The sequence below is a fragment of the Magallana gigas genome, chromosome 9 (assembly GCF_963853765.1).
Source record: "Magallana gigas chromosome 9, xbMagGiga1.1, whole genome shotgun sequence".
Classification (NCBI taxonomy): Eukaryota; Metazoa; Mollusca; class Bivalvia; order Ostreida; family Ostreidae; genus Magallana; species Magallana gigas.
The window spans coordinates 30,039,146-30,284,376 of record NC_088861.1 but is presented as its reverse complement, the minus strand read 5'-3'; the positions used below and the strand labels follow the sequence as shown (position 1 = coordinate 30,284,376).

General features: G+C 33.9%; 17 protein-coding genes, 1 non-coding gene and 1 pseudogene across 33 annotated transcripts; 5 read left to right on the top strand and 14 right to left on the bottom strand.

Annotated features, from left to right (window-relative positions):
* Window positions 1–16,092: 16,092 nt before the first annotated feature.
* LOC105341153 (transmembrane protein 181) lies at window positions 16,093–27,020 on the bottom strand. Of its 2 annotated transcripts, none has more exons than XM_034477489.2 (14): window positions 26,697–27,020; window positions 25,514–25,617; window positions 24,699–24,769; window positions 24,244–24,334; window positions 23,980–24,119; window positions 23,352–23,471; window positions 22,941–23,021; window positions 22,413–22,512; window positions 21,348–21,475; window positions 20,846–20,995; window positions 19,538–19,640; window positions 19,099–19,323; window positions 18,601–18,667; window positions 16,093–18,258 (listed from the first exon to the last, which is right to left on the bottom strand). In XM_034477489.2, exons 1-14 carry the CDS (start codon window positions 26,828–26,830, stop codon window positions 18,183–18,185), a joined length of 1,590 nt encoding a protein of 529 aa, XP_034333380.2. In that variant the 5' UTR covers window positions 26,831–27,020; the 3' UTR covers window positions 16,093–18,182. The 2 variants fall into 2 exon arrangements, with proteins under 2 accessions (XP_034333380.2, XP_034333381.2); XM_034477490.2 differs by lacking the exon at window positions 26,697–27,020 and adding an exon at window positions 26,059–26,184.
* An 882-nt stretch (window positions 27,021–27,902) lies between these two features.
* On the top strand, window positions 27,903–50,642 carry LOC136271265 (uncharacterized). 3 transcript variants are annotated; one of them, XM_066070909.1, is made up of 4 exons: window positions 27,903–28,010; window positions 48,224–48,296; window positions 48,918–49,022; window positions 50,152–50,642. In XM_066070909.1, the coding sequence occupies exons 2-4, from the start codon at window positions 48,228–48,230 to the stop codon at window positions 50,557–50,559; spliced, it is 582 nt and encodes a 193-aa protein (XP_065926981.1). In that variant the 5' UTR covers window positions 27,903–28,010; window positions 48,224–48,227; the 3' UTR covers window positions 50,560–50,642. The 3 variants fall into 3 exon arrangements, with proteins under 3 accessions (XP_065926981.1, XP_065926982.1, XP_065926980.1); XM_066070910.1 differs by lacking the exon at window positions 27,903–28,010 and adding an exon at window positions 44,220–44,290; XM_066070908.1 differs by lacking the exon at window positions 27,903–28,010 and adding an exon at window positions 47,722–47,858.
* LOC105331158 (tripartite motif-containing protein 3) lies at window positions 28,573–31,000 on the bottom strand. Its single transcript, XM_020068442.3, has 2 exons — window positions 30,882–31,000; window positions 28,573–30,601 (listed from the first exon to the last, which is right to left on the bottom strand). The coding sequence occupies exon 2, from the start codon at window positions 30,577–30,579 to the stop codon at window positions 28,909–28,911; it is 1,671 nt and encodes a 556-aa protein (XP_019924001.3). The 5' UTR covers window positions 30,580–30,601; window positions 30,882–31,000; the 3' UTR covers window positions 28,573–28,908.
* Window positions 38,852–41,008, bottom strand: LOC136271569 (tripartite motif-containing protein 3-like). The gene is made up of 2 exons (XM_066071849.1): window positions 40,938–41,008; window positions 38,852–40,667 (listed from the first exon to the last, which is right to left on the bottom strand). Exon 2 carries the CDS (start codon window positions 40,643–40,645, stop codon window positions 38,975–38,977), a length of 1,671 nt encoding a protein of 556 aa, XP_065927921.1. The 5' UTR covers window positions 40,646–40,667; window positions 40,938–41,008; the 3' UTR covers window positions 38,852–38,974.
* A 690-nt stretch (window positions 50,643–51,332) lies between the features above and the next one.
* LOC117691405 (GDP-L-fucose synthase) lies at window positions 51,333–72,891 on the top strand. The gene is made up of 10 exons (XM_066070907.1): window positions 51,333–51,486; window positions 66,061–66,154; window positions 67,984–68,130; window positions 68,371–68,485; window positions 68,801–68,929; window positions 69,333–69,406; window positions 70,467–70,600; window positions 70,962–71,093; window positions 71,549–71,728; window positions 71,991–72,891. The coding sequence occupies exons 3-10, from the start codon at window positions 67,994–67,996 to the stop codon at window positions 72,044–72,046; spliced, it is 957 nt and encodes a 318-aa protein (XP_065926979.1). The 5' UTR covers window positions 51,333–51,486; window positions 66,061–66,154; window positions 67,984–67,993; the 3' UTR covers window positions 72,047–72,891.
* LOC136271881 (uncharacterized) lies at window positions 51,876–53,293 on the top strand. Its single transcript, XM_066072458.1, has 2 exons — window positions 51,876–51,893; window positions 52,805–53,293. Exons 1-2 carry the CDS (start codon window positions 51,876–51,878, stop codon window positions 53,291–53,293), a joined length of 507 nt encoding a protein of 168 aa, XP_065928530.1.
* LOC136271542 (uncharacterized) lies at window positions 54,243–55,636 on the bottom strand. The gene is made up of 3 exons (XM_066071755.1): window positions 55,501–55,636; window positions 54,518–55,090; window positions 54,243–54,387 (listed from the first exon to the last, which is right to left on the bottom strand). The coding sequence occupies exons 1-3, from the start codon at window positions 55,554–55,556 to the stop codon at window positions 54,354–54,356; spliced, it is 663 nt and encodes a 220-aa protein (XP_065927827.1). The 5' UTR covers window positions 55,557–55,636; the 3' UTR covers window positions 54,243–54,353.
* LOC136271880 (uncharacterized) lies at window positions 55,555–56,640 on the top strand (annotated as a pseudogene).
* On the bottom strand, window positions 57,263–65,696 carry LOC105347171 (uncharacterized). Of its 2 annotated transcripts, XM_066070905.1 has the most exons (19): window positions 65,604–65,696; window positions 64,973–65,090; window positions 64,122–64,358; window positions 63,676–63,878; window positions 63,460–63,561; window positions 63,245–63,271; window positions 62,767–62,838; window positions 62,563–62,649; window positions 62,013–62,402; window positions 61,444–61,878; window positions 60,953–61,190; window positions 60,324–60,859; window positions 59,989–60,201; window positions 59,585–59,902; window positions 59,396–59,460; window positions 58,907–59,154; window positions 58,520–58,771; window positions 57,537–58,109; window positions 57,263–57,406 (listed from the first exon to the last, which is right to left on the bottom strand). In XM_066070905.1, the coding sequence occupies exons 2-19, from the start codon at window positions 65,059–65,061 to the stop codon at window positions 57,373–57,375; spliced, it is 4,119 nt and encodes a 1,372-aa protein (XP_065926977.1). In that variant the 5' UTR covers window positions 65,062–65,090; window positions 65,604–65,696; the 3' UTR covers window positions 57,263–57,372. The 2 variants fall into 2 exon arrangements, with proteins under 2 accessions (XP_065926977.1, XP_065926978.1); XM_066070906.1 differs by lacking the exons at window positions 64,973–65,090; window positions 65,604–65,696 and having other exon boundaries at window positions 64,122–64,420.
* Window positions 72,892–78,626: 5,735 nt separating the features above from the next.
* LOC105331122 (centrosomal protein of 126 kDa) lies at window positions 78,627–90,778 on the bottom strand. 5 transcript variants are annotated; one of them, XM_034477433.2, is made up of 12 exons: window positions 90,623–90,778; window positions 90,319–90,441; window positions 89,773–89,936; window positions 87,360–89,203; window positions 87,055–87,142; window positions 85,895–86,821; window positions 85,634–85,771; window positions 85,183–85,254; window positions 84,503–84,588; window positions 83,841–83,876; window positions 82,192–82,215; window positions 80,748–80,842 (listed from the first exon to the last, which is right to left on the bottom strand). In XM_034477433.2, the coding sequence occupies exons 1-10, from the start codon at window positions 90,640–90,642 to the stop codon at window positions 83,847–83,849; spliced, it is 3,492 nt and encodes a 1,163-aa protein (XP_034333324.2). In that variant the 5' UTR covers window positions 90,643–90,778; the 3' UTR covers window positions 80,748–80,842; window positions 82,192–82,215; window positions 83,841–83,846. The 5 variants fall into 5 exon arrangements, with proteins under 5 accessions (XP_011431484.3, XP_011431494.3, XP_011431504.3 ...); XM_011433182.4 differs by lacking the exon at window positions 83,841–83,876 and having other exon boundaries at window positions 78,627–80,842; XM_011433192.4 differs by lacking the exon at window positions 83,841–83,876 and having other exon boundaries at window positions 78,627–80,842; window positions 85,895–86,818.
* A 3,290-nt stretch (window positions 90,779–94,068) lies between these two features.
* Window positions 94,069–100,168, top strand: LOC105339739 (uncharacterized). The gene is made up of 7 exons (XM_066072375.1): window positions 94,069–94,857; window positions 95,529–95,975; window positions 96,340–96,565; window positions 97,648–97,883; window positions 98,413–98,509; window positions 99,149–99,269; window positions 99,995–100,168. The coding sequence occupies exons 1-6, from the start codon at window positions 94,108–94,110 to the stop codon at window positions 99,229–99,231; spliced, it is 1,839 nt and encodes a 612-aa protein (XP_065928447.1). The 5' UTR covers window positions 94,069–94,107; the 3' UTR covers window positions 99,232–99,269; window positions 99,995–100,168.
* Window positions 100,169–100,806: 638 nt separating this feature from the next.
* On the bottom strand, window positions 100,807–152,094 carry LOC105339740 (tubby-related protein 3). 7 transcript variants are annotated; one of them, XM_066072371.1, is made up of 16 exons: window positions 151,947–152,094; window positions 149,396–149,583; window positions 125,717–125,767; window positions 125,242–125,284; window positions 124,041–124,197; window positions 123,045–123,089; window positions 116,135–116,290; window positions 114,605–114,829; window positions 109,458–109,756; window positions 108,269–108,469; window positions 107,790–107,902; window positions 107,416–107,515; window positions 106,935–107,033; window positions 105,315–105,402; window positions 104,908–104,991; window positions 100,807–104,245 (listed from the first exon to the last, which is right to left on the bottom strand). In XM_066072371.1, exons 3-16 carry the CDS (start codon window positions 125,734–125,736, stop codon window positions 104,112–104,114), a joined length of 1,764 nt encoding a protein of 587 aa, XP_065928443.1. In that variant the 5' UTR covers window positions 125,737–125,767; window positions 149,396–149,583; window positions 151,947–152,094; the 3' UTR covers window positions 100,807–104,111. The 7 variants fall into 7 exon arrangements, with proteins under 7 accessions (XP_065928443.1, XP_065928444.1, XP_065928441.1 ...); XM_066072372.1 differs by lacking the exon at window positions 123,045–123,089; XM_066072369.1 differs by lacking the exons at window positions 149,396–149,583; window positions 151,947–152,094 and adding an exon at window positions 146,761–147,445.
* A 3,233-nt stretch (window positions 152,095–155,327) lies between these two features.
* On the bottom strand, window positions 155,328–157,921 carry LOC117691399 (tripartite motif-containing protein 2-like). Its single transcript, XM_034477465.2, has 2 exons — window positions 157,802–157,921; window positions 155,328–157,525 (listed from the first exon to the last, which is right to left on the bottom strand). Exon 2 carries the CDS (start codon window positions 157,491–157,493, stop codon window positions 155,814–155,816), a length of 1,680 nt encoding a protein of 559 aa, XP_034333356.2. The 5' UTR covers window positions 157,494–157,525; window positions 157,802–157,921; the 3' UTR covers window positions 155,328–155,813.
* Window positions 157,922–161,987: 4,066 nt separating this feature from the next.
* Window positions 161,988–165,110, bottom strand: LOC136271714 (tripartite motif-containing protein 2-like). Its single transcript, XM_066072149.1, has 2 exons — window positions 165,059–165,110; window positions 161,988–164,782 (listed from the first exon to the last, which is right to left on the bottom strand). The coding sequence occupies exons 1-2, from the start codon at window positions 165,072–165,074 to the stop codon at window positions 163,071–163,073; spliced, it is 1,728 nt and encodes a 575-aa protein (XP_065928221.1). The 5' UTR covers window positions 165,075–165,110; the 3' UTR covers window positions 161,988–163,070.
* Window positions 165,111–178,531: 13,421 nt separating this feature from the next.
* LOC117691397 (tripartite motif-containing protein 2-like) lies at window positions 178,532–181,071 on the bottom strand. Its single transcript, XM_034477462.2, has 2 exons — window positions 180,983–181,071; window positions 178,532–180,722 (listed from the first exon to the last, which is right to left on the bottom strand). Exon 2 carries the CDS (start codon window positions 180,688–180,690, stop codon window positions 178,981–178,983), a length of 1,710 nt encoding a protein of 569 aa, XP_034333353.2. The 5' UTR covers window positions 180,691–180,722; window positions 180,983–181,071; the 3' UTR covers window positions 178,532–178,980.
* Window positions 181,072–182,994: 1,923 nt separating this feature from the next.
* LOC117691403 (uncharacterized) lies at window positions 182,995–186,164 on the bottom strand. 2 transcript variants are annotated; one of them, XM_034477470.2, is made up of 2 exons: window positions 185,931–186,164; window positions 182,995–185,791 (listed from the first exon to the last, which is right to left on the bottom strand). In XM_034477470.2, exon 2 carries the CDS (start codon window positions 185,762–185,764, stop codon window positions 183,794–183,796), a length of 1,971 nt encoding a protein of 656 aa, XP_034333361.2. In that variant the 5' UTR covers window positions 185,765–185,791; window positions 185,931–186,164; the 3' UTR covers window positions 182,995–183,793. The 2 variants fall into 2 exon arrangements, with proteins under 2 accessions (XP_034333361.2, XP_034333360.2); XM_034477469.2 differs by having other exon boundaries at window positions 182,996–185,813; window positions 185,931–186,162.
* Window positions 186,165–189,951: 3,787 nt separating this feature from the next.
* LOC117691398 (tripartite motif-containing protein 3-like) lies at window positions 189,952–192,529 on the bottom strand. The gene is made up of 2 exons (XM_034477463.2): window positions 192,310–192,529; window positions 189,952–192,077 (listed from the first exon to the last, which is right to left on the bottom strand). The coding sequence occupies exon 2, from the start codon at window positions 192,044–192,046 to the stop codon at window positions 190,367–190,369; it is 1,680 nt and encodes a 559-aa protein (XP_034333354.2). The 5' UTR covers window positions 192,047–192,077; window positions 192,310–192,529; the 3' UTR covers window positions 189,952–190,366.
* An 8,997-nt stretch (window positions 192,530–201,526) lies between these two features.
* LOC117691401 (uncharacterized) lies at window positions 201,527–204,571 on the bottom strand. Its single transcript, XR_010709068.1, has 3 exons — window positions 203,365–204,571; window positions 202,995–203,153; window positions 201,527–201,874 (listed from the first exon to the last, which is right to left on the bottom strand). It is a non-coding gene; the product is annotated as an uncharacterized protein (transcript).
* A 415-nt stretch (window positions 204,572–204,986) lies between these two features.
* LOC117691408 (galectin-3-binding protein A) lies at window positions 204,987–208,906 on the bottom strand. The gene is made up of 3 exons (XM_034477479.2): window positions 208,482–208,906; window positions 207,283–207,421; window positions 204,987–206,499 (listed from the first exon to the last, which is right to left on the bottom strand). Exons 1-3 carry the CDS (start codon window positions 208,786–208,788, stop codon window positions 206,331–206,333), a joined length of 615 nt encoding a protein of 204 aa, XP_034333370.2. The 5' UTR covers window positions 208,789–208,906; the 3' UTR covers window positions 204,987–206,330.
* Window positions 208,907–245,231: the final 36,325 nt, after the last annotated feature.

Here is a 245,231-nt window from a genome sequence, read left to right as displayed (position 1 = left end):
GAGTAAACATGTGGAAAAATAAAGAAAAAATACATAAAATCAAGCAGTATGACAGATTTATAATAACATCTACAATGTATTTTCTACTCCATTTCTTTTTTAAAAAATCCATTATAGTTTATACAGTTTTGAACTGACAAGCCATCGAGTAAAACGACGTTCAAGTACGAGTAAACGCATTCGTTTTACTTTGAAAAGCCGCTTTCAAATGTATTGAATAGTTAATTAACTTAAATAATTATAATAAATGAGTTTTACTTCGTTTCATACGAAAAATACAAAGAAAACTACATGACCCGCTTATGCCGGTTATGCTATTTTTCTGGAATGCTAGCTATACCTTCATACCCACATGAAACACAAAAGAAAACCTTTTTTTGTTTTGTTTCCAAGAATCGGAAGTTCTGTTACAAAAATACCGTGTAAAGGGTTTATATGTAAACCATTAATATTATGAAAATGCACAACTTTTCAAAACTTTTTAATTTTTTTTTTAATATGATCGCATCTGTACTAGTCCGGATGATGTAGCGCACCCATTACAGAGGTCACATCAAGTTCCCTGGGACGACAATTGCTTTTACCAATGTATTAAACACGTACCATCTTTTCAGCAGATAAATTATCCCCATTCTTTTCTCATATCCTATCATTTAAACCTTTGTTTAAGAAGGCAATCGATAGAAATCAAAATCGATAAATAGTTCAGATTTAAAACACCAAAGAAATAAAAAAAAAATTACCAAAATATCCATTTTTATATTAGTTTGTCGTGATTAGTCTGAGTTATTTTTTGTTTCTTAGTGTTTCTGTTCTATCAAGGATAGACGCACTTTCTCATTGCTGGAAACTTGGGTTTCTTAAGGCTAGATATTATGCAAATCTTCCTTGTCGAAACCAAAACGGCAAAATGCTCAATATAATGCAGTGGACTCTGAATTGTTGAAATATATGTGAAATAGAGAGTGATGAGATAAATGTTTATTAAATACAGTTGTTTACGCACGGAAAACTTTCAAAAAGTCATTGTTTATTGACAAATTATTAATTTTGCACATATTGATTTTCATCAAATGGACCCCCCCCCCCTTTCCAAATCCAAATTGCTGGATCCGTCTCTGCAATATGTCTAAAATATTTCTAAAGACACGTACATTAGAAAAAAATTATACAAATAAAGCTGAATTATAACGTGAATAAGGACACTTCAAACTTTATAAAGAATTAAAAAGTTTGTAAAAATCGATAACAATATACATTAAATGCATATAAACAAATGGTTTGGAAATCCAAATTTATTTTTTGGAGCTGATTTTAATCAACTCTCCTATGCAGTTACTCTGGCAAACCGAAACTGAAACAGTGTTTGGACCTAAGCACAAATCATCACCGCTGACAAGACTTAGTTCTTGAAAATATATAATCGATAAATTCGATGTAATGTACGCTAAAGCAAGGAAACTTATTTATAAATACCTTGGAATAGTCAGATTTTAAATACTACGAACAATTTAGAAGTTTTTTGCAGTCGTATGTATTCTTACGCCAGAGTTCAATATAGTCTCGTTCAACCATCGGCTGTCTCCGTATATCTCCGACAAGCAGCGAGTCAGTCTATATTTAGAGGTCGCATCATCAATCTAGCACGTGACCTGGTATCTCTTACTTGTCGGAGATTAACGGAGACAGTCGAGCATATGATTGAACGAGACCAGAGTTCATTATTGGTTGGATCCATACAATTTTTGAAATATTTTGAATACCTATACGTACATAATTTAATGGAAATCAATTCTATTTTCAAATATTACACATCATGTTTCATAAGAGGTTTTCTCGAAATTCTTGTTGGAAAAGTCCGAGAATTCACATTATAAAAATCTCCGTAATTCAAATAAAGATTATAAACTACTTGCCAAACAAAATAACATATCGTTGATTTTAAGATAAATAATAATCAATAAAATCAACTCCCCTCAGTACTTCAGTACTTTGATTTAATTTGTCGCGAGCAAAAAAAAAGTTCACATATTAATGTTATTAATAAGCAGCTTATAATACTGATAAAAAAAAATTAAATGTAGTTTGTTTTTTATTAAATTGTGTGATTTAATCAAAAGAGTAACCTTTGAATCTGCATAGTCTTTCTGACGCCGACGCCGTAACATAACTACACTTTCTGCTATAGACTGTCTCATTTGACATCTTTCAGAACAGAAGGAAAGCGCGCCAAATCAAACGCAATCAGCAATTTATTACGTCATTTTTTTTTTTACGATCAACGACATAAAAAAACTTACATGTGACTTTGCGTGGGGGATTATTTGGACATTTTAAAAGTCGTGGAAAGGTAATGTTAAAATGTAGCGTATGAATATTCCCGGTATCCAACGTAAGACGTCGTTAGGGGTAACGTTATAACGTTGGGTATATATACCGTCACGTTTTGGTTACCGCGTTAGTTACTGAATTTGATCGGTGGCAATCAGACGTGTTTTTACATAGAGCGCAAAAATCAAAGAATTCACTATGAAAAGAGAGCGATCATCCGATAGAAAGAGCAAGAGCTCATCAAAGAGGGTATTGGCTCTTAGAATCAACATTTATTTCGGACAAAAAATATTTATTTAACATTCAAAAATGTGAATTCTTTCTGCCTCCGATGAGGGATGCCATTTTGTCGCTATGATGGAGTCGACTAATGTTTTACTGCATAGGCGTCGGAACCGGGGGGGCTAGGGGGGGCTTAGCCCCCCCCCCCCCCCCACTTTTTTTGCAAAGTTATACCTAACCATTAGAAACATAGCATGATCGAGGGTTCAGCCCCCCCCCCTTTTTCTCGCAGGAAAGATTATTGTTCCTAAATTTACCTTGAAAGATTTGAGAAGTTGGATTCAGAAGCAAACTAGGAATTTCATGGTTTTGAAATTTTTTTTTTCTTTTTGAAGTATAGTATAGGTATACTCCCCCCCCCCCCCCCCCCCCCCCCCCCCACGGATTAGGATTTCCATGATTTTGGGAATTACTTTTTTCTCAATATTTCTGAGGATTAGTCTAGCCCCCCCACTTTCAATTTGCTTCCGACGCCAGTGTACTGGATCATTTTTCTCTCATATGATGATATCGCGACTTCCAGTTAATATCAAGTGATGCAATATTATCCAAAATATACATGTATATGTAAATATTTATTTCAAAAATTGAATGAAGTGTAATACCAAATATTAAACATTTTTTTTACCGGTATGTTTTTTCTTGGGGGGGGGGGGGTGCAAAAAGTGAATTTCAGCTGTGTGATATTTTATCTTTATGTGTTGAATTAAGAGGCAATTTGATGGATGAATTTATAAATAATGTAATTTTCAAACAGAACCGGATGTTGGACTTGCTAAAAAAATGAACCAAAATATTATAAATTTCAGCAGAGTATAGATCCCCCAAGTTCTCATCATGCAACTGAGTGTCAGTGGTACGATGTGTTGCTGGAACTCCACATCAAGTCTACTGTAAGTACTCATATACATATCACCAGTGAAATGACATCCATTTCACTTTTGATAACTTTAGCATATATTTTCATAGTCTACTTTATTTTACTTTATTCTTATCTTATATGTTCCCATACTTAGCAATTGCTTATTGACATCTAAAGCATTCCTTATTATTTATTTCTTAAGGTTGTCCAAGCTGTTGTTTACTTCTTAATCCCCTAGAATATTTAGTGATTTCACAGTAATTGTTAATCTTTATTGTCAGTGACACTGCTCATGGCACTGGGCACTCATAGGTGTTAGTTAGGGTAAACAAAACCACTTTGACTTCTTCACATCAAAGGGATGACACTGATAACTTAATTATTTGAATAGCCATAAGTGACAACTTTACCTTAGGCAATTCATAGAGAAAATTAATTCTCGTACATGAGTTCTTTTAGAGAGAGTTAGCTTTGAGACTTCGGACTGAAAGGATGTAGGACGAAGCTAGGAAATCATGTAGAGTGTTAGGAGACAAATTTCTAATTCATCTGTTTAGGCCCCCTCCTCTAAATTACAGTTAGGAACAAGACTTGCTCATTAATGTTGTTACCTGCGTGTGTAGATTGGATTATTTAACATTCAATCTTTAATAAAACATTTCTCATATCCTGCCATTTGGACTTTGTGTATTCTTAATTTACTTATTCCCCTTGAGCTTAATTCCCCAAATGAACGTGCACCATCGCCTAGTTATGTACCAGACATCCGGGCGTGGTCACAGAGTGGTCGAGAATCCGGTTCGAATCTTATGGAATTCCTCTCACACTGAACTGAAGTAAACATTCTGGGTCTTTTTGGATTTCTGCAGGATTTCTGTGCTGTCAAAAACTGTGATTTGTGACTCTAACATTCTTATGAAAAGAAAAGAAGACCAATCCATACAGAGACAGCGTGCCAGTTCCTGTTGGTGAGTACAGCCACTTTTATCACATGTGACACAGTTTAGATAACTTTCTATTGTTATCATTTTTTGACATTTATAGATTGATTATTGTTTAGCTGTTTTTATCACTGATAATGGCTCCCTCACTTGAAATCCCATCAATGTCCCAACATACTTCCAATCCCAACAACTTTTTGGCTACTATTTCAGCGGCAATTACCAATAAGAACAAAATTCAAATCAAGCTCTCTAACTTTCATATCAATGCCCTTGTTGATACCGGTGCTACTATTTCTGTTGTTTGCAACAAATTTTTGAAGAAACTTTTCAAAAATCCCCATATTTACAAATCAGATCTCTGTGCTGTCACAGGTGTTTGTAAAACATCACATGCTATTCTTGGTCAAACAGATCTTGAAATAGATGTCAATGGTTTAAAAATGCCCCATACCTTTCATATTTTGGAAAATTTGCCCCACACTATCATTTTAGGCCAAGACTTTTTAGAGCAAAACAACGCTGTAATAGATCTTACACATAAATATGTGTCTTTTCACAATGAAACAACCATTGCCTCTATTTCAACACCTGATATCCAACATGACAACCAGAAACATGTTTCTCTTGCTCGAACGCAATCAGATATTCTGTTACCACCTCTTTCAGAATGCACACTTTCACTCTTTGTCTCCAACATCCCTCATGGTTCACAAGTCTTCCTTGAACCAGTCAACCTTCTTACAAACAAGAATCTGGTTGGAAGCAAATGCATTGCTACATGTCTAAACAACACACTTCCATATAGGATACTAAATCCTCTGAACAAATCAGTTCCATTGAAAGCAAATTCTGTAGTTTCTAAAGTGTTCAACATAGACAACAATTACATTATTTGCTTTGACACACACTCCTCTGACAATCACACCAGTCAGTCAAAGGCTTCTACTACAGATCATATATCTATCGCCAAAACCCTGCAAGTCCATATCGAAAAACAAAATCTTTCTCCTGCTCAAACTCAACAACTCCAAGATCTGATTGGACGAAACAGAGATGTATTTGCCAAAGATGCCACCGAACTTGGTAAAACAAACCTCCACACACACTCTATCATCACCAACACTGATAAGCCAGTCCGCACCCCAAGATATTCCCAGAATCCAAAGATGCGCCAGGAGACAGAACGTCAGATTCAAGAAATGCTGAAAAATGATGTCATTGAGGAATCAACTTCTCCTTACCAAAGTCCGGTCGTTATGGTGAAAAAGTCTAATGGACAATACAGATTTGCAGTAGATTACAGGAAACTGAATTCTATCACAGAGCTTGTTTCCTTTCCGATTCCAAAATTAGATGAAGTTTTTGACACAATAGCTGATTCTAAATCCAAAATTTTCAGTGTCTTAGACTTAGCTAGTGGATTCTGGCAAGTGCCCTTGGATGAGAAAACCAAACACAAGACTGCATTTATCACACATCAAGGTCTTTACCAGTTCAAACGACTTCCTTTCGGCTTAACAAATGCTCCTACAAGCTACCAGATGCTGATGACAAAAGTTTTACAGGAACTAAATTGGAAAATTGCTCTTATCTACATTGATGACATTTTGGTCTTTTCTAAAAGTTTTGATGAACATTTACAGCATTTAGATCTTATCTTTCAAAAACTTCGTAAAGCCAATCTTACTCTCCAGCCAACAAAATGCCACTTTGCTGCCCAAGAAGTAAAATACCTTGGACACATCATTTCTGAGAAAGGAGTTGAAGTAGACAGAGCTAAGATTGCTGCAGTGGCTGACTTCCCACAACCTCGAAATTCTAAACATGTCCGCAGCTTCCTTGGGATGTGCAACTATTACAGGAAATTCATCAAAGACTATAGCAAAATCTGTGCTCCCTTATTGAATCTTCTTAAGAAAAATATCAAATTCCAGTGGAAACCAGAACACACTGATGCTTTCAATCTTCTGAAGAGAAAATTAACTTCAGCACCCATCCTTGTCTTTCCTGATTTTAGCAAACCATTTGTATTGTCTGTGGATGCTTCTGATGCTGCCATTGGATATGTCTTGGGACAAATAAACTCAAAAGGACTTGAGAATGTTATCGCATATGGAGGACGTGCACTCAGGGATCAAGAAAAACGATGGCATATAAACCATAAAGAGGGACTTGCTTTGATTGAAGCCATCAAAACCTTCAAGGCTTACCTTACCAGTGCTGAATTCACAGTCTTCACTGACAACATCACAGTTCGTTGGTTGGATACCAATAAGGATGCATTAGGCAGACTAGGACGCTGGGCTCTATTCCTTCAGCAGTACAAATTCAAGATACAGCATCGTCCAGGAACTAAGAACCAGAATGCCGACTGTCTGTCTCGTCGTGAATATCCACCTTCAGACCAACCATGTTCTCCATCAGATGATGACTTGCCAGCCATTGGATCCATTGAAGCTTCCACAAAAGAGTTTATTGCCACAACCTTTGAATATCCAGAAGACAATCAGCCAAGGAAACCTGAAATTCTTGCCCTAAATACAGCCGATCAACATGATGATCATATTTCAGACAACCCAACCCTTCAGCATCTGCAAGAAAATTGTCCAGACTTTCAAGCGATTATCGATTACAAAAGAACTGAAAATTTGCCGCAAAATGTTAAGCAAGCTACCGCAATAGTCGCAAAATCCTTCCACTATGAAATTATTAATGGACTTCTTTTTCACTTTTACAAGGAACGTGCTAAAAACCAATCTCCTGATCAGAGTCTTATTAGACAACTTTGCATTCCTGCACCCCTCCGGAATGATATTCTTCTCTCATATCATGATTGTATTGCTGGTGGCGGACACCAAGGACATGAGCGCACGTATGCTGCTATCCGCGCCAAATACTACTGGCCAAATATGTATTCAGACATTGAACAATACATTAAAACTTGCGAAACGTGTCAACAGTCCAAGAACTCTAAACATCAGAAGCCAGTCCCTTTGAGACCACTCCCTATTGAAGACATTTTCAGCAGATGGCACATGGATTTCCTGGAATTACCCATAACGCCAAACAAAGACAGGTACCTTCTCTTGGTTGTTGACAGCTTTTCAAAATGGTGCGAGGCTTTTCCCTTGAAATCCATGGAAGCGACCGAGGTTGCCAGAGTACTCTTTGCTGAAATATTTGCGAGATACGGAGCACCAAGGACACTTATTTCAGACCGGGGACAAAATTTCATGTCGAAATTAGTCCAAGCCCTTTGTGAACTCTTTGAAGTTACCAGACACTATACAAGTGCTTACCACCCACAAACAAATGCTGCTTGTGAAAGGATGAACTCATTTATCAGCCAAACACTAAGATCATACTGTAACAAGGACCAATCCGACTGGGTGAAGTTTATTCCGGCTGTCCTCATGGCATACAGATCTACACCTGCCACACAATCAACAATGTTTTCACCATTTCACTTGTTGTTTGGACAGAAGATGCGCCTTCCTGTTGATGTTGCTCTGACACCAAAACCATCCATGGCACATGAACCAAAGTTACATCTGATGCGTGTTCTGGAACAACTTAAAATATGCAGAGAAGTTGCTGCTGAAAACATTCGACAACATCAACAGAAATACACTCAGCAGCATGATAAGCGTGCACAAGAACCAGACTTCATGGTTGGCTCCACAGTATGGCTCTACTGCAGCCATGTTCCTAAGGGAAAATCTCCCAAACTTTTACAGAAATGGGTTGGCCCATATTCAGTAATTTACCAAGGACCAAACCATACTTTTAAACTCCGAAGGAATTCAGACCACAAAATTTTGAAGAGTCTAGTACATGCCAAAAGACTAAAAACTTACCATAGTCCCGAGGATAGACCTCACTATTTCTTACCGGAGTATCAAGATGTTGTACTCAATCCTGAAGAATTGGACAACCAAAATAATGAGGAGATTCCTCCTCCAAGTGACCAGCATCAAGCTGATGCTGATCAGCTTCCAGCTGATGATGAAAATCAGCTTCTCCATGAAGATGATACTGAAGAGAATAATGATGATAATGATGATGACCAAAGCATCAGAAATGCAACTCATGATCCCCAGCATCAAAATCCTCCACCTGAACCATCATCTTCTAAACCACAGAATCAAGCCAAAACTCAAAACAAACACAAAAGAAATTCAAAATGCGAAAAACCAAATGAAAAACAATCGAAACCATTTTCTACGGACCAAATAGACAAAATTCTTGAATATAGCCTATACCAAGGGAAGCCGATTTACAAGATCAAATTCAAAGGTGCAGCTCAAACTTCATGGCAAGACGGAAACCAAATCCCAAAATCCTTTAAAGATACCTTCCATTCCCTCTACAATGCCAAGGGTAAGAAAAGAAAGCGACCCAACAAAAAACATTTTAACAAACAGGAATCTGTACAAGCCCTTTCACTCCCTCCCAAGAGTCAACAAGAGATCCACACTGCTTCCATTGACCGAAGAGGCACACATATCATGTTTTACCTCCAAAATCATGATGGATCTACTACAAACGGAAAGTATGCTTATCAAGTTCCAAGCCATTTATTCAAGCCTTTCTTCAGAAAACTTGAACAAGAAATCAGTGACTGTATATCAGGGAAAGGATGCGAGTTCGTAAACTGGAACAGCAACCAATACTTTCCTGTATCCAGAGTCTTATTCTTTAAACACAGACCAACTCTTTTCATGCATCATCTTACTCCTTCAAAAGCCAGACTCTTGAAAAATTGTAACTCTTCACCAGAAGGCATTCAAAACAAAACTCTATGATCATGTCAAACTCTTCCATACAAATGCAAACCTCTAAATTTCTCAGCTTAATACAAATTAATTTTTCAAAAATCACTCTTAGACTATTACATTTTCCCGATTAGGTCAGCTGATATTTATTCTGTGTCCTGTACATAGTGCTAGGTAGTGTGACTGCAGCACATTATCATCAAATTCAAAGGACCCAGGATAAATATACACAACTCAAATTCTTTTTTTTTTTCCCCAATATTTTAAAAATAATTCTCCCTTCTGTTTTTCTTTAAAGATTCTGAATTTTGTTTAATTTACTGAATAACATTAGAACGCCTGTAAGTTATGAACCAGCGGAAACTGTGGTAGTTTCTTAAACTGCTGGGGAACGGCGTAATGCTCTATCTCAGTATCAAGTAAACTTACTTTTTCCATCAGAATAATTTTTCTTTATACCTTAAAATCATAATTCATTTTTGTCAAAGTTTTGTATCTCATATACTATTCTATTTATTTTTCTTTTCTATAAGTAATCTGTAATAGGTAATTCCGTTGTGTCACATGTTGATTTCTTGTGGTTGTGCTTACTGATTGATCATTTATCATGCCTTGCCCTATGCCCAAATTTGCAGATTCCATGTCAAAATAAACCGATCCCATCCTGTTTCCAATGCCATGAACACCTTTGATATAAGCTATAATGGAACTCCTATAGCAAACATGGGATGTTATAGCTCTTTTGATATATACTTTTTTTTGTCATGATGGAACTCCCTACTCAGGTGGGATGTCATGACTTATTGTTTATCATGATGGAACTCCCTCAGGGGATGTCATGATCATGAACCAGGTTGCAGTTTTTCCCAATTACTGGTAGAAATTCTTTGTGGAGACGTCCACTTGCTGCAGTTCCTGTCTGAGGACATCAAATCCAATGAACAATACAAATTACAAAAGAAAACCAAGTGCAAATCAACAAACCAATACAGAACCAATACAAAGACTTTCGTGATTATGTGAAACATGACTTATTCATTTCATCCAATTATTCCATGGACTGTATGACATTTGTGATGCTGTTTTCAGAGAGACTTTATATTTTCATTATGAACAATGTAAAGTGAAATAGCATCTTTTAAATTTGATAGCTCTATTGTTTACTATTTTTCTTATGCATTGTACATGCAAGTCTTGATATCTTTTTTTTTTTCTCTTTCTCCAATTTTTTTTTATAATGGGCCCTTGTATATACATGTATATAGTAGCTATAGTTTAGAATTCATTCAATTAATAAGAAATCCACGCCCTTAGGAATTAATACTTTTATATTTACATTCTACTGTGTTTTTCCATTAAATTCCGTGATGTTTAAATGCCTCTAAATGCAACACCTATTCACTGCGTATGAATTTACGAGTAATTTACATAAGTAGTTCTCAAACAGTGATTTCTATGTTATCAGTTAAAAAATGTATTTCATGAATGTTGTCAAAACACCATGTTTTATAATTATTCAACAAAAAAGTTGACTTTATTGTTAAAAGCAACATTTAAGAGTTATTTATCTTGGATTATATTTCCATGCTCGTCGATCTCATCTGAACAGTCTATGTGAAATCCAGTTTAAACCGGTTTTACAAAACAGCTGTTCTTGCTGTTACTTATTCACTCCCTCCGTGATCTGCACTTTATATCGATTTATTTAAGTAAACAATTGATTTCTTCAGTAAGGGAATGTAAATATAAGCATTAAATGATTTATTTTTGACGTCGTCGTGTCAATAACTGCCGTCAGGTGAGCAGACAAATTATCATAACGCGCTAACGCGCGTTATTCAATTTGTCTGCTCACCTGACGGCAGTTATTGACAGGACGACGTCAAAAATATATCATTCAATGCTATAAAAGTATATTTTTCCTGGTTCAGACATTTCTTAAATTTAGGATATTATTATCTATACTGACCCTATGCCTTTAGGTTAATGATATTTTCATAAAAGTAATTGACCTGCTACATGTATCAGATAATATGTGTTATTAATTTTGCAATTTATGAAGAAAAAAAAGGCAGGATTGACTTATGGTATTCTGAGATTTCAGGAGAAATCTTTTTGTGAAGTAGGGGGAGCATATCACCAGTGAAATGACATCCATTTCACTTTTGATAACTTTAGCATATATTTTCATAGTCTACTTTATTTTACTTTATTCTTATCTTATATGTTCCCATACTTAGCAATTGCTTATTGACATCTAAAGCATTCCTTATTATTTATTTCTTAAGGTTGTCCAAGCTGTTGTTTACTTCTTAATCCCCTAGAATATTTAGTGATTTCACAGTAATTGTTAATCTTTATTGTCAGTGACACTGCTCATGGCACTGGGCACTCATAGGTGTTAGTTAGGGTAAACAAAACCACTTTGACTTCTTCACATCAAAGGGATGACACTGATAACTTAATTATTTGAATAGCCATAAGTGACAACTTTACCTTAGGCAATTCATAGAGAAAATTAATTCTCGTACATGAGTTCTTTTAGAGAGAGTTAGCTTTGAGACTTCGGACTGAAAGGATGTAGGACGAAGCTAGGAAATCATGTAGAGTGTTAGGAGACAAATTTCTAATTCATCTGTTTAGGCCCCCTCCTCTAAATTACAGTTAGGAACAAGACTTGCTCATTAATGTTGTTACCTGCGTGTGTAGATTGGATTATTTAACATTCAATCTTTAATAAAACATTTCTCATATCCTGCCATTTGGACTTTGTGTATTCTTAATTTACTTATTCCCCTTGAGCTTAATTCCCCAAATGAACGTGCACCATCGCCTAGTTATGTACCAGACATCCGGGCGTGGTCACATACACATAGCATGAGCCTTCATACCCCTTGCACATAATGGTTGTGGAAACTTAAACTGCATTAATTTTTGGTCTCTCAATAAAATATAAACAGTAATATGTACATACATATATCATGTACTCTTAAAAATATCATAATGTATTGATTTACATTTACAATATATGTATACATTATGATTGAGGATAATACACAATATGTGATTCTGAATTGGAATACAAGACATGGAAAGCAATGTTTTAATTTAAGTTAGACAGTGTAAAACAAATTTTTCAAGATGTTTCTCTTTTCTCCCACCCCCTCTCCCTCTCATATCCCTCTCTCTCTGTTTTCCTTCCTTTTATATAAAGTCCTTTATCCTCTTTCTACTATATGTATTTCAATTTCTTTCTGTGTACCATTTGATTCTCTTTCATTATTTGTACTGTGCATTGTGTCATTTTGTGCACTGTTTCATTCTCTCTATCTCTCCTGTTTTGATCATCATTTTCTCTTTCTCAGCCTCCCTCTTTTTTCTCTCTCTCTCTTGCCTTTTTCATTCTCTCACTCTTTGCTTTGTGTTCTTACAGCAACAGCCATCTTTTGTCTCATTCCGTCATGCATGGAAAGAGCACATGAATGACTATGTAAGACATTCTGAGATATTTGACCATGCTGAATTTCTCATGATTGTATAAGACTTGACATCAAAACTCATGATCATTTCACTCAGATTCTGAAACAGAGCACTTCTCACCATACATCATTACAATGATTGGCATTTAATTCCATTTATACTAAGTAACCAATTAATATTCATACATTTATTAACAATTTAGTTAATAAAAAATTGGGAATTAATGCAATGATAATTGCATAATATTATATAAATTCAGATTTTGATTAACAGTACATAATATGCATGTGACTGAATTTAATTTGCAAATGATCCCTTCTCATCTTGCATGTTTTTGTTTACAGTACAAACTGGCAAGTGCAATCAACAAGTCGGACGACAGAAGGGAGTTGCCTACCGTCCCACAACCCACCCACACGGTATGTACATTTGTATTATATAACAGTTTATGTTCAGGTATTCATAATTCTTGATAGTACCGGCACTGCTTAGATATGAAGTTTTTTTTTTGTATTATAGAAGTTGAATGGATATAGTGTACTCTATAATATTGTAGATTTCACACTTTATAAACAACAAAGCACTAAGCAGACTATAAAAAAAACACTATACTAAGTATTAAACACTGTACGTTTTTTACACTTTTTCAATTTTTAAGCTAAATGAAACTTCAAGTGGATTAATATTTTTTGCATGCACATCATATTGAGACATATGCATGCAAGTTATATATTTGTTATACATACAAAATATAAATGAATTTAATCTTGTTGTTAAGCCAATCAAGTAAGGTGTTATTATTCTCTTTTAAGTACCACTGTTCCAATATCAATTCTCTCTACTGAACAGATTGAGTGGCTGGCTCGCACCAGTTTCAAACATCGCCCCGTGTGCCTCAATGTGCCACATGTACAACAAAGGCAGCACACTGTGCCACAGCAAAGGAAGCACAATGTTGCTAGGAGACGGTGTGTGCAGCATGCGCAGCTAGACTCCTCCTTCATTGTCTACTGAGGGAGCAACTCTTGTGTAAGTACAGGTGTACCGATTTGTCTGTGTCTCTGTAACCTTGACCACTCATATTGATCAAAGGTCAAGGATAAATGTTTATAATGGTCAAACTGAAGTTGTTTATATTTTAAAGCCAATAAGAAATGGAATATGTCTTAAGCTTTAAAAATGTGTAGTTTTTTTGCAACGGAAAAAAATTAAATGGTTTTAACTTGCCATTTTTTTTCTCGTTTCAGCATAAAAGCTGTACTTGTCTGATGATGTTGGTGCAAGTTTGGGATCAGTGTTTCACTGTGTTAACGTTGATAATGTGACCTACTGCCATTGTATGAGAAAAACTGTAAAAGAGACTTGTCTTGTGAGAAAATTCACAGTGCTCTCATATTGTGTGACTGTCGGTCACCACTTAGGTGTCTGTTAATGTATTGATTGGTACAATAGAGACAATTTACAGTACAACCAAACTGGTCCTAGTCAGTTACACTGATAGCGTGATCGAAGCTTAGAACTTATTACTATCAGAAGACAGTTGGTTACCGTTTATACAGACATTTGTACAGACATTCGTAGTTGTGCACCTATGATGGACAATGGCATATCAGAAAGAGTGATTATGATCCATATTTTACCACTGCACTAGCTAACATAATGCGAGTCTGTTGTAAATGCTGCCAATTTTTAGGACAGTTCATTGATGCATGGACTTTCCACCCACAATAGGTTAGACAATTGAACTAGTCCACAGGACTAGTGTCCTATTTGTACATGTATAGTTACATATTAATTGTATATACCGTGGTACATGTAAATATTTAAATCTGTCATATTGACAGTTACTTATATGTGTATCTTATATATACATTCGTTATGTACAATATACATAGAATTAATTTTGTCATATTGACAATTATGTATATATAGTGTAAATTAATAGTCTAGCTAGCTTTATTAATAAGGCCTCTGTAGAATTACTTCTTGTCACGTCATATCTGGATTTTTTTCTAGCACAAAGATCTAACTTGTACAATGAAATCTGTCATGTACATGTTCAATTGATATACATGTATTGTAAAAGCATCATTATATAGAGGCTGGATAAAGGGGGCAATGGGTCATCATAAGGTGGTTTTTTGGTTGTTTTTTTTAGAGGGGGGGGGATTGGGTTAGTTGTATACAGGACTTTTAATTTATGCTATTCTACGTCTATACTATTCTGTGCTACATGTAGACATAGCTGGCCTCCTTATTAAAGCATAAATTAAGATATCTACAGTAATATAAAACCCCAGCCTCCATTTTATATCTTAGGTACTGAAGATGCCATTAGCTATATAGTGTTTCATTTTTGACAGTTTATGGTCGTCTCTTTAATATGAATTTTAATGCTTTGTAGTTTGTCTGATGTTCTAGCTAGATCCAATATTTACCGGAAATAGTATTAGCATTTTCTAATACAAATTAAAGGTGCAAGGAAGGGGTAGGGTTAGGAAAATGTCGAAATGCAAAGATGTCATTACAGCGTTGATTTTGATATTCATCAATGTACTCTATTGGCTAGCCAATATTTATTTAGCTGCATGCATTGTTAATTTTTACTTTGAGCATGAATGATCTGCATGTTATAAAAAATGAAATTACTTTAATATGTTGTCATCTTTTACCTGTAATTAACAATCGAATGGTACTTTCACCTGATCACTACACAACAACACAATTATCAACAACTGATAATTGAGAAGATAGGCTTGATATGAACTTGCAGCTTTTGGAAAGAAGTTTGATACTAAATCCTGTGGTTAGTAAAAGATATTGCATCGTATGTGGGATTAATCTAAGTGCAATGAACATCTAGAAGCTGTCATTGCAAAAGTTAAAAGATGTGCAGTAAATAAATATTTAATACAGTGTATATTATTTTTAATAAGCCATTTATATTTTAAACTTGAAATTAATAGACAAGGTTTTTATTGAAATATTTTTCTTTTATTTATAAATATCAGTTTTATATAACAGATTGCTTTTCTTGGCATTAGATATAGTTCATTTATCTAAATATACCCAAATTCATTAAAACTTAAAAAAAAAAAAAAAACTACATGTATTAAAGTTGGATTTCAAATTCATTGATACAATCATAGAAAATATTAAAACTTAAAAATGATATTATGTAGACAATGATTTCTACAATGTATTATTGTGACTGATGAAATATTAAACAATACATTTCAATTAAAAAATAACTGTAATTAGTGTATTTTTATACTGCAAAATAAGTTAAGACAATTTTGTGACAAATAAATACATTACATGTGAGTTAAAACCATAAACCTATTTGTAAGTATCATATATATATGATACTGTTTTCAAAAAAGAATACAATTAAAAATCAAAAACTCAATGAAACCTCCGTTACTCATAAACCTTGACTTTATAATGACTAAAGAATAAAAAATGCCGGATCATGTAACCAAATAATAATTATAATGTTCACATGATTGTATCATTTTCATAAATATACATCCATAACTTCCATATATTTCAATGTGACTAAAACCCAGACATGAAGTGCATTGTTCCTCTTGGAATAAAGTTTCCTTTTGGCTAAGTACTGGTACATTTACATAACTACCAAGGACCACCATAAATGTCCCAAGCACTGGTAGTTTGTATGACACCACTGACCCAAAATCACACAAAAAACAAAATATTTTCACCCAAATACATCTACTGTATACAGGGTTATTTTCGCCCCCTATATTCATTTTCCCCTTCAATTGCAAACGATTTTGACCCGTCTTAAATTCACCAAGAAAAGTACAGCTGAACTGTGATATCTCGAATACAATGGATATGTTGAAGTGATTTTTAAGTCCCAACCACTTATTTTTGAACTATTTGACCCTCAATATCTTGAATACTCAGATATCTCGAAGTTTTTAAACACTCCCATCTAGTTTGAGATAACAAAGTTTGACTGTATATGATAGAAATTCTTTCCTTAAACTTACACAGTAATTTTAATTTTAAAAATTGTTCTGAATTCACCAACTAACAACGACGGTGAAATTAAGGGTTGAAAATCAGATGGGGACAAATATCTCCCTGTATACAGTATATTATTCTATCACGATGACGCACTATACAATATCACAGGAGCTAGACCTATTAGCATGATTATTTACATGGTAAAATGTATTTCTGTCGACCTCTCATACTAAAACTTCATTGCACAACAAAGTAAAACAATGGTTTCAACAATAATCATACCGCAATAGTACTTTTTACTGATAACAGCTACAAATAACTGCAAAACAGTATGTCTTAAGTTTTTATATACAATGTCATGTACATGTATTGCCTTTTACCTTATGTATTACCTTATGTACATGTTCTGTAGTTCAGAAGTATATGAAGTCTACATGTATTGTTCAAAATCACCCATTCTTGATTTTTGTGTTTTCATTCCCACTGAAATTCCCAATCCAATGCTAATAAATAAACCCAACTGAATATAACATTAGTGTGACATTCCTGATTAAAAACCATGTGTTATCACAATTGCCGATAAGCCGAATAAACCAATATCCCCATGTTTAAATTACTGTGTACAAGCAAAAGTGATAAAAAACAAATTATATGGCAAACACAGTAAAATCTTGTTATGGCAGATACATATTCAGCATTTGTAATTTGAATTTCATTTCCCCCCCGAATTTTGATTAAAATTATTTTCAAAAATTAAAGTTACCATTTATAGAATAAATTTTTTAATTCATTTAAACATATATGTATTGACACTTTAAAACCCAGTTTTACTGCACAACCAAGCAAAAATTGTTGGAATGTGTTACACAAATAAAACAATGGCACATTTGCATCAACTTGATAAATATGTACTCAGGAAATGTAAATTATGATAAAGAAATTCAAAAAGTGTCAGATCTGCCCCTTTCTCAATAAATAATGAAAATAACCGCTTTACTGCATTACCAACCTTTGTGACCATATAAACAATATTCAATTTCATATTCAGTGTATCCAAACATAATATATACCGCGGTACTGGTAAGTACAAAATAATCTTCGTTAATAAATTTGCATAAATTCTTTGAACAAAACGCTGTAAGTTTGAACACTGTTGAATCCTGAGAAATAAAACTTTTGACGTCTAACAACATGTGTTCTTTGATGTACACTACAATCACTCCAATGTATTCTGACATATATACATGTAACAGTGTATTCTGGCATTCAACAATGTACTCCGACATATAACAGTGTATTCCAACATACAGTATAACAGTTCCTCATACTGAATTGGATTTCATCTTCTTAACATGCAGATTATCCCTCAACTTTGCCTTCAAGTTTTTTCTTTTGTAATAATTAAGTAGTCTGGATTTCATTTTGATCACACCTAACCACTCTATTTTGGTCATAATGATTTTTATTACTTTGTGGTATTTTTCACACTGGGTAAGAGTGACTTCAGTAACCTCACTGGAACGTCTCCTCCTCGTCCTGGTAGCGATTTCCTCTCCGAGTCGTCAGGCTGATCTCCTCAGCATCCGACCTGAAAATTTCGTCATATTAATTATCAATGGTTTACAAAACTGTGAAATGAAAAAACTTTTTGCTTCTTTTCTTAGAACAACTCTTTGGCTATCTTGACCAAAACTGACGGAATTATCTTTTCTATTTTCTAGCCTCTAATTTTTTTTAGAGGTCCGTGTTCACTCTGCTTCTGTTTTGTACTTTTCCTTTGGATTTGAATGCTATCACCACATGTCATTTTTATATAGCCTATGTTTTCAGAGTTGAAAAACACACGAATTATATTCAATACCTGTTGTTTACATATCAGTATTTACATAATTATGCTTAATATGATGTAAATTTTAAACTAGACACTTACCCATAATGCACCTCTTCATCAGAATCATTCAACATGGATAAAGCAGGATTGTCTTTAAAATTAGTTTCTGTACAAAACAACATAACAATCTTATAATTATCAAATTTAAATGTTTTATTCTCGACTATTATATAGGATTGTTACATATAGATCATTTAGCAATAGTCCATGCATGGTTTTGTTAAAATTATAGCTCTATAATATCTACAAACAAAACCTTCAAAGACTTAAAAATTTCCTCATAATACCAAAAGAAAACACAGATTGATGTATACAAATGTTCTAATTAAAGTACTAATATATATCCGGTTATTTTTGCTATGATTTAATTTTACATCACACAGAAATTTTTACAGGTATTGTTTGCTATAAGAAACATTATAGATTGTAAAAATTACTCAAGCAAATAAAAAGTTACATATAAATATTTACCCTATTTTTGCAAATTTTGTGGCCAAGAAATAATACGGATAACTTTGTGTTCAGCTTTTCCCTTACCATACTGTGCATTTTTGGAAGGTGAGTACACAAAGGCCATTGTGTACATGTAGAAGTTCAGAAGACCGTAGAAGGCCACAAACTCAATGGAGTTCTCGTAGTTAGTTGAAATCTCAGCCACAAAATTATCTTGTAGAGCGGCAGCACCAAACTTCATCGCCGTAATGGCTATACTGATGGACAGCACGACCAGCATCAGAAAGGTCATGAACTTTAACCTCAAATCTGGTCAAAGAAGAGATGGTGAGGAAAAATTGGTTTAATATTACATGTAATTCAGAATAAAACTTATCTGAAAACTACATTCTCTAATAAAAGTTACTCTAACTTCCCTACAGGTACATTAATTGAAATTCTCATTTAGAATGAATTGAAACTCTGTCTGTTAGGGTCAATTTAGTCCCACAATATGAGAAATTAAAGCTAAATGAAAACTTACCAAAGTAAGGCATGGCGCGCAGCTCAGCATAAGCTCTGACCAGTAGATAAAGTAGATATAACAGATACAGGCCTCCCACAATGAAGAAAAAGATCTTAAAACCCTGAAATCAAGACAAGTACAGCTTTATAAGTCATGGCAACTATCTCCATTTTTATTTGAGCTGTATGAAACCACAAAGTGTGTGAGTAGAAATACATGTAACACATTACTACATGTAGAAGCAATAAGAAAGTTCATGTCTTTTTACTTCTTTCATCAAACAACAGGCACTGTTACATATACAAAATACATGTCTAAGAAATCATGAATATAATACAATATTTGCATCTACCAAGTATTATTCCCTCTATTTCTTACGAAAACTTAGTTAATTCATAGCTTTATAGAAACAGCCAGACTGAAATCTACACACCCCGTTTATCGATTGGTCGAAATCTACAGCGGATGAAATTGAGAAAAAATTGACAGGTCTGAAATTGACACGCCTTGTTTATCATTTGGTCTAAACCTACAGCGACCTACGAAATGTCACGGACTGCACGAAATAATCATGACGATGTTAGACTCAGTCTCACAGGAGACGATTTGGCTATTTCTTTTAGCTGATGTACTTATGTACGTTAACAGTTATTAAGTGAATTTTACTTACTTTTCATAATCAATTTATTAAATAGTTAAAAGAAAAATGTTAATATAAACAATAAAATGCTTTCTTTGGTGATTCATGCGGGTTACTGTAAATGTAATACATATGGCTGTGTATTCTATTTAGCGTTTTTAGCGGAAAGCGGCTTCCGCTAAATCAAGTACATCGCTAAATGCAATGCACATATTTATAAGAACAGTTACATTCAGGAGTACGCTAATTTAAATCAACGCTAACCTGTTCAAAAAATAATTTCCGCCAAATATCGTACACGCCAAATACAATACGTTTACAGCATGAAGGTAGCCATCATTACAGAAAAAATTTACATAACCCGCTAATGTGGGTTATGTATTTTTTCGGCAATGTCGCTACCTTCATATCCCAAATGAATCACCAAAGAAAGCATTTATTGTTTGAATGTACCATATGTACAGGTACCATGATAAATGAAGCTACCCAATAGATATCTTAGCCCTGAAAAACTTAAAGGTCAATTTAGTTTACCTAAATATATTCTAAAAGACACAAGTCATTCATTTGGGTCAAGGTTTAATCAATATATAAATGATTGACAATTTATATCATCATCATCTGTCTCTTTCTCTCTCTCTCTCTCTCTCTCTCTCTCTCTCTCTCTCTCTCTCTCTCTCTCTCACCGTAAAGTTAGTGGTGTCCAGCCTGTAGAAGTAGGTCGGGTCCTGGAGCTCGTTGTACTCCTGCCACGAGGCGATGGTCACCGCGGATATCCAGATCAGACCCACCACCACCAGCTTGGGCAGGTAAAACCGCATGAACCGCCGGTCTGTCTGCAAATATAGAGGCTCCTAATAATGTCTGTATAAATAGAAACTCCTAATAGTCCGGAATTAGGAAGAATTATATTCTTATTAAAAAATAATTCATTTGTCAGCCACATAGAGTTTGTTTTGGGTAAACAAGTTTGACTTATCAGACTTTTAATTTAACACAGCAATCCCAAAAACACCTGAATAATTCCAAGACTAACCATGGAAAATACTTAATGCTGTCGGTTAATACTGCAATCACCATGAGCAAATAGCACGGTAACTATTTCACAATAAAAAAATGATAAAATAGCACGCTATTTTGCTGTTATTTTACTTAGAAAAAATACACAGAGAGGAATTACAGACACACCTGTCTGACTCCATGATAGATACACAGCCAGAACAGGAGGAGAGCACACAGGAAGGAGGCCTGGAAAATGGCGTCAAACATTCCAGGGACCCAGCTGTTCACCAGGAATGTCAGCGGAAACAGGGGGTCTGTAATGTAAATACCCGGTATGTAATCATAAATGTATAGTGTTGTGTACAGCGTATAATGTAATGCATAATCTAATGCACAGTGTGATTACTGTAGATTCCTAATAAAACGCGAGGAATTAATATCCGCATAAAATCGCGAGAAGCACCCTTCGCGGATTTTAAAATCTCGCCATTATTATCTGAGAGTTCAGAACTATAAGAAATAGGGAGAAAAGTTCCACGTTCGCGATTTTACATTCTCGCGATTTGATACAAACCAGCGGGATCGCGGAATTACGTACTCGCGTAATGTAAGGAATTTACAGTATTTAATGTAAATAAATGTAGAATGCAATCTTCATTTAAAGAAGGTACAGTTAAACACGCTTATAGCCTTACCATTGCATAATGTAATGCAAAATTTAATGCACAGTGCGATTTATATTTAATGTATATTAATGTAATAAATGTATATTATCTATACCTTCATTAAAAGAAGGTACAGTAACACATGCTTATAGCCTTACCATTGTAAAAGATAAGTAATGGTAGCAGAAGAGTTATCCATCTAATAATGTAATGCATAATGTTATTGTAATGTGTAATGTATAATGTAATGTATTATAGCCTTACCATTGTAGAAGATAAGTAATGGTAGCAGAAGAGTTATCCATCTAATAATGTAATGCATAATGTTATTGTAATGTGTAATGTATAATGTAATGTATTATAGCCTTACCATTGTAGAAGATAAGTAATGGTAGCAGAAGAGTTATCCATCTAATAAATAATGTAATGCATAATGTTATTGTAATGTGTAATGTATAATGTAATGTATTATAGCCTTACCATTGTAGAAGATAAGTAATGGTAGCAGAAGAGTTATCCATCTAATAATGTAATGCATAATGTTATTGTAATGTGTAATGTATAATGTAATGTATTATAGCCTTACCATTGTAGAAGATAAGTAATGGTAGCAGAAGAGTTATCCATCTCTGCTCAAACGACCAATCCCGCATGGAGAATTTTCTGAGAGAGTGGGCATACACACACTGAAACATACAGCTGTATATTAAACATAGTTATACATGCACAGTTATTTATGAGTACATGTACAAAAATTTTGTACAAAATATACTGTTTCAGGGCATCATAATTTCTGTTTTGAAATATCTAAATCACTACCAACAATTCGTGACTGAGGACAAAGCATTAAAGTCAAAGTGAAGATTTCCATGAATTAATTAAATAGAATTTGGCTATTTCCATTTTGGATAAGTGACGTTAAGGGTTTTCCCCAAAAATATATTTATACTGCAATTCAGTACCTTTTTTCGAAAAAGTTTTCCAGTTGAACATTTTTACTTAAATTAAGTGATTGCAAAATACACAATTATTTCCCTCTTCAAAACATTTCCCTTCTAAGAAATAGATTCAAATTCTGCTAAATTGGAGCAGTTTGCATGGTGAACACACTTACTGTTACAATAAAAGTGAGGAAGAGGAAAGTAAATCGGATCCAAATCTCTGTGTTGGTGAAAGATGTGTTGTAACTTTTAAACTGGAAAACAATATCAAAGTACTGTTCAGTACAAAGTCCAATGGCAGTCATAACATTCATCAACAAAATTCAATGAATTAAAATAGCAGGTGGGATCTTCAACTACACTTACTGGACTATAATGATTTCATAAAATTCAAGGTACAGTGTACAATTATTTATGGCCAACTTACTTTGTTGAACATTTTGCATTACAAAGTCTAAGTGCGTCACAGTTCAAGTTCATTCTTCAAGTTCAAGTTTTAATGAAACTGAAATGAACTGGTTCTTATTATTGATTCATTTATATGCAATAACCAATGATAATTAATTCAATCAAGCTATTCTTACATGGAAAATAATGTCGCTGAAATGAAACTTGCTACCCTCCAATCCATAGAAGTGTATCGTGATGATGTAGCGGTAGTAATCTAGGTATCCCAGGTGAAGCAATATCAAATCATCACATTTCTGAAATATAAACATGTACATTGTAAAATAAGCAGTTTATTGATTACATTCTTTTGAATGTAAAGAACTACTGTCATCAGGTACTAGTATGCAAAAGGCACATTTTTTAAGTACAGTGTAATACTGTGTCAAGTTTTTGAAATTCACCTAAATTATCAGACACCAACAGCTTTTGCTTCCTGACTATGTGCTAACTCACTGAACTTTGTGGGGTTGTTTTCATGAATATCTTAATTTAATCCACCAATGAGGAAGCAAAAGTATGGACTGAATAGATTTTCATTACATTACAAAGTGTGATGGAACCAATCAGAACTGGGTATGACCTATTCATGAGAACGAGAACAACTTAGTGATTTGGCCCAGGTTCAGGGAGCAATTGTAAGACTAGCCACAGGTTTCTGATATAAGAAATATTTGTGAGAATGAAAAAAAATTAAGTGAGCTTGACAAATGGTAAGGAAGCATTGCCATGGGTTTTCAACCACAGAAAAATCGTTTTACTCACATGAGAACATCGAAGCACCCTGGTTCGGTTGTGTGTCTGGGAGTTCAGTTCCGGGTTGGGGGCGGTGGAGAGCAATTCTTGGTCAGACTTAAGTCCCCTTATCTGTACACTGACCGTGAATGGCTGCTCAAACCGAGACCCTGCAAAGAGAAAGGACGAATAAGTGATCAATCTAAAGTACTGTATTTTATATGTCTTTGATTGTACATGCTAAGAATTGAAGCAGTTATGGTTGTCTGAACTTGATGTGAACTATTTCCCTACCTCCCTGGCTGTCCGTATTGATATCTGCAATTAGCCACAGCTGCTGGTGAAAGGTTGACATTGGGGGCGACTTCAGAACAAACGGCCCTGTCTTAAATACAAGCAAAATAATTGGAAGGTCATGTTTAACGTATTAAAAATATCATAATAATTTATTGTTCTCGAAAACAGTATTAATTGATTTTCAATTAGTGCGGTCACACTACTGAAGGCCCATGTTTGTTGACACAAACAATCTGTTTACAATAAAATTGCCAACTCACAATTTCCATTCTATAATATGTAACAGTTTTGTCAAACCAAACTTATGGTTTAATACAATAAATTGCTGTATACCTGTGTTGATTTATACCTGTACCTCCCTTTAAACTATACCCTACACTGATATACAATGTATTGTATTAAATTGTATTATAACTGTTTACTGAATTACAAAGACCTGAATAATTAAGTACCTTCTTGTTGATTCCACTGGAGTTGGGTAAAGCTGATGAATTCTGGGATACAGTTTCAATGATGGGTGGTCCTACAATGGCAAAAATTAGTCTTTAGTCATTAGTCTTTAGTCTTTAGTCATTAGTCATTAGTCTTTAGTCATTAGTCTTTAGTCATTACTCTTTCTTGTTATAAATATTTCATTTGGTCTGATAAGTAAGCTTTGATGTAAAATTCATGAATATGAACAAATTCTTTACACAATATCTCATCATTTTATTCACTTAATTTTCAACCATTTACTTTTTGTCAAAACTAATATAAACTGAGTACTTTGTTTCATATTCTTTCAAAGATTCAAATTAATTATTGTTATCTAACTAACTGCATGGGAGAGATATAATTCAACAAGGTTTTTGAGACCTAGAACCAAGATTTTTGTATCAAATGTTTCATTTTGCAAAATTAACCTGTTTTTTTATGTCTCTTGTATTTGAGTGAAATAATAAATAAGCATTGAAATCGTGAATATACTGTAGGCTTGGTTGTAAATATCCTGAAATAGTCATTGTGAATTGACATTAGTTTACAGTATACTGTGGAATTATTCCTTTTCATTGGGCGAATGTTTGTGGGTATCCAAAAATTTCCTGGTTTATAGGAACGAAATTTCATTGGTAGTGTAATCGGGACAATTTTCATAGATATTAAACAAATGCTTGTATATACGTTCATGGGGATGTAAATTTGTGGGGAAAGGCCATGAACATTGGTCCCCCACAAACAATGATATGACTTGATCCACGGTACCTGGTATATTTTATCAAGGTCCTACCTGCCACTCCTACTAGAACACTGATTCCGAAGCAGATGAAGAAGACGATGTAGACCATCACAAACTGGCGCTTGCTCAGGGCATAGAGCCTCATCTGTACTGAGCTACAAAAAAAAAAACAATGAAAATTGAACAACTTAATTTATATATATATAATATGAATTTTTCGATGAATGTTGACTAACATGAGCAATATTTTAACATTTACTAAGCATCTGACAAATAATTTGTGATGGTATATGTTTTTGTATAACAAAAAGTACATGTATATAAATTTCAATTATCAAAATCTAAGCTAAAGGAGAGAATATAAGAACATGTTGGATAAAAATTATTTATACCCGCATTATGTAGATAGGTATTATATTTATCACATTTTAAGTCTCTCTCAGTTTTTTTGCTCTCTCTCTCTCTCTCTCTGAAATCAACCCGTTTCAGAAACGGTACACCCCGGCACTATGACAGTGCGGGAAACAATCTGAGAAACTTATTATATCCGGTGTGGATATCTCATTTGCATTTAAAGACGTATAACATCATCTTACAATTCGATTTCTTTTGCCATGTTGGCAGATGATCCGTCTTCGGCCAAGTCAATATTTATATTGTCGTCATTTGTTTGGATGTCATTTCGGAAGTGGCATCTGCTACAGTGGATTTTACTTTAAAGGAATCCCGAGTCCGATTTTAATTTTGACAGCTGTTTAAATAATCGTCCCTGCTATATATTTTATATACTAGTATAGCTAATTATAAGAATACACTTTTATACGATGGCTAGTAAATTGTTACTTAATTTTAAAATTAAAAAAAAAGTTATGAAAATAATTACATGAACTTCATATCAAAATATTATTTATCATAAACGCATTTTCAATAACCTGAAGAACCCCATCATAAACTAAATTTACATTTACTTTTATATTCTAGGCAGTAATCAGTTGGTAACTGGGTAATGACGAGATTCTCCCATGAGAAAAGTGGGCGGAATGTCATGCTTTGTAACGAGGATGACAGCCACAATCAAAATAATTAACAAATCGATATGAGAAACACGGGCTTTCAATTTCATTCATTCGTGAAGTATACACAATGACATAATAAAAGTAAGATGCGTTGCAATCATATGTCATTCCATGTCCGAAACGTTAATATTTTATCCTAAATATTCTGTAATTCTTACCGCTCGCATCGGTCATGATGATAGGTCGGCGAAATATAACGCGCAAATGCGCTAAAGACATCGGAGAACTGCGATAGAAACGCGCGTACGTTGTTACTCCACGCCGGGGATGAAAAAGAGAACTCGTTCTCCATTTTTGCCTCTGCATAAAATGTTCCTGCAAAAACTACATCATCATTTCCATCACGGTACACCGGCTCTTGCGTTTAGGTTGACGATTCCGTCATGTTTGGTCGCCATTGTACTGACGATGGTAGAGTTTTAACTGTACATAACCAATATCGATTTATTGGAGAATTCCCTCTCTCAGCCTTAGTTAACGCTTGGTTCAGAATCTGGCGGATATTTACGACATCGAGGCTGCATGGAATAAATCGATATCTCAAAATATAAATATGAGAGAGAGAGAGAGAGAGAGAGAGAGAGAGAGAGAGAGCAATTATTTTGATGAAATTTAATATCTTGCATGGGTTAATGAGGTTTGCTTGACATAACTACAGGTATATATTATATCACAAGTATTGGTTTTCCTTTTGTCGATCTCCACGCGGGAGTTAAAAAGTCAAAAAGTTAACCTGGATATATGAACTTATTTGGTCACATGATCAAATCCTTTTCTCACTTTGGTGATTCATGCGGGCTATGACGGGGTGTGTGTGTGTGTGCACGTGTGTCAATCAGTAATGTTCAGGAGAGAACATAAATAGGCATTGTGCCTGCTGTTCAATCCATTTCAATGTATTTATATACGTGAATAAAATACTTCTTAAATTAAATTAATCAGTAATGTCACGTGCATTTGCTTGAACCATCTAAACTACTAATAAGATCAATTCTATGCAAGAATCAAAATTCGATGGCCACGCAGTCACGGATTTTCTTCATACTTGACAATTTGATAGACTTTGGGGAGTAAAAAAGTTTAACACCATTTGTTTGTTGTTATGTGGTCACGTTGCCATGGTAACCAATGGTAAAGATATAAAAATGGCATTTAATGCTTATTTGAGAACATATTGTGAGAAATGTGCACAACTTGGGGTTTCGAGAGTAGAATATATTAGACAGTATAGTTGTCATTTTTCAAAAGAAAGAAAAAGAAAAAAAATCATGGAGAATCACATATTTTAAGCGCGTTTCCATGGTTTCAAACAGAAATTTAAAAATCTGTTTTCTTCATTTAATTTAATAAAAATTGCTTGTTCGTTTCAGAATGCTGTCGCCTTTGTGGGAATCGTTGGTGTCATTCGTCACTCTGATTGGCTGAAGAGGAAAATTACCAAAACTAATTTATGGAAGTTTATGAATAAGAGGGTATGTATAAACAAGAGACCCATTAGCCACATCGCTCACCTGAGCAACAATAAGGATAATAAAATCAATGCGGTATAAAAAAATACATGTCGATCCTGTACAAATAAAAATTCATTTCCCCCCTGAATATTCCTATGTTTATAATCAAGTCCCTTTTCTAACAGGATGATTTAATAGTCAAATCACACTTTAAGAACTGCAGTTCTCAACAAGATCCTAAACAATTGTTTATTTATAGGATATAAACCTACATTAAACTCTGAACCCCTATTGAGGCCCTACGAATTGTCCAGGGGCGTCTAAACAAGTTTAAAGAATCAGCAATATGTCAAAATGCTTTCATATAAGTAAAACAATATATCATAACATTTTAGTTTTTGTGCATTTAAAAGATGTTTTTCTTTGTAAAATTGGATCCCTAATATGGCCCCACCCTACTCCTTACCGAAACACTGGGCAGGCATATTGGTTTAGATAGATATTTCATTCTCTAGCTGGAAAATTCGAAAATTCGAATATACACAAGATAACACTGAAAGAATTTCAGTTGAAAAATCTTTATTGTACTGTTAAGTTGACAAATTGCAGATATAGGGAATCTAAACAATAATGGAGAGACATTTATGACAAATTACAAGTATAATTTTTCCGCAGATGATTCAAAAATCTTAATCATTAGATATAATATACTTATTCTTCATACAGTACACACTCTATTTCTTTCTCTCATATTCTAAAAATACCCTTTCACATTTTGTGAATATTGAAACATCTTATTGAGCATTGGATGCTTGTTTTTGGATGTCGTCGGTCCTAGAACACATCAAGCGGTGCAGACAAATTGAATACCGGCATTAGCGCGGTATGATAATTTGTCTGCAGTTTGATCGCAGTTTGTTTACATGTAATATTTGATTTTCTTCACTTTGCCAGTTTTCTCCTCAGCCACAAAGAGGTTGTCTCTGGTGTCCACACATAAATTGTATGGATACTGTAAATGACAGTTGTCAATGTAGCGGAGGAACTGTCCGTCCTGATCTAGAATGTGGATACGATGGTTGATAAAGTCTGCTGTCAGGATCCGACCCTGGCTGTCTGTAGTGATGCCGACTGGACAAAATGGTTTCTTTGTAGTAGAGGGAGGACCGGTGTAGGTAAACCGGAGTTTGCCGGCCTGATTGACCACCACTACTGCACTGGCTCCATTGTCAGCTACACAGATATCTAGGTTCTTGTTCTCACTGATGTGTTTACTGTAATGATTAGATGAATAGAGAGGTTGTCCTTTGTCATCATATTGAATTGTTTGTTTCTCTGTGGTGTCAGAATAACGCACAACTTTTGCTTGTTTCTTATCATCAGTGATCATGACAACCAGGAGGTCACCAGAGGAGGTACTACAGACATTGCGAGGTCTCCACCCCTGTAGTCTGATCACTGTCTGTATCTTTGTATTCTTCACTACGTTCACTGTTCTATCATAGGGATCAGTATAAACTAGTTCACCACTCTGTGTCACAGCTATGTCAAATAGTGTGTACCCTGACTTGGTTTGGATTGACTTCACTAGTTTACCGTGGAGGTTGTAGAGTCTCATCATGTTGTCCACACCACTCGTCCACACCTCATCATCACTCTGACAGGACACACTACGTAATTTATTAGATTCTCCGTACTCGGTGTTTATATCTGTGATGATCCGTGGTACATCAATGAGCGGTATGTCCGGGGGAAAGGACTCAGCACCAGGAGAATCCATTGTGTAGCCATGTTCTTCTGTTTTGATGGATAATGCTGTCAGAGAACCAATCTGCTGATAAATCTGTTCTTTGTTTATTTTCTGAGGGGTGAATCTTGGTAATGAAACTGTGAGTTTAGGCGGCAATCTTGTGAATTCAGCATTCCTTGATTTGTAGGCAGAGACAATGCTGACATCATTGGAGTTCAGTAGTTTCTTTAGATCAGCAATGCTCTGTTCAATTTCAGATATACTGCATTTGATTTGCTTTTCCTGCTTGTCAAGGACCACCAGGTGTTTGGAATCCATTTCACCCACATCAGATTTCAATTTTTGGATGGCAATGTCTATTTCTCTATGCAATTCTTCTCTATGTTTGTCTAGAGCTGTTGTTAATTTCACGGAGTTTTTATTCAGATCAGCTTTCTGAAGTGGGATATAAGATACAATTTCTTGGTATTTAGGATAAATCAGGTTCTCTAATTCGTATAAATCTCTCTGTAATACTTCTTTCTTGGTTTCAAGACTTTTTAAAATTTCAACTTGTTTGTGTCCTATATGTTCACCTGAGGAGACACACTGCACACAAGTAGGAGTGTTACATTGTTCGCAATAAAGTTCACACAATTTTTTGGAATGTTTGGAACATTCAGGTGCAAATCCCCGCTTTTTGAATGTTACCACTTTGTGTTCTTTGGATTCATCTAAGAGGTGTTTACCCACGCAGGCTACACACAGATGAATGTGACAAATGTCACAGTACATAGGGGGCCCCGGGGTCTCACAGAGATGACACCGTAACACATCCTGGGCCCAAGTACGGCGGTCCATGGTCAAATTCGTTTAGAACATGCTGAAAACAAATATAAATCAACTTATATATTAAGTTTTTAATCTGAAAAAGCCCAGAAAAAATAAACACAGGTGAAGTTTAGCAAGTGCAAGTTAAACCAATTATAAGGCAGCTTACGTTCTTTATTATGACCTTTAAATAATTTATAATTACTTCGCTCATTTTGACTTTATTTAGCGATTTCAAATAAAACAGTGTATTTCTCTGATAAAATCTGCAAAACAATTGTTATTCAAAACTCATTAAACACCGGTCATTTGTGTATAAACAAATCACAAACCTTCACTCTCCAACTTGGCGGCTCAGGTATTTTACTTCCTGGTCTGTTTGCTACGCTCCGTCTAGACACGTGTGACCGTCACGTGATAAAATGCAGTGGTGGATATGAGGGAGCGCCTAATAAAATATAAGAGGGTTTTTAGAAAAGTTTGTGGACAAGTTCGATTGTGAGCGGACTAATTGCATGATATGAGCGAAACTTTTCAGTTTTAAACTTGACGTAATTTCTAATAAATATGTAAAGATTTGTTTTTTTTTAAATGCACCATAAAAATTTTTGAACAGCTTAATTATTTACATAATGTACGTGTATTATGATAAGATATGCTTCACGGAGCATGTCATGCAGCTTTTTATATTTTAATATTTTGTACGCATTTCTACTTATTAATAAATTCACCGTTTAAACTAATAAAAAATATGCGATATTTTATATAACATTAAAATAACTTATGAAGGTCATTTTGTAAAAAAAAAAAAAAAAATGTGAAGAATTTCTGACAATTTTATCCCCGAATATGGACGACCCGCGCATGAAAATTAAGTCAAAAACATTAACGTCAATGGGTATCTTGGAGCCACAGGTGCTTGTGGAGAGGACCGTGCATAACCCCTACCCTTTACAATTTTTTTTCTATATTTTTTTTTAATTTTTATTTATTATCATCAACAACCCCTTATACATGTCTCAAGTAGAAAAATAACAGAATTATCACGACTCGGTAACATTTTATATTCACACTCGTTTCCCCATTTTATTTAATAAAAGCATTGGTAAAGTGGGGGTGGGGGGGGGGGGGGGAGTGTAGTGCACAACCCTGTCCACAAGCTTGGAGCACCGGGCCTTCATTAAATTTTAAATGTAGGTAGGAAAATCTCCGATGAGACCAACACTTTCTTAAATGCTGCTAGAGATGGTCTACATTTGTCAAGAGTAATGGTTTACAAATAGAATCAGATGTTTAAAGATGGAAGAAGGACTGATATTTTGGGCTCTTGCTGCAACCCACACCCCTTCCCCGTCTCAATACAACGGGTCTCTCCGGGTACTCCGGCTTCTTCCCACACCAATGACCCCCTCGCGCTAACATCCGTGCCAACGAGAGATATTAATATAAGTTGTAGAACTTGTTTATCAATCGTTGTAAAATAAATAAAGTTCAGTTTTTTTTTCAGTTTTCTCAATACAACCCGAGTCTTGCACCAAGGGAATTTGCTTTATCGAAACATTGGACAGAGATTTTCGGACCTAAATGATCTACGATATGACACAAAAGACATTATACAAAATCTTGACAAATAACGATATGGAGGAGCATTTTATGAATGGGTTAAATGACATAAAAAATGTATAAAACTTAAAGATGTATACATGTGAAAAAGCGTGACAGGTGTTTGACGTCACATGACGTCGTGGAAATATGAAATGGCGCTCCGTAAATCTAAATCACACATACTAAAAATCGCTGTATATTCTGTACGAGTTATCAAAATCATATGATTTGTTGCATACTTATTTGACAATCATTTAATAAGAAATACGTCATCCTACAAAGTACACAGTAATTTTTCCATAAATCACTTTGTTTGCGAACTTTTCTAACAACCCTCGTATATGGAAGTTTCTGTTCATTTTTTCACAGATGCAATAAGCACTGATTTGAACATATTTTATTGCATTATATATTACAATGGGATTGGGCACAAGTTATAAAAACTTAATTCGCCCTCTCCCTAGCAATAAGCACTCCCTCTACTGCAAGAACTCTTTTCATCATTTAATTTGTTTGGTTTTTTTTCATGTAGACTACATCTTTTACCTGTTTTACAGGTATCTACAGTTGGAGTACACAGAAGCTATACATCTCTTTCTGTCAATCATTTGAATCAGAATCAGTACGTGTCTCGACTTTCACAACAACTGGACAACGATTTAAATAAATTAAAACTTTTATAATCTTCATAAAATGATACTTTTGTTTAGCGTTATATTCAAAAATAAATGTACAAAAATTTTCACACTTAGTATCGTTTTGGGAAGGGGTTGGGGGAAAAGGCCGTCTCATCCAACAAATCTCGAAAAGCAAAAAATAATTTATTTTTTTTTTTTAAATCGAAAATCATGCAAATCATAATTCGGGGAGGTGGTGGGGGTGGAGGTTTGTTTGTACTTTTACTTCAATTTTTTACATGCTCAAAAAATGTGTGGGGAGAGGGGGTAATAATAAATTTGGGATACCTACCGTAATAAAAATGTTTGCTACGAGAAAAAGTTCTTGGGGTTGCAGGCCACTCCCGCTCTTCTCCCTCAAATGCAACGTACATGTACCTATAACATGCATGCAGTCTGTAAAATTCTTATCATTCATTTATCTATTTACTCCCTTTTTCAAAAGAATTTGACATGATAATTAAACAACATTTTACTTTCTGTAACAACTGTGAAGTTGGGATTATATACTTATCTTTAGTTGATAAACTATCATTATGTTGAGGAAGTTGATTTTTTACACAGATAATTCAAACAGGTCAGATTGCCAAATTTTTTCACATTAATATATCATAAATTTTGATCTGGTTGGTCATTGTTCAGAAAATTCTAGCTTGTTAAAAACAACAAAGAACACATACGCTTGCTTTGGTGAGGTTACTGTAGTCCGCGATGTACAGGTGCCTGCTGATATAAATTCCAGTTCTACGTGAAATTCTGTAATTAATGAATCCGAGCGTTCTGACACTGAGTTACAGACTGATCTAGAAACAGTTTCCCATTTAATTGATAATGTCGTAATGTTGTCAACTTGGAACCCCAAAGCAATTTTATTTATTTACCAAAGAAGAAAGACAACGAGCACATAACAAATTCGATCCAGGAATGGAAACTCGATGGGAGAACCGTCCCCCCTGGTAAAATTATTTTATTTCTTATCAGACAGTTGTCGTTCGTGGGTACTACTTCTATGTACAAGCCCGTCAGCCCAGGCAGTATTGTATCCTTACTGCCGACCCGAGCATCCGAAGGGAATAGGCTATAAATGGTTTGATACTACATGTAATAACAACACACTGTACAACCGCTTTGAATCATTTCATTCATGTGCCGAATGATACTACTACATTCAAAATTGTTTGTTTACCTGGACAGCAGTTCACTTGAATAAGAAATGTTCTTTTTTGTCAATCTTAAACAAATATTAATCTCATACTATTTGGTTAAAAGAAGAGTTATGTAGTGGCTCTTTTATCATCAATATCGTTTTTAACAGACATTGTCACTTGAAATTTTAGCCATTTTTTATGCAATTTTTTGAAAGAATACAGACTTTGAGTCTGAATCATAAAACTAAAACAGCGTGTGCTATCAAAGTAATACAATATCAGAAAAATAGCGTATTATTTAAGTTTTTATTTAATATTTGCAAAATTTCCTATAAGTCACTCCTGTAGCTACAATTTTAATTTTAACCACCATCCTCGAAGAAAAATGATACATTAAACGCAATACAATCATTTTCCGTAAGAAAAAGAGGGAATCATTCTTGGTGGATGTAAACATTTATCTTAAACATATAAAACTGATCTTACCGTACGCATCTGTCGTAATGATAAGCCGGTGGAATACAACGCACAAATCCCAGGCACTGTGGGGGATTATTTCCCTCCCAAATTTACATTTCTTAATTATTTTTTAAACAGAAGCCGTTATAATGAAAACATGCTGTATAAAAGGAAATGTAATCATTTCGACTCTATGAGCTTTTTCTGAAAAATTTGCAGTTTAATTTTTGACTGAGGAGGTCTGCAACTGGTTCCTTAACATCTGTCACGTACCGCACTTGAACTTTCATTGATCGATTGTATACATATTAGATCTAAAACACAACAGATTATGGAATATGTTCACATCAATAGACATTCTTTTTTTTGCCCCAGGTGTTCGTATTTGACATAGGTAATTTACAAAAAAAATAAGCCTAATGTTTCACCAATAAAAATTTTAAGTTATTAAGTTTTCTTTTCGTGGACTTTCGTGAAGTTTAACGTGAAGTTGCGGTTAGCCCGGTAGCATGCCACTCGGCTTTCTACTAAAATACTACCCAACATTCACGAAAGTATTTTGTATTTGATCCAGGTACGTAGCATGGGGGGGGGGGGGGGGCGGCTCCCCCCCCCCCACTTTTTCTCGCAGCAACAAATTCATTTAAAATTTACATATAAAAAATTGAATTATCCTGGAGTTGCCCCCCTCCCCCCACTTTTTGGAAGCATGTAAAAAATTGATATGAAAATAAGAAAATTAGGACTGAAATTGAAGTTTTATATAAAACGCTAGCCCCCCCCCCCCCCCACCACCACCACCACCACGGATTAAGATGTTAGAAAATTGGATGGAGGAAAAGAAGGAGGAAGTTGGGGAAGGGGATGATAAAAATATCGTTGCTTAGTTTTTTTTATCTCTGTAGAAATTTTTATTTTTTATCTTTTAATTTTGCGTAGCACTCTTTAATTTAATTTTTTTGTTTTAATTTTTTTTTTAATGAAGGCTTATTAGTTATTGAAATTTATGTTTAAGCGTGTAGATTTTTAAATATTATTTCAAAAATGGAGAATGTTAGGTGCCGTGTAAAATATTATTACCTTAAATTATTTTTAAAATGCATGTTTTTTTTTAGAGTAGACTTTTAAACTTCTGGTATTAACAGTTAATTCCTGCATTGTCGCAAAGTATGCCATCCCCCTTCCATTTGGTAACCTTTATAAAGCTGCTGTCTATTTGTTCGGTCGTGTAGGAATGATGAGGGGTGCACGTCAATGAGAAACTGCATGGGTCATCGCTAGACGCACCAACTTAATTAGAAGCTGGAAAGGACAAAAACTTGAAGGACTGAGATGTCATTGAAATAAAAGCTAAAGTCGTCTGGATGAAGAGGTGAGTGGCTTTGTCTCTTCTTTTATTTCTTTCTATAAGTCAGCTACTGAACGAGTTAAACGAATATTAAACGAATATTTTGCCACAAAATATTATAATGACAGGAGTTTGCAAATACCATAGCCTGACGCCCGGGGCTACCAATTTTTGAGGTCAGACTGGCAAATATATGAATTGTGGTAGCCCATCGGGCTAGTTATCATAACCAAAGGTTACAAATTAAATATATGCCGGTAAATTTGCAATGTCCTAGTAGGAAAAGTGTATCGCCATTGTTATCACAGAGGCATAAATTCTGCTACTTTAATCTTAGTTATGTCGTGTTTGCCTGAAAATTACCTTGATCTCTTCACTGAACCTGCAGATTATAGAATCTAGCTTCTTGTATTTGTACTGAAAAATAACCAATTATCTGTATATTTTAAGTACATCAATGAGTTTTAATAACATCTACCCACCAGTGTTGGAGAGTCTCAATGTTGTTCAGGACAGGAATTTGGGTGTCGGTGACTGACTGACATAGCTGTATGGTTATTCAAAATGATATGTCTTTTTGATGGTATAATATCTATCATTTTGTAAAAACCTGCTCCTCCTTCCTCCTTCAATCACTAGGATAGATCTGCAGAAGTTTCCATTGCAGTAAGGCCACTGTTCTTGACCTTGGTTTGGACAAAGAATACCCCTACATGTAATTTAAAAAAACCCACTTATGTAGTTTACAACTTTAAAGAGTATCAAGTGTTGTGTTGTGGTTTTTTTTCAGGATTCATAATTATAGTTGCAGCTAATTCTTTTAAAAAGAGTTAATATTTCCAAAAATACAATGATTTTTTTTGCTTAAGAATCGTCTAAGAGTTGCAGTGGATATGTAGATGTAGAACTTGTTGTGACAGGATCCACTACTAGTAACTCTACATGCAGACAGCGTGGGATCAAGCTTCCCCTCCTGTTGCTCGTCGAATCCTTCCGATTGCTCTGAGATTTGCCCCCCCACCCCCCGTCGGCATCATCAGAGAATATCCAGGCGGCCTCTCTGTAGTCAGATACACCTTCTCCTGTCTGAAAGTAAAGGTATAAATCTATTCCTATCAGCTCTCCCGGAGAGGGTAAAAGAAATCCAATTAAAGATTATATAAAATAAAATGTTATATTTGTTTAAGAGATTTTTATAGTTCACCTATCCTACCTTCGGTGCATTTTCCAGGTGGCTAGTAGTCTTTGAAAACATCCCTACCCCAGACTTTGTCAACAAGTTAGTTAACAGAGATCTTGAGAAGTCCAATGTACGTCCTTGGACTATAGCTGTCTTCTTGGATGTCGACTATCGCCAAACTCTTGCAGTCACTGTCAAAATTCCATCTGAACAGACCATTTAGAAGGAATATGGCTGGGAATTGATTCATTTGCCAGAGTTCTTGAATTAATAAATGTATTTCAATAAATAAATTCAGTGACAATTTTAAGTGTTTGTGACAGTCAATTTGAAATCTTTATTAAACTGTATTTAATTAAGGAAAAAATCTATACGTAAAACAAGAGGCCCATGGGCCACATCGCTTACCTGAAAACTAGTTCTTGTATCATTTTATTTGTAATGATGCCATGGTACATGCTTTTTATAACAATAATATTTACTTTATATTATAATTATCCTAAAAAAGCCTTAGTTTTCGAGTAGGTAGAAAACATTTTTGAATAAAAACCATATGAAATCACAAAATTGGTGATTCTACTGTTGATAATCATGTTTCAAATTAGCTGCAGGTCTGTAAAAAAAAATTTGGATGGACGACCAAGGGAAGTGACAGTCCCATATGTGATAAAAAGTTGCAATTTATGGCGCACAGAGAATTGCGCTAGATCTGGACTGATTAATCTTTTTTGCGAATACATTCTGCCCAAATGTTTGATTAAAAACAAACCATTTTCATTTTACAATAGGTTATATTGTTACTTTACTTGCCTCTAGTTTTCTTTTAAACACCACCATCATCCTGATAAAGTAAAATGGCGCAGTCTGTTTACCTGTAAATATGGCGATTCATGATCTACATGTAAATACGAGCGACATTTATCATTATTGCTGATCATTCCTTTAAAAGGAATACTTTTTTATTTATTCTGTGCCCATTCCTACGGGCCTTTTCCTGCAGCTAACGGTGATGTCACTGTTTCCGTATATGATCGTGTTAAAATACGACAAAATTGATATGAAGGTGGTGACATTGCAAAAAAAAAAATACATAACTCGCGTTAGCGGGCCATGTAAAGATCGCTACCTTCATAACCCTCATGGATCATCGAAGAAAGCATTTTATTGTTTATATTTACATCTTTCTTTCGACAAATTAATAAATTGATCCTAAAAAGTAAGTAAAATTCAATAAATTACTGTTAATGTACATCAGTACTGTCATGTTGTAAATTTTGAATTTGCCACTCTGTTGTAAATTTTGAATTTACTGCCACCCGGTACATTCAAAATTTGCAACATGACAGTCCATTAGCTAAAAGAAACAGCCAAATCGTCTCCTTTGGGGATTTGAGTCTGACATCATTGTGATTATTTTGTGCAGTTCGTCATTTTTCTCAGGTCTCGACCAATCGATTAACATGGCGTGTAGATTTTAGTATGGCTATTTCTATCAGGCACGTACATCAGGACTTTTTATGCTGCAAAGATTTTTCTTAAATTTTCATACAAAAAATGAATAACATGGAGTCTGCCCCCTCCTCTTTTTATGGGACCATGTAAAGAATTGAAATTTAGGAAGTAAACAGTGAAATTGAAGTTAAAGGTACTTTTTTTTGCTTGTCAAGAGCCCCCCCCCCCCCTTTTAAAAACAATGCTATGTGCCTGTCTTTAAAGCTATTGTAAGTTTCCGTAAGATATAGAGGGAATGATCAATCAAAGACTCGGTAGATGTAAATATGAATAATTATACATGACTAACACTTAGTCTCTCAATTTTTACATTCCTCATAGTTTGGTGAAGCATAACACAAACACAATTTTGTTATTTTTGATGAAATTCAATATAAACAGTTTATTCAATTTGATATTATAAAACATTTTTAAAGCCATATAATCACTTTATAATTATCTACAATGTCATTACATGTTCACAATGTAGACATACAATATAATGATCACAGTTTGTTTACATGTAATATTGGATTTTCTTCGCTTTGCCAGTATTCTGCTCAGCCACAATGAGGTTGTCTCTGGTGTCCACACATAAACCATATGGATATTCTAAATGACAGTTGTCAATGTAGCGGAGGAACTGTCCGTCCTGATCCAGGATGTGGATACAGTGGTTGTTATAGTCTGCTGTCAGGATCCGACCCTGGCTGTCTGTGGTGATGCCAGCTGGAATAAATGGTTTCTTGGTAGTAGAGCGAGGACCGGTGTAGGTAAACCTGAGTTTCCCAGCCTGATTGACCACCACTACTGCACCGGCTACACAGTCAGCTACACATATATCTAGGTTCTTGTTCTCACTGATGTATTTAGAGTAAGGTTTAGATGAATAAAGAGGCTTTCCTTTGTCATTGTATTGAATTGTTTGTTTCTCTGTGGAGCCAGAGTAACGCACAACTTTTACTTGTTTCATATCTTCACTGACCATGACAACCAGGAGGTCACCAAAGGAGGTACTACAGACATTGAAAGGTCCCCACCCCCGTAGTCTGATCACTGTCTGTTTCTGTGTATTCTTTACTATGTTCACAGTTCTATCATTGGGATCAGTATAAACTAGTTCACCACTCTGTGTCACTGCTATATCACATGGTATGTTCCCTGACTTGGTTTGGATTGACTTCACTAGTTTACTGTGGAGGTTGTAGAGCCTCATCATGTTGTCCTTACCACTCATCCACACTTCATCATCACTCAGACAGGACACACTGCATAATCCATTAGATTCTCCGTACTCGGTGTTTATATCTGTGATGATCCGTGGTACATCAATGAGCGGTATGTCCGGGGGAAAGGACTTAGCACCAGGAGAATCCATTGTGTAGCCATGTTCTTCTGTTTTGATGGATAATGCTGACAGAGAACCAATCTGCTGATAAATCTGTTTTTTGTTTATTTTCTGAGGAGTGAATCTTGGTAATGAAACTGTGAGTTTAGGCGGCAATCTTGTGAATTCAGCATTCCTTGATTTGTAGGCAGAGACAAGGCTGACATCATTAGAGCTCAGTAATTTCTTTAGATCAGCAATGCTCTGTTCAATTTCAGAAATACTGCATTTGATTTCTTTTTCCTGCTTGTCAAGAACAACCAGGTGTTTGGAATCCATTTCACCCACATCAGATTTCAGTTTTTGAATGGCAATGTCGATTTCTCTACGCATTTCTTCTCCATGTTTGTCTAGAGCTGTTGTTAATTTCTCGGAGTTTTTATTTAGATCAGCTTTCTGAAGTGGGATATAAGATACAATTTCTTGGTATTTAGGATGAATCAGGGTCTCTAATTCGTTTAGATCTCTCTGTAATACTTCTTTCTTGGTTTCAAGACTTTTTAAAATTTCAACTGCTTTGTGTCCTAGATGTTCACCAGAGGAGACACACTGCACACAGATAGGAATGTCACATTGTTCACAAAAAAGTTCACACAATTTTTTGGAATGTTTGGAACATTCAGGTGCAAATCCCCGCTTTTTGAATGTTACCACTTTGTGTTCTTTGGATTCATCTAAGAGGTGTTTACCCACGCAGGCTACACACAGATGAATATGACAAATGTCACAGTACATAGGGGGCCCCGGGGTCTCACAGAGATGACACCGTAACACATCCTGGGCCCAAGTACGGCGGTCCATTGTCAAATTCGTTTAGAACATGCTGAAAACAAATATAAATCAACTTATATAAGTTTTTAATCTGAAAAAGCCCAGAAAAAATAAACACAGGTGAAGTTTAGCAAGTGCAAGTTAAACCAATTATAAGGCAGCTTACGTTCTTTATTATGACCTTTAAATAATTTATAATTACTTCGCTTATTTTGACTATGTTTAGCGATTTCAAATAAAACAGTGTATTTCTCTGATAAAATCTGCAAAACAATTGTTATTCAAATCTCATTAAACACCGGTCATTTGTGTATAAACAAACCTTCACTCTCCAACTTGGCGGCTCAGGTATTTTACTTTCTGTTTGCTACGCTCCGTCTAGACACGTGTGACCGTCACGTGATAAAATGCAGTGGTGGATATGAAGGAGCGCCTATACAATATACGAGGGTTGTTAGAAAAGTATGTGGACAAGTTTGATTGTGAGCAGACTAATCGCATGACACGAGCGAAACTTTTCAGTTTTAAACGACGTAATTTCTAATAAATATGTAAAGATTTGTTTTTTTTTTAAATGCACCATAAAAAATGTACAGCTTAATATTTACATAATGTACGTTATATATATGCTTCATGGATCATGTTAGCTTTTGATATTTTAATATTTTGTACGCATTTCTACTTATTAATAAATTCACCGTTTAAACTAATAAAAATATACGATATTTTATATAACATTAAAATAACTTATGAAGGTCATTTTGTGAAAGTTTTAAATAAATTGAAGAATTTGTCACGCAAAATGTTTCGTGCTTAGGGTTGTTGTTGGTTTGGTTGGTTTTCTGTACTGTAATTGATAAATGGAGTCGATATACAATAAAGATATTTATTCCACAAGGGTCCAGCATAAAGTCAATTATAAACAAATGATAAAAATGATGACAAATAAAACAGAGTACTAAACAACGAGTCTTTACAAAATATGTATAGAGATGCAACATAAAAAGGACCACAATAAAAATGAGTCTTTGCATACTCTAACACAATTGTAACATATACACAAGCTAAGTGAATATTGACCACATTAAATCTGTGTTTTATAAGTACATAGCTATATCATATGATTTAAATAAAAATTAAAATAAGGGGAAAATTAACTAAAATGGAGAGGTCGCTTGGCTATGATGAGGACCATAATTATTGAAAAGTCAACTATATTTATTTACATGTGGTAGTAAGCTACGAACCTATACTTAGCGCGAGTACACATGTACTCGGCTATGTTGACGAGCCGAAATAAAGACGTAAAGTGATTAAAGTTAAATATAGATCTTAAGTTCAAATAAAAGAAAGCGTAGATAAAAATAAACATGTTAAACACTTACATTATAATTTAGGAACGATCGATTGTAATTATATAATGAAATACGCATTCTCTTAACGAAATAGATTTGTAAAACCCGCATTTCCTCTTGGGCGGAAGTATAAACAATGACTAAATTTAGAACCAATCACGTGGTAATTCCGGAAGACGCTTTAGCAATTATCAAAGTGAGAAGCGGGGAATAGTAATTATTGATAAGTAAGAGAATCAAAAATAAATCAAATAACAACATATTAGAACAGATGGGAAAATGATTATGAACATAAAATGATTGAGAAAATAAACATTCAAGTTAATATTTTTGGCTAACAATATTTTCTTATCAAAGCATGTAATATACATGTATATAATGTAATTTCAAGACATTGTAAAATTCAATGACAGGAAAAGTTGAACGTTTTACCCTTAAAAAGACGAATAGTTGTAGTAAAAATGCATATAAAAATGTATATAAAATAATGTCCTACCTGTAATTGATAAATGGAGTCGATATACAATAAAGATATTTATTCCACAAGGGTCCAGCATAAAGTGACGCGCTGGGATCTTGGGACAAAAATCGACTTAGTCCAGGTGAGGTACATTATAGGTTAATTACTTATTGTATCAATAAAAATAAGAAAGGATTCCCTTGCGAGGGCCTCTTGACAAAAAGATAGGTATAGCGTGGGTTCAGACAAAGGGGCTTAATCCGATGACCTGACACTAATTGAGTAGATCAAACATCAAAAGAAATTTCTAATTGAGAAGTGATTTGTTACGTAAAATTTGTTTGACCTTAACTAGATAGATATTTCACTCATCGCCGTGATAAGTGTGAATATTTACGAAACTGATTATCAAGTGAAAGAAAGTATTTCCTTGCGGCGAAATGGGTTTTATAGTGACAAAAGATATTAGTTACTTTTTGTGCATTTTGTTCCTGAAATAGTTTGAAACACAATTACAATATAAAGATACAATATGTAGAAAATAGGAAAATTTTCTATAATAAAATATTTCTGATAAGGGGTCAAATGTACCTTATGATAAATTTCTGACGATTTTATCCCCGAATATGGACGACCCGCGCATGGAAATTAAGTCAAAAACATTAACGTCGATGAATATCTTGAAGCCACAGGTGCTTGTGGAGAGGACCGTGCACTAGCCCCCTCCCCCCTTTTCCATTTTTTTCTCTATATTTTAACAACAAAAATATTATTTAGTAGCATTAACATTATACATGTCTCAAGTAGAAAAATAACAGATATAGCACGACGCGGACTCGGTAACATTTTATATTCCCACTCGTTTCCCCTATTTATAAAAGTTGGGGGGGGGGGGGGGGGGGGGGTTAGTGCACGGTCCTGTCCACAAGCTTGGAGCACCGGGCCTTCATTAAATTTTTAATGTACAATGTAGGCAGGAAAATCTCCGATGAGACCAAAAGGTTCTTAGATGCTGCTAGAGATGGTCCACATTTGTCAAGAGTATAAGGTTTAAAAATGGAATCTGATGTTTAAAGATGGAAGAATGAGTGACATTTTAAGCTATTGCTGCAACCCAAACCCGCTCCCTGTCTCAATACAACCCGAATCTTGTACCAAAGGAATTTGCTTTATCGAAACATTGGACAGAGATTTTCGGACCTAAATGATCTACAATATGACACAAAAGACATTATACAAAATCTTTACAAATAACGATATGAAGGAGCATTTTATGAATAGGTTAAATGACAAAAAAAAAAAAAAATGCGTGAAACTGAAAGATGTTTACATGTGAAAAAGCGTGACAGGTGTTTGACGTCACATGACGTCGTGGAAATATGAAATGGCGCTCTGTAAATCTAAATCATACATACTAAAAATAGCTGTATATTCTGTACGAGTTATCAAAATTATATGATTTTTTGCATACTTATTTGACACTCATTTAATAAAGACATACGTCATCCTACAAAGTACACAGTAATTTTTCCGTAAATCACTTTGTCCGCGAACTTTTCGAACAACCCTCGTATATGGAAGTTTCTGTTCATTTTTTCACAGATGCAACAAGCACTGATTTGAACATATGTTATTGCATTATATACTACAATGGGATTGGGCACAAGTTATAAAAACTTAATTCGCCCTCTCCCTAGCAATAAGCACTCCCTCTTCTGCAAGAACTCTTTTCATCATTTAATTTGTTTGTTTGTTTGTTTTTTCATGTAGACTACATCTTTTACCTGTTTTACAGGTATCTACAGTTGGAGTACACAGAAGCTATACATCTCTTTCTGTCAATCATTTGAATCAGAATCAGTACGTGTCTCGACTTTCACAACAACTGGACAACGATATAAATAAATTAAAACTTTTTAATCTTCATAAAATGATACTTTTGTTTAGCGTTATTGAAAAATAAATGTACAAAAATTTTCACTTAGTATCGTTTTGGGAAGGGGTTGGGGGAAAGGGCCGGCTCATCCAACAAATCTCGAAAAGCAAAAAATAAAAAAAAAAATGTTTTTTTTTAAATCGAAAATCATGCAAATCATAATTCGGGGATGTGGTGGGGTGGGGTGGGAGTGGGGGTGGAGGTTTGTTTGTTTCGTACTTTTAGTTCAATTTTTTACATGCTCGAAAAATGTGTGGGAATCGAGAGGGGGGTAGGGTGTGCAACTCAGTGATAATAAATTTTCTGGGATACCTACCGTAATAAAAATGTTTGCTACGAGAAAAAGTTCTTGGGGTTGCAGGCCACACCCCCAGCTTGTCCCTCTAATGATACGTGCCTATAACATGCATGCAGTCTGTATAATTCTTATCATTGATTTATTTATTTATTCCCTTTTTCAAAAGAATTTGACTTGATAAGACAGTCGACCGTCACAGAACCAAACAGAAACTGGTAAAACGCCGGGTAAAGTTCCAAAGAAAACGCGTGCTTTGATGAGGTTACTGTAGTCCGCGATGTATACATGTGCCTGCTGCATGATATAAATTCCAGTTTTACGCGTGAAATTCTGTAATTAATGAATCTGAGTGTTCTGACACTGAGTTACAGACTGATGGAGAAACAGGATCCATTTTAAGTGATAAAAGCGTAATGTTGTCAACTTGGAACCCCGAAGCAAATGTATAGATCTATATCAAACTATTAGAATTGTTCAGATTTACCAAAGAAGAAAGACAACGAGCAAAAAACAAATTCGATCCAGGAATGGAAACTCGATGGAAGAACTTCCCCCTGGTAAAGTTATTTCATCTCTTACCAGACAGTTGTCGTTCGTAGGTAATACCCGTCAGCCCAGGCAGTATTGTATCCTTATACTGCCGACCCGAGCATCTGAAGAGAATATGCTATACTATAAATGGTTTGATACTTATAACAACACACCGTACAACCGCTTTGAATCATTTCATTCATGTGCCGTATGATACATTCAAAAGTGTTTGTTTACCTGGACAGCAGACGTTCACTTGGAAAAGAAATGTTCTTTATTGTCAATCTTAAACAAATATTAATCTCATAATATTTGGTAAAAAGTAGAATTATAAAATGCTCTTTTATCATCCATCTCGTTTTTAACAGACATTGTCACCTGAAATTTGAGCCATTAATTTTTTGATGCAATATTTTGAAAGATTACAGACTTTGAGGTTTGAACAATAATAAAACTAAGACAGCATGTGCTATCAAAATAATACAATATTTAAAAAAAACCGTATATCTAAGTTTTTATTTGATATATTTGCAAAATTTCCTATAAGTGATTCCTGTAGCTACAATATCAATTTTAACCACCAAACTCGAAAAAAAAATGATACATTAAACGCAATACAATCATTTTCCTTTAAAAAAAGAAGAAGAGGGAATCATTCTTGGTGGGTGTAAACATTTATTATAAACCAAAAATACTTATATCTTACCGTACGCATCTGTCGTAATAATAAGTCGGTGAAATACAACGCACAAATCCCTGGCACTTTGTGGGATTGATTTCCTTTTACATTTCTTTTTTCTTTTTTTAATCAAAGGCCGTTATAATGAAAACATACTGTAGAAAAGGAAATGTAATCATGTAGACTTTATGAGCTATTTCTAAAAAATTCGCTGTTTAATTTTCGACTGAGAAGGTGTGCAACTCGTTCCTAAACATCTGTCACCGCGCTTGAGCTTTCTGTGATCGATTTATATACATATTAATACATAACAAATCAGGGAATATGTTCACATCAATAGACATTTTTTTGCCCTAAGTGTTCGTGGTTGACATAGGTAAATAACAACAATATAAGCCTTGTTTCACCAATGAAAATTTTAAGTGAATAAGTTTTCTTTTCGTGATTTTTCCGTGAAGTTTAACGTGAAGTTGCGGTTAGCCCGGTAGCATGCCACTCATAGGCGTCGGAACAGGGCTTAGCCCCCCCCCCCCCCCACTTTTTTTTGCAAACTAGCATCTACCCCCCCTCCCCCCCCCCCCCCCCCGGATTAGGAATTCCATGATTAGGGAAGGGAGAAAATTTTTTTGTTATGTAAGATTTTTTTGGAAGTATAGGTATATGACTTCGGTTAACCCCCACCCCCATCCTCATTCTCAAATACGGTAAATTAGATTCACTGGTGTTAATAAATCATCATACTATCAGCAAATTAGAAATTCAACTTGAGAATTTGTGATTTATACATATTTTTTCAAAGTGCGTTAAGAGCTTCGATTCTAAAAAAATGTTTATGTACCTTCTTAACGCACTTTGAAAAAAAATTTCAAAGTGGGTCAACTACTGAACTTGGTTCAAAATTAAAGGCACTTTGAAATTTTTTTTTTCAAAGTGAGTTGATTTGGTATCAAATTTAACGCACTTTGAAATTTTTTCAAAGTGCGTTGCCACAAACGTGCGAGGTTCCAGCACATGCAGTTAGCCCAACATACCACTGTATGCTAACGTGCGAGATTCCAGCACAGTTAGCCTGACATAACACACCCAATGCTACATGTAACGTGAGGAGTTCCAACACAGTTAGTCCAACCGTTCTCTTCGAGGTCTTAAACTCTTCTCCCTTGCTTTTTTTTGAAAGACATTGTTTTTTTTTTCGATAACAAAGAGATGGTAGAGGCATACCAGAAAAATAAACATTCACACATCTAGCTGTTACGATAATTTCACACTTCTATTGTCCAACAATTATTTAATTTGCCTCGAGATTAAGTAAAGTAGATATATCAAAGCTAGTGCCAATGGGATTAGCATTTTTGTCACATAACAGGATCTCCGCAAGTTCAGCGATCTTCGATTTTAAACTTTTAATGTAACATTTGGACACCCTCCTCCGCAAACAAAATCATGACTTGGAACCCCTAGACTGGTCCTCTAGAACCCCTAGACTGCCATGGTCAGTCTGTAGATCCCCACTTCCCGGGAGGCTGACACATTTTCTTGATTACCGCATGTAACTATACTACGTGTAAATGTACATACTCATTTATTTATTTGATTGCAATTTAATTTTAAAATTGTTACAGAATGCTAACTAATTTAACTTACAAAATGTATTTATGAATTACAGAAATGTTCATACTGAAATGCTGATTTGAAAATACCATTTATATCGTGCTAAAAGTAGCCATCGCCACAAAAAAACCCCATTTTTTAAATATGAGAAAATGACAGGAACAGCAACTCTAGTTTTTGTTTCCTGACAGGAACAGTAACTCTGTATTTGGTTTCTATGACGTCACATTATTGTTCACGTCATAAGCTGTTACTGTGTATTGCCAGATTGGTGTACAGATCGAATTAGTAGCGATTGAAAAATGAATTTTGTTAGCAATTTATTCAGCAAGGTCAAAGACGTTGTGAGCCCAGCCATTGCAGTAATTCCGCCGTAAGTCTCAAATGTGACTAACTTTTATTAGTCCAGATGTCTGTTTTAAAAAGCAGAACACTCGCTACAATTGTGTTTCGGGGAAATGGAATTTCGGCGAGCCTTACGGGCGCCCGCTCTGCAGAACCGGTCTCGTGTTTTCTGTCCTATCCTCTCTCAACAAGAAGATGATTTTAATTTTACATTTCAATTTTCGCATCATCTTTTCTCTATATTAATTAAGTTTGGGGAATAACTTGGATCAAAGGGGGAGGGGTGTCTATTGGTTCTCGTATATTTCTTCGTCGCTTCCGAGATGACGAAGATACACTACATTGTATAATGATTTATATATATAATATAAACTAATCTATTGTTCTTTTTAGGGGCATGACTGGGGATTTCGTTGGGATTTTGGGCCGGGAAATGTATAGTTGCGTTGGAGGCTATCATCTTCCCGTAAGTACTGAATATGAACAAGTTATCTCGGTTTAGATTGAATTAACATGGTCTGTATTTTGAGATTTTGTGCATATAGTAGTTTGCAGTCCAAATATCAAACCGAGCTAAATCTCAGACGAGGTTTGAAGAGTATTTAAATTTTGAATTTACTGGCTGGGTGTAAATACAAAATCAACAAGTTTTCATATTGTAAATTTTGTATTTACACCCGCCCAGTAAATTCAAAATTAACAACATGACATTACATTGAAAATCAAATTTTTATTTAATTTGTGCTAAATTTGAAAAAAATATATAATGTTTTCTCTTTGGTGATTCATGCGGGATATGAAGGTGGCGATATTGCAGAAAAAATGCATAACCCGCGTTAGCCTTGGACCCTTTCCACTGTAAAATTCAAATTTAATTTCCAATGCAAAATTACAAAAGACCAAAAGGACCGCCCCTCCCTCTTTCGGCAGACAAAGTTATTCATCCATCGGACCACCCCCCCCCACCCCTTTACTGATAAAAATTCTGACTCCGCACATTTTGAAACATAGTAAACACCGTATGACAAAATATAAGAAAACTATACACAATGAAATAAAAACAACTTAAATACTTCGATAATTTCAGAATTTTGTCGCCTACGCTGGATTCTCTTATGTGATGTTTTACATGGACTTGATGAAAAGACTGGGTATAGATGCTCGCACTCTATGGAAGTATATGAATAAAACGGTGAGTACATCATTCATGAACTGATAAAGGGTTAAGCAAGCGGCTAGGTGAGCTAGTAAGCGCGGCTCAGTAAGCGACCCCGTGAGCGAGTAAGCGATCGAGCGTTAAGTTGTGACAAACCTCATCAAATGCGCTAACCTTATTTACTACATTTGAATAATTTGCGTTTTACAAAAGAACTTAATTACGACAAAGTCGTAAATATTTTCAGTCTCATAGAATGGTCTTTAATAAAAAAAAATTGATATAAAACCATTTATTTACAACTATTTTATTTTCCTTAATTATATTCTACAGCCATTAGAATAAAACGTTGATTAGTTAGGGATTAATTAGCATTTATTGATTTGGTCGTAAGTTCTGTTGTAAAACTTCCTAAAACTGGACTGTACAGTTTAACAGGAGTACACCTTCCTTGAAGCTTTAAAGAATTAAAAAGAATCGTATACGTTTATACATGGAATATAATTATGGTTTAATCTGTCCTCTTCAGTTCTTTTACTAGAATGCACACGTACCTACTAGTATATATTTCCCCTATTAAATATTAAAAGTATATATTAAAGGAATCATTCTTTGAGTATTATGAGGTGATAATTTCGGTCGGGTGTGATCATTTAAACCCAATTAAATAAGCCCGAAGTCATAATATTCATAGAATGATTCCTTATTTACTTATATTTATATATTTTTCAGCAATTGTGCTATTAAATGTTTGAATATAGATAATTTAAGAAACCCCGCTTGTGTCCCAGTTATGCTCCATTTGAATGTTTTTGACTGGATAGTACAAAATCGATATGTATAGTATTCTCACAGGCAAAGACACTGTGAAATATAAACACATGTATATAATTAATCTCTGACAAGTTGTTAATTATTGTAGCTCTAGAACATGTACAATACCTCATGTACCGAGTGTGTGTGTGTGGGGGGGGGGGGGGGGGGGCAGGTCCTGTAAAATTAAAACCTATATCAAATCAAATACATATATAGTAAGGTTATCGAAAACTATAATAGGCCTTGGACAGTCCGCCCCATCCCACCTGGCTAAAAACAATATCGCTCGCCACAACCCACCCAAACTGGGATTGTACATCCGCGCATGAATTGAATTGATTTTTTGTAGAATGTCACTCCATTCAAGCGGGTACCCTTACTCCCATACCGATCCCCCGATATGCCCCCGCGCATCTTGGAGCGATGGGGGAGGCTGGTTTGGGACATGGAGAACATATATGGAAAGGAGAGAGACGAAGAGGGCAATGTAATCCTCCCCAGGGCCACCCAAAGGTCTAATCTAAAGAAGGGGAAGATGGAGTCAGCCAGGGGCGTCTACCAAGGCATCAAACGGGTAAATTTCTGTGTAAAAGAAGGCCACCCCTGGGATCAACAGCCACCTGTACCACGACCGACAATTGAAGAGCTGCGCGCTCAGTGGATCGAGGAAAAAGAGGCGCAGTGGGAGAAAGACGAGATAGAAAGATTGTTGGAGATGGAGAAGGAGGAGAATGATAGAAAGAGTGCCGAAATTTAGATTTAAACCCGTGTGGAATTTCATTTTTTTTTAATTTACGGAGCGCTCTTTTATTTTATGTTATTTTTTTTTGTTTTTTTTGTTTTTTTTTCATTTTTTATAAAGAAAGGCGAATTAGTTTTGGAAAGTTAATTATACGCGCGTTGATTTCATTGATAACGTTTCGTGTGATATTCCTTATTTGAAAAAAAAAAAACCCGCTTGATTTTGTTTTTAAAAAGTATTTCTGCATTTTCGCGAATCATGCCATCTCCCCTTCTATTAGGGAATTTATAATTAATTTGTCAATCGTCTATCGCTTTGATTCTATCAACAATTCGATCATTTATTTAACTTGAAAGAGTTTTATACGTCTGATCAATCTTGTAGTATTGCTGGAGCGCTCCTCCACCAATTCCTTAAGAAAGTCAGAAAAAAATATTTTCGAAACTTTTTTTGGGGGGGGGGGGGTAGAGTAGGTTTCTGATTATGTAAAATGCCGTTCATTTCACGTCTGACCAAATAAGATCATCTATTGTCAATTCCTAAATTATGATTAGCAATTTTATGTATATGGGAATGAGAATTGTGTCTTAGTTCTGGTTGCACTGAGAGAGAAAAAACCCCAAAACAAAACAAAGGTGAATTTGGGGAACACTGGCCATTTCTAAATAGTTCATGGCCAGGGTGTGTTGGGCTAGAATTTGGCCCGCCGCCAAGTTGCACGTGTTTGGTCCCCCTACTGCGACGCTGATTTGAAGCACAGAGGCTATCAGCGGGAAAAGACGGTCGTTTGGGTGCATGTTGAAAATTGATGAGAACTGCTTGGGTCGTCGCAAGTTCCACCAAAATAGAAACTCGAACGGTCAAAAAACTGAAATGGCCGGAGGTGCCTTTGAAGTAAAGATGCTGAAGCTAGTCTTGTGGATGTAGATTTTTCCCAGCAAGGTGAGTGAATGCCATTGAATCTTTCTCCTTTCTTTACATTCTGTATTTCCGTCCGAGAACGAATATACAAATGTATTGCCACTAGTTTGATGTTAATAATTCCTATTTCTCTTTAGAAGGCTTGTAAACTTGTTGAACCATTGAATTAAAGAGACGGAAAGTGAATTTGAGCTACGATGCTCTAACGTAATTAAGCAGTAAACTGTACATCTTTGAAAAGCTAAAGTAACTAAGCGTATATGGCCTTTTAATTTATCAAAGATTCGGACTGTTTATAATAATTATCATAATCTTCTTAAGAGCAATATGTTATGAAATAGATAACTATTGTAATTAATCTGACGATATATCTAGTCACAAAGTAAGACGTAGTTGAAATCGGTCCAACCATGCCAGCCGCCTCAGCTGTAGGTCAAAATGGCCGTTGCGACCATGCTTCCGATGAGGCGGATTCTGATTGGATAAAACTGTTGGTCAAATTTTAGGTTCATGACCTGGGAAGCTGTTTACGGATGATTGGTCAAAATCTGCATTGTTTATATAGCAACACAGTTTTAATAGTTGTTCATGCAGTTGGAAGGTATGGGTATGCGCAATATAAATATTCACGCAGTTACTGAATTTTGTTGATACGGGCAATAAGAATGAAACTCATAGAATCAATTTCTCAATAGAAAAAAAATTACATGAGCCCCCCCCCCCCCCCCCCCCCCCAGGATAGTAAAATTTTTATTCTGGTATTTAAAATATTAAAAACATACATACATGTGATAATTTTTTATTATTTAATACATTGTAACTTTTTAAATGCTTTGGGTCTAATTCGAATTAACAATTAATCAATGCATCGCAATATGGCACCATGGGGGGCGGGGGGGGGGGGGGGGGGGTGAGAGAGAGAAGGGGGGTTTGTTAAAATTCGACACATCATGGATTAAATTGCGTTGATTCTGTGATCAATCTGTCACAAAACAAACGTTTAAAACCTTTGCAGTTAAGTTGAGGCTGTGTGTTGTACAATATTGATGTGTCATGTAATTAAAAAATATCTTTAAAAAGAGAAAAATGAAATCGCCCAACGTGGGGCTCGAACCCACGACCCCGAGATTAAGAGTCTCGTGCTCTACCGACTGCGCCAAGCCCATGACCCATTAGTCTCTGCGCAACAAACCAAAAAAAAAAAAAGAAAAAGAAGGAAAAAAGAAGAAAAAGAAAGAAAAAGGGGAAAAAGAGAGAAAAGGGGAAAGAAAAAAGAAGAGAAAAGAGGAAAAAAGGAGGAAAGAAGAGAAAAAGGAGAAAAGAAAGAAAAAAAGAAAAGGAAAAAAAGAAAAAAGAGAAAAAGGAAGGGAAAAAAGGGGAAAGAAAGAGAAAAGGGGGAAGAAAAAGGAGGAGAAAGGGGGAGAAAAGGAAGGAAAAAAGAAAGAAAAAAGGGAGGAAAGAAAAGGGGAAGAAAGAGGAAGAGAAGAAAGGAAGAAAGGAAGAGAAAAAGGATAAAAAGAAAAAAAAAGAGAAAAAGAAGGGAAAAAGAGAAAAAAGGAAGGAGAGAGAAAAGGGGAAAGAAAAAGGAGAAAAGGGGAAAAAAGGAAGGAAAAAGGGAGGAAAGAAAAAAGGGAAGAAAGAGGAAGAGAAAAAGGAGAAAAGAAAAAAGAAAAAAAGAGAAAAAGAAGGGAAAAAGAGAAAAAAGGGGAAGGAAAGAGAAAAGGGGAAAGAAAAAGGAGGAGAAAAGGGGAGAAAAGGAAGGAAAAAAGGAAGAAAAAAGGGAGGAAAGAAAAAGGAAGAAAAAAGAGGAAAGAGAAAAAAATCCTGAATGCTTTTGACAATAATCATAATGTGATTTCATTATCATGCTTTAAAACAAATCCTTTATCTAAATTGACTTTATTTTTAATTCTATGAAATACCTAGATGCAGCTTCTGCCAAGATTTGAACTTGGACCTCTTTCTGCTAAGAGAAAGTGTTCTTCCATTGAACTACAAAAGCTTCATGCAAACTGTGGTATTTCTTAATTCTCAAAGATAATATCATTAACAATGTGTAATAATGATAAAAAAAATTATCAGCACTTAAAAAATTTCTCCTCTGCTTTTTCAAGGGCTTGGAACCTTCTAATGCACCCATGAATACAATGCATTAGGCAGCATTAAAAATTTTTTAGTGTTCAATAATTGGCCAAAAATGAGTTTCTAACTTTAAGTTCCTCAAGATATTGTTTTAAATATCTATCTTCCATTATAAATAATTTTTAAATACTGTGAAAAAATCCATCAAATTCCAAATTTGAGTAAAATGCATATTTATGGTACAGCCAATGTAAAAATTACATAGAATACAGAGGTATGGTTGAAAAAAATCAAGAGTTTATTAAATTCAAGATATAATTATTTAAAATGATGCTTTAAATATCAAACAGTTTCATTTTGTACATTTTTCCCTTTAAAGCCTTAAAATATTGAGAGAAAAAAAATAATCAAATCAATTATGATGTCATAATGGTCCTAACACCAAAATGACATATATCTATAACTATAGAAAAAAATAAAGTTTGAAAATAAGTCAAAATGAAGCAGAAACTCATTTTTGGCCAACAGTCACAAACATATACAAGTCATTAATACAGTTGCATTCAAATGAATTATTTTAAGTCAAAACCTTCAAAATGTAAAAGTAAATAATCACAGATACCCCACACTCTCCAATTACTAGTTTTTAAAAGTAAATTTCAATTTGCACAAATAGTAATAAAAGGGCATAAATGTAAAAAAAACTATCAGATCTTAACTTTACTTAATATTCACAAATCCATTATTCCCAGAAAAATAATGGAGGCAGAAATTGACAGTAATATGCATATCTTTACATTATGTTCTTAATGTATCTGCACATTTTCACAAATTCTACAGCTGTGTAGAGTGAAAAAAAAAGAACAAGGGAGTAATGGATGGACTGAAGAACAGATGGGTCTAAAACACAATACAATACATGTATATAATTAGAGATCTCTAAGGGCCACAAGAATAAAATCATACTTACTGCTGAGTCTTCTTTTTCCTGGCTACTCCAGCCTTCTGCAGATTATCCCTCCACTCTTGAAATGGTATGTTGTCTTTGCGAGCACAATACCGATAGCCCATATACTGTGAATGGTCTGGCGGCTTCATATCCTCACCACACTTGCTACACCTGATTACCGTGGAGGTCCTGACATACTTCCTTTTTGGTCGCCCTTGCTCCTCAAGCTCTTGTTTTCGTTTCTGGTACTGCTTTGTAGAGTGTGGAATATTTGGAATCAACAAAGCAGTGCCTTCTGTAGTTGTGACCAATTGGAAGCTCATGACAGGATCGCAAGAAGGTGTCGGACAAGGAAGAACAGGTGCCACAGCTGGTATTGGTGCTTTTGGAGTCTTCTTTGGTCTGCTCTTGAGTTTGGCCATACCAATTGTAGAGGGTGGATCATGAAAAGAGAAGGGGTCTGTGCTTCCTGCTGGCAAAGATGTTGGCTTGGGCAAGGCTTCTGGTGCCTTGGCTACTGTCATTTTTGGTGTAGGAAGTGCAAGACCCTGCATTAAGATTTTCTTCTCCTCAGCCTTACTCTTCTCATTGAACCTGAAAAATTAGAATTGAATTCTAGTATTATTAATAAAAAAGAAACTATCTGCAATTTAGATACCTATTTAAATGTACATGAAATAAACAGAAAAGTTAAGAATTTCATCAGTATATGAACCTGGTTGGTCACATGATCCAATCATGTGAAGCCAAGGATTTCCCAGGAGATTTGATCATGTACCAGCCAATTAACCAAGTTCATATCCCAATGAACCCTTAAACTTGCTGTTCATTACTTATATTTGTGTTTGAAAAAGACAAATCATCAGAAATATTAAAATAACCGTGTTTTTAATGTTTACAACATTGCAAACATCAAGCGATAAGCTCGTACTGTAATCATAGTGATGAAATCAACAAATTTAGGAAGCATTTTTGCAAATGTAAATATGTATTAATCGACTCACCACTGTTGGAGAGTCTTCCTGTTTAAAAGAGGAAGTTGGATGTCTGTAACTGACATGGCTCTATGGTTGTTCAAAATGGTCTTCCTGATGGTATGATATGCATCCAGGATGAGTGACCATTTTGTGAGAACCGCCTCCCCCTTAGCCCATGACCCATTAGTCTCTGCGCAACAAACCAAAAAAAAAAAAAGAAAAAGAAGGAAAAAAGAAGAAAAAGAAAGAAAAAGGGGAAAAAGAGAGAAAAGGGGAAAGAAAAAAGAAGAGAAAAGAGGAAAAAAGGAGGAAAGAAGAGAAAAAGGAGAAAAGAAAGAAAAAAAGAAAAGGAAAAAAAGAAAAAAGAGAAAAAGGAAGGGAAAAAAGGGGAAAGAAAGAGAAAAGGGGGAAGAAAAAGGAGGAGAAAGGGGGAGAAAAGGAAGGAAAAAAGAAAGAAAAAAGGGAGGAAAGAAAAGGGGAAGAAAGAGGAAGAGAAGAAAGGAAGAAAGGAAGAGAAAAAGGATAAAAAGAAAAAAAAAGAGAAAAAGAAGGGAAAAAGAGAAAAAAGGAAGGAGAGAGAAAAGGGGAAAGAAAAAGGAGAAAAGGGGAAAAAAGGAAGGAAAAAGGGAGGAAAGAAAAAAGGGAAGAAAGAGGAAGAGAAAAAGGAGAAAAGAAAAAAGAAAAAAAGAGAAAAAGAAGGGAAAAAGAGAAAAAAGGGGAAGGAAAGAGAAAAGGGGAAAGAAAAAGGAGGAGAAAAGGGGAGAAAAGGAAGGAAAAAAGGAAGAAAAAAGGGAGGAAAGAAAAAGGAAGAAAAAAGAGGAAAGAGAAAAAAATCCTGAATGCTTTTGACAATAATCATAATGTGATTTCATTATCATGCTTTAAAACAAATCCTTTATCTAAATTGACTTTATTTTTAATTCTATGAAATACCTAGATGCAGCTTCTGCCAAGATTTGAACTTGGACCTCTTTCTGCTAAGAGAAAGTGTTCTTCCATTGAACTACAAAAGCTTCATGCAAACTGTGGTATTTCTTAATTCTCAAAGATAATATCATTAACAATGTGTAATAATGATAAAAAAAATTATCAGCACTTAAAAAATTTCTCCTCTGCTTTTTCAAGGGCTTGGAACCTTCTAATGCACCCATGAATACAATGCATTAGGCAGCATTAAAAATTTTTTAGTGTTCAATAATTGGCCAAAAATGAGTTTCTAACTTTAAGTTCCTCAAGATATTGTTTTAAATATCTATCTTCCATTATAAATAATTTTTAAATACTGTGAAAAAATCCATCAAATTCCAAATTTGAGTAAAATGCATATTTATGGTACAGCCAATGTAAAAATTACATAGAATACAGAGGTATGGTTGAAAAAAATCAAGAGTTTATTAAATTCAAGATATAATTATTTAAAATGATGCTTTAAATATCAAACAGTTTCATTTTGTACATTTTTCCCTTTAAAGCCTTAAAATATTGAGAGAAAAAAAATAATCAAATCAATTATGATGTCATAATGGTCCTAACACCAAAATGACATATATCTATAACTATAGAAAAAAATAAAGTTTGAAAATAAGTCAAAATGAAGCAGAAACTCATTTTTGGCCAACAGTCACAAACATATACAAGTCATTAATACAGTTGCATTCAAATGAATTATTTTAAGTCAAAACCTTCAAAATGTAAAAGTAAATAATCACAGATACCCCACACTCTCCAATTACTAGTTTTTAAAAGTAAATTTCAATTTGCACAAATAGTAATAAAAGGGCATAAATGTAAAAAAAACTATCAGATCTTAACTTTACTTAATATTCACAAATCCATTATTCCCAGAAAAATAATGGAGGCAGAAATTGACAGTAATATGCATATCTTTACATTATGTTCTTAATGTATCTGCACATTTTCACAAATTCTACAGCTGTGTAGAGTGAAAAAAAAAGAACAAGGGAGTAATGGATGGACTGAAGAACAGATGGGTCTAAAACACAATACAATACATGTATATAATTAGAGATCTCTAAGGGCCACAAGAATAAAATCATACTTACTGCTGAGTCTTCTTTTTCCTGGCTACTCCAGCCTTCTGCAGATTATCCCTCCACTCTTGAAATGGTATGTTGTCTTTGCGAGCACAATACCGATAGCCCATATACTGTGAATGGTCTGGCGGCTTCATATCCTCACCACACTTGCTACACCTGATTACCGTGGAGGTCCTGACATACTTCCTTTTTGGTCGCCCTTGCTCCTCAAGCTCTTGTTTTCGTTTCTGGTACTGCTTTGTAGAGTGTGGAATATTTGGAATCAACAAAGCAGTGCCTTCTGTAGTTGTGACCAATTGGAAGCTCATGACAGGATCGCAAGAAGGTGTCGGACAAGGAAGAACAGGTGCCACAGCTGGTATTGGTGCTTTTGGAGTCTTCTTTGGTCTGCTCTTGAGTTTGGCCATACCAATTGTAGAGGGTGGATCATGAAAAGAGAAGGGGTCTGTGCTTCCTGCTGGCAAAGATGTTGGCTTGGGCAAGGCTTCTGGTGCCTTGGCTACTGTCATTTTTGGTGTAGGAAGTGCAAGACCCTGCATTAAGATTTTCTTCTCCTCAGCCTTACTCTTCTCATTGAACCTGAAAAATTAGAATTGAATTCTAGTATTATTAATAAAAAAGAAACTATCTGCAATTTAGATACCTATTTAAATGTACATGAAATAAACAGAAAAGTTAAGAATTTCATCAGTATATGAACCTGGTTGGTCACATGATCCAATCATGTGAAGCCAAGGATTTCCCAGGAGATTTGATCATGTACCAGCCAATTAACCAAGTTCATATCCCAATGAACCCTTAAACTTGCTGTTCATTACTTATATTTGTGTTTGAAAAAGACAAATCATCAGAAATATTAAAATAACCGTGTTTTTAATGTTTACAACATTGCAAACATCAAGCGATAAGCTCGTACTGTAATCATAGTGATGAAATCAACAAATTTAGGAAGCATTTTTGCAAATGTAAATATGTATTAATCGACTCACCACTGTTGGAGAGTCTTCCTGTTTAAAAGAGGAAGTTGGATGTCTGTAACTGACATGGCTCTATGGTTGTTCAAAATGGTCTTCCTGATGGTATGATATGCATCCAGGATGAGTGACCATTTTGTGAGAACCGCCTCCCCCTTCCTCCTTCTATCACTTGGATAGATCTGCAGAAGTTTTTCAACAGTGGCCTCTGTGTATCGATTGCAGTTAGGCCACTGTGCTGGACCTTGGTTTGGACCAAGAATAACCCTAAAAAAAAAACACAGCAAAACTTAGTGTACAACTTAACATAGCATCAAGTGTTTTGATTTTTCAGGTTTCATAATATTGTTACTGCCTATTCTTTACAAAAGGACCCATACTTCCAAAAGTGCATTTACTAACTTCTCAATACTTTCAACTCCTGGTGCAACTTTCTTTCTTTTGCTACAGAAACGTCCGAGAGGTGCAGTGGAGAATCGCTGAGGGAACACAGTCCTCTTCCTGTCATACTCTGAGAGTGCTGACCACAGATCTTTCAGCTTCTGGACTTCAGCTGAAGTCATAGCTGCCTTATCCTTGAAGGTTACCAGAAAGTCTGCTAAAGCCAGCACTCTTGAATATCCAGGTACATTGTCTGGACCAACTGTGTCCTTTAAATAAATTTTTTTTAAAGAAATGTTAGAAGTATTCTAAAGAGTGGATAGATAAAAATCTATGAAAATTAATAAAACTGTTAAAAGTAATCTCAAGAGTGATTATAATATAAAAGTTATAAAAAAAAAAAGCACACATGTAAATATATTTAAGTTATAAGTACATTTCACTTTTACTATCATTCAATTTTTTGCTGTCATTCATGTCACTAATATCTTTTAATCTGCAATCACTTACATCACCAGAGTCTGCATCTTTGCTTTTATCTGTCTCAGCCTCATAGTGATGAGTAGGTACCTCAACTGAAAAGAAAAAGACATTAGGTACTGTAATGTTGCAGCCAGTCATGTAAACTTTTTTTTTCCAAATTATGAATTACTGCATAAATTGTTTCTCATGCTTATTTTAATTTAAAGCTCCTATTACCTGGATCTGACTGGGCCATCATCTGTCTATACTCAGCTACTGACGGGATGTTAAGGAGGGCAGGAGAAGCAGAAGTAGATGTACAAGTTGGTGTGACAGGATCCACACCTAACTCTACAGGATCCACACTTAACTCTACAGGCAGTGTGGGATCCAACATCTCCTCTTGTTGTTCATGGAATCCTTCATCTGCTTCAGAATGCTCTGGGTTTTCCTCCTCCACATCGGCATCATCAGCGAGTATCCGGACGGCCTCTCTGTAGTCAGTCACACCTTCTCCTGTTTGGGAGTAGAGGTACTCTATTCCTATCAGCTCTCCTGGTGAGGGTAGAAAGATTCAGTTGAAAATTGTATAAAATGAAATGTAAGATTTCTTGTCTAAAAAATACCTATAGCTCACCTACCCGTGTATTTTCCAGGTGGCTTGTAGTCGTCAAAGATTCCTCTGCCCAAGACCTCATTTGCCAACTTGTTAACAGAGTTCTTGAGCGGTCCACTGTATGTCATTGGGGCGTCTTCTTTGACATCAACTACTGCTGAACTCTTCCGGTCAGAATTCCATCTGAACAGACCATCCAATAGGAATACCTGGAAATTGATGTCCTTTGCCAGGGTTCCTATAAAAATATTTGAATAATTAAATAAATTTCAATGACAATTATAGGTGTTTGATCTTTATAACATTGAATAAAAAAAATGTTCATATTAATGAAAAGTATTGTGTTGAATCTGTTCTTACCTGGAATAAACCTGTTCATATGGAGATGAAAGCTTTCCAGAGAGGTGGAGCCTCTTGCACATCTGTAAACAGGAAGTTCAATGCCGCCTTTCTTCAAAGTGTTCACCTGTGTGTAGAGTCTAAGACCAGGGGGATCCTGGATGCAAGATACATGCTGACTCTGTATCTTCCAGATCTGCTGGATCTTCTCACTGTCAAACAAAGGCACTCCCTGGGTATCAAAACCTCTGGGGCCATCTAGGGATTCTAACAGGCTGGATATGAGCCTAGTTGTTTCAGCAGTGCCGCGGGTCACTCGCTTGCAGTGGAGTGCAAGCTCAGCTGTAGACAAGCGTCTTATGACATCATCCTCTGAGGGATTTTGGATGCACTGCTGAATCATCTCGGCTCGCTTAGCAGTCTTCAGTAAGTTGAGATCAGTCTCATCCCACTTGAAGATGCACTGGCTCAACTTCCCCATTAAAACACTGTACAGTTGATGCTTATCAGTGGTGCAGCCATAGGGAAAGCGGCGCATGAAGTGCCATATATCCAACCTAAAAAACATTGGCAATAAAATGTAAGACTCATAGTGCTATACCTGAAGCCATCTATATTATACATGTAAGAGCAAGAGAAATCATACACACCTGATATGAAGAAAGGGCCAGGCCTCCAAGTACTTATGCACAGATGAAGCTCCGCAGCAGTCACGGTCAACATAGAGTGCCTTGGGAGGAGGAACGCCAGCATTTCTGTACCGTGTAACAAGGCCATCCAACATCTGCTTCAAACCTGATCCCTCACCGACAGTCAAGACAGACATGAGGACTTGTCCATGCTCATTACCAATGTTGGTGGCCCACATTGCTGTCTTCCTCCCCTTTCCTATCAAATAAATGGCAATCATTATCCCCTGAACATAATTCAATGCTATTTTAGTATTATATTGAGAACATGCATAATTTTACATATTACATGTAGTAAGTATCTCATAAACTTCTTTTAAATGCATTAATGTGAAAAAATACTTCACTTTACCTCCAACAATCTTTTAAATGCATTAATGTGAAAAAATACTTCACTTTACCTCCAACAATATATAACTCATTAACATATATTTTCTTATCGAAAAACCTACCGGCAAGCTTGTTGGTGATTTTCTTTGTTGAGTCCATCTTGAGGACGGTCCCAAACTGTGACGTCATGTGGGCTTTGATGTAATCAACGCGGTTCAGAACATCTATCTGGTAGACCTTCATGAACCAGCGGTGTCTTGGTACAGCGGCAGCTGGAGGAGGCTCACTAAACTGAATCGGAGCAAAGAATCCCCTCTCTGCCGATGTCTTAAAGTCCCTGCAATGAGATAGATACAATTGTAAATTATTTAGATAAGACTCACCATGTTGTTCCCTTACCTGTTTCATCACTGCGCTGCTGCTGTTTCCAAGTCCTCTCTGTCTCAGAAGGCGTACAATCTTCAAATCGCAGGCATACTTCGAGGTAAGGATGCAAGGAAAGCGGGACCTTGTTGCATTGTCCAGTTGGTTAAGAACTCCCTCACTCCAACTAATAACTGTGAAAAAAAAAAAATTTAAAATATTTACTGATATCACAAAAACATGTTCATACCCTATCATATTCTTTATTTCATTGACAGTATGTCAAAAAAGGTTTAAATTCCTGATTTAAAAAAATTGAAAGGCATACCCTTCTTATGGCAGTTGGAACAGCTAAGATATTCAGCTGCTATATTGTAGACAGAATCTACATCCACAACACGCCTGGTTTTCTGATGGACGCCTGCATTTGTCAACGTTCCGTTACAACCACTATGGGGGCAGTGAAACTGCGTATGGAACAAGTGGCGTGGCATCCAAAGAAAGAAACGATGTCCAAAGTATCGGTCCGGCTTGTTCAAGACAGCTCGGGACAGACTTGGCTGGGGTGGATCGTACCATAGCTTTGACACACGGCTGAAATCAAATTCAGGACCTCGCTTCCCAGCATGAAAGAAGGTCTCCGATATCCACTGATGGTCAACTTCAGGAAGCGTCTTTTTCCAGCCAGAAGGAAGTGCTAGGCTATCCAACTCCGGTGCTGGAACAAAATCATTTAACATGCAATTACATTCATACCAATGTTCACATGTCATATCTTCGGATAAGAAACTTTTAGAAATTAAAGTGTAAAATACACATTCAAAGTTTTAGATATTTTTTTAATTGTATTTTTACCACATTAAAGTAATTTGGCTAACCTGTGGATGAACTTGACTCTTGCTGCTGATTTCTTCCAACCATGGCAGCTGAAGTACTACTAGTCGGCCTGGAGGAACCGGAATCTTCTAAAATAAAATGTTAATCCATATTTGATATTCAAGTGTTATAAAATGTTGCTGCAGACAGGAAAGTAAATATTTTTGTTTCTTATTAGGATATGTATTTTGGTATTAAAATATTACCAGATGTAGAAGTAGATGTAGATGATTTCCTCCTAACAGCCGATGCAAGATTTGGCGTAGGCTTTGGGATTCCTGTTGTTATGTAATTTACAACATGACTTAATATTCAACATGTAAGAATTTTAAACAATTTACAATAATAGCCATATTATAAGCACGATTTCGTATAAGAAACAAAAACAATGCTTAGATGAATACACATTTTCTCTCGTTGTAATTAGAAGAATAGAATAAAAATAAAATGAAAATCTGATACATTTCCATAAAGTAATGATACACTATATACAGAAATGATTACATTTTGATGTTACATGTATGAAGGATTACACTGTGATTATGATTGATTTCACAAGTGCAAAACAAATGTAAAAGGAGACAGACACCACATATAGCCACTCTATATTTACTCGCCATAACCACACAGTACAACAAGCCCACTTGATAATATATAACAGACAAATTACCCTCATATACTTACTGATGAAGACCAGTATGTAGGAAGATTCTGTTATTCGAAGATAAATTTTAATATCAAAACTATTATAACAAACATAACAAACCCTATATTTTAATACACTATTGTTTGAAAAATTCAAATTGCTTTTTAAATGTTGACAGACAAAATAAATAGCCTCTCATTTTTTAGCAGATTTTCTGAAAGAGTAAGACATGTAATTGACATGTAGTCCTCACCTTTGCCAGCTTTGCCTTCCACTTCCTCTAAGCATGCTATCAGTTCAGAGTCATCAACATGAACATCAAGGGTTCTGGTCTCTGAACTTGGCTTCTGATTCCCTAAAATGCAATTAATAATTAGCTTCAATATGAAGTATCAAAAACTTAATACATGTATTTCAGTCCTAAGGATTAAACATGTTAAACATATCTTATTTTAATATTCGAACGCACCAGGTGTCCTTCTCTGTTTTTCTTCTCTTTTCATCCTCACTAATTCCTTGCTCTCTTCAAACAGATAGACATATCTTCGGAGGGCCATCTTGTTAAGCCATCTATTGCCAACACCCTGGGTCTCTCCGGAAGTTTCATCCCTGGCAATCAAAAACGCAACCCACCCCGGAGCATTTTCAAGCAGCCATTTGAATGTCATTCCTCTGAAATAAAACAAGATTTTCTCAATAAAAACCATAAAAAAAAATTCTTCTAATTTGAATAAATCATTCAAAGGCATTTTTTACTAAATCAAGATGATGATTGATTGTTTATGAAATTATCACAAAAAGTTAAAGAACAGAAACTAACATTTATTTCTATCTTAATGAAATTAATTATTGTTCGGTATTACCGGTACATGCACTTTAATTGACTTAATATTGTCACAATAGAATGCCAATTACCGAAACTGTCCAAACTGGATTGTATGTTGTCCGAGCAGATGCTTTACATTCTTAACATCTCCCCCCAAGGCGTTTACGGATCGCTCTGCCTGGGTCTTTATCCGGATGACACTCTCGGATTCAGCTCGGTTCCGTTCCCTGTGTTCCGTTTTCACGGCTCTCGCAGCAGCACTGTCACTGAGGGACAAAATTCCTGAGGGCAATCGTTGGAATGTGGGCACTAAGGAACTCATGACACTGAAAAATAATCATTGTTATTTTATCAAATTTATCTTGTTCTAAAATGATGACCGGAAACACATGAATGTACCTAATATGGAGATAAACAAAATGCTTCCGGAAAAATTTTCCTTATGCGACTTCAAAATAAATTTTGAAACATTCAATAAAAAATCTAAAAAGCTCTGAATAAAAGGAATTGTATTTTAAATACTTATGTTTCAAATAAGTACACGGTATAAATTTAAGTAAAACCAAAATATTTTTTCGGTGTCCTTAAATGTCATCTTACATCATAGCAGATACAGTACTATAGAAAGATGATAGAGTAATAACAACACTTGTCTTGAAAATCTAACTAATTACTTCATTATAATTTCATTACAAAAAAATTCAAACAATTTACTTGTTAATGAATTTATTGCTTCAAAGTTATTCCTATACATGATTAATTTAAAAACATTAAGTCCATTTAATAGTGTTTTGAGAAAAAGTCAAGATGATTTATGATGATTTTTTTATATAAAAATGTTATATAGATATATTTTGTAAGGGTGATCCAAAGATTAATACATACAAATGATATGAATAAATCAAACTATTAAATACATGAAATTCAGATTAATACTTACGGAAAAAAAGTTGTTATAAAAATCCAGAAAATTAAACAATGCAAAAGTGCAGGTATCAAGTGGTGATTTGCGGTAAAACGTCTCTTCATACAGCGATGGGAGAAAAGTGAGCAGGTACCTAAGAAACAAATATTATATAGATTCAAACCATGACACCTGACATCCAGGTATATACTTGTAAACACACATGGCCTACCCCACACTGTCAACCTGCCTAGCAAATTCTGCACAGGTATATAGGTATACTGACTTTATTAACAGGTACACTGATAATGATGAATTAACAATGGGATGTCAGGGCACCCCATCAGTTGCACCTTTCACACATGGCCAGTCTCATACTGTGACAAACTAAATGTGATGCAGTATTTGGACAATGATCAAAGGTGGAACACCTGTCAACACCCCCACCCCCCACAACTCATTTCTGTAACTACTTACAGTAGATAATGATTTCAATCATCAATTAATTCAACAAAATAATGTTATTCTATGCATAAAATCTGCATTTTTAACTTAAATCACTTTAAACATGTTTTACCGGTGTTGATATATTTTTTATTATTTCCAACACATTTTCCAATTCTTTGACATAATTAATTAAATATCTCAAGAAAACATGCAACCTTACCTGAGATAAGCAAATTTATTCCATTATACTTTGCATAAACTAAATCAAAATATCTAGGGCATCTGTAACACAATGGCGACCATTAAAGATGCTATTTTGGAAGCTGATAAATAACAAACTCTGATTGGTCAAAAACCTCAAATTGAGGTTCGGACGCTGCCTGAATTTGTGGTTTAAGTGGATGTGATTGGATATCCAAACCAAGAAATTTGTGGTTGAATTGCATGTGATTGGATATCCAAACCACGACTCATGAGTGAATCTTAGAGCCAGCCGGGCACATGTATTCTAAAGAGATGAAAATTTTTAATAAATTTAATATTTTAAATACTATTTAAATACTTTAAATAAAGTCTGATTGATAACATTACTAATCAATAGGGTAATAAACTATTGTTTTCATCTACCACACACCAAGTTGTTTTTGTTGTATGACTTTTTTGTCATCTTTTTTAAGGATCTAAGGGACCCACGTGGCTTGGGTACACGAGTAGAAAAGCCGGGTTGTTTAGACGGATCGTGAATATTGACAGAGCTCGAGAGACTTGAAGGTTAGTAGGGTTAGAAGCTATTGTCTCTCATTTCGATAAATTTTCACTTTAAAAGCAATTCAGAGAGCTGCGGTTGTTTTATAGACAGGTCATAGAGGCGTACTCACGTTGTTATGTTTTTAATTACCATATCAACAAAGTAGGCACTGTACGTTATATGAAGTACTCTCGCCAAAGAATATCAAATTTTGACAAACCCAGGCGATATTTCATATTTAAGAAACGATCAATAAATGACACGCTGCTATGTGTTTTATTAATGTTTTATTAAGTAATTAGAATGAGCAGCAATGTAAAAATGTCGAAATCCCAATCATGTGGAAAGAGGCGGGGCATGTTGGAACAAAATAGTCGGTGCGTTCATACATGTAGTTTTACCAGTGGTACCAAATTTTAATATATCATTGGTTCAATTGGATGAAAACGGTGCCAATTGTACCAATAATCCCTGAACTGGTTTGGCATACAGATGTGACTGATTTTACAAATGTCACCAATGGGAGTCCAGTGGAATCTGTTTACTGTCCTAATTATACAACGACACAATTTCTTCATAAATTGCATCCCAAATATCGTAGAGGGAAAATGGGTTTCTCAAAACTGTGATCTTATGTCTCCGTTTTTGCTGTCATGTCTAAAATTAGTTGTGACGTCATTTACCAATGCTTTCGGGGCCCACACTCTAGATTGTCTGCAGAAAAATATACCATTGATAAAAACAATTGATACCAATGACATGCCAGTGGTACCGTAATAAATTTTACCAATAGCAGCTTTTGTCTTCCAACGGCTGAACTATCTGAATGCACCCAGTATTCTGCATAATTAAAGAGAAGTTCAGAGGCTTAGTCTTTGTGAAGGCTTTGTCTGTAAACTTCACTATTAAGTAGAATAGAAAAAAAAAAATCAATGTTTCCCTTTTCTGTCCTACAAACGTCAAATATAAATTATCTTTAGTTGTGTTTTTATTTACAGTGTCATTTTATTTGTCAGTTTCCCCACAAAAAACATGTAAATAATATATTGAAAATTAAAAAGTGCAAGTGATTTATCAATGGGATAAGACCTGACTAATACACGATGTATATAAAAGAGTAACATAAAACTGCTATTGGAAACAGCTGACACGTGAACAAAAATGGTTAGGACACGGTGGAAGAGTTTAATTAGAAACCACATCCTTGTCCCATGTAGCAAATGAAGGAAGTATCACTTCTGAAGCAGCTGACCTACTCTCACCAATATCCTGATCCACAGACACCTCTGTATTGTCCCCCATGTCAAACTGCAGTAGATTTAACTTTTAAATTAAAATTTGTATATTGTGAATTCCTTATTAAATGTGAGGAATTAATTTTTGCGTAAAATTGCGAGATGCTGTCCTCACAGATTTTAAAATCTCACTCTTATTTTTCAGACAGTTTTGCGCTATATGAAGTCATAACAATAAAGATGGTGCTCGCGACTTTATATTCTCTTAATTTGATGCAAAAAAGCAGAATCGTGGAATTAAGCACTCGCGTAAAATAAGGAATTTACAGTACTTAAGACTACCCTTTTGGTAAAACAGAACTTATTTATTAATTATACAATGTGAGTGTACAAGGGCTGTTAAAAGTTAATATGCAGACACTGCTATTATCATTTTGTATGGGTGTCAACTGTTTTAGCTCGCCTGAACTAAAGGCTGACCGCAAAAATTAGTCTCCCTGAACCAGTTTACCTTTGGTAAATCATGAAATAAAGTAATGGTAGTGAATAAAATTTAGTTTACAGCATGTTTTGAATAATAGTGCATAACAAAGATTGATGGTCCTCACTCTTTACAGTTGAACTACAATGGGGGATCAGTGTGTTATTTTGGTGACCGGGGGCACTGGTTTGGTGGGACAGGCCATCAAGACGATCGCTGAGGGCGAGGAGAAGAGGCCCAACGAACAGTGGTACTTTGCCAGCTCCAAGGATGGGGACCTCTCGTAAGTGTCAGAGTGAATCATTTCTTATTACCGGGTAGTTACAATGACTAAGAATGAGATTAGAAATACATATAGTTATCATTTTTTTGAAAAATCTTAAACATTGTTTTCTCTGATATGTAATATATGTGTAGCAAAAAATGTTATTAACAATGGACTTATATAAAAGTTACACTCTGTATTAAAACTTTACCTGCCATGACCTTATATTGGTGACCTTGACATTTATTGTTGTTACAGAGTACGTGAGGACACGGAGAAGCTGTTTGCCAAGGTCAAGCCCACACACGTCATTCATCTAGCAGCTATGGTTGGAGGCTTGTTCCGTAATCTCAAATACAATCTGGACTTTTATGTGAGTACTACATTAGAAATTCATAAATATGGGAATAGGGGGAGGGGACTGGGAGAATACTGATGATGTTTGGTAGAAATTGTTTCAAGTTCTTATTTTCTTAACAGTTTTGTAGTACATGTATTGAGTTTTCAATAGAATATATTTGAATAAATTTGAGTAAAAGATTCTCTGCATATACATGTATAGTGATGTGCACAGTGCATATTTTTGTGTAGATTGCTTGAATATGAATAATCTTTTATAATATTTAAAATAAATGGAAAATTCTTAAGAGATTTTCTGTAAATTGATTACAATTGATCATCTTTGCAGAGGATCAACACCCTGATCAATGACAATGTGTTGAACGTCAGCTACAAGACAGGTGTAAAGAAGGTGGTGTCCTGTCTGTCTACCTGTATATTCCCAGACAAAACCACCTACCCCATTGACGAAACCATGGTACGCCATTTACCACTGATCATGCAGTCACATCATGAGACATGACTATATATATGGGGACAATCTCATCATTTGTTAAAATTTTTATTCAAATTCAAAATTTTATCTTATTTAGATATCATTTTTGTGGTGAAATTTTTAAATGATTAACAATAATCAATAAATGGATTAATAAAACATTTCTATTTTATGTCGAAATATAAAATAAGTCAGTGGCACTTTAAAAATTAACTTTAAAAAAATTTGTTCTTTTAAAAAAAATTGATGCAAATCAAAGATGCTTATAGACAAAGTGATGTTTGAATTAATTTGCATTGGTGTAAGTCAGACATTATCTTGTTTGAATTTTATTGATTTATTTTATTGATTGATTGGTTATTGATGCAAATCTTTTTCTACACAGGTGCACAATGGTCCACCACATGACTCCAACTTTGGTTACTCCTACTCCAAGAGAATGATTGATGTGTTAAATAGGTAACAGCTGGGGTGGGAAAAACTGTTGCAAAATTGTAGAGTGAAAATGCTTGCATACTCTTCTGGTTGTCCTATCTCGGGATATTATTATAAAGAAAAAATTGTTTGGATGGAAGAGTGTTACATGCAGAGCCTAGTAAAGGACATGCACTTAAAGACATTTAGATATCAGCAAATTTGTTGCAACTCCTTGTAAAATTATATCAGTAATATTTTCTGTGGTATGAAGATTTGAAATTTTTAATAAAACACAGGAACAACATCCCTTCTCCAACAAATTAGCTGAGTTGGAAAAATCACTGAGATTTGGTTAGTGAGAAAACTGTGTACAGGGTTTTTATTGCTCCATGTTTTTTGGCCCTTCTACAGTAGCAAACAGTTATGCTCTATGTTGAATACACCGAGACCCAGTTGTGATAAAAGAGGGATGGTATGAGACATTCAGATTTGCCTAGTCTTATATTCATAGGGCTGGGACGATACTGTACTTAGCCGATTCGGTACATATCACGATACATGAGATGCGATACGATACATATCACGATACATTGCAACTAAATGAAAACATGAATAAGGGTTAAAAATTTATTCAATCTGTCGATGTATTACCGCATGTCCAAAGTTATTTTGATATATTTAAAATGAGCATTGCACAATTTACAAATTACTTTAGTCTCATATACTCTACTTTTTCATAAACAAGTAATACAAAAGTTGTCCACACTCCAGATTTAGCTTCTTAACAGTTTTGACAACTTTACGAGGTTTTCCGCCATCTTTGTATTTTCATATTTAGGCGCGCGGACTAAAAATAGCCGATATTTGAAGCTCGGATATTTTTGGAAAATAAAAAAATGTTCGCTTAGGTATCGTTGTATTAATGGTAAATGTATCGATCCAAATATCGTCAAAATAAATATCGTGATGCACCGGTGCATCGGTGGATCGTCCCATCCCTATATATTCACCCAATGAAAACATGGGCAAAGGGGTAAAAAAAAAATTGTGCAAATATTTCCCCATATACAGTATTTCCTTTATGATAATTGTTTGTTTTCAGGGCTTACAACAAACAGCATGGCTGTCAGTTCACCTCTGTGGTCCCAACCAATGTGTACGGTGCCCATGACAACTTCAACCTGGAAGACGGCCATGTTCTCCCCGGTCTCATCCACAAGATCTACACCGCCAAAAGTCAGTTATTACATTACAAGATCTACACCGCCAAAAGTCAGTTATTACGTCAATTCATTACATTATTACAAGATCTACACCGCCAAAAGTCAGTTATTACGTCAATTCATTACATTATTACAAGATCTACACCGCCAAAAGTCAGTTATTACGTCAATTCATTACATTATTACAAGATCTACACCGCCAAAAGTCAGTTATTACATTGATTCATTACATTATTACTATATCTACTCCAGAAGTCAGTTATTTTTTTTTTGGTACCTTTTTTTAGAAAATTTAGTTTTTATTAAATAACAATTGTCCATGTGTATGCATTGATACGCAATGCCAAATTAATGACAATGTCGCACTGTTACAGAGAACAACACCCCCTTCACAGTTTGGGGAACTGGATCCCCCCGCAGACAGTTCATCTACTCCCTGGATCTTGCCCGCCTCATGATCTGGGTACTGAGGGAGTACCCAGAGATTGACCCAATTATCCTCTCAGGTGAGGGATTTGCTGTCTCTTATACAGTCATGTGTTACTTAGTTATAGCAATGTTGTCGCATCAACTTGTGTGCATTTATTTAAACTCTGGTTGTTTTGAAAATGTACTGTATATGCTAAGATTTTTAAATTCTGTAATTTATCTGAACTTAAGAATTTACCAGTTTTGCTCATTTTTCCTTCGACTTCATTGACTAATAAAACTAATCTTGTAATTCTGAAATGTACTAGCAAAACTAATGAAATTTGAGGGAAACAGGTAATAAGTTTGCTTTGTACATAGATTGAAAGGGCTAGGTTTGTCATGAAATTAAACATAAAGGATACAAGTGGGCATGTTTCTACATAAATTTTATTGACCTGTAATTGATAATGCATGTATATTCTGAGCAAAATGAGGTGCATTGCCGAACAAATGGCTGTATATAAGGTTTAATGACCCCTCTGTGTTGTAGTGGGGGAGGAAGACGAGGTCAGTATCAAGGAGGCGGCTGAGGCGGTCGTCGAGGCGATGGATTTCAAGGGCGAGGTCAAGTACGACACCACCAAGTCGGACGGTCAGTTCAAGAAGACGGCCAGCAATGCCAAGCTACGGAAGTACCGACCTGACTTCAAATTCACACCATTCAAACAAGGTAGGCTGTTTAATCTGCTTATTCAGGTGGGAGAGAAGGTTGAAAAGATAAAAAGAATTAAAATTTTTAAAAACTACGGGAATTTCGATGAAACTTTAATGCAATGAAATTGATGGAGTTTTCAAAACTTGACTGAATTATTTGAAATTTGAGCAACTTGAAAATTAATCTGCAAAGCAAAATAATGAATAAAGTAAGTTATTCTATAGAACTTGAATTCATATCAAAATCTAATTATGTCATTTTGTGGTGTATTTTGTAGCTGTGAAGGAGTCCTGCGACTGGTTTGTGGCCAACTATGAAACAGCGAGAAAGTAACAAGAATCTCTGTGTAATAGAACGGGCAAATTCTCATTTGTTTTGTCATAAACACAATCGGCATAGAATCATGAAGAACAAATTTTATTAGAACAATTTTGTTCTAGCTTTGAGAGCTAGCTTGGGTATATTCATAACCAGGTTTTTCTACTTTATGTCATTCTCTCCATCCCCCCCCCCTTCCCCCATTTGTTTGGTTTGCTCATTTTTGCTTGTTTTATGAATGATCATTTACTTATCTTAGTGAATATATATGGTTATTGTATATTTTGTTGGATGTAGAAAAGAGCCATCGACTTAATTTTTAAGGTCATCATATTGTGGGCTATGCTGCTGTTTTTGTCCGAATTTTTTTGTGTTGTTAGGCTTGAAGATAGTTTTTTTTAAAGATTTCTTTTTCTAACTACATAATGTAAATTATGTAATTGACAATCATTGCCTAATTATGTCCTATGAACGCTCAGCCTAATGCAAATCATGTGATACATTGTAACAGTGCTTTAAGCAGCTAGATCGAGATCATTGTGTGTTTGTAGTACATCTTGTGTAGTGCTAAATCATGAAGGCATAATAATAATGACCATACACTCTTTCTGTACTTATTTATTTAACATACTAATATTTTGTATATGCATATGTGTGTTTGCATGCTCCTAACTACTTACTCATGTAAGTTAACATTGTGTTGTAAAGGTGTTCAGTCATCATACAATATGTACTTTATACAGGATTAGCATTCCACTCATCATCTCTGTCTTATTTAAATATCTATCATTGATGAAATCCTGTCTTCAGAATTAATAATGAAGACTTCTTAAGGCAATAAATGTGTGAAAAAATGGTAATTAATTTGTGTTTTTGTTGTTGTTGATATTTACATAGGAAAAAAAGTCATATAGGGGACACAAATTAAATGTAAACGAACAAAAATATTGGTGGTTTGTAACAACTTCTCACAATAGAGGCCACATATTGTTTACTGTAATCAATAGCTTGCAGTGACAAATGAGGCCTGGTTAAAATTTGCATGGACATACTGTATACTGGGTTATTTTTGCCCTGTGTTTTTTTTGCTGTTTTGCAAATGGTTTCAACCGGTCTTAAATTTGCCCAGACAAAGTTATGATCAAAGAGAGATAATTTTGACATTGGAATTCACCCAGTCCCAACTTCGCCTGCTGACACAAGGGCTAAAGGGGTAAAAACAAAATGGGGCAAATATTTTTCTGTATACGATTCATGTGTAATTGCTTTATAGTACAGTTCCTGAAACATTTAACTTTCCCATTTGAACAGTGAGCGCATGCTGAACGGTAAGCAAACGCAAAGCGCAAACTAGAGGCAAAGGCAAGCCCAAAGTAAACGGTGAACGATATATGAACACGAGATGAACAATTAATTATAGTCTGTCCCAAGTTATTGCTTCCATCGCTTTTTGATGACTTTTAATAAAATTACACATACCTGTGAAAGAAATACAGTTGAAATCGTTAAAAGGGAATATATCCAAGATATTTTCATTGAACAATTATCCCTTTCCTCTCAGAAAAATTCACAGGAACGAAAACAGATTCCTTATGGAGATTTATAATGGGGAATGTTTACATCTTTTCTCCATTCGGAATACACTCGGAATACATCGCGCAATTTTTTAACGTTATCATCCGGGCTTATTAATGGCTGTTGCAATGCAAAATCTCCGTAGACTTTCAATTTCGGGATGTGTATTGAAACCTGAAGCGGTAGAGGGGGCGTTTCAAAACAGATAATCTGGACATTTTTTATATTAGTGGATGAACGTAGTTTGAGCACAAAGGTATTTACTATTATTGAAATATCAAGCAAAAAGTGGTGGAAGCAAAAACTCGGGACAGAGTTATAGGAGTGTCTCTGAAGTCATTCGTGCATTACATTGTGTATCATCGGTATTCAGGAAAAAAAAATAAGAAACAAACTCCATGTATGTATTGTTATCCGCTTAAATATTATTATCTGAGTGAATGATAAGTGAACGGTGAGCACAAGTTGAATGCACGGTGAGTGCATAGTGAACAGAGAGCGCAAGTGAATGCACGAAAATGGGAAAGTAGAACATTTCAGGGACTATGCAGCAATGCACTCTTAGGTTTAAGTTGGAAGTGCAACTTGTAATTAAAGTATAAGGATGTACAATGTGTTATAGGCAGAAAAAAAACACCTTTTTACTGTAAGGATGCAGTGATCTACAAGTAGAAATTAAGGAACATGATTTTCTTGTTTGAAAAAATATTTAATTAAAAGCATTAAAAAACCAACTGAAAATATTATTAAGAAACAAAAGCATACACATTACTTATTTTAAAGTTTTATTTCATAAAGTCGATCTAACAGTGCATTAATATAACAACAGCTTGAAGATGTCAAGTAACATTCTACATATACATTCTCACTTAAATAATGTCATCTAGTCTTGACTGTGCAATAACTTTATCCCTATTGCATTTCACAAGACTTAATTGGCTAAAAATGTAATGGATACCCAGTATCATGTTTACAGTCTCGCATACCATTAAATATACTTTTATTATTTTAATTACTGTAATAACCTACTGTGAAAGGAAGAAATTCAAAAATCTTTTACACTTATTTTTTGGTACAAATCCATTGACTCCATTCCATAGATATTCCCCCAGGCCCATACTCCCCAAATTAGCTGACAGTAGAAAATTATTGAATGGATATTCAATTGCACTATATCACCCACCCAAATATATTGAAATCTAAATACAATGTACAAGATACATGACAGTACTATTAAAAGTTGAGTATTTCAGAGAGGTATATAATCTATCACAATCAAGCATTCAGTTTTTCTAAAAAACAAAAATATAAATAATTTTTTTTTTATTCAATTGAAATATTAACTCTCTGTCACTTAAAAAATCAAAATACTTCCTATTATATTACACATGAGACCCAAATTCAATTTTGAATTTGCCTTCAGCATTTGTTTAAGACTAGAGAACAGGGTAACATTTTAAAACCAGAATACATTTCTATAACAAGGGAATCTTTAATCCCTTAATTAATTTGTAAACTTGAATGAAATTTAACATCTCTCATACTTTTTGGTGAGAATACAAAAAACAAGTGTGGATATCTACACATGAACATAGATGTACTTAAAGCTAAAAAAAAAAATTAAAAAAAGAATTACATGTACTACAATGAACTAATTGGCACAAGTACAGAAACACAAATTTGTTGTTTCTTGCATAATTGAATGAAACTTATGATAATTAAGTGTTTCTATCTAGTATAGTGGGCATATTTAAAAAAATAAACAAGCCCATGTAACCTTATCAGAAATATAAAAATATGTCAAGGTCACATTTTTTTTTAAAACGACCTTGACCTGATAGTAACAATTCCTAAGAAACAAGTTTATTATTGTTGATTATTTTGATAAAAAGGTCAAACAAGATATGATCTAAGTAGAAACAATATTGTTTTTAAAGTGTCTATTGCATACCTCAAATCTTTACATGGTAGAGACAGCTAATAACTTCTCTGAACTAAGACAATCAAGTTTGTTAATTTTACAATATGGGACTAGACTTCACAGAATACGTACACGATTTTTTAAAACATATTAAAATTAAATTCAGTCATTAAATGTATATATTCATCATAAAATTTTGTACTTCAACATCATATACACAATAAATGCTCTAGAAAGGCAACTTTATTCCTTACATTATTGTATGTATAAATCGACATACAATTTATGCATCAAATCAAAATTAATTTAAATATCCAACCATTTTCCATCTTTGCAATTGTCAAAGTCAACAAGCTCTTGTGATTAAGAAATATGGTGAGTTTAGCAAGTTTTGATTTACTTGAGATGGAAAGATGGAAGTTACAAAAAAAGCCAAAGTTTGTGAAATTTGACGCTAAATTGTCTTCATATTAAATTTACCTAAAAATATCTATACATCTATTTTAATAAAACAAAAAGTGGTGATTCAACCTGTTTAGGATTGTAACAAAGGTGACAATGGAATGTAAATTGTAAATTAAATACAGTATATAAAAAAGTGAAATATTAAAAAAAGATATATGCTTAAAAGAAATAACAGTTTTCTGGGACGGAGTTTACATATCTCTCTCTCCAGATGGAAGAGGATCGTAGTACATAATTGCCATGGTTTGTGACAATGGACGGAAAAAGATTGTGAAAAAAAAAATCAAATTCATTACATTTGTATAAATAAACTATGAAAATAAATACAATACACTCTTTTAATTGACTGGAAATAAAATGGATGGAATGCATCTCAACGAAAAATGAAAAGGTAACTCGATCGTTGATAAATCTAAGCTGAAAAGTAAATTCTGTGTTTTCAATGCTATACAAAAGAAAAATATTGCGTCCTTACTATTTCATATCACTGTGTAGCACCGTTAACATTGAGCGAATTATGCAAGTAATTATATTTTCAGAATTTCTCGTTTTTGATATCAATAATCAAAATGTTTTGATATCTGTTATATATATCCAATCTAGATTGTTATATATCACAAATGATTTGAATTACAGAACAATACTGTAAATTCCTAATTAAACGCGAGGAATTTATATCCGCTTAAAATGCGAGAAGCACCCCTCGCAGATTTTAAAACCTCGCCATTATTTTCTGAGGGTTGGGAACTACAAGAAATATGGATAAATGTTCCGCGTTTGTGATTCTATATTCTTGCTATTTGATACAAAACAACGGAATCGCGGAATTAAGTACTCGCGTAATATAAGGATTTTACAGTATCTGTCAGTGATATCAAAAAGGCCTGCTTTGTGCATGTATTAACACTGCTACTCTAGACGTTACAGATATCTATCATATATGATTTGATGCTTTGCTTGCAACGTTTATCAGATATCAGTGTTTATAAAAAATACAGGTATTCCAACATATACAATAGACTCTACTCAGCTGTATGCTTAACACACGGAGAAAAAATTAATTTTTTTTTATACATTTATTTATCAATTAAAGTGATGTCTAAGTCAGATATCAGAAGTTTTATTTTATATCAGATACCAAGGTATTGACCAAGTATAAATCTACTGGTTTAACCCATCTGTTCCTGTTTTGAATTCATGTACCGTTAATATATGCACGATGAACAGTTGGATACCTTAAACATAGGTAATCACAGATTACAAAGCTCACCTAGACGAGGCATCAACTTTATGAGGCATCACCTTTAATACCACCTTTATCATACGATATGAAAATCATAGTTAATGATCTTGGATATTCATGGATACTGTTTTGACACAATATCGTATATCATATGTAAAAAATTGTATGATAATCCTATGTTCATTTCATACATTATTATAAGATACAATGTTTATCAATACAATAATATAAAATATGATATTGCATCCAATGATACTTACAATATATATCATTTAATACAATATAATACTGTAATAAATATTGATGCAATATGATTTTGTAACATATAATATGACATTGTATCGTGTTATACATTATTGTATTTAATCACATAATACAATATCATAATATCTAATATAAATACAATATAGCATTATTTGATACTATATCATATCACATAATACATCACAATATTGTAACATATGATATTATATTGTATAATATAGTATAATTTTGTATTGTATGATATTGTATCATATTTGATACACAATATTGTATCATATGATACAATATAATTTGATAAAACATTGTTTCATATCATATGATACAATATCATCTGATACAGTACGATATTATATAATACAATATCATTTTATACAATATCATATCATATGATACAATATCATATTATACAATATCATATTATATGATATCTTATAATATCATATAATACAATTTCATGTATTATATAACAATATATTATATAAACCAATATCATATTATACAATATTTTATCATACGATATGCTATTATTATAATATACAATATCGTATCATATGATACAATATCATATATTGCAATATAATATGAAACAATATCATTCGATAAAATAATATATTATACAATATCATATTCTACAATATTGTATAATAATATACAATACTATACATAACAATATCATAATACAATATCATATAATAATGTACAAAAAAATTGATACAATATCATATCATATCATATAACTTTTTACAATATAATGTATGATATTACATTGTATCATATAAAACAATAGTGTATCATATCATAGAATACTATATCATAGGAATCATGTTAAATCATTTAACAACAAACACATCTATCAAGCAGGTTTGAGTGAGGTAGGAGAATTTTTAGCATCCTTGATAATGGAGATCAGGCTCTGCATCTGAAGCTACCTCTGCAATTCATTTATATTATAGTTAAATCAATTATGCAAGCTATTATCTATAAAACATGTAACCTGTTCCAAAAAACTAAACCTCATCCAGCATCCGAAACCTATGGCTCAGATTCAGCATTCAAGCCTGTCAGATGCATCAGTATCATGAGATGCATCATCCCTGCAAGTTTGGTGATGTAAGGACCAGTAATAACTAAGATATAATCATCAGAGGGCACCTGCTCTAAAAACTTTAACCAGCTCTTAAAACCTTAACCTCATCCAGCATCCGAAACCTATGGCTCAGATTCAGCATTCATGCCTGTCAGGTGCATCAGTATCGTAAGACGCACCATCCTTGCAAGTTTGGTGAAGTTAGGACCAGAAATAACTAAGATATATTTTTTAGCATCCTTGATAATGGAGATCAGGATCTGCATCTGAAGCTACCTCTGCCATTCATTTATATTATAGTTAGATCATATATGCAAGTTTGAAATAGTGCTATTACCTACATATATTAAACATGTGACCTGTTCCAAAAAAACTAAACCTCATCCAGCATCCGAAACCTATGGCTCAGATTCAGCATTCAAGCCTGTCAGGTGCATCAGTATCATGAGATGCATCATCCCTGCAAGTTTGGTGATGTAAGGACCAGTAATAACTAAGATATAATCATCAGAGGGCACCTGCTCTAAAAACTTTAACCAGCTCTTAAAACCTTAACCTCATCCAGCATCCGAAACCTATGGCTCAGATTCAGCATTCATGCCTGTCAGGTGCATCAGTATCGTAAGACGCACCATCCTTGCAAGTTTGGTGAAGTTAGGACCAGAAATAACTAAGATATATTTTTTAGCATCCTTGATAATGGAGATCAGGATCTGCATCTGAAGCTACCTCTGCCATTCATTTATATTATAGTTAGATCATATATGCAAGTTTGAAATAGTGCTATTACCTACATATATTAAACATGTGACCTGTTCCAAAAAAACTAAACCTCATCCAGCATCCGAAACCTATGGCTCAGATTCAGCATTCAAGCCTGTCAGGTGCATCAGTATCATAAGACACACCATCCATGTAAGTTTGGTAAAGTTAGGACCAGTAATAACTAAGATATGATCATCAGAGGGCACCTGCTCTAAAAACTTTAACCAGCTCTTAAAACCTTAACCTCATCCAGCATCCGAAACCTATGGCTCAGATTCAGCATTCAAGCCTGTCAGGTGCATCAGTATCATAAGACGCACCATCTATGCAAGTTTGGTGAAGTTGGGACCAGTAGTAACTTAGAAATGGCTATCAAAGGGCACCTGCAACAAAAACTTTAACCTGCTCGAAAAACCTAACTTCATCTAGCATCCGAAACCTTCGGCTCAGATTCAGCATTCAAGCCTGTCAGGTGCAAAAGTATCATAAGACACACCATCCATGCAAGTTTGGTGAAGTAAGGACCAGTAGTAAGTAAGATATAATCATCAGAGGGCACCTGCTCCAAAAACTTTAACCAGCTCTAAAAACCTTAACCTCATCCAGCATCCGAAACCTATGGCTCAGATTCAGCATTCAAGCCTGTCAGGTGCATCAGTATCATAAGACACACCATCTATGCAAGTTTGGTGAAGTTTGGACCAGTAGTAACTTAGAAATGGCTATCAAAGGGCACCTGCAACAAAAACTTTAACCTGCTCCAAACACCTTAACCTCCTCCAGCATCTAAAATTCATGGCCCAGATTCAGCATCCAAGTCTCTCAAGTCCATTAGTAGGTCCAGATGCATCATTCATGCAAGTTTGGTGAAGATAGGACAAGTAATAAGTTAGATACAGGACCTGCAACAAAAACTTTAACCAGGTCCGGACGCCGACGCCGACGCCGACGCCGAGGGTATAGCATAAGCTCCCCCCGACTTCGTCTCGGTGAGCTAAAAAGATATCTACAGGTTGTACGTATAAAGCCTTGGTGGACATCTTGAAACATAATGGTACATTATTTTTAGGGTACATCTATAAGGTACCTTGGGTCTTTTTTAGCTTAATAGGATATCTGTATTTAAACATCTCTGTTGTTGAACTGTTGGGATATCAATCATTACTTAAATGATATCTAATATCTAGAGATATCTGTAATTAATATAGACACACATGTATCTGCATGTACTGTATCATTATAATTTTCTATTGATATCTGTGCCCCAATGAGATCCTTTTTGTTTTATTCTGATATTCCTAATTCTGATATATTTTCTAAGGAATATCAGAATGCCAATAATTAATACATGAACATCTGTTTTCCACAGATATTTGTGTTTCAGGGATATCTGTATATCTGTTGTCTAACACCTCCTCGATATCCGCCTCTGGCACTCTCGGTAAGTCGTCTCTGAGAATTCAAAGGTTGTTTCCCTTTAAATGCTCCTGTCTGCAAAAAGAAAATGATATACAATTAAGGAGTGATATGATAATACAAAATAATGTAATATGTTTAACTTCCTTATTATGAAATTAACCTATCAAATTGTACTCATTCATTCACATAATATGCATGCATAGAGTCCATCATATAAATAATGAAATTGATCAGAATATATGGTTCTCCAAAAATAAAATTACTGAAAAAGTTTCATATTGAGAATATAATATTAGATGTACCATATTCAATATTTTTAGACACAGTTATACCATGTAGAACACAATCAACACATGACAATTAATTCATGCTAATTATGATATTAATGCTATTAAAAATTGAGGATTTTTCACATGCATGAATACTCATCGGATCCTATTAATAACATACATCGACATAGGAGTTCTAGTAAAACCATTTAATTTCTTTAATAATATCACTCACTTGCTGAATAGTGACTTCTATGTGTTACATTATTTATTAATTTTGATAAGCAAATGAATATAGGATTATATTTTTAAAATCAATGATTAATAATAAATTCATTTCCCCTGTTCCTCTGATTTCCGTTCACCTATAAAACTGACCCACACCTGTAGAACCGACCCATACATACATGTATTGTTATAATATTTGGTCTATTTTAGGCTTATATTAATAAGCATGTACCTTTACAACCCAAACCCATTCAATGTTACTTCAATTTTGTGTTGTATTAACTCAATTGAAACTCAACAGAAATCTGCATGGTTATTTAGCAGAAATCTGACTTATTATGCAACAAACATCCCTACTTCTAATTTAATAACTTTTCTAACAACATGTCCTCTGTCGGTACATGTATAATTTAATTATAATTAATTTTTTTTTTTCTCAAATCTTAATTAGTGTATAATCATGATAATAATTATATACATGTACTGTATAAATATTTCATTACCTCAATACAGATATTCAGGTAAACTGAATGTACGTACGTTTATTGGTTATGGAAAAAAGTACTACCACAAATTCACTTTCATTGATATTAATAAAATGCCAATGCAACCTACCCCCTAAAAGATTACTTTAACAAGAGTAATAGTTTGAAATATCATTATAATAACATGAGAGTTGACAAGTCAATCAACGTCATACTGGTAATTATAAATATTGTTTCACAACATCAAAATAATTGATTGACTTTTTTATATATAGAAGCTTGCATTCATGCCAAAATATCAGAAGTATTTTCCTCTCTAATTTGGTGTGCGACATTTCAAAACAAAACAACACAAAATCTGGTGTAAAAAAAGCTAATATTATATATATAGACCATCTACCATCACAGAGGAAAATGGCTACTAACAAATTGAGCTTACATTTTCTAGATTTGTAGCTTCAAGCTGTAAATTACACAAACGAACAAATTTGTATTTAGACATCACAACTACTTAAGGCATAAAAAATTCCAAGAATTAAACTATGGAGAAACTATTAAAAGCCCATCCCAGTTTCCATATAGCTCTTTTAGTGTATAGAAGTTAACATCATGCTACATGCTTTGAATATTAAGTGTAGTACAAGTAATTATAAATGATCTACTTTGAAACTTAATTTAAATGTTTATCAATATTACATTGCTATTGCAATTAAAGAATTATGTGGAGAAAATTCCATCTTTACTTATATAAGTAGATATAAATATATTAATAATCCTGGATATTCAAATTTCACCTGTACATTTTTTTTTTCAATTCTACTAATTCTGCCAAAAATAAGCCATTTTTTTTTGGCCAATCTAGTAATACATACATCACTCTACAAATCACAGCCTAATAAATTTCCAAAACAAATCAGGCACTTGACAATATTAAAAACATTTCTTTCATAGGCAGGTATTTTTACCATGATACTTTAAAGCTATACACGCTATAATTTACGTCAATTTTGAATGACAGTGAAAACGCATGTGTTTGTCTACTTATAAAAGTTATCCTTAATCTGTAAATTACAAGGGTGAATTCCATCTCGTTACAAAGATATAGATTTTTAATTGTTTATTTTCCTGCCAGGAAAATATATCTTTTTATGAATATTGATGAAGGAAGAGCAAACCGACCTCATTGCGCATGTCCGCGGAGAACAAGGTGGTCGTTATTGTTTGCCTAATTAAATATCCAACTTGATTTTTAATATGCTTAACAGTTGTTAATTTGAAATACATACATGTATAATGAGTAAAATACGTTTGTCATTCACGATACCCTTAATTCTGCATTTACACTTATAGGATCTATAAATAGCACACAGGGGAAAAACACAGGTCTACGTCATTTTTTTAAAGGAAGTATTCATATCTACTCACAGGCTTGTATTTTTTTCTTTTGTTTGCACTCGTATATCGGACAAATCTATGCTTTACTGAAAATATCCTTTCCTTTGTGAAACTATCACAATTATGAAGATGTTGACCCTTCACCAGTTTTGGTATGATAGGCTAAATTTAGCTGTCGCTATCACGTGATAGATTGATATTCACGAGGAGGCATTACTTTCCTGGCAGGAAAATAAATATTATTTATTGTTTAATATTTGATATATTTGTTACGTGATCGAAATGAGCATTATAATTAACAGAATAAAGGTAACTTTTATTAGTAATCAAACACAAACATTTTCCCCTTTATTCAAAATTGACGCAAATTATAGCGTGTATAGCTTTAATTTATATTGCAAACAGTCATAAAAGAAAATCTTCCTAAAAAATTTTAAAATGTTTTTTTTTCTTTGATCGAATTTTCAAGTAAACAATAAAGAAAATCTTCCTAAGTTCCTATAAAATTAAATGTTTTTTTCTTCAGTCAATTTTTATGTAAACAGTAAAGAAAATCTTCTTATAAAATTAAATGTTTTTTTTTCTTTAATCGAACAATTAAATGTCTATATGTTCCAAAAGTAGCAACACACTCCTCTATATGCTTTTAAAAACATAATTCAAGTTAAAAGTATAAGTATAGAAAACAAGAACCTCTCTTTAACATTCACAGTCATTTTCTATATCAATCTACAAATCAAAACAATACATCAATTTTTTTCTGATTACAAATGATGACAATAATTCTAATTCTAATAAACAATGTATGTATATAAAATAATGAGAGGAACCTAAAGATACATAGAAATGATTTGAAATGCTACAAGACTACCTTCAATTGTTACAAAATGTTGGTTGTTTTTTTAAATTGACGCGAATCTTTTCGGTAATACATAACTTTTTTCTTTGAAAAAATTATTACTCTGTTGCTATGGAAATAGTAATTGGTCTGTTTTGACATTATACATGAATAAAGTGATTATATTTTTTTCAGTTTGTGCTCTATAAGCCTACTGGCAAAAGTTTGAATACATGTAATGAAGAAAGTATTTAAAAATTTATTTCAAGAAAGACTATATATTTCATTTTTTTACAATACCAATGTAAAAATAATTTGAGAATGAAATTAAAAATTTCCAACAGAAAACTCAACAAATATACTCCTGCCTACAAGCTCACTCTAAGGTGTAAAGTACGAGTAAATATTGAACATCATTGAAATAAAAAATACATTAATCCAAAACCCAAATTTGTAAGATTTTAAATTTACTTTAACTACACTGAGAATATCGATTTGAAACGGCTTGAATACTTACGTAAACAAACTGTTGGGGATCCGGCTGGCTAACTACCGGTATAGGTTGGGGATTCTCTTGAAGCAGACTTCCTGGAAACTCTGTGACTGAAAAGATTGACCATTGAAATTCATTTTCAAAGCAGCATGCATATAGAATTCCTGTTTTCCTATTCATTCCCCTCTAATTGTCTGTCTGTATATGTATATTAAAAAAGATTTATTGACTGTTCTTCAGAAAATTGCACAGTTTTCTATACCCACCCAGCTAGTATTTAAAAAGTACAATGTAACAAAAAGCATTGTGATTAAATACCCATGTGGGACATTAAATATTGTCAATTCATTTGATAATTAAACAGCTACCGGTATATAATAGAGCTCTCTCATTGACAAATGCTTCAATTCTTATTTCTCTCGGTAGGAAAGAGAAGTAAATGAAATAAATGTGCCTCGTTTACAGTAATTCATATATACCAGGTAGATTGTTTTCCTTTATCAAAAGCAGAAAAGCGTAGTGCTAGCATATTTCTGATATGTTCTGATAATTATCATCATTCCGTTTTATAATAGTAACTTGTCTCTGGACATTAACTGTTATATTTTGTTATTCGTCAAAGCCTGAACAAAGTAACTGACTGACTATATACATTAACTATACAGACACGAATGCATTCATTCCTTCGTGCGGGGAACACTTACTTTTTAGCCTCTCATTGAGGCGGTCTAAGGATTCCAGCAATCGTTGCTCCTCTATCGAAAGTGCAGTAGGAACTAAAACAAGACAAACACAGTCATTGTTCACATCCTTATATTACTCAATTCAGAAATTAACTTAAGATAATACACACTACTTAGTAACAATGTTTCATCATGCAGACTCAAAACTTTAAAATACATACTTTTTTCCTTCAAATTTTGGTCTGAAGGATGGTAATATAATTTTAAAGATACCAGTATTTCCAAGAGTCGTTGTAAATACTATTATATAATACATGGTCAAAAGTTTGAGAGAAAAAAACTCCTAATTTTTCTTTTGAAATTAAGTGTTAAGGGGAAATGATGACGAATTTCTAAGAAATTCTCAAAACATTTCAATTTATCTAGTTACTCTCAGATTACGGTTAAAATGCGGTGTTTAGCAGTGGCTTACTTTTCTGCGTGGGTTTGTTCGCCACCACCACTTGCTGGTTCCGCTGGGCCTGGTCCATGGCATTCTGGATCTGACTCTCCGACATCGAGTGTTGGGCCAGGTGCTCCGCCGTCAAAAATGCGGCCATGCTCTCCGAAACTGTAGGAATTAAGAGACACACATTTTATACTCATGTATTTAATAGTCTTACTGATGTCAATGCCAAGTTGGCAGTTATGTATCTCTGAAACTGTTGTTAAATGAATAAATTGCATGACTCACCGTCTTGAGGGGGCTGGTATGAAGGATTCTGGGAAGGTTCGTTGTTACTGTACACCGGTCCATTCTGCATTGAAACAAACTGCCTCTGTGACACAACAGGCCCCTTATTCAGGCTATTAGGGTTCTGCTGTTTTCGTTGTTGTAAGAGGCCATACCTTCTAGCATAGGTTTGATCTCCATTCTTTGAAGCAACTGTATTACTTGGTGCCACACTGGTGGAATTAAGCCCCTGTTGAGCCCGGTTGGCTGCCACAATCTTATTAAGGGCTGCTCCATCAATGTACTGATGGGCCATATGGGCCGATTGTCTGGGAGGCTCAACATGGGGCTGGGAAACCATCACTTGATGTTCCGAAATCGGAACATTCTGATTTTGATTTCCTGGTCGATTCAAACAAGTACGAACCTTCTCCCAAAGAAAATTGATTTCTTCGTCTGTTGGAGTTCTATCAATTCTCAAACCATTTTCATCGAAAACAGCCCCCTGCATGCTAATATGTTGAACAGGCACGTCTGAACCAGAACTCATCGGAACATTGTTCTCTTTTCCCGAGTAGTTCATTTCCTCCTGTCTTGGCATCATGCCAGAGGTCGGCTTTGTATAATTTATCTTGACCCCTGGGACAGTATAAACAGTGGCCTCTGTGTATGCAGGAGTCAGTGAGGTGGGGACCTTGGACATAAAGTTATTATTAACCACCGCTACTTTCTTATCGGCCACCTTCTGGGCATTAAGCATGGCCGAGGCTTGGGAGTTGTTGTGGGTGATTATGTGGGCAGCGGCCTGTGGGCGTATTGTGGACTTGTGCTTGACCTGGGGTCGGTGTCCAGCACTCATGGCCCGCGGGGCCTGGGACTGAGACTTGGGGGTGTGGGACGTCACCTTGGCTGATATAGGCCTTGAGGAGTGACCATGTCCATTTGCTGCTGAAGTTAACAAAATTGTCACATTATCCGTTATTCCAAATAAAACAACCAGGTTTCCAAAGTTCTATAATTATATCAAAACCATCAAATGTTGCAAATCATAATCACTCATATTTCTCTACCGATGATCATTCACTTTTTACCTAGTTTTTGTAGTATTAAAGAAACTTGAAAAAATCATAATTGTGTCATCTACATGTGCTTAGTATCCAAAATTACAAAATCAAACCTACCTGAATTTTCACTGCCAGTATCAGGCTCCTCTTCGGCATCACTTGGATAGTGAATGTCTGCAAATCGAACACTCTTCTTCCTGGGAACCTGCACAACAAAAGTCAGACTCATCAAAACCAACTGATCAAAATGCATTATCTTGCATGGAAAATACCGTAAGAATATTTTTTTGATGTCTGATCACAATATTCACAAATATTAATTTTAATCACCTATTTTTAGGCATTTTTCTCTGTTTGATTAAGCCTCATTCTGTTCTTTGTATCACCATGTGTATAATTGATTTATACCAAATCAACTTTACCTGTTTGGGATGGTGGTGGTGCATGTGAATGCGAGCAATCTCTATACTGTCCTTCACATCCATGCTGTTGACACTGCCAGTTGACCCCGCCTTTTTCAACTTTGACCCTGGCCTCTTCAGAATGCCCTTGACCCCTGAGTTGACCTCTTCCTCAGCCTCGGTTTGGTTTCTCACCACCAGATCAACGTCATCTTTGGCCTTTCTTGTCACTTTGACGGGAACGGGATTTTCCTTCTTTACATCAGAGACCCCTATTACCAAGGGTTTATTAGGAAGAGGTTGCACATTCATTTTACCATAACTGTTCATATTAACACCCCCGTTCACTACACTAGCCGCAAACTTGACCTGAGTGACTTGCCGGACTTGCGGTTGATCGCCTGAGGTGGTGTTGATGAAGACTTGTGGTGGTTTGGGATTGATCTCCACTTTTTGAACACCACCATTTCTTCCACTTTCCGCTTTCTCCACACCCTGAACCCCTGAGGGTGCCTGTACTGTTTCCTCGTTGGAGGAGGGAGGGGGGATCACATTGTACTGCACCTTCTGAATCCTCACCGCACTCACTGGACGGGGAACTCGACTCGGCTTACTCTCTGTGGCAGGGGCCGTCACTGCCTCCTTGTCTGAGTTTGTTACTCTGTTGTCAGCATTCTCCGGTGTATTGGTTACAGTCTGCAGAAACTCCATTGCCCGGGAAGCACCAGCATCGTTTCCTCTGTTTCCATTGCCACTGGGCTGAGCACTTTTGGAATTTTCAGAGGAATACATATACCCATTGGTGTATCCTCTGGTCACATCATTACCATTCCTCACATTCATCCCAACCGTGTCCCCATAACCATTAGAACTTGGATTCTGGGAACCAGTTCCCCCAACGTTCCCATCAAATGCTCTATCACTCATTCCATTAAACTGGTTCTCATCCCTCCAGCCATTACTTTGTACGTAGCTCCTCTGGGAGTTTCTATCTCCAAAAGCTGTGGTGGAGGTAACGGCTGTCATGGAAGGCCGCGAGCTATAGGGGTTATTGTTTGTGATGTGAGTGTTTGCCGCTGAGGAATGATGGGAGTCTATAGGGGACGGAGTTGACCAGGCTCGTAATTGAACCTTGGGTCGGTCTTTCCCTTCTGAGACCTGAGTCTTCTGTACCTCAGGCCTAGACACTCCGACACTTGACGGAGGGTAGTTATTGTTGGCCCAAGTTTGCTCCACACTGTAAGAGTCAATTTTTTCGTTCCTGTCTGGATAACCCACCCCGTTACTCTGTCCGTAAGCACTATTCAAGTGGAAGGAAATGTCCCGCACACTCTGGTGTGTATCCTGAAGAGAGGACTTGGTATGAATCACTTGTTCGTTTTGGACATGGTTGTTATTATAATTATTCTGCTGTTGCGATTTGGCTGGACTCTCCTCCATGGAGTCCTCCAAACTGTCGGCGCTGGACAGACTAACGCTGTCGTCTGCCTCATTCTCTCCATGATTTATCTCCTTCTGGACCGCCTCGTTAAAATCGTTAAACACCTTCTTCTGTTGATCAACCAGCTGTCTCTGCTGCTGCTCCAACTTCTGCTCAAACAGACTCTTGCTGTTGTTGAGATTCCTTAGGCTCCTGTTGTGGAGTTTGTCCTGGGCACTGCTGGTCCTGGCTCGGTCGTTCTGGATGACCGGAGAGTGGAAGTTGGAGTACTTGTTGAAGTACGGTCGGTTGAGGGCGTCGGTGTACGTCTGGCGGGGACTTTGGTGGCTCCCGGTGGAGCTACCACTGTTCTGTCGCTGTAGACTGGAGTTCCCTCTCACAAGCCTCAAAGTATCCTCCAGAGTCCGGTTAGGGGAAGGAACATCTAAAAGTAAAGGATTCAACACTGTTAATACATACATCCCAATAAACTTTTGTTTTGCAATTCAAACATTGCCAAACTCCTTCAACATGTACTATGGAATGCTCTTTATTGTGTATATTCTAAAAGATTTTAAAAAAAATTACTGAGTAAACTTTCCTTGCATGCATGCTATTCATGCTCTCCATATTTGACAAGATTTTTTTTTGCATCATATGCATGCATGCTGTTACTTATTAAGTAATATCAGATAGGTAGGTTGAGAATTTCTTGAGAATATATATTATCAACTGGTTATAAGCTGTGTTGAAATTGAAATTAAATTGTGTATAAACTTGTATTTAATTCCAGCCTCATAATGACATAAATCTTGCATGCATTGATCTGACAGTAATTTATATTGTTAATATTTATCAGACAATATATATTTAGAATTACAAAATTTCACTGGTCAAGTGGAGAAGAAGCCCAAATGTCACATAGCTAAATATTACTCTCTCCAAATTTTTTTCATATTTAATGCAAGTAAAAAGATGCATGTGTTCTTATTGGCCTAGACATAATTGACCTACTTTTCCTTGAACTATGGGGTCTTCCACTGGGGGGTCGGGATGGAACATGAGAGCGCTGGTATTTCTCTGTCGCCTCTCGCTGTTCTTCCCGCCTCCTCGACAAAATCTGCTGTCTCCGTTTTTCTTCTCTTTGTTGCTCTAATTTTCTCTTCGTAGCTTGTGCTCTAATTGAGTAAAAATTTATTCATGAAAGGAAAGGAGAAACTCTTTCATTTCAATTTTAAAAAAAATTGATTTTAAAAAGCAAAGATCAGAAACAAAAATTGCACTTTCATTCAACAATTGACAGATTAATTCACATATATCTACATACTAGTAACTGTCAAAATACTTTCATCTTTATAATTTGATATACATACTTTCATCTTTATCTATACAAATACATGTAAACTTTTACTCAAATTTCCTATAATATCAATGTATATGCATGTCATTCATCTTTATACATGTGACAATTATATCCTGTATATGGCTCTATATCACTTTGTCCATACAAGTACATTAATCTTTATACATCTAATATAGACTTCATTATAAAGTACATACTTTCGCCTTTTGTTCGTCTCCACAGAGAGCTTCTTCGCTTTCGCCACTGCATCTCCAACTTCGTCCGTCTGGAGTTGTTTTAATTGCTCAATCCTTTGTTTTTCTATGTATTGGTATGTTTTTCTAATGTTTTGAGTTAAGAAATACACACAATACAGAATATTCGAGATACTGAACAGTTGTCTATAGAATAATAAACAACGTGTTATACCCTGGATTTTCTATGGTTATAATAAAAACAGTGTTATGCCATAATTACCTTACTAATAAACGATATAAAATCTGAAATATATGACAAGGATACGAATAGGCTCCAGCTAACATTTTCCTCTAGTTTCCTTTCAGTTTACCGTCATTCCCCATGATTTAACGTAACAGAACATCCACCTGTTTTGATAACGTTAGGACTTGCAAAGTCAGGTTCGCTGTTGGTTTGAATTTAAAAAGAAAGCACGACACAAATTCGAAAGTACTTAGACTTTTTTGTGATTTGGGGTCTAGTTAAAATCAAAACATATCGAACACACGACAGGTTTTATCTGATCATAGAGGAATGCGGATTACAAAGCCGCCATGTTGTTTTGGTTACAGAATGCGCAAACGTCTCCATGCGCTAGAGGTATTTCCGGTAATCGACAAATGCTTGCCCGGATAAAAACGGTATTAATTGGGGGCACCTGCAACCTTTTTAAAAAGTTATATTTTTGGGGGGTTTAATAACTCATGGAATTGTTTTTCAATTCTAAATTAAGCCACACTTACTTTTAGTGTATACCTCGATTTGAAAACATTTTCATTTTAGGACTTTTTGTTTTAAATTACGAATATGGATAAATAAGTTTACAGATAAAAACACTCGTCAGTTTACAAATGACTAATACAATGTAAGAAAGTGTACATTGAATACACTTTTTTGACATGATTGAAACGGGGGGTATTCAGTAGAAATACGCCTAAGATTACAAATTTTTATCAATTCTTCTCTGGGGAACAAAAAATTAGAAACTTCACTATCCAAAATTTAAGAATTTATATTTTTTCTTATCGTTTGAAATATTCAAACCTGAATATAGTCAGAAATTTTCCAATTTTGTAAACTTGTATTATACCATTATCAAGAATATTTAGTTGTAAACAATTAAATTTTGAAAAAATGTGCTTCGACAAAACCAAATGGGCATTTGCGTTATGTTACAACGCACTTTGAAAATTTACGCACAGAGAAAAAAAAATTCTAAGTGCGTTGATTTTGAGACCAAATCAACGCACTTTGAATTTTTTTTTCAAAGTGCGTTGATATCGTCGATACAAACGCATTTTGAAAAAAAAATAGTTTAGGGTTTAGTCGAAATAATTGATACTTTTACACAATAAATGATTGTTTTAACCTTGTTTAGCTCAATGGAATATATTTAAAAAAGAACCCAATACATTCTCAGCTAAGTTCAGAAACAGTTTCTCGATTTAAGGTGGTTCGACACACCAATGCATTATTTGATGGATCGATGAAGAATCATTTTTGAGAAATGATTATACAAAAATGACACCTATATCGGCCTCTGATTATTTTATATGAATTTTTTTGTATTTTTTGATAGAAACCGGAAACATCGTTTTAGCTGCGAACAAGATATATTAGAGCTAAAAATTTGTTATCAATTAATGCACAATACAATTATCTATAAATACATATCAAAAACGGCCAGATAAACTTCGAAATATTTTTGTAAAAAAAATATTTATGAAAATGAAAAAAAGGATTGTAGATATTTTTTAAATCTATGGATAAAAACTGCAGATAAACTGTTACTCGTATTTAACAATTGCTGTACAATCATATTTCAGCAAGAAATTGAAACCAAATAGTGAAATTAAAGAAAAAATGGAAAATTTTAAAATCGAACCGATCCCGATTGTAATTAAACTGATCCCGAACGAAATCACATAAAGTTAGAATGAATCAGAATTTTGCAAAAATCTTAGGTTTTTTAGCTGTAAAATGGTTTCGTCATTTATTAACTTTATAATTTATATCAATTACTTAGAAAAAAACTGCAGTTTATTTGTAAAATTTCAATTTTAAAATAATTCTGATCGGGATCATTTTTTTTTCAATCGGGATCGGTTAAAATTTGATAAATAGCAATTTTTCCAAAATTTCGCATTTTCATTTCAATTTCTTTGTAAAATATCATTGTTTGGTAAATAGTTTATGTGACTATATGTTATTTTTAAAATTTTATCCATAGATTAAAAAGATATTAAAGAATTACAATTTTGATTTTCAGAAATATTTTTTTAATTAAAAAATTAAACACTTGACCAAACGATCTTTGGCATGAATTTATTTATAATTATATTACACATTAATTGACAACAAGTTTAAAGCTCTAATATATTCTGTTTGTCTGCCAAACAGTTTTTCCTATTTCACTGAAAAAATACAAAAAAAATCGTATAAAATAACTGAAAGCCGATATTGATCTCTGTTTTGTGGAATCATGTTTCAAAAAAGATTCTCTTTCGATCCATTAAATAAAATTTTGATGTGTCGAGGAACCTTAATTTTTTTCCTTTTTTTTCATGGCTTTACTTAGTTTGACAAAGAACAACACGTGAGATTTGAATTATGCAATGCATACACAAAAAGGAAAAGGCAATTTCTAGACGATGTAGTTTATGTTAACATTTACTTCTTATCTGGTACATTGGGCTATGCCAGGAACGAAAATGGTTCTTGCATATTGAAAATGATTTTTATATATTGATAATGGAGATCAATGTATACCATATTTCAACTGACTTTAATTGTATGTGCTTGTAAAAAACATAATGTGAAAAAAGGATACGTTAGTTATGTTTATTATCAAAAAACAATATGATCTTTTAGAAGATCAGTGCGAGAAAAAAAACCACACCCTAATACTTTTTTAAAGTTTATAACAATTCAATGTGTGTCAATGTATTTTTTTTCATAATGAAGTAACTGTGATTTACATGTATTTGAGTGATTAAAATTTAAAAGAGGGTTTATGTTGAAACTCTTACAGATTCTTTAGCATATACCTTTGGACAAGTTTCTGTTTGGCCAGGTTCGGGTTTTTTTCTGTACTTAATTTACAACAAAGCATATTTCTCTTTCCAATCATAATTAATTGTATGAATTGTTACGCTGCCCCCCCCCCCCCCCACCTTTTTAGGCAGCAAAGATTTTTTTTTTAATTTACATACAAAAAATTGAATTAAGATGGAGTTCCCCCCCCCCCACTTTTATTGGACCATGATAAAATTTGAATTGAAAATAAGATCACTGAAGTTAAAAGTAACTTTATCTCTCTCTCTCCCCCCCCCCCCCCCCCCCCGGTTTAGGATTTTCAGGATTTTGGAGAGTAACATTTTTTAAAATTTTTTTTTTTTTGCTTTTCAAGATTTTTTGGATGATTCTGCCCCCCCCCCCCCACTTTCAAAAACGATGCTACGTGCCTGACATATATATAAATATATATTATGTCACAGAGTGTACTACTAGCGGATACGATGCCCCTGTGATTCATTCCCAATGATCTGCTAAATTTTAAATATTCTTCATAACTTTTAAAATGAAACAAATTAATAGTGTATGGAAAGAATAATGCCTGAAATAAACTATTTCTCGAACTAAAGCCTTGGTCATTACAACCCCCCCCCCCCCCTTGTCTTCTTCAAATGGATTGTCTGCCCATGATTTCCCAAACTTGGAACTCTTCTGTTTTAGGAGATAGCATTGTTTAGCTGTCAAAACAATGCGATATGGAAGTGCCAGTAAAACTGGAACCCGTTGAAGAGTTTCAACTAGATGTCAACTTCAAGGAAATGAAATTTTGCGTGCTTTGTCAGAATACAATTTCTGCCCGCTCTTACAGATGCCTGTCATCAAACACAAGCCAGGAGCAATACAGGGATGTGTTCAAACTGATGCGCATCCCGGACATCAGTGGGTTTGCGTGTAATATATGCATAAACAAATTCAACCGCGTTCTAAAGCTGACAAAGGACCTGGACACTAAGATAATCAAAATTAAAAATGAACGAGATAAGCTGATATCGACTCTGTTAGATATGCCGGGTGTGCGATGTCTTGAGCGTCAGGTCCTTGAGAGGCCATCACCTCCATTAGAAACAGAGCGTCTGCTCGCCCCCATTCCAGAATTAGAGAAAGCTAAGGAAGACTTGATAGTTAGGCCCGATTCTTCAAGCAATGTCATACTCTCCCCAATTCCAGAATTAGGAAAAACGAAGGAAGGATCTTCAAAAACCGGCATGTGCACTCTCATGCCTAAATTAGTAGCAAACTTAAAGGAAAACTCCCTAGTTAGGCCTGATTCTTCAAGCATAGGCATGTGTCCTCCAATTCCCCAATTAGGAACTAATGTAGGAGTGTTGGTCATTCCTGCGTCCCCAGTCATCCCAATAGTTGAACCTTCACATTGTCCTGCTGTTGTCCAAAAGGTTGATAAAATTACTCAAACCAAAGACCATACTGAAGAATTTGAAGTCAAGGTAATTAGATTTAAGTTTGGTGAAAGTTTATTTGTAATATTCAAAAGCTAATTCTGTGTATGTATATGTTTTGTTTTAAGTTCTTAATTTCTGGATATACATATGTAATTAAAAACATCTTGTTTCAGTGACAGAATGTTTTAAAGTATGCAGCCCAAAATCGTCGGAAAACCAGTCAGTAAGCATATGCAAGACTGTCCATGGGCCAGCTCACTTAGATTTTCTCGTTTTGTGACTACGTAATGCCTTTTCGATTGGCTCCTTTCCACTTTAACGCAGGAATTCTCCTTGATCCTGTTAATGCTTATGCATGTATGTAATAACTGGCATGTTTTTATTACATACCACATAAAAAAAATAATTTTTACTTACCGGTACAAGTATTTATTGAAACCAATAAAAGTTTAATGAGATGGCCCCTATTCAGTAAGCATACGCAAGACTAATTAACTGTTAATCTCAACGAGATTCGTCAAGACTGAAAATTTTTGACGGACGTCTCTTTGGAAGAGACGTTCGTCAAAAATTTTCAGTCTTGACGAATCATGCCAAGATTAATTAACTGGGGGTTTCTGACAATGGCAGCTGGCCTGCCCAGATGTAACTGTAATTTTTAAGCTTGATTGAACAGATTTGTGTTTAAATACCGGTAATTAATAATATTTTTACAGGTAATTGTTAAGTATAAAGGAATTGAGAGATTAAAGATCATCAAAGAAGAGCATCAACAGGCAGCCATAAAATCAATGCTGAACAACGCCTCAACAAAAGCAGTGTTAAAAAATTTCAGTCAGAAAGAAAACTGCAGAAAGGAAATGCTGGGCATAGTGAACAATGTTATAACAAGCGAAATAAAGGAGATCTCTAAAAACGATTGTGAACTTTTCAAATTGTCATTTGATTGGCATGATTGGGAACACGAAAGTCAGCTCCTCCAACAAAAGGCGCCATATTTATTTTCAGTGTTAAGCAATGTCATCTGTTTGCGGGAGAAGCAACAAAACCTACCTCCGATGCTGACTGCCTTGGCGGTGCTCCTGTACGGTCGTTCTCAGAACATGAACCAGCTACAGTACAAACTTGGATTTAATCTGCAGAAATGTGGTTTGAACAGGGAGGTAATTATATGTGTTATGTTCTAAATGGTGGTGTAAAAACACATTTGGGGGCTAGATAGGACTCATTTTGTTTATTCACATGTCACGTACAATCTAATATCGCAAAAGTTGCACAATTTAAATAATAAAGAACAATTTAGTAATAAAGAGAGCCAGGGCAAATAAATGGAAAGTTCCTAGTTTGTAAGATGTCATAGAATATATTTAATTTTCTATCCTTTACCATACCACTTACCGCTGGGTTATTTGCTTGTACTACCAATAAAGTTGGCGCCTAATCCTTCCATATACACATTTAGCATGATACGCAGATATGTTTACTTAGATTTTTAAGTCATGAAAAATAATTTCTTTGATATTTCAGAGTTTGAATTTTTTTCATGACTTGGGAATATCGGTTTCCTATGCAAGCCTTCAGAAGAAAACTAAAGAGCGTGGGAAGCAACAAGAACATCAATTCCAGTCACCGATGTCAACCTGTATAGAAGAAGTTAAAAGTCCGCAGAGTGTGGAAAATGATGCAGAGGATCAAACATCTACCAAAACTGACAAAAGGATTAGACCTATGGAACTGCTAGTTAACAACTTTGGTAATAATACTTTAAACGTACTACATTTGGCGATGTATTCTATTTAGCGCTTTTGGCGGAATGTGGCTTTCGCTAAATCAAGTACGTTGCTAAATGCCATACATCTATGTATAAGAATAGTCACATGAAGGAATACGCTAATTCAAATTCACGCCAACTTGTTCGAAAACTAATTTCCGCCAAATATCGTACACACCAAATACAATATGTTTACAGTACATCGCAATCACTTATTTTTTAAAATAATTTTCAACTTGAAGAACTAAGAAAGTATTTTATTTATTTATTTTTTAGTATCAGTGAGAGAGAGAAAGAGAGAGGGAGAGAAAGAGAGAGGGAGAGAAAGAGAGAAAGAGGAGAGTATCATTACTGTAGATTCCTAATTAAAAGTGAGGAATTAATATCCACGTAAAATGGCGAGGAGCAGCCCTTGCGGATTTTAAAATCTCATTTTTATTTTTGACACAGTTTTGAACTATAGGAAATAATAACAAAAAATTTGTGCTCGAGATTTTATATTCTCACGAATCACGGAATTAAGTACACGCATAAAATAAGGAATATACAGCTTTTTAAAAAAAAAAATCCTCTTTGCAGGGAAATAATTTTTACATTTCTATTTTGTAATAGCTTATTTATAAAAGAGCCCTTTTCTAAATGTGTCACCGATTGTTATATACTACAAGTATTTCACAAGTTTATTTTTTTTTTTCAGTTTGAGATATCTGAGCAATTAAGTAAAACTATTTATATTATAATATATAGAATGATGTATATATGTACAGTTGGATATAAACACTCTTACTGTACATGTATTGCATGGTACAGTGTACTACATGTACTCTACTTTTTAATTTAAAATTTTGTACATGATGAATAGTTGTACAGACTCTTTAATAGACCCCTTTTCTGTAACTGCAAGGCAAAGTGACTTAGTTTGGTGAAATATGACGTAACATCAATTGTTTCATTAACATCATTTAATTATCTATTTACTAAAACTTTGGCAAAGTATATATCAATTTGCCCTGCAAGAGAGCAGTACCGCAGTTATCATGAAGGAGTCTATATTTCTGTTGTAGGGAAGAGAACCAGAGACAGACATTTTGTAGGCTTATCTAAAAAACGCAAGATATGTGACAAAGTCAAGGCTAAATCTAGAACTACCGAGAAAAATGAACAGGGACAGAACAGAATAGAAACACCCAAACCATTGGAACCCACATACAGAATTATGGAAAGACTAAACGAAGGAGAAGACAAGAATAACCTTGTTGTGGAGATTAATGACTGTGCTGTTAATGGAGTGAATTGTGAAGTAAGGTCATAATTGTGTATACAGACAATTATAATTATTGTTCCTCACATGAAATTAATGTGAATTGCATGCATGTTATTATTATAAATAAGCTTCATGTGAATTTCACATGAAGCTCATTTTGCATAAAATTCACACGAATTCAATTGAACTGTGTACTAAAACAATCCCTACATACATTGTATCTCAGTTATTATGTCTGTATGCTTCTTAAATACTGTACAAAGGGAAATATTCGCCCCATTTTATTTTAACCCCTTTTGCCCTTTGTTTTCACTGGAAGAAATTAAGACTTTATCGGCAAATTCCAATGTCTTCACTTATATCTCTTTAAACACAACTGTGTCTGGGTGAATTCAAGATGGGGCGAAACTGTTGCAAGTGTAGAAGGGCGAAAATTACATGGGGCGAAAATAATCCTGTATACAGTACCTTTGGTTTATTAATTAATGTTTCATTATTGTTTTTCACACGTACTTCTAATTTATTCATATATTGAGGTCAAGTAAAAAGTGTTTTTTTTTAACAGTTACAGCATCAACAACTGAAGAGTGAAAACGACTCAGAATCTAGTAGTCATGACGAAATAGAGAGTGATGGTGACCATAATTGTTCAAACCTTTCAGGTGATTTGACCAAAACTAAAATATCCCAGCAGTATATTTTATGCAATCGTTTTTTCTAAAAATTTTAAGGAATACCGGTAACTGACTTCCATGGATATATGCTCCCCTTTTATTATTTGGCCTTCATTTGTTAAAGCTGAATACCTCTCGTAAATAAGCATGGTCACACAGATACCTAGTATATAACCCTTCGAATTCATTACACCTGATAGCACACCTGATAATCGTGGTGGACACGTAGTATTCCTTTTGTGGTCTTTGGATTTTAATATGCATTTAACTTTTATTTTATGTGCATATTCTGTGATTGTAAATAATGTATTAACCAATTTAATTGATGTTAGTATTCTCCTGGCTTGGAAGAGGTGCGTAAAATTCGATAATTTCATCGCGATTGCGTAACACAGCGAGACAATATGTCTACAGCGAAGCACTTAGAACTGTGTAGAGTTCTGTGCCTTAAATAGGGGTTGTAGGGACATCAGTGATGAAAGAGAAATATGGCGGACAGTGCTTAATTATTTATGAGCGGTGTTCATGCAGCTTCAACACTAAATAATATGTACTCTGTACTCTGACCCAAACATGCTTGACTTCTCTTAACATAGTACCTTCAAGATTTAACTCTATGTATCATAGGAGAAACAGATCCAGACATTGACCTAGATATGGAAGTTACCTCAGAACCAGAGGAACACCTCAGTAACCATGGTAACTCATAAACAACCATCCCCAATAATTTGGATACAACGGGACCAAAGTATGTCTAACTTCCACTGTTGATTTTGATTGTCTGTATATTACCGATATGTTTATATTTCACCATAATTAATGCCCTATTTCATTATCCACATTACGGTCATTCAGCACAGCATAATCAAGTTATTCAAAAATTTCTAATTAAGAAATTATTTTATTGAAATCTTATTTAACATTCTTGATGTAAAATTTGTCAAATTTTCACTCTGCTTGTTGTTGGTCATTTGATACACAACCCGATACACCAGTATACTAAACCCATGCAATATGTTTCAAGCAACATGCACTTAGATTTGTCATTTTGCAAAGCAGTGCTTTGGTCATTACAATGGATTACTGGTATATTTCACACAAAACATTCAAATGCTACAAGAAATTTTATATTTGCATGAATTGAATAATTTTTGCCCCAATCAATGGTCAGTGACACTTCTTACCAAAATCAAAGCTCTTTACTGATATGTAAATTTCAGGCCTCCACAGGGAGTGACTGAACTGCCCATTTAAAAAAATTGCTTTGCATTACGATTTTGTTAAAACCTTGACCCAAGGTCATATATTTGTACCACAAATAGATCAAGGTCACCTTTGCAGCAGAACCTTCCTTACATATTGCAATCCAGACAAACCAATAAAGCTGTGGAAAACTTTTATTAGTGATCAATACCATTTCTAAAGCTATAAAGGCTAAGTCTTATGATAGCATTTCTAACTTTTTCTCCTTAGGTAGAAAAAGCTCAACTGTTTCATGTTCAAATGTTTTCCATCCAAAACCACAACACAAATCAAGGCAGGAATTGAAATTTCTCTGGAGCGCAGCCAAATGACTGGAAATAAATTGTAACTTAATTAGTAGAGGTTGTTTTGATTATTTAATAATAAAAACTTCCTAAAAATTTATTATCTTGTTTTCCATTCATTATAAACAGCTAATATTCTGTACATCATTGTTTTGCAGACTATTACATGAACCTGCAGGGTTTCCCCATTATAAAATGTATTTGTTTGCTCCATAGCAAATGCTAGTGGATCCAGATATTGCAAGACATGTACCGGTATTGTATCCAGACCTCATCTTTGTACAATTTAACAGCCAATCTGCACTTAATCAATGGGTTCCCATATTGTATTGAGCATTAAATTGCAAAAAAAAAAAAAAAAAAAAAAAATAAACCCATTGCTGTATAAAGGCCAATAAACTGAACTTCAATCTAGTTACAACTCAATATAAATGAATGGGACGAAAGGCTCTTTCAGCAGAAAGTTTTTCAAATATGAATTTATAAATAATCAAATATGAATTATTATCTAAAAGACTTGAATCTTTATCACATTAGGAAGCTTGCATTGTAATATCACAATAGATCATAACAAACTTTTAATGGCATTTCCCTTTAAATTCTAAATTAAATTCTGCGCCCCTACAGGGGCACTTCTTTCAGTCTGGAAGTCACAAAAGAATTACTTGCATGTAAATTGAATTTTCTTCATTGAAATAGTTTTATAGTGTCAACCAAATAATAAAATAAACTCCATGATAAAATGTGGCACATTTTAATTTCGACAAACTGTGAAATATATATGACAATGATAAATCAATGGTCAATCGAATAGAAACGATAATAATAATAATAGTACAATCAAAAGACAGATGGACGGCAACTTTCTGGTATGACCTAGATTCTGGACCAGGCATTTGATGTCAGGGGATGAGAAGGAGGGAGAAAAAAAAAGAAATTCTAAAATTTACCTAGTATGAATTATATCCTAATTAATTTTACTTTGTGAGTAATATAATTTTTTTTATTTCAAAAACTGTTAATTAAACAAAATCATAAAACTGATTCTTTTTTTTTGTGTACAGTACCTTTATCATGATGATATTCCAATTTATCAATTTCTTATTGAAAATATAAAATCTATATTCTTATCCGACTTTGGTCAAAAGATACCTCTATTATCAGTTGGTTTAAAAATATTAAAAAACATGTGTTGACCCCAACTGTCTCTCCTCCCAATCATTTCCCAGTCATTGGGTAAAAATTTACATAAATATATGCAATTTAAATCTTAAACTAATAATAAAAGTGAAAGCTAAAACACCAGACATGAACATTGACAAAATCACAAAGCACAAAATGGATGCAAAGTGACAGAATTTCAACCACAGTTATACCAAATACAAAAAAAAACTTCAACCACTTTGAAGTAGTGAAGTTTTCACTCTTGCACTTTTGGACTTTTTGTCAGAAAAACTTAGCAACACAAAAAACCCTCAATAAAATATGCTATAAATATTCATTTAAGATTAAAAACTTAACTCTGGCAAACCATATAAAATATGAATTGACAAAATCATTGACAAAGGGAAACAACTCTTTCTCGAAAATTGCACTATAAGTTAAGGAGATAGCATTCTAAACCTAATGTTTCCATAAAGCGTGGTTGAATTACATCTATCACAAGTATATCATATAATATAATGAATTAGTAAGTAAATAAATATTAGATAAGTACTCACAGTGATAACAATTGCTCCTTTTGTTGAACTCTTTATTTTAGAAGTGCAAAGTTTATTTGAGTTTAAGCGATTACATACTTATATAATCAAAACACATCGCCAGATTTGTAACACGCTACATGTAACTCACACATATTGATTACTAGCCACAATCCCGAAGTACCGGAGAGATACACATGACTGGAGCACTTGTGTACAAAAGAAAATTAATAAATACGCAAAACATTCGCTAATACTGTTGGCATCACCCATGTTCAAATGATCACTCTGCTAAAACTTACAGAAAGACAAAAATTTATAAACCATTGACCAACAAATTTATAAAAATAACAATAATTTATTAAATAATAAATTAAGTTATTCAAACAATTAAGTAATTCAAAGTTTTGGGATATTTTGGTATCAAGAAAATGTCCTCGTATGAACAAAATCTTAAAAAGAGAAAGTTTAATTAGTGCGAATTAACAAAGTGATATATCACTTGATTTAGTTTCTGTTTAACCACCAGAAAAAGGTCCATAATTTATATCACAAGGGCTAGGACACGATCAACTTTCACTATCAATTTCACATCAATTCGAACGAAATATTCACACAAACTATTGCACTCACTCAATTTCACTATGAATAGTCATTATTCAGAAAAATCACCTAATAACAGCTTTGCAATCGGCTGCTAAAATAATTGTCAGTTCTTTTAAATCTTCTAATGTTCTATAACAAGCAATCATATCATACTTTCATTTTCACAGAAAAAAGGGCGAAACACATATTTTTACTACCCTACTCTCCCTGCATTAGTTCTAGTCTGTAACTGCCATATGGGGGCAACCTATTTGTGATAAGGTTATGATGGGCATTCAATAGCACATTTGGTGAATAGATTTCAACCTAAAGCCAATAGCTTGTTTGAGTCTAAACGTTTACATTGGTGGGGTGTGGAGGATTAGAGAAAAAAAAAACATAGAGAGGATTGCACAATTGGCAAAGCCAACACCATAACAACAACAAAATTGAATACAAAACCATCACATTTCTCTCCTAAAACATAGTCACTAAAACTCCAGTAATGTTTAATGTAGATTTTTGTTTTAAGACTTGACACAACACAACCACATTCATATATATTAAAAAACCCATCTATAGCTGAGGATTTTCTGATGGGGGAAAATATAACCATTTAACTGCCACCTATGGCATCGTGTGGCAAATTTTCACCTTTAGGAAATGCCCATGTGATATGCATATGGACGGAAAATAAAGAAATAAAAGTCACAATAGTACTGTACATAGGAATACAACTGATGCATCTGTACAACAAAATGATTAAATCGCAAAATCTAAGCTAATAAAACACTGCATGAATATTCATTGGATATTTCATTCAAAAGAAAGCATGAATATTCATAGAAAATTTGATGCAAAACAGCTTGAATATTCAAGTATGTAAATTTTATCAATATTTACATGTACAGTGTGGATACATGTGGCCATATTATAATGCTCATATACAACATTGTGACTTAAATCAACATGGAAATTACATCGAATTTCTGAGATTGGTCGTGTGATATACCACATTTACACTTACTCATGTTTACATTCGCACCATTTAAAAATGATTCAACAAACAAAAACCTAGCTCTCTTAAAAAAATCAAAATATAAATAATCTATCAGAAAAATAACACTATTTATGATATATTTTTTGGTCAACATCACTAATGTTTCATATATCAATACAATACATTCGTTTTTATTTGATGCTGATATTCTATTTTAAGACAATGTATTGATCATTCTACACTTCACAAAAACTCTTCTAATTTTCTTAGAAAACAATAAAATGACACAGTCTTTTTCATTCATTTGAAAGAAAAGGAATTGCTCAGTGATGGTTGCTTGTGAAACAGTCTGTGTGACAAATCATCGTGTATTTCATTTTTTTATCTTTCCAAGTTGAAGTGTGCACACTGAAAAATCTACTACTTTATTTAACATATGAACACAAAACGAGTCGACAGCTTGTGAAGTTGAACACAGTTGTTTGTGAAAAGAAAAAAAATTACCCAAAAAAGTGTAAGACACTATTTATCCACAATTTTAAAAAAATTATTCTTTGCTTCACTTTACTTTAAAAAATATTTAATTGAAAGCTAAAATATGTGTCATTATATTCATAAAACTCAATTCAGTTGCTCCCATACACAAAACAAAAATTGTTCCACTACAAGGTATAGAGCTGATCTGCACAAAGATGGACTTGAGCGGTGATTATAATGAGGGTGGGTGGGGGTGGAATGATGGGGTGGGGGGGTCAGGGCTATTCACAGGCCAGTTTACTGTCAAAACTACTCATGGCTATTCCAAACGCTTGGACGGCACACAGAGGGTAGTTGAAGTCCATGGTAAATACATCCTCTGCCACGCGGCCAAACTGCATTACGATGTACTCCACTGAAGAGAGAAAAAGAGATAATCAGGATTACTTATCTTTAGATTTTGTTAATACCCTGTGGTAAGTTAAGGCTAATATCCATCTTTGAATATTAAAAAGAAAAATTCCCTCTTAGGAAAATGGTACCCGAATACTGGGCCGGTACACTACCAGTATTTCTCTTTTTGCTCAAATTGTGTCAATACCCCGAGTTACATGATTTAACATACACCTACTGTTGAAATTTGATATCTTGAACACTGATATCTTGAATACATTGGATATGTTGAAGTGATTGGTAAGTCCAAACCCATTATTTTTGAAGTATTTTACCCTCAATGTCTTAAATACTCTGATACCTCGAAATTACATTTTTAAACAATCCCATCTAGTTCGAGATAAGGAGGTTTGACTGTATTTCATAATGTCTCTCAATATCTGGAAATTTATGGATTTCATTTGTTGCTTTAATATCAAATAAAGACTGGAGTGTCATTGACCATTTATCATAATGTTGGATTTACTTAATTTTCAAATGAAAAAATGTCCTAAAAAATTAAGATTGATGGAAAAAGCAATAAAAATGTCAGCATGAGAAAATCCCTTCATTTGTAATCCAAATCTCTTGAAACTACAAAATCCCTTGAGACAGTCCCTTCAAATTGAGAGGAAATTGTCTTACCATCATTGTCATGTACAATTTGGAAATTCTTCACGGAGGCCTGGGTGACTCTGCCATGGAAATTGAGCACATAGGACTGGGTCTCTGTACAAAACGAAAACAAAAAATTAGTCATATTTATGAATTATGAATAATTGAAAGATGTTTAACTGTTAAATCAGAGATGGTATTAAATATGGTAAGTTAAAATGGATTCTTAAGCCATCATATAAATGCATATATCATTATGAGGAAGGTGATAAAATTTAGTAATAAATTTCTTGGAACTTGTATTTAATATTAATACAATGCAATTCTGCTTCTCATTACATAACCTTTACAAGATTTTCTTTTGTGATATTAATTTTTTTCAAGGACTAGTCTCTCTCTCTCTCTCTCTCTCTCTCTCTCTCTCTCTCCATCCATACCATCATTCCAAACAGGTGTCTTGTTGTGAAGTTCCAGAATATTCTCCATGTTCTTCTTCTTCCATCTGTCAATCAACCCATCATTATCCTACAGAAAAACAAAACAGTCCATAGATCAATAAAGGCAGTGCTCTCTCTATCCTGTCCTGCCGCCATAGATACGTCAGGTGTAATGGTCCATGAAATATTTACAGAAACTCAAAACATAAAATCAACAGAAAAGAACACATTCAGCTTTACGTGAATACCCTTCCATAACATAAAAATAATATTCTAATTCTAGAGGTCCAAGAGGTCAGGCCATAAGCACTCCTCTTTTTATGGCCATTTTGATTCAATATATATAATAACTTGACTCATCATTGATTGCTCCTTCCGTTTCAAATGCATTATAAACACCACACATTTGCTTGACGAGTGAAATTAAAGCATATGTGGTCTTGAAATCAAAATAACACACCCAATGAAAAGTATCAAGGCAAATATCTGTCTTAATTAACTAGTTCCTAAAGTATCATTGTGATGAGAGGACTGGCATATAGGTAGAAAACAAATTTACATGCAGATCGAAAGCTCAAAAAAGAAAAAAAATAGATGGAACCAAAATTCTCCACCTTAACAAGAATAGAATTCCTGGGTCCCCCGCCGGTCAAGCTGTCTAGTATCGAGTCCATCGACCAAGGCTGATTTAGGAACTTGACCAAGGTATTAGTGGTATAAACATTTAGTATAAATCTAATGAAAATCCGTCAAAATTTGTAGGCATGAGAGCGCTTACAAGGCCAATTTTCGGATAAACTGGAGTCATTATTGTGGTCAAAGTCCCATAACTCCAACAAAAAGGATCGACCAATGCTGATTTTCGAACTTGACCAAGGTAATAGTGGTATATACATTTGGTATAAATTTAATGAAAATCTGTCAAAATTTGTAGGCATGAGAGCGCTTACAAGGTCAATTTTTGGATAAAACAGAGTCATTATTGCGGTCAAAGTCTCATAACTCCAACAAAAAGTATCGACCAATGCTGATTTTCGAACTTGACCAAGGTAATAGTGGTATATACATTTGGTATAAATTTAATGAAAATCCGTCAAAATTTGTAGGCATGAGAGCGCTTACAAGGTCAATTTTTGGATAAAACGGAGTCATTATTGCGGCCAAAGTCCCATAACTCCAACAAAACGTATCGACCAATGCTGATTTTCGAACTTGACCAAGGTAATAGTAGTATAAACATTTGGTATAAATTCAATGAAAATCCGTCAAAATTTGTAGGCATGAGAGCGCTTACAAGGTCAATTTTTGGATAAAACAAAGTCATTATTGTGGTCAAAGTCTCATAACTCCAACAAAAAGTATCAACCAATGCTGATTTTCGAACTTGACCAAGGTAATAAGTGGTATATACATTTGGTATAAATTTAATGAAAATCCGTCAAAATTTGTAGGCATGAGAGCGCTTACAAAAAAGTGTGACGGACGGACACACGGACGCACGGACACACGGACGCACGGATGCACGGACGGACGCCCGGCATTTCTATGTCCCCGCACCGCGTTGCGGCGGGGGACAAAAATTATAATGCACCAAAAACTGATAAAGACGCAGTGGCTTACAGATCTTGGTTTGATGTCGACTCGCTCGTGGTCCAAGTTCATCCCGGGGATGATGATGGTCATTTTTCTGGGACCTTTGAATCCTAGTACATTTGTTTCCTGTAAAACACCAACAATTCTATATCACAACTACCTATATAACATGACAGAGCTCTTCTTGCTTTAAGTTTTATTTAATGAATTTTTCTCAATTAGAGGTGATTAATCATTATAGTTCTTTTTTTCACTTATATATTTTGGAGCTTTCAAGCTTCCAACTTTTCACTGTTCCATTAGACCAATATACATGTATTTGAAAAAGACTTTAAAATAACAAGGTCAAGTGCTTTTCTCAAAGCATGTCATTGACCAAATCTAAAATACTTATATCATGCAGTACATAATATGAACAAAATCATGGGATTGAGGATCAAAAAACATGAATGTTTTTTTTGTTCAAACCCTTAATTAAAATTTCATCATCAAGTTACAAGTCACTTACATATATAATTCCTACTAATTCCTTCCTGGCATTTTCATAGTTAGTCTTTGGATTGTCACCATTGTCAAACAATGTAAACTGGGTTCCTAATAAGTTGGCCCTGTAAAATCCAAAATCAAAGTAAAGAGTATTGCTTGTATCAATTCAATAAAAATATATCCATTCTTCAGTAGCTAGTGTTTCTGGGATGACAAAGGGAGAGTACTCTTATCCTTGACAACCTTTGTCAAAGGGAGAGAATTCGTCTTGACAGAAATTTTTTTTTCCAGTTAATAATGAGCTCTATGGCTGAGGCAGAACCGCTGTTATTGTTATAAATGTATGACTACACCATATTTCGGGTTCCTGAGATGAGGAAGGGAGAGAACTTTTACCTGAGTTTGCCGACGTAGGCTTCGCCTCCGCGGGACAGATCGGTGGGGTCGGTGGAGAGCAGGTAGTTGGAGGTGGCGCTCTTCTTTCTCTTCCTGCCCGCCAGTAAAAACACCTGTAACACATAAGGTCGAAGAGATATAGTTAAGTGTACAATTTGAATGAAAGTACTGCCAGGATATGTTACATTTTTTCAATGTGTGATGTGTAATTCTATTACGCTGCTGGATTTAGGAAAAAGGATATAATTTTAAAAACTTTAATTTAGATGAAAAGCTTACCAAAAATTAATTAAAATCAATTATAATTATGAAAGATGACACTTGATGAAAAATTTTCTATGCATCATATTATCATGCATTTTCTAAATGTTCATAGTACATACACACATCCTTCACAGGACAAGGTCAAATTGCCATGCTAGAAATTTCTTAGTCTTAAAAGAATGCACTAAGAACAACAAAGATTAAACTGTGCTTACCTTTTTACCATCTTCCTTCTCTAGATGTAAGAAGTATGTGGGATAAATTCCTCGATCAACGCCTTTCTTGTCACGCGTGATTCGGCACTTCATCACATGACCCTGTGGTGCAGGTTGCAGTACGAAGTCGTCCAGATTCTCGGTCAGCTCAGGCGAGTAACGAGCTGTGGCACCCTCTGTTCCATCATCTTGATCGTCATTCTTCAAACAACAAAAAGTTAAAACCAATGCCTTACCAAAATGAAACTGACAAAATAATTAACATTTATAAATGAAGAACTGATACAGATTTGCTCCTCTTGATACGATGCATATTTCAAATATCAAGCTGGATTAAAAACTGCTGATGTGATCTTCTTAATATCACAAATATTTCAAATATCCCATCGGATTAAAACTACTGATTTGATATGAAGCATTTAATCTGTGTATTTAGTTCAATAAGCCAACAGCTGATAAACCTTATCTGATTCCCTTTCTTGACCCCCCTGGTCTTTGCTCTCCTATTGGATGAGGTGATGAGGAGGGGTGAATAGCTATACACATTCAGTGTAGTGTTACATTTCCCCTTAGAGTTTAAGTTTAAAAACTGCTTTAAAAAAAATCAATGGCCGTCATTTTTCTTTTCATCAAACTAGGGTTGTTTTTTTTTTTTTAAAAGAAAATGGCTAAGTGAACAAAATTTAAGATTTCGCTACAAACCAACAAAGCATGGTCAATGAGAATGCTTTAAATTGAATTGTAATTACGGTAAAGATTAACAAAACTGAGCATGCAAATCAAAGACATATCTCAATGTTGTGGGGAAGGGGTGGGGTGGCATTTGTTTCAATTGAGATTAATATCTCTGTTATATTTCTGTTGCATGTGGCAATAATTGAAATTGAGAAATTATGGTAGAAGATCAATGGGAAGTTGAACCTCATTCTTGTAGATGGCCATTTGTATGAGATTTTGCTATTGCAGATATTAAGCAATTAGTGAATAAGACAAAAACTTCATTGTTGTAGGGGGGCCATTTGTTTGAAATATTTGCTGCTGAAGAAATGACATCTTATTGAAGATTTTGGAGTTATTATTGACTCAAACAAACCTCATTGTTGTAGGGGGGCCATTTGTTTGAAATATTTGCTGCTGAAGAAATTACATCTTATTGAAGATTTTGGAGTTATTATTGACTCAGACAAACCTCATTGTTGTAGGGGGCCATTTGTTTGAGATTTTTGCTACTAGGGGACTTGGCGGGTCCTATTGGGACACTAGTTATATCCACATCTTCGTCATCGTCATCCTCATCCGGCTGTTGGAACCCCTGCACTGGTTGGCTGTTCTGTTTCTTTCGCTGTTTCTGATTGGCTACTGGAGGGATTGGGGACCGCCCACCTGACCGGTCACCTCCCATGCTGGGGGGTGCCGCGGGTCTATTTGGGGCCGCTTTTTCTTTTTTGTTTTTCTGCTTTTGGGCTTTGTTGGATTTGTTTGAGGTTTCTGAAATGAAATTTCTAAAATTAATAAATTTATAGATATTAAAAAACCTAATATATACAAGTATAGTGTACTTAAAGTATGTTGCTATTTCTCTGACGGTTACATCTTTTCCATAAATTTTAACAAATAAACACATATCAGAATTTCAAACAAAATAAAATATTTAAAAAAAAATAAATCAAAATTTGAACTGAAAATATAATTCATAGCAGCTTAATCAGAGGTAAAATTAAAACCAAATTTAACAATAAATTAAGACAAACATAAATAAAAATGTTAGTGTATAATGGAATTTAAAAGAAAATAAAATTAATACATGTACTAGGAAAGGAAAACACCATCATATCTACAATATTTTAAAAAGGTTTTTTTTTCTCACTAAAAGTACATGCATGTATGTATACATATCTAAGAATATATGAAAAAAAATCAGTTAATGTACTAAAATCTTTCTACAGATGTGAATAAATGTAGAAATAGCAGATTAGGATTTAAATCTGAAATCGAAAAACATATGATCATAAAAATCATCATGCACATTTGGACTGCTGCAACAGTGCTGAGAATTCTGTTTATTTCATGTGCTAGAATTGTCATATAAGCCGCCATCCCAGCAGTGATTGCTTCTACCTCTACAGCTATTTTGATACAATGTGGATGTGCACAATTCAAGAAGCTGCAACATCAATTCAATGACCTCCCTCTTGAACAGAAAATTCTGTCCTCCTCTTGTTGTATCAAACCATTCGATCTTGACACAAAATTATCCGGCAGGGATGTTTTTTCTCCCATGACAAATAGGGGAGCTTAATTATTATGCATTGATCGGAGCGACATTTGTCAACTCAACGAAATCTGTCGATATTTGTACTATGCGCGGATGATGGAATGCCTGCATGAGTTCTTCTTTCAGAACGGCACACACACACACTTTGACTTTATTTCATGAATCCTCTAATAAGTGCAGGCCTACTCCAACCAACATTTCATTCTATAATGCAATGGTTGCTGGTCTCAACAACCTTTAAAGTTAAACTTCTTTTTTCATTATTTTCATTTTCTTTGAATTTTTATCTCAAAGAAATGTTCATACCCTAGATTTAACTTCAAACAATTGCATATTGTATCTTTAAAGCTTTGATCATCAAAGAAAGCAATGCATGTATAATTTAATAATATTTATGCAGATTTCTATACATGCAAGCAAAACATAAATATGGTAAAAGTTTAATCTTTATAAATAGCTTACTTGCACTTTTATGCAAGTACATGTTGTATAATTTGCTGATACACATAAATCTCAAATGCTTCCACAACTTTCATTACGTCAATAATTTCACATCTTTTCCAAAATAAACCACAGACATACCGTCCACCCAATTTCAGATAAAACGATTGAGCAAAAACCTAGTTATAATACCTTCAAGATGACCAGCAAGTTTTTCCTCCTCATCCGGATCGAAATGAAACGCTTCATTTGTTCGGTAAGGGTTCCTGTGATCGGGTGAATATTGCCCACTTAGGGGGTACGACTCAGCCATAGTTGTTTTGTTTGGTAAACACACACTCCAAACGATTTCCCCCCATAAAATTGTTCATGAGGTGAAAATTGAAATTCACAAACACACAAATATAGACACATGCACAGCGAAAAAACAAGGTCTAAATATTCTCCCAGCAAGACGCTTTCTTTGACAAGCGAAGGAAAGAGTTCAGAAATGGGCCATTTCCTGTTAATTAGTGAATCAATTCCAGCGAAAAAATAAATTGAAAGGATCAATGGCACTCAATTAATCCACGCGAGGGGAAAATAAAAACAACTTGTCATCAATAAATTGTGATAACGGTGATCTTATTCTTCCAATGTTATTTCACTTAATTTATTTCTGATCACATAAACAGGACGAACAAGCCATAACATGTAGATCAATATAAAAAAAAAACCTACGGATCCTCTGCCAATTTTTGACTTTAAAAAATGAAGCACTGAAGAATAAAAAAAACCCCAGAAGAAATCCCTTTAACAGTCTATATGCTCCTTGAACCAATTCAATACACTACGTCACAGTGTGTCATCTTGCAGAAAAAACTCTTTCTTTAGCCATTTGTCAAACCAACTTCTTTTGATACAGCCCTTTAATCATATTTTTTTGACCAATTACAACAATGACATACAAAAGACAATACGCGCTTAATGAAGTACGAATTATATACCCTGTCACACATTTACCAGCAACTGATTGTACACATATGGTTTGTTCGCTTTTAATGTGGACAGAAAGTCGACAAACATCTCCATGTTTGTTTTTCATTGATAATTTGCCTTATCAAGGACATTTATCATTGGCGGTCCAAATTTCATTGAACGGACCACATCTAACGTTTAATTACATTACGCTAAATATCTTTCTATTGAAGACAAGCTTCAAAGGCTACAGAAGATAAGACTTCTTTTATGTTTTTTTTTTGTATTTTTTTTTTTATTTATGGGGGACGGAACAGACAATCAATATCATGAAGTTATGTAACTATAACAACAGTTATTTCTTTCTCCTCCTTCCTAACAACCCTTCAAAAAATCATCCGTTACTTTTCCAAACAACAAAGAATAGGTAACTATGTGAAGGAAATAAATTTGGCTTATTTGGTCAAATATCAAAATAATAAACAAGAAGTTATGAGAAGAATCTCAAACCAAATGACCCTGGACTCTGACAAAAACCATTTACCTTTACAACACAGATAAAGAAATACAGAGCACCTAAGTGACCCCCCCCCCCCCCCCCCCCCCAACCCCTTTTAAGGTCAACTAATCAGAAATAAAATCCATGGTTTTTTTTCTAATCCCTGTAACCCCAAAACTTCCATTAACATGCTACATCTTTGAAAACTGACCTTGTAGTACTTTCAGGTAAATGAAAGGGGTTTGAGACACACCTGTAGAAAAAGGTATTTTGGGGGGGAGAAGAAGTTAGCAGAGTCTGACCTGGCCAAGACCAGACCAGTAATTATCTATTATCAGTGTGTCAACATTGATATCACAATGTCCTTCACTTAATGGCATGGAATTCCAGACACAGATTTAACTTTAACACTGACCATATAGGCATGGAATGCTGTATGAACTTCCTGACCTTCCGAGATACTGCCCACTGTCAGGTTAATGAAGTAATATGACGTCTCTTATTGTGGGCTTAGATATCACAGATATCGCCTCACGGCCAAAATCTGAACAAAGCAGGCTAACCTTATATTGAACTATCTACCATCGATTTGATCTCAATGTCAGAGCCTATGGTACTGAACACAATAATTCGTAATTGAACATGATGTGTATATTCTTATAATATAATAATATATCACAATAGCGATAGAAATTGACGTAGATATCTACAAATTCAATGAAAAAATTCTCTACAGTATAATGTTACTAAAATGATGAACATAACTGACACTTAAAAAAAAATGGTTTACTTGAAAAGAAAAAATCGCTGCAACAATTAATCATAATGCAAAAGAACTCGACAGGCAACCACAGAACATGACTCATAAATCAAGTCATGATGATATCCAAGAAGAACGATAAAACAAAATCAATGAAACATAGCAGATATCAAATCACAATATCCAAAGGCCAAGACAAAATCAATGGGCATGAAAGATACTAAAACATTAGTCTAAGGAAAAGGCCAGAATATAATCCATGTACATGAAACATGGTAGCTGGTGTCAAAACACAACATAAGGCAAAGGGTTATGACAGATATCAAAATACAACAGTATCGGTAATCAGACAAAGATTGCAGATACATCAAAGTAATCTAATTGCCGATTATTTCCACGAAATATTCCAGATATCATCACATTCCTGATATCTAATAAATATGATATCAACCCATACTGATATCCAATGAAAAAAAAATATCCTAACATTTTAGAATTTTAATGAATATTATCATGTAGTTATCTAATTCATTATAACTCAGGGAAGTGGATACATGCAGGATATTTTAATTCAAAACCTTACAGATGCAATATATCATTCTTAAACCTACTCACTACTTGATATTTCAATTTTGACATAACCCAAAAAATTTCAATATTAATCATATCTAGGTATGAGAGATGGTAAATAATGTATCAAACATAAAATGGATCCTGAATATATTTGAAGCAGTCAAAAACTATTTAATTGAACTAAATTAGTTCAATCTAAGCCTTTGCAAACAACAACGTATATATAAATACTACTTTTTCTACAAGTTATAAAGCACCTAATGCATGCAATAATGTGTTAATGCCCTAAATAACAATGTTGAACTATATTAGTAGCTTTAGCCCTCAGAGTTCCTCTCACCATAAATTGTTAGTTTCCTTTGGATAACAGAGATTTTAAGTCATGTTCAAGTCTTTTTCAAGTCTGAATTGATTTTAATTTTAATTGTTGAGATCATTTTAAAGTTATGATCTTTAAAAATTTGGAATTCAGATTTGCATTTACTTGAATTAAAGTATATGATACATTAATTTGATAAAGTGTAAATTAAAAAATCCAATATTAAAAAGTTAATTATATTTTTAAATTAATAAATATGTTTGAGTTTGAAAAACTTTAGAATAGCTCAATAATCTCTGTCAATCATCCGTCCCTTTCTCCTCTCCCACAAAACAACGATTAAAGTAAACAGGGGAAAAAGAAAAACTGAACAAACAACAGCGGAAAACTGATTAAACAATCAAATCTCTACAACTAGCAGTACGTGTTACAAAAAAGACATGTTAGCGTATTGGCCCGCAACAAGACACCGCGGAAGAAAATAACGGAATAAGGCTTTTCGAGGTTTGTACCTGCATTCAACATGGGGATATCATCCACGTCAGAATCATTATCATCCTGCTGTCGATCCTCCGCCCCCGTGATCGTGATATCAGGGGTGCGGGACCTGGAGCGCGATTTCTTTGTGAGGGAGCTGGATGAGGTGTTTGGAGTGAGGGAGGTCCAATGCCCTCCACCCCCAGAGTTCGGGGGCGCATTCTTTTTTTTGTCTTTGTTCCGTTTGTTTGACTCCTCACCTTAAAATGTGTTTGGAGATGATTGTGCGATAAAAATATTATCATAATTGTGGGTGCCAAAACTTCACAATTTTTAAAAAAAATTTCTGCTGTTTTTTTAAAAATCTTTGTTTTTTCAAACTAAATGAATCCATTATAAATTATTAAACTTGAGTCTCAATGTTGACAAAAAAATTGTAACCTTCCAACCATTGGTTTGCTCCGTTAATAAAATTGATTGTATGTAACTATGTATATAAATATAATCATGTCAGGAAATAATTTGAAGTTATGAATTCATGCACAACATATAAAGCAAGGGAGTTCAGAGACTACCAAGAAAATAATAAAGATCATTTATCAACCAGCATGCATCTGATGGCATCATACAAGATATATCTAATACACAAAAAAATAATGTCGCATTATATCATAACACAGGATTTTATATATCCGACACCATCGCTATTATAGCACTAGGCAACATAAAACTCATTCTTTAGAGAATATTTTTTTTAATTTACTAAACTGGATTGCATGAGTTACTGTTCTTATTCCTTTTATATTGTTAACAGACCTACATCTCTCTAAAAAATAATCCCACTATCTCACCCCCCCCCCCCCCTCCAAAAAAAATGCTTCTATCCATGGGTTTCTATTAGTATAATCTAATATAGTGCTTTGGATGCTTGACTCCAGAAAATTAATGCATGTATAAGTCATGAATTCGTGCCTCTATATATCTCTTTTGAACTTGTAAGCTGAGACTAGGCAAGGCCGAGATATATTTTTCCAACTGGTATCTGTAATGCACAAATCTCGAATAACTCGCACCGTCTAGTCCTTTTGGTACTAGACTCAGACAGAGATAACAGGTGTAGCTATATTGATTCTTGTTTCTGTTCAGACAACACTCTGATATAAGTCTTGTGCATTCAGCTTATATATATTCTGCCTACTGACATACATTTAATATCATTGAAAGTGATGCAATGTAATATCCTTAAAAGACTAAGCAATTAATCTGAAACCTTGCATAAACCTGGAGGAAAGATTTCTTGAATGACCTTCATTTCATAGTTTCCTTCTGTAGACCGTTCCGTTAATGTCAACATGATACTTATTACCTATTCCATTATATAAACCCCAAAATCATTCTTCCCCTTCTTTACTAACATCAAATTCCCCCCCCCCCCCCCCCCCCAAAAAAAATCTTTCTACATTAATCTAGTGTTGATATTCCATTTCATTTCTAGCAGAAATTCATAACCCTAATCCAATCGGGTTGAAACTTAGCATACATGTACTGGCAGACGGAGGTTTTACCTTGATTTATGATGGGTATATCCTGTATATCGCTGTCCGCATCATCGCTACAGCTGCCTTCTGTAACTCCAAGGATCGGGTACGAGTTGTCGTTCCGTCGGAGGTTGGGGGATGGGCCTCGGACTTCGTCATCGTCCTGATAGGGACCAATGTATTCTGTAAAACCAACAAAATTTGCAAACTATATAATTATATTTAATTACAAACTTAAGGCAAGATTTGATCCTTCTACTGGAGAAAGTCCATAATGTACTGTGAAATCATTAGAATTTGTGGTTGCTCAATTTTTGTGGCATTCGTGGGTAGCTCTCTGTCCAGTGTCCTTAATTTATATCTTCAATGAGAACAAATTTAGAAAGAGATATCTTTCTTACTGAAACTGAAAAATCACCCATCCACAAAATAACGTCCCAACGAATAATCCAAACACCCACAATCCACGAAAATTGGCTCCCATAAATTTAAATGATTTCACTGTATGATTTTTTTTATGAGAGTTCAATTAAGGTGGGTCGCGGGTTTACCCCATAAAAAATCTCACGAGAAAACATACCCTGAAAAGAGCTAAAGCCACGAAGCATCAAAAATTGCCCTATCATTAAAAATTACCATATTTTGGTAAAATATAGGGTAGAATCTTAGCTTTTCATAAATGTTTTTCTTTTTTCAATATCTATCATACTTTTTTATTAACGGAGTTTACAATATGGCATTGTTTTGATGAAAAATGTAGAACAGACGTCATTTTTGTTAAGTAACGTCATGAAATGATAAAACTACGTATGACTTGAATCTAATAAAATAAACAAAAAACAAATAAAATTATCATGTAGACATTATAATTAATTTTTGAAAATAAATTTATTGATGAAAATACCATGAAAAGGTTATTTACAATAAAGATTAAAAATATCACAGGGACAAGTGCTGAAGGTCAATATAATGGCGGTACATTTAAATATGTCGGTGTCTTAAAAGTTCTTTTTTCTGCAATTTGAAACTGCATGACTGCATGAAGTAATGCTGATGATGCGCAGTGTATAACTGAGAATTAATTATTGAATTCTACCAATGTAATCACAAATTATTAGAAATATAAATATGACAGAGATACGGTAATTGAATTTAACAGAGATATATGTAATCTCGAAATTTGATGCATTACTGTAACAGTCTGTGCACATTATTCTACATGATTATTTTACTTGTTTAAAGGCTTCGATATTTTCACCAAATTCTGACGCTTTACAGCAGTTAGATGCCAGGGTTCAGTCCTTTGAAATGTTTTATATTCCCATTTTCCCGTGGGCTCACCGTGCGTTCATGTGCGCTCATCGTGCGTTCACTTGCGCTCTCCGCTCCGCTCCGTTCCCGCTCATCGTTCACAAAATGCCCACCGTGCGTTCACAAAGATTTCGCCTTGCGCTCACTGCGTTCGTTAAGTGTTCACTTATTGTTTAGTCAGATACTTATAACAATACAAACATGTAGTTCATTGTTATTATTTAATTCCTGATTACCAACAAATCTACAATGTAACAATACCTCCCGGGGCACTCCGAATAAATCGTTCATCTTGCGTTCACATAGAGTACATATATTGTTGACCGTTCACATTGAGCTTGCGCTCTGCTTACACTCACAGTTCACCGTTCATACGCGCTATCCAAAATTCGGCTCAGCGTGCACTCACCGTTCGTTTAGAGTGCCCTCACTGTGCGCTCACCGTTCACGAACTGTTTAAGTGAGAAAAAAAACCTTTTAGCGACTGTGTATATGTAATAGATATACTAGTATGCCGAAAGCAGTTCTGTATGAAATAATATAAAACAGTTTCGGTGCCCGTTATAGGGCCGAGAACTGTGATATTTTTTTCATACTGAAGTGTTTGAGGCATATATAGTACTTAAATCACTCCATTAAATATCATTGTTGATTCCTGAGACAGTCCAATTTTAAAGAATAACAGTATTGTAACCACTAGTATCGGTCTGATATTATCGATAAGAAGCTCACTAATACATCGGACTTTCACAAAAATTAAATTCTTGACTGCTGGAACAAGGAAATGACATTACAGCAGTGTTTTAATGTTCATTAATTAAATGAAAAAAGAATATCGATTTCTTTAAAAATGTTTTTTATGAGTTAATTATTCCTTATAAATGCCATAACGTCTATTCATTAACATTTCATTTTTTCTAGTGATATTCATTTGTTTTGAGAATTGTTACAAGTGATAAGCTATCCGTAAATGTTATGAGAATTAAGATCATATTTCGGAGAGAGAGAGAGAGAGAGAGAGAGAGAGAGAGAGAGAATGTGGGTTTACTATTTTGAAGCGAAGATAGGTTAAAATGAACATTTTTATTTAAAACATCAAGCAGTAGCACATAAATAATGTCGTAAAATTGTCTTGAAAAGTCGAATTCATAGCAAGCATGTAGAATTTGTGTTATCATATATATATATAGTATGTAATGAACTCGGCCGTAAATCGATTTTTTCAGAGAGGAAGGGAATGGGGGGGGGGGGGGGTTGAATGTTTTAAATCTCTCTGTACTCAATGATCGTTGGGTTTTTTTAAAAGAAAGGGCCCAGCAATCTGAATTTTTTCTCTATGCCATACAAGAAAAACTTTAATTAGATTTAATACGCATAAAATAATCGAAGATAATTTCAATCGAGAATTTTATAGGCAAAAGTAAGTCATCGATGTACACACATTTAGGGTGATTTTTTATTTTATTGGACAAATTATCAATAAAGACATCGCAATTAGAATTAGACTTCTATATAGTGCACATGCTGATAATGTATTCTAAGCTGTGTATACCAAAAGCCGTCTTCATCGAAACGGACACAATCGATCTTTTCAGAAAGGAGTGTAACTGCATGTAACGGTTCACCGGAAATAAATTGACCACGCGACGAATTAACACTGATCAACAGGTGGCTGATAAAGAAAAGACGTATGCATTGGCAAAGTGTTTTTTATGCAAGTGACGATGGCTTAATATTCAATTACAGCTGTACTTAGGAATTAAATAATCAAGTTTTTTTACGGAAGAAGTTAAGTTTATCATATATGTACATGTTTACACGTGATGTCGACTTTCTTTCTCCCGCGGAATTCAGGAACACGTACTTGTGTAACAAAAACCGCTTGCATCTTTCCATTCGTTTAATGCATTTCACCGTTTGACAAAAAACCCACAACTAGCTGCTTATACATGCTATCGATTATTCTACATATAAAGGTATATGAATATATATTTACTTACGTACGTACAAGGTTATCTTTGCCATAATTTAGTTTTTTTCTGTTTGTTAGCAATGTTCATGTATCTCATATTCTACTGCAATTGAATAATATCGTGGTACATAGAAATAATGCTTTTCAAAAATGCAGACTTTGCTGGTAAATTCTATTGGCAAAATACTGAAAGAACTCAAGATTCCATGTACAGATTTAACTGACGTCGCAAACGTCAAACTATGACGTCATTGATGATGCACGATGTAAGCATGAAAACAGAGTATAAAATTACTAGAAAAAACATGTTAGAGTTCAGTTTATATGCATTTCTTCCTCAAATATTTAATGAAATGATGATTTTGAAAATAATCACAAATAATTCTTTATCATTATTAATTAAATTCTGCTATTTCAATAAAAAGGAAGCAAATAATTACCCTAAAATAGAGTGGTCTGTTTTATTTTCTGTTACTAAAATTTTCTAAATTTGTAAAATACATATTGGCCACACTTGAGTACCTCTACGAAATTTTGCAGGCAGAAGCATTTATGCAATATCTCTCAGTTTTAAAAGTTTCAAAGAGGTACTCAAGTGTGGCCACATTCAAATTTGGGAAAAACTGCAGTAAAATCTATAATTTTCAGCTATTTGTAACGATCATAGTATGTTTGATGATGCGCATGTGCTAAACGGTGGGGCCGAAGTGAAAAAAATTCATATGCATAGAAGCAGAATATTGTGCCCTACATTATAAGTAATTACAATTTGTATTGTTTCAAACTTGAGTTTTGTGAAAATTTTAAGGCACATTTTGATGCTTCGTGGCTCTAGCTCTTTGTTAAATCGTTATTTAGGATACACAGTTCAATATATAAAATTTTTATCAAATTTGCCTAACCTATTTGTATGCAATACCGCTCTAAACTTAGTATCGTTTGTAGTGCTGTTTTGACGCATTTCTAATGAAATATATAGGAAAATGAGCATATTTCTCTTTATATTCGAGATGGAGTTTTTTTAAAAATTGCAATTAGCTTCTAAACAATTTAGACGAATTTATCAACGGTTTCTATGTGTTAAGAAAACGTGATTTACAAATTATTTATGAAAAAAAAATTATATGTGTTCTCGCTAGATTTTTTGCTATTTTATTTTATGTTTCTGATTATTCTACCAAAAATTGTCGCATTTCGGTATTTGACGTCATGTTTACGACGTCAAAAATGTTAAACCTGTTTCACTTACCAAGTGATGCAATCATTTAAAAACTAAACTCAGGACTGCTGAAGATTTTACAGATTTAAGGTTCTAAGGACGATGCAGATTCTTTTTACATAAATATGGTCCACAAAATTACAGAAAAGAGAAAATATTTTACACCCATCCAAATACATGTATAGCCACGTTCGCACACATAACTCTGAAACAGTAAAAGTGACAATTTTCCTAGTGATTAGACCACCTACCATAATGAACTTGCTGAATCATATATCTTTCTTTAAAAAAATTAAATGGCCTTTTTAAGAATATGAAAGAGCTCGAGATTAAACATATTTTTATCATGAATCCAAAACTATTAGGGGGGGGCAGCCTCTCGTGTACACTGTACCTCCGGTATACAGGAAGAACCTCCGGTCTTATGTACAGGAAGAGATCTGTTCTGTTCATATTAAAAAAATATTAACCAGAAAAGCTAGATTTTACAGTCTTATTCTTAATCAGATGTTGCAGAGCATAATATTTTGAATATCTACAATCACGGAGGGAAAGGAGGATCAAATTTTTTAGCAAGTGCATTTCCATATTAATTTGTTTGGTTAAGTTAGACCTAATGTATATAATCTCAAAGCTAGAAAACGGTTGCTATTTGTAAGGTCCGGGCAATTATTTTGCTTATCAAGATCTTCACAACTAAGAAAAATGAATTCCCCGACTGTGCTCTTCCCTATTTTAGGGCAAAATTTGCCGAAGCCGGGGATCAAAATATTTTACATCTCTCTCTCTCTCTCTCTCTCTCTCTCTCTCTCTCTCTCTCTCTCTCTCTCTCTCTCTCTCTCATGTGTTACAAGTTTGAGACTACACCGCTGGTTTTTATTTACAGTTTGAACTTTTACATAGACTGAAAAAGAACGCTCCAATTCTGCTGATTATCTGCATAATTATAATGTGTTGCATTCAATGTGCACTTCCTTTTTTGATTCGCGGAGAATAAATATGAATGACTACTACTGTCTAGTATTAACGGCATATATATAAATGATAACTTCGTTATCACCCCGAGCATTTTGTTTTAGAGCGTAATGCGGGAAACTTGAGATGTATCCGTTATGACGTCATAAACGAATGTGCACAAAGCGGCCAAACAAGTTGTCTAAATTGTGCACATAATTTGATGACGAAAGCAAACCCGCAACCCACCTTAAAGATAAATTACATTCTATGTCCGACTCAATGTGTACCCTGCACTCTTGATGAAATTTCAATATGACATCTAGTTCAAGTTTCATTGAAGTTCATTAAAATTTTTGAACAATTAAAAAACTTTTACTTTATGAAAGTCTTCTTTAGCAAGATAATGACAGCACATTTGCATTTGATTCAATTGTATTTGAACAATTAAGCCCTGGCATTGACTGAAATACTGGTTGTCATAATCTTTAGCCTACTATGTGACAGCAAACTAAAATTACACATATATATCATTTGGCTACCATCACATCTAATGAAAATTTACAGGGCTGAAGGCAGATAACAATTAAAGCTATATTTAAACACTATACATGTGTACTAATATGATGTATGGCAGAATTTCATCAGTCGCAATACAGTACAAATGTCAAAATTGTTCAAGTCCAATGGAAAAGTTACATCATATTACATGAAATGTTAGCCAGTTGATTAGGTGCAGTATTAATGGCAGACAGAAAATTAATGCAGACTTCATTATTAATTTACATCAATAAACATGCCCTCAGCTGCCCTGCAGTGGAACAAAAGGCCTTAGCGTTCCTGTTTTGGGCTTTAATTTGAGGTCCTTTTTTTGTATATGCATGTAAGTCAATCTCTGCGCTCTCATGGCATGCAACAGTGACAGTTTGTTGTGATAGGGTGTCTAGAAATAAAGAGGAGATCGATCCTTTTTGGGGTATAGATGAAAAAATTCAAACTCTAACTGACACAATTTGCATATCTGAATTATATTTGCATTGGATTCTCTAGAGATGCCATGTCAGCATGCAAGCATACATGTGTTTTAATAGAGACAATTCAGTGAGTTGTTATTTTAACTGAAAGGTAAACATATCAACTGGCAAATTCAACAGGCATCCTGCTACATAACTGAATTAAAAAGCCAATCCGTATCAACACTCTTTTGTCAAAGGAGGAGTATTAAATTACTCCATAGAAATCATAGTTATTTTCCAAACAGGAATAAGAATAAATATGATTTGTATTAGCTACTATTAGTTGTTATAGAAACTTTCATGCTGTAGGGAAGGGGGTGATAACTTTCACTTTCAGTTTCATGCTGAGGGGAATAACTTTCACTTTCATGCTAAGGTAATAAGTTTCACTTTTTGTTTCACTCTCATGCTGTGGGGATACATTGGTAGCCTGGTCATGCAAGCGCTACTGAATATGCCACTTACCATGCTCATGTTTTTCTGGTAATTTCTTTTTTGACTTGTTTTTCGCTAAATCATAATTGAAAGTAACAGGAAAATGAAGAAAGAACCAACTAAAAATTTGAAAGAATGAGAGAATTTAAAATACCTGCTCCAAGTTAAAAACAATTAAGCAACTCATTAGAATTGGGAAGAGATTTACATTTAAAGAAGCAATTCTGTTTTTATATCAGTTGAGAACGCCAAATTTATCTAAATTATACTGCAAGTTCAAATAATTCAGGGTCAAATCTTTCTTAATTGAGCAGCATTAAATTTTCCTAAAAAAAAAAAAATTGCACTTAGCACTTTCCAATTTTTGCTAATGAAGTTCATATTTGAGAGATGAATGATGAAATAAAATCCATGGTCTTTGACATCATTGGCAATGAGGCACGGAATAAAGTATAGTAGCTGTACAAGTTATAGTAATTATACATGTTATTTCATTTAGTTTCCTCAAATCTGATACAATGTTAAATTTCCTCCACATCTATTTTGTGCAGATTCTGATCTAAACACAATGAGCAGTGTCAACATTAATCTACTCAGCAGTGTCAAAACAAAACTTGCCAATATTTCATCATACTGCACTATCTTTCATCATATAGCGCTAACCAAAATTAAATGCAGCCCAATTCATCCATCTATTCATCTAACTAAGATTTTTTTCATTTCCTCTCCAATCAACCACACCCCACCCTATCCCCAATCCTTAAAAAAAATGGAATAGATAAATTCTGAGCACTGTAGTTTGCAAAATAGGAATAATACCAGTTATTTCAATTAATATTAAATCCTGAAAGACAACCCCCCCCCCCCCCCCCCCAATTTAATTACTTAGGTATGCAAGGAGAATACTCGATATGAAATGTACCAACAAGTTTTGTTCTGTCCGTCTTCCTGAACATACAGAAAGCTATGGGGGTTAACGACTAAGACACAGATGACACACACAGATAGAGTTTGTTGATGCGTTACCATGGAGATTTGTGGGTGTGGACGGTTTGGAGCCCACCAGGGGCTGTGTCTCGCTGCGCTGGCGCCGCCCAGAGGTGGGGCGACTGTCGGGATTGTGCTGTAAGATGTTGGACTGGAGGATTCTCTTTTTCTTGGCCTGTTCCTCTATTCTCCTTCTCTGTGTAAACAAAACAACCTCCATCACTATATATACACGTTATCATACTCTGATGCAGAAAAAAAAGTGTCTTTCAAATGGGTTATTTTGGAACTCAAGAAAGATTTTACGATGAATTTTTTAAAAAGCAAAACTCCCAGCTGAACTTAAGTTGCACATACATTATATACTATATTCATTTGGTGGAATGTTGAAGAAATGGAAAGTCAAATGGTGGAACACCATTTGAATATGATTCCATATGACGAGAACGGAGGAGAGACGACAAAATCATCAAAACAACCCTGATTACAACAAAATCGGCAGAAGCCGTTTCCATACTGCCACAGTTAATATTGACTATCTTTCCATTAATTAAATGAGAAATTCATTAGAAGAACCAATATAAGGCCTAAAATTCCAGGAGAAATCAGACAGCTAGACGAGCATTCTTCATAAAAGAACTTTATTATGGTAACCCAAGATTTTTCTATCTTCATCACACTTAATTATTTTTGGGGTTAATAAGGCGGCTTCAATCACATACCATTTTTTTTGCATTGAAAATGTGTTAGAAAGAAACTAGACATGGACCCCTATTTATAGTGGCAGTATAACATGTCATCAAATGTGAGATTCATATCTGTAATACAAATACATTTTGACTGTACAGATAACAAAAAAAACTAAATTTCTTTTTCATGTCCATTATCAGACTGGGGTTTTCCTATTCCTTGCATACTTTATACATGTCCATTGGACACATGTACTTGTACTTATTTACTGACTGACTACCGAAGTATATTAGGTTGATCAATCTTCTAGATGGTGAAATTACAAGATAAGTATATAGGCGAAGCATCTGCAATTGTGCCAAATATTAATTTTCAGACAGATATAAAAAATATTCACATGCCATGTTTAAACCAATAAAAGTTTGACATTTCAGTTCGAGGGGAAATTAAATGTGGATAACTACTCCACACCTATTTATCGCTTTCGGATTATTGGTCGTAACCTTGGTATAATAATTACATGTGTCTGCAGTGAAAATGATGAACTTACCTCTTTGTCCAACTTCCTCTGTTGAAGATCATTATCTTGAACGCTGAGAAGAAAAAATTAAAGGCTTACAAATTAAAACTGAAATTTTCCATTATTTATCAAACATATTATACCCATGCATCTTCAGTTTAGCTATTACCAAAGCATAAACTTTGTCCAAATAAAATTTTTATCCCAACAAAGTTTATCTATAATCCTTGATTTTATTCTAAGTTTTACATAATGATTAAGCCACTAAATATTACATAATTTTTTTTTTTTTTTTGGGGGGGGGGGGGGGGTTGGGGAGATTATTATGACAGTGATAATAATAAAATGTCTGTATTGATTCAGTTTGTGGCTATCAGTACCTATATACTGGTAAAATACCCTAAAAAACGAGATGCAACTCCAACAAAAAATAATACACATGTACTTAATATAAATCCATGCTAACTAAATAGGTTTAACTAATTAATAATTAGCTGCTGATTACCTGCCAGGGGGACCACTCATTGTCCACTGATGATTTTCGTCAAAATCAGATCTGGAAAAAAAAAAAATTATAAATATACAAAAATATCCTAAAACGAATTCAGTAAAACCTGCCTTGTACGTGTACCATCTTCATAATTGTGTTTTAGAGTGTGACATGCATACAGCAACACTTGACGTAAATATAATTATTAACAGTTATGAAACAATTCAATTTTGATATAGTCATATGATTTGCTGAAATAATGATAGGTTGGGAGGGGAAAAAGTACGGTAGGTCATGGAATTTTCCAGACAGTTATATAAGTAAGAAATGTACAAAAAACACTTTTCTTTAAAGTATATGAGGATTTTATTATCTTTGTTTGTGATTTTTCTCTTTTACTTAAGGGTTTTCGGGGTGGAGTAAAGTTCACATGCAATTTAAGCATCTCTACAATTCCAAATCTGTATACCTCGTTTTATACAATTCCAAATACTGTATACCTCATTCTATAAGCAAAATGTATTTAGTTTGTGGATACATCAATATTCCTGTTGTGTGGCTGTATAGCTTAAAACCAATTTTAGAAAAATCATTAACTTTCAAAAACTCACAGATTCACTTTAAATAGCACATGATTCAGAAACCCATAGAAAAATCTGCACTTATAGATCTATCTTGTTTCATACTACAGACTTTTCTATGAATTAAGTTTCAAATACAATTCTCAAAGTTAATTCAAACCAACCCGAATTCTCTAAGTCGATCTTCAAAGTATCATATCAATTCTATAAGTTTCAATCAATTTTCAAGTTTCAATTCAAAACAGGAAAAGCATTTTAGTTATGGACAGAATGGAAAGAGGAGAATTCTGGAAATAATCCCCATAAAGAGTTTGTTTTTCATGTGACTGACTAATATATATGTGTTTATAACAGTACTGTATGTATAAAAACATCTGATGAGCAAAATACACGTTACAGGGAAAATGGCTAGGTGTTGAATATTGACGATACTGAGATTAAAAACATTTCATATTGAAAACTGTCAACATACACCCACATAGGTTTATAATGCAAATCCCTTATGAATTACATTTCCGTGTTATTGTTTTGGTCACTGAATGTCATTATAAATCCCCATATTACAGTTTAATATTTAAAACACCACTCCGTGACTTTCCCCGAAAATGTGCTTCATTCATATTTAAAGCTTTCAGGATAAAACAAACGAAACTTTCACGCTGACATTTTATATATGCATTAACATCTAAAACAGTGATATATATATAGGTCCGTTGGGCCGGGTGTGACAATAATATATATATAATGTTATATTTCAATGTGTATATCATGTTCAATTGAAACACGTCACTATAACAAATGATTTACTTTTACTCATACAGTTGATATATTAACAAGACTATTAAATTCCAAACAAAAACCGTAACTGTACTTTTATTCATGATTTCTGAAACATCCATTTATATCTGTAAAAAAAACCAAAACGATAAAGATCTTACTACGGTACAAGTTGTGATGAAAAAGTCAGTCAACATGGAAAGCTTTTTCAAGTAACAATACTCCCAGAGAGGAAAGGAGTGATTGTGGTCATGTAATGCGTATAGAGGTCCTGGCTTATATTCAATTTATTAACATGATTAAGGAGCTAGGGAAACGAACCTCAGCCTCCTTCTGATTTTTCGTGTCATGCAGAGGGATTCTAACCAAAAAATCAAAGAACAGTCCCGGCTAGTAAAATGTACAGTGACTCCAAATAAAATCCCAAATAATACTGAAGCCATCACTGCATGGTAAACTGTTTCACAGTGGTACAGAGAGAGAGAGAGAGAGAGAGAGAGAGAGAGAGAGAGAGAGAGAGAGAGAGAGAGAGAGAGCGAGCAAGAGAGAACAAAACTAAAATTGCTTAGCCCTTCTTATAGGTAAAATTTATGTATTTTGCCTCTTGAAGATAGGCTCCTGTGAGACATGCATTATTCAGAACACTTTAAAAAAAAAAATTTTTCAACTAAATGCATCCACCATGGATATCATCTAGCATTCCATGTATTGACATTAACTTGACTATAAAAGCTTGTCATTAATAAAACATGCTTCTCTGTCCCCCATAAAATTACTTCAAATACAGATTGCACATCTTTTTTTGTTATGATACCCTGGAACACTGATCATAATCAATTAAACTATAATTATCAATATAGTTCAATGAAGCACTTTATAGCTGAATTAGTTGATACACATGCTTGAATTGAAAGCATGGTGTAAGAAAAAACGATTATTATAAAAGATATACACTGTAAATAGAGAATAATTCAAAGCTTACTTACTTATTTAAACACACTTGCTTCCTCAGCTGAGCTTTTGATAATTTCTTGAAAGAGCAGTTACTCAGTGTGGCACTTTTTAAGATTGACCACAAGATCAAGATATATCCAAATTGTCTGATCAACACATTCTCATAAAAATAATTCCTTACTATAACACAGTACGGTAAATATATATAAATATAATTCCCTTGAAATTTGCAAACACAGAGAGAAAATGAAGTCTAATTGAAATAATTAAACAGTAATCACTTTGCATTTAATAAATCAATTAATAATTGATTAATTGAGCCAATGACATGCATAGGCAAGTCAGTCATTTTGAATTTCTAACTCATGCAGGGGGTGACACCTCTGTATATAATTAATTATTCAAACAATTTAACTTCCTGAATTCTTATCAACGATCATATTGATTCTTGGCAAAAAGTAACATTACAAAAGAAGGGAGTTTAAATAAAAAATAAAAAAATACCCTCAAGGTTTTTTATGTGTATTGCCTGCTGAAATGTCTACATATAGTTGAATAATCAAAGTTTGAGACTCTCCTTAATAACCTGATTATAAAAGTCTAGATAAGCCTCAATATATGAGAGCCAAGTAATAATTCATCCTTATATATTAATATATCAGAACCAATTTTGAAGCAAAGATTCTATATCAATCTATATCCCCTCCCCCGCAAAAATCTGTAAACTTGTTGACTGATTTGTTAATTTTTTAAAAAATAACTTTTGACCAAGGGATTCAAATTTGAACTTTATCCAAAGGCAGGGGACCTTAAAATTTTACTTCCTCAGCGACATTTTACCAATTTAAGAATTACTGCTTACAAACTAAAATACTCAAGTATGTTTATTTTTCATCAGCTAGCCAAAGTTTCAAAAGAATTGAATTCCAAAAGAACATTATAATTTCAATTAGTGATTTATAAAATTGTTGCAGTGAATAAATACATTAATTTTGTGAGTTGAGGATCAAGTCATGAGGTTGGTAATATTCCTGAATTTGCATGTGGTGAGTTCTTTTGCAAAATGCATCCCTGGTCCACCAAGGTTTCTGTTAGATCTCACAGACCCAATATAAATTAATAAACTGCAAAATTTTCCATGAACTACATTATGGTCTGCCATTACATGACCTGCCTCTAAATCCCAGTTCATGAAGCTGTCCCAATTTCATATAAGACGAAACTAGTAGAACAACAGTTGCCATAAAGTCTATAACAATGTAAACACTGAGTACTTAGACTGTCATTGCAGTTCACGGCCCCATCACAGTGCTAACTGTATGTTTCAAGTGTTCATAGTCAATCATGGTTATAATTTACAAGAAAGACCGAAATCTTGACTAAAGTCTAAGAGTCTTCTAGATTCGGGGTCCTAAATTCAAAATAAAAAGGGCCTAAATGTGTTGTATGTTAAATACAATGACATGTAGAGTGTATGCACTTAATATATAAATAAATAAAGATAATTTTGAAGATTTATCCCCCAACTCTTCATACTACAATCATGTTCCCCCCGAAATCAGTCAATATGGTAATCTTTGTCCTCAGTCTGAACACATCCACTCAAGAAGAGTTTACATGACAATTACCCGCATATCACAAATTACATGTTCTTCTCCTCCATCATATCTCTGCAGGAACTCGACAAACAAGATTGTAAAACTCCAATAAGGAATAGACACGGGGCTGTATACTGGTGATTGATTTACAGTCAAGTTTTATTGCTACCTCTATCTTTATCGACATGTATTTAAATAGAGCCTGTGTTAAGTCTTCATGTATGATGCTGTCTGCAATATGGTCATAGTCCCTGTACTATAAAACAGTACTTGAAGTTTATACCTCCCAGAATTGTAAGAGAATATTACCACCCAGGGGGCATTACTCCTTAACAAAAGTACTTCCTCCTTTTTTTTCTTCTCTCTCTCGTAAAGTTTATAACATGCTATTCAACCAAATGGACTTCCTAGTATCGGTTTTCAATCTGCCAATGCTTTCAGTTATACTTCTCAGCAAATGTACAAAATTTGAGAGACACTTAAATTTGCTCTTCAAAACAGACAAAGCCCTCAACAAAGGGACAGAACTGTTTTGGCACCATTCCAAATAAAGGGAAATCACTCATCACTAAGTCATACCACAGGGCATCATAAGTGCACATAATTCTTCTCTATTTTGTCAATCTTAAACCTGGCAAAGACTGAAAAAGATTTCACAAAAGAATGTTCAACTTCTAATGTCTGACATTATTTCTGAAATTATTACACCTGGATAATATCTTCTAGAAAACCTCGCCAAAACATTACATGGTAGCAGTTACAAATCACATTGATTCTGTAAAAAAAAACAATAAAAGAAATTGACTATATTTTAAGGTCTCTTACACGGTTACTACTTACCAAATTACAAAACCTGTTGCTAAGCAATGAATCACTATCATCAACGCAGCCTAGAAAATGCTAAATCCCTCGAGCTGATCCACGTGGTTATTTATTATTATTTTTTTTGCGTTCAAAAACCTTACTGTGATATACCGACTAAGAAGCAAGCATTATTGATTACGGTAATAAAGGGAAAAATTTGTTACATCAGCTGTGAATATCAAAAATAGAGTGCAATATTGGATCAAGAAGTTTTAATTAAGTCAGTTTCAATGTATTTTCTGAGACTATATTAAATAATGAAATGTCTTAAAACCACCCAAGATGATTAAAATGACACCTTTGCAAAATGCACAGAATTGCACCTCAGTCTATAAATTTCCCAATCCCACTTTATATTACCATTACTCACAATGATAGAGAATCAAAGATTGCTGCAATTTACTGTACTAAGTTTAGTACATTTGGGACATAGGCTAATAGTGTATATTATATTCACCTGTGTCTGCATCACTGGGAAACCAACTTGCATATTGCAATGATCTAATATTTGTCTTTTTAATTCTAAGGTTTATTTAAAGCAACAAAGAGTTGTATTATAGATGTTAAATTGTCTGCTTGACCATACCCCTGCTGCAATATGCAATCACAATTGTTTACCAATATACCCTTACAACATTGAAAGGATGTAAAATAAAATGACATAAGAATTTCATCTCTCTCTCTCTCTCTCTCTCTCTCTCTCTCTCTCTCTCTCTCTCATCAACAAGCAATTTGCACATTATTCGCAACTTTCACCAATGGATTATCTAAGATCATGCCAGCCACAGCGAACATAAAACCTTGAGCCCTTAGGAATTCCTCTCTAATAGCACTAGTCTCCAAATAGAAATGAATAAGAAAAACCCCAACACCATATAACACCTATTGACAAATCAGAGCAGTTCACTCTCTGTGCTATCATAAAAGCTCAAATCAATTCTCACTATACACCAGAAGCTTTGCCAATGAATTGCACTGCTGAGCTCCAATGCTAAAAGGGGGCCATTATCTTTATGACTGCTCTTTCACATGTCTGGATATTCAAATTATAGGGTGCATACTGCATGTATTTACTGAAAAGATTTTGTTGCCATTGAGGAATATTGGTAGGTTTAATTAATGATTTGTCATATTTTTAAATTAGGTAAACATAGGTAATCATAGATTACTAAGCTCACCGAGACGGAGCATCACCATTATGAGACATCACCTTCATAAGACCACCTTTATCATTTTATATGAAAATCATACTTTATGATCTTGGATATTCATGGATTCTGTTTTGACAAAATATCGTATATCATCTGATAAATTTTTTTATGATAATCATATGTTCATATGTTAATCAATACAATGATATAAAATTAAATATTGTATCATGTCATATTTATAATATATATCATATAAAACAATAAAATACCGTAATAAACAATAATGAGATATGATATTGTAATGTATGATATGATATTGTATTGTGTTATACCTTATTGTATTTGATCACATAATACAATATCATAAAATATAATACAATATAGTATTATATTACAATATCATATTACATAATACATCATAACATTGAAACATATTATATTGTATAATATAGTATGATATTGTATTGAATGACACTGAAACATACTTGATACATTATATGATATTATATCATATAATACAATATAATTTGATTCCAACATTGTATCTTATCAAATGATACAATATTATGTGATAAAGCAAAATATTATAAAACACATTATTATATTATACATATTGTATCATATGACACAATAATATATATTACAATATCATATAATACAATTTCATGTGATGTGATAATATATCATATAAACCAATATCATATCATACAATATCGTATGATACAATATTATATAATATTACAATATCATATAATACAATTTCATGTGATATGATTCTATATTACTGAAACCAATATCATATTATACAATATTGTATGATACAATATTATAAAATATACAATATTGTATCATAGGATACAATATAATATTTTGCAATATCTTATGTAATTGTATCATGTGATAAAATAATAAATTAAAAATACAATATAATATTATACAATATTGTATCATAATATACAATACTATACATAACAGTATCATGATACAATATCATATCATAAAATATCCAAAAAATTGATACAATATCATATCGTATTGTATAACTTTTTATAATATAACATATGATATCATATTGTATCATATCAAACAATATTGTTTCATATCATACAATACTATATCATAGGAATCATGTTATATCATTTATCAACAAACACATCTATCTATCGAGCATGGTTTGAGTGAGGTAGGAGATTTCTTTAGCATCCTTGATAATGGAGATCAGGCTCTGCATCTGAAGCTACCTCTGCATTTAATTTATAATAAAGTTAAATCAACTATGCAAGCTATCATCTATAAAATATGTGACCTGTTCCAAAAAACTAAACCTCATCCAGCATCCGAAACCTATGGCTCAGATTCAGCATTCAAGCCCATCAGGTGCATTGGTATCATAACACGCATCATCCATGCAAGTTTGGTGAAGTTTGGACCAGTAATAACTAAGATATCATCATCAGAGGGCACTAGCAATTAAAACCTTAACTTCCTCCAGCATCCGCAACCTATGGCTCAGATTCAGCATCCATGCCTGTCAGGTGCATCTGTATCATAAGACACACCATCCATTCAAGTTTGGTGAAGTTAGGACCTGTAATAACTAAGATTTATTTTTTAGCATCCTTGATAATGGAGATCAAGCTCTGCATCTGAAGCTACCTCTGCGATTCATTCATATTACAGTTAAATCAACTATGCAAGTTTGATATAGTACTATCATCTATTAAACATGTGACCTGTTCCTTAAAACTTAACTTTATCCAGCATCCGAAACCAGACTCAGCATTCAAGCCTGTCAGGTGCATCAGTATCATAAGACACACCATCCATGGAAGTCTGGTGAAGTAAGGACAAGTAGTTATATCATCATCAGAGGGCACCTGTTTCAAAAACTTTATTTAACCAGCTCTTAAAACCTTAACCTCCTCCAGCATCCGAAACCTATTGCTCAGATTCAGCATTCAAGCTTGTCAGGTGCATCAGTATCATAAGACGCACCATCCATACAAGTTTGGTGAAGTAAGGACCAGTAGTAACTAAGATATAATCATCAGAGGGCACCTGCAACAAAAACTTTAACCAGCTCTAAAAACCTTAACCTCTTCCAGCATCCGAAACCTATTGCTCAGATTCAGCATTCAAGCTAGTCAGGTGCATCAGTATCATAAGACGCATCATCCATACAAGTTTGGTGAAGTTAGGACCAGTAGTAACTTAGATATTGCTATCAATGGGCACCCGCAACAAAAACTTTAACCTGCTCCAAAAACCTTAACCTCCTCCAGCATCCGAAACCTATAGCTCAGATTCAGCACTCAAGCCTGTCTGGTGCATCAGAATCATAAGGCACACCATCCATGCAAGTTTGGTGATGTACGGACCAGCAGTAACTAAGATATTGCTATCAAAGGGCACCTGCAACAAAAACTTTAACCTGGTCCAACAACCTTAAAGCTGACATGAATTCAGAAATACGCATTACTTCCCTTTTATCTCCGACTACCGCCATATTAGTTGTCGATTTCTATTGTTCTGCTCATCGCTACACACCCCCTATATAAGGCCGAGAGCCCTCGTCATGCTTCACCGCATTCAGGAATTTCATACACCCGAACACGTTACCTTGGACGAAAAGACTTGTAAAAACGCGTTTTGAACAAAAATAATATGACAACCACTTCACTGGCAAGATATATCCAATAAACGACAAAACAAGACAGACTGAAATCCAGGCGCAGATACTTCAGAAATTCCTCGATAATTGTAGACCGTTTTCCTGTGTATGTTATAACATCGCACATGCGCAAACCACACACTGTGGCAGATCGAGCAATGTCAATTATCGCATGGATTTTATAAACGGGGAGTTTTTGTAGGAACGGATAGAAACGTTGTTACTTTCTTGGATTTACTATCATTTAGCTACTGTGTTGGATGTAGTGTCGCCAGGGTTTTCAAGAAGATGCAGACGTTATGCACTCTGTATGAACGACACACGTGTTCGATGTGCATGCGAAGTAAGGCAGCACTGTCTGTGCAAAATAATACAGATACCTTGGACATCCTTTCAAAGAATAAATATATTTTGTATTTCATTGATTGTTGTTTTCTTCATTCTTTATTACTACATTTTACTACATGTACAATGTGTAGTTCATGCATTTAGAAGTCCGCGCAACGTGAATGCCTCGATCGGAAAGCAACCGACCGTAACTTTCTCAACCGGTATATATACCCCAGTGGCAGTAGAGGAGCGATCGAAACTAATATGGCGACCAAATGCTTTTATGAATTCATGTCAGCTTTAACCTCCTCCAGCATCTGAAATTTAGGACCCAGATTCAGCATCCAAGTCTTTCAAGTCCATAAGTAGGTCCAGATGCATCACCCATGCAAGTTTGGTGAAGATAGGACAAGTAATAGCTTAGATACAGGACCTGCAACAAAAACTTTAACCAGGTCCGGACGCCGACGCCGACGCCGACGCCACCGCCGACGCCGAGGGTATAGCATAAGCTCTCCTTGACTTCGTCTCGGTGAGCTAAAAATTGAGCCATTAAATCCTATGATTTAATGTCAGCTTCAAGTTAAGGTTCATTGACTCTCTGATAAAGAAAGGTAACTCTAACTTGTTGAAAATGTATGCATGCATATATTTTAAATGATGCTTCTTATGGGATAACGAAGCCGTGTACAATTAGGAATCATGAATATAAATAAATTATCATAAAAATGACTATCAAACTAGTTGATCAAGAGTCCATTTGCTTTAAAAAAATCGGAACAAGAAGTCAATTAGAACAAAACATACACATGCCAAGCCAAACCAGTTAATAAAATAAAATAAAAAATGTTCTCTCAAAGCTCCACTTCCTTTTCCTTCCTTTATACATAGAATTTAACTTTTTGTGCCTCCAACTATCTGTTATTAATAGTTCAGAGGGGAAGAATTTAACCACTGATCATTAATTAATTAATTACGGATCAAACACTAGGCCTGAACCCAATAGAGGTTTTGTGTAAAGGTCTTGAAGTATTTTGTCAATATCTTTCTATTGACTCTACTGGAATACATGACAGTTCAGATAGCTGGAGATGTTTAAATTGGTTTGTCAATATAAGAGAAAGAGAGAGAGAGAGAGAGAGAGAGAGAGAGAGGGGGGGACATTTTGAATCAGTTACCATGGTAGCTGAAATAACAAATATCAATTGCACTGGTAACTTGTCTTCAGTGAAAATAACATGGCTTTTTTTTTCTCAATTCAAAATTCAATATTATTAATCTTTTATCTAAATACCATAATGTCCTTATCTGAAGAGCTGAATCGCTAAACAATGAAATTTAACCAGCTTTGTGGCAGAATCATCTTATATATTGATTAATCACCTTTAAAACTACAATCATTTCGAAAGATTTTGATTAAGGTTGATATTTAGGACATTTAAGTAACAAGGCAAACAATCGTTAAAATCTCATGAATATTAATTAAATGTCTCAGGAAATGTTTGATTTGCAAAGCAGGTTAAACATTGAGATTTTTTAAAATCAATGTTGCATCAAGACTACATGTACAAGACAGTCAAGAATACTCGTGATATGATGATGAAGGAAGTCAACTTTTATATTCCCCTCATTTTTGACTGTTAGATAGACAGCTATATAGATGTCATTCAGACAGGGTGATTTCAGTACTGTGAACCCCAAACTAAATAATTGTTTTTCAACTCATAAATAAAAACAAAAAACAAACGCAAAACACCCCCTCCCCCTTTACAGTATACAGTACATGAAATACTGCTGCAGTTGTTCACGGCAAAATTTTGTAATCATGCACTGCACGTCTAACAGTCAAATGCCAACGTATTTATTTCATTCGAATTGATGCTCAATATTAACCCATTAAGAACTGACATATTCTGCTTGCCCCAAAGGTTTTCAACATTTTACCAAGTACTAAACAACTGTGACGAAAAACTGACATTGACATCATTGCTTGCATGAAAACACAATAAAATCAGATTCTGCAGTTTCAAATGTTGCCAAAAAAATCCCTTTAGCCATCAAAGTACATCTAGGAATAAAGTCTGATGGGGTTCGGAAATCTGTTTTTTCAGACATTAGAGATGTTTCTGGTGTGAAATTTGTGCCCTATTCTCCCCCCCCCCTTTTTGGCAGACTTTCTGAAAGGACCCCAAAGATTTCTCTTGTCAAAATGTGTGATAACATATCCGTACTCTTCTGTCTGGTGTTTCAGACAGATGGGGACCACACATTAGAGTTTTTTTTTAGGTGCAATATGTCCTATTATTTGCTTTGCAGACAGTTTATGAGGATCCTAAATATGTGTACACAGTAAGAGTGTCAGCATTCCCATCACACATTTGTATGAAATGCCATTGCTTTGTACATGTATGTTACACAGTGTTTCATCTTTTAAGTTAAAGTATGCAAAGTAAAACAATCATAATTATATAAGTCTCTACTTTGGGATTAAGAAGATTGAAGCAAAGTATTTTGTATGATTTAAGTTTCATTTTTAGCAAATTACAATGTCAAAGTGTTTTGTTTCTCAGCAGTTGAATTAGAATTTTTTTTAGTTAACTATCAAAATTTGTTGCCCTATGATATATTGGTATCATTTACCAATACCAGTTATTAAAAAGGGGATTACAAAATGCTGCAATGGCAGAATGCATTCTGTATGCCTAACATTCTAACAGTTATTTCTATTTAAGGTAACTCCGTACCTATAAAATTATGGGTTCAAAGTTAAAAAAATAACTTTTTTTAACTTATTGGACTTCGATTTCATCAAAAAATAAATAAAAAATATATGTATCCATACTATTTAAGATGTAAGGGAATAAAAACCAAAGGCTGAAATTATCATCTGAAAATCACACTTTTTTTGTTTAAAAATTAAATATAAGTGGATGGATACTTGTTTGTCTTTTTAAATTGTATTGCTTACTATGCCAGAAAACTAAAATTAATTAAAAAAATAGAAAAAAAATTGTTAACATTAGAAAAATTGTAGCATTTAGATATATCACTTAGAGAAAAGTAGAAAAGAGTTATTTCCCTTTGTCATTATTGAATTATGTCGAATATTAGGATGAAAAACGCTTATTAAATATCTCCAAGTAAACAATGATTTGAGTTTTTGATGTGCACCTATAATAACATAAAAAATACAAATCTACTTGCAAGAATTTTAATGAATTCATGGTTTATGTAAAATGTATGACGTCATAGGAGGGTGGATTTACTTTAAACCACCCCTGAATCTCTGAAGACTCTGCCACCATATTGAGTCAGCTGTTAATATATGGATATGGTCACCTATACCATCCATTAGGAATTCTGACATGGCTAATCCTCCTTCACTGACCACCATCTAGACCTATTATGTATCATTACATGGAAGGTGCGATAAAAAAAAAATGGTCGGGAGTTCGATGGCTAGTGCCTTTTCAGCTAATGATTCTGGCCAGACACAGAAAATCACTTAGTAAGCATAGCTACTGCAGTATATAAAGCTGATGTGGTATTATTTCTACAAGAGATGGACAGACTGCCTGATCATGAGGACTCGAGGGCAGCTCCATTTCTTAAAGGGCACCATTGATTATGGCTTCTAAGAAATAATGATTGATGTATGAAGAAAAGTGATAATGAACATGTAAAGAATTACCGACTCTTTCTTAAGGTTTTTCATCATTTGGAATGTAATTTTCTTTGCTAATCCAAATTTATGTGACTACCAGCTTAATTAATTTTGTATCTTCAAAGATAAAGAAAAAATAATCTAAAGTAACTATGAGTATATTTCTTCACAAAATACTGTAAACGTATTATATTTGGCGTGTATGATATTTGGTTGAAAATGATTTTTCAACAAGCTAGCGTGGATTTAAATTGACGTTTTTTTTAATGTGCTCATTGCAATACATATATGAAAAGCATTTAGTGATGCACTTGAATTAATGATCGCCGCTTACAGCCAAAAATGCTGAAAAGAATACATAGTCAAATATAATACATTTACAGTAGAATGTGCAGAATATCTTTGATGTGATTCATTTATCTTTATACATGTTATATAATGAAGCTTCATATTGACTTTGGTCAACACAAAACATCAGGAGTCTATTTTTAAACATGATGTAACTCTTCAACATGACATTGATTGGCAACAGTGGTCCTCAAAAAGTTGAATCTGTTCTGTTGGATGACCTTTTAAATCCTGTACAGTTCATGGTAGTCAGAATAATTGATACATATACAGCCTTTAATTTATAAATCATCAAAATCAAAGCTTTGATCAAATTTTTTTTCACACACAAAATACTTTTGAAAACGTACAGATTAGGTACACTGGTACGCTAGATTTTAGAAGCACGATCCACAAATTTTTCATTATCTATTAATCAAGCATAACGTTAAGGAATTTTAAATGAACTATTTACTTGATATATATTAAGAAACAACACCCCTGTTTAATAATGCCACGATTATATTGCAACAGAAGCACCATGTTACCTACACAAAACACAGGGGGGTTTTTAATCAAAGAGCTAACTATGTTGTGTTATCCCAAGATACCCTGTGTGCAGTAAAATTTACGTTTTATCTGGGGAACAACAATACAATGCACATTATGTATATCTTTGGAATACAGGTGATCACATGCTAGGTATTTCTTAAACATTTATAACTCGATCTGTCTGTTCCAACAAAGGTTTATGGGTTTCCAAAAGAGGAACTTTAAATATAGCCACGAATTGTCATCAGTATTTTAAACGATGAAAGTAAAAACATATTAACCTTAATGTAAATATAATTATACGACAATAACACTGTATGACTGTGTCTTTGGCTCTGATCATGATCACAAACTGTGTATTAACTCTGCCTCTTCCAACAAACGTTTATGGATTTCCAAAAGAGGAACTTTAAATATAGCCATTAATTGTCATCGGAAACCGTACAGGAAGAGGATTTACTTGGAGCATTCTTATTGGCATTATGTTCCGTAAAATTGCTTTTGTGTATCTCAATCTTTGATATAAAGTACGTAATAAAAAAGCCTTTCGTATATAAACTGCGGTGATCCGCCAATTGAAAAAGGTGGGCAAAATTATAGGGGTATTATTATTAGTATATACTATTGTGAAAGCAAAAAGTAAAAACATTTGACCTTACTGTAAATAATGTCTTAAATTGTTAAACATCAAGATCTTTAATTTGTCATTTGAAAAGAAAATTCTGCCACTGATACATGTATTAAAGGCTATCATTAGTTTAAAAAAATTTTGGCTGCATGACTCAGGTCAAAGAATGTGTCAAAAATAGTCCTATCATGATAATGGAATTGGTTTAGTCAGGACCAAGACCAATACTTTACATTCCACCGTAACAACATAACCAGAAATACACTGTCACCAAACAATTTAGGTCACCCATTGAAACACAGTTGTAAGGACTGACCTCCCAAAATCTTATGTAAAAGGTAAACTTAATTCTATTTTCAAAGTCCTCCTGTTGAGGACAAACATTAAGAAGGCTACATGGCTGTAGCCTTTTTTTGGACTATACCTTTCTCCTTAAGATGAAGAGCTCCACATGTATTAATAGAGAAATCTGGAAAATATTCAAATTTTGAGGCTAATTTTTTTTTTTTTTTATAGATAATAATTTATGACCAAAAATGTCATAATTATTCAAAATGTTAATTTAAAGCAGATTTGATGGGTACTAGTTTTGTTGACCATCTACTCTGCTTCCTTATTAAACACTTTAGATAATTTAGTATCACCACATAGATCAATACTAGATATCATTATTAATTCAAGCCAAACCAATTGTTTGATTATGGATATCATTGAGCAATCACTCTTCATCAGTACCATGTTTCATAATTGATAATGTTCTGCATTCAACACTACCACACCCCCATACAATTGGGAAAATTACATCTTCCACAACCCAGCTATTCTCAACACTTCACTTATCCCTTTATGCTCACTGGGACAAGAAAATCAAATCAAACTCCGAACCATTCTATGGAAGTTCTCTCTTGTAGAGAGCACAAAAAGCCTGATATGGCCACGCAGGATGCACTTATCCGAGCAATATTGACAGAATCCATTTACTATCCATCATCTCCTACTCACTTGGTCACTGCCAAGAAAAATCCTCTGAAGATGACATGATAACATGTACAGAAGAAAAAAAATCATTTAGGCAAAGTTAATATGATTGAACAGCCCCCGAATCTTTTCCAAATCAAGACAGTGACAGACATTGAATGAACTAAGACTTGCAAGGCAGCTTTCGTTGAACGCAGTGTGAGGCGCTGCACCCCAGAGATAATGGAAGTCAACTTGACAGCAATAGACAGTTGTCAGTAATATGCTCTTAGACTGATATTGTTGGGCAGACGACAACCTTAAACAGTTGACAGTATGAGAGTGAGAGTATGAGGCTGTAGTTGATAGTAGAAGGCTGTGAGAGTAATGAAGAGGCAGCAAGTGGCAGTGGTGTAAGACAATATTCAACATTGGTAGACAGTAGAAGGTAGCTGAAGTGGTCAAAAGTAGTAGACCAGTTGACAGTGGAAAGCATGAGAGTGATAGACAGTGAGAAAAACAAGTGGTCAAAAGTAGTGAACAATGGTCAAGTTGCTGGTTGGCCTCTGATATTAAATCACCCATATAACAAAGAGGGAGTCACAAGGTGTAGAGAGCTTAATCTTCAACATCAATATTTTCCCTGACAAAAGTCAATACACACTGGCTGAGAACTCCTTTCACTACCTTACTTATACCTAAGCATAAAATAATTCTCATTTAGAAAGACAATTTGAAAGAGATTATTCTAAGCAACAATAAACTTCAGGACTGAAATGATAGAATGTAGCATCTAGAATACAATAGATCAAAAAGTTATTCAATAGCTTACTGTTCTAGCAGATGATTGGGACTGTATTTCCCCATTTTATAACTTGGCTCCATGATTGCACTGCCCAGGAAAAAGAAAACTGCTGCTAAGTCACAAAATCACACACTCACGGAGTAAAGAAAAAAAAATCCTGAAATTAAATCAAAAAATCTCCGACGAGAGAAATGTCCAGTTTTCCCTCCAGTATCAGGAAGTGTCAGTAGAGAATTGTTTACAGACACTGGCAGCCATCTTGTTTTTGTGACGCTGTTTGGTTATCAACAGGCTTTTACAGGTCTGACAGATATAGCCCGTCCCTTTAAATCCAGGAGGACGTCACCGAGAGAGAGAGAATCAGCGAGCTTGAGGTTCCTGGATATTGACACAGTCACTGTACGGTTGGGTGTATACACACCTGAGCAGGTAAATCTGTCTCGTTAATCGAGTCGACGAGGAGAAAAAAATAACAGGTGGAAACCCTATTGATTCACCTGGCCAGTCTTTTAATCATTGATAGAGGAAGACTGCAGACAATTTCCTTGGTCCACCAGAAGTCAATACCACTTATATCCTCAGTTGCATAAAGATTGAAGACACCATTAAAGTGCCCAGACGTAATTACACAATAGCCACCATACTTTGTCTTATTTGTGCACACGCAGTACCCGAAAGGGCATTTTGCAATAGACTTATATTCAGGTTCTGCAATCACCCTTTGGGAACAATTATTGTAAATATGGGGTGCAGGTTTCTGTAAAGAGAATACACATTTTCTACCTGCATTCATCACATTATTGGTAATTTCAATTATTCAGCAATAAAACTCACAGTCCCCCTTATCTATTTCTATTGGGTGTGACAAATATTGGCAATAAAGTGGCATGGATATGGAATAATTAAACCATTCCATCAATGTATAGATGGATTGATAAAACCACTCAATGATAGTCATTATACACACACAAACACATGTTCATGGTACCATCTGAAAGATATCTCCATCATTAGTGTTAATTGTGTGTGAAATATAATGGGCCACCATTGAGTCAATTCATTACAGTAATGGAACATTTCAGCCACAGTAACAATTGACAGAGTACAAGATAACTTCTGTCCCAGGCTATTCCCTTTGGAATTCCCTGAAATCAATTTTCAGATCAAGGCAGGATAATACCATCATTTCTGCATGTTTAAAAATGCAATATCAATTTAAAAACCATTTTTTGCTGAACTGCCAATTAAAAATTTATGAACTTTGATGATAAAAAAATTCTCAGCAGATTTCTACCTTTTTTAATCCTAGTAGCATTTAATTTTAATTTCTCAAGATATTTCTAAACTATTTCCAACCAACAATTTTTACTCCGCACTAATTCAACAATGGGTACCTTGAGTTTGTGCTGCACAAACAGAGCATCTTAACCATCTTAAACATCAATTATTCATAGTACATGTATTAATTTAAAAAAAAAATCAATGCATAAATCCTACTCAACTCCATGAATATGCTACTGAACCAAATCCGTAAATTCAGTTTCTGTTCTTACATTATCACAGCAGGCATATGCAAGCAGCAAGATCAATCCGCCTTGAAATACTGGTAATCATTGCATCTCATTCTTTGACACATAGTCCACTTCAAAATCAATGATTTTTTACTCTTTGAATGTGCCTTAATTAATTGACCTGCTGTACTCTGATCATAGTCTCAATCTTCCCAAGCATAAATAACCTGCAAAAAGCAAGGAAAAGAGAAACCATTGCGCCCACAGGCTGAAAACGAGTCAAAAGCTTAAAAGGTTTGCCTGATCCCATGAGTCAGCAGTGGTACAAGACTGAGACAAAAGATCCCAACCAGCAGTGCATCTTAATCATCATCTATAACATACATGCAATCGGATTACTGTGGGGTCATTTTTAATTGTAGAGGTCAAAGTTCATGGGTAAAGCTAAAAAATTTTCTGGTTCATGGGACATAAGTTCGCTGGTAGCTGCGTTTTCAGGAAATTTAAAAAAAAAATTTAACAATTGCTTCTAATTACTCAATGTATGTGGGGATGTAAATTCATGGGCAAGGGTTACCCACTAAATTAAGCCACGGACATAACCACGGACATAACCATGATGACTCCACAGTGTAATCAAAATGACTTCATCTTAATATGTATCAAGATGTAAACCTTTACACAACAGATGGGAGAATTAAACCAAAATAAAAAAAATTTCCTAATCCTCTCCAGCTTTTGATGTATTAGTTCCGATCAATAAAGGTCTTCGTTAATTAACTTCCATTAATCACCTGGATTCACCCTTCCATACATGTGACCATTAGATAACAGGCTATACCATTAACATAACAAGAAATAATGGACTGTCATCACCTGATCACGTGATCAGAAAGACCGAGATGAAATGGAATTTTTTTCAACCCCATCCCCTTCTACAAATGAATACTCTTGATTTCCAAGAGACATTATCATTATTACCAATAAGATATTAATTATAAAATTTGACCTAAATAAATCTATGCTGTGTATACTCTCTGTGACGTTTCATTTGTCATGCAGCATATAGCCTCATTTAAAAATGCAGCATGAAATAAGAGCAAAATTAGTAATCACATGTTTCTTTCATAATGAAACAAAAACACACAATTTTGATATTAAAGAAAAAATTGGGTAAAAATTATGGGTTAAAATCAATTGATACAATCCAAGATAAACTGGGTTTTATTCAATAAATTAATTGTCAATTGCTCACAAGTAAGTCAACCATTTTAAGCACTCACTAAAATTACTGAATACACAGGATCACTTGATATTTACATTTTCCCGTGTCTTTGTCTATGATAAAACTACAAATCGCTTATGTAATGTTTAATCCAATATATTTCATAACTATTTTGATATTCAATTGTACCATTGCTAAAAATTACCGGTATATAAATACAAGTAACATAGGAATCCTTCTTTGAATATTATGAGGTGATCAAATACGACCGGGCATACATGTAACCAAATCTTCCATCATCATATATGCCCTTTGGGCTTTAATGGATTTGATCACCCCCAACCGCCTCATAATACTCAAACTCAAATAGTGATTCCTAATTCCTTGATTAATAAATGTTCTCGAGCCCGGGCAATGCATACAATGTGCATATCTAATAAACAAAATAAACTTTAAAACAACACCTCCATGACAACAAAACATTGCCATCAAATTAACTCTGATGAACCTTTCAGATGACAATCATTTACAAAAATAAAACATGAGTCACATGACATAATCCACATGTGCATGCATGTTCATTCAAACCAATAAATGTCAAACAAATACCCAATCTCAATGATTGTGTTAGCTTTTTGTTCCAACCTGAACTTGAATTGCGAAATTCTGAAGTTTTTATTTATTAAAGTGCCTTTAATTCACACATCAAATGAAAATGCAAGCTTTTAAATATGAAAAAAAAAACCCACCCATAACAATTGTTAATTTCGTAGACATGAATCAGCTATTTGAACATGTACAGTTCTTAAATGTTTACTATCAGTATTATGACAGGTTTTTAACATGGTGAGGTGAGAGAAATTAATACAGGTAAACCTGCTTATTCCAACACCTTTCTAATCCGACACTGTGCCACATGATTAACATCAAAATGAAGAGATCATGACTCTATGTAATGTCATTCATTTTCATATTAATTTCAGAATTATCAACCCCTCCACCCCCCCCCCTTTTTTTTTTAATTCAAAGAATTTAACATTTGTCCAGTACTAGCTATAGCTGTCATATTTCATCCTATTTAAAAGACTGATTAGTATCAATACAAGAATCAACTGTTATTAGTATCTTGGTGAACATGGTGAATGTACGGATCCTGATTTCTTTTAGACTTTGATATTTACTTGCAATTGAAGTCTTACAAATTATATGAATTTTATGTTTTAAATCAAATGAAAGTGTGAAATTATGTGAAAACATGTTTCAATTTAAAACACAATCGCAGTGAATGTAAGTTTGCACATAAATTCAGATATTTACATAAAATTTATGTAATGAAAAGAATATCAATTCAAAACACTTTGTTCTTCTGAAAATAATTCCCAGTTGAGAATAATAAAACAGTTACCCGAGACTTAAAAAAAATCCACAACATTAAAATTTATTGCAATGGCAACCATGCAAGCATGAGAGGAATATTGTGTACATGTATATTCAATGAAATTCAGTGGCAATCGTTGAAAGCAATCAAGCAGTTCACATCTTGAAAGAAAGTGCAAATTAGGACTTAAATAATTATGGGGATATCTCAACCAAGACATTTTACCAAACTGAATATGATACATGAATGCATCGATTTGTTAAGACATAAGGGACAAGTCCAGTAAAGATGATAAAACAATATATATCATATAATAATTGTTTATGTTCACACTAAAGAATTCCCATTTGTTCATAACAGTAAATAAACCGGGATCTGTAAAAACATGTTCATGTTCAAACAATAAGTTCGTGATTTATATGCACAGAGAATGTAGGGAGTGTACCAGAACAGCTAAAGAGAGAGATTGTGCACGTTCACACCAGAAAACCCACACAATCACAAGACACAGGGAGTGAAAAAGAACAGCTATAGATGAATGTGCATTGATTCACGTCAAAACTTTACAATGTAAATTGACACAATTGGTGCTACCATTACGGCCCTCAATGTATGGATATGTCTACCTCATCTTAGCAACAATTTCTAGAAGAAATTAATGAACTTGTCTGTAGCATCATTTTTCTTTCAAAATTAGCAATGATTACTTGAAATGTTTACGAAAAAAGTACCAGAGTTGTAAATCTTTCTTTGTAGTACGATTCTGTCTATCTATGTCTTTGTAAGATTTTAAGCAAATTGACTCGACATCGCAAAAATTAGGAAACCATTTTTTCATGTTTCAATCATGAAATGTTCTTCATTAATAAAAGCAGAATATTAACAGTATTTGCAGCAATTTCAAATGCGGTTGCCGATATCATATTAAAGAATAAATAAAAAAAATTTTCCATTATAAGAATTTACTTTTTGATGTCTGACAGCTTTTTCTTTTTTTTCCAGAAAGACTAGGCAAGTTGGAATATCCATACATCTTGGCGCCAGCGGTGCTAATATTACGACAATCTAACAAGTCTGTGTACTTACGCATCTTGCGGCACTCCTGCATACATTGTGAGCCGTCTATGTTGTAAATAGCAAAAATTAAGATTATTTAACAAATATCTGTCACATATATGACAATCTGGTCTGAGCTGGGAGTTTTTCTTTCCTTTCTTTATACGTTTTTCTTTTCAATTAAGTCAGTTATGGATTCTGGCCAGTCATATTTGGCCAGCAGACATAATGGACTATGGGCACATCAAACAGTCTCTGGAATTATACTTCAGGTCAGCACATGTAAGTGAGCCAAGTGAAGAAATCACGCATAGAAGCTTCACAGAATCTTTATCATGTTACAAAACCATTAATCCTTTTTGTAAATCCAACATCTAACGCTTTATTAGGAATATTCTGCACCGGCCACAATATATGCCCACTTTTACCCACCAAATTCACTTATCCGAAGCACATTTAAAACATCCAACATGTAAGAACATCAGGAAATCACCATGTATATAAATTCCAACTTTCCAATACTAACCAATAAGTGGGACAATAGTTAAGGTAAGTACACAGTCTAATATATAAACCTACTAACACTTTCAGTCTACATGTGCTTGTATAACTGTGAATGTGTCACAGCTATAATCTGGGATCAGAAACCCAGGTTAATAATGAAATTAATCCTTTGTTCAAACTGGTTTTCTGCGGCCATTGTATGTTAATTGTAGTCGAACTGTGCACGAGCTCTCTCTCCTCTGAATGAGTTATAATTATAGAGCACCATTTCAGGACAATGTACATGTATGTATTAAGCATTCAAAAAGCAAATACAAATAAAACTAAGAGACAATGAAGTATTGTCATGCAATTTCCTGACTGCGAGTTTGTGGAGTAAAAAAAAGGATCAAAGAATTCAATATCTGTTTTGGCTCGTGCAATTATGTTCTGATCAATTGAAGTTAAATACAATATTTTGATTCCTCAATATAAATATATACCGGTACATACAAACCTTCCCATGTTTTCTTCTACTGATAATTTCCCCCTTTAATCTAATTCATTAATTTACATGAAATATTGCATTCAGGAATCAAAATAGAAATTAAGAGACCAACAATATGTGAACAATTTAAGAGATAGAAATTCGAATAAAAAGTCTACAAATGCTAAAGTGAGGTCTTTATAAGAGACCATCTTTGCTAGCCAAGGGTTTATGGTCCACTCTGCTCCTCTAGAACACTTGGAAGATTTAGCTGTTGTTTACAGAAACAGCACAGCTCTGTCTAGCAATTGAGTTAAACTGGAGCAGAAAACCCATATATTTTTACTAATTATATATTCTACATCCTATTTTATTTATAAATTGCGTAAAAATTGTAATAATGAATGTATTTATATTTTGTATAATAAAACACCATGAACTACACCGTCAATTACTAGATTCCCTGCGATCGCCTGTCCTCACAGCCAATAAGATTCCATTGCGCTTCGAGCTTTGATTTTGTCGGCTAAATCTGCCAATGGTTGTAGAGGAGCAGAGTGGATAATAAACCCTTTGCTAGCGAAGATGATAAAACCACTATGGGTTAATACTCCAATGTTAAGAAAGACAACTCTATCTTACATCTAGTTTTTGAGCCAAAATGAATGCAATTTATTTTATTTCAATTATTTAGACCTTTAAAGAATTAATGGCATATCAATATGTTTTTTTCTTTGACATGAAAAAAGTGGTACAACCACAAGGTATAAAAATGACAATCATGCATAAGTCATTCTAATCAATAAAGTTTCTATGCAAAATGATTATTATCAGGTCATTAACTTCTGAAGCTGTTAAAAAATGCCATTCGTTTTGCCAGCAGTTTATAAATTCATAGGAATGTAGTAGAATTATAGCTTGGTTTTCTAAGTACTGCTTATATTATTAATCAATTGTCAAAACTGTGCATTGGGGACAGTTTTGCTTGACATCCATGCACACACTGAAAAAATGTCCATAGCATCTCATGAAATAGATTTTAGAACATTAATATAACAAGACCTTGTAATTTTGGTAGGATGTAACTATCTTTAAGTTAAAAATGATGCTGATTTTGAGTGAAATATGCATAGATTGGTAGTCTTAGCTCAAAAGCCAGACAAATCTTGTTGATTTCAATTGAGTGGCCAGCAATGAAATAAACAGACCTACATCACATTGCTCTTTTATACAACTATCCCTACCTAATCCAAGCTCTTGTTAAATGGTTCTAATATATCATATCATACCAAATTTAAAGTGTGAGGACATGCATTAATTCTTATACATATAAAATATTCTTATTATAAATCTTAATTTCAATCCAACTTCTAAGGATACCTAATTGACACATGGATAAAATCTCTAAGAAATGAAGAAAGATTCTTTACCCCCATCAATGCGAATCCTACCAACCTTGTTGGGGTTTCTTAGCTTTTTCAAACTTCTCAATAGTGTCGAAAGGAATGTGAAAATTATTAGCATCATATAGTTAATGTTCATACTGAGAAATTCTGAAATATTGCACTTGATTCTACTTTTTTTGGCAGTTCTTACTCAAAACTTTGCAGTGTTTATATATGCACACAAGTATAATTTTAGATTTTCATTTTTTTTTACCACAAAATAGAAGCGTGCAGGCAATCAATTACATACCTGGTTGTTTATCTTCCAAAAGACTTATTCGGACTCAAATGGTCTAAGCAATTGCTGAGATGTAATGCGATCAGATGATCTGGTCCGGCACTACTTGTTCATCCCAATCACCAACCTCCGTGTGCTTTATGAGAAGTGGACGAAGGCCAGTGGTAATGCCGATTTCAACCAGCCTGCCGGGAGACAGCCTAATAGAAAAGAAATTAAAACAAGAAAATAAGCAAAAATTCTTGTGACATCATTTTAAAACTAAAGCATTTTTTTATGCCTGGTTTACTGTAATGAGATACACCTTAAGTGATCAAGTATATGTACCACTACTATAAAAAACAGGGTTTTCTTTTCTATTCATTTTTTTTTTTTTTGCTTCTCTGACATGAACACCGATTTTTGCCATTTATCAATGACACACATCACCTAGGTGGTCTTTCTTTCACTTTCTACCTGTGTAACTTTCATTCGGAGAACCTCAGTTCTTTTCCATCTCGTTCAATGAACACAGTTCAGAGACTTCATATAATTATGGACGGGAAATAAACAAGAGGTGGACTATTTGACTTAAATATTTTAACAGGAAATGTTTTCATAAACAGGAAGGATTTTATTACTTATTTGAATTATGATTAATATATCTACTGTACTGGTAATTGGCTTCTTCTGATCATTAATTTCCCTGTTATGTAATAAGAATAATAATCATATAAAGGTAGTGTGTCTTAACTTTCTTCTTCAAGATGAAATAAATAAATTTTTATTACCTGTTTCAAATGAAGAGATGTTTTGCATGTATTGTGAAGAAACAATTTAAACATGCTAAAGGAGGATATGTTTATCAGATAATTTAATGAAAAAAGGAAGTTCATGCATACACAAATAGGTAAAATACTGTTGAGAAAATTTGCTGAATCAAAATTTGCTACACCCATCATTTAAGCCTATTAAATTGACAATTTTTTAGTTTCTTCATCCTTTTGATCACACAAAAAAGGACCTTTTGCTTCCTAACAAACCTCTTAATGGCAAATAAAACATCACAAAGACCCAACCCTTTCCTCATCATTATATATACCGGTATGTATATAAAATAGAGCAGGTAGATCTACAAACTGACATTCAAATATGATTGAAAGAAAATCGTAATTAATAAAATCAATGAGATGGCAATACTAAGAGATAAATGCAAAAACTATCTGAAAAAATTGCTGTCGCTTCAGTTTGGAGTACATCACATTCACATAGAAATAACTCATAACTGCTTTATCAAAATGCAAAAAATTAACCTAGGAGTATTCATTTTAAAAATCTGAATACCAAATGTCATGAATGTGCAATATACCCATAACCAAATTATGTATAATTATAAATTCAACTTCATTCTTAGTGTGTTCACTCTCTTAGTCCATTGGACCAGTATTGTATGAATGCATAAAATGAAGACTTTATTCAATCCCTAGCATTATGCATTCAAACGATAAAAAGGGAGAATATTTCCTTTTTCAACATTATTTTATTCCATTTTTTACCTTTCTCACCATGCTCACTGGAATACTTATTCTAATTCCTGGGCCATAACAATAATTTTAAAACAAAAAGCACCAAAAATTCATATTTCTATACTAGCGTGCAACCAGTTCTCGCCGAGTACAATTTCTTGCCAGTACATTGTGACGTAATTTTTCGTATGTAATTTTATGTGTTGATAAAATGACGTCACAATGTACTGGCGAGAAATGGTACTCGGCGAGAACTGGTTGCACGCCAGTAGTGAAAAAAACCCACTTTAATGTCATAGCATGAACAGATCTAAAAAGAGGGTTGGGGGGGGGGGGGGGGGTATGGGGGAGTCTGGACACACCCCACTTCCAGAGAAATCTAACTTATCAAAAAATTCTAAAAGAACGTACAGCCTCAGGACCCTATATATAGCTACCACAATTACAAGGCTTATTCATTCTTTCCACATCTATAGTATAGTCTTTGTAGGGCAGCTGAAGATGGTACATTTTTAAGTGATTTAATAACCTCAGGGTTTTCTTTTTGAATCATTATAATTTATACTACATTATATTTATAATCAAGAAATTTCGCAAATTATTCGAATTCAAAGAAGAAGAAGAAAAGAAAAAGATCTCTTCAAGCATTTAGATCGATACTATTGATTGCTATGCAATTGTTCTTTTTTATGCCCCTTTACAACTTTATTATAAACATTATCAAAGCCTGTAATTAGGCCCAAAGAATGAATATGGAAAGTTATTTTACGCAATGATATCCAATTATAACAAACAATGTGCAGCATACTGACTGCAAACTTTATAACTTAGAAATGTTATGTCTTATTGTAAGGCAATAAAAGTTGAATAAGAATACATCTGAAATGTGTATCTGATTTGTTCTGGCACGTTACATGAATCGTAAACAAACGAGAAGCCAAAATTTAAACGATCGAAGCCTAGCGGTCGTTTCTGCATTTTTCTTTCGCTCCGACCACGTTTCCATCAAACATTTGTTACGTGTAACCAAACGGCTCCGAGCATATTACACCACCTACCTTAATTTAAGAGAATTCCGAAGAGAAAAGTTCTTCAGGTATGCAGGTCACTCAGGTATTTCTCTTTCTTCTGTGTATGAACAGGTTCGCGGTGTCGATTGAAAATTGTTTTGATTGGATACGACATTGACACATCCGACAGGGGAAGGTAACTCATGAAAAAAAAATCTAGACCTACTTTCAGCTGATCAAGTATAATGTTATACTTATTACGAAAAACCACAAAACGAATCATTTAAGAGAGAGAGAGAGAGAGAAAGAGAGAGAGAGAGAGAGAGAGAGAGAGAGAGAGAGAGAGAGAGAGAGAGAGAGAGAGGGAGGGAGAGAGAGAGAGAGAGAGAGAGAGAGAGTCAGTCGTGGTTAACAATGCTCACCTGTCTTTTTATTATATAAGAACTGCACAGCCCCATCATTCCATTGGTTGAATGAAACTGTCGTTTGACATAATCTCTCTCTCTCTCTCTCTCTCTCTCTCTCTCTCTCTCTCTCTCTCTCTCTCTCTCTCTTTTAACTATATACCTGTATTTCATTGAAATCAAACATCATCAAAGATGATCTGATGTAATTTTTTTTTATACTTGGAAGAAATGTGGATTCATCATTTAATGCAGATTTTTTCTCTTTTTACACATTTTTTCCGACCACTTACTTGTAAAATTTGGTACTATCATAAGTGAAACATAGTCATAAATTAGACCTTAAATGAAACCTAATGAAAGTGGAATATATCCTTTGCTGTATCAAAGGCAAAGAATCTTTCTTTAGATTGTTAACATTACACCTCAGATGTAGAGGGTCCGATGAAACGTTGTCAACGTTATGCCAAAAAAGGCATAAAAAATTCATTCCAACAATCTTTCTAAAATCGGTCCATAAGTGACTCTAGAACATTCCTGGCTTTGCAAAATGTTGGTTTAAATATATAGTGAAAGTACAAAATTAAAAAAAATACGTACCCCCCCCCCCCAAAAAAAATATATATATGCATACATGTGTGTTTTGGCAACTGAGTGATACAGAAATGAAATAGGTATTGTTTCATTTAAGATATTCGGAAACTGATATGCTCTAAGTAAAAAAAATCAATGGTCAGCATTACAGGCCAAGTGTTTCAAATAATGGGACGTGCAGGTGTCTAAATATATTTTTATTTTAGCGTAAATTGGAATAACTCTTGGAGTTTTCTGTTTTTCCAGCCTTAGAGATTTAATTTCCTTGAAAAATTTACCCACCCCTACATTTCACCGACATCTCATTTCATCTAGTATGTTCAAACTTTTTTTGAAAATCTGACCGACAGTAGGTTGATATCTGCACTGAATTAAAACATCCCAATACATGTATATATCATGCAAATGTACATGTAGCTTGGACATAGGCAAATCATATGGCAAACGTCGCTGCTCCTAAAATCAGGCGATGTGGCATATTTTCTCCTTAAATTGGTGATGTCACAGTTGCTGTCACAGGTAGTTGTGTATTATTTCTGCACACAAATTAATAATTTATACTTGGTCGCTTTTTTCACGAAGCTTCAAGTCTTTCTTGTATGGATCCTTTAGGTTTTGCATCGACTTACGCAAGTTGAATAATATACAAGACAATTTACACGGACGACTTCACTTTACCCAGAACTGATGAGGGCACACTAGACCATGAAGACGTTAGATGTAGTTTATCATAAATCTCAGCAAGTACTTCTTTCAGTTAGTTAGATCTAAATTAAAGTCAAGCTATTGGCATGTAGAAACCTAAGAGGAGGGCAAAAAAAGATGATGTTTACAGTAGGTTCATTAGACCAATGACTTTTTGAATTCAACAGAATTTAATGGTTTAATCAACAAAGATTCCGAAGACTAATGGAAACATGCATGTAGGTAGTCCAAAATATCTGACTTCTTCCTGGCTTTTAAAAAAATGATTTTGCTATTCAACATGCCAGAAAAACGCATTTAAAAATTGTTAAAAAGCCAGGAAAACGGCAAATATTTCGAACTAACATGGAGGGCATCAATCTGAAAAAAAGTGTTTACTTTCTCCTAATTTTCTTTGATCCTTTTATTCTCGAGATTATCAATTTAAAAAACAGTTGAAAAGATGGAATGTGAGGAGATCGATGACACAACTAAGATTTGAACTAAAAATCAAAAGAAATTCGAGAAATTCAAATGTATGTACGTTCATTATACTGAAAAATATTACGTGTCTCATTTTTAACACCGTGAATTTAATTACGGATCTATAAAACTGGTAAAAATTAACCAAAATTAGCAGCACGCAACCCCCCCCCCCTCCTCCAAAAAACAACAACAAAACAAACAAACAAAACAAAACAACTGAACACTTTACCAGGCATGCGTTGGCTGTTCCGACAAGGAATCACATTTAAGATATTGTATGACCAAATTTTGTGCCAATATTTACATTTTTTAGTGTCTTTGTGATACACTATTTTAAAATAGTCAAAACACCAAATTTTATTTTTAATTAATTATTTGTGGGAAGACGCTACGAATTGATTATATAATGTACTGTCAAATAAATTCAAATGATGTACAATGTATAGTAAAAGGGCCCCAAGCTAAGCGGGGTTTGTATGATTAAACAAAATGAAAATCATATAAATATGAGACAGTTAAAAGATAAAAGTTGACTATCTCAGGTCATCCGATGTAAACTCATAATTATGATAGTTCTCTAGATCTGCAGTGTTTCACTATTTGATCATACGAAAACGAGCCAATCATCATTCTCTCGCTCCAGAGACCCAATACTCGGGCTTTACGCTGACAGACTTGAACACATGCAAACCCGTAGTTACCATAAAAAAGGGCAAAGGTAACTTTCCTCCAAAATCCTGAAATCATAATCCTAATTTTTTGTACGTAAACTTAAGAAAAATCTTTGCTGTGCAAAAAAGTGCCCCCCCCCCCCCCGATGCTACGTCCCATGAGCCTGTTGTTTGAATTTGTGTTATGTTTATGAACCTAGAGACTGTAATTTGTAGAGATATAGCAACTGTAGTTTGTAGAGATATACTTGTAAATTGCATTTTAGAATAAAGATTTTTCTTAATTAATTCGCATAGGATACTTGGGCTTATAAAATACCTCCCGTGTGATTAATTCTTGTTAGAATTACCTCCCTTTGACGAGTAAAATATTATACTGGAATGTTGATAGATGATTTGCTGACCAACATCATTTGTTGGTAGGTATATATTCTATATAAAGGCTATGCTTGTCAACTTCGTTCACTGTAGGGTGAATACTATCAAATATGTAACTATGCATTCTTCGAAGTAAAAATTATTCAATAAACCTCTGATTGATTTGTAATTAAAGCATTTTTTATAATAATAAACTTCTGACAACAGCTTCAATAATTTAATATGAGTTTTTATATTTGTTAAAGAAAAAGTGAAAAACTGTTACAAAATGACAGTAAACAAGATATTAGTATTATAGATCTTAAAAATTTAGTCTCAGTTACTGCATTATAAGTAATCACGTATTGATCTGAATGCATATTTTTTGCTACTATTTTCTTAAATCAGCGAATAAGATATACGAAATACATGCACATCGGTTGCAGACAGCAATTATCAAACAATCATCCTTGATACATAAACAGTCTGTATACAGAAATTGAAACAAACATTTATCAGGTAACACATGTTAACGGCAAACTTGTTACTAAGAGTATGCAGCATATGGTTATACATAAAGCATCTTTAATTAAAGATGTGAATCATATGCAAGAATAACATGACGATATATTTATAAACTGGACCATTCAATGTAATTTCTAACTGGTATAATATCGATCGCGGAACTAGAAGGATAGGGTTCAGTGTCCACAGTTTGTTTAAATGTAATATTGGATTTTCTTCACTCTGCCAGTGTCGCCCTCAGCCACAAAGAGGTTGTCTCTGGTGTCAACACATAAACCGTTTGGACTTTGTAAATGACAGTTGTCAATGTAGCGGATGAACTTTCCGTCCTGATCCAGGATGTGGATACAGTGGTTGTCACAGTCTGCTATTAGGATTCGATTCTGGCTGTCCGTAGTGATACCGGTTGGATGAAATAGTTTCTTGGTAGTAGAGTGAGAACCGGTGTAGGTAAACCGGAGTTTGCCGGCCTGATTGACCACCACTACTGCCTTAGCTTTGCAGTCAGATACGCATACATCCAGGTTCTTGTTCTCACTAATGTATTTAGCATAAATATTTCTATCAAATGAATAAAGAGGTTGCCTTTTGTTATTGTACTGAATTATTTGTTTCTCTTTGTAATCAGAGTAACGCACAACTTTTGCTTTTTTTTCAACAACATTGTCCATGACAACCAGGAGGTCACCAGAGGAGGTACTACAGACATTCAATAATCTCCACTTTTGTAATCTGATCACTGACTGTACCTCTGTATTCTTCACTATGTTCACAGTTCTATCATTGGGATCAGTATAAACTAGTTCACCACTCTGTGTCACTGCTATGCCCTGAAGCATCTCCCCTGACTGGGTTTGGATTGACTTTAGAAGTTTACCGTGGAGGTTGTAGAGTCTCATCATGTTGTCATCACCACTCGTCCACACTTCATTATCACTCAGACAGGAAACACAACATAATTCATCCTCATATCCGCTAGTCTCGGTGTCGAAATCCATGATTATCCGTGGTACATCAATGAAAGGTTTGACTGGGGGAGAGGACTCAGCACTGGAAGAATCTATTGTGTAGCCATGTTCTTCTGTTTTGATGGATAATGCTGTCAGAGAACCAATCTGCTGATAAATTTGCTCTTTGTTAATCTTCTGAGGGGTGAATCTTGGTAAGGAAACTGAGAGTTTAGGAGGCAATCGTCTGAATTCAGCATTCCTTGATTTGTAGGCAGAAACAAGGCTGACATCATTGGAGTTCAGTAACTTGTTCAGATCAGTAATACTCTGTTCGATTTCAGAAATAATGCGTTTGACCTCATTTTCCTGCTTATCAAGGACAATCAGGTGCTTGGATTCCATATTTTCTACATCAGATTTCATTTTCTTGATAGTACTGTCTATTTCTCTGTGTAATTCTTCTCCATGATTGTAAATATCTACTGTTAATTTCTTGGAATTTTGACTGAGATCAGCTTTCTGAACTGGTATGATGGATGCAATCTCTTGGTATTTTGGATAAATGGAATGTTCTAATTCTTGTAAATCATTATGTAAAGCCCCTTTCTTTGCTTCAAGCAGTTTCAAAATGTTCATTTGTTCATGTCCTAAATGTTCACGAGAGGAGACGCACTCCAAACAAATAGGAATGTCACATTGTTCACAATGAAGGTCACATAATTGTGTGGGATGTTTCGAACATTTAGGATTAAGTCCCCGCTTTTTAAATGGCACTACTTTGTGCTCTGTTGATTCATCAGAGAGATGTTCCCCCACACAGGCTTTACACAGATGTGTGTGACAAATGTCACAGTACATAATAGGGCCCGGGGTCCCACAGAGACGACACCGTAACACATCCTGGGCCCAACTGCGGGGGTACATGGCTATATGTCTTGATGTATTTCAAGAGAATTCTGAAAGTAAATGGCATAAATGATTAATATATGATATTGTTTTCATAAAATATGCAGATTTTTATTTGCGTAAATATATTTGCAAGTGCACATAAATCTATTGATTACAATAATCTAGCCTACTTCGTTAAAGATCTTAACATTGTTGCACATTGACCCCATTTTCATGTCTATTTATAAAAATGCATTTGGTTGATTTTGCATAAAGGTTGCAGAATTATTTGTTGCCTATACTATAATTGGTATGGTGAAATTATTAATAAGCAAACTACAAACCTCTGCGAACCAACATGGCGATTCCAATATTTTTTCTTCCTGGTTAATCTGGTTACCTGGAACGATAGTCTCGTTCAACCAGACGCTCGGCTGTTTCCGTATATCTCCGATGAGCGTCTGGTTGAACGAGACTACTGGAACGATTACGTAGTGGATTTATGGGTAGGTTTATGGGGTACCTCGGTGGGGTGTAGGTAGGTAATCAAATTTTACGTTTTATTTATATAATGTTTAAAACTAACAAGCCCTCCACTTCTTTAAACAGTATGAGAAAAGAATGCATATGATAACCAGGCTGAAGCTAGCAGCCACTAACAGCAGCCACTAAGCCCGTAGAAGCTAGCAGCCGATAAGGATAATCATCAAAGTACTAAGAGAACTCGAACAGAAAATCATTTTTTACTTTATTATCGGCATATTTTCATTGATATCAAGATGTTTGCTCGAGCATAAACGACTTAGGAGGCAGTAAAGCTCGCCTGGATAAGAGTTATAAATGCGTCTTTGTTGATTAAAAATCAAACCAAAATTGACATTTATCTTTATGGGTCATAAGTTTTGATAATAATGTTATCCAAGTGTAACCCTTCTTAATACAAATAGAAAAAACTAAATGCATCGTATAAAGTGATATGCAAACGTACTATGATATAAGACATTGTGAATTAAAGTAAATTAAAAGGGGTACAGCAATATTCGTTGTATATTCTTACAAAAACACACATAAACGTTGTCAATTGAAAGCGAGCGGTTGGAAAAAGTCTTTTGATAAAAATACAATACTTACTATACATCTAATTAGCCAACCACCCCCCCCCCTCCACCCCCATCGCATAAAACCCAAACAAACAATCTAACAATCCACCTAACACAACACAAGACACATGCATTAAAACCCCGAGCCCATTCCTTTTATCTTTGAAGTGTGCATCAAACGAATACTAGGGGACCTACGATGTATGTGGCTATTATTTCCCGGTCTCAAATTGGGGCTGTTGGGGTACCACCAAGTGGCTACCAAGGGTCCGGGCTCATTTCAGGGGTATATATCTCCCTTGCTCACGAGAACTTAGAAACACTGGGGTTAAGTAGAGAAGATAAAAGTGATAAACGCCCACCTTTCACCCCTATTTCATTGTGAAATGCTAAAATATGACAGAGTTCGGGTGAACTAAACCGACCCCTTTAAGAGTCACATGAGCTTTCTAACACTTGTTATGAAAACATCTTGAGCTTATCAACTTAACCCTTGTGTTTCTAAGTTCTTGTGGTCTAAATCAAGGGAGATATAAACCCCTGATTTGAGCCCACTTTTTACCCCTATTTTATTGTGAAATGCTAAAATATGACTAAGTTCGGGTGAGCTTAACCGATCCCTTTTAGGGTCGTTATTGTATTTCTCAAAGTTCACTTAAAAAAATAGCTGAGCTAAAATAATCCCAATTTCATCTGTGGATTTTTGCCGTTTTTTACTGTAACAAATGCTATATTTTATGAGAATTAAATCACAATGTTAGGTGTCTTATTGTCTCATTTTCGTAATTATACGATGTCTTTTTAATTTTCGATTGATGTTGTTTCCGATGAAGTGAAAGGTCCCGAGGATTAGTTTTTAAACACGCACATGTTCAACTTCGATGTAAACAAAGTATCTTGCCGCACTGGATGAGCTCGGGGTTTTTATTGTATGTGTATTGTGTTGTGTTAGTAAGATTGTTTGTTTGTTTGGGTTTTATGCGAGGGGGGGGGGGGGGGTGAGGGGGTGGTTGGCTAATTAGATGTATAGTAAGTAATGTATTTTTATCAAAAGACTTTTTCCAACCGCTCGCTTTCAATTGACAACGTTTATGTGTGTTTTAGTAAGAATATACAACGAATATTGCTGTACCCCTTTTAATTTACTTTAATTTATTATGTCTTGTATGTCATAATACGTTTGCATATCACTTCATACGATGCATTTAGTTTTTCCATTTGTATTAAGAAGTCACACTTGGATACCATTATTATCATAACCTATGACCCGTATAGACTAATATCAATATTGATTTGATTTCTATTCAACAAAGACGCATATATAACCCTTATCCAGACGAGCTTTACTGCCTCCGAAGTCGTCAATGCTTGTACAAATTATTGAGAATTAATCATCTTGATATCAATTAAAATATGCCGATAATAAAGTAAAAAAAAATGATTTTTAATTAACAAAGATTCCGAAGACTTATGGAAACATGCATGTAGGTAGTCCAAAATATCTGACTTCTTCCTGGCTTTTGAAAAAAATGATTTTGCTATTCAACATGCCAGAAAAACGCATTTAAAAATTGTTAAAAAGCCAGGAAAACGGCAAATATTTCAAACTAACATAGAGAGCATCAATCTGACGACTTCAGATTGGACGACTTCACTTCACCCAGAACTGATGAGGGCACTAGACCATGATTACGTTAGATGGAGTTTATCATAAATCTCAGCGAGTACTTCTTTCAGTTAGTTAGATCTGAAGTCAAGCTATTGGTATATAGAGAAATCTAAGAGGAGGGCAAAAAAAGATGATGTTTACGGTAGGTTCATTAGACCAATGACGGAATTAAATGGTTTAATTAACAAAGATTTTGCAATATTCAGATTCCGAAAACTCATGGAAACATGCATGTAGGTAGTCCAAAATATCTGACTTCTTCCTGGCTTTTTAAAAAATGATTTTGCTATTCAACATGCCAGAAAAACAGCATTTAAAAATTGTTAAAAAGCCAGGAAAACGGCAAATATTTCGAAATAACATGGAGGGCATCAATCTGAAAAAGTGTTTACTTTCTCCTAATTTTCTTTGATCCTTTGATGCTTTTATTCTCGAGATTATCAATTTAAAAAACAGTTGAAAAGATGGAATGTGAGGAGATCGATGACACAACTAAGATTTGAACTTAAAAATCAAAAGAAATTCGAGAAATTCAAATGTTTGTACGTTCATTATACTGAAAAAGGTTACGTGTCTCATTTTTAACACCGTGAATTTACGGATTTATAAAACTGGTAAAAATTAACCAAAATTAGCAGCACGCAACGCCCCCCCCCCCCTTCCTCCAAAAAAAAAAAAAAACCAAACAAACAAACAAACAAAACAAAACAACTGAACACTTTACCAGGCATGCGTGGGCTGTTCCGACAAGGAATCAAATTTAAGATATTGTATGAGCAATGTTTGTGCCAATATTTACATTTTTTAGTGTCTTTGTGATACACTAATCTAAAATAGTCAAAACACCAAATTTTATTTTTCATTAATTATTTGTGGGAAGACGCTACGAATTGATTATATAATGTACTGTCAAATAAATTCAAATGATGTACAATGTATAGTAAAAGGGCCCCAAGCTAAGCGGGGTTTGCATGATTAAACGAAATGAAAATCATATAAATATGAGACAGTTAAAAGATAAAAGTTGACTATCTCAGGTCATCCGATGTAAACTCATAATTATGACAGTTCTCTAGATCTGCAGTGTTTCACTATTTGATCGTACGAAAACGAGCCAATCATCATTCTCTCGCTCCAAAGACCCAATACTCGGGCTTTACGCTGACAGACTTGAACACATGCAAACCCGTAGTTACCATAAAAAAGGGCAAAGGTAACTTTCCAAAATCCTGAAATCATAATCCTAATTTTTTGTACGTAAATTTAAAAAAAATCTTTGCTGTGCAAAAAAGTGCCCCCCCCCCCCCCCGATGCTACGTCCCATGAGCCTGTTGTTTGAATTTGTGTTATGTTTATGAACCTAGAGACTGTAATTTGTAGAGATATAGCGACTGTAGTTTGTAGAGATATATTTGTAAATTGCATTTTAGAATAAAGATTTTTCTTAATTAATTCGCATAGGATACTTGGGCTTATAAAATACCTCCCGTGTGATTAATTCTTGTTAGAATTACCTCCCTTTGACGAGTAAAATTTTATACTAGGAATGTTTTCTTCCTTTCTGATAGATGATGTGCTGACCAACATCATTTGTTGGTAGGTATATATTCTATATAAAGGCTATGCTTGTCAACTTCGTTCACTGTAGGGTGAATATTATCAAATATGTAACTATGCATTCTTCTTCGAAGTAAAAATTATTCAATAAACCTCTGATTGATTGGTAATTAAAGCATTTTTTATAATAATACAATTCTGACAACAGCTTCAATAATTTAATATGAGTTTTTATATTTGTTAAAGAAAAAGTGAAAAACTGTTATAAAATGACAGTAAACAAGAAAAATTTAGTCTCAGTTACTGCATTAAGTAATCATGTATTAATTGATCTGAATGCATACTTTTTGCTACTATTTTCTTAAATCAGCGAATAAGATATACGAAATACATGCACATCGGTTGCAGACAGCAATTATGAAACAATTATCTTTGATACATAAACAGTCTGTATACAGAAATTGAAACAAACATTTATCAGGTAACATATGTTAACGGCAAACTTGTCACAGTGTTACAGTACATTCAATTTGGTTTTACGCACATTGTTATCCTTTTCCATTTTTATGGCATGGTTCAAATTATGAGCTCAAATTTTGAAACTGCAGAAATGGTATTCTTAGAGACAACTATTAATCTCATTTACATGCAATTTTCTATGAAATAATTTTAAATATTGTAAGAGAACTATAAAAGACTCTTAAAGAGAATCATCTGTAATATACTTTATTATTTTTTTTTTTATAAATGTATTATAATGTTGATAGCACACACTCAATGGATTAATAACATTTAGTGTAATTCATAGTTTATTTTCAAATAAAACAATATTTGTTATGAAAGAATTTGGAAACAATTAAACGTGAATTTAAACAGATCAATATCCATGAAATAATTACAAATACCAAATAAATATGAAATTCTTGATGTACCCGAGCTGATATGTCTTTGTAAACAAGGTTTTAAAAAAAATAATTTTACTGTGTAATTACAATTATTGCATGAAGGAAAAATGATATTAAAGTAAAATATAGATAGAATGTTTGATACAGTAATTGTTATTTCATTTATACATTTATTATACATAAACAGTATGTTCAGATGAAAAAAATATATATACCTGACTAAGATTATGCAGTATGGTAATACATAAAGCATCTTAAAGATGTGAATCATATGCAAGAATAACATGACGATATTTATAAACTGGACCATTCAATGTAATTTCTAACTGGTATAATATCGATCGCGGATCTAGAAGGATAGGGTTCAGTGTCCACAGTTTGTTTACAAGTAATATTGGATTTTCTTCACTTTGCCAGTGCCCCTCTCAGCCACAAAGAGGTTGTCTCTGGAGTCCACACATAAACTCGATGGATACTGTAAATGGCAGTTGTCAATGTAGCGAAGGAACTGTCCGTCCTGATCCAGAATGTGGATACAGTCGTTGCTAATGTCAGCTATCAAGATTTGATTCTGGCTGTCTGTAGTGATGCTGGTTGGATGAAATGGTTTCTTGGTAGTAGATGGATGACCGGTGTAGGTAAACCGGAGTTTGCCGGCCTGATTGACCACCACTACTGCCTTGGCTTTGCAGTCAGATACGCATATATCTAGGTTCTTGTTCTCACTGATGCATTTATCAAAAATTGTTCTATCAAATGAATAAAGAGGTTGCATTTTGTTATTGTACTGAATTATTTGTTTCTCTTTGTAATCAGAGTAACGCACAACTTTTGCTTTTTTTTCAACAACATTGTCCATGACAACCAGGAGGTCACCAGAGGAGGTACTACATACATTCAATGATCTCCACTCTTGTAATCCGATCACTGTCTGTATCTTTGTATTCTTCACTATGTTCACAGTTCTATCATTGTGATCAGTATAAACTAGTTCACCACTCTGTGTCACTGCTATGTCATATGGTCTGTTCCCAGACTTGGTTTGGATTGACTTCACTAGTTTACTGTGGAGGTTGTAGAGTCTCATCATGTTGTCGTCACCACTCGTCCACACTTCATTATCACACAGACAGGAAACACACCATAATGCATCCTCACATCCTTCATACTCGGTGTCTAAAACCATGATTATCCGTGGTACATCAATGAAAGGTTTGACCGGGGGAGAGGACTCAGCACCGGAAGAATCTTTTGTGTAGCCATGTTCTTCTGTTATGATAGATACGGCTGACAGAGAACCAATCTGCTGATAAATTTGCTCTTTGTTAATCTTCTGAGGGGTGAATCTTGGTAAGGAAACTGAAAGTTTAGGAGGCAATCGTCTGAATTCAGCATTCCTTGATTTGTAGGCAGAAACAAGGCTGACATCATTGGAGTGCAGTAACTTGTTCAGATCAGCAATACTTTGTTCGATTTCAGAAATAATGCGTTTGACCTCATTTTCCTGCTTATCAAGGACAATCAGGTTTTTGGATTCCATTTTTTCTACATCAGATTTCATTTTCTTGATAGCACTGTCTATTTCTCTGTGTAATTCTTCCCCATGATTGTTAATATCTGCTGTTAATTTCTTGGAATTTTGACTGAGATCAGCTTTCTGAACTGGTATGATAGATGCAATCTCTTGGTATTTTGGATAAATGGAATGTTCTAATTCTTGTAAATCATTATGTAAAGCCCCTTTCTCTGCTTCAAGCAGTTTCAAAATGTTCATTTGTTCATGTCCTAAATGTTCACGAGAGGAGACGCACTCCAAACAAATAGGAATGTCACAGTGCTCGCAGTAAAGTTCACATAATTGTGTAGGATGTTTTGAACATTTAGGATTAAGTCCCCGCTTTTTAAATGGCACTACTTTGTGTTCTGTTGATTCATCAGAGAGATGTTCCCCCACACAGGCTTTACACATATGTATGTGACAAATGTCACAGTACATAGGGGGGCCCGGGGTCTCACAGAGATGACACCGTAACACATCCTGAGCCCAAGTACGGCGGTTCATGGCTATACGTCTTGATGTATTGCAAGAAAATTCTGAAAGTAAATGGCATACATGATCAATATATAATATTGTTTTCATAAAATATGCAGATTTTTATTTGCGTAAAAATGTTTGCAAGTGCACATAAATCTATTGATTACAATAATCTAGCCTACTTTGTTAAAGATCTTAACCTTGTTGCACATTGACCCCATTTTCATGTCTATTTATAAAAATGCAATTGGTTGATTTTGCATAAAGGTTGCAGAAGTATTTGTTGCCTATACTATAATTGCTATGGTGAAATTATTAATAAGCAAACTACAAACCTCTGCGAACCAACATGGCGATTCCAATATTTTTTCTTCCTGGTTGGTCTGGTTACCTGGAACGATTACGTAGTGGATTTATGGGTAGGTTTATGGGGTACCTCGGTGGGGTGTAGGTAGTTAATCAAATTTTACGTTTTATTTATATGATGTTTAAAACTAACAAGCCCTCCACTTCTTAAAACAGTATGAAAAAGAATGCATATGATAACCAGGCTGAAGCTAGCAGCCACTAACAGCAGCCACTAAGCCCGTAGAAGCTAGCAGCCAATAATGATAATCATCAAAGTACTAAGAGTACTCGAACATTGACGACTTAGGAGGGGTTTGTTCCCGTTTTGCACACATTTGAAAATTAGGTATAGAAAAAATGTGTGCGAAACGGGAATTTGACCAGGTGAGATAATTGCTTAATTGCTATAGTCTATATCACAATTCCTGTGAGGGCTATTGACAATGAAATAAATAAAACATATGTACTCCCAATTGATATTTACATCTATTTTATGTTACAATATTAATTGCATAAAAGCACATTTACATAACAATTGACCTGCATGTTTTTGAATTTAATTTCAAACATTATATGAACAATTTCATTAATTTATTTAAACAAGAAAGATTATTGCAAAAATGTTGGATATGAAAATTAATGCTTTGTTTAATTTGCTGTCTATGGGAAGTACATATCAGGCACGTAGCATCAGGGGGGGGGGGGGCGGGGGGGGGGGGGGTTTGGCCCCCCACTTTTTCTCGCAGCAACCAATTTTTTAAAATTTACATATAAAAAATAGAATTATCATGGGGTTGCCCCCCCCCCCCCCCCACTTTTTTGGGAGTATGTAAAAAATTGATATGAAAATAAGGAAATGAGGAGTGAAATTGAAGTTATATAGCATAAGTTATCTTGGGAAACTTAAAATTTCCTTTTTTTTATTTGCTTGTCAAAATTTTCTGGATGAGTCTGCCCCCCCCCCCCCCCCCCCACTTTCAAAAACGATGCTACGTGCCTGCATATACATGTTTGACTTTGAAGAAAAAATATATTTTTATATTCAATTATAATTGCTTTTGCTGACATAAAGTGAGAAAATGTGTCTAGTGAAAACGCTGCAAAATTTCTCATTTATGCGGTGGCTTGAATTATCGAAGAAAATAGACAAACTTTATGATGGTATAATTGTTTCATTAAAAGTTTAAAATTTATCAATTTAAACTTAACTATAACAGTTTTAAAAACGTCATAAGAACTTATTGAATCAATATTAAAATTATTATTTTTGTCGGAAATTTTTGTGCTTCATGTATTTATAATTAGCGACTGATTTGAAAAATTAGAAAGTTACACGCAATTATAAAATGTAATTTATACTAAAGCGGTGATGTCATACGAACAACTGTCAAAGCCGCTACTTCGAAGATTGAAATATTTTGTGATAAAGATCTGTTATTCTTTCTGTTGATACCAACCAACCAACCAATTATAAATTATGCATTTTAAATATTTCGCAACCAAGTTGTAAAAAGAGACATTGGGTACCCCATCATCTTCACAACGTCTTGACCCGAGTGGAAATTTAAGACTAAAAATATCATTATCTTTATTTTATCAAATGAAAAAAATGGTGATAGTAATTAGTTGTTAAAATACAACAAAATACAATTGTATCTATAATCTTCATGTTTCATCGTAAAGACGCTGATAAAACACAGGTTAAAATCCAGGTAAAATCTTTGACTGAAAACAGACTATATTTGCTATCACAACACAAATCACACCTATTGTTCTATACCCAATTATCAAATGTGTGCAAAACGGGAACACACCTTAGGAGGCAAAAAAGCTCGCCTGGATAAGAATTATATATGCGTCTTTGTTGAATAGAAATCAATCAAAATTGACATTTATCTTTATGGGTCATACGTTATGATAATAATGTTATCCAAGTGTAGTTATCACATGTATGACTTATTTGTTTTACTTTCATATGTTTTAGTTTTTTCGTCAGCGTCTTTATGTAATATTATTTCGCAAACAATTTCTGATGTTAACTTACTGTTCTGTCTTGTACGCCCTGTTCATAGTCATTTGTAGGGTTGCCGCGTGACTTATTTCTTTAACACTAGATGGAGTCGTACAAACTCAACGATAAAGCATTTCTTTAAACATTCACTACAACACTATTATTCTCTATTTACACCCCACACCGAAAAGAAAAACAGTATTTATTTTCTTTCTTTTTTTAACACCAGTACCCGCACACTGACACTTGAGTACTTTATTTGCACGCCTCTCTCATTGCAATCATTTTTCACTATGTGGTAGGTGCGTTTATTGACTAAACAGTATAGTATGGTATAACAGAGGCGAATGAAAGACACATTAACAAAGTTTATGAATACTTTAAATTGAGGCTTGTATTCTGCAATTTTGAGCTACGAAAGTAGTTTTGTCAGCAGCACATTGAACAATATCAACAGTGTAACATGAAAATATACTTAAATAATAGCATGCTTTCTTTTATGATTCTTGTAAAATATGAGGGTAGCGACATTGCAGAAAAAAATACATAACCCTCGGAATTGCAGAAACGCGGATTATGTAATTTTTGTCTGCAATGATTGCTACCTTTACAACCCACATTAACCACAAAAAAGGAGTTTATTGTTTTTATGTACAATTTTATAGATTAATGAATTGATCATAAAAAGTACCTATGGGCGAACGGAAAGTTAATTCCTTTTCAACCAGATGTTCAATACTAGTGTCTAGGGCATTTGGTGAACTAAAAATGCTCTTTTTCTGTTAATCAAAAATATCAAACTTATGCAAACCTTGCTTCTATTTCGGGTGGATTGGATTAATGATTAGTTTTAGATAGTACAGTGGAATCCACTAGGACCCAAGTGTAAATTAACATTGGATCTCTTTGCACTTTTAAAAAGACCTATACCCTTTTAACACTCTGAAAATATTAACGTTGCAATTGTGAGCGTTAACTACTGCTACAAGGGCCCAGATCATTTTTGCATTGAATATTGATTATATGTGTGTTTGAAACGAAAATGTTTTTTTTATTTCAAAAACAAAGAGAAACCTGGAACTCCTTTACCTTTTGAGGCAATTTTTAATACTAGAAGATGGAATTATGTGTCGTTGAAACAAATGTTCTGATCGATCTGTTTTTTTTACTTCATATAAAGCATGTAATAAAGTGACTACATTATATTCTAGCTCGAGAGTGTGTTATAATCATCTCGGATAGATTCAACTATGCATACTGCTTATTTATTTTGAGCAACTGCAGCTTTAATAGCTTTCTCATCCGAGGTATTAATAAAGGACATTGCGGACAATGCTAACTGGACTTCTACCAAAACATTCTTTTTGTTCTACCATAAGGACTTGCCAGTCAAGAATAATAATTTTGTTACTAAAGTGCTTGTCTGTTGAAAAATTGCGTGCATATTTATGCTCTTAGGTATTTTATATTTGATGAATTTTCATTTGAGTTGAGACTAAATTATCCTTCTTAATCTATATATTATTTTGTATTGTTTACTTGATTATATGTTGCAACACTTTAAATATACTATATGATATCCCCGCAGACCCTCAAGGCGATATGTATTAGAATGGCCCATAACCAATCATACCTTTAGGGATGTGAAGAATGAGATACATATGGATATTTTATGTAATTAGCCTGATGATACCTTTCTATAATATGGTGTACACAGTATATTCCTGTGTTAAGATTTCTGAATCGAGTTCTTGAATGTTTTGACTCGCTGAACTCGGAAAAGTAATGCTATATAGTACTTTCTTAAGCCACATGCTCATAAAATAGAATTTCTCTCATCCTTCAGGTACCGAAAGGTTTGCTGAGATAAGGGACCAAATATCCAATATTTTTTTTTTTTAAATGAGACATTAATTTTGGGTCATCTGTTTATTGTACATGACTGTAGAATAATAACAGAAGAAAACACTTATCTTCTATAATCTTCTAAATTACATGTATTTAATTGATGAGTGATCCTGATATGAACGATAGGTAAAAGGTGCAAACTCTCAAAAATCCATGAAATGCAAAATTGATTGACACGTTCCCGTTTAAAACTATAATAAACTAGGCTCTATCATGTAATCAGAATTGAGACATTTATTTTGTATATTGTGTTAATTTTTTATTGACTTTGAAACAATCAAAAGACTACAAATCAACTTCAAAATTAGTAGAAAAATGCACCTATTGGCGGTGTCTACCTCCTCTTAATAATTAAAGTGCAGGAAATGACCATTCCGCTGTACACAAAATACACTATCCAAAAAAACCCAAAAACAAAACAACAACACATCTAGTATGTTACAACTTTTTTGAAAATCTGACCGACAGTGTGTTGATATCTACATGTATATCATGCGATTGTACATGTAGCTTGGACATAGGCAAGTATGGCAAACGTCGCTGCTCCTAAAATCAGGCGGTGTGGCATATTTTCTTCTTGGTGATGTAACACGGTCACAGTTGCTGTCACGGGTAGTTGTATATTATTTCTGAATACAAATTAATAATTTATACTTGGTCGCTTTTTTCACGAAGCTTCAAGTCTTTTTTGTATGGATCCTTTAGGTTTTGCATCGACGTGCGCAAGTTGAATAACAATCAAGACAACACATAGGCCTACACCTTTACTTTACCCGGGACTGAGGACACGCTAGACCACGCGTACGTAATCGTTAAAGACGGAGTTAATCATAAATTTCAGTGACTAATTATTTCAGTAAGTTACATAAATGTAGATCTAAAGTCATTTTGCTACTGGCATGAAGAAATCTAAGATGAGGGCAAAAAAGACGATGTTTACGGTAGGTTCATTATGCTAATATTTTTTTTTCAAATTTGCCAGAATTTTTACCATTTGGTCTAGCAATTATCCTGCATCATGCGGATTCCAAATAATTATAGAAACATGCATGGAGGTAGTCCGAAATTAATATCTGATGAATTCCTGTTGTTGTTGATGTTGATAGTTTTCTTTCTAGGAAAACAGCATGTGAAATATTAAAATCGTTTTTCAAAAAAATCAGGGAAACTGCAAGTAAAATATCAAAAACGTTAAAAAGCCAGGAAAAACGCCATTTTGGATTAAAACTAACATGGAGGGCGGGGATCTGAGTGTTTTCTTTTTTATCGATATTGATAATTTTATCTTTTTTTCTTGAGTTCATTAATTTAAAGAACAGTTGAAAAGTTGGAATGTGCTGTTCAAAGATCGATGACGTAACTAATATCTGAACTTAAAAATCAAAATAAATTCGAGAAGTTCAAATATATGTACGTTCATACTAGTAATACTGGAAAACTTACCTATCTTATTTTTAACGCCGTTGATATTTTTGCGTCCAAAGTTGTTGGATTTATAAAACTGGTAAAAATTAGCCAAAATTAGCAGCACGTTAAAAGCAACTATTATACGGTATTAATTGACTATTTTACGAGGCATGCGATGACTGTTCCGACCTCGACCAGGAATCGAAGATATCATGTGAGCAATTTATATGCCAATATTTACATTTTTAGTGTGTTTGTGATAATAGAAATTGATTTTGTAATGTACAGTATAAGAATTTCAAATGCCGTGTTGTTAGGGCGCAAGCAAAGTGGGGTTTGCATAATTAACAGAAATGAAAATCAAATAAATATGTCAATATTCTAATACTTAATCGTACAACTGCTGAATATCATATACATGTGTAGGCCCTTGATATATAAGTAATAAGGAATTATTCTTTAAATATCATAAGGTGATAATTTTGGTCGGGGCGTGATCAAATCTATCATAAGCCCTTCGGGTTTTATTGGAGTTGACCATGCCTCGACCAAAATTATCACCTCATAATACTCAAAGAATGATTCCTTATTCCTTAAAACATTTTTAGTTCGAGAGATTTAACCAAACGCTATACTCAAGATGATGGGAACATTGGAACATTGGACATATAGCAGAGAAAGATTGGAAAACTCCCGCTATATCCCAGTAGTTCTTGTTACAATGCGACATAGCATGATATGACAGGCTTTTCGCTTCATCATGTTTGTTGGAGCCCACGGTTAGCTATCTACGCGTATCTTGGTCCAATTCGACCAGTTTATAGAGTTAAAAAGGTTCGTTTTGGGAAGCAATTTTGGGTCACCTCTAGTCTGAAAATTCTGCTTCACATATTAATTCTAATAGTATATTTATATATACAATTTATATAAACAATACAATATATATATATATATATATATATATATATATATATATATATATATATATATATATATATATATATATATATATATATATATATATATATATATATACACACACATGTAATTGAGGCACATAAGGCTTGGAAATTGTCTTTCCATATCTGCCGATCTGAAGAGCCAGTAATACCGAAAGAGTTTGCAGCCCGATCGTTTTGTGTTTTTATTCTGGATGTACTATTTTAAAATCATTTTAAGGTAGTCCTATACTCGGCACTAAATGGGCTCAATCATTAAAAGCTTAGCTTTAAATGATAAATATACATTCTAGCAATACATATACAAAAGAAAATATGTATGTTTACATGCTAGTTTGTTTGTTATCACCTCTCAGACGGGTGTACCCCCTTGCGAAAATTATTGACAATTATGAAATTTGCCAGACGTCCGTTTTTCCTAAAAATAATTACCAATTTTGGGAAAATTAGATCTGAACATACAAAATAGAGTATAAATATATATGTAAGCCATATCTCATTAATAATTTTGCGCAAATTTTTATAAGTAGGTACGATTTATGGCCCTGATGTATCAAAATAGAATACAAAAAATGCAATACTAGTATCGCGTTTGGTAATTTTTTTTACTATTTTATGGACTCAAACTTAAAATCATGGTGTTTATTCTATAGATTGACATCTTAGAAAAAAGATTTGGTAAAATAAATTATATGTTGGCGGATTACTTTTTACGCTATAAGCTCTAAACCAAGTAGACCCTGACGAAAATATCCGTAAAAATCACATTTTGCTACAGTTTTCTGCCTAGATCTGTCAAGAATGTGAGATATCATTTAAACATTAATTAATTGACGATTGATTAAATTCGAAACAGCTTCTGTCTCTAAATTTAAACCGGTTTTAGTAAAAGAAAAAGAAAAATTCGGGAGGGGGGGTCAAAACAAAGAAGATGTAAGCATATTTGAGATTCTGGTTAATCAGAAACTTCGTTTTTCATTTTACTTTAACAGAATCGAGTTTCTCAACATTAATCATTTCTATCTCTCATAGAATACGTATATTACCGTTCTAATTGCTTATTATTGCCATTGTTTACAACAGCGATGTAGAGCAAAATCAATACCGGGTATCAAAAACGCTTTGTAAAAGTCGAACCAATATTGTAAAATCCGTATTATGACGTAGTGCGATACTCGGACTACTTTAAATAAAACTGTACTGGTTTTTTTTTTTATTGGCAATCTATATCTATATCTATATATTTGGGATGTCAACGAATACTCGACTATCTCTTGGTCACGCCGATCATCGACTAAAACTTTCTCAGTATAAAATGAAAAAAAACCCTCCTACATGACTAAAATACACAAAGTCTGAGTAAAACATAGGCGCTCATCTTCAGATGTTTTACAACTAACCACTATATATAATTTTACAAAAAAGGATTTTTTCTCGATTCGCGGCATTGGCTTCGTCAGCCCTATCTACCTGTTCACCTGCTACATAAAAACCATTAAATGCATGTTTTAGATTAATGACACGATTGGATGTATGCATGCATGTGATGGAAAATGCGTTGACATATATCATATATTATAAGGACACTTATGTTGTTGACAATTAAACTGATATAGAAAAACGTTCCAAATTGTTTAAATGTAATATTGGATTTTCTTCACTTTGCCAGTTTGCTGTTCAGCCACGACCAGGTTGTCTTCTGTGTCCACACATAAACCGGATGGATACTGTAAATAACAGTTGTCAATGTAGCGGAGGAACTGTCCGTCCTGATCCAGGATGTGGATACAATGGTTGTTATAGTCTGCTGTCAGGATGCGACCCTGGCTGTCTGTAGTGATCCCGCCTGGAAGATAAAGTTTTTTGGTAGAAGAGGGATGACCGGTGTACGTAAACCGGAGTTTGCCTGCCTGATTGACCACTACTACTGCATTGGCATGAATGTCAGCTACACCGATATCTAGGTTCTTGTTCTCAATAATTTTTGTAGCGTAATTCCCTCTATCTGATGAATAAAGAGGTTTCCCATTGTTATTATATTGAATTGTTTGTTACTCTGTGAATCCAGAGTAACGCACGACTTTTGCTTGGTTCTCATTATCTTTGTCCATGACAACCAGGAGGTCACCAGAGGAGGTACTGCAGACACAGAGAGGTCTCCACCCCCGTAGTCTGATCACTGTCTGTATCTCTGCATTCTTCACTATATTAACAGTTCTATCATTGAGATCAGTATAAACTAGTTCACCACTCTATGCCACTGCTATCATGCCTGGCATGTTCCATGACTTGGTTTGGATTGACTTCACTAGTTTACTGTGGAGGTTGTAGAGTCTCATCATGTTGTCCCTACCACTCGTCCATACTTCATCATCACTCAGACAGGACACACCGTATAAGTTATTATATTGTCCATACTCTGTGTTTATGTCTGTGATGATCCGTGGTACATCAATGAGCAATCTGTCCTGGGGAGAGGACTCAGCACCGGAAGAATCTATTGTGTAGCCATGTTCTTCTGTTATGATAGATACGGCTGACAGAGAACCAATCTGCTGATAAATTTGCTCTTCGTTAATCTTCTGTGGGGTGAATCTTGGTAAGGAAACTGAGAGTTTAGGAGGCAATCGTCTGAATTCAGCATTCCTTGATTTGTAGGCAGAAACAAGGCTGACATCATTGGAGTTCAGTAACTTGTTCAGATCAGCAATACTCTGTTCGATTTCAGAAATAATGCGTTTGACCTCATTTTCCTGCTTATCAAGGACAATGAAGTTTTTGGATTCCATTTTTTCTACATCAGATTTCATTTTCTTGATAGCACTGTCTATTTCTCTGTGTAATTCTTCTCCATGATTATTAATATCTACTGTTAATTTCTTGGAATTTTGACTGAGATCAGCTTTCTGAACCGGTATGATGGATGCAATCTTTTGGCATTTCGGATAAATTGAATTTTCTAATTCGTGTAAATCTCTATGTAAAGCTTCTTTCTTTGCATCAAGTAATTTCCGAATGTTCATTTGTTCATGTCCTAGATGTTCACGAGAGGAGACGCACTCCAAACAAATAGGAATGTCACAGTGTTCACAATAAAGTTCACATAATTGTGTTGAATGTTTTGAACATTTCGGATTAAGTCCTCGCTTTTTAAATGGGACTACTTTGTGTTCTGTTGATTCATCAGAGAGGTGTTCCCCCACACAGGCTTTACATAGATGTATGTGACAAATGTCACAGTACATAGGGGGGCCCGGGGTCTCACAGAGATGACACCGTAACACATCTTGGGCCCAACTGCGGGGCAACATGGTCGGAAGTCTTGAAGTATTTTAGGAGAATTCTGAAAGAAAATGTCATAAATGATTGTTTCATAACAAATGAAGATTTTTTACTCTCGTAAATATTTTTGCAAGTGCACATGAACTATTACGTGTTTACTTATTTGATTGACCAACTTAATTTAAATATTTTGCACATTGACCCCATTTTCATGTCTACTGAAAAAAATCCCATTAGTTGATTTTGCGATAAATGTTATAAAATTATTTTGGACTATTGTATCATGGACACCAGTGCAATTTCTAATACAAACCTTCGCGATTCAACATGGTAATTCCAATAATTTTTCTTCCTGGTCTAGTAACCTGGCAAGATCACGTGGTTAATTTCTAATCATGTAGGTCCTTGGGGCACCTCGGTGGGGGTAGAGGTAGTTAATTAAATTTTGCCTTTTATTTAAATACATATTATCATGTTTTAAACCACTAAGGTATGAAAAACGATACTGAATACAAATATTTTACTTTCATATTATTAAAATATTGTATCACAAACACAGCATTTATTTTCTTTCTTTTCTTTACACTGACACTTGATTACCTATTCGCCCGCCTCTCACATTACGATAAGTTTTCACATACTTTGTGCGTTTGTTTGACGAAACATAGTACATGTATAGTATAATATATTTTATTGTTTATATTTACATCCTTCTTTTAATAAATTGAAGAATTGATCATAAAAAGGAAGTCAGGGATTAATTGTTGTCGTGAAAGGAGAGTTTATTCCAAGAATCCGTTTCAACTAAATGTTCTATACTAGTATTTAGAGGATTTAGTGAATCGAACTGTTCTTTTTCTGTTATTAATTCAAAAAAGTATTGCTTATGCAAACATTGCTTTTATTTCAGGTATTTTAGATTAATGATAAATTTTTATTACCAAATACAATTGAATTCAGCAGGACCTAGTTAAATGTAAATTAATATGGGATGTATCTATAGTTTTGCACCTTTTAAAAGACTATTTATCTTAGAAAAACTAGGCTCTGAAAATGTTAACGTTGAAATTGGTGGCGCTGTGAGCGTTATATTAACTACTGCTACAAGGGTCTAGATCATTTCTGCATTGAACTTTGATTATCTGTGTGTTTGTTATGAAAAGGTATATTTCAGGCACGTAGGATCGTTTTTAAAAGGGGGGAGGGGCAGACTCATCCAAAAAATCTTGACACGAAAAAAGAAAAAGAAAAAAGAAATAGGTTACTTTCCAAAATCAAAAACATCCTAATCCGGTGGGGGGTATATATACCTTTAACTTCAATTTCATTTCACTGGTTATTTCCTAATTTTAATTTTTTACATGGTTCCATAAAAGTAGGGGGGACTGCATGTTAATTCAATTTTTTGTATGTAGATTTAAGAAAAATCCTCGCTGCGCAAAAATGTGGAGGGGGGGGGGTGGCCCCTCCCCTGATGCTACGTGCTTGTATTTTTCAAATGCAACCAAAACTGGAGCTCCATTACCTTTCTGTGACAATTTTTTATTTTAGAAGAAGGAATTATGTGTCATTGAAATAAATGTTCTGATCTGTTTATTTCATATAAAGCGTGTAATAATGTGACTACATGTGCTCTAGCTCTAGAGTGTGGTATCATCATCTTGGATATATTCAACTGTGTATACTTCTTCTTCATTTTGAGGAAATACAGCTTCAATAGCTTTTGTATCCGAGGCATTGATAAAGGATATTACAGACAATGCTACTGGACTTCGAAAAAATTCCACCAAAACATTCTTTCTGTTCTGCCATAATGATTTGCCAGTCAATAATAATGATTTTTTTTACTAAAGTGCTTGACTGTTGAAAAATATGTATGGATATTTTAGGTTTTACACCGACTTACGCAAGTTGAATAACATATACAAAACAATTTACACGGACGACTTCACTTTACCCAGAACTGATGAGGGCATACTAGACCATGAATACGTTAGATGGAGTTTATCATAAATCTCAGCGAGTACTTCTTTCAGTTAGTTAGATCTAAAGTCAAGCTATTGGTATATAGAGAAATCTAAGAGGAGGGCAAAACAAGATGATGTTTACAGTAGGTTCATTAGACCAATGACGGAATTTAATGGTTTAATTAACAAAGATTTTGCAATATTCAGATTCCGAAAACTTATGGAAACATGCATGTAGGTACATGTAGTCCAAAATATCTGACTTCTTCCTGACTTTTAAAAAAATGATTTTGTTATTCAAAATGCCAGAAAAACGGCATTTAAAAATTGTTAAAAAGCCAGGAAAACGGCAAATATTTCGAACTAACATGGAGGGCATCAATCTGAAAAAAAAGTGTTTACTTTCTCCTAATTTTCTTTGATCCTTTGATGCTTTTATTCTCGAGATTATCAATTTAAAAACAGTTGAAAAGATGCAATGTGAGGATATCGATGACACAACTAAGATTTGAACTTTAAAATCAAAAGAAATTCGAGAAATTCAAATGTATGTACGTTCATTATACTGAAAAAGTTTACGTGTCTCATTTTTAACACCGCGAATTAACGGATTTATAAAATTAATCAAAATTAGCAGCACGCACCCCCCCCCCCCCTCCTCCAACAAAAAAAAACCCATGCAAACAAACAAACAAAACAAAACAACTGAACACTTTACCAGGCAAGCGTTGGCTGTTCCGACAAGGAATCACATTTAAGATATTGTATGAGCAATGTTTGTGCCAATATTTACATTTTTTAGTGTCTTTGTGATACACTATTTTAAAATAGGCAAAACACCAAATTTTATTTTTCATTTATTATTTGTGGGAAGACGCTACGAATTGATTATATAATGTACTGTCAAATAAATTCAAATGATGTACAATGTTTAGTAAAAGGGCCCCAAGCTAAGCGGGGTTTGTATGATTAAACAAAATGAAAATCATATAAATATGAGACAGTTAAAAGATAAAAGTTGACTATCTCAGGTCATCCGATGTAAACCCATAATTATGATAGTTCTCTAGATCTGCAGTGTTTCACTATTTGATCATACGAAAACGAACCAATCATCATTCTCTCGCTCCAGAGACCCAATACTCGGACTTTACGCTGACAGACTTGAACACATGCAAACCCGTAGTTACCATAAAAAAGGGCAAAGGTAACTTTCCTCCAAAATCCTGAAATCATAATCCTAATTTTTTGTACGTAAATTTAAGAAAAATCTTTGTTGTGCACTGTAGGGTGAATATTATCAAATATGTAACTATGCATTCTTCTTCGAAGTAAAAATTATTCAATAAACCTCTGATTGATTTGTAATTAAAGCATTTTTTATAATAATAAACTTCTGACAACCAGTTACTGCATTATAAGTAATCATGTATTGATCTGAATGCATATTTTTTGCTACTATTTTCTTAAATCAGCGAATAAGATATACGAATACATGCACATCGGTTGCAGACAGCAATTATCAAACAATCATCTTTGATACATAAACAGTCTGTATACAGAAATTGAAACAAACATTTATCAGGTAACACATGTTAACGGCAAACTTGTCACAGTGTTACAGTACATTCAATTTGGTTTTACGCACATTGTTATCCTTTTCCATTTTTATGGCATGGTTCAAATTATGAGCTCAAATTTTGAAACTGCAGAAATGGTATTCTTAGAGGCAGCTATTAATCTCATTTACATGCAATTTTCTATGTAATAATTTCAAATATTTTAAGAGAACTATAAGTAGTCAGGTTCCCGAGACCCCTCTGTTTTTATTATTGAATAATAAAAACAGAGGGGTCTCGGGAACCTGACTACTATAAAAGACGCATAAAGAGAATCATCTGTAATATACTCTTTTTTTATATATTAAACGTGCATTTAAACAGATCAATATCCATGAAATAATTACAAATACCAAATAAATATGAAATTATTGATGTACCCGAGCTGAGATGTCTTTATTAACAAGGTTGTAAAAAAAATCATTTTACAGTGTAATTACAATTATTGCATGAAGGAAAAATGATAGTAAAGTAAAATATAGATCTATAGAATGTGTGATACAATAATTGTTATTTTATTTATACATTTATTATACATTAACAGTATGTTTATATGAAAAAAAATATAGGCCTATATATACTAGTACATGACTAAGAGTATGCAGCATATGGTAATACATAAAGCATCTTAAAGATGTGAATCATATGCAAGAATAACATGACGATATTTATAAACTGGGCCATTCAATGTAATTTCTAACTGGTATAATATAGATCGCGGATCTAGAAGGATAGGGTTCAGTGTCCACAATTTGTTTACTTGTAATATTGGATTTTCTTCACTTTGCCAGTGTTACTCTCAGCCACAAAGAGGTTGTCTTTGGTGTCCACACATAAACCCGATGGATTCTGTAAATGACAGTTGTCAATGTAGCGGAGGAACTGTCCGTCCTGATCCAGGATGTGGATACGGTGGTTGTTTATGTCTGATGTCAGGATCAAACCCTGGCTGTCTGTAGTGATGCCGGTTGGATGAAATGATTCCTTGGTAGTAGAGAGAGGACCGGTGTAGGTAAACCGGAGTTTTCCGGCCTGATTGACAACCACTACTGCACCGGCTTCACAGTCAGATACGCATATATCTAGGTTCTTATTCTCACTGATGTATTTAGCAAAATCAAATCTATCAAATGAATAAAGAGGTTGCCTTTTGTTATTGTACTGAATTATTTGTTTCTCTTTGTAATCAGAGTAACGCACAACTTTTGCTTTTTTTTCAACAACATTGTCCATGACAACCAGGAGGTCACCAGAGGAGGTAATACAGACATTCAAAGATCTCCACTCTTGTAATCTGATCACTGTCTGTATCTGTGTATTCTTTACTATGTTCACAGTTCTATCATAGGCATCAGTATAAACTAGTTCACCACTCTGTGTCACGGCTATGTCACCTGGCATGTTCAATGACTTGGTTTGGATTGACTTTAATATTTCACCGTGGAGGTTGTAGAGTCTCATCATGTTGTCCGCACCACTCGTCCACACTTCATTATCACTCAGACAGGAAACACACCATAAAGCATTCTTATATCCTTCATACACACTGCCTAATCTATTAGATCCTCCATACTCTGTGTTGAAATCCATGATTATCCGTGGTACATCAATGAAAGGTGTGTCCGGGGGAGAGGACTCTGCACCAGGAGAATCCATTGTGTAGCCATGTTCTTCTGTTATGATAGATACGGCTGACAGAGAACCAATCTGCTGATAAATTTGCTCTTTGTTAATCTTCTGAGGGGTGAATCTTGGTAAGGAAACTGAGAGTTTAGGAGGCAATCGTCTGAATTCAGCATTCCTTGATTTGTAGGCAGAAACAAGGCTGACATCATTGGAGTTCAGTAACTTGTTCAGATCAGCAATACTCTGTTCGATTTCAGAAATAATGCGTTTGACCCCATTTTCCTGCTTATCAAGGACAATAAAGTTTTTGGATTCCATTTTTTCTACATCAGATTTCATTTTCTTGATAGCACTGTCTATTTCTCTGTGTAATTCTTCTCCATGATTATTAATATCTACTGTTAATTTCTTGGAATTTTGACTGAGATCAGCTTTCTGAACCGGTATGATGGATGCAATCTTTTGGCATTTCGGATAAATTGAATTTTCTAATTCGTGTAAATCTCTATGTAAAGCTTCTTTCTTTGCATCAAGTAATTTCCGAATGTTCATTTGTTCATGTCCTAGATGTTCACGAGAGGAGACGCACTCCAAACAAATAGGAATGTCACAGTGTTCACAATAAAGTTCACATAATTGTGTTGAATGTTTTGAACATTTCGGATTAAGTCCTCGCTTTTTAAATGGCACTACTTTGTGTTCTGTTGATTCATCAGAGAGGTGTTCCCCCACACAGGCTTTACATAGTTGTATGTGACAAATGTCACAGTACATAGGGGGGCCCGGGGTCTCACAGAGATGACACCGTAACACATCTTGGGCCCAACTGCGGGGCAACATGGTCGGAAGTCTTGAAGTATTTTAGGAGAATTCTGAAAGAAAATGTCATAAATGATTGTTTCATAACAAATGAAGATTTTTTACTCTCGTAAATATTTTTGCAAGTGCACATGAACTATTACTTGTTTACTTATTTGATTGACCAACTTAATTTAAATATTTTGCACATTGACCCCATTTTCATGTCTACTGAAAAAATCCCATTAGTTGATTTTGCGATAAGTGTTATAAAAATATTTTAGCCTATTGTATAATGGACACTCGTGCAATTTCTAATAAATTAACTACAGACCTTCGCGAATCAACATGGTAGCTCCAATATGTTTTCTTCCTGGTCTAGTAACCTGGCAAGATCACGTGGTTTATTTATAATCATGTAGGTTTTGGGGGCACCTCGGTGGGGGTAGATGTAGTCAATCAAATTTTGCCTTTTATTTAAATACATATTATCATGTTTTAAACCACTTAGGTATGAAAAATGATACTGAATACAAATATTTTACTTTCATATTATTAAAATATTGTATCACAAACACAGCATTTATTTTTTTTCTTTTCTTTACACTGACACTTGATTACTTATTCGCCCGCCTCTCACATTACGATAAGTTTTCACATACTTTGTGCGTTTGTTTGACTAAACATAGTACATGTATAGTATACTAGTAACAGTGGTGAATGAAAAACACAGTTTATATTAGTGTCGCTTAAAACTATAATTAAACAATAATATGTTTTCTTTTGTGATTCTTGCGGGGTATGAAGGTAGCGACATTGCAGAAAAAAAGTACATAACCCTCGCTACTTTTATAACCCGCATGAATCACAAAAAGTATTTTATTGTTTATATTTACATCCTTCTTTTAATAAATTGAAGAATTGGTCATAAAAAGGAAGTCAAGGATTAATTGTTGTCGTGAAAGGAGAGTTTATTCCAAGAATCTGTTTCAACTAAATGTTCTATACTAGTATTTGGAGCATTTAGTAAATCGAACTGTTCTTTTTCTGTTATTAATTCAAAAAAGTAATGCTTATGCAAACATTGCTTTTATTTCAGATATTTTAGACTAATGATACATTTTTGTTACTAATTACAATTGAATTTAGCAGGACCTAAATGTAAAAATAATATGGGATGTATCTGTAGTTTTGCACTTTTTAAAAGACTATTTATCTTAGAAAAACTAGGCTCTGAAAATGTTAACGTTGAAATTGGTGGCGCTGTGAGCGTTATAACTACTGCTACAAGGATCATTTGTGCATTGAACTTTGATTATATGTGTGTTTGTTATGAAAAGGTATATTTCAGGCACGTAGCATCGTTTTTGAAAGGGGGGGGGGGGCAGACTCATCCAAAAAAAGAAAAAAGAAAAAAAAGAAATAGGTTAAAGGTTACTTTCCAAAATCCCGAAAATCCTAATGCGTGGGGGGGGGGGGGGGGGGGGGAATATACCTTTAACTTCAATTTCATTTCACTGGTCATTTCCTTATTTTCAATTTTTTTACATGGTTCCATAAAAGTAGGGGGCTGCATGTTAATTCAATTTTTTTGTATGTAGATTAAAGAAAAATCTTTGCTGCGCAAAAATATGGGGAGGATTGGGGGGGGGGGGGGGACTGGCCCCTCCCCCTGATGCTACGTGCCTGTATTTTTCAAATACAACCAAAACTGGAGCTTCATTACCTTACTGTGACAATTTTTTATTCTAGAAGAAGGAATTATGTGTCTTTGAAATAAATGTTCTGATCTGTTTATTTCATATAAAGCGTCGAATAATGTGACTACATGTACTCTAGCTCGAGAGTGTGGTATCATCATCTTGGATAGATTGAACTGTGTATACTGCTTCTTCATTTTGAGGAAGTACAGCTTCAATAGCTTTTGCATCCGAGGCATTGATAAAGGATATTACAGACAATGCTACTGGACTTCGAAAAAATTCTACCAAAACATTCTTTCTGTTCTGCCATAAGGATTTGCCAGTCAATTATAATGATTTTGTTACTAAAGTGCTTGACTGTTGAAAAATATTGCATTCATATTTGTGCTACTAGGTATATGATATTTAATGAACTTTTATTTGAGTTGAGACAAAATTATCTTTCTTCATTCATATATCATTTTGTATAGCTTATTTGTGACCACGCTTTGAATATGCTATATGATACCCCCGCAGACCCTAAAGGCGATATGTATTAGAATGGCCCCACATCCAATAAAACCTTTAAGGATGTGAAGAATGAGATACATATGGATATTCTATGTAATTAGCCTGATGATACCTTTCTATAGTATGGTGTACACAGTATATTCCTGTGTTAAGATTTCTGAATCGAGTGCTTGAATGTTTTGACTCACTGAACTCGGAAAAGTAATGCTATATAGTGCTTTCTTGAGCCACAGGCTCATAAAATAGAATTTCTCTAATCCTTCAGGTACCGAAAGGTTTGCTGAGATAAGGGACCAACTATACAATATTTTTTTATTTAAATGAGACATCGATTTTGGGTCATCTGTTTATTGTACATGACTGTAAAATAATAACAGAAGAAAACACTTATCTTCTATAATGTTTCAAATTACATGTATTTAATTGATGAGTGATCCTGATATGAACGATAGGTAAAAGGTGCAAACTCTCAAAAATCCATGAAATGCAAAATTTACTGACACATTCCCTTTAAAACTATAATAAACTAGGCTCTATCATGTAATCAGAATTGAGACATTTATTTTGTATATTGTGTTAATCTTTTATTGACTTTGAAACAATCAAAAGACTACAAATCAACTTCAAAATTAGTAGAAAAATGCACCAATTGGCGGTGTCTACCTCCTCTTAATAATTAAAGTGCAGGAAATGACCATTCCGCTGTACACAAAATACACTATCCAAAAAAACCCCCCAAAAACAAAACAACAACACAAAAACAAAAAACGAACCCACTTTACAATGTCAATGCCATAATCCCCCACCCTCCCCACTTCCACACACATTATCACTGGCGTACTTTTAAAATAATGTTATCAAAATAATAACAGAACAAACCTACAATGTCAAAATTTGACATATCAGAGTTTCATATGTGCTTGCTACTAGTTTCATAAATGAAGATTCTGAATTCTCTGTCTAGTAGCTGTTTGTATTTTATGACATGGATGTTGTATGAGTGAATGTTGGTATGAGTACAGGGCAGCATGGAGGTTCCCTGTGATCTGTTGACAGATCCCCAAGATCTCCCAGGAGATGTCTCTGAGTGAAACCGGTATCAATTCTCCCTGATCGTGATGCACTAAGGCATGTAGATCATCTAAAGCACCCTGTGCTCTCATTGTGTCCACATTTCTCGAGCACAAGAAATCTAGCATGTATAACAGAACGAAAGGTGGAATAAACAAAAAATTACGACCTTGCAGTCTACTAGTCTGCTGTTCTGGTATTAAGTCATTAATATAAAATACTGCATTGTCAAGTGTGATATTCTGTGCAACAGCTTCTTTCATTTTCGTAGACAAGAATTGTCCTCTTACAGCTTCATTATACATCTCTTGGTCTACATGACTCCCATACATCAAATATGGTTGTGCTAACTTGGCCTTTGTAATATCTATAACAGATAAAGCTTCCATGTACCTAAATGTGTTGTGATAATACATTGCAATGTATAACATGTCAGACACAAACCCAAACTTTGTTGCTAATTTCAGCAACCGACAGGCTATTTTATCTACAATATAAAACTGCTTATTGAAACCTGTGTCAATGTACATGTTGTGTAATATAGCAGTATACCGAAAAATGGTGGCTGTTAGTTTCTGTAATACGACAATCTGATACTCTGTCAGTGGTACATTTATCAACTGCTCTACCGTATGTAGGTACTGTTTACATCTCTGTATGTCTGGTTTGCCTATTGTATCATTTCGAACCATCTCACCAAAGTAATCTTTATCAAATTCAACTTGAGAGATCAGAGAGTGTTCATCAGTACAAATTGAGAGTCTAGGATTACAAAGAACATCAATGATGTTGGACATGATAGAGGGACTATATAGTAATATTGCAATGCCTTTCTCATAAAATGTATATAAACGCATGAATAATGTTGTTTGTGCTTCACCATAGATGCTGCTAAGAAACATGTTGTTTTCTGGAATGAAAAAATTGGGACACACACCCTCGTACACCCATTTAAGAAGAAGTTTAAAGCAGACCCAGAAACCGGCCACAAGATTATCTGGATGCCAATGAAGTGTGGCATTTTGTTGGATTGCCCAGAAAACAGCAGTTTTCATGAAATAGGAACACAGTATTTTCTCTTCATCTCTTAATCCAGTGTTAATTATCTCTTTTAAGAACAATTTCAGTAATCCATACGTTAAGAATTGTGTGTGATTCATTGAGTACACCAGTTTGTATTCTGCTCGAGAGAAAGAAATTCTCCATTCGTTGTCAGTATGATTTCCTATTTTGTGTCCAATTGCTACAACGTGACATCCATTGCTAATGATGTCGTTTACAACATTAGATGGGGGCCATGAATGGCATCTGTCTATCCACGAGTAGGCAGAAGGAGGCCAGAAATCACTAGCAAAGCAATGGGCATGATCGTATTCAAATCCATTATCACGTCTTCCACTGCTACATGGCCCATGGATGGTAGAACCAGTTATAATAAAAGAGCACATGGCCTCTCTGTACTTTGAACTTGATACATAGAAACATCCATTCATCAATACACACGCTGACATCACTAAATCGTTAGCTTTTTCTAATGGTAACCAGAGTAAAGTGAATCCTGGCGGACTCTCAGAATTGTCACAGAGAATCAACGCGTGTTCTTGTGTGTTGTAAAACCGACACTGAGAGAAGTCCCAGACCACTCGGTGGTTGATGGGCCAGTGCATGTGGTCTACGTCTGATCCACTTAATCTAAATCCTTCTCTTTCACTTCCACTTAGCATCACAGTGGAATGTTTATCAAACACTACGTTGTTATCTAATATTTCTATTATGTCCTCTATTTCTCTCCTGAATGCCACTTGTTGTGGGGTTCCTATCTTGAGACACATTCCCGCATATACTGCCTCAGAGATATTCTGAATTCGAAGAAACATACCACTGAAAAAAGTTACATATATTAGTTTGATTCTGTCTATTTCATCGTCGCAAAATAAAATTCTTATGAACTGTTAAAAAATAATGAATTTAAACGTAAATTCTAATGAACAAACTTACTTTTGAGCTGCTCTGTTTCCGTCCATTGCTGGGGGATTTTTGTGTGTTATTTTTAGTCCTGGAAAAACCCTGGGTAAGTGCGTGTATTTAATTTTAGAGTTACAAAGAATCTGTATTCATTCGTACTACACAGAGATCCGGCTTTTAAGGAGCGGATACTTAAGTTCTATTATCGTACAATGTACAATTGAATTAAACTATTTTGAAAATAAAAGCCTTATCTATATGCTGTGTAACAAAGAATTTTGAACCCGGTTTAAAATTACTTTTAAACGAAAAAAAAACCACCACAGTTCATTATTCATCATTTCAAAGGTAATCTACCATACAATATAATTGGTGTATTCGCTTTAAGACGGCTCGATGGACTGGTCGTGGTCATTTTTAGACTGAAATAATCTCCTTTAGATGGAGAGCTCTGTACAAAGATATGGAAAATGTTTAAAATTAAAATTTGAGATATTTTGTAATATGTCTTTACTAAACAATGGTTTATGGCTAAAGAGACCATGTCTTAAATTTTAGAGTAGATCTAATGGTTTTACTGACAGAGGTCAGTAAAACACATTCCCGGTCTAAAACCCCGTGACTTAGACTAATAATGTTGAAAATAAAACATTTACAACTTTTCGGAGCAATGAGGTCAGAAATTGTAAAAAACTTGGGTTGGATATTTTTTAATACAAATTTTATCTCAATACAAAATTTACTTTGCTAAAGATATTTTCCAAAGTTTTCTATAAAGAAGATTGTTGAAACATAGTGAACATGGTGTTTCTTTTAATCCTAAGTGATCCTCACTGTACTTCATTTACCTAAACGGTACCCCAATGAATCCATTTGATTACATCTATGAACTGTGTATAGACCCATATCGAGCTACTAATAAAGGTTTTCCTTAAAAAAAATCATGTCTCACAAACCCCCTGTGTTCTTATTATATCGATTATCCTATAGATGATTTAGAAAAAAAATCCTGATTGTTTTTCCATTATATGAATGTATTATCGGGTAATAAACATTCAGTCAATAGTTTTCTTTAGAATATATATTTTAAATTAAAGTATCGCAGTTCTATTAAGTTATAATCAGTTAGTGGCACAACGGACATTTGCTTTGAAATTTGGGATCAGAAATATTTCAGATTTTAAAAATCGTTGAATATGTCTATGTAAAAAAGTACTTAATATCAAATAAAATTTACTGTAACTTATTAAAAACTAAAGACCGAATAAATTCAAACCGATTTGATTTATCGTTTTGTATACGTGTATCACACAACTGGAGCACAACCAGATATATGGCTTATGAAATAAGTTGCACACGTCTTGAAGTATTTTAAAGTTTGAACGACCAATCAATTCGCCATCGGTCCAAAGGAATGTTAACAATCGCAAAGGAAAACATTTTGACATTTTATTTTCACTGTTAGGAAAATTTTCATAAATATATTGTAATATATTCGCCATATATTTAAGAAATGAACTCAATGTCTACCCAAGTTATACTCGTATAACCTGGGTTGGGGCAATTTACGCTTTATAATCCGCGAAGCGGATTATAAAAAAGCGTAAATTGCTCCAACCCAGGTTATACGAGTATAACTTGGGTAGATATTGAGTTCATTCCTTATAATTTAATTTTCTGGAATTTGCTGTACAAATTGAGTCCGTTTTACTTTTAAAAATGATATAAATCTGTTCAAAATTCAAACGTAACGTCAAGTGAATTAGTACGTTGGTGCATTGTGACGTGTCTTGTGACGTGCAAACCAGGTTATACAAATTTAACTAAATTTTTCTATCCAATCAAATGCCGCGTTACAACCATAATTAAATTATTGTAAAGTAAAATAAAATTATCCAGAACCTGCTAATAGAGACTATCAAGGAATATACCAGTAATGTACTCTAATGCAACTTCTCTCTGCAAATGTCGATGAATCTATATGCATTTTACGAGACAGTATAGATATAGTTTTTTTTAAAAAATATATAATACAGTTATGTTTTCTTTTTAGCTTTTAGCGGTCTTCGATTCGTGTGACGTTGTTTGTCACACAAACAACAGATGTTGAATAATACAAATCCGAAGTGCTGTTGAAATATATAAATGACCTTTCTAAGCAGAATGATTAACGTTGATGTAATTTTTTTTTTAAAAATGGATATTAAGATTTAAGGTTTTTATTTTACATAGAAGCTGGGTGCTAAAAAAAACTACAAATCCAATATACGTTATCCTTTCAAAAATAAATTGCAAAGCCATCAAAGTTTTATATTATTATTGAAGGCAATTTTCATGTGTTTCTAAGCTAGCTCACAACACATTTGAATAGTTTCATAAATCATAAGAAAATTACTAGGATATGAAAGCTAGCATTATGCTTGAGACGTATTGAAGTCATATAAACGACGAAATGTGTAATTTGATTACAAATTTATTATTTTCAAAAAAAAGTTAATGTACTTATATATGTATGACTCATCAACAATAAAAACCAGAGGTTTAAATGTTATTTCAGTAATTTAAAACGGATCTTTATTACATTGGTATTACACTCTGCTTATGTAATGCATAGATTAAAAATGAAGAACAGCGACACAACATTGGGACTACAATATTTAAAATGCTTAATGCTTTTGGATAACTGATAATATAATGCGATCTGTAATATGGTATTTGATACAGATTGGTGGTCTATGATACGGTGCAAGATACAGGTAGGTGCTCAGTGACATGGTACCCTATACAGATAGCTGTATTATGATATGAAACCTGATAATTATAGGTGACTTTTAAAGTTACACTTGAGTGATTGTCTACAATTTTGTACCTGATACAGGTAAGAGCTCAACGATTCAGTAACTGATACAGTTTTATTAGATAATATCTAACAGTTGTACATGGGTAGGTGTTTTGTACCATATCGAGGTTGGAGGAAGGCACTTGATTGTAACTGATAGAGATGGATGGTCTTTACATGCAACACGTAACCTGATACAGATTAAATGCTTTATGATATGGCTATGCTCCTTTTTATAGTACTTAATTCCGGAAGTTACGCTATACTTGCTACAGATGAATGCTGCTTCTTTTTTTAAAGAACATGCTAAATATCAAACATGTTGCACGAGAACTTGACCTCCCACAATATAAGATAATTTTATTCATTGCTTACTCATGAGACCAAAGGTAAAAGGTCAAAATACTTACATTAAACAATATCATTATTTATGGTTAACTTGGCAGTATATGTTTGACATTCATCTTTGGTGATGACTTTAAAGAACAACTTGATATGGCCATGATAATCAATGAGAAAACAGTCAGAGCAGTTAGAACTGTTTCTACAACAGATTGTACTCACTTCTTTTTTGCTGTTAATTTTGTCTTGGACAATGTTTTAAATATGACGCAATCCGAAGGAAAGATTATTTTGATATAATTTTTCTCTTTCATAAATGTAACGTCATTCAATCGGCAACTAAGGCAACTAAAAGAAATCCAAGAGCTCAGAGCGAGATGCAGCAAAACCGGCATCTTCGCTAGCCAAGGGTTTACCATTTACTCCGCTCCAATACAACATACAGATATACGTAGAGGAGCGGAGTAGATCATGAACCCTTGGCGAGCGAAGATGCCAAACCGGAAGTGATTTGTGATATTTAGCAATAATTAGTCAAGACCTCGGTTCGCAACGAGGTCAAAGTCAATGCATCACTGTTAACAAATTGAAAGTTAAGCTAAAATTAGTCTTTCCGACGGCAAGTCAAATGAATCTGCTTATTTTAGAAGTAAACACATTATACTGGGTGAAGACGTAGAACTTTGGTTCAGCGTGTAGTATCTAGATAGAAAACACAACTTAAAGAAAGAAACAGTGGGATTGAATTTACAAAATAAACCAAATTGGATGATAAAAAATAATCATTGAAGAGGTATCTCAAAACTAATATCAGATTTCGAGGACAATTAAGTATTATATATTAAAAAATGCATCGAAAATTTCAATTACAGGTTTATGATAATTTGTTATAAATTTTATATTCTTGTACTTGACATTTTTTTTAGTAAATTGTAAAAACGGTTCATTTAAGTAATAGAAATATCTACCAAGTAAACGAAAGACATTGTATTTGCAATGAGTACATGTAGTACATACGTTCAAAATAGATAATGTTCTTACTCAATGCACAGTTTTATCATTCATTATTAATTCAAATAATACGTTCAATCCATCAACTTATGAACATATCACTAATAACATGTATACATGTAGATCATAAACACCAGATACATAGAGTACACCACATGCATTATCTTTAATCGTATTCGTTACACTCAATTTGATGATGTATAAGTTTGCTGATATATATCGATAATCAGTCACATTGTTAATTTGTTGAAAAGTACATACCAGGACTACAGATTGTTCATGTGTAATACTGAATTTTCTTTACCTTACCTGTTTCACTTTCAGCTACAAAGAGATTATCATTAGTGTCAACAGATAAACCAAATGGACTCTGTAGATCACATTTGTCAATGTAGCGGAGTAAATGTCCATTGTGGTCTAGGATGTGGATACGATGGTTAAGGTCTGCTACCAGGACCCGACTCTGGCTATCTGTAACAATGCCTACAGGTTCAAATGGTTCCTCTGATGTAGAGCGAGGATCAGTGTAAGTAAAACGAAGGTTTCCAGCCTGATTAACCACCACTACCGCGCGGGCTCCATTGTCAGCTACGCAGATATCCAGGTTTTTGTTCTCAGTGATGTATTTAGTGTGACGATTCATTGATGAATAGAGAGGTTGATTTTTGTAATTGGACAGAATCGTATGCTTCTCTGAGAAACCAGAGTAACGCACAACTTTTGTTTGTGTATTGTCATCGCTGATCATGACAACCAAGAGGTCATCAGAGATGGTACTACTGATGTAGCTCGGTTTCCACCCCCGTAGTCTGATCACTGTCTGTATCTGTGTATCCTTCACTAGGTTCACAGTTCTGTCCTTGTAATCCGTATAAACTAGTTCACCTTTCTGTGTCACTGCTATGTCAAATGGCATGTTTTCTGATTTGGTTTCGATTGATTCTATTAGTATTCCATTCAGGTTGTAGAGCCTCATCACGCTATCATGGCCACACGTCCATAATTTGTCATCATTAAGACAGGACACACTAAGTAAATTATTATCTTCCCCATAATCTGTGTTTACATCTTTGATGATCCGTGGTTCATCAATAAGCGGCCTGCCTGGGGGAGATGACTCAGCACCAGAAGAACCCACTGAATAGCCATGATCTTCTGTTCTGATAGATATTGCTGACAAAGAACCTAAAAGCTTGTTAATCTGATCTTCATCAATTCTCTGAGGGGTAAATCTTGGAAAGGAAATAGTAAAATTAGGAGGAATTCGTCTGAATTCAGCATTTCTTGATCTGTAGGCAGAGACATAGCTGACATCGTTGGATTTCAGTAACTTCTTCAGTTCAGAAATGTTTCTTGTAATTTCCGAAATGCTACGTTCGTATTCCTTTTCCTTTCTATTTAGAGCAATCAAATGTTTAGATTCCCTCTCTTCAACATCCGATTTTAGTTTATCCATGGCATCGTCTATTTCTTTGTGCAAGGCTTCTCCCTGTTCGCTGATAGCTGTTATCAATTTTTGGGAGTTTTTCTTCAGATCACTTTTCTGAATTGGGATTTTAGATGCAATACCTTTGTATTTGGGATAAATAGAATTTTCTAATTCTTGTAAATCCCTCTGTATTGTCTTTTTCTTGCTTTCAAGTACATTCAAAATGCCAACCTGTTTATGATATAAATGTTCATGAGAGGATCCACACTCAAAACAAATAGGAATGTCACATTGTTCACAGTATGTGTCACATAATCGTGTAGGGTGTTTTGAACACTTAGGATAAAGTACCCCTCGCTTTTTGATTGGCACTACTTTGTGTTCTGTAGATTCATCAGAGAGATGTTCCCCCACACATGCTTTACACAGATGTATGAGACAAAATTCACAGTACAAAGAGGGAACAGGTGTAATAGTCTCACACAGATGACAACGTACCAAATCCTGGAGGCTGTACTCAGGATCCATGTTCAGACAATTTATTGAGTTTGTAGGAAAACTATCAATAAAATAAGAAATCAATATATTAATTTATTTTGTGAACAATTTACTGGTAGTTAGCTCGCGTCAAAGAAAGCAAATTTATATGAATCTGACAAATATCATCACCTATTGGAAATCTGTTGCATTTTATGGCCTTTATCATGCTTCTTAAGATTGAAGGATTTGCGATAGATGAATGTTGAGTCAAAACCAGATATTTGTAAATTATTAAAAAGAAAACTACAAACCTTCAAAACTGTACATGGCGTATCCACAATTTCTCTTCCTGGTCTAGTTAGCTGAAAAGATCGTCAAAATATTTAAATTTAGGGTAATGAGGTACTTGGGGCTTTTTTATATTTAATTTTTTGTTTATACCCATTTTCCTTTTAAATACGTCTAGGGAACTGATTTGTTTAAGCCAAATGGTCATCTTCATTTTGAGACAGTGCCAAACTGTATTGAGAGTTTGTCAGCATAAAAGAATTTAAGAGTTCTTGAGTCGCATGTCCCTCTCATTTGATTTGAAGGAACGAGTGCACTTATGCTATAGAGCATGGACCTTTTTCAGTGCCGTTTTCATGTAGAAAATATCAACAAATTGTTTTTTTCCGAAATAATTAAGCTCTAATGGATACTTCTGATTTTGGGACCACTAACTTTACATACCTAAAATTAACATTCAAAATTACACATTAAAATCAAATGCAAGTTCTGATCATATTACACAAACATTCCTGACAATACAAAGTCGATGGAAAACGTTAAAAGAAGTGTCAGTCTTTTACAGTGAGCACGTTGGACAACCGTCTATGTGGACAGAACCCATGCGACTATTAAAAATAATTTATTCAGTACGTGGATTCAACATGCCCGGGTCATGCAGGTTATAGCGCTTGCTTGCTGTAGGGAAAACACCTTGAAATTTTCATACATTTTTCATTTTTTAAATACCAGCCTAATGTTGTAAAAAGTTATTCTTAATGTATAATGCGTTTTTCATCTTTTCTTCAAGTTTCTACACGGTTAGGCTGGCAGTTAACAAAGGGTTTGAAATAAATCCCCGTCCCTTTAAATATAAACTAAATTCAAAGCTTAAACTTGTTGATTTAAATATCAATAGATGACGTGTGATAAAAATAATTTGCTTCATTTAAATCTTCGTTTTTTCACTTTATACCGTTCATGCACTCGTTCTTTGTCAAAATTGAAACAAAAAAACATTTGTTTTTTACCTTGTTTACATTTCTTAAGGTAGAATTATCAGGATGTTGAATATTTTAGACGTAGAGCTCTGTATGCTGATATAGAGAATAAATTCAAAATTAAAACCTGATATTCCATTTTTTTTCAGCAAATATAATAGAATATGAATAAAAATATATTTAAAGATTTAAAAATAGATGTGATTGGTAATATGTTTAGCGTACAGTTTCTTTGCCAGGTAGATATTGCAGTGCAAATTCTTGACTTTACTTTTCAAATTTAACATCTGTTTTGTAATATATGATTTATTCTAATTAACGTACTTATTCAGTTAGGGATTGACACTTTTCGAACTCGATTTGTGTACTTTCAAAAAGAAAGGGTGTTAATGTCTCAAGAACTTCTAACCTATTAAAACAACATCGTGTAATGTCCAGAACATTACAGACTTACTGAGTTTATTTCATTATTTTATACCTCAGTTTACTTAATGTATTATCCTGTCAGGATTTACTCATTGATTAGATTCTAATATATAGTCATGTAAAATTGTCAGTCTTTAGTCTGGAATACGGCGGCCAACCTTGGAAGCAACTGCCGGTGTAATGAAGAATAATGACCCCCGAAGAATAATGACCGGGGGTCATTTTTCGACGTAGAATAATGACTCCCCATGCTGACGAATATTTGGATTTTTCTGAAGAAAAAAGATCCAGGGGTCATTTTTCCTCAAGTTAAACATAAAGAAAAATGACCCCCCCCCCCCCCCCCTAGAAAAATGACCCCTATAAACATGAATAGAAATTGGTTACCCCGTATCCAAGATATGATTTTGAAATCACTTGAATTTTCATTCTGTTCAACTGATTTTGACGTTATAAACACTGAACCTTTAAATAAATCGCTGTATATAGTTTTTCATATCCGTAGCAAGCACACTCAAAACACTCTTACATTGCTACAAATTGATCATTAACAGTTATGTCACTTCTTTCGTCGACATACGGCGGGAAATGCCGCAAATAGAGAAAAACAAAATCATACACATTGATGATATTGTGTGATAATTAACGAACAATAATCATGAAAGAATAATTGTTGAAATAATATATGCAATTTTCATTGGTGAATAAATTGTTAATCGAAGAATGATACATATGTATATGTATATATTTTTATGGAAAAAAACTAAGGAGGCAGGTAACGTAGGAATATGAATACTTCTTATTCACTTTTCGGGGGAAAAGTGATTTTTAAAATATAATTATACGTTAGTTTTGTTTTCTTCTACGTGATACATGCTATTCTAAACATTTGTTGTATTTGTGATCATGAATAGACTTTATTCTTTTAGAGCAAATGTGTGAAGAGTACCTGACCATATTAAGGTAAGGTTTGCGGCTTGCATTTTTTAGAGGTTGTACCAAAGTTACATACCATTTTGTGCACTATACTAAAGTCTTTTTTCTCATGAATTTCAAATGAATTTTGCCCGTCCCGTTTTATAACTACAAAAGGTCAAAGTTCATGATTTCCAATTTTCATTTTGATGAAATGTAAACAATTTCGTGAAAATATGTACATTTTATATGTGACTATTATGGTGGTTATTTATGCTTAAAATGTTCGAAAATGATATCACTATAATATCATGATTTACTTTTATTAATTTCTGATGAACTATCTAAAAATAGAATAAAATGCAACAAAAGTCTTAATTTTGGACTACTATTATGTAAACGAAAACATCTTATTTGAAACCTTTCCAAGTCCACCGATTTCAGGAAAAACGTATCTGTGTAATCTGTGTAATCTGATGTTTCTAAAACACTATTCAAAACCATATGATGCGGATTTCCTTTTTCGTGGAAATTGATAAAATGCTTGTGTCCTCTCATTTTTTCATTGAAACTAAAAAACCCGCAAAATAAAAAAAACTGAAATCAATTATGACGTCATATAAATTTTGACGTCATAACTGAAATAAAGGGTAGTTGGTGTTACGTCACAATGAAAATGTGTAAGTAATCTCCCTGTACCCGCAAACTTACCTTAAATCTTAATAGATATAAACACTGATCGATTATAATATTAAGAAGAAATTGTTTCTAAAATCGTTGATAAGGTGTTTGGGCTCATATTAGGGGTTTACATCCCCCTTGATTTTGATCACACGATCTTGACTGTATCCAAAGTTGTGAATGCTCATACAAACTATCGATACATTAATCATCTTGATATTAATTAAACTATGCCGATGATAAAGTAAAATATATTTTCTGTTCAGTACTTTGACGATTTTCCTTGATGGCCGTTAACTTCTACTGGCGTAATGGCTGCTGTTAGTGCCCACAAACTTCAGCTTGGTTATTATGCCTAACAGTGGAGTAAACTTCTCATAATTTTGGTTTCATAATTAATTCTAAGTGTTGGAATTGCATACCCAGCAGTTTGTTGTAGGGATAAATCTTCAATGCAATTCATAAACAATATCGAGTCTACTCTTTCATCGCCAATAAACAGAATTTTGTTTTACAGTTTCTTGTATCTCGAAATAATTTTAATCTGTTGTCACTCGTAATAATGGGATACATGTAAATGTAATCGTTAAGATGACAATCATACCCCCGATGAAATACGTCAGAATCTTGTTATAACGGAAGGATTTTTATTTTCTAATATATACACTTGTAAGTTTATTTGAACATGAATTATAATTTCTGTTACTTTCTGTAAACTGCAGAAAAATTACAATATTGTAAAGACAAAAAATAAAAAATAAAATTTCATAAAAAATAAAAAATAAACTGAAAAACTTTAATCCATATGGGGGTCATTATTCTACAGGGGTCACTTTTCTTCATGTAGAGCGTTCTTATTTTTATGAAAATAACACTTATTCTTCAGGCTTTTCTACGTAGAATATTGACTGGGGGGTAATTTATTGCGTAGAATAATGACCGGGGGGGGGGGGGGTCATTTTTCCACGTCGAAATATGACCCCTGGTCATTATTCTTCGGGATCATAATTCTATGTTACACTGGCCATATCCGGCTTGTCTGTAAAATGTCTTTGAATCATTTATACGTTGCCATCGTTGTGACTCGTCTAATAAATTTTGAATCCTGCATCAGTTGACTTTTATATCTATAGAATTAAACTTTGGTGGACGTTCGGGATCAGAATACGGCACATCTACCTTTGTTTTTACCTAACGGCAAAAAGCGCGGCTCAACCTTATACCTTATTCCTTCTACACCAACAACCTTAACCCATTTGAAATCTCGTAGGAACGAAATATAAGGTTTTCAACATGACTGCACAAGGTCGAGAAAAACCATCAAATATACATGCGAGTATACATTACAAAGTCTCGTTTTTAACCTGTAACTTATATTCATGTCTACTTTGCTTTTGTGGTATTTTCCTGTGATTTAATACATATCCTTACTCCTTGTTGTTTTGTCCCTTTGAATATCTCAATGGGTCATCCAATGACGGTAATCAAAGATTAATTTGACTAATTCTAAGGTCGAATTTTTTTCCAAAACATTTTGATTTTTATCCTTTTGCTAACAAAGAATATGGAACGTGATATAGCTGTTTTGATGTATGAATGATATGAAATGTGAAATTCATAGGAATGTTCTTTTGTTACTTAAATTATGATCTGAACTGAATCGATTTTTAAAATGATGATGACAAGAGGGCCATGGGCCACATCGCTCACCTGAGGAACAATAGGTATGATAAAATCAGCTCAATGGAGTCATAATACAAACTATTTGGACATTGTACAATAAATCATGTAAATCCTGTATAAATAAAATCCATTTCCCCCTGGATATTCTTATGTTTATAATCATTAGTCCCTTTTCTAACAGGATGATTTTATAGTCATATCATATGTTGAATATTGCAGTTCTAAAAAAGATCCCTAACAATACTGTATATATGGGATATAAACGTACATCAAACTCTGAACCTTCATGTGAGGCCAAAGAATTGTCCTGGGGCCAAAGTCTTAACAATTATAAAGAATCATCTGGCTGATTAGTTTCTGAGAAGATTTTTAAAGATTTACCCTATATATTCCTTTGTTAAACTTTGCCCCCCCCCCCCCATTATGGCCCCACCCTACCCCTGGGGATCATTATTTTCACTACACCTGAGGATGCTTTCACAAAAGTTTCAGCTTTCCTGTCTGATTAGTTTCTGAGAAGAAGATATTTTAAGAATAACTCAGTTTATTCCTATGTAAAACATCGACCTCCCATTGTGGCTCAAACCTACCCCCAGGGGTCATGATTTTCACAAATTTTAATCGACACTACCTGAGGATGCTTCCACACAAGTTTTAGCTTTCCTTGCTAATTAGTTTCTGAGAAGAAGATTTCTTAAGATTTACTCTATATATTCATTTGTTAAACTTCGACCCCCCATGGTGGCCCCATCCTCGGGTGAGCTAAAAAGGTTAAGTTTACAATTCAATAAGTTGGTTTCTGGAAGAACAGATTTTGAAAATTTTCGTAATAAATATTGAATTTTTTTTTTTACTTTTTTAATCTTTAGGTTTTAAGATCTGTGTACAAACATAGAATTGTGAGCAAATCTCTGTATCTTGCTTATAATTCGAAGCTTAACACTCAAATATGGTTAGTAAATAGAACTTGTAAACAATTAAACACAAGAAACATGCACTATAACAAATAAAGAACACAATTTATTTTTTTGAAATGAATCATATATATACATGTATATACCTACATATTTCCGTAAGCGATATCAAACTCTATTTAAACTGAATAAACAAGAGAAAATGCCGAGCATCTCAACAAAATCTTTTGCATTAATCTACCATTACGCAAAAGATAATGCCGAATTACCGATAGAATAAATTGTATTTCAGTACCCCTACATCAGATTTTGCTTAATTTGCGCAGGTAAACAGTTAACGTAACTGTTTGATTTGATACGTAAAAATCACGAAATACAGACGATAGTTTCCAGGTTACAAAGCATAAATAATGAAAACGAAACGAAAATCAGAACAAGCTAACACCAACGTCATATGTGAAAACTGTCAACGCATTGAAATATTTAGCCTCAATTTACTTCACAAAATCGGCACCAATATATTTTTCATGTTTCAAAATTTCCCTTCATACGCGAACTGTTGCACAACAAGCAAATTCATCATAGTCAGATCGACCCTTTTTCGTATAATGTCATGGCTGCTTTAAACAAAGAACCTCGTTTTAGATGTATGGAATACGAGTCTTGGTAAAATGGGTATGCAAACCCGGGCCGTGGCAAAATAAATGCCGGGGCAGATCGGCAATCGGCAATTCCAAATACGCATTATTTTGCAGTAATATCTACAGCGAATACAAATATACTAGTCCATCAAATATCCTGAAATTTAAATGAGATTGGCAGATTAATAACTGCCAATCTTTTGTTTTGCCCAGGCCAAGTCTTGCCTACCCATTTTACCGGATGCCGAGCCCGAAGCTGTTAAACTGATTGAAACACGCCTTTCCTTTATTTTTATTTTCATAATAACTTAGATTTGAAACAAAATTACCCCTTAATTTTTGCAATTTATATTTTCCTTCCCATAAGTATAATTTATGCTAAACTACGTTGAATTTGCCTCGGTAGTTCTTGAGAAGAAGTTTTTTAAAAATGCACCCCCCCTTTTTCTACAGTTTCAAGGTTTTCTCCGCTTTTAATACAGATCGGACTTTTATTTTTGCAATTTATATTCGCCCTCCCATAAGGATGCTTTGTGCAAATTTGGTTGAAATTGGATGAGCAGTTTTAGAGAAGAAGTTCAAAATGTAAAAAGTTTACAGACGGACAGACAGACAGACGGACAGACGGACGGACGGACAGACGGACAGACGGACGACGGACAAAATGTGATCAGAATAGCTCACTTGAGCTTTCAGCTCAGGTGAGCTAATAAAAACGCTCAATTCTGTATGATCTTTTTCGTGACGTCTCAATGATATTAAGCGCTTGTGGCTTAGATTATTTTTTACATAAAATCTCGGAAATTTTAACAATTCTGAACAATTTGCCTTTTTCAAATGTAAATTTAGGTATTGTCATTAATGTCAGAACGTTCACCGAGATATGCATTGGGCTGGTACAGTGTACATGTACGTGATCGAATTTTCTGAGAGAACTTGGACTTGATCACGTTACCAACCAAGATCATATCTTAGTGGACGATTGAACTTGCTGTTTATTTCATGAGCGAGGGAATGGATTAAGCAAATTGAATAATGAATAATAAATTAGGAATTATTATCATATAATTATGAATTGCAAATTATGAATCATTCTAACAACTGTTTGTGATACAATGTCGCTAAATTATGTAAACATTCGTACGCTTTGCAATTGAAAAGGTGTATTTCATAAAATATTTGCATTTACTTTCACAATATTGTATCATTAAAAAGGTGCAACTGCAACACTTATTGACAAAATGTACCATTAACGGTTGAAGGGATACTTGTTTACTTGTTCCGTTAAGTGTTAAGGCTACTGTGCCATTGTGACGCCTAATTATACAATCCTATCCAGAAGTGGCGAAAGATCATTAACCAATGGATAAAGCCCCTTTCACAATTGGCGCAAGAGCAGACGCGAAAAAATATTTGTGCGATCAAGTCAGAGGAGGTATATATACCGCCCGTTTCCGACGCTTTTCAGTAGAAAAAGTTAAATGCAAGAGAAGATACCGTCCAAGAAAATGACTAAAGTAACAGTCAAAATCAAAGTCAATTGTGGCCTGAACAAGTTAAACCGTAAGAAGAAGCGAAAACGTCATGGGGCAAAAATAACCCTGTATCCAGTATATACTAGTGGCAAATCATGGAAACTGAAACCGATAAATCTTGCAGTGAAAGTAAAACGTTGCAAGATTACATAAGCCACGTTGAAGAACAGTCTTGAGGTCGCACAACAGTCATGTAAACAACTGCAATTTATCTTACGCGCTGTAATAATCGTGCATCGCTCTTGCGAGTACACAAAATGTTCGTACTAATATTACGCGATGCATTACAAAAATTTGGATCGCATTCGGTCGCGTCTGAATAATGTGCATGTCCACTATTTTAGGAGACTTGATGCGACCACAACAAACGCATGCAACAAATTGCAAAGCTCGTGCAACCAGTTATTGGCTCGCGCGAAGCCAAAAAATTCCGATCGCAAAGTGTTGTAAAGTGCTTTTGCGCCAACTGTGAAAGGGCTTAAATCGTTGCAATTGCAGTATTCATATCATTAAGAAGCAGTCTATTTTAAACATTAAAATGTCCGTTATATGACAAACTTTTGGGTAAATATTTTCACATTCTATATTTAAGGAAAAGTGAATCATTCTTCGAGCTTTATAAAGTGATCAAATGCGATCAGGGCTGGTCATATCCAATAGAGCATAAAGGATTTTATGAAAGATTTGATCACATCCGATCGTTTTTGATTACCTTATGAGAACTAAAAAATATTTTTTCATCACTTATTAACAAAATGTTTTTTTTCCATTTCGTATAAGTATTTAAACCCTGCTTCCGCAACGTAATACGTTATTAATGAACTGTATTTGTCTACGCGCTACGTTTTGTGGTGTTATCACAAAGTTTAAAACTGGAAAATGCAAATATTATTCATGACGTATTAACACATAATCATTAGTTTGATATGAACAATTAAGTATCATAATTTATTAAAGGAAAACTTTACACAGTTTATTTATATCCAACAGAGATATAATGCAATCACTCTGTATACATATAAACAATACTCATGTAAATACATCCGATGCAACAGTTTGTTTACAGGTAAGTTTTGATATATATTGATATTACGAATTCTCCTGTGTTCATTACATTAAATATATGCATGTAATATAAACACATTTATTAAGGTCTTGAAGAAAAAAATATGCTTTGACATTAAAATCAAATTGTTTATCACACATTGCCTCACATGGACACCTATTTTCATGGATTTTAACGTTAAGTTGATACATGAATTCATATAATTATATGTTCATCGAAATAAGATAAGTGGTAACGACATCATTTGATGATTATCCTCTTATAACGTATATAGTTTTCATAGACGCAATTTCGGCGGCTATGTGGTTCAATATGCTTATTTTTCTTTATTATAAAACCGATATCATATTGTGATATTTCGAATATATTTCGAATATGATTTTATTTTTGACCTTTTTTAAGACCTTGTTATTGTGATATTGTGTGAAATTTTCTCTGTTGATCTCCGCATATATTGTATGATTTACAGGTTGGTCAAAGAAGAAAAAATTAGAGTCTTGATCGACAACATCATGGCCGCCAACGGGAAGTAACTCAAATTATGTCAATGGAAAACAATTTATATATACATTAACATTTTCATTGACACACGACCCCAGCATCCTCGCAGTGATCACACACTCCCTGACAAAATCCTTGGAATGGACACAGTGCCAGATAGCTCTCATCTCCGCTGCAATGGACGAATCCATTAGTATTGGCCCCGTTCCTCTGCCGAAGTAAGCACTCGATTTGGCTCTCACAGATCTAGAATTTAAATATATTACATGATAATGTATACAAAATGATACTTAAAAGTACATTTTAAAGATTGGCATTTAAAGCGTTCTAACCTACATCATTTTATGAGCCGGTCCTATAATATCGAGGTAGTTTAATTATTTTGTCGAAAATTCCATCAATATTTCAGATATATCAGAAATATTTCCAGAAACTAATGTTATTGTGAGTTCCTCTATTATATACCTCAGTGATGTTCACCGTGTCTCTGTTTACTATGTCTAAAATATCCTGATGGCAAATGTCAATTTTAGCGCATGATACTATACGTAAACAGAAATACCGAGTACCTTGATACCTTAGAACCCGCGATATGATAGGCAACAAGTATATATTGTGTATGCTCTTCACACAAAAGCATTCCACACAGGCGGTCTGATTATTACAAATGCTTATTTTGGTACATCTTTACATTAGTAGTACTCATTAGTTTTTGTTCATTATTTTTTTTTAAATTTCCTTTTGCAGTTTTTAGATATGCGCATAAAAATCTGGGCAGTTAAGCCATGTTTAAAAGAAAAGACATTTATTACATAGAGAAAAGGACAACCTGCAAATGTTTCTTCAGTATCAACAAAGTGATACAGATGGATATATGTATTCAATCAAACAATTCATTTACAAACATTTGATGTTTACATTTTCTGAAATTTCTTGCCCCCCCCCCCCCCCCCCCCCACACACTTATGTTAATGAACTCCACTGCCTTCCAACGAGCATCCAATAATGATGATTTAACTGGAACATCATCGTATAGGTTCCAATTAAAGGTTTCGTCACCGTTTTAATGTTAGATTGTAATTCGAACATCTCTAAACCTAAATGGTCTTATAATTTGAGTTGATTGTATAATGGTTAATGCAAAAAATTGCTTACCACATATTACATAATAGATGCATTAAGATTTTATCTAGACACCCTCTTGCCCCATTGTTATGTCTATGTAAATCCGTGCTTAATCTAATGATACCTATGAAAAATACTCTATTGTTTGATTTTCTATCAATCTCTAAAATACTATTTCTTTCCTTGGCTTCTTAGCTTGAAAATCATCTATACATTCAAATCGATGAGTGTTGATACTCACAACAAATGACTCTAACGTCATCATTGTGTCCGCAATTGTCTTGTCCAAATCCGTTATGACGACATTGAACTTTCGTCACCGGTGTAGACGATATTGTCAAGTACAATATCACCCGAGCCCCTACCAAAAGCTGCAACACTTTTAAATGTTGCACGAGACCTGTAGTTGTAATGTTTATATTACAATTATGATATTTTTTAACATTACAATTATATCATACATTTACATTAATAAAAAAACAATTTTGACAGGAATTTTAACGGTTAATAAAATAATTTCAGAAGGATATTTTAAAATATAATTATGATTTGATATATGTAGAAAAATCAATAATTCAAAATAATTATACAGCATCATAAGTTTACTGTACGTTTGAAATCCTAACTGGCGGCACACAACTTGTGCGCTTTGATCGGTGAAGGAATTATCACATACGGTCCCCCAACTGCCTTGGTACTTCGCCTTTAAATGTCCCTCCCCACTATAATTTCCATTTGTAAGTCAAATGCCTGCAATGTAAAGAAAGAAAATTTATCTGATGTCTATTTTCCAACAACAAAAAAGGAATAAAAGATGTGGGTAAAAATATTCCATAAACCTATACTTAGGGCCCACGAACGTTGATGACTGTACAACCTGACCTCTGAATGATTTGTTATGTGCTCAATTTCCAGATTATGTTCAAGTGTGGTTACTCTACTCTCTCGTGGAGCAGGGTATACAAAGAAGAATACCGAGAGGAGCGAAATATGGCTAGTGGAAAACTGCTGGTTCTGAGATACCACTGTTTGCAAGGACTGTTCACTGTTTTTTGCACTACTTACGTCTTGTGTGAGAGCGGTAAGCTTCGAATATATGGTTGAATATTGATTTCTGAGCGTTGACACCTGCTGGTGTTCATTTGATTGCGTTCCTTGGATTGCACTGAGTTTCGTTTGGACTTCCTGTAAATCGTTAGAAAAAGCGTCAGAAGCTTATGTTGATTTTCAGGGCCAAAAGAAGTTAGAGAATGGTTAACAAACAACAAATACTGTTCGATGGATGCAATGCGATTCAAGGATGGTTGCAGTCCTAAAACTGTGGCATTAAGAAATTCTAGTTTTCTCATTAGATCAACTTCCACATGCTGTTGGCCAGTAACAGAAGTGGTAAGAATTTGAATCGAATTTGCCATGCTGTTTATTTTTAAAGCAAGGTCAGTGGTATAAGCTATGCCAGATAAACGTTGGTATTCTTCGATTATACGTTGAACGAAGGTTCGAAGAACAGCGAGTTCATTCCTAAGAGCTTCTGTTGAAGGCGATTGTCTGGAATAGTTCAGAAGCTGTTGAATCAAAGCAGATTGTGATTCAAGAGTCTTGTATTAAAGCTGAATCTGAACTTGAAGATTGTCGATTCGTCGGGACACATGGTCTTGGTTGTCGTTTCCTAATCCTGAGTGCGAATCGTTTGAATTCAAAAGAAAACTGTGCACAAGTGGTTGACATATCAATGCTACAACAAACAACACGTTATAAAAGGCCATTGCAAAATATACATGTAACTTCCTTTAATGGACGCAGGCTTTTATACTGAAAAATTATCCTATATCCTGACCGGTTCAATGAAGGGTTAAGACAAAAACCAGCGGTAAACCTTGTTTTTTGTTAACTTCAATTGTTTTATCTGCGCAATAGACCATTTAACCGCTGTGAAAATAGCTGTATAACCACGCTCCCTGTTATTCAAAATTTGATAAGAATGTTTTTCAATGTATACAAAAAGTGGTCACGCTGGCTTTATTTAGGATCTCTTGACTCGGTTACTACGCAGAATTATTGACTGATAAAAAGAGTTTTTTTACTAAGCTTACTAAGCTTTAGATCTTAAAGTCACAAAAGTACGACATCAAACACAGCGATTATTCTATCCCAGTAAACGCTTTTCAGTGTTCAACATTTTTGAAGAAAAAAATAGAAAGTTTTCATAATATATCCTTTATACATGCACGAGCATAACTTGACAATAATCAAACTTCCTAAAGGAAAGATAAATTAAGATATCTTTGTATTGTCTATTTCAGTTGGTTAAATACTTATCCATACGAAAATGACACTATGTTACGCATAGGCCAGATATTGGCGACGAAAAGGGCAAGGAATACAAAAAAATATCATAAAACGTGTCAAATACTTATTTTATTTCATTGATCATAAAAAGGTTATAAATACGATTAAATGAATAATTGACAACATGTTTTGCTAATCAGGTATAAGGAAACGCACACTTAACAATTAAAACACAACAAACATTAAGCTATGTGCGAAACACTAGAAAATGACATTAAAATATTTTACAATCCGTAAAAAAAGTCGCTGTACGAAATTTTACACATCTTCACAAACAAAACGGGTAGGTACTCATTTTTACCTCGGTTAAAAAGTTACATATTAAATGATATATAAGATACATGTATCACTATTTATTATCTCCTTTAAAATCTCGTATGAAATCATCAAGATGTACGACCTCGAATCGTTGTTTGGCTCAGATTATGTTATTTTTGAAATCTCTGTATGAGACATTGTTCTTAAGAACTGACACACGCACGTCTAAAAATATCTATCCAATTAATCAAAAGATCACAAAGGTGTGTCATTTAAACATGATTTAGACTCTTCAAATCTTTTAACCATGATTATTTCTCTCTCTCTCTGTCTCTCTCTCTCTCTCTCTCATACGTCCGAAAAAATATCATTCCTCTGACCTAATAACCAAGTTTAACAAACCCCAACACGTCCGAACAAATAACTAATTCGTCCTAGCAAATAGGAGGTATTTATATTTCGTCTGACCTGTCAATGCCGCCGTAAAAAAAATTCATGCTACGTTTTTATTTAATTTATTATAAAAGTACAACAGTGATCAACAATAACGTGAGTATGATCCATTAATAATAAAACAATTTAAACAAAATAAACAAAGCAAAGTAGTGACATGTTGTTTCCACATTTCAATGTCCCTTTTACCTTCTCAATTTTAGCCACGTGTATTAAACGTCTCTGGTTTAAATGTCACGTAACAAAATAAAATTTGCAATGAAACTGCGTTATTATGTACTGTTTTATTTCATTGAACTAACCTTTTAGCAACTAACACTGTTATGTACAAAATGATACCCATCGCAACAGAAAAAAGTCCAGGAATAAATAACACTCCACAAAGTTCTTTAAGAGGTACTTTACGAACGTCCGTGTAAAATAACTACTTCAATCCTCAAAGGATTCGTCTCAGCTATCCGTATAGATCTGACAATGACTTCTTTAAACAGACCTTGAGTTCCTCTTCATTTATACATCACATATCACACATCACACCAGCATCCTTCTCGTGGTCACAATTCTGGACTCCGTACCCAGTAAAGGAACAATTCGCAAGAGATGTCTCGTGACCTTCACACTGAACGTCATTCATCCAGATTGGTCCACTTCCCATTTCGAAAACGCCAATCGCAGCCATTGACGTCCTGATACAAAATTTAAAAAGAGACATTTTGCAACTCTTTCTTTGGAAAACAAAACGATAATCTTTACAGGTTTTATCACCTTCACCCTCCTTGAAAAATTGGAGTGAATTTACTTGTGCAATACAGTAGGATAATCCTCGCTCCCACAAAAAGGAAAGTCCTCATTCCGTGCATGAGATTTTTTTAAAGATCATGTATGTACTGTTTAAAGTATCGCACTCAACAAAGCAAATATATCAAGGATAGTCTCGTCATCAATATAGATTCATAAAAAGTTATTTTGAATACAAAGCAATTTTAAATCGACAAAATATTTCGTATTTAGTTGTGTGAACACATTAAACATTAATTTATACATGTAACAAATGTTTTCTTTTGAAATGCAAAGAAATGACTTGGAGATGCTTACACAGGATATTGTACTTGTTTGTGTTATACATATTGACAAAATATTGGTTTGGTAGCTTGCCTTTTACAATGTTAGAGCAAAAACGTGAATTAAATGAATATATCAATATACTTATAATTGTTGTCAACTGAATGGTTCTCATATCAAATTTTTTATAATTATATCTGTAAAATGCGTATTCATACACTGTATTCGTTGTTCTGGTAGGTTCGCGTTGTTAATCAAAATACAAAAAGTATCATTCAAAATGATTAACTTGGTTTTGATACCAAATTATTTTCCCTTTGAGCTTTCTGAAGATTTGGAAACAAGTTTTGAGTTTCGCTCAACATAAGAAAATTGTAAAAGCAAAAATGGTATTAACAATTACATACCCCGAATATCCCAACATTCTGCAGACAACCTGGGCATCGTTTTCATCCCACTGGTCACTGCAGACGGTCCCCCAGGTGTTGTTGTAAAATACCTCAACACGTCCTTCTCCAGAATGTCCCCCGTCAGCCAGTCTTATGCCTTTTAAATATAGATACTTGTGCGTGTCATAAACTAAGTATAATTGTTGAGTTTTTTATGTTCTTCGTGGAATAAGGCGTAATTACAGGGTTTTTTCTAAAATCATCAACCTTTATAAACAAATGTGCATTACATATCTTATTAGGTTTTTTATTAGAACAATTAGCAGACATAGATTAATCTTGATTTTGCAAATTAATTGGAGCAACTTCCCTCCAATCTTTTTCAAACATAATGAAACGAGATTTGTTTTTTTTAATAATAATTTGCTTGTAATAAGAAAAAAAAGATTTGTAATATGTAAATGTATTAACTTTTAAATTAATTTTTTCAGGCAATAAGTCTTCACGTGCACTACTGGCTAATATACCTGCGTACTTCAGTATTGCATTTAACTCAGCTTTTGCATACATAATTAACTGAGCTTTTTATATTCTTTTTTTTAAATAAAATGTGGAGTTTGGGAATCAGTTGAATAAAATAAAAGTTTTAATGTGTCTTGTCCCCTCCATATCCCCTGCAACACATCCAGCAATAAGTAACTAAACATTCGCTCACGGTGCGTGCGTATGATAAGAAATTTCTTTTCATGTTATTTAAAACTGACAGATGATATGGTCTTATAACCAGTGCAAATTGATTTCGAAAATCTAATTTTCTATTTTATTCAATTCTAGAGACTCGACGTTTAACTCTTAAAATATTTTTATTAGGTTAAAAACGAGTGTTAGAATTTGATACAAAAACTGAATACGTATCCAAACTGTTCAAAGAAATCATTTTTAGACAACAAATTCATGAAACTTGTCCAAAGAAGTTTTCAATAGACATCACATGCGCAATAAATAATTTTACTAAGTGATTTATTTTTTAAATTACAACCGGGTAGCTTTCAGCGAGATTTATATTTCCAAATAGGTTTACCTTTCTAAAGCAATATCATTTGTCAAAAAATATGATTATATCTGCTTTTACTACCTTGGAATTAAACGTTTTAATTTATATTTTACACGTTAACTAGTTCAGACTTCACAAGTTTTGTTGTTTTCAAGATACATACCCTCAGGTTGCGGGGTGAGTTCGGTAAAGTAGGTCCATCCTTCTTCACTAGTTGTTGCATCGGAGAGATCACATGAACTATAGAGGCGGCAGATCCCTGATAGAGAGTTAAAATTGAAGCAATAGCATCTATTGTCACACAAACTGGCACACCTTATGATAGATCCAACGCGTCTGCTTTCCAACAGAGTATGCATTAGAAGTTTATTGCTAAGTTCTTGCTTTGCCTTAAAATGACGGGTTATGAAGGCTTTTGACAATGACAAAAATAGGAACAGAAAATAAACTCGATGATTTTTAAATAACATTATTATTTTTCGGCTTTGAAAATTGAATTTGATTTATAGTACCCGATAAGGTTTATAATTGCATCAACACTATCTAATTATTAGAAAGTGTTTCATTTGCATCTAATGTATCTACACGTAAAATATGAATGTATCAAACACACCTACTACGTTGTATATAATGGCATAACACATCTTTGACAAGTTTTCTGATTGGGCAGTTATTCAAATACTCATTTAAGCATGCGTACTAAGAGTGTTACGCAATTTTTGCTTCATGCATAGAATAACAAGGTTCACGATTTATGCGTGCGTAAATATAGTTCTGTTATTAACTGTACACTATTCGCGGGCGTGTAAACCTGCTCATAACTTTTGTCTACATATCTTTTAACAAACGGATAGCATTTCCTACCTTTATAATACTTAGAGTAACACTTTGCTGTAGGGATATTATTTTGACATCTTAATGTGGGTAAGGGCAAATCACTATTATGTGTACGTATCTATGGTCAACATCCCGTATAGCAGGAAAAGAACAATACCACCTATACGAACATCCAAATAAATTGAATACTTAAGATTGCGCAGCTGTTATCCGACTTTAAAGGAGGATGGATGGTCAACTAATCAACCATCAGGTTTGCTTAAAAATGTAAGATTTGTTTATCTATAAACAAATATTGAGTAAAGAAAAATTCATACATTCAACATTTTTAATTATAGTAGTTTAAAAAAAAAATTTTTTTATAAAGAGCTCTTCTTCTGAAGGATATCTATACTGTCAATTAATGGTCATGACCATCAAACACTTTTAAAACATTAAATGATAAATTTCAGCAATGTTATCATTATTGAAACAACAACTAGACTGCTACTGTTCCAAATTCATGTACATATACTATCCATTTTGCTTTGCCTTAATTACATGTTCTATTCAAATTGGTTTTAGTTGACGTTGAAGTGCAACTGATTGCGAGTCTTACTTTAAGGGAGCCATTAGGTATTTTTCTATTATAAACAAATGATGATTATCTGCTAAGGTATCGGTGCTTAGATACCTTTCTAACTTTGTATTGACATTAGGTCAGCCTTGTAAATTTAATTTACAAACTGTTTGAAAATGATAGGCTGTATACAGATCTAACAAAATCCAAATTAAATGTCAAATAGAGAAAACCATTAGCTAATCAGTCTTTGTGTTTGAAGCATATGGTGTGTGAAGTATGATTCTAATATTTCCTTGTGAGAGAAAAAAAAATTAATATAGATTTGCGGCAATATCATTGAATTGTTCAAGGTTGTTCTTATAAAGCTTCTAAAGAATGTGTTAACGGTCGATAATGTTTAAAACTACATCAAAAATATCAGGTATACGAATTTTTATTTAACTAGCCATGTGGTCATAGATCCAACTTTGATAAAATCTCGGTTTACTGCAAAGTATGAGATATAGATCACGTGTACAAATGAAAAACTAACACTATATGTTTTAACTGTAGTTCCTGATCCAAACCTTATTGCTGCTGCTTAAACAAACAGCACTATTGAACACAGTGAAAGTTGATCTGACAGAAGGCACGTTCCTGCCAAAAGTCTTTGAATACTGTTATCTCTCCAAACACTATTATTTTCTTTTACACTAATTCCATATCTAATTATTGAACGTTCAGCTATGCTGAATTCATAAAGTTAAAATGTCATTGTTATTGTATCTTGGCTGACGGAAAAAAAGTATTTGCACTTACAATATCTTAAAAACAAGGTCATTGTCTCCATATGCCATTGATAGCATATTTAAACAGAATAACATACACACGTGTATATAGGTTCCCAATGATTAATTTGAATTATTATGATTAATTTTAATCAGATTGGTTCATGTGCAGCAACAACAAAAGTCAATATTAATTTTTTCCTTATTATCAGAATCCTAAAGTTACATTTCATATCAGCAGTAAAAACATTGTACATGCGGGAAATATAGCTCTCTCTCTCTCTCTCTCTCTCTCTCTCTCTCTCTCTCTCTCTCTCTCTCTCTCTCTCTCTTATTCTTCTTCTTCCTCTTCTTTAGCCAGAACACTTGATCAAACATTGCAATGAATTTTTTTTAAGGAAGAAGATAATATAGATATCATTATTCATGATCCATAATCTAATTTGACAGGAAATACAGACACTTGATCAGTTTATTAAAAAAGTTATAAATTGGTTTTCTGTATTTTGATCGCATTTCAAAATGTTGCAATGGATATGAGTGTTCTTCAAAAAGAGGATACATGATTAGCTCTGCCGTGTTAATTCAGTTTTGTATTGTATTTGGAAGGTTAGCATTGACCTTAGCTAGTGATCCAAGTTTTCAAGGGTAAGTTATATATATATATATATATATATATATATATATATATATATATATATATATATATATTTATCACCTGTGTGTGTGTTATCGTAATAAGCTTCATTTCCAAGCCTCGAGAAATTCTATTAAAAAATCAATGAAGAAATATTTATCAAAAAAAGAATGTAAGAGCTTATTTTTATACAGCGTTTTTGAGGGGTATTTTTGTATTTGCTCTATCGCAATATTTGACAAAGCTTTACTTTTTATGCTTTTCAAAACGCATTTAACTATGAATTAAAATGATAGATATTGAAAAGTATGATTTGTGATTATATTTTTATTAGATTTTCCTTTAGATATCGGAATATTATCTTAATGATAAAAAGCAATATTCTCTCCTTTTTGGGAGTTGATTTTAATCAACTCTCCTATGCAGTTACTCTGGCAAACCGAAAGTGAAACAGTGTTTGGACCCAAGCACAAAGCATCACCGCTGACAAGACTTAGTTCTTGTAAAATAATTGAAAAATTCAAAGTAATGTATGCTGAAGCATTGTTTTTCATGAAAAACTTATCAGAAAACACTTTGAAAATAGTCAGATTTTATATAATACGAACAACTAAGATATTTTTTAGTCTCAGGTATTCCTACGTCAGAGTTTAATAAAGCCTCGTTCAACCAAACGCTCGGCAGTCTCCGTAAACCTTCGACAAGCAGAAAGGCTCTCTTGCTTGTCGGAGATTAACGGAGACAGCCGAGCGTCTAGTTGAGCGAGACTAGAGTTCGATATCAATAGTGCTTGGATCCATAAGATTTATAGAATTGCTTCGATTACTTATACATAGTTTGATATCTATCTTTAGATATTACACATCATGATTCATACAGGGTTTCTCGAAATTCTTGTCGGAAAAGTCTAAAATTCATTTAATAAAAAAGTGCGTAATTCAAATACAAACTAGAAACTAATTGCCATGCAAGATAAGTTGATTTTAAAATAAATGATAATCGATAAAATCAACTCCCGTCAGTACTTTAGTACTTTAATTATTTTACTAATCAACTACTGAAAACTAAATGTATTTCTATTGATCCACCAACATTTTAGAGTCAATTGTTAGAGTTAGAGCAAGTAAAAAGCTCACAATGCTTTGCTATATAAGCGAGCTCTTGTCATGTTTTTGTTTACATTGGTTCAATTGACATATTTAGGTTCTTTCGTAGTTGAATTTGTATGGTACATATTAATTGGTTTTAAAGAATTTAACAGATCCTATCTTTTTCTTTATTTATTTAAGGTAAAAACCTGCAAATTCTCAATATTTACAAAACAATATCTGAACTTTGTTTGCATGACAAATAAATTTAATTTCTGTATCTGTATCTCGCATACAACTTGACAAACGACACTCAGATTTTTCTTGACTATTAGGAAGCAATGCCTAACTGAAGCATTGTAAACAATAAAAACGGAAAATAAAATTTTACCAAATTAAATCGTGGCAGCCCCACTTTAAAAGAAACATCTACCAATATATGTTTATTTTTATGTATTGAGTAAACAAAAAAAGTTCGATCCCTTTGTACTAAAATAACAAAGAATTTGTAAACTTAGGTTTATCCCAAATTGAACAAAACCACAAGTCAATAGTCAAACAAAGCAATAACAATCAAAACAAATGAAATGCATGTAATATCAGTGAAGCAAATATTTATTTATACAGTTTATTTCATTACAGTGACGTCCATTTGCCTATTTTTACGGGAGATTGTCACCCTGGATATCATGGATACCGTTGTCAAGAAGTATGCACGTATCCACGTTTTGGCCTTCGATGTAAAAGGAAATGTAAATGCAGACAGAAGTTGTGTCATTATGTAAATGGATGCCCACCTCTAAGTAACAATGTACCAGATTTTATGTGAAGTTTATCTAAATATGTACATGATATATGTATTTATCTTCAGTATAGAGATTTTTCACAGACAAATTAAGCCGTTTTACACTGCACTGTTAAAGATTAAATGCAATACACGATTCATGACATGGATATGACATTTGGACAACAAATGACATGAAAATATATAATATGACATAATATCAGATTTCAGCAATTTATATCAGAAATGCATGCATAGATATTATCATTTTACATGTTGAATTAAAAATCGTTTGGATTAACAGTTTATGATAATTCATAATTTACTTCGTTTATACATATGAAGAATATATTTAAGTATAAAATCATAATTTTGTATCTAATTCGAAAGCGTTGTAGTGGAGTTAAAGAATAACATAGAACGAATACTTTTTTTTCAATTAACGAATAGTGATACACAGTACTTATATGAAATAATATCTGAGCGGGGGTCTAAGAAAGGGATAAGAGGCAGTCTCTTAATAAAAAGAAAGAAGCATCAAATAGGATCATACTGAAAATGAACATTAACACACCCGCTCAGTAATTAATAAGCTGAGCAGAAGGAGAACCATTATAAAACTCTGTTATCACATTATGCTGGTAATTGTAATGATGTATGATAATTAGAGCATCCTTGCTAAGACATCAACAATCATGCTTTTGAATTTTAAAAATAGTTTATTATTATGGAGAAAAAAATGTATGCAATTTACTGTTATTTTTCATACCACCAAAGATTTTCATACCACCAAAGAGAACAGAGTTTGTAAAATGCAAGAATGAATAAATGGTTATGTAACTAAGAGTGTAGTAAAAGTTATCATAAAAAGTCCGAGGTTAGTGGGGTTTTTGTCTGTTGTGCATGCATTCATAAAAATGGTGATATTATTTACAAGTTATCCTTTTTTTTAGTTCCATTCTGTCCAGCTGGATTCACCGGGAAATACTGTAATAATCCTTGTCACTTCCAAACTATGGATATGGTTGCCAACAGCAGTGCTTATGTTCCAGAAGACTTTGCAGTATTTCCACCGGTTGCCCAAAAATAAACTCAAGTGAGTGTTATTTTTTTAAATCAAAGATTGCTTAAAACATATCGGTAAATATTACCAGAACCGCTTTGTTTTTTTTCGATAGCGTTAAGATGAATTTGTCAGCTACGTCAAGCTTATAACCCTTGTCAGATTTCCAGAAACGACCAACGGCCAACGATTTATGAGGCAAAATAAGTTTCCACGGGCGCCAATGGACGGTTAATCATCCGTTGTCCTGGCCGATATCGACTTGATTTTTTCGTCGACCGACCTATTATGCGTCCGCTGGACCAAGTTATATATTTTTTTGTGCGTCGATGGCTGATTTTATGTGCAAATTAAGTGGAATTTAAGTTATATTTAAGTGCAAATGTCGTGGTACTAAAACTGGTAAATTTACCATTTTGAACCCGTCAAAGAATGGGTCCACAAGCTATAAAACGCTTAAAGCTGGTGATCGAATATGCACTTGACATGAACAGTTTGTTATATTGATATAATTTGGTACGAATTTGAATGGTGGTCTTATCGTTACAGTCTATAAACATGAATATCGTAATTCCAGCTAACCTTGCCGCTACTGCTATCGCTTTCGTGTTAAGCACATGTGCACATTAATAAATGTGTACTCTTTATTTTTCGAGGTTATATTTTTAATCGCTATAAAAATATACTTACATGGGACTAGTTTACAATAAAATAGTCATAGCTTTTGCACTCTATTGTCAGTATATATTTTGGAACTTCCCGTTCTATAAATAAGCCCTAACTAGAACACAGATAAAAGTAGTTCCGGATATTGAATAGTGCAAATAACCTCCAGACTGTATTGCTGCAAGTATCAATTTTTTTTTCGACCAATCAGAAGGGCGATTATCACTTTTAACTAAAAAAATATTAAATAATAAACGTGTCTCATAGCATGTGAATTATTATCTAAATGTCTTTTTATCATATTTGCATCTATCAATCATAACTCGATATATTCCTTTCGGAAATATTAATTGATTATACTAGTAATTCATAGCTCTGTAAAAACTTAAATGTCAGGCTCAATTTCCCATAGAAGACAATTTGGCTGTTTCTTTTAGCTAACGTAGATTAACAATGATTTTACTAACTTATACAACAAATTTATAAATTTGGTAAAGAAATAAAGAAAATGTTTATAAAAGCAATAGAATGATTATTTTGACGAGTACGGAATATGAAGTAAGCAATCATAGCAGAAAAAAATACGTGACCCGCACCCGCAAATATATTTTTTCTGCAATGTTGCAACCTTCAGATCCCACATGAATCACCAAAGAAAGCGTTTTATTGTTTAAGCAACATTTGAGACCAAAGCTATTTCAGATTTATAATAGATTAAAACAGTGCATTTTAAAAAAAAATATTGCATCCTATATTAGCCCGAGGTTGCTGTATATTAGTTCGAGAGGTTGCTACGCTCAAAGGTTGTCATAACGCAACCGAGTGCCTATGATTGATGCAATGTGAAAAATGCCATCTCAAGACTTATATAAGGAATAAGGAATCATTCTTTGAGTATTATGAGGTGATAATTTTGGTCGGGGCGTGATCAAATCCAATAAAGCCCGAAGGGCTTTATGATAGATTTAATCACGCCCCGACCGAAATTATTACCTCATAATATTCAAAGAATGATTCCTTATTACTTATATTTATATAATTTTAGGGCATCGTACGATTAAATCTTTAAATATAAATAAGCAAACCCAGCCGGCGCCTCAATTTGGTGTCATTTGTATTATGGGTTATATAGTACAAAATCGATACGTAGTGTTATCACAGACAAAGACACTGGATAATGTAAATATATCAAAAGACTAACAGAACATATAGGAAAAAAGAATAACAAACAAACAACAAACAAACAAACAAACATAATACATGCCTTTTACCCTTGCCTGTCAATTTGCTCAAGTTGATTCCATACCAAATTATCTTATAATTTGACGCAAAACTCGGATTTAATAAAGGGTTTTACCATATGAAAAGGCACCGAATTGCTTCTTGTTGTTTTTTATTACAAGATATGATCCATCCACATCTTGAGACAAAATCAAGTTTTGATTTAGAGGATAAAACTACAAGTTCAAGTCGTGAGTTTTTTGGCTTCAAAAATCATTTATACGCCATGACTATACAGTCGCTTTTAAAACATCACATACTTATATAATTGTCACTTAAATATAACCTGTAAGTATCCTTATCCTTATTATTTATTTAGGTATTGTGGAAATACAGGGCTACCAAATTGGGAAGAACATTACAAGTTCTAACGATGGATTCACAGTGGCAAAACAATTAGAACAACAAAAAGTATATGAACCAATCAAAGGTGTTAATATATATATATATATATATATATATATATATATATATATATATATATATATCGATTTCTTTTTCAAATTGACAAGATATAAATGATAAGCTTGTTTTAAATGAAAACAATTACATGGTATTTTATCAATTTTGTGTTATTAGCTAGGGGACATAAGCTTTAGCATACACTTCATGAAATATTATTTATATTCTCTTTAAAGAGATAGCAAATGGACAGCTGGAAAGCACAACATCAAGACAACCACCAGAGAACCCAGGAACTTGGATACAGATAATAATTATATCTGTAGGTTGTTTGTTGGCTGTAATGGTGATTGTACACGTTGTTATATCACTAGTAAATTGTTTCAATGTAACACAGAAAATAACAGACCGAGGGGCTTTTTTTTTAGCTCACCTAAGCTGAAATTTTGAATGGAATTTACTGATCACTTTTTATCCGGCTTCTGTCAGTTCATCCGTATGTAAAATTTTTTACATTTTTAACTTCATATTCAAATCCCCTGAGCCGAATTCAATCAAACTAGGACAAAGCACCTAAAGGTAAAACAAATCATATTTCTTAACACAAACGGCCACATCTTTAGTTAAAGGGAGCTAATTGAAATGTTGTAAATTTGCTAGAATCTTATACAAATCTTCTTCTCAAAATCTGTCTTTTTCGAAAAAGCTGTAACCCTTTGGAAGCATCGTCAAATAGTATATATTTATGTTTTTGTTTTTGTTTTTCAAATCATGCTACTGATGAGTAGGCGGAGCCATAGTGGAGAGGGAATCATATTTTTAAGTTGGAATATATAGAGGAAAATCATTTAAAATTCTCCATTAATTTTGAGAACTACAATGCTCAATATTTAAAATGATTATAAACTCATCCTGTTTCAAAAGAGGCTCAATATCTAAAAAAAGAGTTTTTGACAAAACAATAAAAAATATTCCAATGCAGGATCTACTCTATTACGTTGTCTCGATAGTTTTTAATGTACTCCATAAAGCTGTTTTATTAACACTATTGTTGCTTAGATGAGCGATGTGGACCATGGGCCTCCAGTGATTTTTAAAGTTTGTCCCAGGCGTATTTTTAAGCTAGGCCATGGTTAAATTATTGTCGAATGCTGTTCCATTTCTTTATTCTTATAATCATTAATCATGTTAAACTAGAACTATGCGAATTTATGTGTATATTGTATTATAGAGGTCATGTAATCTTAACTCAATTAAGGCCTTTCTAAACGTAAGCCAACTGAAATCTGTTAAATGTAATCTTCTTACTCATTTGAATATGTGGTTGGACTTCACTGTTGTTTGTAAAAGTTGTTGGATATATTCATATTTTAGCTTCTGCAGCATTTTTTTTCATATACATCTAATTTTTTTTTTACATAAGTGATCTCAACAAAAATGCGTTCGAGCTTTTTGTTTTATTAAAAGAGCTGCATAATTAAGCTGCAAATGTGCTTCGGGTTTAATTGTACTAAAATGTAAACACACTTAATATTTAAGAACACAAAATAAACATTTAATTCATTAAACAAAAATCGTTTTTATTGAATCTCTATCAGCACGACTCTACATATATCAACGTAATTTTGGTTGTGATGCGCTTTCTAATTGGCTAAAAAATAGTTTATATCTTATAACGAATGTTGCCTACGTCACAATAAGACTAACATCAGAAATGTATCAATCTGTCTGACGTTACGTTTGATATTTATACAATTTGATATGATTTTAAAGGTTAAATGACTGAAATAATCTGCAATCGATTACTTCAAATTAAATTATAAGAAAGTGTTTTTTTCTTAATTAAGAAAATAGTTTTTACAGACACTAGGAATTGCTTTGTTAAGGAGACAAGCAACATGCAGAGAGTCGTGTAAATTCAGCGAAAACTATTCCAGGACCGTGCTTGCTGCGAGTGGATGAAAACTGGAGAACACATATTTTTGTCCAACGATGGGGACTCACATATATACATTTACTAATAACTGCTACGTTAGTATTTATCGTACAAATTACTTACATAATGTATCAATAGTATCATTAAACGTAGGTTAGGAATTTTTCATCACTCGAACAAACCTGCTTAAGAATGATATTTACTCAATATGAAAAAAAATGTTTGACAATATTGATAACTAATCACTTAATTTTCATAAAACGTTGACTGTAGTTTTAGTTTTCAAATAAACAAATGAGCTTACGACAAGCTGTTTAAGTAATTATTTTTTTTTGCATTACGTGTCATTGAATTACCTGAGGGTAAAGATGAGATGAGACCAAAAGAAAATATGCAAAATTAAAGAGATAAAACTCTATGTTATAACAACACTGCAAAACAAATTCCCAGTAGAAAGAATAAAAAAAATCTTCTCTTTTACCACAAGTATTACGTCAATATCAATTTATTTGATACATATCTGATGTGTTTTGCCAAGTTCAACAACTTGAGTAACCTTTAGATTAGACTTTTAACAAAATAAAGGAAAAATTGGAGGTGGGGGTTGTTGGGTGATTAATATGACCCGCATATGCAAATTAGGTAGATCGTATTTATATTTCAACACACGTTGGCAATATTTCTGTCGTCTGCAATTTTCATTTCATGGCTACTGTGAAATCATTTTGTCAATGTTGGTGGAAAGCCAACACACTACTGGTTCATGGGAATGTAATTTCTTTGGAAGTGTAATGAGGAAAATGTTGATAAATATTGAGCAAATGATTATTCATAGGTTCGTAAATTCGTGGGCAAGGGTTACCCACGGAAGCCACGAACAGGGGTTCCCACGAACGCTGATGATTTCACAGTATGGACGACTTTTTTGAGAAATACAAAGGAAAAACGCGTTTTGGCTCTGCTCCTTGTTTGAATGGTCAGTGTCGCATCTGGACTGGCGCTGGAAGCAGTAACAAGTATGGTGTTGTATGCTACAAGCATCCAGTAAAGGGTTACCGTACATGTTCATAGACTCAGTGCCATGCTACATCTTGGTTATCATGAGTTTGATGCATCCGTTGTTGCATCACAGTTGTGCCACAACTGTACTGTTAGTTGGTCCAAAGCACATTACTCTGGAACCAGCAACAGACCTGCAGAGCTAGGGCCACCTTCATTGGCCACTTTTCCTATGCAGACTTGATCTAATGATTAAGAATTGAGAACACAAAAAATACGTTAGTTTATCATATTTATTAAAATGTGACACTGCTAATCATTGAAGAGTCATGCATCTCTTCTCATAATACTGATTTAAGTATATGCCCGATGGTACATAATGATAAATTCAGTTCAAGCTTTAAGGTGAGTATCAGTTAGTGTCATTTATTTCATGGGTATAAAGTCATTCACTCACATCCCGGGTGAGGCCTCAGATGATATTGACATGCTCCACTCCTGTTGTAAGAATGACCTCATGCTGCGGGTTTATATAGAATTGTCCCTTCTGGTAGTCTGACGAACTGCTGGTCAATTCTGGCTAATCGTCTCTTACCAGAGTCTGAGTCCTGTGAGTATTGGACACCGGCAGATTCACACTTGAGTCAGGTTGAAGTACCAGGTAAGTTATTCCACCTGTGAGTCATGGAGTGCAGACGGTTTTCCATTGTTTTAAAGAATTTCACATTCTACAAGCTGATTCTGTTAATGTTATAAACCAGGTAGCAAGTCAGAGACAGGATGTAAATGCTCTGCAGCTTGAAAGCCTAGGCATAATGCGTTTCGGACGTGGGGCTTAATGACACTCGCATAAGCGATGGCACCTGTTTGCCCATGCTTTTATAATAACAAAGTTGTCTCCCTTCACTCTTGTCAAATTTGCGGCCATTTTTATTCAATATTGCATGTTTGTATAATTATATGGTTTTTCATGAATAATTTGTTTTAATATTGTTTATTCTTCATTGGCTGAAAGTAAGTCAAGAGAGAAAAAATGCTGAAACAAAACAATATGGTTCGCTTAAAAAAGAAATTAAAAACCTTAAGGTGGTATGTGACATCTGTCGATATTAATGTTGAGTAAAGTACATTATAATTGAAATACTTTCACCGGTTTCGGATTTTCAAATTTTACAATATCTAACCTAAAAATAGCTTTTGAAAATATTTTGAAAGGTAAAAATTGTAAAACCCACAGTGGGATTCGAACTCATGACTTACAGATTCGTAGTAAACCCTCTAACTCACTGCACTACGCTGTTAGACGACAATATTGGGAAAGAAACTACATATATAACTGCACTTAATTTTATTGTTTATTTCGATAAACAATACGTCACAACATGGAAGTGTCCCATACCACCTTAAATTGTGGCTTGCTTGTCTGTGTACTTACCTACATAGAGACCTCTGTTTAATGGTTTTGCTCAAATTCAATTATCAATTTTCAAAATTAATTTGCATACAAATTTTCATAATGCGCTAACGCGCGTTACTCAATTTGTATGCACACACCGCTGCAGTTTTGAGACTGTATACTACAAAAAATCATGATTCAATGCTATAATAAAACAAATGCATAAAATAACACACATCTTATATTTCTCTTGTTTTTTTTTTTTTAAAATGTGATGATATTATGATCATTATTTTGTAAAGACACCATGACTTCTGCACCTCTAAGGAAACATTTAAAAATTGTATAGAGATTACATCTTTCATTTATTTGAAATATTTTTAATGTTATAGTTTAACATACCTTATTACTTATAAACACCGACGATTTTTTAGGTATTGTACAGATTAGTCGATGTATGAAATTATATAATTATGTTCATCTTTATAAGATACAGTAAATGATAACGTGATTTGATAACCACCATCAATCTACATTTAGATGATTTCCGTAAATGGAATTTAGCCTAAATTTTTTAGGGGGACATTTTGTACGTCAACATGCTTCCCAGAAGATTCCATCGTTATTAAACTAATTTCAACTTTTAATGTAGATATCACCATTTTATGAGACAGTATTCATTATGAAAGCCTTTTTTGAGTTTGCTATTGTGTTATTTCTAAATGTCCCTGCTAATCTCTGCATACTAGTATTTCGTTTGAATTGGATTAGTCGAAGAGGAAAATTTAAAATCTTGACCTCCATCAGCATTACCGTCGAAGGAATGGGGGACTGGGTTAAATGCAAAACTACGTCCGTGGCAGAACATCAATATATACAACAACTTCATCAATGACACTCGACTCCAGCATCCTCGCTGTGATCACAGTTTTCCTGTCCAAATCCGCGAAATCGACACAATGCCAAAGATCTTTCACTCCCACTGCAGTCGATGTTATCCATTAGTATTGGACCCGTTTCTTCGCCGAAGTGAATACTCGAGTAGGCTTTCACGGACCTAAGATATAAATATATTATCATACAAACGAAGTGAAACTTTAAAGCGCATTTCAAAATAGTATTTTAAATTGATCTGATATACTAAATCTGATGCGCTCTTTACATACAAAATTCAAAACATGCAATAATTATCATTTACATTATTATTGTGGTCATTACAAATCCTAATTTTGAAACATCTTTTATCAGTAGTATTCCTTAATTTTTGTGAATTAAAAAAGAATTCTTAACATTTCTTTTCACCGTTCTTAGAGGTGTTTGATGGAAATTTGGGGAGTTGACCCACGATTTAAAGAAAAGATGTTTATAACATGGAAAAAGGACAACATTGAATTTGTCAAATGTTCCTACAGTATCAAAAAAGTTATACAGGTGGATGTATATATACATTCAAAATGTCATTACAAATATTTAACTGTTTTTTTTATTATTTAATATTATTATTTAATATATCAACTTTTGGAAAGAAAGGTAACTGCAATTAAAACAGTTATAGACTTTTATTATTTCAATATCAATTCTAAGACTGTTTTCAGATGGTGTTCTCCCTACTTCTTGAGGATTGCAGAATGGCTTAGATCTGAATACATTTTGTTAGCTTGCATTTTATCTACATAAAATGATATGCGACTTATAAACTCTCATTTGTTTTTCAAAAGTGTGTTTTCGTTTGTTAATGTTCCCCACTGCCGTCAACTAACGAACGTGCATCAACATTTTATTTAGAACCTCATCTATTGTAATTTGTATGTAAATTCGTGCTTAACCCAATAAAACCTATGAAATGTACTCTAATTATTGATTTTCTAAATTTGACTTTTCTTGGCCTCTTTCAAAAAAGTAGCAGCTTTATATATATTACAAAATTAATTTAATGAGATGTTACACTCACAACAAATAACTCCTACGTCTTCATCGTGTTCGCAGTTGTTTTGTCCAAATCCATTATGGCGACAAACAGCGATTGAACTTTCGTCACCGGTGCAGACGACATTGTCAAGAACAATATTACCCGAGCCACTACCAAAGGCAGCAACACTTTTAAATGTTGCATGAGACCTGTTGTTGTAATATAGGTATTACAAGTATGGCATCTTTTAATATTACTTTTATATCATTATTTTACAATGAATCAATGATAAAGAAATTAAACTTGAGCCCATTTATACAATATATTTTTGAGAAAAAATGACAATCCAGAAAGATATTTGAAAATAAAATGATCGTTTAATATGTGCAGAAAATAAATTATTAAAAAACTATATGGCATCATAAATTCAATGTACGTTTGATATCCTAACTGGCGGCACACAACTCTGGCGCTTTTATCGATGAAGGAATTGTCATATACGGTCCACCAACTGCCTTGGTACTTCACCTATTAACGTCCCTCCCCACTTTAATTTCCATTTGTCTATCTATCTATCTATCTATCTATCTATCTATCTATCTATCTATCTATCTATCTATCTATCTATCTATCTATCTATCTATCTATCTATCTATCTATCCATCCATCCATCCATCCATCCATCCATCCATCCATCCATCCATCCATCCATCCATCTACAGACGCATACACACGAAGGTTCGGTTTTTAAGCACTTGAATACATGTGGTCAATATTCATGGATGTTGACGTAAGAATTGACTCTGAATTATTTTCAACTTACTTGTTATGAGCTCAATTTCCAAATTATGCTCCAGTGTAGTTACTCTACTCTCGGTCTCCTGGAGCAGGGTAGACAACGAAGAATACCGAGAGGACAGGGTTGAAATGGGATAGTTCAGAAGCTGTTGAATCTAAGCAGATTGGGATTCAAGAGTCTTGTTTTGAAGCTGAATCTGAGCTTGAAGATTGTCGATTCGTCGAGACAGATGATCTTGGTTGTCGTTTCCGAATCCCGAGTGCGAATCATTCAAATTTAAAAGAAAACTATGCGCAAGTGTAAAACATATCGATTCTACAACAAACACAATTTTATAAAAAGCCATTGCGAAATAAAACTTCCTTTACTGAGCGCAGGCTTCTAATACTGAAAACATACCCTTTATCCTGACCGGTTCAATAAAGGACTAAGACAACCAGCTGTAAACCTTTTTTTGTCAATTTGAGTTATTGTGATCGGCGTCGGCCGATCACTGTTGTGTCTGGCAAATTCCACATGTGCACACATTCCGGTTGCATAAGTAGTTCTGATAAAAACTTGAAGCTTTGGTTTAGTATATATATATATAACATTTTACTCCGTGTTATTTCAATTCATTTACCTTAAGAGATGCAAACATACATTAAATACAGTTCGACCTGATAATTCTAGAATGCACATTTTGTCTCACGCGTAAGAATTTCGATCGAAAGATTTATTCAGTAATGCAGTTGACCTCGATGAACTGACCTCGATCATAAGAAGATGCTCCATGAACTGACCTCGATCTACTGATGTTGCATAATAGTAGCTAGGAAGACGGCTTGATTTATAAACAAGGTTACGTTATAATGCGACCTCAATAGCAAGTTATGATGGCATTCAATGTTTTTTCAGTCGCATTAAATCATTTTAATACAACTATTTCTTTGTATATGTGTTAATGCTCTTTGAAGATCCCTACTCAGTATTCTGAAGAAGAGTTAGAAGATACATTAACATTTAATAATAACGTTAAAAATATAAAACTAGACAAGGAGGTTACGAACGGCTTTCCCCAAATTTATTTCAAAATTAAATTTGTCGACGGTTTATAATGATGAAATTATGGTGTACAGATTCAAAATATTCTATATTTTGTAAAAAATACAGTACTTTTTAAATTATTTTACACCAAACTGATCATGTTGGTTGCTTCTAGCTATCTATATATCTTTATTGCCGATCATTCCTTTAAAAGGAATACTTGTTTTATCTACGCAATAGATCAACCCGGTCATACATGTATTAAACCGCTGTGAAAATAGCTGCATTGCCATGCTTTCTGCAATTCAAAAATTGATAAGAATGTTTTACATAGTAAACAAAAAGAAGTCTCGATGGCTTTCTGCAGGGTCTCTTAATTCGGTTACTATGCAGAATTGTTGACTGATAAAGTTAGTAGTTGCACTCTTTTATCAACTTAGCATTGAATTAAATGTTACAAAAAAGACATCAATCACAGCAAATGTTCAACATTTTTGTAAAAAATAAAGTTTTCATAAACTACACTTTATAATTGCTCGAGTGTAACTTGCACAGGATGAATGACCATCTTTAAGTTCTCCTGAGAGAGAACTTAAAGATGCTTAAAGGTAGCTTTATGACGATCTTTAAGCCACCTTTTAGCTATATGTGTTGCTTAAAGATGGCTTAAAGAAAGCGTAAAGATGGCTTAAAGGTAGCTTAAAGACTATCTTTAAGCCAGCTTTAAGCCACCTTTAAGGACAACTTATAGGTCCTTAATGTCCAGACTTCTTTAAGCCACCTTTAAGCTACCTTTAAGGCAACTTTAAGCCACCTTTAAGCCATTAAAAAATCGTTTAATTCAATATTGTGCGATATGATAGAAAAAGTATTAAAAACGGTTTTTGTTCTAGAAAATAAAATGAAAAAAAAAATAATCAAAACGCCCAAGACGAGGATTGAACCTGGGACTCTTCGTTTACCAGCATCACCTCACTTTTTTTTTTATCTTTTATTTGCATCACCTCACTTCCTCTGCGCCACGGCAACTTACATATTTAGAGAGGTTTTTATATCCTATATATCAGTGGATATTGAAGCAATGTATTCAATGTGTATTTTTTACTTGAAAAGATTTTGATTTCCATTAAAATTGTAACTATCAATCATATCTAATTTATAAATTACATGCATGCATATATTTAGAATGAAATACAGAACTTGATCTTCAGTGAGAAAAAATATTATACCTTAATGGAAACCGTTAGGCTAACTTAGTAAATAAATTTAAACCGAGTAGATAAACGTTCATCTAATTCATAGCTAAATGAAATGCAAGGATGAAGATAAAATCATTTCTTTTATTAAATGCATTGAAACTTTTAGGATATTAGTTCTACGCAATTTTCCCGGTTTTTATGATCACAGCGCCGTTCCAGTATGTTTAAACATTTTATTGTATACAAGATTTTTAGACTATCAATTCTAAAACAAACAATATTACCAATTACGGGTGAGGTATTTACTGAATGTGGCAATTGCAAATGATGTATACATATACTTGTACATACAATTGTATGATGTACCAGGCTGGGTATGTGACATATTCACTCTTATACATATATTTAAACAATTACATGTAACCCCTATTTATGATCACCGGTACAGGAATTAATTAGCCTCTAGATTTTACTCTTACATACATGTATGTTTAATTTGTAGACGTAACATTTTTAAAACCCAGAGTTAGGAAATAATACATTGAAAATAAATTACAAATGTAAATAAACATTTATTCACTAGACTTATATATCGAATACACGTACATGCTAAGATTTCAACGCCTTTAGAAACCCTGACGTGCACCTGGGCACACGACACACCTGTTGTGTATATCTTGTTTATTCTGTGTTAGTTCCAGGAGTTTTCTTAAGTTGGACAAACAATAGACTCTAATTAGATATACAAAACGAACACAACTATGTCTAGATAAACAAAGCAGTAATATCCTGCCCGATATAACAAAGGCAGTTGAGAGTCTTTTCATCTTTAACATGTATCTAGCAGATCTAGAATTAGACCAAGGAAATAATTAAAAATTGAAAAAAAAATACATACCTTCAACCGATTAAAAAATTAAATCATGCAGTGTTGGTTCATTATCTTTATTTTGTTTAATAACCGGATGAACTAAGAGAGAGAGAGAGAGAGAGAGAGAGAGAGAGAGAGAGAGAGAGAGAGAGAGAGAGAGAGAGAGAGAGAGAGAGAGAGACACAGACACAGAGAGAGAGAGAGAGACAGAGAATGAGAGATTTCACTTAGATGCAGAGACTGCGCTCACCCCTACAATAATTTTGAATAAATTTTAATACCAAAAAAAAAATTATAAAGAATTTTATAACGGCAATCTGTGTCCATCGGAGCGTTGTTGATGATAGCGATATGTGTTTAATGGAGCGACAATTATAACAATTATATCATCACTCAGATCACCCCCTCCCCTCCCTATAAAAGAGCTTTTGCGTTGAATATATGTTTTTATTGTTCAGTTTGATCAAACTTGACTTAAAGGGAACTTAAAGATGGTTTAAAGACAACTTAAAGGGAGCGTAAATGCCACTTAAAGATGCTTAAAGGTAGCTTAAAGATGGCTTAAAGGTGACTTAAAGAAGTTTGGACATTAAGGACCTAAGCTTAAATGTGGCTTAAAGATTTATCTCCTTTAAGCCACCTTTAAGCCATCTTTAAGGACTTGCTTAAAGATTGTTTTTCGCCCTGTGTTGACAACAATCAAACTTTGAGAAAGAAAGATGAATTCAAACATTTTTGTAATGTCCATCTCAGTTGTTTCCATACAAATTTATACGAAAATTTCACTGTCTAATACTTATTTTATTTCATTGAATATAAAAAAGTAATAAATACGATTGAATGCATAATTAACAATAAGTTTTGCTTATCAAATCTATGGAAAAGTACAATTAATAGTAAAAACACAACAAACATTAGGCTAAGTGCAAAATACTAAAAAATGACATTAATATTCAATTTCACAGTTCATAATGTACTAGTGCATTTTTGACTTTCCGTTATTGTTTTGCATTGATTATTCGACATGCGAATATTTGATTTCGTTTTTAAACATATATAATCAAAAGTTATTCCATATCTCTCTCACGCACATGTAATGTTGAAACACCTCTCTCTCTCTCTCTCTCTCTCTCTCTCTCTCTCTCTCTCTCTCTCTCTCTCTCTCTCTCTCTCTCTCTCTTAATTTCTTTTGTGTTATTTATCTGCTTTTTAAATAAAAGTGTTGAAACGCGGGGGTGTTAAGGAAGCATATGGGCAATTTAACGTCTTATTTTGACTGTTATATTCAAAATCGTGAAATTAAATAACTATTTTGAATACGATCAAAAACTAAGTATTATCCTTTAAAATAGATGTCAGTGCAATAAAATCGGGTAGTACATTACTGCCACGTTGGTGCATTATCACGTGACAACTATAAATAGCTTACGTATATTCCTTAACATTAAATGAGATAGAACAACACTACCCCGTGGTTTCCAAAAGAAAATAAACATACCAAGTGAAGGCAATACATCTCAGTTTAATCAAAACTGCTGCTAGAATCCTGTGTTTTTCTTAATTCAATAGTTATTCATCCGGTTCTCGTAAAACCTTCCCAACTTTAATAAAGTTTGCATGGAAAACGGCAAGTTGCATCAAAACAACACACAGCATGGGACTCTAGCAGCACTTTTCAATTTAAGCATTGAGCAAACTAACGATACATATAAAATTCCAAGTTCAATATATGCGGGGTAGTGTTGTTCTAGTCGGATTTTTATATCGTAAACAACGACAGAGGAAAGCCTGGCCGAGAAATAAAAGCAAATTTACATACCTTTTAGCGAATAATTGACAAAACTAACATCTCTCCCAGTATTCTTATGTTCCATTCTCAATAAATCACACCAAAATATTTTATTAGAGTTCTTAGATTAGTTATATTTTGAATATGTTTACAATGCTTTCCGATCAAATTCACACGACATTCAACTTTTAGTCATGACGTCATCAATGTGTAAATCTACGTAATACAAAATATATTCTAACAAAAATTTGACTTCAGTTTTTTTTTTTTTGCTTTTGGTCTACGTTTCGATGCTTAGCTAATTGAATATGTACATAATAACTAAGATTTGTGATTTCACGAAATTACATGTAACTCAGAATCCATATGCTTCCTTAACACCCCCGCGAATAAAGGAAAAACTGAATTTCCTCCCAATTAATGTAAGGGGTCATAATTCTGCTGAAAACATATAAATGAATGGCTGAAAACATTTCAAATTAAAATATTTTAATATTTCTAAAACCCCAGAGGCCCAAGCTATCGGACATTTTCTAAACTATATACAAAAAAGCAAACACAAAAATATGAAACAAAAAGTAAATAAGTTCCATAATCTGAAATCAAATATTTCAAAGCAGATGCCAAAATAACAATTTCATATTTAACGGAAATCGCCATCATTTGTTTGATAAAATCATCTACGGTGAGTCATGTGTGACAATTTAATGCATTCTATACGCATACAAGGTAAACAGTACAAATTCTAAAGCAGTTTTTGAAATTCAGTTTGATTTATAATTCTTTAAGCCTAATATTTAAAATTTATGGACATACATGGATAAAACATTTTTTTAAAAAAATAACATTCTTCGATTCACGTGATTTAAAAACTCAAAACACTATGAATTGAATGAATATAGAAAATGGATTTGTGTGTTTTCTGCAAGAAAGATCTAGGTACATGGAAATCAATTGAATTACGTGTAAAGGGAAGCATTGGTGTTTCAAAACAATGCAACTCTGAAAGAGGTGATTCTATATCTACTAGGGCTGGACAGGTCGTTCATGAGGTATGCCGACGCACATATGTCAATCCTATAGTTATAAAAAGTTTGAAAAGAAAATGAACATCACCGGTAATCCCTATTCCATCCAAATCACTTCGATCAGAAATGCAATTTAAGTTTAAAGAAGACTGTCTATTTTGCGGAAAACCGGTAAATGATAATGCAAAACGAAAAAAAAACATGGTGTACAGTGTAAAGAAATTATAATTAAAGAAAGCTTCGCGTCGATTGACAATGGTTTCCTCGGTGTGTCAATTTCAACTGTTATCCTCCAAAACAGGCACCATTTATTTTATTATACTGAATGTTTTAATTTTAGAGAATTTTAAAATGCTTTTATATAGAAATGACGTGAATTCTACGGCGAACCGTACGCGCATAATTTACGCACATGTAACAATTCGTTACGTTACCCATTGCTAAGTGTGTTGCTAACGCTGAGGGTAATAGAACAGATTATCAACTGCGTCTAAAACAATCAGATTTCAGTATTTAACATGAAAGTATAATAATAAATATTATTACATGTAAACCTAACAAAATTGATAGACTTTTAGAAAGACCAATTTCTTCATTTCAAAAGACAACATTTTGTATCGCTCAGGTACGTCAGTCAGCTGGCGACCTTTCCCTCCTTATGGGTACATATTTTGTTTTGAATCTATGATACCCCGTCCTAAATATTTGAATGATTTAAATAAATCCTTTTCTGAATGCAAGTTCTAATTAATTGCTGATGATGTTATACACCAAGGGAAATAAGCTGTTTTGTTGTATCAAAAATTGGGTTATTATTTATCCGTGGATACGTTATGTGACAAAAGATGGGGGCACTTTCTATCATTCTAAGCTGTGTCATAGAAGGTGTTAAAATTTTTTATTCCATACATAAATTTCAATTGGTCTTATCATCAGCTTTCCAGATAGTAAACAGAGGGAGTGTCGCATTCTTCGATACAAAGAATGTATGTTACTCAAAATCGAGGATTCATATATGTATCAGAAAACACAAATTTGACAAATTCTGAGGTGAGGTAAATTATGAGAACGGGATGAGAGTACAATTTCACCGGGTGTTTATATCAGAGCAGTCCTGATACAAGATTGAGCCGAGCAGAAAAAGTAAGGGATTACATGATTTGTTGAATTAATAATGATGATATCAATTAAGAGCATAATTATTAATGTTTAAATTCAAGGATGAACGAATGAAGTACTGCAGAAAATAAGAAAATAAGATGGGTTAAAATAATGGGTTGGTGTTATTTTAGAGACTTTGAAAAATGTACTGTGGATCGCTGTAAGTTTTAAACAAGTACAATGTTGCTCTTTAAACGTAATGAGACCGTATATATTTCTTGTAATTTAATTTTATGATGGTGTTTGGAAAGAATTTTGATGTTACCAAGCATATGTCAGAGTGTAAGTAAAATAGCAAATAAGCCAGGGGTGTTGGGGTATCATTGAGTTCTATGGAAAATGAATTGGTACTTTTTTCCCTTTAAAGAACTTCTCCACATATCAATTTCTATTGTGATACAAAAGCTCGGTCAACTTGGGATACTCGGCCATGACACTACATATGTAGAAATGTTATAGGTTTCAACTAATCGAAATCACTAAACTAAAGTAAAATTGATTTTTTTGCAATTGAAAATTCATTCTTCCCGATGTCAGGTCTATCTCTGCAATAATGTTTTTGAGTTTTTATTCCATTGTTGTGATTTCTGGTATGTAATATTACCCGTTCTTGATGCATAGATTTTAAGATCATAAAAAAAACATAACCTTTTAATAGAATCTGTATTTGCAAACGATTTGTAACAAAACATAAATTCTGATGGCTAATTGATTTTTACTAAACAAATTTTCGACATAATTGATGTTGCTATTCTATTTTTTTTAAATTTGTTGTAATTAAAATTTATCAAAACTATTTCTTTCAACTATAGCTGTGTATATCAATAACAATGAAACAGCATTTAGGTATGACGGTAATTTTAAAGCAGTCACATAATGACTTTTTATGATTGTTGAGGGCGGCCTTTGTGATTTATAATTCATTTATTCTTTTTTATTTTCATTAGTATGTTTTTTCAAAATTGCATGACTGGATTTATTGCTAAAAAACCTTAAGGAAATCAAAGAGTCTTCAAAAATCTAAAAAGTTGTTTCAAAACGAAACAATACTGGCAGACGCGTAGCCAACTATAAAAAGGTGTCAATCTTTATAATTTGAAAGGGATACAGATTCTGAGAGTTTAGTTGGTGTCCCTCAGATTATCCTTGAGGATATTAAACAGTCTTCAGATTCCCAGTTTTGGTATAAATATAGCTGTACATTCAGAAAATTGAAGGAATGAAAAGTTTCTATTAGAGATATATTTAACGATTCCCTTTCCGAATCCATGCGTTCTATATCCAAGACTGCTGTTAAAAACTGTAAAGTCTTACTAGAGCCAAATTTTAAATGCTTATGAAAACTGATTAATGAAATAAACCAATGAAGTAAACTTAAATTGTGTAAGATATAATATTATAAACAAATAGTCTTTGTCACTAGGTCTAAATTATTGTGGGGTTGAATAAATAGGTGTACATTATTAAACTAGGTTTTAGCTCACCTGAGCCAAAGGCTCAAGTGAGCTTTTCTGATCGCAATTTGTCCGTTGTCTGTCGTTGTCGTCGTTGTCGTTGTCGTCGTTGTCGTTGTTAACTTTTCACATTTTCATCTTCTTCTCAAGAACCACTGGACAGATTTCAACCAAATTTGGCACAAAGCACCACTAGGTGAAGGGGATTCAAGTTTGTTCAAATGAAGTGCCATCCCCTTTTTTAAGGGGAGATAATTGAGAATTATTAAAAATTTGTTGGTATTATTCAAAAATCTTCTTCTCAAAAACTATTCAGCCGGAAAAGCTTAAACTTGTGTGGAGGCATCTTCAGGTAGTGTAGATTCACGTTTGTTCAAATCATGGTCCCCGGGGGTAGGGAGGGGCCACAAGAGGGGGATCAAGTTTTACATAGGAAAATATAGAGAAAATCTTTAAAAATCTTCTTCTCAAAAACTATCAGGCCAGAAAAGCTCAAATTAAAATGGGAGCATCCTCAGGTAGTGTAGATTCAAGTTGCTCAAATCATGGTTCCCGGGGGTAGGTCGGGGCCACAATTGGGGGATCAAGTTTTACATAGGAATATATAGAGAAAATCTTTAAAAATCTTCTTCTCAAAAACTATTAGGCCAGAAAAGCTCAAATTTTAATGGAAGCATCCTCAGGAAGTGTCGATTCAAAATTGTTCTAATCATGGTCCCCGGGGGTAGGGTGGGGCCACAATTGGGGGATCAAGTTTTACATAGGAATATATAGAGAAAATCTTTAAGAATCTTCTTCTCAAAAACTATTAGGCCAGAAAAGCTCAAATTAATTTGGAATTATGCTCAGGAAATGTAGATTCAAGTTTGTTCAAATCATGGTCCCCGGGGGTAGGATGGGGCCACAATTGGGGGATCAAGTTTTACATAGGAATATATAGAGAAAATCTTTAAAAATCTTCTTCTCAAAAACTACTAGGCCAGGAAAGCTCAACTTTGAGTGGAAGCATCTGCAGGTAGTGTAGATTCAAGTTTGTTTAAATCATGGTCCCCGGGGGTAGGGTGGGGCCACAATAGGGGGATCATGTTTTAAATAGGAATATATAGAGAAAATCTTTAAAAATCCTCTTCTAAAAAATTATTTGGCCAGAAAAGCTCAAATTTAAATGGAAGCATCCTCAGGTAGTGTAGATTTAAGTCTGTTCAAATCATGATCCCCGGGGGTAGGATGGGGCCACAATTGGGGGATCAGGTTTTACATAGGAATATATATAGAGAAAATCTTTAAAAATCTTATTCTCAAAATCTATTAGGCCAGATAAGCTCAAATTAAAATGGAAGCATCCTCAGGTAGTGTAGATTCACGTTTCTTCAAATCATAGTCCCCGGGGGTAGGGTGGGGCCACAATTGGGGGATCAATTTTTACATAAGAGTATATAGAGAAAATCTTTTAAAAAGTTTCTTTTAATAACTATTTGGCCAAAAAATCTCAAATTGGCATGTAACCATCCTCAGATAATTTAGATTCAAGTTTGTTCAAATCATGGTCCCTGGGGGTAGGGCGGGGCCACAATGGGGGATACATTTTTATATATAGAGAAAATCTTTAAAAATCTTCTTCTCAAAAGTATTAGGCCAGGAAAGCCCAAATTTGAGTGGAGGCATCCCCAGATCATATAGATTCAAGTTTGTTTAAATAATAGTCCAGAGGTAGGGTGAGGCCACAATGGGGGATGAAATTTTACTTAGGAATATATAGAGAAAATCTTTCAAAATCTTCTTTTTAAAGACTATTTGGCCAGAAAAGCTTAAACTTGTGTAGAGACATCATCGGGTAGTGTAAATTCAAGTTTGCAAAATCACTAGTGGTAGCGCGGGGCCGTGATGGCGGTTTGAATTTTTACATAGGAATATATAGAGAAAATCTTTAAAAATATTCTGGGAAAGTTTTTGGTCCAAAACTCAGTACTTAGTGTGAAAGCACAGGTTATGAGATTAAAGGTAGATTTAAGTTTGATGAAACCATGATTCCCTAGAGAATAGTGGGGCCACGAAATGGAAGGGGGGGGGTATATAGGAATAGAGAAAAATCTTAGAGGTACAACAACAAAAGGGGCTTGGTATTTACCAAAAAATAAGAGGTGGATAAAAATTGGCAGATTTTCAATATCTTTTTAGCAAGATCTACTGTACTCAGTTGTCAAGATATTTTGATACTGTAATGCTAATTTGATCAGAATTAGGGCAATTGTTGCTCAGGTGAGCGATGTGGCCCCTGGGCCTCTTGTTATTATCTAATAGCCTCTGGCTAACCAATATTTTAGAATAGTAACAATAAAAGTAACGATAAACTTTTTTACCCGAATGACAAAGCAGTTTATCTTATATAATGATCATACAAATTGACTCTTTTATACTATCCGGAAAAACGCGTTATTAAATTATTTACCGTACGAGAAATCTCCTTTAAATTTCCAGAGAATCAACTTCCGCAGGCTCCATTTCTTTCTTTAAAAAATCATTTTATGTTAGGTCATTACCGATGTAAATGCACAATATATTATTGAAATATTGATCGTGGGATGGACCACGTGATTCGCAACGTGGGCGTTGTCCTTAGTAACATTAAACAGTGTGCAGACAGATCGTTTTTGCATTGGAAGTTAACTGCTTTTTTCAAGATGTCAGAAGTAAGTGGCATCAGATTATTTCTTCTACCTTAATAAGATTTGTTGGATAAATAATTATATTAACTTTGATGTGTGTTTATAACAAATATCGCGGATACATTTAAACTTACAATGGGGCAAAGATGTTTTTGTAATAGGCGATTGGACAATGACAACCAAGAAAATGAAATACATGTTATTGGCATTTTTTCTTCAAAATACCTGTAAAAACATGACATATGGATTTTAAGATTGAGCAATGTAACAAATTGATACTTTTGTTAATACATGTAGATAAGTTTTTCTTTGTAATAAATATTCATATTTTCATTCCTCTTAACGGTGTGTGTTCTATTGAAATTGTTCTCTGAAAGTGTTTTCAAATTGAAATAACGTGCGTTAGCGCGTTATGATAATTTGTCCGTTCACCTGACGGCAGTAATTGACACGACGACGTCAAAAATAAATCATTTAATGCTTATATTTACATTCCCTTACTGAAGAAATCAATTATTTTACTTAAATAAATCGATATAATGTGCAGATCACGGAGGGAGTGAATAGGTAAAAGCAAGAACAGCTGTTTTGTAAAACCGATTTAAACTGGTTTTCACATAGACTGTTGAGATGAGATCGACAAGCATGAAACTATAATCCATGATTAATAACTCTTGAAATGTTGCTTTTAACAATAAAGTCAACTTTTTTGTTGAAAAATTATTAAACATGGTGTTTTGACAACATTCATGAAATACATTTTTTAACCGATAACATAGAAATTACTGTTTGAGAACTACTTATGTAAATTATTCGTAAATTCATACGCAGTGAATAGGTGTTGCATTTAGAGGCATTTAAACATCACGGAATTTAATGGGAAAACGCAGTAGAATGTAAATATATAAGATTGTTGAAATATTGATCGTGGGATGGACCACGTGATTCGCAACGTGGGCGTTGTCCTTAGTAACATTAAACAGTGTGCATACAGATCGTTTTTGCATTGGAAATTAACTGCTTTTTCAAGATGTCAGAGGTAAGTGGCATCAAATTATTTCTTTTTTCTTAATAGGATTTGTTGGATAAATAATTATATTAACTTTGATGTGTGTTTATTACAAATATCGCGGTTACATTTAAACTTACAATGGGGCAAATATGTTTTTGTAATAGGCGATTGGCCGAATAGAACAATGACTACCAAGAAAATGAAATACATGCTATTGTCATTTTTTCTTCAAAATACTTGTAAAAACATGACATATGGATTTCAAGATTGAGCAATGTAACAAATTGATACTTTTGTTAATACATGTAGATAAGTTTTTCTTTGTAATAAATATTCATATGTTCATATGTTCATTCATCTAAATCGATGTGTCATATTGATATTGTTCTCTGAAATTGTTTTAATCCCCCCCCCTCGCGCGCGCGTGTATGTGTGCGTGTGTGGGGGGTCGGTTTTGTGGATTTTTAAAAATTAATTAATTATTATTTTCATCAACATTCAAATCTGACTCCGATAAGATATTCCTGCTGCTTCAGAGTCATACTGATTCAAATTTTAAAGATCTGGGTTTTTTCGTTTTATCTTTAATTGCACAGATACATGTATTTTCAATAATAAAACGACCTTTAACCAATGGTTCGTTATTAATACGGAAATGTACAATTAGATTTATTTTTTTAAATCAAATTGTTGAATTAAAGTCAAAATAGTTTACAAAACTTATGGATATGTTGATTTCAAAACATGTGCAAATCAGCAGCATCAGAGTAAATATTTTTCTGAAGGAAATAAAAAAAAGATAATGTTTGAAATATCTGAAAATATATTTTTGCAAAACTTAAATGGCTTCTAATATACTTTCCATACTACTTTTTTTCCCATTAATGACACCAACATTTACGCCCACTGAAAAAACCCGGTACACGGTATTGCATAAATTTTTGACACTCAATTGAGAACATTTTTGACGAAACAATTGAAATATTTGTGTAGTTAAAAGCTCCATTGATTTCGTTATGGTAATATGTTTTCTCAATAAATCCAGTTATGATATTTTGAGGGCCTCGGATTAAAGATTTTTTTGCCTCACGATAAATTCTTGGACAAGAATTATGATGTGAATAACTAAATTTCAAACCGTTTAAAAGTTGGGGATTGTTATCCTCAAATGAGTATGAATCTAATTCGATTCGCAACTGCGTTTAATTGACGAATTACAAGTACCATTTCACCGGGTGTTTATATCAGAGCAGTCCTGATACAAGATTGAGCCGAGCAGAAAGAGTAAGGGATTACATGATTTGTTGAATTAATAATGATGATATCAATTAAGAGCATAATTATTAATGTTTAAATTCAAGGATGAACGAATGAAGTACTGCAGAAAATAAGAAAATAAGATGGGTTAAAATAATGGGTTGGTGTTATTTTAGAGACTTTGAAAAATTTACTGTGGATCGCTGTAAGTTTTAAACAAGTACAATGTTGCTCTTTAAACGTAATGAGACCGTATATATTTCTTGTAATTTAATTTTATGATGGTGTTTGGAAAGAATTTTGATGTTACCAAGCATATGTCAGAGTGTAAGTAAAATAGCAAATAAGCCAGGGGTGTTGGGGTATCATTGAGTTCTATGGAAAATGAATTGGTACTTTTTTCCCTTTAAAGAACTTCTCCACATATCAATTTCTATTGTGATACAAAAGCTCGGTCAACTTGGGATACTCGGCCATGACACTACATATGTAGAAATGTTATAGGTTTCAACTAATCGAAATCACTAAACTAAAGTAAAATTGATTTTTTGCAATTGAAAATTCATTCTTCCCGATGTCAGGTCTATCACTGCAATAATGTTTTTGAGTTTTTTATTCCATTGTTGTGATTTCTGGTATGTAATATTTCCCGTTCTTGATGCATAGATTTTAAGATCATAAAAAAAACATAACCTTTTAATAGAATCTGTATTTGCAAACGATTTGTAACAAAACATAAATTCTGATGGCTAATTGATTTTTACTAAACAAATTTTCGACATAATTGATGTTGCTATTCTATTTTTTTTAAATTTGTTGTAATTAAAATTTATCAAAACTATTTCTTTCAACTATAGCTGTGTATATCAATAACAATGAAACAGCATTTAGGTATGACGGTAATTTTAAAGCAGTCACATAATGACTTTTTATGATTGTTGAGGGCGACCTTTGTGATTTATAATTCATTTATTCTTTTTTATTTTCATTAGTATGTTTTTCAAAATTGCATGACTGGATTTATTGCTAAAAAACCTTAAGGAAATCAAAGAGTCTTCAAAAATCTAAAAAGTTGTTTCAAAACGAAACAATACTGGCAGACGCGTAGCCAACTATAAAAAGGTATCAATCTTTATATTTTAAAAGGGATACACATTCTAAGAGTTTAGTTGGTGTCCCTCAGATTATCCTTGAGGATATTAAACAGTCTTCAGATTCCCAGTTTTGGTATAAATATAGCCGTACATTCAGAAAATTGAAGGAATGAAAAGTTTCTATTAGAGATATATTTAACGATTCCCTTTCCGAACCCATGCGTTCTATATCCAAGTCTGCTGTTAAAAACTGTAAAGTCTTACTAGAGCCAAATTTTAAATGCTTATGAAAACTGATTAATGAAATAAACCCATGAAGTAAACTTAAATTGTGTAAGATATAATATTATAAACAAATAGTCTTTGTCACTAGCTCTAAATTATTGTGGGGTTGAATAAATAGGTGTACATCATAAAACTAGTTTTTATTATCTAATAGCCTCTGGCTAACCAATATTTTAGAATAGTAACAATAAAAGTAACGATAAACTTTTTTACCCGAATGACAAAGCAGTTTATCTTATATAATGATCATACAAATTGACTCTTTTATACTATCCGGAAAAACGCGTTATTAAATTATTTACCGTACGAGAAATCTCCTTTAAAGTTCAAGAGAATCAACTTCCGCAGGCTCCATTTCTTTCTAAAAAAATCATTTTATGTTAGGTCATTGCCGATGTAAATGCACAATATATTATTGAAATATTGATCGTGGGATCGACCACGTGATTCGCAACGTGGGCGTTGTCCTTAGTAACATTAAACAGTGTGCAGACAGATCGTTTTTGCATTGGAAGTTAACTGCTTTTTTCAAAATGTCAGAAGTAAGTGGCATCAGATTATTTCTTCTACCTTAATAAGATTTGTTGGATAAATAATTATATTAACTTTGATGTGTGTTTATAACAAATATCGCGGTTACATTTAAACTTACAATGGGGCAAAGATGTTTTTGTAATAGGCGATTGGACAATGACAACCAAGAAAATGAAATACATGCTATTGACATTTTTTCTTCAAAATACCTGTAAAAACATGACATATGGATTTTAAGATTGAGCAATGTAACAAATTGATACTTTTGTTAATACATGTAGATAAGTTTTTCTTTGTAATAAATATTCATATTTTCATTCCTCCTAACGGTGTGTGTCATATTGAAATTGTTCTCTGAAAGTGTTTTCAAATTGAAATAACGTGCGTTAGCGCGTTATGATAATTTGTCCGTTCACCTGACGGCAGTAATTGACACGACGACGTCAAAAATAAATCATTTAATGCTTATATTTACATTTCCTTACTGAAGAAATCAATTATTTTACTTAAATAAATCGATATAATGTGCAGATCACGGAGGGAGTGAATAGGTAACAGCATGAACAGCTGTTTTGTAAAACCGATTTAAACTGGTTTTCACATAGACTGTTGAGATGAGATCGACAAGCATGAAAATATAATCCATGATAAATAACTCTTAAAATGTTGCTTTTAACAATAAAGTCAACTTTTTTGTTGAAAAATTATTAAACATGGTGTTTTGACAACATTCATGAAATACATTTTTTAACCGATAACATAGAAATCACTGTTTGAGAACTACTTATGTAAATTATTCGTAAATTCATACGCAGTGAATAGGTGTTGCATTTAGAGGCATTTAAACATCACGGAATTTAATGGGAAAACGCAGTAGAATGTAAATATATAAGATTGTTGAAATATTGATCGTGGGGTAGACCACGTGATTTGCAACGTGGGCGTTGTCCTTAGTAACATTAAACAGTGTGCAGACAGATCGTTATTGCATTGGAAATTAACTGCTTTTTCAAGATGTCAGAGGTAAGTGGCATCAGATTATTTCTTCTTTCTTAATAGGATTTGTTGGATAAATAATTATATTAACTTTGATGTGTGTTTATTACAAATATCGCGGTTACATTTAAACTTACAATGGGGCAAATATGTTTTTGTAATAGGCGATTGGCCGAATAGAACAATGACTACCAAAAAAATGAAATACATGCTATTGTCATTTTTTCTTCAAAATACCTGTAAAAACATGACATATGGATTTCAAGATTGAGCAATGTAACAAATTGATACTTTTGTTAATACATGTAGATAAGTTTTTCTTTGTAATAAATATTCATATGTTCATATGTTCATTCATCTAAATCGATGTGTCATATTGATATTGTTCTCTGAAATTGTTTTAATCCCCCCCCCCCCTCGCGCGTGCGTGTATGTGTGCGTGTGTGGGGGTCGGTTTTGTAGATTTTTAAAAATTAATTAATTATTATTTTCATCAACATTCAAATCTGACTCCGATTAGATATTCCTGCTGCTTCAGAGTCATACTGATTCAAATTTTAAAGATCTGGGTTTTTTCGTTTTATCTTTAATTGCACAGATACATGTATTTTCAATAATAAAACGACCTTTAACCAATGGTTCGTTATTAATACGGAAATGTACAATTAGATTTATTTTTTTAAATCAAATTGTTGAATTAAAGTCAAAATAGTTTACAAAACTTATGGATATGTTGATTTCAAAACATGTGCAAATCAGCAGCATCAGAGTAAATATTTTTCTGAAGGAAATAAAAAAAAGATAATGTTTGAAATATCTGAAAATACATTTTTGCAAAACTTAAATTGCTTTTAATATACTTTCCATACTACTTTTTTTCCCATTAATGACACCAACATTTACGCCCACTGAAAAAACCCGGTACACGGTATTGCATAAATTTTTGACACTCAATTGAGAACATTTTTGACGAAACAATTGAAATATTTGTGTAGTTAAAAACTCCATTGATTTCGTTATGGTAATATGTTTTCTCAATAAATCCAGTTATGAAATTTTGAGGGCCTATCTGGCGGATTAAAGATTTTTTTGCCTCACGATAAATTCTTGGACAAGAATTATGATGTGAATAACTAAATTTAAAACCGTTTAAAAGTTGGGGATTGTTATCCTCAAATGAGAATGAATCTAATTCGATTCGCAACTGCGTTTAATTGACGAATTAACTGTAGACGACAATGATAGAGCCTCTGCTAAAGGCTTGATTTGCAGGACCCATATTTGCAGAATGTGCACAATTTATACTCGCTTGTTACAGCCTTTTTTCTCGATTCATGTGGCATGGTGCCCAATAGAAGCTGATATATATTGGACATAAAAACAAAATGACGCCCGGCTCTTTCACGTTCTACAGATGAACTATTAGTTCGATTATCAGCACAATGTTTCTCAAATTAATGGTCTAAAAAAGCTTTTAACTTCGAGCAAGCAAGTACGAGTTATCGCTCCTGCACTGGAAATAATATGGTGATAAATGCAATCATCGCGAACCCTATCAAATACTACATTTAATACATTTGGTCTTAAATGCCGATATTACTTGCAACTTAATGAGAAAAAAAATTAAATTCGATACATTTGTTTTTGTTAACACATTCTTCAGTTTGGTTAACCAAAGTAGTTCATATAAGTATATGTGTTGTTTTAAAGACAGCTTTTATTTAGTCATAATTTTTTTTCAATCAATTAGGAGACATATTCATATATAAATCAAGTTAATTATATCAGATTTTAAAGCAAAGCACTAACTGGTAGGGGTGATAATTTCGTACTTTGCTATATGATATCTTACAATGTAACTACAACATCTAATGTAATAAACTCAACATTTAAATGATTCTTTAAAGGTCCTTAGTACTTCTGATATCAACATCCTTTAGAAAAGCCCAAAGCATTTAAAGACATTGCCTGAATATAAATGTATTATAAAATAAAAAAAAAAAATGGCTTGACCTTTTACCTTATAACCTCAAAATCAAAGGTGATCTTTAGGCCATAGGATGTTTAAGCTTTAATAGTTCATTACAAAAGCACAAATACATTTTGGATATCATTCGAAAAGGAAAATGTTACTCAATGGAGGAGTGACACACTAATTAACGGCGGATGTAAAGGGTGGACGAGCAAGCCAAAATAATATCCTTATTATTGAAAACTCGAGAAAAACATATCTTTTCTGCAAATTTTAAATAAGTTTTACATACCAGTGTATAAAAAAAAGTAGTTTAATATCTAGTCATCTCTAGTTTAGTAGTATCTTAACATACTACTTATAGAAAATATGTGCCAAAATTACATATTTCGCGTAATGTCAAAGTAAAAAATCAATAAAACATTAGCATTTGGAAGAAAGTATGCATACAAACGTTTTTAATTCTAATCACATAATCAATCATTTTTAGATTCTACATTCACATTATTTTTCATTGACAAACTTTTAACGTTCAAAAATCCAGGTTTACAAGAATAACTATCTCAAGTTGAGCATGTTTATCTAATTAGGTGAACTTGGGTGTACAGGAAGTAAGTAAGTACAAGTAAGTAATTTATTTATCAACATCAATAAGCATAGATTTACCTATATTGAAATAATATATCAAGTATTTGGCAACATGCCGAGGGTAATTTGAAATAAGTACAATTAGTGAATCTGGAAATTCTGGTAAAATGTAATTGATTAAATCCTACGAAAGCCGAGAAGGATCATTCGAGATTCGAGATTCAAAATACGAGATTCGAAATACGAGATTCAAGATTCGAAATTCGAGATTCAATATCTAAATTAAACAATCAAATCATGGATCTGAAAATATGTATCCTAGCGACATCAAACTGTTCTAAATAAAGATCATCCGTACATGCTCTTTTATACAAATAATTGCTATGTTCACTTCTCCCTACCTAACTAAATAATTATTTGTATTTACTTTTACACAGAATATCTTAGTAGACTGGTAATAATGCAGTGTGCTTCGCGGATCTAAGTGATTTTGTTTGCCCTGGTGCATTTCCACCTGATGCGTTTGAACCCTTGGGTATTTCACCACCAGTTATAGTTTAAACCCCGGGTTTTATTCACCCCTTTTGTGTAAAAATGCGGTTATGGTTGAGAACTTCATAAGCGTAGCTATTTTTTTTGTAGGGGGGTCCTAGTCCAATTTTAAATAATTTTACTTGTACATTTAATAAGCTCCAATTTTTTCCGAGGAGAAGGTCCAGATCCCCTGACCCCCTCCTTTCTAGGTCCGCGCATGAAGATTAGTACATGTATCTAAATAATCTAAATATAAATAATCAGTCCGGTTTCACCAATAAATATAAGCATTACTTATCTTTTTTATGTATGCATACAGTCATACACTAGTACTATGATTATAAACAAATCATTGAGATATTATCACATCATACGGAATTATTAATTAATACATTTTTTTTCCTTTTCCTCATTAAACAACTTATTTTATTATGAGTCTTACCTTTGGAATTGTTTTCAATATAGAAGGATACATATATACTCTCTACAACTAAAGGTAGGAATGATAGGGTACCAGTTTGTTCACATTGCCGATTTCTGGTGCAGAGAACAGTAAAACTTTTTTTAAAAATTTGATTGTGCATGAATTTTTAAAAATTAATTGTTGTATTTTTTTTTATAATTCATTCACTGATATATCAGCAAGAAAGAATAGAAGGTATAGACAGGCATATGTATCACAGCCAAGTTAAGTTTCTCTGTAGTTTCCTACCCCCCGCCCACCTCCCGCACCAAAATTAACAATAATTACATATAAATCATACAAATGTTTACTTTGTATGTAAGTAACTCTCTAAAGATGTAAATAAGCACTGCAAAGATGTGTGTACTTAATATACTACTACATTACACTTAATGATAAAATGTACTCAGGGTGAAGCTGCAAGGGGCGAGTGGAGCGAATTTACCTATTTGTCGCAATACACACAGAACACCAAATAAAGAAACTGTGAGTGGTGTGGGGAATGTATAAAAGATGGCGCCAAACTATCTCAAATAATCAGTGCAAAAACCAACAAATAGGCTGTTATTTGTTACCTATCCTGCAAATACATTGATAAAAAAATGTTATCGTCACATAACATAGCCGATTAAGTTAATGTGTTAATATGGTCAACGTACATGTAATTCTAATATACAAGAAGGCGGACGTATCAGGCGGAGATCCAGAAAATAAATTTCCAAAATGATCGGTTGAATTACATTAAATGCTTTGAAAATTGTTTTAAACTATCGCACGGGTCAAAATGCATGATAGAAGCTATGTACAGTGTAATTGGAAACTTTCATTTTTATAACAAATTAGAGTAAAGCTCAACTGCCACAAGCAATACATGTCCTTTACCTCCCCATAAAAAATGAAACAATTGTCGTTTTATTTTCTAAAATGTGTTTTGTTCAAGATTTTTCTAAAGGACATACCCGATTAGAATTGAAAAATGAGTTGTACGTTTAAAACTAATTTTGTCAAAATTTTTAGATTCATTTGGTTATATTTTAGTCCATTTGGGTATATATAGATGCACCAGCGCAGCTCTAATTTATATTTCATCAAGCTATAAATTCGAAATATTTTCAAAAATTTATAGTTTTAAATCCAGTGGATAAAAAAAGGAAAGCAAGTCGAACTCGATGAGTGCTAATACCTGTGTTGAATGAATGGTACAGTAGGATATGCGCAAAAAAGTCCCGTCTACTCTTTCCTACCCTATATTTATTTGAATATTAAATCCGATTATAAGAGTCAAATTAAAAATCAAGTACGGATATGAACCTGTTTATCAAAAGTAAAACTACTCAAAATTTATCTACATTGCATCGTTATGGAGCTACACAAACGGTTTTATAATAATTTGCCAAGCCAATTTAAAAAAAGCCTGGAAAACGAAGAGAAAACAAAGTCGATGCAAATCACAGGTGCGCTAACACCGTTAAAATTAAAGCTTGCTAGTTGGTCTGCCCTACCCTAGCTACCTCCTCTCTTTTCTCCTTTTAGAGGCTTAATTATTGTCTATATATGCTTTTATCAAATCAATTTCAAATTCATTCTAAATCAAAATTGAATTTGACACTACAAAACTCTCTGTCTCTTTCTCTGTCTGTCTGTCTGTCTGTCTGTCTCTCTCTCTGTGTGTGTGTCTCTCTCTCTCTCTCTCTCTTTCTCTCTCTCACATATTGACAATGGCATTGCCATATTGCGTTGTAAATCATTATATCTTCTATGGTTTAAATCTTTATCATAACCTATATTTTGACATGTCGATTATTTCATTGAATATCGTTTCATAGCTAAAACCACACTCAGTTTTAATTATTAAAAA

Excerpts from the sequence above, each read along its gene's own strand:
- LOC105339739 (XM_066072375.1), top strand. The coding sequence starts at position 94,108 with ATGGAAGTGCCAGTAAAACTGGAACCCGTTGAAGAGTTTCAACTAGAT. Across the intron at positions 94,858-95,528 it reads CTGAAGAATTTGAAGTCAAG|GTAATTGTTAAGTATAAAGG; the intron begins GTAATTAGATTT and ends ATATTTTTACAG. Across the intron at positions 96,566-97,647 it reads ACTGCTAGTTAACAACTTTG|GGAAGAGAACCAGAGACAGA; the intron begins GTAATAATACTT and ends TTTCTGTTGTAG.
- LOC105331122 (XM_011433182.4), bottom strand. The coding sequence starts at position 90,642 with ATGTTAGCTGGAGCCTATTC. Across the intron at positions 89,937-90,318 it reads GAGACGAACAAAAGGCGAAA|AGCACAAGCTACGAAGAGAA; the intron begins GTATGTACTTTA and ends TTACTCAATTAG. Across the intron at positions 80,843-82,191 it reads AAGCTACAAATCTAGAAAAT|ACAGGAGCATTTAAAGGGAA; the intron begins GTAAGCTCAATT and ends TTCTTTTTGCAG.
- LOC117691398 (XM_034477463.2), bottom strand. The coding sequence starts at position 192,046 with ATGGATCCTGAGTACAGCCTCCAGGATTTGGTACGTTGTCATCTGTGT.
- LOC117691408 (XM_034477479.2), bottom strand. The coding sequence starts at position 208,788 with ATGTTATTTAAAAATCATCGAGTTTATTTTCTGTTCCTATTTTTGTCA. Across the intron at positions 207,422-208,481 it reads ACTCACCCCGCAACCTGAGG|GCATAAGACTGGCTGACGGG; the intron begins GTATGTATCTTG and ends TATATTTAAAAG. Across the intron at positions 206,500-207,282 it reads AGAATGTTGGGATATTCGGG|GACGTCAATGGCTGCGATTG; the intron begins GTATGTAATTGT and ends ATTTTGTATCAG.
- LOC117691403 (XM_034477469.2), bottom strand. The coding sequence starts at position 185,956 with ATGGACGGAAACAGAGCAGCTCAAAA. Across the intron at positions 185,814-185,930 it reads GGAAACAGAGCAGCTCAAAA|TGGTATGTTTCTTCGAATTC; the intron begins GTAAGTTTGTTC and ends AACTTTTTTCAG.
- LOC105339740 (XM_066072368.1), bottom strand. The coding sequence starts at position 141,640 with ATGGAGCCAAGTTATAAAATGGGGAAATACAGTCCCAATCATCTGCTA. Across the intron at positions 125,768-141,587 it reads CCCAATCATCTGCTAGAACA|ATCTGATTTTGACGAAAATC; the intron begins GTAAGCTATTGA and ends TTTTTTTTCCAG. Across the intron at positions 124,198-125,241 it reads AGAGGAAGTTGGACAAAGAG|AGAAGGAGAATAGAGGAACA; the intron begins GTAAGTTCATCA and ends TTGTTTACACAG.
- LOC117691397 (XM_034477462.2), bottom strand. The coding sequence starts at position 180,690 with ATGTTGCCCCGCAGTTGGGCCCAAGATGTGTTACGGTGTCATCTCTGT.
- LOC136271569 (XM_066071849.1), bottom strand. The coding sequence starts at position 40,645 with ATGGACCGCCGTACTTGGGCCCAGGATGTGTTACGGTGTCATCTCTGT.
- LOC105341153 (XM_034477489.2), bottom strand. The coding sequence starts at position 26,830 with ATGGAGAACGAGTTCTCTTTTTCATCCCCGGCGTGGAGTAACAACGTA. Across the intron at positions 24,120-24,243 it reads CAATACGGACAGCCAGGGAG|GGTCTCGGTTTGAGCAGCCA; the intron begins GTAGGGAAATAG and ends TTCTCTTTGCAG. Across the intron at positions 20,996-21,347 it reads TCTATCATGGAGTCAGACAG|ACAGACCGGCGGTTCATGCG; the intron begins GTGTGTCTGTAA and ends CTATATTTGCAG.
- LOC136271542 (XM_066071755.1), bottom strand. The coding sequence starts at position 55,556 with ATGTCAGTTACAGACATCCAACTTCCTCTTTTAAACAGGAAGACTCTC. Across the intron at positions 55,091-55,500 it reads AGGAAGACTCTCCAACAGTG|GTTCAATGAGAAGAGTAAGG; the intron begins GTGAGTCGATTA and ends CTAATTTTTCAG. Across the intron at positions 54,388-54,517 it reads AGGAAAAAGAAGACTCAGCA|CTGTAGAATTTGTGAAAATG; the intron begins GTAAGTATGATT and ends CACTCTACACAG.
- LOC105331158 (XM_020068442.3), bottom strand. The coding sequence starts at position 30,579 with ATGGACCGCCGTACTTGGGCCCAGGATGTGTTACGGTGTCATCTCTGT.
- LOC117691399 (XM_034477465.2), bottom strand. The coding sequence starts at position 157,493 with ATGTACCCCCGCAGTTGGGCCCAGGATGTGTTACGGTGTCGTCTCTGT.
- LOC105347171 (XM_066070905.1), bottom strand. The coding sequence starts at position 65,061 with ATGAAGAGACGTTTTACCGCAAATCACCACTTGATACCTGCACTTTTG. Across the intron at positions 64,359-64,972 it reads TTTATAACAACTTTTTTTCC|TGTCATGAGTTCCTTAGTGC; the intron begins GTAAGTATTAAT and ends ATTATTTTTCAG. Across the intron at positions 63,879-64,121 it reads ATCCAGTTTGGACAGTTTCG|AGGAATGACATTCAAATGGC; the intron begins GTAATTGGCATT and ends GTTTTATTTCAG.
- LOC136271265 (XM_066070908.1), top strand. The coding sequence starts at position 47,788 with ATGAATTTTGTTAGCAATTTATTCAGCAAGGTCAAAGACGTTGTGAGC. Across the intron at positions 48,297-48,917 it reads TTGGAGGCTATCATCTTCCC|AATTTTGTCGCCTACGCTGG; the intron begins GTAAGTACTGAA and ends CGATAATTTCAG. Across the intron at positions 49,023-50,151 it reads GGAAGTATATGAATAAAACG|AATGTCACTCCATTCAAGCG; the intron begins GTGAGTACATCA and ends GATTTTTTGTAG.
- LOC117691405 (XM_066070907.1), top strand. The coding sequence starts at position 67,994 with ATGGGGGATCAGTGTGTTATTTTGGTGACCGGGGGCACTGGTTTGGTG. Across the intron at positions 68,486-68,800 it reads AATACAATCTGGACTTTTAT|AGGATCAACACCCTGATCAA; the intron begins GTGAGTACTACA and ends TCATCTTTGCAG. Across the intron at positions 71,094-71,548 it reads TGACCCAATTATCCTCTCAG|TGGGGGAGGAAGACGAGGTC; the intron begins GTGAGGGATTTG and ends TCTGTGTTGTAG.